At 34.3% G+C, this 288,358-nt stretch overlaps 2 protein-coding genes and 1 pseudogene across 5 annotated transcripts; 2 read left to right on the forward strand and 1 right to left on the reverse strand.

Moving 5' to 3' along the window:
• Nucleotides 1-18,637: 18,637 nt before the first annotated feature.
• LOC129941614 (acetylcholinesterase) lies at nt 18,638-217,207 on the reverse strand. Of its 4 annotated transcripts, none has more exons than XM_056050291.1 (11): nt 216,928-217,207; nt 216,726-216,864; nt 166,090-166,786; nt 151,800-151,938; nt 137,671-138,192; nt 137,407-137,614; nt 95,863-96,005; nt 91,624-91,776; nt 65,835-65,998; nt 35,565-35,740; nt 18,638-19,345 (listed from the first exon to the last, which is right to left on the reverse strand). In XM_056050291.1, exons 3-11 carry the CDS (start codon nt 166,374-166,376, stop codon nt 19,227-19,229), a joined length of 1,911 nt encoding a protein of 636 aa, XP_055906266.1. In that variant the 5' UTR covers nt 166,377-166,786; nt 216,726-216,864; nt 216,928-217,207; the 3' UTR covers nt 18,638-19,226. The 4 variants fall into 4 exon arrangements, with proteins under 4 accessions (XP_055906266.1, XP_055906268.1, XP_055906269.1 ...); XM_056050293.1 differs by having other exon boundaries at nt 216,924-217,207; XM_056050294.1 differs by lacking the exon at nt 216,726-216,864.
• Nucleotides 217,208-230,887: 13,680 nt separating this feature from the next.
• LOC129943136 (uncharacterized) lies at nt 230,888-231,805 on the forward strand (annotated as a pseudogene).
• Nucleotides 231,806-234,103: 2,298 nt separating this feature from the next.
• On the forward strand, nt 234,104-235,786 carry LOC129943147 (uncharacterized protein K02A2.6-like). Its single transcript, XM_056052404.1, has one exon. It carries the CDS (start codon nt 234,104-234,106, stop codon nt 235,784-235,786), a length of 1,683 nt encoding a protein of 560 aa, XP_055908379.1.
• Nucleotides 235,787-288,358: the final 52,572 nt, after the last annotated feature.

Raw genomic sequence — 288,358 nt, forward strand, 5'->3', positions numbered from 1 at the left:
ACTTCCGCTCAATTCAAAATGTCTGGCAGGATCATAGAACCCTCGAAAATGTCTGGCTGCTAAGGAACCATCGTTTAATAGCTCCCTAAAAACATTTATTAAATTAAGCTTTTATAATATAACGTAAATTGAATTACAAAATATTAGAATTTAGGTGTGTCTGGCAGGGGGTTGGAACCATACCAAGTGTCTGGCAATGAGTAAAGTGAATTTTAATGGTGTTACGAATGAAATATAAAAAAATTGAGTTTTATAAAATAACGAAATTAAGATGGAATTTTAAGCACCTTTGCTACCTGTTACCTGTCAAAGGAACCACTACCCAGTTATCATGGGTGGGGATCGTTCTTACTTGTACTAGAGGCACACATACACAAACTTTAAGCTTTTATGGTAAAAGGTATGTCTGGCCGGTCCGGGCTCTTGCATATAATATTCGAAATGAATTTGAAGTCATAGATTCGTTACTATACAAGTCAAATCGTCTGGTAATTATTTCAAAAATTCGCCATAATATTTTAATGCTTTTGCATGAAAAACACATGGGCATAGAAAGATGTAGGAATTTAGCCAAACAATCAATTTATTGGCCAAATATTGACCAAGATATTCTAAACGCCATAAGAAACTGTGACGTATGTCTTCGCTACCGCTCAAAAAATCAAAAAGAACCTATTCAGTTTCATAATGTTGTGTCTATTCCATGGTTCAAAATCAGAATGGATTTATTTGAATTCAATAAATGTATGTATGTATTGGTCACAAATAAATTCAAATAAACAAATTCAGATCCATATGTAGGTACATAGCTCTTTTGCACTATAAGACAACTCGAAAGGTAAATATTAACTCGCCTTCAGAACTTTTAATGTCTAGGCAAAGCTATTCGTTCGTAGTAGTAAGTAGAAAGAATAAACAGAAGTTTAGTACCAATGATAGCCAAACTGGTCAAGCCTCAAGAAGGAATGTATTGGATAAAGTCAAGTATTTTTATATAAATACAGTTATTGGTACTATTAAAGAACATCCAAGCGTGACGTTATTTGGCGTTAATCAAAAAGGCAAGTTGTTAGACAAACTTGTAGAAAGTTTAAAGGAGTTAGAAGGAAGGAAAAGATTAACATGACATTGTACGATAGCAAGCAATGAAAGAACTAGAAAAATCTCAAGCATGCAATAAGCGCTATGTAGACAAGAAAAGGTGTAAGCCCAAAAGTTATAAAATGGGAGATTCGAGGACCATATTGGGAAACTAACATGTTACGTAATGATAGATATTAGTTGTTACCGTACCACCATATACATATGGTGTTTACCTTAACAAGTAGTCTGGGGAGTAGGTAATATGAAACAAAAACGCTCTAGTAAAGATATAAATCCTCGGTAGCCATATTGGTTTGCTCACAGCTTAACCGCAAATCGGACTCATAAACTCATTTAAGTATGCGTGTAATTACTCCTCTAATTTTATGAATTTTCCCCTAAAAACTCAGTAGTTATTTCTATGTATGCGTGAAAACACATCAATTTTTCTCGTTGAATTCGTCCACATTACAAATGGGTTTTGGAGGGTGATACGTACGAAGGATTTATATCTTCATATAGTGTTATTGATATGATACAATGGTAAACCAAATGTTAAAATAAAAATTGAAACAGTCTTTGGTGTTTCAGTATTTTCCTTTTTATCAATTTCAAAGAACCAAACCCTCGGACTAATGAGACAAATTTCTATGCAAAATTTGTTAAAATTAAATTTGAACCTTTTCAAACCTCACGACATTAAGATACAATTTTTCCTGATGCCTAAATTAAAATCGTTTTATGGCGTTCTAGGAAACGATAGCCTAAAAGGCCTCTCGGTAGTTATTTACATAAAAGAAAGTTTATTGATTGTAAGGAGAATCAAGATAAAAAAATTATTTGCGCAAGCGCATTCAGACAATCAATATCAGAACGAACCATATATCCAACGTACAAAAGAAAATGATTTAAAGAGCGACTGACAAATTCCATAGACTATCCGATGACCCAGATAATACACTCTCATGTATTACAAACGTCAAGGGAGAAATAAGAATTGCGTAATGCACAAATCTGCTGGCCCAGATGGTATTCCCCCTATTCCTCTGAAGAGGTTTTCTTCAACGCTATTAAAACCTCTGCGTAAGGTTTTCCATCTTTCCTACTCTACTGGTCTCTTTCGGAGCTGATGGAAAACAACATTGGTACAGCCTGTCCCTAAAAAAGCCGAATCATCCTCCGCCTCTACCTATTGACCAATAACACTCACGTCCCTTCTTTCCAAGGTCATGGAAACGCTGATTAATTATCTGCTTAAGAAATATCTTGAAGAACGGAAGCTTCTTAATGACCGGCTGTATGGCTTTCGAAGCAATAGGTCAATTGGTGTTCACATGGTTTATCTCACCGAACAGTGGAGCAAATCTTAACATAGTTTTGGAAAAAGTAAGATTATTACACTTGATATTTCAAGAGCATTTGATAGAGTTTGGCATCAAGCTCTGTTAAAGAAAATCCGTGCATTTGGTATTGATGAATCCCTTTTTCGTTGGGTTAGAAATTACCTTTCGGACCGTTCAATTTAAGTAGTATTGGACGGGTTCAAATCTGATATTTCCAAAACAAACGCTGGTGTGCCCCAGGGCTCCGTTTTGTCTCCGACTCTCTTCCTTATTTTTATAAATGACCTTTTGTCTGAAACTTTTAGTTCACTAAATTGTTTCGCGGATGACAGTACCCGCAACTTTTCATATTCGTTTTAAGATTCTCATCCTTGTCCTTCGGATGTGGAACTTCAAAGGCAGCGTATGATAAGCTCACTAAATTCTGGTCTTGACAGCATTGTACAATGGGGAATCAAAAATCGTGTAGAATTTAATGCTTCGAAAACTCAATGCTGTCTCCTGTCGACCGTAACCCAAGCCCGATGCCGCTATCCATGAGCGGCACTTGCATCCAGTAAACTAATCAAATTTCAGTACTCGGTATGTATATCACAGATCACCTCTTATGGAATGATCACATATTCGATATTGCCAAAAATGCTGCTAGGTGCTTAGGTTTTCTCCTACGGTGTAAGTAATTTTTCACCCTTTTTGATCTGGCTGTAATTTACAAAGCCTACATTCGTCCACAACCTCAAACCATTTGGCCGTAATACTCGTACTTCTAGGAATGCACATCAGTTTAACTTTGAGCTCAATTTCGGACGTACTTTCAAGCATAGAGATTCTGTTTCTAACCGCACATCGAGAAGGTGGAATACTTTACCCAGCTCCGTTTTTCCCTATAATTTGGATATTCAAAACTTTAAGACCAATGTGCATCGGTATCTCCTCTTTAATCCTTCCCTATTTTCCTAAAGCTCGCACTGTGTTTAAACTTTAAATATGTTAAGGGTATTAATAACCCCTTGAATGTCCGTTTATTATTTAGAAAAAATATTTATTCTAGTCGTTTTTCGTTTTTAACTCAGAATAGCGCTCTGTACAGAGTTCGAGCATATCGAGCATGCTCTGAACACAGCGTGTTCTGAGCGTTTAGAACTATTTTTGAAACACACCTGATAACTTGTCCATTTTAGGCCTCCTGAAATAAAACTATGGCTTAAAACAATTTTACTTGTCATTTCTTATATAAACGTACCTTCTGCACTGGCCCGACTATTTATTGCGTTATTTAAATTGCGTGATTTTTTTTCTTCAATTTTACATGTCAAATGCTTGTGTTCAGCAATCAACTTGGTCTGCTCAGTTATTTTATTATGAGCTCATAGAGCATGCTCTGAACAAGCTCAGAACACGATCAAAACGGAACACGAGCAGTTGAAAAACAGATATAAACCCTTTTACAACCATAGAGAAATCTACCAAGAGAAACGAATAATGGGGTTTGCTCTCTTTTGACCTACAAGCTGCACTGAGAGGATTTTTTCATTACCCAGGAGATTTCAAAGACTCGAAGAATAAGTCAGAAGATGAATCAGTTCATCGACCTCGAGCTTATCGGAATCATTGGATGGTATTATTTCGCAGAATATTTCACGAGCACCAAGCTCAGAAGCACCAAAAACCGCTGATGTGCAGAAAAAGAGGAATGTCTTGTAGAGAGCACAGAGGAACAGGATAAAATCGATCTCGAAGATGCCAAGAAGAAGGAAGATGATGAAAAGACATCAGAGTTATCATGACTGGTCTGATTGTACCTCCTAAGGAACACCACTACCTATCAACGATGATTAAGATCAGCAGTGCTAGATACAAGAAATTCCAGCACATAGGATGTCTTATTATGAGGACGAGAGGGCAATGCGTGCCACACGTGAAGTAATTGTACAAAGAATTAAACTCTCAGGACGCGGTGATAAATAAAATCATCACTAAATGCTTTCCAAGTTCCCTAGTGGACGTGCTCTTTCGGATCGTAAGACGCCATAGATTAAGTTAAGGCAGTACCCGTACCGTGATTGTAAGGGCGTTGGACTGTCATGTAAGGGTCTTGGGTTCAATCCCTGACTGTGCCAAATTAATTTAAAAAAATAATTCAAGAGTAATTCTTGTCATGAAAAGTGCTTTCTCAAATTAGCCGTTAGGATTCGGCATACAAACGGTAGAACCCTTCCATCTCTGACAACATTACTCTCTCAAAGGAATGGTTGTAGGTCACTAGGCCCTGGTTCTTCATGCGCTGTTGTGCCACCTAATTTATTTATTTATTTAGTAATTCAACTTTAGTTCAAAATCAGATTCCAAAGACGAGCTTCCTCACCTAGCCATGCAAACCCATCAGACAAACCACTACAATTATTAAAACTCATTAACCAACAATATTTCCTTTTATAAATTCAATTCTTCCCATTTCAAAACAGCTAATTCTTTTCATTATGAAGTTTTTAGTTCATCCTATACTTCACGGATTCTCCATTATCCATTCGTTCATCTTTATAAAAAGTAAATAAATTGGGTGGCGCAATAGTTCGTTGAGAACTTGGGCATAGTGACCTATAACTCTCAACCATTTCTGTGTGCAAGTATTGTTGTCAGGGATGGAGAGGAATTACAGTTTAAAGCCCAATCTGAACGGCTAATTTGAGAAAGCACTCTTCATGACAATAATGAATGTTGCAGAATTTGTTAATTCCCCGCAAGATGCAGTACCCGTGAAAAAAACTTTATATGGCTTTGGCGGGGATCGAACCCACGACCTCTGGCATGACAATCCAACGCACTAATCATTATGCAACGGTACCGTTCACCTTTAGTAATACCAAATTTGTTGGATGAAAAGTATGAGCCAATTAGAACAGAGCGGAAATACCCCATACTGTGTATTTTTTGCTATTTTCGTCCAAATCATATTGCTGTGTTTAGGCTTCGTTGCAGTCTCACTTCGGGCTTGGATATAAATTTTATAATATTTTGATTTTCTAGTTCTTAATTTCTTATGTTTTCTTTCATAGTGTCCGAATATCTCATGTGGCTTTAAGCATTCATATCGATTTGGAATCGATTCGTTCAAAATTTAAATTGTATCCTTTTTATTGGCAAGGATGACTATATGAATAAAAAAAATTTGTTTAGCTTATATCCACATAAAATTTTAAATTTATAAAAATATGTTTTAAAATTCTATTCAGCACTCAACTTTAAAATTACTAACTAATATACATGTATGGCTTTTCGAGGCTTTTTAGTAGTATCTTTTTTCAAAAACAAATGTTATGATCGAAATCTACAATATCTTTCTTCAACGTTTCCTTTAAATTTGTTTATTACTCGTACTTACAAGTTTTTAGTCTTAATGTTAAAACATCAAGTTCTTGCAGTATACTTAAAAAAATACCAAAATAATGGTAAAAACGGGTACTTCTTAGTTTGGAAACATGTGACTAAAATAAGAGTTCGCAGCATCAACAATAAGCTCTAAGCGGACTGTTTAAAACCATAAAATAATTTAAATCAAGGTTTTTCACAACGTCAGGTATAGTTAAATGAAGACTCATGAGTCTTCTCATAAATAAAATTCATCTTGCAATTTAAAGTTAAGGGATACCTTGTATTTTAACTCTGGCCGATATGATGAACAGAAAGAATTTCTAGTTCATGTTGTTTATCAATTGAAATCGCGAAGAAATACATACGAACATGCTGAGAAAATAAGTATTAAAAATTTTAAATTTTAAATTTTGTTGAATTGCATATGGGCTTCAATAAAAAAGCTTTATTTATTTTTTTATTATTTGCTAAAAGTTCAATAAAAATACAAAATCTATAATCCATTAACTTATTGATTGAACTGAGCCGATAAGATTTTTATTTTTATTTAATATTTTTTTTATTACTCAAAAACTAAAATTATTTTTAACATCTCTAATTTATAAATAATGGCACTGAATATTACTAACACCAAGTATACTAAATTACATACAATTTAAAAAAAAAAGCTATAAGTTTATTTTAAAACTAACTGCGCCCCAATGAACCTTGATTAATTAATAATGGATGATATTCTAAGTTGTCGAATCAACTGTACGACACAGTCAAATCGACTTCGAGGCTTAGTTTTGATTAGTTGCTGAAAAAGAAACAAATCAAAAAGTGCTTGTGGTTTTTTGAAGATGTGAAAACAGTGAATGTTGTACCCAACTCCCCTTTATCAGAGTGAACTATCAACTTTTTAATAGTAGATTACTTTATGAAAACTGGAATAGCGTCATGTCTGAAAGTGAAGTATCCATTGCCTATGATTTATTTCTTACAATTCTTAAAGAACACATAATTTTATCTACTTGTACTTTAATGCAGAACAATTCAAATAGGAACCTCAAGCCATGGATAAACTCATCACTGATCAACAAAATTAATCAGAAAAATAAATTAAGCAAAAAATGTCTGAAACATCCGATGAATTTAAGTCTGAAAACCAGGTATAAGAGGCTGTGTAAAAAAGTAAACGAAGAAATAAGAACAACAAAATATTCGTTTTATCAATCTAACTTCCATACGGCAAAGGGCAACATCAAAAAGGAATGGAAAGTCATTAATAGTATTTTACGTAGGAACATATTGAATAACAGCAATCCAATTGTACCAAAAAATGGTTTAGTTGTTTTATCGAATCCAAAAGATGTAGAGGATGAATTTAGTTAATTTTTTGTTTTCTGTTGGGCATAGTTCTTTTTCTGAAAGTGTACATACTTTATTTGACTGTTGCTATGAGATTGTTCCTCAAGAAACCAGTTCGAACAGTTTCTTTTTTGATCCAATTACAGGACTTGAAATACTTAAAACAATAAACTCTATAAATAATTCAACTTCTCATGACAAAGATGAAATATCTAATATAATGCTTAAAAAGGTTGGACCAAATTTGGTAGATATATTGACACACATTTTTAACTTAAGTATATTATCTGGAAAGTTTCCTGATGATTTAAAAAAAGGTATGATAGTTCCATTATTCAAAAAAGGAAGTAAAACAGATAGAGGAAATTATAGACCAATAACTTTGTTGTCTTCAATATCGAAATTGTTTGAGAAGGTAATTAAAAGAAGAATTTTGTTTTACCTTAATAAAATAAAATTTTTGAGACCATTCCAATTCGGATTCAGGGCTGGGCTTTCTACTGAGGAGGCTCTTCTAGAATTTTGATGCATTTTACAAGAAGGTTTAGATGCTAAAAAAAAGTGTGCTGGACTATTCGTGGATATTACTAAAGACTTTGACATGCTGAACCATAACATACTCTTCGATAAACTGTACAAAATTGGTTTTCGTGGATTCATCTGGAAATGGCTGGAGTCTCATCTTAAAATTAGATCACACAATGTAAAAGTTGGGTGCAGCATAAGTTCCTCTAAAAATAGCCTTTTGGGAGTCCCACAGGGATCCGTGCTGGGACCAATTTTATTTTTGGTTTATATTAATTCCCTTTTTTCACTTCCTTTCCGACGTTAAGTCAGAGCCTTTGCCGATGACCTTGGAATTGCATACTGTAGCAATAGTCCTTTGAATCTAATTTCAGATATTAACTATGATGTTCACTTGCTAAGATTTTGGTTTGCTAAACATGAGTTAATTGTGAGCAGCAAAACAAAGTTAATGTTTTTCAGCCTTAGAGGTAGTATCTCTCCCGACATACCAATAATTTTTCATTCTCATGATTGCCTCAGTCATAACTTACTTTATGGTGAGTGTAATGGTCATCATACTCAATCATACCATCTCAACGTAAAATGCAGTGGTTGTTTCTAGTTGTTTCTACCACCTGAAAGAACATTGCTCTTCAAATTTGTTGAAGATGGTTTATTTTGGCATTTTTCATTCCAAGTTGTCAACAAACTACAACAGCTCACCGTTATTCAAAAAAACCATCTATACGTAACGTTTGTAAAACCCATCGTTTAACACCATCAATGGAACTTTTTAGGTCTTTAAAAATTCTTCCCGTTAGACATTTATATTTTTTAAAGTTTTAAAAGTTTTTTTTTAAAAGATCTGGATATTTGGAAAGTCCGATTTCCGACACACGAAGTCTTAGAAGTAATTCCTCCTATATAGTAAATATCCCATATTATCGTACGACAAGCTACAGGAACTTTTTAACACACTTCCTATAGATATTGGTGCGTTTTTAAAAGAAATAAAGTTATGGCTTCTTGCCGTAGACCACCAAGAAATAGAAACTTTGCTGGGTTACACTGTCTAAAATTAAACTTATGTAAATAACCAAATACGATTTGTTTGCTGAAACATATTTTTTAAAAAAGATTTTTTTAATTTTCAAATTTATTTTTGCTAATACTATTTTTATTTTTCTATTTTATAATTTTTAATGTATAATTTATATTAAATTTTTTTCTTCCATTATATTTTTGTAACCCCACACAAAATAAAATCGATGTGGCATCACCACTATTTTTAAAAAATAATTGTTGTCACTAACTATTCTTATTATACAATGTTATTGTTAACTATGTATTCGAGCGCAATGTTATATATGAATTCATTTATAAGAATAAAGAAATTATCTATTTATTGTATTGGTAGCTTCGGTTAGCAATAAACCCGTTGATCGACCATGTATTCCCTGAGGATGATGGTCTTTATTCCTGGCGATGTTGTCCATAGGTCCTACTCCACTAGGTTTGGCTGGAGGAACCTCTTCATGCGGAGAGTTTTCCAACAGTGCTGCACTCGAGAGATTCCGGGCGAAACTAGTAAAATCTTCTCACGTAAGGCGCGGGTAGGTCTTTGTTTAGGTAATAAATGATTTACTTTTGTTATTTTACTTTCTAACTCTTCCTCTTCTTGTCTTTTCATAGGTCTTTTCAACTTTTAACACAAAGAGAACAATACAATAGTTTCCTAAGAGTTCTACACCAAACAATACCCAGAAAGCTTTAGAGTCATGACTACCAATCAAATTTGATGCATTTTTTTTTTTTAAAGTTATTTTTTTGCTTACATAAATCTTTATAAGCGTTGTTATTATGTTGATATTAAGTCTTATAAAAAACATCATTTGAGTCTCTAAAGAGTTTTAAAAACTTAAAGAATCTCTCTCTACTTTTTCTGCATTCGTTGTCATACCACCTACTCGTAGATTTAAAAATTGTTCTATTATTATTTGAATAGCTGACCGAAGACAATATTATAATTTGAAAAACGTATTAGTTTTATTTTTTGGGATTCCAATCTTCTCGTCGCAATTGGGTGGGCTTTTTATGTGCTATCCCATTCAAGAACTACGATTTGAACAGAACTTTTACCAAAAACTACTTCAAAACCGGTTTAAAACTCCAGTCGCGGTTCTTTCTTCACCGACTGTCCTCTCGGACCAATCTCCAACACTTCGTCGCGAGTATGCAAGCATTCTTAAAGCTATCTTACATACGACGTACGCTGCAACTGAAAACGGCTTCGAAAACAGGTGAATACAATTCAAGAAATATACATAACTTTAAAAAAATGTACATGCATAGTTTCGTTCATATCTCTTAATCTTCGCATCGCAAATAAACGAGTTTTTTTACGAGCTATTTCGTTTATGATTTATGCTCCGATCGAGATCTGGTCACGAAACACTAAAACGAGTTGACTTGAAACAAACCTACTATAACATTTATACACGTACATTGGACGCCATTTGAAATGAGAGGCAATAGGTAGGCAATAAGGAAGGGATTTAGGATTCAGGATATGTTAGGGGCGCGGATGATTCAAGACCACTACATTAGGGTAGGCCAGAACTAGGATTTGAAGAGGGGTATGGGAGGGTGAAGAATGTCAACTACGAAGGCATGCTCGCGATGCTTTGTTAATCTCGCCGTATGAGGGGGGGATCTTACCTTCGTAGATGGAACTAACCTCTTTTAAAAATAAAATTTCATGCCATACAAAAAAACTTCAACGATCCCAAGACCTAACATAACTCAAAAAGAACAAAAACTTATAGCACACGACATCCAATACACGACTTTTAAACTAGCACTACACTACACACCACCCCCAGACACAGGACTATCGACACATTACCACCATCATCACCAGACACAATATCACTAAATAACACGACATTTACGCTGGACCTCACACGCCTCAGGAACGCTGCGACTGTTGTTGCAGCACAGCCGTATCCACCCAACCTGGAGTTCGACTGGCCTCTTCTTTCGAAATCCACTTTTTGTATGATATCCTAGGATCACGAAACGCGGTTCAGCTATAATCTTACCGCTTAATTTCATTGCCTACCGAAAGGTTCAACGAACTATTTCTTTTAAAATTTGTTTATACAGTGGGTTGCCAAATTAATAGGGACAGTCATGGATTTGAAGAAAATTGTATGTTTTCGTAACAAAATTAATGAAAATCTTAAGTGTATATTGATAAATAGTTACTTTTTATTAAGGTTGGTTATTATTGCATCAAAATAAGTTAAATAAATAATAATTTTTAATAATTTTAAAAAATAGCTCTTAATCGAAAGGAACTAAATAAACTACAAAAAATCAATATTTGGTAACTTTTCCTTTTGCCTCAATAACTGCTTGAATACGTCTCGGCATGCTATCAATGCACTTTTTAGCACATTCTTTAATTGCAGGGCAGTGATGCCAGACCTGTATCAGTTTTTCAATAAGTTTTACTTTTGTTGTAATAACTTCTTTGGCAATTTCCCTTTTAGTGATCTCCCATAGGTTTTCTATGGGGTTCATGTCAGGGGAATTGCCTGGCCATGATAAAACTGGTATGTTTTCGTCATTCAAATATTTTGTCACACTCTTAGCTTTATGGCACGGGGCTGAGTCATGCATGAAAAGATATGGTTCGTTTCTTGGGAACCATTCTCTTAGCTGGGGTATGAGTCGAGTTCGCAGAATGTCCTTATATTGGTCCTGTCTCATGGTCCCCTGCACAATTTGGAGACGTCCAACTCCCCTTGTGCTGATAACTGACCATACCATTACTTTAACAGGATGTTTTACCCTTTCTACGATGCATTCGGGGTGGTACTTCTCATTGGGACGTCGCCACACGAAACTGCTCTTATCAGCCAAAATTTCAAATGATGACTCATCGGAGAAGCACACCTGTAATAAAAGGAAACAACATTAACAATAAAACTAATCACATTTTCAATAACTTTTTTAGATAATTGCATTGGTAACCTACCCTACTCCAGTCATCAACAGTCATGTGACGATGCTCCCGAGCCCAAGACAAACGTTTTTTTATCATTGCCTCTGTGAGACGTGGTTTCTTAGCTGGACGACGACCCGAAAGTCCTTCCTCTGCCAAACGTCGCTGCACAGTTCTTTTGGAAACCAATATTCCCGAATCATGGATAATGTTTGTAAGAACTGATGCACTTTTCTTTCGATTTTGAAGACAGATGTCTCGAATTTTCCTGTCTGTGCGGGGTGTTGTTACTCGTTTTCTTCCACATTTGCCAGTTTTTTTGGGAGTAATAGGAATTTTTTGGTCCAAATTAAATTTTAATCTATTAACAACAGATTTTGAAACACCCGTAATAGCAGCTATTTGTCTTTGGGAATGACTCGAATGAATTAATAAAGTTTTTATTTCCGTTTTTTTTCTTGGGGTGATATCCATTCCACGACCCATTCTGTTCCAAAAAAAATGCTTATAATCATTAAATATGATTTTTGTAGAAAAGATTTGTTTTAAACAAAATAAAATACATTACTTACGTTTCAATTAAAAGAAGTTCAAACAATTCCCACAAACAATTTTCAAAAAAATAACACCTTTAAAGCTCAAACAACATCCACAAACAATTTAAAAAAAAAACACCTTTGAGAACAAAACCGCTTTCTCCCCGAATGAATCTGGGTTTTCCCCGAATAGAACCATTTTGAATATCCTCCGATAGCTTAATATAACCGTCAAACAAGTAGGCCGTGAAATAAAATTCACCATGTACACTTAGAACCAAAAAAACAGCTTAAAAGAACAGTGAAACATGAAATTTGATGAAAATTTACAATGTCCCTATTAATTTGGCAACCCACTGTATGTGCACCCTTCCTTTTTAGCTCAATTTTACTCCGATGTAATCTTAAAAGCTTCTTTTTCCACCAGTCCTATCTCTTAACCCTTTTTCCATTACTACCTTCCCTTATCTTTCCCATTTCGCCGAAACATAAATTTAAATAATACCTTTTTCTCTATGTCAAAATCCGAAATATATCGGTCGCGCTGCCTAACCTCGTCATCCTTTTCTACTTTGTCTTCTTTTCCTTATTTTAGATACCTTACTATTTCTAACTACATAAATGGAGTTATAGTAAGGATCTGGCCCTCCAGGTTGGGGGTTGTGCCGTCGGGGTGACTTCTTGGCCACGTAAAAAATACTAACGAAATAAGGACAACGAACTTCGGGTCTGTACGTGAAATGTTAGGTCCCTTAACAGACCAAGTGCAGCCGAACAATTAGCGGAAACCCTACACTGCTGCAAGGCATATATTACCGCCATCCAAGAAATGAAATGGCATGGACCGGGCAAACGCAAACTAAAAGACTGCGATGTTTACTACGGCGACTGCTACTGAGCACACAGACAGCGTATATTTGGGTGTGGTTTTGTTGTTGGAAGTCTTGAGTTTAAACAGTGTGAATGAGCGCATCTCGACAATCTGCATCAAGGCTTAATTCACACCATAAGCAGATGAGAAAGATAAAGACACCAAAGACACATTCTTCGAGCTTGGGCAAGGCATATAATATCCTTGGATATGAAATTAAAACTGTCTTAGGAGACTATAACGCCAACATTGACTCGGGCTACTACTTCGTTGTATCCAAGGCACGGCTACGTATATCCCGATCCAAGCTAAATCAAGGAAGAACAGTACGACTACAATCGCAAGAGACTGCCATGTGCTTTTCCAATCGAGTCTCTTATAACTTCTTAAGGAGTCCTTCGCTGCCTGCATTAGGCATTGAAAACCACTGGCAACATTGGCTTGCGGCTATCAGAAATGCCACCTCTGAAATGCTAGGTTTTACACGGCTACCACACAACAGGAATACAAAACGGAGCTGCACAGGAGAATCAGAGCTCTACGAGAAGAAGAATAGAGAGGACCACCGGCTTCTTAGATGGAAACAATGAAGTCTATGTTGAGAATATGGAAATACCACTTCTCCAAATTATATAAGGGCGATGACGAACCGAATTCTGCTCTAAGGGAGATAGAACCACTCATCCTAGGCGACGCAGATCAGCAATTCCAACTACTTGACCTCGGGTGCGGAACTATTCAAAGCAGGAGGCGATGACTTGGTAAGGAGCATGCACCAACTCATCTGCATAAAATGGTTATAAGATAGCGGAATCTCAGCATAGTTTGCCCGATACATAAAAAAAGGCCCTCTAAATTGCTCCAACTACAGAGGCATCAGTCTCCTTAACATTGCACAAAAGATCCTCGCTGCCATATTATGTGATTGTCTGAAGCCGTTCGTTGACAACTTGATATGTCCTTATCACTGTGGCTTCAGACCAGGAAATTCCACTATCGACCAATGTGTAGTTTTGGTATCCCTGTCAAACTTATCCGTTTGTGGAGAATGGCGATGGAGAATGCACGCTACTCTATCAAGGTCAGAAAAGATCTCACCGATGCATTTGATGTCAAGAAAGGTTTAAGACAAGGCGATGCACTGTTATGCGATTTTTTAATATCGCTCTGGAAATAATTGTGCGAAACTCAACCGTCAACAATAGAGGCACAAACTTTAAAGGGTAGTTGAGGACTTTGTCTATCTAGGGACCGCTATAAACACAGACAACGAAACCAGCGTTGAAATCAAATGAAGAATGACTCTTGCAATCCGAGTAGTAAAGTCAATTGAGTAGTGAAGTCCTCTCTCGAGCATCTAAAATCACCTTATTTAAGACACTCATCGTCCATTTCTCATTTATGGCGCTGAGGCCTGGAACCTGTCAAAGAAAGATGAAAGCGTTTAAGGATGCTTCGAAAGAAAAAATCTTTGGATTTTTGGTCCCATCTTCATAGATGGACAATGGAGGAGAAGATATAATGGCGAACTGTAAGGGCTGTACAGTGACACTGACCTAGTTTATAGAATTAAAGTCCAACGGCTTAGATGGCAAGGTCATGTAGAGGGAATGGACATCAACGCTCCAGCCCGGAAGCTCTCGAATCCAATCCCGAGGGACGGCGGCGCAGTAGAGGAAGACCGTGATTCAGGTAACGCACACAGGTGGGTAGAACCTCAACCAACTTGGCGTACGAAACCGAAGACAGCTAGCTAGAAAACAAGATGCCTGGAGAAGCATGTTGGTTGAGGCCCAGGTCCGTCCCGGACTGCAGCGCCAACTTTAGTAAGTAAGTAAGCAAGTACTTAAAATTGTACGCGCCTACTCTTTTTACCTTTTTACATGTAAAATCCTTAATTGCAGTTTCAACTTCAATAAATTCATATACATCAATTGTTAAGATTGCGAAATTGGTAAGTCTGAAGGTGCTCATAGTTGATCTTAAATAATTTTGAATTAATTTAAGTTTAGAAAACCTTTTTTCACAGCGCGCAAAGCAATTGTTCAAAATATCCTGAGCATATTATGCGTCCCGTTGCTCGAAGTCATTCTTAAAATATGGTCCGCAATAAAAAATCCATACCATAAAAAAGGATAAGTTTAACATGAGGTAGGTATAAAATTCCTCAGATTAGCCCACCCAAGATTAAAGGAATCCCATTAAGCTTTTCCGACCAAGCTAAATAAATTCTCCGCAAAAATAACCCACTGGCCTTACACTTCGGTAAACAGACCGATACTCATTTATGGAGTTGTCGTATGGTGGACCGCACCGGACAGGATGGTAAATCTAAATAAACTCATCAAAGTCCAGCGGTGTGCAGGTATATGCATCACAGGAGCACTTCGCTTAACACAAACCGCAGCACTGAAAGTGCTTTTAAACCTAACACATTTTGATATATTCTCCAAAATGTTGGCAGCCAACTCATGTGTGAGTCTTAGAGCCACCTCTCAATGGAACAGTAGCAATACTGGACATACTACTATTCTAGACAATTTCAGATCTATCCCAGATCGCTTAGACTATACCACTCCAAAACTGGTATTCGGTAAAAGCTTCCATGTGTCCATCCCTTCAAGATCCTCCTGGGAAGAAGAGAGACCCCTGGAAGACGATGCGGTACACTTCTATACAGACGGTTCAAAGACCGATTACGGAGTTGAAAGTGGTATCTATTCAGAACAACAGAATCTCAGTCTATCATATAGACTTCCCAATCAATGTAGTGTATTCCAGGCAGAAGTAATGGCGATTAAAGAGTCACTATCCTGGCTCAAAGAAAACGTTATATATTTCAAAGATATACGAATCTTCTCAGACAGCCAAGCCGCTCTTAAATGTCTCGCGTCTGTCTCCCCAAACTCTCAAATAGTCCACGATTGTCGATCATATCTGAATGAGATGACGGAACAGTTTAATATTCACCTCATTTGGGTGCCGCGCCATAGACACATTATGGGAAATTGCAAAGCCGATGAGCTCGCCAAAAACAGAACACTGCCTTACGTTAGATAAAAACATAACATATGAACACCACTTGCTTCATGCAAATATCTTCTCAAAAAATATGCTAGATGGTCATAGAGTTCCACCTGCCTAGCAACCAAGCAAATATGGCCAAGCATAACTTAAAACAGTCAAAAGCTTGATAGTCCACCACCTTCTATGTACATATCCAGCACTCTCCATTAGAAGGAATAACTTTCTCGGTAATCTCTTCTTCGATAATACCAGTGAACTGGCAACGATTGACACAAAATGTCTCTCTAACTTCATTAAAAGTACAAAATGCTTTGTTTAAGTTCATTACTCTCCCATGAGTAATCTCATTAGTGTTATCACAATGGACCCTTGAGGTCTAGGTGAGTCAATGACATCTGGACAGCCACTCCAACCTAACCTAACCTATTTTCATATAATTTAAATAATTTTATTATCGGATACAAAACGAATTTTAAAAACAATGACCGATCGCAGCAAAATCAACATATGTAGATACCTACAATAGGTGAAATTTTGAGAAGAATTAACTTAACCCATTTCCGCAATCAATAGGTACCGAAATCTATATCTATACTATTATATAAAAGCGAAGCCATTTTTAAGTTTGTTACGCACGATCTCAGAAAGTAGTCAACCGATTTATTTGAAACATACTTTGTTATTTTCTATATTGTTATGAGAGTGTTTACAGCTTCAATTTGTTTTCATTAATTATTTTTCAAACTTAAATTTTTTTTTTTCATTAGTTGACTTATAAATAAAACCACTCATATCCTAAAACCTATACAATAATCGACAAAGGCGCAAATTAAGCCTTAATCACTTCTAAGTTAAACATATGTACAACCTGAGAAATAAATAAAAACAAATTATGAACCTTGTGAATTTATTTTATCCAGAAAATTAGATTCCATCACAATCGCGAGGTCGCTGCTTTGTTTCATTTCATTATCATTCCATTTTAATTTTCTTTTCTTCCCATGCTCTTTCTCTCTTAATATATGTTCCATTTAATAGTTACGTTTTTTCTCTTACCTACCTACCTTTACATTCAATTTTTCTGTATTGTATAGTTCATCAACTTACCTTAACACACATTAGTTTTTTGTTTCTCTAATTCTATGGTCACATCGCTGAGCAGTGTGGGCTCTTTTTTTAAGTTACTATGGACATTTAATTAACTACAGTGCCGTGCACATGAAATGCCGATTTACCTTAAGAAAAATTAGATCTTTTTTATTTTTCTGGTTCGAGGAAGTGAAAAGATTATATTTGTTCCAATTTGAAAATAAAGAAAGTTCTATAACAATAGCTTGAATTACCAATTTTGTATCTCTTCCTCGAACAATAAAACTGAAATTAAGTTAAAATTTTCTTTACAAATGACTCGAAGAAGGTACTTACAATAACGTCGATAAAAAGAGCCCACAAATGTGGGTAGGTTAAGTCAGTTGTACTGCACTAAAAATAAGAAGATGAATACAAAAATGTTCGTGGTTACAATTTGCGAAGCAACGCGAGCACGGGTCGGCTGGTATTATATAAGAATAAAATGAGTTGCCTACCATAAAAAGAAAAAGGATTTGCTTAACCCATTTCGCAAAAAAATAGTATTTAATTTCAATATCTCGCATACAAAACTTTGAGAAGAGATGAAATGATGTATTGGCATTTTGGCTTACCCTCCTCACGCTACGCCACTGTGCTGGTGTTGTGCACACGAAGCCACTTTGGTGTCAGAGTTGCCCCGTCCTATGAGCAAGCATGAATAATAAAACTATATTTTTGTATTGTTTATTTCCCCATACAACACTCCCCGTAATTTAAAAAGTATTTGTTTAATAACGGCTGCCCAAATATTGCCTGTTCCTTCCTCTTCACAATAATACAATCTAATCAATATAACAAGAGGAAACTTTTAACAACACAGAAGTTATACATATGTATATCTACTAACAAAAATTGACTAATTTTAAAACAACCAAATTCTTCATTCACCTTGTTCTTTTTTTGTGCAGAAAAAAGTATCGATGTATTTGAAAAATGCAGTACTCTTACGTTTTTATATATGTAAAATATTCACTTTAGTCAAAATCATGTTTGAGTTAAAATTTGTGAAATCGAAAAATTTCAAACTTTTAGAAGTCGTAATTTTTTGAAACATTTATTTCGTAAGGCCGGCCATTCACGACACAACATAACTGCTCAAATTGACTAGAGTAGAAATCAAAATTGTTATTTGCACATACAATCCGTTTCAAAACATAAGTTACCTGCACAGACCCTAATTTATGCAGTTTTTATTAATGCGATTGTGTCATGAATGGCCGGTTCGAGGTTAATACATTATATAAGAAATAAAAAAATGTGACCACATTTTTGATAGCAGTTTTTGTTTTAATTATTTGCTGTAGGGTTTTAACTAATTTTGATTACATTTTAAGGTGATTCTATTAAAATTCAAAATACAAGTTGCCCCTCTGCTTAGCCATGCAAAAATGCAGTGGAAAATAATTAATAAATTATTGTAATTCAATTTATTTAAACACTGTCTGTCACTCGAAGATACATAATTCAGATTACAAAAGCCTTAAAAATACATATTTACCTATATAAAACATATTCTGAATTTTTTCAATGGAAAATAAAGTAATTCATTGTACCAATACTATTGTATTTTAGATTATGTTTGGTTTTAATTATATAATGGTTGTAAAATTCCAATTCAATGATTTAAAATTCTAATTCGTTTTGCTTATTACTTATTTATTTAATTTTAATAAACTGGTATCATTTTTAAAGGTTCTAAACTCATTTCGTTTAATTAATTAATAACGTGTTTTCTTATTAAAATTCTTGTTTAAAGTTATTCTTTCATTTTGTATTATGTTTTTGGAAAGAGTGATCCATTATCAAATTGATTTAGATGTATTTAATGTAGTTTTCACAATCTTTTGATAGTATAAAATAAAATTTCTATTTAATTTAAAGCATTCAAATTGCTCGTTCACAATTATTTGTTCTATATTGTGTGTTGTGGAAATTTGTGTTTTATTTTTTGCTATGCTATTTGTATTTATAAATCTAATATTTAAATTATTTTGTTTTTAATTCGTAAAGCTAATAATACTTGTATATATAAGCGTAGTTAATATGATCCCGTGGTTTCCTAGAATAATTCCTGATGATGATGATATCTTATTGAATTTTTCAGCGTCATCGCAACCTGGTGATAAAAAATATTTTGTTATTTATGGTCATTTAAAAATCTACATGCTTCAAATCAAAGAAATATATGTAAGTTATTTTTAAAAAGTAATATCTTTACTATTTTGTTGAATATAAAGGTGATAAATTCTGACATATAAGAACAAGGAGAGTTAAAAAATGTAATTTGTTCTATTTAGTTGTACTCGTGGTTAGGGCCTAGGACTGTTATTCCAGAGGTCTTTGGTTCAATACATGGCTGTTTCTCCTAGATTTTTTTTACCATTACTGCTTCTTGGGAGGAATTGATAAATGCTCGAATAGAAATAAATGTTGTCATAAAAAGTGCTTTTTTAAATTAGGTGTTTGGAATCGGTATATAAACTGTAAGTCCCTACGATCTCTGGCAATAGGCCCTAGTTCTCTAAGATATGTTGCACCATCTTATTTATTATTTATATATTTTTTTTAAATTTGTATTGAATGATTTTGAAAATATTTTAATTTATTATAAGTGGGTAATTTTTCAGAAAATTGAGTACACAAAGAAAATCAAAGATTTGACTATCTTTTTCTACATTTCGTTTTTGTCAAATACCTAGTCCTATTTTGGACAGGAAGAGCCTCTTATGGTAGATACCTTAATCTCTCCTTGTTTTGGACGGTCTTCCTCTACTGCCATCAGCTGTACCTTAAATCACTTCAAAAACATCAGGCCAACTATTTGACCATTCCACAACAACGAAAAAGAAGAGTAAAATGCAAAAACCTAATTTGATGCAACGAGCCAATGCACTCAAGAACCAAGTAATGACGTCAGAAAGTGAAGTCTCAGAGTGTGCCGACTCTGAGAGCACTAAGTAAGTCTTCGAGGGTGGAAAAGGGCACTACAGGTCACCAAAAATAGGTATTCAATCTTATCGGAACTCAACCAGCCAATAGAGATGGTGATGGAGGTGGGGAAAGGAAAATTGAGGAAATTGAGCTGGAACAAGTGCTGGAAGCAAGAAAGTAGCAAACAGATGCCTATGACGCACAACAAAACTGAGGGAGCAGATAGACCGCCTTATCAACAAAATAAAATTGAAACGCACCGATGAAAAGAAGCACAACGGTTGGAACAACAGCAGCAGCAACAAGCTTAACAAAAAAGCCAGCACCAGGCAGTAAGAACAACAACCACAGCCAAGGCCCGCCACCAAAATCACTGAAACGGACCAAAATACGAAGATTTCACCACCACTGACAATCCCTATGTCTGAGGGCCCCAACAACCACGATAAAGGCAGCAGCAAAAAGAGACAGCAACAGCAACACCAAAAGCAACCACAGTCAACAAAAAAATTCCACCCATTAGGACTCATAAAGTTAACCTGGACGACATTAAACAGGAATGTATGTAAGTCGGCCACTAAGTGCAATTTTTTTATTAAAATTCTTAATGAGTAGAAAATAAGTATTCGACTGAGTTGGTCCTACTGAGGGGCATAAGCATTGTACCGGAGGCGCTTTTAGCTGAGTTCCGTGACGATCTCGAGTTCATCGTTGCAACGCACTCTTACAGTAAGATGCGCTGAAACAATAAAACGAAAAATAGAACGTACAATACCAAAGTACATAGAACAGTACCAAATGGACGCCTACAAAAACGCGATATTAGACGCACTATACAAAAATAAGAGTGGCTTTCTGACAACACTCAAGAACTTGTACAGACAATTCACAGGCCCACATGACTTGGAGATTATGACACTAAAGTTGCCAATAAAAAATATCAATGTGTTGATTAAGGAAAACTAAAAGTTATGAATCAATAAGTACTGGAACCACAAGATCCGATCAGTTAATTCCAGTAAAACCCGAGTATGTTTCCTAAAATGAACAAGATATTCAGGAAAGAGAATGATAATGACCTTCCGTGCCTAAAACTCAAAAGGACTGAAGAAAACAGAGACTTATAACAGCGTAAATCGACCCAGAAGAAACCATCTTTGACGATGACTTTTACATAATTGAAGATCCGAAGGAAAATGTGGAGGTAGTGGGAGCTGCTTTCAGGCAAATGTACGAGATAATATTTTAGCATATTCCCCAACCACCTGGAAAGCAGAGCCTTACTTCATCATTTTTACCTTCGATATGAAATGGCACAATGGCGATCTGAGATTTGCAGTTTCATGCGGTTTAATGACAATTTTTTGGCAAATGCCATAATCGCTGAGAAAACGGGACCAAGTCCCTTGTTAGTGACAAAGATCGAGCTTCAGCTCGGCTCATCTTTAACTCGATGGTATATCCAAAGATACTCAGACATTTACCGATGGAGCCAATTGACATTTATACCACACTCTTCAATAATGCACTTAAAGTCGTAAGTGGACACTTTTCTGAATACAGATACCACGACTTTGGGTCAACCAAACATTGAATAAATTAAAAATTACACCATTAATGACATCGTCATAAAAAATATTTGTCACCTCGAGTATTTTACGAAACGAAAATGGTTTTATCTCCAAAATAATTTTGTGAGACGAAGAATAACGTTTTTGACATCTTGTAAAATTTAGATGAAACCCGAAATGACTTAAAGTTTAGAAAAATTGATTTTCGACTTTGAAATCAAACCGTTTCATTTATGCAAAATATTGTTGGAAATTGTTAGGAATAATTCAACTGACAACTTTTTTACCAAAACACGAAAACATACAAACATTTTTAGCGAGACAAATCGGCAGGCGGAATGGGAAGTTATCAGTGTGGGACGCATCAAAGGCTCTTTTTATAATTGTTGTGCCAACCTTGAACAAGACATAATTATATTTATTTGTTTTAATTAAAAGAAACTTACAAGGCATCTATGAAAGTCAGTAGGTAAGGTAAGTAGGTTCATTAAACTTCAATTTGACAAGTGCAAAATTTGGTTTGGTCTTTGAAATACAAAAAATTGTATTTACCTACCTATGTACATACATATGTATATCTAAGACCTAGTTAATACCTATGTATGCAATTTACATAAGGTACATAATAGTAAGGTGTTGTATTATGTTATATTCAACTGAGAAAAAGTAAAATAGGCAGATAGGTACATACAGTTATCAGTTTTTTCTTGAGTTAGGTAAGTAAAGTACTAACTTGTATGTTCCTAAGGTATCTTGTTAAACCTTCGCCGATTTACGTTGTTTATCAATGGTTTGGCTAACTTAAAATATTATGTAGCTAAGGCAGATGATTTTAAGTAATTTTTGTTTTGCTTGAAAAAAAAAAACTTTTAAATAAAATAGAAAACAGCGTAAAAAATATAATGGACATGAATATATTAATAATAAGATGAGATAGGTATATTGGTACATATGTACATTAAAAAAAAAACACTTACTTTAAAATGGAGTGTCTTTGTTTTGACATTTGCTTTTGTCCATAAAGAATTAGCATAAAAAAGTAATTTTTCTTTAGCACAGATTTTGCAATAAATCCTACAAAATATGTTAAGGACATTTCATAGTCATTTTCATTTATTTCATTCCAATTACTTTCAACGTCTCCTTACAAAATTAAGACAGAATAATTTATTTGATTTAAGTTAGGCATTGTAAATTGTTAAAAAAGTTTCAAGAAATAGTAATGTATTATTTATGTGCATATGTATACTATATAAGTGCTATTAAATAAATAAAAATATGTATTTCATTTTTGTTTAAGTTTATTTAAAAAGTTTACAAACCTTCAAATGCCTTTACTGATGAAATTAATTTTTTGAATTATTATACAAAATTCACTTGGCTAAATCGTGCCGTACTGTCACTCACGAAACTATGTATTCGTAAAATGGTATATCTGCCAGGACCGATAAAAAATTCATGAAACAGTAATTGCTATTTTGTTGGAACAACAAACCTCCAAGTAAACGATTTGGTAAATTAATTTAAATAAATCTCCAAAACAAAACAAAAATATGTAGTAAGAAAATGGCAATTTTTTTACCCAAGACAAATGAATAGTATAATACTTACAAATATTTATCTATTTATTTAGCTTAATACAAGCTATCATAACTTAACGTAACTTAAAACTAGCTTAACATTTTTTTTTTTTTTTTTTTTTTTTTTTTTTTTTTTTTGCAGTTCTTGTTATCAGTTTTCAACATTAATTCATGTGGGCCCTAAGGCCCACATCAAAGCTCTTTAATGTACAAGAACTAACAATTTTGATTTTACTTAACTTAAAATTACAGGGGACAGGGGATTCGGACTCAAAAAGGGAAAAAGTAAAGGGTATCTTTCAGATGGGATTTGGAAATGTTGAAATCGAAAACTACCATAGCAGCGTTGCAGTGACGAAGAATTCTGGACATTGGTTCAAAGTGCCCGTAATTAGTGCGGTGATGAGGGATATAGAAAAGGGAAACAGATCGCAGATTTCGAGGGTTAGTGTTAAGATGAATATCACTCAGGAGTGCCGGGGAATCTATATTGCCCATTAACAATTGGTGAGCAAACAATATATCAGCGTTTTTGCGTCTAATATATAACGGCTGCAAGCCTATCAGTTTTAGTCGATCAGCATAAGGAGGCAAGTTGGATGTATCAACCCAGGGGAGGCCACGTAAGGCAAATCGAACGAAACGTCTTTGAACATTTTCAATTCTGAGTGAATGGTTTTCATAAAAGGGAGACCATACTTGGCATGCATATTCAAGATGAGGACGGACTAGGGAAATGTAAAGTGCTTTAGTAACATAGGGGTTGGAAAATTCTTTTGACCATCTCTTAATAAAACCGAGAGATCTATTAGCTTTATTAATAATTTGGTCAAAATGGGAATGGAAATTCAGGTGTTTGTCACACATAATACCAAGATCTCTAATAGAATCGACTACGTTGACGGCGTCATTAAGGAAGTAGTATACTCTATGAGATGGAATTTGTTTGCGCGAAAAGGTCATTTGTTTACATTTACCTACATTTAACTCTAGGAAATTATGCATGCACCAAACAAAAAAGATATTAAGATCATTTTGTAAAAGTAAGGAATCAGATGGAGTAGAGATAATCTTAAAAATTTTCTTATCATCCGCAAACATTAGGATATCTGAGTTTTTTAATTTAAGACAGACATCGTTAACAGATAAGACGAAGAGAAGGGGGCCAAGGTGACTACCTTGTGGGACTCCAGAAGTTGCATGTATAGGACTGGAGACTGAGTTACGGAAAAGGACTCTATAAGTTCTATTCGCAAGATAGGAGCTTATCCAGTTTATAAATATAGATGGAAAGCCTAGAGCTCTTAGTTTGAGATAAATTATGTTATGGGATATTTTATCAAAGGCTTTGCTGTAATCAGTGTATACGACATCAACTTCTTTGCCATTCTCAAGGGCTGACAAAACTTTGGAAATAAATTCAATTAAGTTAGTCGTAGTGGATCTACCTTTAAGAAAACCATGTTGAGCGGGGGAGAATAAAGGTTTGCAATGGAAATAAACGGAATCATAAACTAAGCTTTCAAAAAGTTTTGGAATGCATGAAAGTTTAGCAATAGGTCTATAATTGTTAATTTCAGTTTTATTGCCTTGTTTATGAATGGGAAATATAAATGAATCTTTCCATATATGAGGAAACACACCTTGGGAAAGAGAGAGTTCAAAGAGTGCAGTTAGAGGTTTTGACAGAGAATGCATACATTTTTTTAGAACAACTGATGGGACGCCATCAGGACCAGGGCTAAAGTTTTCTTTGAGGCTTACGATTTTGGCAAGTACCATTTCTTCAGTTATTGTAAACGATGAAAGGGAGGTTTGAGTGCAACCATCTAAATAACTAAAGTAGTGTGGATCAGGATCATGCAGATGTTCAGTATACGATTTGCTAAAGTAATTAGCAAATAGATTTGATATGGTTGTTGGATCAGAGGAGATTATGTTGGAGAAACTCATTGAAGGTGGAAACCCATCAGATTTTCGTTTGACATTTATAAACTTGAAAAATTTCCTTGCATCAGAAAGAAGGTTATTTTCCATTTGGTTAAGGTATTGGTTATAAAGGAATTCCCTTAATTCAGAGAAAGAATTATAGGCGAGAAGATAGTTGTTGTGATCAGTATCAGATTTGGACTGTAAAAAGATCTTCCAAAGCTTGTTACGGGTATTTCTTAGGCTACGGAGCTCTCTGTTGTACCAAGGGGGAGCAGAGGTGAAATCTTTTCTACGAGAGAACGGTACTGATTCTTCAATACAGTACGAAAGAATCAAATAAAACCAATTTGTAAGGGACTCAACTGTTAATTGGAGGGATCTTAATTCAAAATCGGCTGAGCTAAGAAGATTGTTAAGTTTGGAGAAATCAGCCCTACGAAAATCGTAACAGTAATTTTCCATTTCAAAAAAGTTGTCTTCAAATTCAATGGGGAAGGAGAGATTAAGGGGTGGATGATAGCGATCCAAGGTTGAGAGAAGATGAGGGCTCGGGGAGACAACACAGTTATCGCAATCAGATGAGAATATGAGATCGAGGTGTCTCCCCATAAAGTTTCCTACTCCATTTAGTTGAAAAAGACCACAATCAGACAGACGATCAATGAACAGCGATTCAGATGAGATGTTAGTTGGAAAGAAGGATGTCTGATCATCTGAGGTGGACCAATTGAGATGGGGAAGATTAAAGTCACCTAGAACGATGATTAAATCATTAGGTTGCACTAGTTCAAGCAGATAATCAATGGCATTAACAGCGGCTTGGTATGCTTTAATTTGTTGGGCTGGCCGAATGTAACAACAAAGGACAAAAAGACAAAACTTAGGGAGTGTAACCTTAGTTGATACACCTTCAAATTCGATTGAAGTGGGAATACAGAGTAATGAACTTTCAAAATTATTAGCGATAGCTAAAAGCACACCACGACCGTGTGTATTACTCGCACATTCCACGACATCCATTCGATAGATGGAAAAGTCGTTAGTGAAGAGTTCAGTACTAAGGATATCAGGTGTGAGGTTGGTTTCGGTAAGGGCATAGATGTCATAAGGAAGGTTTTGGGAGTTGTTAAAGACGGCAGAAGTTTTAGACCTTAACCCTCTTACATTTTGATAGTAAAGGCTAAGACATTTAGGTTTAGTGGTCTTTAGGTTAGGAGCGATAGTATTTCTTCATATCTGCACGGGATTTTTGGATATGAGATAGTCGTTTTGAAGAGATAAAAGACGCAAAAGAGGTAAGGTCTTCTCTCACTTTTTGAGGAGAAATTTCAAGGCCATCATGAAATTTCAAGAAAATTTCCATAAGTGCATCACGTTTGGTAGGGAGGCCTTCTTGGGAGATTAAAACCTTAATGTTTGTATTTGTTTTACCTTCAAAGCAAACAGAATCTGGTTTGTCGTGCAGGAAAGCTAGGTAAAGACGAACATTATTGTAGATTTTGTGGTCTCTAAGAGGGGACATAACATACCGATCATTAATATTGGCCTCAGATAAATGTTTAGTTAATTTAACATTTGGAGGGATCATTGGGTTAAGGAATCCTTGAGGTTCTTGGGAAACTGATGAAGAAGAAGTAGGGTTAATGGTGTGAGAATGAATGAAATTTGTATAAGCGGGTATTTTAGCAGGAGCATCAACCATCGGAGAGCAAAAACCAAGACCCGGATGAGAGGTTTTAAAAGAAACTCGTTTGGGTGGAGGCTTTACAGATGTGGGAGAAGTTTTTCGTTTAAGGGACGAAACATGGTTGGAGAGAGAAAAGTTTGGAAAGATTTGTGTTTTAAGGGTCCAGTTAGTTTCAATATTTTTTTTGGGAAAAGGTTTGATATTAGGTTGGTGATTAGGTTGGGGATTAGGTTTAGGACTAGGTTTAAGATTAGGTTTGGGATTAGGTTTGGGATTAGGTTTGGGATTAGGTTTGGGATTAGGTTTGGGAATAGGTTTGTAATTAGGTTTGGATTTGTTAGACTTAATTAGATTATTATTGCTACTTATACTGGAAAGCCGCATTTGCCCAATTTGTAAGTATCCTTTTTGGTGATGAAACATCCAGTTATATTTGGAGGGGATCAGGAACTTGAATCTTCTTCCAGACAATTGAAGACATTCGCAGATATTGACACAGTATTCTCTTTTGAAATAGGAGCGAACCCATGTAGCATCAGCATATCCGGGACAATTATTAAGCACGAACCATGTATTATTAGCAGATTCAAGCCTGCTTAGTCTCAAATTCCAGTCCGATAGCTTCCAGGAATGGCCACATTTGTTAATTATTTCGTCCTCTGCAATAGTATTCGCTGAGGTGGTTTGTTGCAGAGAGTCAGCAGCCGGGTTTGCCGCAAGAATTTCATCACGAATGGATACGTTCGCGATATCACATGACGGTATGCCGGGTTGTTTAATGATGTCGTAGAGAAGCGATTCAATTTTTTGAGATTTAACATTAAGGCTTTCAAGCTCGCGGTACACACTCGTATATTTCTGTTCTTGATTGCTTATATCGTAAGCAATAGATATGAGTGCCGTTGAAACCCGAGTAAGCATACAATTAATGTTTTCGAATTCGTTAACGAGTCTGAGGTTTGTAACTTCACTCATTTGATTGGAGGAGGGGGAGAGCCGTGATGACGAACTTTGTAAACAGCAATCAATATCAGATTTTAGTAGGTTTAACTGGTCAGACAAGTTTTTTTTCAGATCGTTTGCCGACCAAGTTAGCACCTTTAACTTATCGTCAATGTCTACACGAAGAGAATTCAACCCACCTATGACGTCACAATATTGTTTTTCCAAAGAACGTATCGTGGAAAGGCACTGCGTAGACGATTGTTGACATTGGATGTTTGAGTCCTCAACACTGTTACAAACATGATCAAATTTCTTGGAGAGATTAGAAATTTGATCTTGGCAAACCGAATGTTCGTTAGATAGGGATTCTTTTAAACATTGAATTGCAATCATAATATCCGACACAGATATTTTATTGCATTCATCGCAATAAAACGCAAAATTGCGTAGATAGTCTTTTAGGTAAACACTCGCCTTTCTGGCCAAGCCAGCACAAGAGGGGTGTAAGTATTTCCCACAAAGGCCACTGCACTTTAATAGTTCCGCGTTTGAGTCAACGATGACACACATTATATTGGCGCACGACATAATTAATCAAAAAATAAATAATATGTTTTTTTGTTAAAGTTATTGTTTAGTTGCTTTTAATTTTTTCTATGCTTGTTAGTACACAAGAAGAAAAAAATGCTGGTGTAATGGGAAACGGCGATGGGCAGTAAAGTAGGTCGGGTAAGAATTATCACACGCGCTGCGAGTATATTGATATATATATTTTTTTTTTTTGATTTTAATTGATTAATTGGGGTCGGTAAAAAGGTGGCAAAGGGCAACTGAGGAGCGAAAAGAAAATGCGACTGCACTTGACGAAGGTTAGGTAGCTTCTGATATTATATATATACCTAATATTTTTAGATGTTCATAGGTATAGCTATTCTTTTTTTTATGGCGGCATAAGCAAATTGTCCCATATTATTGTCTTCATCCATAAATATTCATATAGTTCGTTTTCAAAAAAGATCCCGAAAGTTCTTTTTTCATCCCTTTTCAACATATACAGAAATTAGGATCTACAAAAACCAATATCATGAAAATTATATTAAAGCTACTTATGGCACTGACCGGATGTTCGGTGTCCACTTCTATTTGCAATTATTCAATGGTTTTAAGTAGAATAGGAAATGGTTCCGCAAAAAAAATGTTAAAACAAATTTAAAAAAAAATTGAACATAAAAAAGAAAAAAAAAGAGAAAAAAGGACAAAAAACAAAATGGGATCATTTCAGTGAATTGAAAAAAAAGACGTGATTTTTTTTTTTTATTTTTTAATAAAATACAAAATAAATAAAATTGCATTAAAGTAAAACAGATCTAAGGGTCGAAAGGCATCAGTATTAAGTATTATAGTTTAGCTTAGAGTGTCTATATGGGACCAGTAAGTTGAAAGTTATGGTTAATTAGGCTAATGTTATGAAGTTTTGTCCAGCATTAAGATAATTGTAAGAACGATTCATGACTGTCATGCTAGAGGACTTGGGTTTAAACCTCAGCCTAAAGTTTTTTTTTCACAGATATTGCTCGAAAAATTGTCCAAGAGTAATTCTTGTCAAGAAAATTCCTTTCTTATATTTGTTCGGCATACAAAACTGACTTGACGTATCCTCACGTAGGTGAGTGGACCACTACGATTAAAATGTTAAGTTGGGTTCTAGCTTAAGTTTGGTTGTGTTGTTAAAGTTACAGAAAAATAATAAAATAAGATTATGTTTGTCTTATGAATTTTTTTTGTATTAAAGTAAGATATATAACTAGGATTTAACAAACGTCTCCGATATTTCAACGGCCAGTGTTGTGGTTTGTTTAACAAAACCATAATAAAATCAAAAATTATGTATGACGAATTAAATATTTTATTAATAACAAAACAGGCCGTAAAATGGCGTTAAAGTTGAAAACTTAGTGGCGTATAATTGTTTTTCGGTACGCACATTTAATTCTAATAGTCCGGTTAATTAAGACGTACACAAACTGGTCAAATAACAAAAACAAATTACCCTAAAATATAAAAGTCCCTATGAATCGCATGCGAGCTTAGAAACTTATTCGGGGTCAAAATTTCAGTTGTATTGGATTTTTGTCGAAAACGAAGTTTCATCACAAAAATACCTCAGGCCGAATTTGTATATGTATATCAAAAATATCGCCCCCATGATTTTCTAATACATATTTTTTTCTTTACAAAAATTTCACAAATTTGTTTTATTTGCAAGAAAATAAACTTTTAAGAATACCTTTTGAAAAAGGCTAAAGATATTTCTGAATATAACAGAGGGAGATTCATGTGATTTCGATGAAGAAACAAAAAACAAATAGGCCTACCGAGGAAACCACGTTAAAAAAAAACGCACCGAGTAATTACCTCACAGGTGGTGTGGAAATCTGTGCCTATTATGTAAAACGTAACTCTTACAATCGCGATATCTCAGAAACGGTGATAGTTTTCTAAAGAATTTTGGAGATTTACAAAATCGATCTGAGGTATTTTTTTGATAAAACTTAGCGTTTTCGAGAGAAATTAAAAAAAAAACTGAAATTTTGACCTTTTACCCCGAATAACTTTATAAGCTCGCATGGGATTGATGAGGACTTTTAATTCTATATTTATTAAGGTGAATTCAAGGTCTCCACCAATATTTGGATCTGTCGGAATTTTTATTATTTCAAATGTATAAATTGACCGGACCTTTAGTACATCCAACATAGTAAAACACCAGTGTTACATTTTGAAAAAAAAATAAAAGCTCATAATAAAACAGAAAAAACAAATAGTTTTTGAAGAGAAGAAAAAATGTATTATTGATAACGGAATGGAAAATCGAAAACTATCAACCATTTAATATTGTAACGGATTTTTGTTTAAGAAATTTTATTGGATATTGACTTACGTCAAACGTTTGGACAGGCAATTATTTAAGAACTGCATACTTATCATTGACAATTCATTACATCAAGGAAATGTTTTAAGGAATGTTAGGTTTAAAATCTATGAACGGTATATCATGTACAGGTGGTTATTTCTCAAATTGTCCTAAGAACAACCAAACATCCCATTGAAATTATGTCAAAACGTTTATTCGAAAATCACTTAGTTTGAATGTGGCCGCAAGGCTATACTGGTTAACCTGATTGCTGCATTGCACTTATTTGATCATAATTTTGAAATTAATCATTTACTCTACATTATTATAGAAAAAAAAAATGAAATATATAATATATCCACTAAACTTGTAAAATATTTAAAAAAAAAATTGAATTGTTCTCTTCAAATATCTTTTAAAAGTTGTGTTTGGACTAGACTTAAACATAAATTGTAGGAAAAAAAATCAAATTTAAGTTACACAAGCGGCTTAGTTATAATTTTAAGGTGGTTTAAAAAAAGATGTGTGCAATAAATTCGAAAGATTAGGATGGATTCCATAGTTCTAAAAAATTGTCAAAAAATATAAAATTGATCTTTTTATTTTTGCTCCCGCTACCAAGATAATAAAATTTGATAAAGCCGAATAAAGGATGAATGCAAAAATTGTATCCAAGATTATGCAAATCGAAATTTTTAGCACTCCCGATCTGACAGTTGTCAGATTTATAGACAAGAATACACAGGGTTTGCTGATGGCCTCTTTTTACTCTGCCCATAATGCACCATCACCTCCGAAGGAGGTGTGCAAAATCATAACCGAAGCTAACATCAAAAAGGCAGACCTTCTGATCGGAGGCGACGCAAATGCTCGGCATACCCTTTGTTGAAGTTCTGTGATCAATGAACGAGGTGAGTCACTTTTTGATTTTATTATTGAAAATAATATGACCATTTGTAACAGAGGCAATACTCCCACTTTCGTCTTTCCGAGCTCGGAAAATTATGTTGGATGGGAGGATGTGCTTGATGTTACTTTAGTAAACAACCGTAATTTATTAGTGGAGAATTGAAGAGTTTCCCCTTTGAATTCGTTTTCGGATCACAAGTGGATTCTTTTTCAAATTAATTTCGAGTCAAAAAAACCCTCCACCTTACAGAAATCCCAAAAGAACTGACTGGACAAAATTCAGTAAAATTGCGAATTCCAAACTAAGCAACTTACCAAATATCACTGAATCGATAGGAGACCTTGAATCAAAGGTGATAACCTTTGAAACTTTTATAAGTAAAGCTTTTAGTCTCTTGCCCAGTTAAATATAGCCGTAAAACCCTTCCTTCGTGGTGGAATGAAGAACTGTCGAGTCTTAGGAAAATGACGAGGACAATTTTCAATATCTGCCACAAACATAAGTTGTACCAACCGTATAAAAACTCTCTTAAAATTTACAAACAAGCCCTGTCATCAGCCAAAAGACAAGGCTGGAGAGAATACTGTCAATCAATCAAGACATAAAGGACTCCGCAAGGCTCAGCAAAGTTTTATCGAAGGAACATTGTAATCCTTCATTTCTTAAAAAGCCTGATGGGACCTGGACAGCCTCTCCAGCCGAATCTCTTGAGCAACGGATAAATACGCACTTTACGGGTTGCGAGAGTAATAACCCCGAATCACTTGAAACCACAGAGCTAAACGTAGCTCATATGGAGCAAGTCAATTCCGTTATAACCAGAGAAAATATTTTGTGGGCCATCAATACTTTTTCTCCATATAAATCCCCAGGCATGGATGGCATACTGCCAGTTATGCTTCAAAAGTTGCATGATGTGGCAGCTCCAAGGCTGGAACAAATTTTCAAAGGATGTCTCCTTCTCAAACATGTGCCCATGTAGTGGAGACAGGTCAAGGTAGTTTTTATCCCGAAAGTGGGTAGGGGAGATCACGAATCCGCGAAGGATTTCAGACCAATAAGCTTAACATCCTTCGAGCTTAAAATCTTGGAGCGCATTCTTGATTACCATATTAGAGAAATCCTAGTTGGACGACCTCTCGAAAGCTCTCAGCATGCTTATCTTAAGGGCAAATCTACGGAGACTGCCCTCCATGAGGTAGTGCGTACTGTAGAACAAACAATACATTATAAAGAATTTACTCTTGCCACCTTCCTAGACATAGAAGGTGCTTTTAACAACGTCCTTACAGAATCCATAGAAGAATCGCTCGTTAAGTTCGGTGTAGAAGACTTCATTCGAGAATGGATTATTTCCATGCTCAGTGGTAGATTCGAGCCTTTCTAGGCAATACAATCGCAACAAAACACGTGAGTAGGGGAACACCCCAGGGTGGTGTTCTTTCGCCTTTTCTATGGCTTCTGGTCATGGATACAATTCTCGTTAAATTAGAAAGATATGGAGTGAAGACGGTAGCCTACGCGGATGATTTGGTGCTATTGGTGTCAGGAAAGTACACCTGTGTGATTAGTGAAATCACGGAGTCAACTTTGAAGAAAGTTAGCAACTGGGCCTCTAGTTGTGGACGAGGAGTTAACCAAAGTTAAACTGAACTGTTGCTCTTTAACACCAAAATTAAAGTACCGCCCTTCACGCTACCTCGACTCAATGGTCAAATCCTATCATTGTCTTCCAGTGCAAAATATTTGGGAGTTATACTCGACCCAAAACTAAACTGGAAACTAAATATTGAAGTACGGGTTAAGAAGGCCTGTGTTGCCTTCTACGCCTGCAGCAAAACTTTCGGCAAAAAGTGGGGACTTCAGTCGAAGATGATTTTATAGACGCACACAGCCGTAGTACGCCCTATCTTAACATATGGTTCGATTCTGTGGTGGCCTGCTCTTAGCAAAGCGAAGATGATTTTATGGACGTACACAGCCGTAGTACGCCCTATCTTAACATATGGTTCGATTGTGTGGTGGCCTGCTCTTAGCAAAGCTTACAACATTAATAAGCTAAAGAAGGTTCAGAGAACAGCTTGCGTGGGCACCACAGGGGCCATGCGTACATTAATAAGCTTAAGAAGGTTCAGAGAACAGCTTGCGTGGGCACCACAGGGGCCCACGCAAAACAAACAAACAACAAACAAACAAAACCCAAACCAAAACACAAAATGTGGCTATCTTTACAGAGAGTCAGGCAGCTGTCAAAGCTATTAACTCGGTCATATCGTCATCTAAATTGGTCCAGCATTGTCGCGATGAGCTTGCGGTGTCACCCTGATCTGGGTTCCGGTCCATAGTGGTATCGTGGGAAATGAACGGGCTGACGAGCTAGCCAGGCAAGGATCGGCCCTTCATAGCTCACTTGCGGAAATGGTTAACATTCCTCTTGGTGCTATGAAGAGTAAAATCTTTTCTATCTACCAAACTGAATCAAACCGAAGGTGGAGCAATTTACCCAACTGCATTATATCTAGGAAGATATGGCCCACCTATAACAAAACCCGTACAAACAATCTTCTATGCAGGCAAAGGCAGGACATAGCCAGGATTGTTGCGGTTTGTACCGGTCATTGGCCTATAGGAGTTCATGCAGAGAAGTTGGGTATCTCTTACAACACCTTTTGCCGTAGCTGTAGTGACCAAAGAGAAAGTGAAACCATAATCCATTTCCTCTGGAAATGTCCTGCTTTGGCAAACACCAGAATGAAATGCTTTGGATAAGCATTCTTTCAAGAACTCGATGAGCTATCTGAGACAAAGATTAGATACCTAATCTTTTTTCTCAATGCGACAAAATGGCTATAACATAATCGCTATGAAGCTTCTCTATCTATCTCTCCCATTCAATTAAAGGTGAAACGAGTTTTTGGTATCAAAACGGCGCACTACAGCGCTAATTGGATCTCAGACTAGGTTGCCTTGAGATCACCATTTCTACCTACCTACCTATGCAAATTAAATTTCTGAACCGGATCTTCAAATCCTTGAACGATTCTTAAATAAAGAGTTGGATTGTCTATTAGGTAATAAAATAGAAGTAGAAGCTGTCAGTTCTAAAATCAACACATCGATCATTTTGCGCTTCAGTTTTATTTTGATAATAGGTATTTAAACATTAATTGTTGGTACACCCCTCTTAAATTATCTTTTCATAGAAAGAATAAAGGAATCAGAAACATTTCTACAAATTTTTGACAGAAGCACCAGGGTGTTAATGAAAGTGTTAACGGGTGTATATCGTGTAAAAAAGGCTTTTATCCGAAACGCCTTCTGTTTTTTTTTTAAGAAGCCAAAAAGAAACCTTAAAACATATATTATATTAATATTTCGTATTGAGTACCGACAAATATTTTAAAATATAGTATAGTACATAAATGCACAAGAAGCTTATAAGATTTCTTAATACCTCACAAGAGGCAGTATGCGTGAAAAAAGAATCTAGACCCCTGGAGTAACAGTTTTGTGCATGAACCATTGCGTCACGGATACTTCAGTCTACTTAACTTGTGTAAAAAAAGTAAATCAGACTAAAAATCGCGATTTTAATCTGAACAGAGCGAGTTAAAATAGCTTTGCTCGTTAAAGGTTTGGAGTTTCAAGTGCTTTCTTAATTTGTTTTGGGTATCAAGTTAGCTAACTATATGAATGTTAATACATTTTTATGTCAGTATGCATGCAATAAGACACTCTTCGAATATGCGCTCACGGCACCCAGATATTCTGTGGATTTTAAAAGAGCGAGCTGCAAAATTGTTTTACTTCCTATGCCAAAAAATGTTGCCGCCTGTTACATACTCTTTACATTGCACGTAAATACCTGTCCAACTGCGAACTTTTGGCAGATACTCATTCCAGAAAGCACATCTAGATGCCATCGGACCACGGCCTAGTTTTTCTCTTTTCATGTTACTATCATCATCTGCCTCAAAAATGTAGTACACCGGATCTTCCTTAGTATAAAGTGGCCAATCTTCACCATCTATTGAAGGATTCCTGCAATAGATACAATTATTTTTTTTTAAATTTGATTAGCTAGAATTATGAGGTTTCAATGAACGATAGAATGATTTTTAATGACTTGGTAGAGTAGAACTCAATATAGAAAGGCGTGCAATGAAGAAATCAGATGTTTTTATATTATTTTTTCTGCTTTAAAAATTGTATTTTCATTTAATTTATGTTATTTTTTCTTTTCTTAAAGAACAATATATTTCGGCTCCGTCAGCCAGCAAGCTTGTAAAAGAATAAAATTGTTTGAGAATACAATTGTATTGTACCTATAGACAACAGTGTGAAATTAATGATAAGTAAATAAAGTGCATTTGAACTTCAATTATTTCCTTCCCAATGAGATATGCAACTTTCGAAATCTTAGTCATTGCTCTTCGTTTTTTAATCAAATAACCCGGTTTTTGTATGGTGGGAGGCACATTTACATACATACATAGTGTGTTGAAATTATGGTTTTATCAATAAATGTCTTTAAGTATACTTGTAAAAGTAAATTGTTTCTGGTTGAAAATAAGGATAAACATGTTACAACATATCGTGTCGCCGGCTCATCGACACCAAAGAATAATAATAAATAAAAGCTGGTGGACCGGTGAATACAGTTCGTTACTCGAAAAAAATTATCAAACTTGAAACATGCGTTGATGTAAAAATTGTCAAAATAGACCCAAGACATTTACAAACTATCCTACAATATACCACCGTATCATGCCAATAAAGTGGTCAAGATAACATTGAAATAAAGCTTTTTTTAATAAATACTTTCTCGCTCGAGCTTTAATGTATAATAGTATACAGAGAAAGGACAAAATAAAAAGTCTAAAGACTAACAAATAGTAAAAACTGATAAGAAAATAAATCGGAATCAAATTAAAATTGTTATCTGTTTCAAATCACTAAAACTAGAACAAAATAAATAAACTTTCAACAAAAATGAAAGCAGAAAATTAAGTTCAAGCTCAGCATTCAGCTCAACAAGCTGCTCCTCTGGCTCCAACTCCTGTTACAATTACCCTGTGGGATTTGATAAAGGATTCGTCCTAAATAAGAGAATATTGGGGTACATGCGCTAGGCGGTAGAAATTTTCCTACCCTTTTTCATCGGAACAACCCTGGAAAAATACATTATACAACGAAACATCATTAATAAGATGCAAAGGCCAGCTTTATTATAACTTGCACCACCAGGCCATCAGCGCCAGAAATAATAACAATATAAGTGAGTACTTCGAAAGAAATATTAGATAAACTAAACACAAAATTTGATTCCGATGTTGAACTAATTTTTGAGTTTTCGCCTTAAGCGAACGAAACGATGATTTTAAAAAAGTTTTTTAATGGTCTAAAAGCAAACCTTGCTAGTGTAGTGAAAAGCAGACAGTTAAATAATTTAAGAGATGCTCACTACACCTTAATGAAACAGGTTTGATCCAAATTAATAGGTAGAAAGTTAGTAAACAGATCCCAACCCACACAAATATTACCACAAATAATAACTTTAATCAAAATAGAAACAATTAATCAGGTCAGTACAGGAATAATTTTAATCACAATAGGAACAATTATTCAGGACAGTTCAGAAACAATTTTAATTAAAATAGGAACAATTATTCAGGACAGTATAGGAATAATTTTAACCAAGCTGGGAACAATAATTCAGGTGAATATAGAAATAATTTCAATTAAAATAATAATTCAAATCAAAGGACTTTAGGGCATAATAATCATACGCCGATGGAATTTGATCATCTGCAACAAAAAGTAGAGGAAGTAAATCTATGAATCACAGCATCCAAATCGGATTTACCGATAAGAGAGTTGACCATAGAAGATACAAAATCAAATGCTTGATGGATACAGGTTCTGCGGCTACATTACAATTACATTTAATACCCTGAACGGAAACATAAAATAGATTCGGAAATAACTGCAGAACTTCCAAAAAAAATTAGCGGAAAAGCTCCAAATCTCCAAATCGGATTTACCGATAAGAGAGTTGACCATAGAAGACACAAAATCAAATGCTTGATGGATACAGGTTCTGCGGCTACATTGCTCGATAAATCAAAATTATAAACAAATTCCTTCGAAAGAAAAAATTACATTTAATACCCTGAACGGAAACATAAAAATAGATTCGGAAATAACTGCAGAACTTCCAAAAAAAATTAGCGGAAAAGCTCACATGTGTTGGAAGCTTACATTCTTTAAAGATACACATTTCGACGGTCAAAATTTACCAAATTTACCATGTCCGCACAGTTATGATGATATATGTGGGGTTCAAGCTCCTATTATCTAGGGGTTTCTTTATTTACTTAGATAAAATATTAATTTATATTTAATAAAACAACAAACAACAGAGCAAAACTTTTACACGTCTTATCCTCTTGGCGGATGGATTTCGAATGAATGACGATTCCTTCTGCTCTCTCCTGCTCACTATAGTAAGGAAGGGATAGAAATAGAAGGGACGCTAGTTCTCTTTTGTCATGTTCTGTCTCGTTCGTCTGTTGGCGTAGGGTAATGCGCCAAGGTTTGGCCAATCCCACATCCGGCTGTCCTGACTTATTCATCCGCCCCGGATGAACCACTCCATCGCTTCATAAATTCCACCACTGTAGTTGTCCTAATTGGCCCTTCTCGGTTCCCGACCTTCTCGACATCATAACGTCCATGTTTTAACAACTTCATGATCTTATATGGTCCCAAAAACTTCGGCCTTAGCTTCATGCTTGTAAAAACTGAGTACGTTTGATGGCTACTAAGTCACCTAACTTATATTGAGGCGCAACAACTCGTTTATTGTCGTTCTCCTTCTGAATAGCCTCTATGTTTTGCCTGGCTGTCTCCCTCACTTCGTCACGCTCGGTGTCCAACTCTATCATGACCTCATCTTCTAAAATTGTCCTTAAGATTGGATAGTCCGGAATCCTCATTTCCAAGCCTGTCAGTATCCTAAACGGACTGACTTTGGTACTTCTCGGCGGTGTATTGTTCAACACTTGTTGTACCTTATCAACGTGTTTATACCAATTGCTAGGACTTCCACCTGCCCATTACCTCTCGGAACTCCATTCGCTATTAGTAAATGCTGTACACCTTGACTCGTGCAATACTCTTGGAAAGCTGTTGAGGTAAAAGTAGTACCTCTGTCCGAGATTATTCTCCTTGGGTTTCCAAAGACTGTTAACTGTTTCTGTAGCCTATCAATCACCTCAACTGAACCTGTACGACTACAAGCAAATGATTGTATTGCTTGTGGGTTGCTTCCATAGGCCAACATGATCCACATGGTACGTCCCTAAAGGAAAGTGGTCCTTATTGATTGGTGTCAATAAACCCTCTTTCTTCCCCGTTTTCGCCTCTATCACGATGCACTTTACGCAACTTCTTACTACCTCACCTGTTTTCTTTGCCAATCCAGGTACGTAAAAGTCTCGCTCCACCAAATAAATAGTTTTTCTTGTGGCAAAATGGCCTTGTTGATGAGCCAAGCTAATAATCTCCCGCTCCATTGAAGACGGCACAACAATCAATTCCTTTGTCGGGTCTTTGTACACTACATCGGACTTCATGTAGTAATCTTCATGTAGACATGCTTCATCTTGGTCGAAGACCTATGCTCGATAACATAGTTGAAATCTTGCAAAAATAGCGCCCAACGAGAGACTCTCACTGGCACATCAGTTTTCTTCATCGTCATTGCAAAGGCGTTGCAATCCGTCACGATCTTAATCTTGATTCCCAACACGTAAACACGCCACTTTTTCAAAGCCTCAATTATGGCTAGCACCTCCAGTTCGTAGGAGTGTAGCTTCTCCTCGCTTGGTGTTGTTTTCCGACTCATGTACTGCGTAGGATGGAACTCTTGATCTTCTATGTCTTGTTGCAACAACACTGCACCGTACCCGTACATACAAGCATCCGCATGAATCTCTGTTGTTGCTTTGGGGTTGAAGAGCTTCAATACCGGCGACCTAATCAATGCCTCCTTCAATTGTTCGAACGAAACTAATTTCTCGACATCCATCTTGAATTCGCGGTTCTTCTTCATCATATCGGACAACGTTTTAGCTATCAAAGCGTACTCCTTGACAAATCTCCTAAAATATAACGTCAAACCAAGGAAACGTTGGAGCGACTTCTGGTTGAGTGGGATAGGAAATTCTCTGATTGCCTTTGTTTTCTCCGCAGATGGCTGTAAGTTGTTGCCCTCTATTATGTACCCCGAAAATTCAATCCTTTTCTTCAAGAACTTACATTTTTTCCATCGGATCTGCATACCGTTCACGAACGTGACCTCCAAAACTTTTGCTAATTTCTCCAGGCCTTCTTTCTCGTTCGCCACAGGGATAATGATATCGTCCATGTACACGATTACCACCTTATGACGAATGAGAGGTCTCAACACTGCCGAGACATATCGACAGAACACGGCTGGAGAATTGGAAATACCAAAGGGAACGTACTTAAACTCGAATTGTCCATGATGGGTTACAAACGAAGTGTACTTCCTGGAATCCTTCTCAACAGGTACATGGAAAAATCCGTTGCTCAAGTCCAATGTCGTGAACACGTGAGCACCCTGTAACTGATCAATGACATCATCAATCAACGGCATTGGAAAATTGTCTCGCACAATCTTCTCGTTCAGCTTGCGATAGTCACAGCAGAGGCGTTTGGTTCCATCCTTCTTCTGGACTAACACAACTGGCGCTGCGTACTCAGAGAAACTAGGCTGTACAATCCCGTCCCTCATCCATTCTGATACTTGCTGCTCAACAAATTGTTGATCACAGTACGGCAACCTCCTCGGTCTCATGTTTACCGGAACATCATCCGTTAGCGTTAGCCGCATCTCCACTCGTGACGACCTACACCTCTTAGGTGCGTAATACTCGAGCATCTTCTTCAATTGCTCTCCGTCCTCGTGCGCCAGATGTCCCACACCCACTACATCATCATCGCGAACAAAATCTTTATCTCCAGCTGACAGGCAAACAGTTCCCCATTCCGAGAGCAATTCATTGATTGCTAACGAATCATCATCTACATCACCATCTACGACGACGTGACCACAACCACTCTGACCCTGTACCTCCGAACCTTGGCATGTAACACCCTCATCAGTCCTGTACTCCCGGTCCTTGTTGCATTTTACACCTCTAATTGCAATCTACTAAGCCCAAACATTTTAATTCATAACATGCGTGCACTCAATCTTAGCCCAGTTAATACTGTGACTCCGACTCACTTCTTTGACGGGGGCGCGACACTGCTTGACTTATTTTTGGTTAGTGAGATTAGGGATGTGGTTTTGTATGATCAACTTTCCGCACCGGCTTTTTCAAGGCATGACTTAATATTTTTGACAATAAAGTTTAATCTTATATATGCCGTCAAACAGATTTCATATCGTGATTTTAAGAATATTAATGTTCTACACTTGGAGGAAGATACAAGAGCCATCAATTAAGATAACATTTTTTACATGCCTTCTTCCAATGAACAAGTTCAATTCTTAACGAACAAGATAAATCTTCTCTACGACACTCATGTTCCCTTGAAAACAAAAATTTTGAAACAAAATGATAAGCCCTGGTTTACAAATAATATAAGATCGTTAATGCAAAAACGGGATCATGCATTTAATAATTGGAAGCGGTATCGATTGCCCGAGTTACGACTCGCATTTTGTTCTCTTCGGAACAGAGTTATTGCAGAAATTCGTACAGCTAAATCTCAAATTTTCTCTAAGCATTTAAATGTTTCACTGAATGGGCGACAACTATGGAGAAACTTGCGAAACGTTGGCATTGGAAAGTTGAGAAATGCGACTGCTGTAGGTCTTGATGTAAACACACTTAACGAAGCATTTGCCTCACGACCGTCACTTTCGCCTTTGCCAATCACTTCTGGGGGTGTCTCGTTTGCGGAAGACTCAGATCATCCTGGTTTCGGTTTTCGAGCAGTAGATTCTACTGATGTTGTAGAAAGCTAATGCTATTGGTCTGGACGGAATTGATCCAAAATTTATAAAAATGATTCTGCCATTTTTGCTGCCCTACATCACGTTTACATTTAACTCCATTTTAATGTCTGGAGTTTATCCTGACATTTGGAAGGTGGCAAAAATCTTACCACTTCCTAAAAATGCTAAAGGAACCGAATTCAGACCTATTTCAATTCTTTCTTATTTATCTAAAGTTTTTGAGAAAATTTTGCAGAAACAAATCAACGCTTTTCTTACGACTAACTCCATGCTTACCTCGCAACAATCTGGTTTCCGCAAAAAGCACAGTTGTATAACTGCGCTTTTGAACGTAACTGAAGACATAAGGCAATCGTTGGATAAGGATGATGTAACTTTTTTGGTTTTACTTGATTTCTCCAAGGCATTTGACACAGTTAATCATGTCATACTTTGTAACAAGCTTATGCAGCAGTTTAATTTTTCAACTGGCGCCACAAAGCTCATATATTCATATTTAAACAATAGAAAGCAAGCAGTCCAAGCTGGTGACAGTTTGTCCAATTTTCTACCAACGTTATCTGGCGTTCCTCAAGGATCGATACTGGGTCCTTTACTATTCTCAATGTATGTAAATGAACTACCATCTTTGATCGATAATAGTTCCTGCCACTTGTATGCCGATGACGTCCAACTATATCTAAGCTGCCCTCTCGGACTTATTGACAATGGAGTCTCCAATGTCAATGAGGACCTTGAGAAAATTTTAAATTGGTCCCATTTAAATGGTCTTTTTTTGAATCCGAAGAAATCTAAATGCTTAGTTATCTCAAGAAAGAACTTAGATCTTGTTTACTTTCCTCAAATTATGTTAAGTAATGGTCCAATCGAATACGTACAGACTGCAAAGAACCTTGGCGTTACATTTAATCGATATTTGACTTGGGACGATCACATAAACGGACTTGTCGGCAAAATGTATGGTGCTCTACGTACACTTTGGGTAACCCAGTATTTTACGCCAGTAAAAAGACGAATACTGCTAGCAAAGACCTTGCTTATACCTATTTTGATTTATGGATGTGAGTTATATTGCAACTGTAGATATGATAGTAAACGCAAACTTAATACTGCTATTAATAATATCGTTCGCTATGCTTTTGGTTTACGTAGGTATGACAGAATATCTAATTATTCTTCCCTGTTATTAAATATGCCCTTGGAAAATTATGTAAAACTTCGTTGTTTAATCCTCCTCTCCGATATATTGCACACACAAAAACCACAATATTGTTTTGACAGAATATGTTTCCCCACCTCTAACAGGACTCGTCAACTAGTTCACCTTCGCTATACATGCTTAACTTCTGAGCGTCAATTTTTTGTAAATTCAGTTCGCCTCTGGAACTCCCTTCCACGCTTTATTAAAGAAAATCAAAACACAACAAGACTTAAAAAGGACTTAATAAATTACTTTTCAATTTAAAATTATATTACATACTTACATAGACCGTATAGAAAGTTATTAAACTTTTCATATTATAATAATAATCATAATATAAATAATTGAAATGTCATTTAATTATAATAATTACATTGTCATTCTCATTTATAAGCTTGTTACTACCTTATAAGATATTGTATCTTACAGTTACTAAGCGTTCAAAATAAAATAAATAAAATAAAAGTTCGGCCTCTACACGCTGCCCTGCCAACATTTGAAACTACTGTTACCACCGCCTTGTTTTCAGACCTAACGTCCACAATCGGCATCGATTCATTGCTACGCGATTTTCGCGACCCTTTTTTAGTGAAAAATGCCGCCCCTTCTATGATGTGAACATCTACTTCCTTCAGCACCTCATTACCTATGACCGCTGAATACGGGATATCACCCTCCCTCACCACATGGAAAACTAACGACAAGCTCAACTCATCTACTACCACCTTCGCCTCGAAACAACCTAATGTGATAATTTGTTTCTGCCCCAGCCCAGTTAAACGCTTCTTCTTTGTAGCTAACTCAACACCAGTTAATAACAACAAACTGTCATACCGCAACAAATTCAGGTCACTACCCGTATCAAACAATGTTGACAAACTCTGTCCATTCATCACGACATCTTTAAATATTCTGTTGCAATCGAGTGCCAACGAAATTGGAACTTCAGGGAATTCCTCCGCGCCTACTGTTAATGCAGTATGTGCTCGGGTTTCCTTTTGCTCATCCCGTCGTCCTCCGCGACCCTTTTCCTTGCATTCTCTCGACATATGTCCTGCCTGACCACACCTATAACATCTTATATCTCTCTTCATAGGACAATCTCTAGCTACGTGAGTTGGTTCTGAACACTTGTAGCATTTCTTTTCAAGCTGCTCCTGCTTGACGGCCGCGCTTGGCGATGCCAACGGACCTCTGGAACTAGATGGACCACGTACCTTCTCTTATATCGACATTTGGGATTTCAGTTGCGCTATCGTTGACGCTTGATAGAGGACTGTTTTGTTCTGCCTAGTGTCTGGGATTCCTTCGACAAAATAATCGATCAGACTTTTATCGTCCAATTCGATGCTTTTACCTATCTCGATGACGTTGTACAAATATTCCCTGAGTGATTCCGAACTCTTCTTCCTCCACGTTCGTAACATTCGGTGTACTTCCGCAGAGCAAACACTCTCACCAAACTCATCCTTCAAGGCTTTCCTTAGAGCTGCCCAATTCTTTATATTTTTTTCGCTACGTATAAAGAGCTTAGCGGCACCTTTTAATAATTGTTTCGCGAATATAAATTTTTGGACCTCGTCCCAGCCTACAGTTGTCGCGTTTTCTTCAAAATCGCGTACCCAGTCGGACACTTTTGGATAACCAACGCCATCAAATGGATGTTCAAATGGTAGGCATGTGCATTCAAGAGGACACAAGCGTCCACAGGTTTTTCTCAAAACCCACCTCTGTCTATCAACCCCTACTCTCACCTCCCCGCGGTGAACATCGGGTGCCTAGTACCTCAACTGGAGATTGGGTTCCAACCCCAGTGGAAAGTTGTTGGGGGCAGCAAACGAGAGAGGGGGGGAGAGGTGTTTCCACTAAGGCACCTCTCCTTATCCAGGCGGCAGCGGACGAATTCTCGAGATAGAATCAACGGTGGCGTCTACAGTTCCAGTAAGGTCGAACTACTTAGTGAACACCTTATAGGGCTTCTTCGACATATTCGGAGCCCAGGCCTATACGGAGCGGTTCATCCTGCTCCCCTTCCTTGGAGTTATACTAAGGATCTGGCCCTCCAGGTTGGGGGTTGTGCCGTCGGGGTGACTTCCTGGCCACGTAAAAGCATCATAGTTTCGAAGCAACAACAAGCCTCGGATACGGACGGATTCACTGTTCACAACCCACGCAAACGAAATAAGGACAACGAACTTCGGATATGTACGTGGAATGTTAGGTCCCTTAACAGACCACGTGCAGCCGAACAATTAGCGGAAGCCCTAAACTGCTGCAAGGCAGATATTACAGCCATCCAAGAAGTGCGATGGGATGGACCGGGTAAACGCAAACTAAAAGACTGCGATATCTACTACGGCGACTGCTACCGTGAACAAAGACAGCGTCTATTTGGGTGTGGATTTGTTGTTGGAACTAGGCTCAGGCAAAAAGTCTTGAGTTTCAACAGTGTGAGCGAGCGCATCACGACAATCCGCATCAAGGCTAAATTCGCCAACATAAGCCTAATATGCGCGCATGCCCCAACAGAGGAGAAAGATGAAGACACCAAAGATATGTTCTTCGAGCTCTTGGACAAGACATATGAGCAGTGCCCTGGCTATGACATTAAAATTGTCTTAGGAGATTTTAATGCCAAGCTAGGAAAAGAAGACATCTTTGGTGGCATAATCGGGAGATACAGCCTGCACGACACCACCTCCGACAACGGATTCAGGCTGGTCGATTTCGCTGCGGGGCGAGACGTTCTGGTAGCTAGTACGCAGTTCACGCATCTTAATATCCACAAGGGGACATGGAAATCTCCTGATCAATCAACCGTCAACCAGATTGACCACATTGCGATCGACGCACGACACTTCTCCAGTATCCAGGATATCCGAACATTCCGAGAGGCCAACATTGACTCGGACCACTACCTCGTTGTAGCCAAGGTACGGCTACGGATATCCCGATCCAAGCCAAAACAAGGAAGTACTGTGAGAAGATTCGACGTTAGACGGCTACAATCGCAAGAGACTGCCATGTCCTTTTCCGATCGAGTCTCTAGTAACCTCCTAAGGAGTCCTATGCTTCCTGCATTAAGCATTGAAAACCAGTGGCAACATTGCCTTGCAGCCATCAGAGATGCCGCCTCTGAAGAGCTAGGTTTCACACGGCCACCACAGCGAAACCCCTGGTTTGACGACGAATGCCGGCAAGCGCACGCAGCGAAACAAGAGGCATACAAAACGGCGCTGCACAAAAGGACTAGAGCTGCTCGCGAGCTCTACGAGCAGAAGAGGAGAGAGGAACACCGGCTTCTTAGACGGAAAAAAAGAGAGCATGAGAAGCGCGCGATCGAGGAGATAGAGGGATGTCACAACAGGAATGAGGTTCGTAAATTTTACCAAAAGGTAAAAAAAACCTCCCAAGGGTACCAGCCACGAACCGAAGCCTGTAAAGACGATCAAGGGAACATCGTAGTAGAACCACAGTCGATGCTGAGAATATGGAAAGATCACTTCTCCAAATTATATAACGGCGATGACGAACCGAACTCCACTGTAAGGGAGATAGAACCACTCAACCTCGGCGACGCAGATCAACAATTCCGCCTACCCGACCTTGACGAAGTGAAGATAGCTATATCTAAACTTAAGTCAAACAAAGCTGCTGGAGCTGACGGCATCACCGCCGAACTATTCAAAGCAGCAGGCGATGACTTGGTAGGGAGCATGCACCAACTCATCTGCAAAATTTGGTCGGAAGAAAGCATGCCCGATGAGTGGAATCTCAGCATAGTGTGCCCGATACATAAGAAAGGAGACCCTCTAAACTGCGCCAACTACAGAGGCATCAGTCTCCTTAACATTGCGTATAAGATCCTCTCTGCCATATTATGTGAACGTCTGAAGCCATTCGTCAACAACCTGATTGGTCCTTATCAGTGTGGCTTCAGACCAGGAAAGTCCACTATCGACCAAATATTCACACTACGGCAGATCTTGGAAAAAACCCAGGAGCTTCAAATCGATACCCACCATCTCTTTATCGATTTTAAAGCCGCGTATGACAGCATCTATAGGGAAGAGCTCTACCGAGCAATGTCTAGTTTTGGCATCCCTGTCAAACTTATCCGTTTGTGCAGAATGACGATGGAGAATGCACGCTGCTCTATCAAGGTCGGAAAAGATCTTACCGATGCATTTGATGTCAAAAAAGGTTTTAGACAAGGCGATGCACTGTCATGCGACTTCTTCAACATCGTTCTGGAAAGAATTGTGCAAAACTCAATCGTCAACACTAGAGGCACAATCTTCCAAAGATCCATCCAATTACTCGGATACGCAGATGATATTGACATAATTGGAAGATCAAAGCGTGATGTCAGTGGAGCGTTTTTGAGCATTGCGACGGAAGCGAAGAAGATGGGTTTAGTGGTCAATGAGGGCAAGACCAAGTATATGCTGTCATCAAAAAAGGACACTGAACGACGACGTCTTGGACAAAACGTCACCATGGACAGCTATAACTTTGAGGTAGTTAAGGACTTTGTCTACCTAGGCACCGCTATTAATGCAGATAACGACACCAGCGCTGAAATCAAACGAAGAATAACTCTTGCAAATCGCTGCTTCTTTGGACTTAGAAGGCAATTGAGAAGTAAAGTCCTCTCTCGAGCATGTAAAATCACCATCTATAAGACACTCATCATCCCGGTTCTCATTTATGGCGCTGAGGCCTGGACCCTGTCAAAGAAAGATGAGAGCGTCTTAGGATGCTTCGAGAGAAAAATTCTTCGGGCGATTTTTGGTCCCGTACGCATAGATGGAGAATGGAGGAGAAGATATAACGACGAGCTGTACGGGCTGTACAGCGACACTGACCTAGTTAGCAGAATCAAAGTCCAACGGCTTAGATGGCTAGGTCATGTAGAGCGGATGGACATCAACGCTCCAGCCCGGAAGGTCTTCGAATCCAATCCCGAGGGACGGCGCAGTAGAGGAAGACCGCGACTCAGGTGGCGCACCCAGGTGGGAGAGGACCTCAACCAACTTGGCGTGCGAAACTGGAGACAGCTAGCTAGGGACCGAGCTGGCTGGAGACGCTTGTTGGTTGAGGCCCAGGTCCGCCCCGGACTGTAGCGCCACCTTAAGTAAGTAAGTAAGTAACGCCATCAAATGTCGAGAGGGAGTCTTCGATATCGCGAAGAGTAAAACATCTCCCTCTGTATTGTTCGCTTTCTGGAACACGGGCGGACTCGAAGCTATTGTTCGCATCTTCATCGTCAAGCATCAAGCCAAGATGCTGGAGTAGCCGCTCCTGTAGCACCCCCTTTACCCCTGTCCTGTCTAATCACAAGTCGTCCAACTTTCCCCTTAATTCACTAACTGTCAGTCCCAAAAAGGATACCCTTTCCATTTCCATACCTTCCGATCAAATTCAATACTATACTGTATTTATATATTTTCTTTTTTCCCCACGTTAACTGTCAGCAAGAAGAGAATAAAAAAAGAAAGAAAGAATCGTCACTCACCCTTACAATAAAAATTTTCTTCTACACGCTGCAACCAGCTACCAGGAACAACAAGGGTCTTCTTCTCTTTATTCCGCTTCTCTTCTTCGCTTTCGTTTCTTTTCTTCGTGTTGCACACCGTTGGAGCGAACGATAGCAAAACAAGTCGCAGTTAACTTTTGTATTTGATCGTTTTTGGAATTTAACTTTACTAAGGAAGCACTTAGCACTTCCCGGACGAGCTCCCAATCTGTGGGGTTCAAGCTCCTTTTATCTAGGGGTTTCTTTATTTACTTAGATAAAATATTAATTTATATTTAATAAAACAACAAACAACAGAGCAAAACTTTTACACGTCTTATCCTCTTGGCGGATGGATTTCGAATGAATGACGATTCCTTCTGCTCTCTCCTGCTGACTATAATAAGGAAGGGATAGAAATAGAAGGGACGCTAGTTCTCTTTTGTCATGTCTGTCCGTTCTGTCTCGTTCGTCTGTTGGCGTAGGGTAATGCGCCAAGGTTTGGCCAATCCCACATATATATATATATAAAAGAGAAATAAAGAAGAACAAGATGTACCAAGTTTTCTCCTTGATAAACATATTAATAAAGACGAAAACTTGACTTTAAAAAATCTTCTCAAAAATATAGTGATTTATTTTTTTTATGAGGGACAGCATTTAAGTAGTACCAATAAAATACGACATAGAATTGTGACCAAAACAGAGAGCAATTCTCCGCATAATAACCCTCTATGGGTTGTGCAAAAGAAATTAGATAACTCTGGGGAAAAGCAATTTAGAATTCCTCTAATAGGCACTATATGAGATAAATTATTAAAATAACAGTACTTCACAACTTTAGACTTAACCAAAGGCTTCCACCAGCTACTAGTTAGGAAAGAGGATAGAAAAAAACAGCTTCTTCGATTCTTCTTGGGCACTATGACTTTGCAAGAATGCCTTTCGGGCTAAAGAGCGCCTCTGTGACTTTTCAGAAATTGATAAAATCAGTCCTAAGAGAGTCCATAAATCAAATATGCGTCGTCTACCTTGACGATATTCTTAAATTCAGTTCATCTATAAAAGAACACATTATAAACGTTTAAAAAGTTATAGATAAATTAAGCAGCACAAACTTAAAATCCAAATAAGGAAATGCAAATTCCTTGCAAAAGAAACAGAGTAATTAGGATACGTCTTAACGACAGAAGGAGCAAAACCGAATCAAAATAAAATAGAAAGCATACAAAAACTTCTGTTACCAGAAAGTACGAAACAAACTAAATCATTTTTAGGCATAACTGGTAATTGTAGAAAGTTAATTAAAGACTACACAAAAATTGCGCAACCACAGACCAGATATTTGAAAAAAATTAAAAGATCAACTCAAAGAATCCCAAAAAACTAAAAATTATCCTTACAGGTTCTCTGGTTTTGAAGTATCCAGACTTTAACCAAAAATTACAACTTCCCACCGATTCGAGTGATTTCGCTATTTGGTCCGTACTTTCACAGGACGGTCAACCAGTGTATTATGGAAACTGCACCTTAAACGATCACGAACGGAATTATTCCGTCACTGAAAAAAAACTTCTTGCAACAGTCTGGTCTGTAAGCTATCTTAGGCCATATATTTATGGTAGACCTTAAGATCTGCTAACCACCACCAACCACTTAAATGGTTGCAAACAAAACATGAGGGTAAAGATATAAATCAACAACTTCAGAGATGGTTATTACAGCTAGTAGAGTATAATATTATTATTGATTACACAAAAAGAAAAAAAAGCTGCAGATTTTCTGAGTACAATTAATTGCGAAGCTGGTGAAATAAATGTGATCGAGACGCGACACTGGGGCAGCTCCATAGAGATCAGTGCGCAAAAGGTCACTTTTAAATATAGGTCAAACAAGAAAAAATTGTCACTTTTCACAAAGTATACGGTATTTGTGATAAGAAAAATGCATTTTTGTTTTGTTTTTATGTTTTGCACTAAGTTAGTCAAGCGATCAAAGTTGAAAAGTTCGTTGTTAAATTTGCAATTGGGAAAAATTAAGAAAATATAAAACCTACTCTTTTTTTAATATCTTTTTTATTTGTTGTGCGATTTAAAATATAAAATATGTCTAGTGAAGGTAAAGATGTGTAGATTTTGTTTCTTTATTTAAAAAATGAAAAAAAAAACATAATTAATTAAGGGGTTTAAAGTGCGATTTTTATTTTTTAGACTTTGTTTCAAATTTTACATAATATCTTCTGTTCTGGCAAAAGTTTAGCACATCTAATAACTGTCCATAATTAAGACATATTTTCCTTATATAAAAGTGAAAGCAGAAGTTTTAAACTTTTGCCGGAAATATATTTTTTTTTAATTTTTGAAATATAGTGTTTTCGATTTTTTAAGATAGCCGATTTTTGTTGTATTAGTTTTAGAGCAATAACTGTTCCATTTTTTTTAATTTGAATTCATTATACATAGAAAGGTAAGGTTATGCAGCTTATTTCACAACATAATTTCTTTCAACTTCGTGCCCTTGGGGGTGTCTTAATAACGGCTTTTGTTGATATAATTTTGATAAACAGCATTGATAAATTGTTGTTATTTTTCTAATATTCTTGTTGTTTTTTTTCTATAAAGTAATTTAATGATTTTAAAAGCATTACAGAATTATAAGAAAATGGAATTGAGACAGCAAAGCAAAGCAAACAGTACAGAGTATAGGGTAAACATACTTGTATCTTACTCAGTTAAAATAATGTTTATGATAGTTTTATAGAGATTTTTTTTTCATTTTGTGGGAATTAATCTCATCTTTATTAGTAGTTTAACTTAAGATTTTTTACGGTTCTAGTGTACAAAATTATGAGTGCTTGAGAAAACAATTGGTTGAAGTATTTTTCACCAGTGAAAAGCAGACTTTTGATGCCAAATTTTTTGAAGTTGAGACAACATAAAACCTTATGCAGTGAAACTCATAAACGCGAACTTCGGCAAGACTTGAAAAATTTCAAACACCAATTAAAAATTAAATGGGAACGATCAAATCGAACAAAAAAACTTTTCCTTGCCTCAGAGATAAAATGGCTTAACGGATCCATTGCTTAAAAAATTTTTCTTCACCTGCTGGACGTCCATATCGCTTTTTTTAAACATGCAGTGAATCATCGAAACGCAAACGAACTGCGGAATTGAGAAATACCGATCCTACAAATGAGCTAGTCTATGCTGGTCAAATGAGTTTACATGCTTCGGGTCAAAAGCAAGCAGCAGATTTGGTTAAAGAGGCAACAACGTCTCAAAGTTCCTTACAAAGGCAAAACAGTTTTGAAGAACAACGAAAGGTGTCATCATTAGAAGCTTTGTCTATGTTGATTGAAGCAAAATTGTCAAGGCACCAGTACAAAATTATAAGAACCTATGCCAAAAATGTGTTAACTTCTTATAAATAGGTGCAAAAAGAAAAGAAAAATTGTTACCCTCATGAAATTAAAATAACAGAAACTTGTGCTGAGGTACCCATGCAAAATCTACTCGATCACACTAGCGAAAAAAATACTGATCAATCAAATAAACGTTCTGGAATTTTTTTTTAATCAGATACAGAAAACGAATTAAAGTTAGTTTCGAAGTGGGGTTTCGATGGTAGTTTGGGTCATAGCCAACATCATCAGAAATATTTGGAAAGCCATGATAAGTTCATTTTTATGAAGTGTCTGGTCCCACTACAACTTTCATTTAACCAAAAAGTTCTATGGAAAAACCCCTGTCCTTTATCTTGTGAGGATCGAAAAGGATATCACAGATACACAAATCCAAAATCTCCATAGGTCAAATATAACCATCGATAATAAATTGAAAATTACAAAAACAAAATATTTCAATTAAATTACTTTTTCCTTGCTTAAGTATGAACGTAGGCTTATTTTGATAGTAATAATCGAATAAGGATTAAGATATATTTAATAGAACAATTTTCAATTTTCTCAAAAACTAAAAGACATAAAATCATCTAGTTTTCAGTATTTGATCAAAAACAAATAAGAGCAATAAATTCAGAAATAAAAACATGGTAATTAATCTTGAAGCATCGAAAAGTTACACTTTAACCCTTTTTTTAACTTTTTTTTGCACAAATTTTGACTTTAAAACTATTTTTTCCAAAAACTATGCATAGTTTTGACTTGATTTAAAAACAAGCTAATAGACAAAAATGTTGGCTTTAAAAACAGGTATAATACTTAGTTGTAAGTATTACCGTTATTTTTTAATTATTTTTTTCCATTTAATGTAAATATTTTTTTAAATTGCCCCTACCGCCTAAATGGGGGGAGATAGACCCCCCCCCTCCATGCTTGTTTTTAACTGTTCTACACAAATCCGTCATCAAACTTTGTCGCCAAAGTTATCGTACTCTTCCCAAGCGATCCTCTAATATCTTCCGAAGAAGTTTATTTAAGTATTTTTGCAAGGGCGTACTTAAAAAAATTGTTAATTAAACACAACATTCAATACGAAGTTTTCGGCTATCAATCCTCATTACTCCAATAATTTGTATTTCCATAGGAACACCCTAAATAACTGCTTTCAATCTTATATATAATATCACGTCAGACACTCCCACGTTCCGACGGTCCATTGTTTCTAGATCTCTTCTTAATTTCAAATCAATTTTTAAATTTCGCCACTATTAATTTCACGGTGGAAACACTTCCCACTTTCACAGAACATTGCCCATTGCTGCTAGAGTTAATCCTGGGTGAATTTTGTATATCTTTTAAGGTTCCTCACTACTATAGATCCTATAAAAGCACCCACTGCAATCTTTTCAAAGAATAATTTGACTCGTCACTTAGCCACCTTTGCTTGGCCAATGTCAATATTGACAGCTACATCAATGAATTTATTGATAAATAGCACTTTGACCTTGCAAGGAGCTCCCCTTAAACAAATCACGCAGCGTCTCCAAGCATTCAAAGGGACATTTATGATGATCGGGATGAAAAGAGATTCATATGTCAGCTTATCTTTCTAGACAAAATGAAATCCTATCGATCAATTTGGGTTTCGCCGTTACGCTGGCAGAACTACGTAGTGCTAAGCCGATGTGGAAAAAAGGTCGACTCTGTCTACCGACAAAAAATGTATCCCTGGGTTTTCTTTGCCACATTCATGCCAAATTTCAATATTCTGATTTCACTATACGCGGAGGACACTATTGTACATAATATTCTAGTAATGAGTTTGAAATAGTTGAAAAGCATGTTCAAACAATTAGTCATGATTGTAACACCTAAGGCAACGATATTAATACTGCAAAAACTGAAATAATCTGCTTCGGATGCAAGTGAGATAATTTCACCTTAGTTTTCCTCACCGAACCTAAATCGTGTCAACAGCTTTACGTTTTGTCCAATTGAAATTATTACTGTTTAAGAACATATTGTAATATGTATACACTCTTTTAATCTCTTAATATCGTGTTATAGTAGAATAAGAACGTAGCAACCGTTTATTTGTAGTAGTAAACAATTTTGTAGAACATTTAGAATAGAGGATAACATCTGGTGATTAATAGGAAAACTCACTTCGTTAAGCATCTAGAAATTAAGAAGAGAACTCGCTTCGTTAAGCATCGAGAACAACCTAGCAGTTTCTCGTACCGATTTGAGGTATATAAATAAGCGCTTGAAAGCGAAGCAGGATTATTATTGGTTGTAAACTACGATAAAGTAAAGACTGTGTTTAAAAAGTAATAATTGAAAGTAAAGACTTTGTTTAAAAAGTAATAACAATTTAAGTATAGAAAAATTGTGATTTATTTACAAGTGTAAATAAGTTTTAACTGTCGGAGCAAGGCGAAAATTATATTGGGATTTAAACTTATTGAGAATAAAAACACTGAGCAGTGATTGGACTATTTTGTGTAAAGTAGTGAAGTTAAAAATAAAAAAAAAGATAAGTAAAGCTTTGAAAGACTTAACTGTCCCTGAGCTAAAAGCCGAACTAAGCAAACGTGGCTTAAGTGGGACAGGCGTTAAAACCGAAATCGTTAAACGGCTGCTGCAATATCTAGAGCAGAAAAATGAAGACAAAGATACGTTTGTTTTGGAATAAGAAGCAAAAGTGGAAAAGGTAAATACAAATGTTGCTTTATCTAACATGATGTCACTTCTTTTATCCAAATTTAAAGAGAATAAAAAGAATTTCCTGAAATAACAGCAGAAAGCAAGAACAGCAGAATATTCTAGACCGATTTCACGAACAGAAAAACCTTTTCGAAGGCAGGTTTGTGGACTTCAAAGAGAAAACCAAAACTGTCGACGAGTGCGTCGAAAAACAAAATGCACGTTTCGAGAAAATTGACGAACAAATTGAAACCATCACAAATGAACTAAAAGTAGTGCGAAGGATGAAAGCTCGAGAAACTTTTGGTGAGTGCTCAAGGAAGAGAGAAGTGAATCCTCCAAGCTTTGATGGGCTGATTCCATGGTCAATCTACAAGAAACAATTTGAAGCAGCAGCGTTAACAAACGTCTGGGACGATCACGAATAATACATTGCTCTTACGCTTGCTTTAAGAGATCTGTTGCTGAACTGCTTCAAACCATCCCAGCAGATAAGAGTGGTGACTTTACAGTTCTGGTAAACGCAATCGAACAGTGGTTGGGGATAGTCAAATGAAAGAAGTCTTCCGAGTTCAGCTTAACAATAGGACACAAAAAAGAAGTGAAACTCTGCAGCAGCTTCAGGCAGATATCGAGCGATTGGTTCATCTGGCCTATCCAACAGCTGGTAACGAGATAATAAATTAACTTGCAGTTGAAACCTTTATGAGAGCTGTGGCCGAGACAACGAGATAACAAGAGCAGCGTTGACCGTGGAAGCAAGTATAAACGCCCACGAATGTGTGGCTAACTTTGACACCGGTGACATGGCGTCCATCATACGGCAAGACCTCGTTATGAAAGCAGGCTCCACAACACCAACAGCTATCGTTTAAGGACTGCAACTGGAGAGGCAGCAAAAGTTTATGGTGAGGTACGTCTTACGAATGGAATTCTCTCACCCATCCTGGTAGCAGATAAATGCTACGAGTGCATTGGCAGCGTCGATTTATGAAAGATCACGGGGTGATATTGGACATCGGGAACCAAGTCCTGAAATATCGAAACATCGAGATTCCGATGATCTATGGGACTAAATCGTATTAGACCTCGTCATCTGTGAAAACCGTCATTCTCACTTTGCCTGCTTCGTCACTATTTTGAAGACTCTTGTGAGATCTGTGAAGAACATGGTTCCGGTATGAATACTGAACATCAAGCCGTGAGAAGTTAAGCTCAGAAAAGGTGAGATTGTTGGACAATGTAAATCTGTATCAGCGATAACAAGTATCAACGAAGAAGAGTGAAGGCAATCCTTGAAAGCCGAAGAGCTCAACTCCATAAAGACGAACATTCTCAAGTCATCTAATCTTGGCCACCAACAATTAAGAACTACATAAGGTCTCCTTCGAGAATTTGCAGACATCTTTTCCTCATCGCAAGGGAAATATGGCAGAACGCAACTTGTGCAACATCGAATCAGTACCGGGGATGCAAGGTGGATTCGTTAACCTACAAGACAACTTCCACTAGCCAAACAAGGTGAGGTTGATAAACTGATAACCACCATGAAGGAAGAAAGTCTCATCGAAAACTCTTAAAGCCGTTGGGCATCTTTAGTGGTCCTGGTAAAGAAGAAAGACGGATCAACCCGCTTTTGTGTGGACTACCGAAGGTTGAATGATGTGACCAAGAAGGATAGCTACCCTCTGCCTAGGATCAGTGATACTCTGGACGCAATGGAAGGAGCATAATGGTTTTCAACTTTGGACTTGAAAAGTGGTTACTGGCAAGTCGAGATCCATCCTGAAGACAAAGACAGCATTCTCAACAGGAAACGGATTCTGGCAGTTCAAAGTGATGTCTTTTCGACTGCAATACTAATCGCCTAATGGAATGCGTCCTGCAAGGACTCCCACGGAAATCTTATCTATTCTATTTAGATAACGTCATAGTATACGTGAAAACATTTGACAAACACTGTACAAATCTGAGAAACGTGTTTCAAAGCCCATCTCAAGCTTAACCCAGAAAAGTGTTCACTCTTCAAAACCGAAGTAAAATATCTGGGACACATCATCTCATCCCAAGGAGTAAAAACGGATCCTGATAAGGTCGACACCGTGAAGAATTGGCCAACACCACAGGACAAACACCAACTAAGAAGCTTTCTGGGTCTAGCCACCTACTATAGGCGCTTTGTGAAGGGCTTTGCTGGAATCACCAAGATTCTATATCAGTTAGAGGAAAAGGAAAAGTAGTTTAAATGGTCAGCTAAGTGCGAGCGCAGCTTTCAAGAGCTTAAGCAACGCTTGTGTAATGCACCAGTGCCAGAAGTGAACTTCTTGCACTGATTTTGGCAACAAAGCACTTCCATAAGTATCTCTATGGACAGAAGTTTTTCTCCAAACTGACCATGGCACACTTAACTGGCTTTTAAATTTCAAGAATCCAGAGGGTCAAGTGGCAAAGTGGATTGAGATGCTGCAGAAGTGCAGACGTACGATTACGAAATTCAACATCGGGAGAGGAAGCTTCACTCAAATGCAAATGCACTTTTTCGGAGACCATGCAAGCAAGACTTTAAGCATTGCACATGACAAGAAGAAAAAGAAGTGGTTACTGTCCAACGAACTAGAGCCAATCATATTTTTAGCTGGAGCAACGACGAGTTGAGGAAGACTCAAAAAGAAGACTCAGATATCTAACCCATCCTCGCTTGGAATTAATACCAGAAAAACTAGAATGGGCTGATATCTCCGATAGAAGTCCGACTCTGAAGACCTATTGGGCACAGTGGGACTCGTTTCATGTCCAAGAGGGTGTCCTTCAACGTAAATGGGAATCAGCAGATCGAAGGTTATGGACGTTCTGCGAGAGATTCATGGTGGAGTTTCGGGATGCCATCTAAGAGTGAACAAGACGCTAGAAAAGGTTCGACAACGATTCTACTGGCTACATGTAAGGGAAGATGACGAGAAGTGGTGACGAAAATGCAATACCTGTGCTGCCACCAAAGGCTGGAACAAAAAGAACCACAGCCAAATGCAGCAGTATAATGTCGGATCTACCTTCGAAAGGATTGCAGTAGACGTGGCAGGTCCATTTCCGGAAACAAATAATGAAAATCGTTATGTTCTGGTCAGCATGGATTTCTTCAGCAAGGTGCCTGAAGCATACGCCATTCCAAATCAAGAATCCAAAACAGTCGTAGACCAAATTGTCTTCAACTGAGTGAGCAGATTTGGCGGTCCATTAGAACTGCATTCTGACCAGGGAAGGAATTTTGAATCAAACATATTTCAGGAATTTTATGGGCTTCTTGACATCAAGAAGACAAGAACAACACCACTTCAACCATGGATGTCCTATGTTGCAGCCACAAGCCGAGGATGACTATATTGACGACCTCAGAGAGAGACTTCTTCAGATCCACGACAATATCAGGTTAAAAATAAAGATGTTCAGTGACCGAATGAAGACAAGGTACGATCCAGAAGATCGGGTGCGGCTTTAAAATCAACATCGACAAAAAGTTTTGTCACCGAAACTTCAACGGGACTGGGAAGGTCCATATACAGTCATTACAAAAAAGACCGATGTAGTGTACCGGATACAAAAGGGAGTCAATGGAAAACCTAAAGTTGTACATCGCGACCGTCTACATCGTTACATCGGTGATGAGAACGTGCATTTGTTCGGGACGATCAATCCTAAGGAGGGGGCAATGTAATATGTATACACTCTTTATCGCTTTTAATATCGTGATACAGTAGAATAAGAACGTAGCAACCGTTTATTTGTAGTAGTAAGAATTTTTATAGAACATTTAGAATAAGGGGCAACATCAGGTGATTAATAGGAAAACTCGCTACGTTAAGCATCTAGTGATTAAGAGGAGAACTCGCTTCATTAAGCATCGCGAAAAATCTAGTGATTAAGAGGAGAACTAACCTCGAGAACATTCAGCGCATACAAGAACCTCGAAGGGCAACATCTAGTGATTAAGAGGAGAACTAGCTTCGATAAGCATCGAGAACAACCTAGCAGTTTCTCGTACCGATTTGAGGTATATAAATAGGCGCCCAGAAGCGAAGCGGGATTATAGTTGGTTGTAAACTGCGATAAAGTAAAGACTGTGTTTAAAAAGTAATAATTGAAAGTAAAGACTTTGTTTGAAAAGTAATAAATGAAAGTGTTGAGTAAATTAGTTTGGAGTGATTTATGTTTTATTTACAAGTGTGAATAAGTTTTAATTAAGCCAAGCTGAATATTACAATATGCCTTAATCGGAAAAACTAAAAACGATTTTGTGTAGAAGTACAAAAAACTTTGGAATTTATCAAAAAGTAAGTATGAAAATATTGTTTTCTAGCATAAATGTTAAAACTTTAAGAACTTTTAAAATGTATAATTTGCTTTAGTGTCTAATTTAGATAAATTATTGAAAAAATAACATTAAGGCGATGAAAAAATCATATGAGCATGAAGACATCTTCAGTAGACTAATCGGTAAAAACAGCCTGCACGGTAACACTTCCGTTAACGGCTTAAGGCTTATCGATTTTGCTGCGGGTAAAACGTTATGGTAGCCATTACGCATTTTCCAAGCCCCAATATCCAGAAAGGAGTTCTCCAGATCAGTCTACTGTCAACCAGATTGACCATATTACGATTGACGCTTCTAGCATCATGGATATCCGTTCTTTACGAGAAACTAACATCGACTCGGACCACTACCTCGTTTAAGCCAAGTTAGCAATTAGAATTTCCAGACCCAAAGCAAAACATGGAGATTTTGGGTAAAGATACAACTTCGGTACAATCGCAAGTGATTGCCGAACCGTTCTCTGACTTAGTCAGAAGTAACCTATCTTGATATTTACTGCTGACAATACCACGTATCGAGAGCCAGTGTTTATATTAGCAAGATGCACTTAGAAAAACCGCCCTTGACGTGCTGTTGACAGGGAAATGCAGCCAAGCAAATCAAAATAGAGTCAAACAAAAACCATAGTGCGTGAATCGTTGCAGACAATGTGTACGGCTCTATTATACCTATACAGTGTGTCCAACGATTAAGCTTATGTGTTTCGGATGTATTGATGTGTAAGATTTCTTGTTAACCAGGGACGGATCATTATACAGATTTTTTACTAAGGCATAACACTAGTGGAAATCTGTTATTGAAAAGTTTAAATTGGAAGCTTGTCAGATTATTTATCATAGTTAATTGTCCGAATTGTGTTTTTATTAGTCTTTGAATATTATAATGCTGGATGAATTCAGAGTTGATTTTAGCAACATTCGTGGGCTTAGAAAGAATTTCTGTGCCTCATATGTTCACACTGTAACAAACAGGCCAGCTGTTTTGGCATTAAGTGAAACTCAGATAGGTGAAGATTCCGATCATTTGGAATTTAAACTAAATGGGTATAGCTTAGTGCCATTATTCTTTTTCCACTGCGGATTAGCCGTATATATAAGAAATGATATTGCGTACCAAGTTCAACCATAATATGGTTTGTGCTCTAACACAAACTTTAACTTCATGTGGTTAAAATTGACGGTTCATAAGCACATCATCCGCGCATGTTTCTTATATCGAAGTCCAAATCTGTTTATTTAATTCTTTTGAGAGAGATTTTATCCCGAATAGGGTAAAATGAATCAAACCTAAAGAGAACTCATGATTTGATTCGAGCTGTAAAGAGGTACTATTCCCTGTTCTGAAGAGGTGTTCTTCAACGCTGGAAAATCCACTGCGTAAAATTTTCCATCTTTCCTACTCTACAGGTCTCTTTCCAAACGGATGGAAAACAGCATTGGGACAGTCTGTCCCTAAAAAAGGCGAATCATCCTCTCTTTCTAACTATTGTCCAATAGCACTCACGTCCCTTCTTTCCAAGGTCCTGGAAACGCTGATTAATTATCAGCTTAAGAAATATCTTGAAGAACGGACGCTTCTTAATGACCGGCAATATGGCTTTCGTAGCAATAGGTTCACTGGTGATCTCATGGTTTATTTCACCGAACAGAGGAACAAATCTTTACATCGTTTTGGAGAAAGTAAGATTGCACTTGATATTTCAAAAGCATTTGATAGAGTTTGGCACCGAGCTCTCTTATCGAATATGCGTGCTTTTGGTATAGAAGGATCCCTTCTTCGTGGGGTTAGAAATTACCTTTGGACCGTTCAATTCAAGTAGTGTTGGACGGGTTCAAATCTGATATTCACAAAATAAACGCTGGGGTACCCCAGGGCTCCGTTTTGTCTCCGACTCTTTTTCTTATTTTTATTAATGATCTTTTGTCTGAAACTAAACCCACCCACTAAATTGTTTCGCTGATGACAGTACCCGCAACTTTTCATATTCGTTTTAAGATTCTTATCCTTGTCCTTAGGATGTGGAACTTCAAAGGCAGCGTATGATAAGCTCATTAAATTCTGATCTCGACAGCATTGTACAATGGGGAATCAAAAACCGTGTAGAATTTTAAAAAAATCAAATGGGGTGGCGCAACAGTCCGTTGTGAACCAGGGCCTAGTGACTTACAACTCTCAATCATTCCTGTGTGCGAGTACTGTTGTCAAGAATGGAAGGGACCTACAATTTAAGGCCGAATCCGAACGGCTAGTTTGAGAAAGCACTTTTTCATGACAAGAATTACTCTTGAAGGATTTGTCAATTCCTCGCAAGAGGCAGTACCCGCGAAAATTATTTTTTATAAATTAAGGTGGCACAGGCAGGGATTGAACCCAAGACCCCTTGCAAGACAGTCCAACGCACTAACCATCATGCTACGGGTACTACGGGTACGTGTAGAATATAATTTTTCGAAAACTCAATGCTGTCTCCTGTCGTTAGAGCGTAACCCACCTCCGATACCACTATCCATGAGTGCCACTTGCATCCAGGAAACTAATTGACTTTCAGTACTCGATATGACTATCACAGATCACCTCTTATGGAATGATCACATATTCGATATTACAAGAAATGCTGCTAGGTGCTTAGGGTTTCTCCGACGGTGCAAGAAATTTTTCACCTCTTCTGATCTGGCTGTAATTTATAAAGCCTTCATTCGTCCAAAACTTGAATATGACTCGCATATTTGGGCAGGTGCCCCTAAATTAAGTTTAAGTATCTTGGACAGGATCCAAAAACGAACTTTAAAAATGATAGGCGATAGAACTATAACCGAAACGATTACGTCACTTGAACACCGACGGAATGTTTCATAATAATAAAAAAAAAAACCGACTTCACAGAAGAAAAAATAAGTATGAGCAGCATGCCTTCGAAAATGTTGAGAGGTTCAGTAGCAGGAATGAAGTTGGAACATTTTATTTGCAGGTGAAATGAAATTCACAAGTAGATAATCCTTGAACCGAAGGCTGCAACGACGAATGTGAAAACATAAGTCAATGCTGAGGATATAGAAGGACCACCCCTGCAAACTGTATAACGACGAATCAAATTCCGCTATCAGGCAGGAGAATACATGAAGAAAGCTAACACTACCGTCTTCCAAAATTAGATTTAGACAAAGTAAAGATTGCCATATCTAAGCTGAAGTCTACCAAAGCCTCTGGAGCAGATGGCTTGAATACCGAGCTTTTCAAAGCAGGTGAAATAATTTTCTTAGGAACATTCCAACTTATCTGTAAGATATCGTCGGGAAGCATGATCGATAAATGGGACCTAAGTATTATTGAACCGATTATGAAAATAGGAGAAGCATCCAACTATAGAGGAATGAGTCTACTTAACATCACTTAAACAAATCTTCTCTTCCATAATATGTTAACGTCTAAAACTAATCGTCAACAACCCGATAAGTCCTTATAAGTTTGGTTATACACCAGGAAAATCAAATATTCACATTCCAAAAAACCCAAGAACATCAAATCGACACCCGCCATCTCTTCATCGATTTCAAGGCCGCATATGAAAGCATCTACAGGGAGGAGTTGTGAGATATGAAAACCAATGCAATGCGCAAAGTCTACGAATCCACACCCACAGGACAGTGCAGAAGAGGAAGACCGCGAATCAGGTGGCAGGCACAAGTGGAAAGTGACCTCACCCGACTTGAAGCGCGAAACTAGAAACAGCTAACTGGAGACCGAGCTGGATGGAGAATTTTGTTGGGTGAGGCCCTAGTTCACACTGGACTGTATCACCACCTTAAGTAAGTAAGTAAGTGATAAAGAAGAAAGGGAAACAGCGTTGAGAGCAGACTTGGAATAAGATGAACAAGGAGAGATTGATTCATTTATGCTGTTGAAAATCATGAAATTGTGGCAAAAAAGTTGCCCTTGATTTGAGGTATCCCTATAAAATGAATCGCAAGGTGTAAAGTCCAAGCGTAAGTGAAGTCCGAAAACGTTCCAGCATTGCTCTTTCAAAATACTCGCTCAAAAGATGGTAACTTTCTTTTAGGCACTGAATTTACATTCTTTACGGGTGGAACTTGTTTTTTAACATGCAGTGTTGAATTGTCTTATTCCCCGAGCCTGCAATCTTTTGTATCGATTTAGGTAGATTTCTAATAATAAAATATCGAACTAGAGACACTTGTTCTACCGTTGTTTCTGACGTTGATGGTCCTGGAATAGGCCTATTGAACAATATGATTGTTTGCCTAAATCTTCGTACCCACGGCCAGATAAGACTCGCTAGTGTGTATGTTTGATTTAACTTTTTATTTAGATAAATAAATATTTAATTTTATTTTCAAAGGATGAAAAAATGTGTAATTCTGGTTTAAAATTAATTTTGACAATAAAAAAAATATATAAACTTAGTAAGTATTTCTTGCGATGGCGGTGGTTTATAAGCGAATGGGGCTGAGTTTGAGTTATACTAGCACATTGCACATGGCACATAGAACACGTTCATATATAATGAGCTAGCTCTGCTTTTCGGACCGGGAGGAATCGAAACAGCAAAGACGTGTTTAATAACCTGAACATTAGCGCCCACCTTGCAACCTTGTTTGCAAAGTTAACAAATCTTAAACCACCAACACTTCAGAACAATTAATTTGATTCAAATGAAATTGTGAAAAATATAATTCAAATTTTAATGATACATAGGTATAATTTTTACATGATTTAATTTAGCAAAATTTAAAGGTACGAGATACAAAATTTTATTCATGTGCTTGAATATTCATACTTAATAATTAGTTATGATAAATAATGTAAGTATCTATGTACAAAAACTCGGGTATATAATTATTTTTTATTTTTTTTTTGGTTTTAAATGAGTGATAAGCAATTCCGCTTTATCCCCTTTCACGAATGTTTCGATAATACTCAAATCATAAGGCGAAAGGAAAATAACAAAAGATTTCATTTTACTTCTGAGGAAGAAGGATACAAAGTTTGGCAATCGAACGAGTGACGATTCCCTTTTCGGTTCGAACTTCCGCGACCCGAATTTTGTTATCATGTCCGGCTTGTACATTGATGACTCTCCCAAGGCGCCACTCGTTGGGTGGCAAATTCTCACTACGAATGATAACGAGATCATCGATTTGAATATTTCTTTCAGGATATTTCCATTTATAACGCTTATGGAGCTCTTTCAAATATTCTTCTTTCCAACGAGCGCTTAATTGATGATGCAGAATTTGCAATTTTCTCCACCGATTCATGATACTTAGTGATTGATCTATATAAGATGGTTCTGGCAAACCTGTTAACATTCCTCCGGTGAGGAAATAACCATTAGTCAGAGGAACAATATCTGACACGTTTTCAGACATCGGTGACAATGGTCGTGAATTTAAAGTACACTAAATTCGAGCGAGTAAAGTGGTGAATTTTTCATTACCCGCTTATTTTCAAAAATGTCTTTTAAAACTTTTGACTCCCGTTTCCCACAACCTACCCATATGAGGTGAACCGGGAGGAATAAAATTCCATTTTACCTTCGAAAAGTTGTGAGCGGCTGCGGTAGGACTATGTACAAGTGATTTGTGGAAGTCAGATAAAAGCACTTTAGAAGCACCCACGAAGTTAGTGCCATGGTCTGAAAACATTTGTTCTGGAGTTCCTCGACGAGAAATAAAACGCGTAAATGACGCAAGGAATGCTTGGGTTGTTAAATCACTAACAAGTTCTAAGTGTATAGCACGGGTAGCGAAACAAACAAAGATACATACGTACCCTTTGTCAAAACGGCATTTTCGACCATAATACGTCTTAATAAGAAATGGACCGGCAAAATGCACTCCCGTATTTGTAAAAGGTCGACCTATTACCGTTCTTTCTTCGGGTAATGCACCCATCAATTGGGTTTGAACGTGTTTTTTGTATCGAATACATACTGGGCATTTTATAATACATTTTTTAACCAGGTTCTTAATTTGGGGTATCCAATATTCGGATCTTATCATGCGCATCATGAGCTGAATTTCACCATGTAGTGAAAGCTCATGTACATATTGTACATACAGCTGAACGAAGAGACATTTTGACGGAAGAAGTATCGGGGATTTTTCGTTATACGACAAAGTTGACAAAGCTAATCTACCATTTGCACGCATGACACCCTTGTCATCAATAATGGGATTGAGCTTCCCTAACCAACTTTTTGAAGCTAATTGTTTTCCTTGTACCAAATCGCAATATTCTTTCTGAAAATATTTTTTTTGTGTGAGTACTATTAACGTCTGTTTGGCTAAATTACTTTCCTCATACGAAAGTTCCGGCGATGAGTACTTTTTATTTCCACGCTTAATAAAGGAGTGATAAAATCTCTCAATATAGGCGACTACATATAAAACCTTGTCCCAGTTGGAAAACTTTGCTAAATCTTCTTCAAAATCCTGTACAACTTGGTTATTGAATAACTGTACCTTTTTCAATTCTAAAATTGACTCATCAACTGGTTCACGCTTCGATCGTGATCAAATCAAAATTTAAAGTTGGATAATTTAAGCTGGACGCCCTTGGCTTTTCAATTTCAATCAATTTGCAACATTGGCTTTCCCTTGTCGTAATTGATAACAACACCAAATATTCCTTTATTTATATTATTGTGAATAACATGTATAATTTACATAGAAATAGTAATAAATAATTTGATTGGCATAGAAATAGTAATAATTAATTTGATTAAATCAAACAATCTATGTACATAATATGTAGATGTAGAACGTCAATTCGGTTTAACAAAACGAGATAGTACATGATAAATAAATGTGTGAGTTGTGACCTTACAAAAAAGGTGAATTAAAGTATAATTTATATATGCTTACCCGCTCTTAGCAAATTCAATAACTGAATTCAACATTCGTTTTCCAAGGTCTCTCTCAACTTGTCTGTATTGAAGTGATAGGTTTAATGGCTGCCCGAAAAAATATTCAATTTCATCTCCATGCAGAACACCCATCCATTCTCCCCATAATGAAGTACTGGTTCTCTGAAATTAAATTGTTTTGTTGGCAGTTTCAGAATTTATTAATGATACAAATTTAATTTAAAAATATATGTTTCAAATGGTTGGCTTATAACTTCTATAGCTGAATGAGAATTATTCTAATAATTCGATAAAGACACAAGTTGATGCAGGAAAGAACTTATTTATAGTTAAATTAACAAATCAAAACATTATTAACAAAAACATAACAATAAGAATAATATCATTTTACATAACTTTGGAAAGTTTGATTCAACTTATTAAATAATTTACATACAATTGAAAATTAATATAATATAGTAAAATATTGAAATTAAAAGGTAAGATCCTTAATTCTAGATGTAAATATGTTGCAGCGTTTTAGCAAAGTATCGAGACGTTAGAAGAGTTCTAGCAAAAGTAAAGAAGTTATGATGGTGGCTAAGTTTGTAAATAACATGGCAACAAACTTACATGTATTTTTTATGTTTTGTGTGTTTTCTTTTCTTTTCATTATTGGTTGTGAACTGCGGTAAAGTAAAAACTGTGTTTAAAAAGTAATAATAAGAAGTAAAGACTGTGTTTAAAAAGGAATAACTGAAAGTGTCCAATCAACAAGTTTGGAACAATTTAAATAAAGAAAAATTTTGTTTTATTTGTAAGTGTGAATAAAATTTAAGTGTAGGACCAAGATGAATATTACATTGGTGTCACAAGTGGGATTAAAACTTGTTGAAAATAAAAACAGTGAGCATTTATTGAACTATTTTGTGTGAAGTAGTGAAGTTAAAAATAAACAAAAAATGAGTAATGTTTTGAAAGACTTAACTGTCCCTGAGCTAAAGGCCGAACTAAGCAAACGTGGCTTAAGTGGGACAGGCGTAAAATCCGAACTCGTAAAACAGCTGCAGGAATATCTGGAGCAGCAAAATGAAGACCCATATACATTTGCTAAAGTGGAAGAGGTAAATACAAATGTTGCTTTATCTAACATGATGTCACTTCTTTTAGCCAAATTTGAAAAAAATGAAAAGAATGCCTGCAAACAACAGCAGAATTTTCTCAAACAACTAGAACCCTAAAGAAGTTATCAAAAGCGCAAGAACAGCAGAATGTTCTCAAACAACTAGGAGCCCAAAGAAGCGACCAAAAACAAGAACAGAAGATTATTCTTGAGCGATTTGACGAACAGAAAAACCTTTTAGAAGGCAGGTTTGTGGACTTCAAAGAGACAATGAAAACTGTCGACGAGCATCGAAAATTAAAATGCACGTTTCGAGAAAATTGACGAACAAATTGAAACCATCACAAATGAACTAAAAAAAGGCGAAAGATAAAAGGTCGAGAAACTTTTGGTAAATGCTCAAGGAAGAGAGAAGTGAATCCTCCAACCTTTGATGGGCAGATTCCGTGGTCAAACTACAAGAAACAGTTTGAAGAAGCAGCGTCAACAAATGTCTGGGACGATTACGAATAATACATTGCACTTACGCTTGCTTTAAGAGGATCTGCTGCTGAACTGCTTCAAACCATCCCAGCAGATAAGAGTGGTGACTTAACAGTTCTGGTAAACGCAATCGAACAGTGGTTGGGGATAGTCACATGAAAGAAGTCTTCCGAGTTCAGCTTAACGATAGGACACAGAAAAGAGGTGAAACTCTGCAGCAGCTTCAGGCAGATATCGAGTGATTGGTTCATCTGGCTTATCCAACAGCTGGTAATGAGATAATAAACCAACTTGCTGTTAAAGCCTTTGTGAGAGCTGTGGCCGATATAAATCTCCAAAGGGCTATCCGCACTGCTGGAAGCTGCAGAACAATCTTGCCAAAACGTCCTGTCAAAAGGCTACTGTGGAAAATAGTCAGGAAGATGGACCAGCACGATGCTGGAACTGCAATAAGACTGGGCATCTACAGCGGACAGTGCAGATTACCGTGAAGAGGAACCGCATGCCAACACTGTGGAAATAGGAGTTATTCAAACGGCCAAAGCAACACCAACAACGTTGCTTCCGAACCACTTGGAAAACGAATATGAACCAACTTCGAGGGCAGAAGCTGGTTTCTGGTATCGATGGCCCCAGAAACAACATCGAGGTTCTCAAACGAAACGTGACAACAAGAGCCTGACCTGGAAGCTTTTAGAAACGGAAACAAATGTGTGGCGACACCGGTGACACGGCATCCATCATACGGCAAGACCTCGTTAAGAAGGAATGGTTCCACAACACCAACAGATATCGTCTAAGGAATGCAACTGGAGAGGCCTCACACGTATACCAACTCCGATGCTTTCTGGGTCTAGCCACCTACTATAGGCGGTTTGTGAATGACTTGGCTGGAATCGCCAAGAGTCTACATTTCAAGAATCCAGACGATCAAATGGCAAGGTGGATTGAGATGCTGCAGACGTACGATTACAAAATTCGACATCGGAAGGGGAAGCTTTAGTCAAATGCAAATGCACTGTTTAAGGAGACCATGCAGCGAGATTGGGATCTACACATTTCACTGTTTTTGATGGCGTATCGAAGTGCAATAAATAGATCAACTGGCTATACACCATCTGAGATTTTGATGGGAAGGAACATCCACGTCGGAGCCGCAAGTCGAGGATGACTACATTGATGACCTCAGAGAAAGACTCCATGAAATCTAAGACAATACCAGGTTGAAAATAAAGATGTTCAGTGACCGAATGATGACACGCTACGAAAAATCGACGATGTCGTGTACCGGATACAAAAGGGAGTCAGAGGAAAACCTAAGGTTGTACATCGAGACCGACTTCATCAATACAGTGGTGATGAGGACGATGGATTTGTTCGGAATGATCAATCCTTATTGTGTTATTTGTGTAAACTTTGGATCTCTTTGAATATTGTGTTATAGTAGAATAAGTACGTAGCAACCGTTTATTTGTAGTAATAAACACTTGTGAAGAACATATTGAATAAGGGCAACATCTAGTGATTAAAGTTCTCGAACCAATTTGAGCGAAGCGGTTCATTATTGGTTGTCAGCTGCGGTTAAGTAAAGAGTGTGTTTCAAAAGTAATAATTGAAAGTAAAGACTGTATTTAAAAAGTAATAACTGAAAATGTTCAATAATTAATGTTCAATAAACAGTTTTTGAAAAATTTACACGCGAACTAAAAATATTGATTCAAAACTTAAAAACTTAAGTTTATCCTCATGTTTTTGAAATTATGAAATCCAGTTTTGAATTGGTTTTAATTTCCTGATAGTACTATTAATTCCTTAGCAAACACCAAAAACAAGACGGTTTTATGTTATCTAGTTTAGAATAAAATTTGAAATTATAAAAACTACTTTTCTATTAAATTTGTATTTTGAAAGTATAAGTAAGTACAAACTTTAAAATAAATGTTAGCACTTGGAAAAGAGGCATACAAACATTAAGTATGTACGTGTATAAATAATCGGAATTTTCTAATATTTTGCATATGATAAAATAAGTTTTATTTCAATATCTGTATTCGTACCCCATGATTTTTAAACTAACACCAACTTTTAGCAATTTCAGTATTCTAGGTGAACATTTATATTTGTCATTAAAGAAATACCGATTGTATTTTCTTAAGAAGAATATCTTTCGTTAACAAACAATTTTAAGACAGAATCAAAATATATTAAAGTCAATTTATTCTTGAGATGTTTGAATTCAATTTTTACCAATTGTCTGTGCATTCTAATTTTTATGAAAAAATAATGACAGTTGGATTTTTCTAAAAGATGTTATTAAATATTTTGTATCAGATCAAATTAATTCCTAATTCCTAATGGTGAAAGCTAATAAACAGTTTGTAGGCTATTCGCATGCAATGATTCGCATTACTTCGTCACTGGGTTTAACATGTGGTGGAAGCTTAACCCTAAGGTATTCGAGCATGAGGCATCGGATAGCCACCTAACTTCATCAGAAAAGTGGAAAACCTTAGAAATAGACCTTAAGCTACAAAATACAATCGATAGCAATTTGAAAATCTTAATTGGTGCAGAAAAAAAGAAATGGCGCAATATTCTAACACGCCTTTTGGACGTAATTTTGTTTCTTGTTCGTCAAATCCTTTCTTTTCGAGGCCACAGAGAGGACTTGTCATAAGACAATAGAGGCAATTCCTTAGAGTTGGTAAAACTTATGTCTAAATAGCATTCAATAGCTGATAAGACACGAGTCAGCTCATATTTGTCAAAAAAATCCAAAATGAATTCATAAGCATTTTGGGAAAAGACGTGAAGACGAAAAATTTGGAAGACATCCACCAGAAGAAGTACTTTGGCATTATTTTCGACAGCACACCCGATGAATCACACATTGATCAAATGAGCGAGGTCATTAAATACGTTCACTTCTAGGACGGTAAAGTTGAGGTGAAGGAATCCTTTTTAGGATTTTTTCCTACATCTGGAAAGACTGCCAAATAACTTACTGGAGATATCTTGAGGCAGCTCAATGAAGATGGTCTTTATATTAACCTTTACAGGGTTCATTGGTATGATAATGATGCGGCTATTGCCGGTATTCATGGAGGTGTTCAAAAATTAATTCGACAATTTAATCCAAAGGCTTTCCTTACGCCATTTGCAAACCATTCTTTAAACCTTTGTGGAGTACACTCTTTAGGAAGCATTACTTCAAGTACAATGTTTTTTGGGACAGTGAAAAGAGTTTACACATTTTTCTTAGTGTCTTCGCATCGTTGGGATATTCTCATAAGAAATGTTGGTGTGTCAGTCAAGAGACCTTTAGACACTAGATGGAGTGCTCATCGCCAGGCCATTAAGCTATTGAAGGAAAATTAAATGAATTCCTTTGTGATTTTCAAAAATAAATTTAAAAGCAGCAGAAGTTTGGACAGCCTTCGTATTTTAAAGCTTCATTGCTGAGTGGGGCTTTTTAGACTCATTAGAGAGGCTAGCATTGGCTATGAGAATTTATTTAACAATTTGCATATCAGTGGAATTGTGCGAACGAGGCTTTTCAAAGTTAATAAGAATTACCTCAAATCAACAATGCACCAAAATAGGTTGAATAGTCTGGCTTTAATTTCAATCGAATTCAATTTCCTATACCACTTCCCACACTGTTATTTTCTGAGGAGATGCAAAAACTTGGGAAAAATTAAATTTCAAATTCATTTTTAATTATACGATTTTCAACTCATCAATTGAATACGGATTTCACCTTATGCAGTTTATTATCTTAGGTTCGTGGCAGATGTTTTTAAAAGAAAAGTAGCAAATAAAACAATTTTTTAGTTTAATCTCAAGACGGCTTTATTTTGGAACTGATTTGTTTCTGATGGGTTACGCTTACTAAACTTATTTACAAATATTCATCTTAAAATAATTACACTATTGAATCATATCGAGATGGCGTGGGTGCATAAAGTGCATGAAATTGATATGCTTCCTATTGACGACGATGACATCTGTATGCTGGATGCATGGTGGGATACTTTGTATTGAAAGTTATAATATGATGAATCCCCACTTTTGGGTGGGATTTTAAATGCAATGGGAATACGTAAGCTTGCACAAAAAAAAGTGCAGCCAAATTTTCGAGACTCCCATTAAATTGCATACCTACACAAAAATTCATTGAAGTCGATGCAGCCGGTTAGTTGCAGTATAGATAAATGCCTACCATCTGTTGAGATTATTTGTGAATCTTACCATCCAGGGGACAACCCAAACGCATACAAAAAATCCATTTAAATCGGTCCCGCTGTTTAGGATTGGTTCAGTAACAAAAGCATGTATAGTAGAATCACAAATAATCATGTACAGATGTTTCATCCTGTGCGAATGTAAATAATTGATTCGCGCAAATGCAAGCACAATTTTAAATTCTTGAATATTAATTCATTTTTTTATTCTTGTAGTTCATGTACTTGTGAAGCATTAATTCCAGTTAAAAGTTTGAACAAGCCAACTTATTTTCTTTTCGGAACGTTTTAAAGTAGCATTTTTCTGAAAAAGTTAATAAAGTTTTCTAGTGGAGAGGATTTGGTATTTCAAGCTTTTCTTTAACATACAGCTGTGTTCAAAATAATAGGAGTGCTTTTACAAAATTTGCTCAAGTGTGTTTTTTACCATGTGTATACTGGTAATTTCTCTACCGGTAAGTATAACGGGACATTAAAGATGATAAAACAATGAACTGGTTTGCAATTCATAACCGTTTACATTTGTAACCAGAGATCAATTATCTTTACTCTCAATCAGGCTATTCAAAATAATAGGAGTGTGAAAAACTTAAAACAAATAAACAGTAAGTAACTAAATTAAAATAGAAATATTAAATAGTTGGAATATTGTATACCTAAACAAGTTTGGTTATTTAGTGGGCCGAGGAAAGCACTGCCCCGACGAAAATAGGGAAATCATAAAAAAGTTGCGAAATGAAGGAAAAACTTATAAGGATATAAAGTTGATGTTGGGGTGCTCTGACCAAATGATCGCCAATGCTGTAAAATATGTAAAAAAATCGAAACCCGGGGACGGAAACAAGAAACGAATGAAAATGACGATCGACGTATTGTTCGCTACAGCCGAAAGGATGCTTTTGCGTCTTCTAAGATGATCCAGGAAGATCTAGGACTGGAAGTTAGTAGCGTAACAATAAGAAGGCGATTGTTGGAACACAATCTTTTCGCTCGCAGTCCACCAAAAGTGTCGATGCTTACAAAAAAACATGTAGCCGCTCGTTTGAAATTTGCAAGAAGCCATGTTATTGGCCTGCAGAGAAATGGCGAAACATTTTGTGGACTGACGAGACCGAAATTGTTTTATTCGGTGGAACTGGCACTAGGCAATACCTCAGACGTCCAGAAAATTCCGAGTTTAAGACTCGGTATACCATTAAAACGGTAAAGTATGGAGGTGCTAAAGTGAGGGCATGGGGCAGTTTCTCATATGCTGGTGTTGGCCCCATACATCAAATCATTGGCACGATGGACCAGCGCGTTTATGTGGATACAATGTCCAGTGTGATGCTGCCTTATGCGAGTTGGAATATGCGGGTTAAATGGGTATTTCAACAAGACAACAACCCGAAACACACCAGTAAGTCTGCCAAGGAATGGTTTCGGGTCAATGGGGTTGAGGTCATGGACTGGCCAGATCAGTCGCCTGACCTCAATCCCATAGAAAATTTATGGGCAGATGTGAAAAAGGGTGTTTCTCGACGAAGACCGTTGAATTCGAGGCAGTTGTAGGACGCAGTGGAGGAAACATGGAACCAAATTCCAGTTGAGCGTTGTCAGGTCCTTGTGATCTCTATGATACGCAGATGTGCAGCAATTTTAAAAAACAAAGGATTTTCCACAAAATACTGACAAAAAAATCTTAATATTGAATATTTTTTTTTTAGTTTTTATACTTTATTTTGTTTACTCCTATTATTTTGAACAATTCGTTTTGGCTTTATTTTGATAAAATTCATGTTTTTACTACCTTATTTGTTTTAAACAAAGTAGTCCTTAAGCATAATAATAAAAGACTGGATTACCTATTTTGTACAAAAGAAAAAATAAATTTAAAAAAATTATACAACTTTTGAGTCACGATTTAATCTAAAAAGAACAGGCACTCCTATTTTTTGAACACAACTGTACATACACATAGCATTCGAGTAGTTTCGTTAAATAAATTGTAATCAATAATTTAAAGCTTATACATTGATTTAAATACAGTTACACATAAACTTTGCAGTTCAATGAACAAACAATAAGTTTTGTTAAAAAAAAACGTAAGAGGTTGGTAAATATCTATACCACAGGGAGGAACTCCTGACTAATATAAATATTATTTCCACCTGCTCTAAAACAAAAAATTCTTGAACGGGAAAGGAAATGGATTGATAGCCGAATTGTTTGAATTGTTGATGTTCAAATGGTAGACATGTGCAATCAAGGAGACACAAGCGTCCCACCTCTGTCTATCAACTCCTACTCTCACCTCCCCGCGGTAAACATCGGTGCCTAGTACCTCAACTGGAGATTGGGTTCCAACCCCAGTGGAAAGTTGTTGGGGACAACAAACGAGAGAGGGGGGATAGGTGTTTCCACTAAGGCACCTCTCCTTATCCAGGCGGCAGCGGACGAATTGTCGAGATGGATCTGGCCCTCCAGGTTGGGGGTTGTGCGTCGGGGTGACTTCCTGGCCTCGTAAAAAATACCGTTAGTTGCGAAGCACCAACAAGCCTCGGATACGGACGGATTCACTGTTCACAACCCACGCAAACGAAATAAGGACAACGAACTTCGGATATGTACGTGGATTATTAGGTAACGATATATACTACGGCGACTGCTAACGAGAACAAAAACAGCGTCATTTGTGTGTGGATTTGTTGTTAGAACTAGATTCGGACAGTCTTGAGTTTCAACAGTGTGAGCAAGGGCATCACGACAATCCGCATCAAGGCTAAATTCGCCAACATAAGCCTAATATGCGCGCATGCCCCAACAGAGGAGAAAGATGACGACACCAAAGACATATTTTTCGAGCTCTTGGACAAAACATATGAGCAGTGCCCTGGCTATGACATTAAAATTGTCTTAGGAGATTTTAATGCCAAGCTAGGAAGAGAAGACATCTTTGGTGGTATAATCGGGGGATATAGCCTGCACGACACCACCTCAGACAACGGATTCAGGCTGGTCGATTTCGCTGCGGGGCGAGACGTTCTGGTGGCTAGTACGCAGTTCACACATCTTAATCAATCAACCGTTAACCAGATTGACCACATTGCGATCGACGCACGACACTTCTCCAGTATACAGGTTATCCGAAAATTCCGAGAGGCCAACACTAACTAGGACCACTACCTCGTTGTAGCCAAGGTACGGCTACGGATATCCCTATCGAAGCCAAAACAAGGAAGTACTTTGAGAAGATTCGACGTTAGATGGCTACAATCGCAAGAGACTGCCATGTTCTTTTGCGATTGAGTTTCTAATAACCTTTTAAGGAGTCCTATGCCGCCTGCATTAAGTATTGAAAATCAGTGGCAACATTGCTTTGCAGCCATCAAAAATGCCGCCTCTGAAGTGCTAGGTTTCATACGGCCACCACAGCGAAACATCTGGTTTGACGACGAATGCCGGCAAGTGCACGCAGCGAAACAAGAGGCATACAAAAGGACGCTGCACAAAAGGATTGAGAGGAGAGGGGAAAACCGGCTTCTTAGATGGAAAAAAGGAGAGCATGAGAAGCGCGCGATCGAGAAGATAGAGGGATGTCACAATAGGAATGAGGTTCGTAAATTTTACCAAAAGGTAAAAAAAACCTCCCAGTGAACCAGCCACGAAAGATCACTTCTCCAAATTATATAACGGCGATGACGAACCGCATTCCGCTGTAAAGGAGATAGAACCACTCAACCTAGCAACGCAGATCAACAATTCCGCTTACCCGACCTTGACGAAGTGAAGATAGCTATATCTTAACTTAAGTCAAACAAAGCTGCTGGAGCTGACGTCATCACTGCCGAACTATTCAAAGCAGCAGGCGATGACTTGGTACGGATCGATACCCACCAACTCTTTATCGATTTTAAAGCCACGTATGACAGCATCTAAAGGGAAGAGCTCTACCGAGCAATGTCTAGTTTTGTCATCCCTGTCAAAATTATCTGTTTGCGCAGAATGACGATGGAGAATGTACGCTGCTCTATCAAGGCCAGAAAAGATCTTACCGATGCATTTGATGTCGAAAAGGTTTTAGACAAGGCGATGCACTTTCATGCTACTTCTTCAACGTTGTTCTAGAAAGAATTGTGCAAAACTCAACCGTAAACACTAGAGGCACAATCTTGCAAAGGACCATCCAATTACTAGCATACGCAGATGATATTGACATAATTGGAAGTTTTTGAGCAATGCGACGGAAGCGCTTAAATCAAACGAAGAATCACTCTTGCAAATCGCTGCTTTTTTGGACTTAGAAGGCAATTGAAAAGTAAAATCCTCTCTCGAGCATTTAAAATCACCATCTATAAGACACTCATTATCCCGGTTCTCATTTATGGCGCTGAGGCCTGGGCCTCTTCGGATGATTTTTTGTCCCGTACGCAGAGATGGAGAATGGAGGAGAACTGACTTAGTTAGCAGAATTAAAGTCCAACGGCTTAGATGGCTAGGTCATGTAGAGCGGATGGACATCAACGATCAAGTAAGTTTGAATTGTTAAATTGTTGTTATCTGCATGTACCAAAGTTTCTAATAATACAAATAAAAAGAGTGAATAAAATGTTAAGCATTCAAAGATACTGTTTTTTATTTGAAAAAAATATAACAAAAAATACACTTTCAGCCTAGAAGTAATTGTTTTTAAATTTGGTTGTTATTTAGATAGTCCATTAATTTATCTCGCATTGTAAACGCAAGTTGAGAAGAGTCGTGCGATCCAATTGACCTGCATGTAGTAAGTTTTCCTACTTCCCTTCGCCAGAGACCTTTTATGAGGACATCGTTTTCATCGGAGCGATCGACAATGTCTAGAGTTATGTATGCTGAATCTTTTAGCATGAGAAAATTATGCAGCACTACACTAGCCTTTACGATTTTATCTGCATTTGTAGCAATATAATAAGTGTTGTACTTGAAACTCTCCACTTCGCGACTAGTATTCCAAAGGCATTCTAAATAATTCTCCGAGCTCGAGAAACCCTTTTATTAAAATTTTGTTTTTCAGTCGTGAGTAGTTTTCCAGGGTACGGCCGCATCAAATATGGTTTCAAGGAAAAAGTTGAATCACCTACCATGTAATGGTTGCAGGTATTATTGAAATTCGGAAGTCGACTGGGAGGAGGGAACTTTATGCCACCAGTTAAAACCTTTCTAATAAAAGATGAGTCTGCAAACACTCCACCATCACTTTGGCTTACGTAAGCACCGATGCTAACTGCGACAAAAGTATAATTGGCGTCGCAAGTGGCCACAAAATCTATCGAATGGTGTCCCTTATAATTGTAGTATTCCGAAACAGCTTGTGGTGGGCACTGAATATTGATGTGTTTGCCATCAATAGTATCAACACGATTATGTAAATTCCACAAGGTTTGGAAGTCATGAGAAATGCGCTTCTAATCACTTTTTGTTGGTGGTGATAAAAAGAAGGACATAAGGCAGGTCCAAATAATATCGTCTGTTTCGTAAATGATGTTTGCAACTGTTGAATATCCCATTCGAAACATCCACGCGAGAACTTCCTTTGGTACTCCTTGTGAGAAATACCTTGAATAAAAATGTTGTAATCAAAGAAATAAACATTTTCACTTGAACAACTTACAATAAAGTTAAGAAAAGTCGTGCACTGGGTTCAATAGGGTTTCTTCAACTAGTCTTCTCCAGATGTTGTTCAATAAGAGCGCGGAGTATCTCAAATGCGTAAGGAGACATCAAGACACTCGGTGGCAAATGGTTTCCACTTGACGACAACTTTTCGTATCAAAATCTGCATGTCTCACCAGAAGACATCACAAACAGATCAATGCCGTCATAGCTAAGCTGTTCGACCCATTTGGCTCGATATCACCCTGTATCTAGGAGCATGGTTGTGATTGGGACCATCCAATAGCAACTGTCTTAAACACGGAATGGGAAGTTTTTCAACGAGAACTTCCTCTCATTGCACAATTGCAATTCCAAGATGGATTTAGAGAAGCCCATCCAATAAGGCTGTCCAACTTCACGGATTCTGTGACGTTTGAAAGCTTTCGGTCTTTTAAAAACGGAAATAGCACCTAATCAGCAAACCATCACACTGTTTCGCCTCAAACTCTGTGGAGCTGTTGTTCTGTCGCAGCTGCTTGATTACACAAAGGATGTCTTGGCCATGTAAATATCTACAAATGCACTGACTCCATGAAAGCGTTAGCTTGGATACAAGCTTAAAAATAAATAAGATTGTGAGGCGCAACAGTCCTTTAGGAACCAGGACCTAGTGACTTACAACTCTCAACCATTCCTGCGTGCGAGTACTGTTGTCAGGAATGAAAGGGACCTACAATTTTAGGCCGAATCCGAACGGATAATTTGAGAAAGAACATTTTCATGACAAGAATTACTCTTGAAGGATTTGTCAATTCCTCGCAAGAGGCAGTATCCGCGAAAATATTTTTTTTTTAAATTAAGGTGACACAGGCAGGTATTGAACCCAAGACTCCTTGCATGACAGTCCAACGCACTTTTTTTTTTCTCAAATTCATTTTTATTTATTCAATCTTAAACCTATCTTAAAGCCAGAAAAAAATTCATAAAACTAGCCTAATTATCCATAGCTTACAACTAACTTAATGGTCCCATACGGACTGTTATGTCTAAGTTTTTTGTTAACAAAATTAGTAAAAAAAGAACAAAGAAATAAAACATCAACCACTTTGTAGAAATCAATTTTGAATTATATTTTTAGTCACAAGACAGTGTATATTCGATTATACAACAATTCCATTAATTATTTGACATGTAGCTCATTTGTGGACTGTATTTGATAATTTAGAAGGTTTGTTTCCTTCAAATGTTGTACTGTCTTCTCTCCGTAAATTTATTCTCATTTGTAATTGTACTTTCGTACATTCTCCCGCCTCGCAACAAGAAAATGCTACCTTCATCCTTAAAGTTTGAATTTGTAAGTTTACACACAGCATTACGAAAAAAGGCAGCTTGGCCTCATAACGCCTGTCAGGTAGGCGCTTTGTGTGCATCGAAAAGTGTTTGTCACATGCAATGTCATCTTCAGTCTGATGTGGCTGGAACGGCGTTTCTTCAATATACCAAAATTTCTCAAGTTGTGAGCTCAAGTCAGCAATTTGGGCAAACTGCGAACTTGCTGAGGAGAATCTGGTGAGACTTGTCCAAAAACAATCCATCCCAAATTAGTTTTTTGTGCCACCGGACCGATGCCATCCTCTGGATGCCTTATCTCAGGAAGGAGAATCTGAGCGCAAACGTCACTTCCGAGTAAAAGATCGATTGGTGCAGGCTCACAGAGAAGGGGGTCTGCCAAGGAAAGACCTTTGAGGTGGTCCTAATTGCCGGGTGTCACTCGTTGGGTCGGGAGATGCCCAGTCATCGACTTGAATACCAAAGCTTGTACAGCTGTCTCAAACGTCGAGTGTCGGGACGCAAAACGTACTTCGACGGAGTGTTGCGTTATGCCGCTGCTGACCAACCCTAACCCAGACACCTCGGCAATGGTACGTCGCTTTTCTAACTTCAGCAGTTGTGCGGCAGCTTCTGTGATGAAGGACGTTTCTGAGCCTGTGTCGATCAGAGCACGTAGAAGGCGTAGCTTCCCATCTGCTGCTCGCGCCTTCACAACTGCTGTCGCTAGAAGCACCTGGTGTGTTTGTCGACGATCACCATGCGACGTGTGGTAATTCAAAGTGTATCCGTTTGATTGGAGTTGTTGTCCCGTCATCGGCTAGAATTTAGGCGCGTGAGGGTTCACGGACGCCTGAAGAGTATTTGTACGGTTGTTCCTCGCCTGAGCAGATGTATTTGACGTTGTTGGTTGCTGTTGTTGCTGTGGTTGTTGTTGTTGGTATTGTTGTTGTTGGTATTGTTGTTGTTGGTATTGTTGTTGTGGTTGTTGTTGGTATTGTTGTTGTTGGTGCAACAGCGAATGATGCCTTTGTTGGCAAAAGAAGCAACTGCTGAAACTTAGACAGTCTTGAACGATGTGCCCATAAGACAGACAATTTTCGCATACTTTTAGTCTGCGTACTGTCTCCTTTCGCCCCATGATGTCCATGTTGAGGAATCGTTGACATCTTCTCAGCGTGTGCTTGGTTTGGTTGCACAATTTGCATGACAACTGCTCAACGGGAACTGTCTTCGCAATTGGTTTGACCGGCTGCTTAACGACCTGTTTAGCATGCAACACCTTTGCTTTGGCTGGCTGGAAACGAGGCCTTATATTGACGGGTGGCTCATCTTTGTTTCTGCCTGCCGCTCTAGTTTCTTGCTGGCCAACAACTTCCTAAGTCCGGAAACGAGTTTCCAAAAAATCGGTAAATTCTTTGAAATTTGGTAAGTCCTTTCTGTTTCCTAACCTCTCTTCCCATAGTTTTTGGCTCGTACCAGGAAGTTTTTGGTTAAGGAACCAAATGAGAACCGTATCCCACTTAGATACCGGATCATCCATGTTTTCTAACGCCAGACAACATTCTCTTGTTGTGTAGAGAAGATCCCGAAGACCAGCAGCAGTTTCAAAAGGCACGGAGGGTTGGCCAAAAAGCTTCTGCATTTGGATGTGGACCAGAATGCGCTTATGGTCATACCTTTCCTTCAAAAGCTCCCAAGCCTTATCATAATTCGCTGCCTCCACTGACAAATTTTGCAAAAATCGATTTGCGTCACCAATTAGACATGATTGTAAAAAGTGCAGTTTGTCAATGTCGTATATGCTCTTATTATTGTGGACGAGAGCCTGGAACCTATCTTGAAAAGCACGCCAGGTGGTATATGAACCGTCGAATTTTGGCAGATCGATTCGAGGTAGTCGAATCCCCGTATGCGATGATGATGCAGCTGTAGAAAGGGGCGGAGCACCCGTATCTGACAAAGCCGCAATCATATGCGAAGATTTCTCGATTGCCTCTACTTACTCTGCACGATATTCAAGGTATATATCATTTATTTGTTCATATACCACCTCTAACTCTTCTGTTTTTAAATTATCTTCCAGCATACCTGCCCTAATGATGGCTTCGTGGTAGGATTTTGACGTGGACAAATCATCTTCCAATTTACTGAGACGACCTGTGGCATAAGATTTTACCCTACGCTCTTTTGGAGCCTTTTTAAAGTTGGTAAGATCCTTTATCATCTTACTTAAAATACCTTTCTGCAGCTCACCGTATTTATAATTTTTAGTTTCAGCCATTTTTATGATTTCTTTTTCTTTTAATTTAACAGAATACAACAGTTGTTAAATGTAGACAAGTTTACGACACTTAAAAAGGCAACTTACTGCTTTGTGTGTTACTGATGCTGTAGCTGATATTAAGGATGATTTTTGGTGACTCCGCTGATGTCCTCAGTGTACAAAATTAGTTTTAATTTAGTTTATAAGTTAAGTTTAAGTTAAATTAAGTTATTATTTAAGAAAATTTGTATAAATCACTTGATTAGACTGATTATTGTCTATGCAAATTTAATTCACGTGATTATTTTTGATCAATCGTTGATTGGATCTTTTAATTAATTTTTTGTTCGTAGAATTTAATAGCACTCACTCACACACTTCTTCAAAAGTTTATTGTTCAAATAATTGTTTATTGTTCATAAAAAACGGTTCGAAAAGGACCAAATGTTATGTCCAAGTTTTTTGTTATAAAAAATTAGTAAAAAAAGAACAAAGAAATAAAACATCAACCACTTTGTAGAAATCAATTTTGAATTATATTTTTAGTCACAAGACAATGTATATTCGATTATACAACAATTCCATTAATTATTTGACATGTAGCTCATTTGTGGACTGTATTTGATAATTTTTAGAAGGTTTGTTTCCTTCAAATGTTGAACTGTCTTCTCTCTGTAAATTTCTTCTCATTTGTAATTGTACTTTCGTACACGGACACTCTAAGTTAAACTATAACACTTAACACTAATGCTTTTCGGCACTAAGATCTATTTTACTTCAATTTAAATTGTATTTATTTCTGTATTTATTAGAAAATTAAAAAAAAAACTAATATCAAGATCCTTTTTTTTTCCTTAAAAACTACTTAAAATAAGATCCTTAATATAAAACTTAAAACTAACTTAAACTACCTATTCTACCTATAAACTACTTAAAACTAGAACAACCACAGCAGCAAATCTAACTATCTAACATTTTTGTTTTTCATATTTTGTTGTCTTTTTTTTTTATTTTTTTTTTTATTCCATGGTTTTTTTTTTATTTTAATGTTCCTTTTTTTTAATTTTTTTTTTGTATTTTTTTGTATTGTGTTTTTTTTCTATTTCTTTTTGTGACACCATGCCTATTCTACTTAAAACTAAACCCTAAGACTATAAAACAAGTATGTAAGCCGGCCAAGGCTTAAAACCCCATCCCGACTACCCAATATCAAGTGCCGATTGAAGCCACCAAAACTGGTTCTCCTGCTTCACCCTATCATTTCGGTCCCGTTCGGATACAGCCCTACTGAACCGAAGGAGCTCCGCTCCGCCTTGTGCCTTGGCATCCCGACTGTATGGGAGTCACCTATCCACGGTTCTTCGTCTGACGTGGTAGATCAACGGAACTGCTAATCTATCCTGTATCAGACCGCATTTGTCTAAAAAGAGGAATGCCTCTGGTGGAATGAAGCCGCTCAAGCGTGCACTTTCAAAATACTCGTCGTTCGGATAGAACGCCCCGAAAATTAAATTGTTGGTCAAAGACATAGCTCTTGCAATGTGACCTCGAACGAGTTTTATCACGAAATTGTCAATTCTGTTGATTCGAGCCCCGTTGTATAGGATCTCGTTAGAATAGTTATGCACATAACAAGACTCAGCTGTTCGATATAAACCGGTACAGCGTCGTAAACACTGCTGCTCGAACACCCGAAACTTCTCCATCTGGGAAGGGGCAATGTTGAACCACACAGGACAGCCATAAACGATCATTGGCCGTATGAGGGCCATGTAGCAAATTACCTTCACTCTGGGGTCAAGCCGACTGCTAAAAAACAGCCGTTTCGTTAGTGCGAAGGCTTCTCTGGCCCTGGTCAGAGCAGCATTTATATGTCTGTCGAAATATAAATACTGATCTAACCAGATACCGAGGTACTTCACTACACTTTTGCTCGCTTATGGCTGCCCATGAAGATCAACGATGACCATCTTGCGCCAATTCTTGCACGTATCCCTCGTGGCCCTAGCCAACGGAGTCCGGAACAGAATTGTCTCTGACTTCTGGACATTTATTTTCAGTTTCCAGTCGTCGCAATATCGCTGAATCTTGTCCAAATCACGCTGCAAGAGAATTCTAATAACCTCAACCTTTCGGGCCGTTCTGTACGCAATTAGATCGTCGGCGTACGCAATTGCCTTTGTAAGACTACCTATCAGATCGCTGGTGTAAATGCTGAAGAGAATCGGCGAATTCACCGCTCCCTGTTGAAGACCATTTTTAATTGTGGTAGAAGTTACATTGCCACTTTTGACAACAAACTTTCTACCGTTAAGCATATCATAAAGTATATACAACAATGCTTGCTTATGCCAAGCCTGCTCAGTTTTAGGAAAAGACCCTTTAACCATACGGTGTCAAAGGCCTTTTCCAAATCAACCAGGACAGCACCTGTGCATTGTTGTTTTGATTTATTCCATTGGATATCAGAAACGAGTTTAGACGCAGCATGAATTGTGTCATGACCCGCCTTGAACCCGAACTGTTTATCCGGAATTATTTTGTTGTCCGCAGCCCACTTAGTCAGAGCCCTATTTATGATTTTTTCGAAAACTTTGCTGATGCTCGGAAGAAGACTTATCGACCGAAGATTTGACGGGTTGGAGTTGTCCTTTCCCTTTTTTGGGAGAGGATGAACCACAGCGGTCTTCCAATGCACTGGATAATATGCATTATTCAGTGCATTGTTGAAGAGTGTGGTGTAAACGTCAATTGCTTCCGTCGGTAAATGTCTTAGTACAACGTTGGATATACCATCGACACCTGCTGACTTTTTGTTTTTTATTGAATTAAAGATGAGCTGAAGCTCAACCTTCGTCACTAACAAAGGACTTGGTCCCGTTTGCTCGGCGATTATGGCATTTGCCAAGGAATCGTCATTGAACCGCATGAAACCGCGGTTCTCAGATCGCCATTGTGTCATATCATTTCGAAGGTAAAAGTGATTAAGTAGGGCTCTGTTTTCCAGGTCGTGGTTGGGGCGAATGCTAACATTCACCTTGTACACTTGCTGAAAAGCAGCTCCCACCGCCTCCACTTTTTCCTTCGGATCTTCAATTATATAAAAGTCATCGTCAAAGATGGCTTCTTCTGGATCTATTTGCGCTGTCATGAGTACGTCTCTGTTTTCTTCGGTTCTTTGGAGTTTCAGACTCGGAAGGTCATTGTCGTTCTTTTTTCTGAATATCTTGTTGATTTTAGGGAACATACTAGGGTCGCTCGAATTAACTGACCGGATCTTGCGGTCCCAGTACTTGTTAATTGATAGCCTGTAGTTCTCCTTAATCAACAGATTGACATTTTTTATTGACGACTTCAGTGTCCTAACCTCCAAGTCGTGTGGGTCTGTAAGTCGCAGACGCCACCTCCACTGGGCTACCGATTTGTTGTTTTAAACAGTGGCAAACTGTCTACTTCTGCCAAACACTACAAATGCACTTGATTTAATTAAAAATTAACTGCTGAAACACTTGTTATCTCTCTGAAAGTCAAAGAAGGACTGTCCAACGCACTAACCATCATACTACGGGTGCTTCAAGGGGGATACAAGCTAATATGTATAATATTACTACTTACCTAAATATTTTAGAACAGTAAGTTACTTTTGCACTGGATGTGTTCTAATTTATAATACCGGACTCTTTAAAAAGTTCTTTTTGGAAGCTTGGACGCAGCATGAATAGTGTCATGTCTCGCCTTTAAGCCATGACGCTATTTATGCTGCGTCCAAGCTTGTTTCTGATAACCAGTGGAACAAATAAAGAAGGCTATGTACGGGAGCTTGTCTGGTTGACTTAGAGAAAGCCTTCGACACTGAATGGTTATAGGGTCTGTATCTAAGGCTTACCAGACTTGGCATAAGCAAACCACTGTTGCATATACTTTATGACATGCTTAATGTTAGACGGTTTATTGCTTGAGCATTTACACCAGTGATCTGATAGCAAGTCGGACTCAAGCAATAGCGTACGCCGACTACCTAATTGCGTACAGAACAGTCCCAAAAATTGAGAATATCAAGACACTTTTGCAGGGCAACCTCGACAAGATTCAGCAATATTGCGATGACTGGAAGTTTAAAATCTACTTTCAGAAATGCGAAAAATATTATCTGTTTAGGACTCCGCTGCATGGAGACTCAAGAGATATGAGAAAGAACTGGAAAATCTAGTGATAATTGGACCAAATCTACAGCAACTGGCGAATAAAAGTGTGGTAAAGCACCTTGGTATGTGGTTGGATCAGTACTTGTATATCGACAGACATATGATTGTTGCTCTGGCCAGAGCTAGGGGAGAATTTGTCCTGACAAAACGCTTTCTTTAGCAGCCGTCTTGACAGCAGGGTGAATTGCGACATGGCAAAGATTACTGTGGCTGTTCTAGTTTTTAAGTAGTTTTAAGTTATTTTAAGTAGCATTATTGGTTTCGGTTAGTTTTTAACTTAAGTGTTATAATGGGTTTCGGTTTTTTTATTTCGTTCTAAGTTGTATGTATAATAAAAAATAATGGTAGTTGGTGCTAAACTGCTCATAAGAATATACATGGAAGCTCTTAGGCGAACAACAACCTCGAGGAGAAGATTCAACGTTGGAAGACTGCAGCAGGAGGATAATGCCAATGCCTTTGCCGACCGGTATCCCTAGAGCTTGAGAGAAACCCTTCAACGGGCGAGATGTGCCCAGAAACCCACTGGCAGCTTTGCAAACAATAAATCAGGAATGCTGCAGAGGAGGTGCTAGGTTTCTCACAGCCGCCACCAAGGAAACCCTGGTTTGACTCCGAATGTGCTCAGGCAAACAAAGCCAAAACGGAAGCATACTGATTGTGGCAGGAAAGGAGGACACGATCTTTCCGCCAGCTCTACCTTGACAAGAGAAAGTTTGCTCAGAAGAAAGAAAATAGCTAATGAGCAGCTTGAAGTCGAGGAGATCCCGGGATGTTTTAACAGGAAACAGGCGCGGAAGAAAACAACGGAATTCACCAGCCGCCCTGAAGCCTGCAAAGATAAAAAAGGGAATACCGTAGTCGAGACGCAGTCAACACTAAAAATATAAAGAGATAATTTCAACCAGCTGCTTAGTGGTGATGAAGTCAACGATTACGCCAGCAAGCAGCCATTTGGTTGACGATCTAGAGTTCCACCCACACGATCAGAGTGAGATCAAACTAGCCATCACCAGCTCCTTAGGCGGAGCTTTGGTTGAAAGAAAGCATGTCCGACAAATGGAACTGAAGCACCATCTGCCCGATCCATAAAAAAGGTGACCGCCTTCTCTGCGCCAACTATACAGACATCGCATACAAGATTCTGTCCAGCGTATTATGGGAACGTCTGAAACCATTTACTGACGAACTAGTTGGTCCTTACCAGTGTGGCTTCAGGCTTGGAAAATCTGCTATCGACCAAATTTTCATTCTACGCCAAATCCTGGAAAAGACCCAAGAAGATAACATCGAAACACCCCATCTTCGACTTCGACAAGGCGATGCGCTGTCATGGAGCTGCTTCAATATTGTTCTTGAAATAGTGGTGCGCAACTCCAATGCCAATGGCACGATTTTTCAAAAATCTACACCTTATCTTGGATATACAGATAACATCGACATTACGGGAAAAACAAAACGAGCAGTGACGGGTGCCTTCTCTCACATCGAGTCTGAGGTGACGAAAATGGGTCTTGACATTAATGAGGACGAAACTATGTATTTACTGTCGCCAAATAGAATCGATTCACACCGTACAATTGTTTAAAACGTGACAATTGACAGGTACAACTTCGAGGTAGTAAACGAAATTGTTTATATGGGCACTGTTGTGCCCAGCGCAGAGATCAAACGTAGAATTACCCTTGCTAATCGCTGTTTCTTTGGCCTAAGCAAGCAGTTGAGGAATAAGGCCTTATCACGAAGTACCAAAGAGACACTGTACAAAACTTTAATCATCCCAGCCTTGTTGTATGGTGCAGAAGCATGGACCCTACCACAGGCGGATGAAGGATCTCTTGGTATTTTCGAGAGGAAGGTTCTGCGTACGATCTTCGGTCCGGTTTGTGTCGACAGGCAAAGTAACTTCTGGCGGAGAAGATTTAATCAGGAGTTATACGAGCTGTATAGCGTCTTGCCACTGGTAAAAAAACTTCTTGTTCAACGCTTAAGATGCCAAGGTCATATCGAGCGAATGAACATCGTAGCTATAGCCCGTAAGGTTTTCAACGCCAAGCCTGAGGGAGCAGGGGCAGGCCTCATCTCCTGTGGAGTGATCAAGTTGAGGCCAACTCACGTCAGCTTGGTATTCGAAACTTGAGGTGGAGGCAGCAAGCTAGAGATCGAGTAAGCTGGTGAATGTTATTACTTGAGGCCCAGGAGCACAATGCGCTGCAGCACTAACTAAAGTAAAGTAAGAAAGCATTAGCAGGAGCAATATGTGCAAGATAAATTTGTTAGAAACTGATAAATTTAAAACTGAAACAAATACGAAAGACAACCTTTTATGCACCATAAGCCATTTGAGAAGCTATTTTAAAGCTGAAAACTTTAAATTTGTCTTATCAACAAATTTCTGATAAAATGAACTGTTACAAAAAAAATTTGTAATGCCGTGAAGCATTTTGAGAAGTAAAACATCAATGAAAGTATACCAAGGTAGAAAAGACTACAGTTCGTGATGACAGAAAAATAGTTCGTCTTTCAAAAGCTGACCCCAAAAAGAGAGCTAGAGCTATCCAGCTTGAAGTTTGGAGTGAAATGGATACAACGGTTTCATTCTAGACCTTAAGAAGGCGATTGGTCCAATCTGGCTTGCTTGCATGGTCGGGTTGCACGGAAGAAGCCAATGAGTTTGCTCGACGTCAAGTATGGTTTACCAACGAGCAATGGAAATTTATCTTCTGTTCCGATGAAACCAAAATCAATGCAATCAGTCCCGATGGTTTGTACGAAGGCCAAAGAGAAAGGAATTCGATTATAAGTCCACTTCTGCTGTTGTGAAACATGGTGGAGGATCTACCATAGGGTGGGAGTGCTTCACACACTGCCAAGTACGCTGGCCATCCTCAAGTGCTGATCTTAATCCCATAGATGTAAAAAATTCAATAAGCACGGTCAAAAATTCAAATATGGATGTATTATTCGAAGAAGTAAGAAAATCATGGTATTCTATACCAGTTGAACGGTGATGTCATTAATATCAAATATGCAGAAAGGCTGTAAGGCAGTTTTGATGCAAAACGTATCCCCAACTAAATATTGACAAATCTGCATTTTTATTTTTTTAAGTATTGATTGTGTTTTTAAATATTGTTAAATATTAGTTGACTTCCGTTAACGTTTCTTTTAAGTTGCTCCCCTGAAACTCACTCTTTAATTTAAAAATAATTCAAAATTTTATGTTTTTTTTTTATTTTTACCTTTTGTATTTATAAACATGAATGGTGAACATAAAATAAAAAAAATATATATAAATGGCTTAGGTAAGTAAAATATAACGAAAAAGACAAACATTGAAGAGGAATACGTTTCGTTAGGTTATAGTGGCTGTCCAAGATGGAAACGGACACACTTAGGCCAGTTTAATGGCCCAGCTTGAGTCAATAACGAAACGTGAGGGGCTGATTATACCGATATGATTTAGATCGTTTAGATGGTTAAAGAAGAATTCTCCTAGGTAATTCTTGCGCTTTCGAGCCAGAGCAGGGCATGTGAAGAGAAGATGAAGAACCGCTTCTTCAGCGTCATGCATAAGCAGCAGTTTACAAGTAGCGATTGGTATGCCAGTACTTGCCAAACGTGGTAGGATGGGCTGTACTGTACCGTTCCTGGCGAGTTCATCTGCCTTACAGTTACCTCGAATGTCCCTATGGCCCAGCACCCAGAAAATGTGAATATTAAACTGTTGCGCTATCTCCATTAGAGATGATCGGCGGAGTGCCTTTTCGTAGATTCTTAGGGATTCTTTGTAAGCGTCCCAGTTAGAGGCTAGTCTTGCGGCTTTGGTTCGGTTGAAAAGTTTCCTGCATTTTTTCTTGAGCCCACCCTTGTGGTTTCCTCTTTCCTCTTATGTGTATAAGTGCACAAGCAATGTCTAGTGATATTTTTATAGCTTAGGTAAGGTCATTGACTTAGTTGTCAAGTTCATTAACTTTAGAGGAAGGACTAGATAGTCCAGATTCTAGTAAACTCTGTTATGAGTTCCTGTATGAAGCCCAGTCAGTTTTCCGATAGTTTCGAAAAGTCAATGGACTGGGGTTATCATCCATATTTATATTGAACTGGATATATCTATGATCAGAGAATGAGTTTTCTTTGGATACTTTCCAGTCCAAGATCATATGGTGTATAGTATCTGAGACAAGAGTTATGTCTAAGACTTCTTGTCGAGTTTTAGTTATGAAGGTTGATTCATTTCCAACATTACTTACTAAGAGGTTAGTACCAAGAATAGAATCAAAAAGAGACTCACCTCTGTCGTTGATATTCGTGCTACCCCATACAATATGATAAGCGTTAGCATCGCTCTTAATAATTAGGCGGATCCTTTGCCTTTGCAGTACCCAGGAGTCCTGAGTCCTCGAACAACGGATTCCACAATCCATGGCTCTTGCATCAGGACAATGTCTTCCCCGTTACTCGCAAGACGGAGAAGAAGTGAAGCCGAGGCCTTTATGGAGTGTTGGAGATTAATCTGTACTAACTGCAGCATTTTGACTACAATTAGGAAGATCAACCTCCACCACGGTTTGTTCTGATCCTCTGAGTCTGAGGAAGAACCCAAGAGTTCGTCCTCGCTCAGAAGGATCATGTTAAGGTCATCCTCAGCCTCCATTAAGGATGGACTGTCTACGACATTTGTAGAGGGTGGAGTCGCGATTGGAGAAGGCATGGGTGCATCGTCACCCTCTGTTAGGAGAGAAGACGACGCACGTCCCAGGCCCACCAACCGCTAGCTCACCTTCGGTTGTTTTTGGAGTTCCGCTTTCCGCGTTAACCTCATTATTTTTATAGATTCGAATTTTAATGGATTCGAAGCCATAGTTTATAGAGCCCTCGTTTAAGGCTAGAGGAGTTAAGTATTCTTTATTGAGGACCGCAATGGGACCTATAAAGACCCTTCACTTCCTCTAGCTTGGCTATCTTCTAGTTATGCTTCGGAAGGGACGGGTTGCAAACTCTGATCATGTCGAGAATGTCCTCGATACCAGCAGGTTCGATTAGTATCCAAATGCGCGCTCTAGGTCTGCTAGGAATGTCTTCCATAGCGACAACCTCGAGCTTCGCACCTGACATCGAGCCTGTATTGGGCACAAGACCTCTGGTCGGAAGAGGATTACTATCGTTTCTAATCAGTTGCTCGTGGCTGTATGTAGTATATATCCTCATACTGATGAGAGCATGCTTTTCACAAAAGCAGTGCAAAGTTCGGGAAAATTTAGCTGTATCTAAGAACGACCCTAGAATTACTTTTCTTGTCGTCACACGCGCCTGTGGGACCAACCAAATAAACAAAAACAAAAAAATTAGTCAATCAATCATTGAGGGCGACACGACAAACGATGGACCATTTCGAAAAAGAAAACGAAAATAGCGGTGAGCTGATTTTTGTGTACAAGTAAGAACTTGTAGGTAGGTAAGTTTGATACAATGTCGCAATTCGATTTAAACTTTTCGAGATATATAAAGCCCGTAGTGTATATACTTGTTCGAAGCTTTCGGGCATCACCGCCAAATGGGTGTAAAATTCTATCGAATGGCTATAAAATATCAAGTGCAATAATCTTACTTTCTCGAGGAGTTAAATCAATATATTTGTATACGAAATCATTGTCTTTAAATATGTCAAAATAAAACCAACAATATTTAACTCAAAATGTAGTTTTTATAACTTTTTAATATTTTTTGTTTAAGGTTTTTATTTTCTCCCATTTGGTTTTAGCTTTACTTTTTTTAAAACATGAATAGAGTTTGAATTCAATAAATCAAGATACTTAAGTCATTCAAAATCATTTTTAACAGCCACTAGTTTTTTTTTATTAAAATGATGTCCATTAAATTTCAAATAAATGTGTAGTAAACAAACTAACTTTTTTGCGATATTAAAGATATTTCTTACCAAATTTTAGTAATATTCTTGGATTTTATTAAATTTGTTACATATTAATATTGGTAAAAATATCTTATATAAAATGAAGTAGTTTTTAAGGCAGTATAATTATTTATTCCTGAGATATTCAAGTAGAATACTATGTAATGTAGAATAATTTTAAGTAGTAATTTTTTAAGGTTCTTAAATAATCGGAACAAGAAATATCTTTTTTCTAGTTTGTTTTGGTTTTTGAGATATAGACGACGTTTAAAGCTTCCCAAAGGTACTTACACACGCACACACAGACATCTTTCTGAAAATCTTTGGTTTAGGTTCTAGGGACCTTGAAACATCAAAAAATTTAAAAAAAAATCCAATTTGACAGATCTAATCGGTCCGATTTTTTAAGGGAAGTAAAAAATAATATAACCCTTACAATTGTTTTGATAAACACTTATGGTTATTTAACATTGGGTAACTCACAAAAAACACATCATAAATAAAGGCTTATCTCTTTCTTTTTTACTACAAAATAAGGATTATTGCTTTTAAAACCTTTACTTGGATTTGTTCGGAGATTGAATGATTGTGCATTGTGTTTAATTCGGCTCTAAAATTATAAATAACTTACGTGCGTAAAGAAGTAATAATGAACGGAAGCACCTCGTTCAGCCAACGCTTGAGCATACTCATTTGTTGGGCAAGTAAAGAAATGGTCTCCAACAGCTCGGCCTATCTGATGCTGGTTTTCATATCCTTGATTGTCGCCATCCCAGCTCGTGTACTAAAAAATAGGAAAAATATTTCTTTGGTATATTATAACCTATGCATTTCAATAAACAAAACATTTTATATTTGTGCATTACATTTAAGATCCCACCCAAAAGTGAGGATTCATCAAATAATGTGTCAACACAAAATATTAAACCATGCATCCAGCACACAGATATCCATCCTTCGAGTCATCGTCGTCAATTAAAGAATATTAATTACATGCACTTCATGCACCCACGCAATCTTTTACGATATGATTCATTAGTTTATTTATTTTAAGAATATTTGTAAGTTAGTTTTGAACCAATAAAGCAGTTAGAGATTCACTTAAAGAATTGTTTTAATCAATACTTTCTAAATACATATTTATGAATAAGTTTCCCACGACATAGAACATGATGATATATAGCAACAAAAAGTGTTCAAAGAAGAAGTGGATTTTGTTCAGTGAAATACATTTTATATTTAAGATACTCGTATAATAAAATAATAAACCAGATTAATTGACATAGTTTAAGAGGACAACATGCAAATTAAAAAGAAAAAATTAAAACGGAAAGAAGTAATTTTAGCAAAATGGCGGCACATAGCGAAGAATAAATCTCTCGATTTATAGTTAAAGCTATGACTTCTTTGCGGAACGAAATGTAAAGATTAAAAATCAGCTCGTTCTTAACGACAAATTCTAATGTGAATAAACATGAGCCCGAAACTATAAATTACAATATAAACTGTATCGATTCACTCGGTGATCATATGTTATTTATTAAGAAGCTGCTTACAAATCAATTGCTCTGCACGAGAGGTAGTAGAAGATATTTTGCGACATTAAAAATTTTGCGATATAAAATTGTGAAAATACCAAGTTTAACCATTGATTTTGCTTATGCGGCCAAACGTCCGGTTCATATGGTTGAACAGGAATTAAGTGTCCTGAGACATGTATCTTCATTTCTGATAGATTACTATAATACAGTCAACAAAAAGTTGACATTATGAAATAATAAAACAAGCACGACTCATGGTCAAGAAAGTTTGAAGAAAGATCTAAATGAAACTCATAGGAGAAATGCTCTAAGAAAATTCATAACGGGGCTGATCGTTTCAAAGGGTTAAATTCGCAGTTCAGTTTAATAGAAAAATACTTAGTCATTCTAACAATAATTACTAAAATAATAGTAGTACTAAATATATCGAATAATTTAGGATTTGCAAAAAGATCTGTTTTGGAACCCAATCAAATAATAATCGCCAACAAAACCATAAGCCCCAGACAATAGTGCAATACTTAGTCATTCTAACAATAATTACTAAAATAATAGTAGTACTAAATATATCGAATAATTTAGGATTTGCAAAAAGATCTGTTTTGGAACCCAATCAAATAATAATCGCCAACAAAACCATAAGCCCCAGACAATAGTGCAAGGTAGTAAAAAAAAAAACAAAAATGCCAAAACAAAGGCAAAACTTTAATAATAATTGTAAACCTTATAGCTATAATTTATTTTTTTTTATTATAAAAAATTATAATAGGATCTTATACGTGGATAAAAAACCACATAGTGCACATATGTATAAGTGCATAACCGCCTGTTAAAAATCAAAGAAATAATAATATCCAAGAAAAGGCTTCATTTACGGAAGCCGATTATTCAGGCCCAATGCTCTATAAAATAGAAAATAACTATTAATTAACAAAAGAATCCGAACGGCGAACAGTTAATAGAGATTAAATAATAGCGCATTGCTATATATGTACATACATAGTTTATATTTTTACTTTCGACATATAGGAACTATATGGCAAGTTTAATATTCGTGCAAAATTTCGTTTCCACTATTTCGTTCGTCTGTCCTGTCTGTCTGTCCACGCTCATACAGCCTAAACCATTATGTCGATTGAGTTAAGGTTTTTCAGCAGATTCGCGTGAAACGTTTTTTTCATTTTTTTTAAAGCTCAAAACTAAACGTGTACCCATACAATTTGTTTGGTCAAAAAACGAAAATTTGAATTTTCTCAAAAACAAACCGATAGATTTTTTTTTAATTTTTACTAAAATTTAATTTTTTTACTTGGCTTCTTTAAAGAAGAAAAAACATATTTTCAAATTGCTCAGGAAAAGTACCGCTCATAGAACCAATATTTTGTTTTTTAATTTTCTCAGCAACTTATGAATTGTTTGAATTTAAAAAAAATCGATTTTTTTCAAAATTCTATATTTCAAAAACGGGTCAACATTTTTTTACGAAATTTAAATGTAGAGCGTATATTTACAATCTCTTAACAACTGCATACCAAAAATATTATTAGAACAAAATGGAAACATTTTATATATACAAAATTAATTTTAAAATAACCGCTCTAACGTTTTCCAAAAAAAAATCTGAAAATCAAGAGTTTTTTGATTTATAAAATGGAATTTAAATTTTTGAAGACAAACTTATTTTTCATTTAAAATTTTGAATCTTAAAATAATTTTTGTTTTAATTATTTACACTGTATTAAATGTAAGCCCCTTCCATCTCACCAGATCAAATCCTATACATCCGTCCGAAAGAGCGCATTATTTTGACAAAATTTTAATAACATTCCTATCTTTTATCAAAATTAATGCATTTGGTACATATTTATGTATTTTTATAACAATAACAATAACTATTGTAAGTACAAACGATAGTGCCACTGTATCGGATTAACGAATTTGGAAGCTTTGTATATATGATTTAAAAATGTTATTCTTTTACTTGCCTTCGCCTTACTAAAAGAATAAATACTAAGTACAAGTTAGGGAAACGAGCCAGATAGAGTATATTATATGTATTTTCTATTAGAATCACTTTTTCACCGTCCACCTATATATTGTATTACGTACAACCTCTACAACCACAGCTTACGTGTCACTTCATAAATAAAATCCAAAACGCACAAGAGCCTGATTGTAAACAATACATGAATAGCAATTTCTTGTACCTGTTCGTATACTTGTTTTTTTTTTTAATTTAACGAACAAAATAAACTGAACGTAAAAACTCCATGTTTGCGCTAAGAACTTGTAGGAAAGAATGTGAATAAATTGTAGTAAGCATCTTCTACCACCCATAACATTCCATCCTTAACATCATAAACATGTCTTTATCTACTCGTATATATCTGCATAAAACTGAACACGCCAATCAACTATTCTTTATCCGTTTTAGACACCTTCCTAACTACACAACCAATAGGCGATCGCTTTACAATTTAAACATACATACATGTTCTGCCTCTTTTTTATCTTCAGATAAAATATTTTCTATCCTGGTTCTTCTAATATGAAATTAAAGTAAAGCTATCGAAAGGAAAAAGCTTTAAACGAACTAGTTAAATACACAAACAACTGTTTTCGTTAAGAATGCTTATTTCCGGGATGAAATGTCCTAGGATGAGTTGTGTCTTGGGACGAATCACAAGTTTTTGACAAATCAAATGGCATTTATATCTTTGAAGAGAAACTTATTTTACAGGTATATTTTTAAATGTTATATAGGTACTTTTTAAAACAGATTTTTTTTCATACAGGAGCAAGTTCGTGCGACCCAGTAGTGCATTTTATTTTTTAACTTTAACGAACAAAATAAGCTGAATCTAATAACTCATAAATGAAAAGTGGATCTGCTCTAATTTCAAATTCCGTATTATGTAATTTGATCTGAGAAGTGCATATTGCAAGTAGTATTAGGAAATGAATTGCATGCCGCTGATAATTTGTTGAATGATAACTGGGTGGTTTATTCGAATAGTATTGTTTCAGACGGTGACAAATGACATTAAAAACGACAATAATATTGAGTGCAATCGAGTAAATTCTTAAAGTTATGAGTAAATACATTTATTACAAGTGCAACTATTTGACAGTTGAAGTATCGGACTGTCCGACTACAATCAGTACGTCCGGCAGCCATAACTGTTCTTTATTTGAAAGGTGCAAGCATGCATGCGGAAACTTTGATGAGTAATTTTCGATATATTCACGAAAAAATCATTAAAAATCTACTTTAAAAATACTTTATATAAAATGTAATACAATATATTATTCTGTTATGGAATGAATACCTGAAAAATTATCGCTTCCTTTTCCTGCTGAGTGACTTTACTGAAAATTGTATTCATTATCTCCAAATATTTATCCCGTGGTAAATTTGTTGCTTCATCCTTATCAAAGTAGTCGATGAAATCATAGAGGAGAAAATATGTTCCTAGAAAAAGTTTTAGTTTTCTTTAAACTTCTAAGAAAAATGGAAAATGGTATCAAATATGTTAAAACTATGTTTTGTATGAAAAAAAAAATAAAAAATAAATAAGGTTGGAACATGAACCCGAATTCTAAATATTAACCCAAATTCTTATAAATAAATACTTAAAAATCGCGAAATCGACCAAACGCACGTAAACGTTGATATGAAACGATTGAAAATTAACTCAATCACCAACTTCTTTCAGTGGTGCAACGTGAGCAGAAATATATATTATATTTTACTATCATTATTCTACCTAGCCCAGAATTTGGGATTTTATCACTCGCTACAGTAAGGTTGAGATTAAATAAACTAATGATTAACAATTGGGCTATCCGACGCGTCACTGTCTTCAGTGATACCCATAACCTATTATATTACTCTTAACCCAGCATAATCTTAATCTTCAACTATCTACTCAAACATGAACACAGCTTATTCTATCAAATGTTCGGCAAACTATTTGCAATCACAGTATGATCACCGCCTACGCTATTCTTATTCTACCATGATCACAGCCAACTATGTTCATGCAACGACATGATAACAGCAAATCAATGTTTATCTGGGGATGATCATAGCTAATTTAATCGTTATTCCAGCTGTTGCGGTAAAATTGACCACAACAAGTTTCACTAGCCTATCTCAAATCCTTTTTGCTTTTTTAACATTCCTTTCGTCGTTGCGGCTCCAAAATATTTTAAGAGTTCAGTACAATACTGCTTTCCATCAGTCAGTGACCTGCTCTTATTGTATTTTGGAAAAGCAAACAAAATATGTTTCAGTTGTAATGCGGTTGTGTGACAGAGGGTCCACATTTTCATTACCTGTAGAAATTTGTGACGGGCGGTCACAAAATACACAATTTTGTGACGGATGAGTCACGAAGACGGCCTATTGAGTGTGTGACAGGTGGTCCACACAAGGAAAAAAACGAAAGTGTGCATCCTTTGTATAATTTGCACACCAACCTAAAATTAGTATGGCTATTAAGTAAGGTCACCTTGCGATGTGTTTTTTCCTTCCCCTAAAATTGTCTGCACGGAAGTCTAAGGGTTTATAATCTAAATTGCAAACTATCGAATTCTGCCTTTCAATCTTGGTTGAAAACGCTTTCCTCAAGTTATTAAACTGGGCCGGTTTGGGCTGGGGGATTTTATTCGAGGATAATAACTGGATGCGTCCATTAAGCCAAGGTTGGTGTTCAAATTACCAATGTGAAAGAGACCACAAAGGTTTGAATGGTTTTTGAAATCGGCATGCACCCCAGCGAAAAAGCCGGGTGTCGCAGTTAGACCGAAAGAGAAAAATAGATCATAACAAAAGGTCAGAGTAGGATGGTACACTGGTCGTGAATTTTTGGATGAGGGAAGTTTGCCATGAATATGGCACTTTTTAGAGAAGCTAAGAAGAGTGAGGTTGAAAAGAAAAAGTAATTAAAAATGTTTGGAGGAAAAAAAAAGAAGAATCGTGTTAGGTTTGTGTTGGATGAAAACTAAATTAAAATTTAATAATACATACAAATTTTGAGGAAGGCGTAATTAAGAAGAGAGGAAAAGGAGAGGCAGGATCGATTTTGTTGAACCAAGAAGGATAAGTATTTTTTTGTTGAGTGAGTCTTGTGTTTTTTTCTACCTTTACTTGCAATTTGTGGTTGGCTATAAAGAGCCAAAATTTAACCCGATTTCTTCGTCTCCCGAGATTGAGGGACCAGCTACCTTTGTTCCTTTGTTCTTCGAGAACTTTCCCAAGGTGACCTTTTTTTGTGTTCTTTGTGCACAACAAATTGTTCTCTTTTTTTTGTTCTTTGTATCATTTTAAATTATACAAATATTTTTGGGAAAAAATTCTGGGTTTTATCCTTATAGTTATAAAGGTTTACCAGATATAAAATATAATATCTTAATCTTTCTAGGTGAAAAAAAAATAATCTTGAATTTTATTTTAATTTTGTAATAAAATTTAAATTTTAATTATTTATCTTGATTGGTGATGGTAAGTACCATAATACTTCCTGGCGCCCATTTTTCATTATTTTTGCTACGCCCATGTGTAGTAAATTTTAATAATTTTATAATTAATTTCGATTTTATTAATCGAGATCGATTAATAAAATCTACTTTTTTCCAAACCCACCTCCAAACTGAGCTACTGGGTGACAGCACTGTTTTTGCTGTCGGTGGTAAAATTAACAAACCAACCTCATAGGAATTTGACATTTGTTGATTGTTTTCAATAAGTATGTAGGTATTCACTCGTGGGCCATTGTTATTTTAAATCATTTCCTTTTTCTTTTAGTTTTGTTTAATTTTGCGGATCATTTTTCCGCCAACATAAATCATAATTTAGAATAATAATAATAATTCGGGTTTGTTAATTTTACAAAAAATTGTTTGAAGTGCACTATACTGAATTATCGGGATTTGTATTGTCTTTAATTTAATTAATTAGGAGAGTGTCGTTCCTTTGTTCTATTTGAATAGAAATTTACTGAGTTATTTATAAAATTTTATTGGGTGAGAAAATTGTTTTGGCCACCATTTTATTAATTGAGTGATCATAGTGTTGTCGCGTTCAGACACATTGAGTAATCTCTCAGCACAATTAATATAATTATGTATTGAATCAGTGCTGTAATATCACCATAATAACTTATATTTTAATATTACATTTAATAATACTTTTAAATATTTTGAATATTACTTTTTCAATCGGAATCAATTTAATTTTCGTTTTGTTCTTAGTTATTTTTTTAGTAAATATTGTTTTTTACTTTCGCTGACAACGAGATTCGGGTTCAATTTTTGTTTCTTGCTTTTCGTTTAGTATTTTAATATAGATTAGTTCTTTTTACTTTTGCTGAAATGGAAGTGAATCAGGTTATCTCAGGACGAGATAACCTATGAGATAGAATTTCGGGGTTTAACTGTAGGGACAGTGGAGGAGATGCGCAAAGCGCTCAGGGTAGCATTAAAGTTAGAGCGTAGGAATTCTTTTATTCCTCCTGCTTATCCGTTTACATATGAACAGGATTCGATGGCGGTAGAGAAGAAATTGATAGAGATAGGAAAGTTGCTAGAAACTCCACCGAAGTCGGAAACTTCATGGGGATTACGTAGAATGAGAATCAGGAGAAGGGAAAAAATGAATTGGTAATGGCCATGGCTGACTTAGAAGGGGATGAGGAAGACGAGGAAGAGGAAGAAGATGAATACGATAATGAGGAAGACAATAAGGATAGGAAACAAAAAGGAAACTCGGGTGGTAGAGTAAGTGAGGTTGAAAAGCAGCGTTCAGCTGAACTTTAGCAAAGTATGTTTAGTAGTACGGCTGCCGGTACCTCGAAGAATTTAGGAGTGGCAGATTCGAATAGGGATAGAATTAGAGATAGTGAAAATCAGGTTAACTCGGATAAGTTTTTCAATATAAACAAATGGGACGTGAAATTCACTGGGGAGCGCTGTGGTGCTTTAGTGAACGCGTTTTTAGAAAGGGTTAAATAGATTCGTTCTGCTAGGGGGTTTCGGAATAGCAACTTTTTAAGGCAGCTGTTGAGGTTTTCGTAGGGAAAGCTTTAATTTGGTTTGAACTATGATGATCAACTGTTGGATGAGATTAGGCGTCGCACACAGGGCAAAGATGAATCCATCGGAGTCTATGTGGCGACAATGCAAAATTTGTTGGGAAAGTTAACTGAACCAATATCGGAAAGTAGGAAGTTGTCAATGATTCAAAGGAACTTGACACTTTTCTACCAAACTCAGCTTGGTTTGGCTAAACCAAGTTGTTTGTCCGACTTGGTCGCATTAGGTAGGAACTTAGAAGCAGTTAGGACAAATGTGGAATCGTATCTTGAACCACCTAGTGTTAGGGATAATAGGAATCTGCTAGAACCGGATCTAGCACATGTAGGTGTAGAAACTCCAATGATTTCGGTTGTTGTGGGGAATGACCAAACCAAAAATCAGGCCAGTTCTGGGAATCAAAACTCTTCGCTGAGAAGAGTAATAAATGAGGCTATTTTTCAAATAGGTGTTCCGCTCCTAGGCGTTGTTTTGGTTATGGGCAGTTGGGGGTGAAGAGACAAAATTGTCGTCGCTGCTCGGGAAACGGGCAACAGGCCCTTGCGCCAGCAGGGCGGGAAGTCCGCAGGAATTGAATAGGTTGCCTGCTGAGAACCAGCCGGCAGATCAAATTCATCTAGGTACTAGATTTTTGGGTTTATTAGATTCAGGAGCTTCTAAAATCATAATAGGTAGGGATACGTGGAACATTTTCCAAAACTTAGATCTTTCTCTGAAAACAGACGGTGTTCACTGCGTTCGTTTAACAGATGGAACAGGTGTAGTAGTGTTAGGGACTGTCTCTCTTCCAATAGTTGTTGAAGATAGGGCAATCTTGGTTGACTGTGTCGTGATACCAACTCCTTTACACACAGTGATTCTTAGTGCAGATTTTTGGGCACTTTCGGGTATCATCCCGGATCTGAGATAACGCGTTTGGAATTTTTCGGAACAACCGGTTTCGATTTGTTCAGAACAGAACGTTAAATTAAGAGTCTAGAAGATCTGATAACTCAATATTTTAATAAAATGCTTGAAGGTTTAGGTTGCACAACTATGGTTGAGCATAAGATTAGGACGTCGGCAATGCAGGAACACATCGATAGGGAATTAAACGAGATGTTAGAAGCAGGAGTTATTGAGAGATCGACAAGTGCGTGGTCATCTCCAATACTTTTAATCAAAAAGAAAGACTGCTCCTCTAGGTTCTGTGTGGACTATAGGAAGCTGAATAAAAATCAGATAGGGATGCTTATCCACTTCCATACATTAATTCAATTTTAGATAGTCTTCGAGGGGCTAGGTTCTTGTCTTCGCTAGACATTAAATCAGCATATTGGCAGATTCCTATGGAAAAGGGATCAAAGCCATATACTGCCTTCACGGTACCTGGTAGGGGTCTTTTTCAGTTAAGGAGAATGCATTTCTGTCTTTACAATTCGCCTGCGACTTGGCAGAGGTTTATCGACACAGTTTTGGATGCCGACCATACGTTTTCGACTATTTAGACGATATCATTATCATTACAGAAAATTTCGAAAAACATCTTGAAATTCTGAATAAGGTGATGTAAAGGTTAAGTGAAGACGGATTAAAGGTTAGTAGGGAAAAATGCAACTTTTGCATGCCCTCACTTAAATCATTAGGGCACATAGTGGATCGAAATGGTTTACACGTAGATCCAGAGAAAGTGGAAAGTATGGTTAGGAATATAGCACCGAGGAATGTTAAAGAGGTTAGGAGTTTTATAGGGACAGTTTCCTGGTACCGTCGTTTTGTACCAAATTTCGCTGAATTGCTTAGGCCGTTATCGGATTTATTAAAAAGGAATAGGAAGTTCACTTGGACTCAAGAATGCGAGGATAGTTTTGAAAAGGCAAAAGAGTGTTTGGTGACAGCACCTATACTCACTTGCCCAGATTTTAAACGACCTTTTGTCGTTCAAACAGACGCGTCAGATTTCGGTATCGGTGCTGTTCTTTCACAGAACTTTGAGGAGGGAGAAAAGGTTGTATGTTACCTTAGTATTTCTTTAAATATAAATGAAAGGAATTACTCTAGGAGGGAGAACGAATGTTTAGCTGTATTTTGGGCTATTGAGAATTTGCGGCCGTATATCGAAGGTGTTCGGTTTACGGTTGTGACCGATCACTATTCATTGGTATGGCTAAACAATCTTAAAGATCCACAGGGTAGGTTAGCTCGTTGGGCAATTAGGCTCCAACAATTTGATTTCGAGATCATTCATCGCAAGGGCAAGGAGCATGTAGTTCCAGATATGCTCTCTCGGGGAGTGCCGCAGTTGGGTGGTATCTCAGACGAGGATGTAGACCCTGGGATGAGAAAAATGATCTTAGCAATCAATTCCGCTTAGGTATCCGGCCTGGAGAGTTGAACAAGGTCAGTTGTTCAAACTGGTGAAGGCAAATCATGTGATAGTGCATGAAAACAATCAGAAATGGAAGAGAGTCTAGGCAAAAAGGAAAGGTTAGGGATTTTACAGGAACACCATGATGGCCCTTTAGCGGGACATATGGGAGTAGTTAAAACTTTTTCTAGAATCGGAGATAAGTTCTACTGGCTAAAGATAAGGACCGATATAACCAAATACGTTAGGAACTGTAAAGTTCGCCAACAGGTAAAACCGGTGAATGAAAAACCAGCTGGGTTGATGACTGAGAGGGTAGGAATTAAGGCACCGCACCGTGGGAAATGTTTTGTGTTGATTTGGTAGGTCCGCTTCCTAAATCGAGTAGGGGTTTTATTTATATCCTGACGGTGGTATATTATTTTACTAAGTTTCCACTTCTGTTCGCATTAAAGTCGGCAACTGCAATGTCCATAGTTAGGTACCTTGAAGATAACGTTTTCCTCTTATTTGGCATACCAAAAGTGCTAGTGTGTGACAACGGTCCCCAGTTTCGATCTAAGGAACTGGAAACGCTTTGTCAGGCGTACGGGTCACAATTAAAATTCACCGCCCACTATCAAAGAATAAATCAAATAATTAAGACGACGTTGAGGGCTTACGTCGCTGAAAAGCACAGAATGTGGGATTTACAGTTGGGTAAGGTGGCGTAAGCTATACGCACTTCGCAACACGAGGTTTTGGGAGTTTCGACGTATTATGCGAATTTCAGTAGGGATATGGTAACTTCATGTCGAGAAGTACAATTAGTCGAAGATGGTTTGGGTAATGTTCAGGATTTGGGTGAGATCGCTGAGCGTTTCAAGGAACTTAGGTTAGATATTGGGAAAAAACTGGAAGTAGCATCCAACAGAGCTGCTCAGGCCTACAATATCCGACGGAGTGATATTCAATGTCACCCCGGCGATCTTGCATGGCGGCGTAGAAACTTTTCGTTGTCGGATGCCGCCAATTATTATGCTGCCAAATTAGCACCGAAGTTTGTCGGTCCGTTTGAAGCTAAAAAGCGTGTGTCACCTTGGACATACGTGTTAAGAGATAATAAAGATAAAGAACGCGGAACACGTTAAAGATTTGAAACCGCATGCCGATGCATCCGAGGATTGATAAGTAAAGTAGCTTATTTTTTTGTTATTGTGAATCATTTATTATGTAAAATTTTTTTTTTTTTTCTTTTGCATAGAAAATCCCTTATCTTGTTTCCATTACCTTGGCAGCTTTAGAAAATGTGTTACAAAACTGTAAGCACATTTCCAAGGAGGAAAGGGTGAGATTTGTTGCGGTAAAATCTACCACAAGAAGTTTCACTAGTTATCTCATATCCTTTTTCCTTTTTTAACCTTCCTTTCGTCGTTGCGGCTCCAAAATATTTTAAGAGTTCAATAGAATCCTGCTCTTATTGTATTTTGGAAACGCAAACAAAAAAGGTTTCAGTTGTAATGTGGTTGTGTGACAGAGGGTCCACATTTTCATTAACTGTATAAATTTGTGACGAGCAGTCACAAAATACACAATTGTGTGACGGATGAGTCACGAAGACGGCCTATTGAGTGTGTGACAGGTGGTCCACATAAGGAAAAAAACGAAAGTGTGCATCCTTTGTATAATTTGCACACGAACCTAAAATTAGTATGGCTTAGTGCCCAGCGTAAAGTGTCGGAATACTAAGTAAGGTCACCTTGCGATGTGTCTACGGAAGTATGAGGGTTTATAGTTTAAATTGCAAACTATCAAATTCTGCCTCTTAATATTGGTTGAAAACGCTTTCCTCAAGTTATTAAGGGCCGGTTTGGGGTGGGGGATTTTATTCGCGAACTCTCAAAAAAATTTCGTTTACTTTTTAGACCAATTGGATTCGACGGATAAGAACTGGACACGTCCATTAGACCAAGGTTGGTGTTTAAATCACCAATGTGAAAGAGACCACAAAGGTTTGACTGGTTTTTGAAATCGGTATGCACCCCAGCGAAAAAGCCGGGTATCGCAGTTAGACCGAAAGAGAAAACCAGATCATAACAAAAGGTCAGAGTAGGATGGCATACTTATCGTAGCCTTTGGATGAGGGAAGTTTGCCATGAATATGGCACTTTTTAGAGAAGCTAAGAAGAGTGAGGTTGAAAAGAAAAAGTAATGAAAAATGTTTGGAGGAAAAAAAAAGAAGAATCGTGTTAGGTTTGTGTTGGATGAAAACTAAATTAAAATTTAATAATACATACAAATTTTGAGGAAGGCGTAATTAAGAAGAGAGGAAAAGGAGAGGCAGGATCGATTTTGTTGAACCAAGAAAGATAAGTATTTTTTTGTTGAGTGAGTTTTGTGTTTTTTTCTACCTTTACTTGTAATTTGTGGTTGGCTATAAAGAGCCAAAATTTAACCCGATAGACTTTCGGTCGACTTCTTTGTCTCCCGATATTGCGGGACAGTTGTGGGTTTATCACTATAGTTATAAAGGTTTCCCAGATATAAAATAAAATATCTTAACCTTTCTAGGTGAAAAAAAAAAATTAATCTTGAATTTTATTTTAATTGGGTGATAAAATTTAAATTTTAATTATTCATCTTGATTGGTGATGGTAAGTACCATAATACTTCCTGGCGCCCATTTTTCATTATTTTTGCTACGGCCCTGTGTAGTAACTTTTATTAATTTCTTAATTAATTTCGATTTTATTAATCGAGTTCGATTGATAAAATCTACTTTGTTTCCAAACCCACCCCCAAACTGAGCTACTGGGTGGCAGCACTGTTTTTGCTGTCGGTGGTAAAATTAACAAACCAACCTTTTAGGAATTTGACATTTGTTGATTGTTTTCAATAAGTAGGTGTCCACTCGTGCGCGCCGGCTACCTATCCATTGTTATTTTAAATCATTTCGTTTTTCTTTTAGTTTTGTTCAATTTTGCGGATCATTTTTCCGCCAACATAAATAGAATAATAATAATAATTCGGGTTTGTTAAATTTACAACACGCATGATCACAGCCAATCATATTTATGTCACGGCATAATAACAGCCAAACCAATGTTTATCTCGGCATGATTACAGCCAAACAATCATATACTTGCCATTGAATTTGACTAGACAGCTTACCCTTGTTAACTCAATTGACTAACAAGGGTATGAGCACAAAATTTTTCGAAATTTAAAAAAACTGAGTAAGCAGTTAATTGGCCTTATGGTAATTTATAAAACATAAAAAGGTTGTGGATGAAAGATTGGCTTCGGAATATCCATGTTATTAAAATACCATATATTTTTGCAAAAATACCATATATTCTTCTTCGGGATTTTCTCCCGATTTTTCACTTCTCTTGATTTGGCTCAGTTCCCTTCTGTAGGAGGATCTAAGTGCGTTGTATTTTTTTTTACGATGTTCACTTTGATCAACAACCTTGTATTTATGTTAGAGGTTTTCACCAGCTTTGTTTTTTTTCAATTTTATTTTTATACTTTTTGCATCACAGTTAAAAAGCTCGGTATGCGGCAAATCCAGAAATTGTTCTATAAAAGTATAACTTACTGATGCAATCTTCCGCAATGCTCACTCGACGACATTCATATGAGAAATGAGAAGTTTACTCCTACAAGATGATGTCAATAGTTTTCGCGAATGGGGTTTTATAAATAAGCTTTTATTAAATATAGACAAATGTAAATCAATGTGCTTACACGCAAACAAAATGTTTTGACTTTTAAATATCAATTAGACACTTCTTATTTTACTAAACTCTCTACTTTCTCTGACCTAGGTAATATTTTTGACTCAAAATTAATTTTTACAAAAATCAGTATGACTATATTATTAAAAAAGCAAATAATTCTTAAACTTCTTTATAAATCATTTGTAAGGCCAATATTGGAATGTGACTGCATAATATGGGCTCCCTTCTATTCAGTCCATATAAACAGAAAAGAAGAAGTGCAAAGAATATTCATGGGCTTCCGTTTCTTCCCATGGTCCAAAAGGCACGAACTTCCACCGTACACCGTATATAGGCTCACGCTTATAAATCTTCCATCGATTTATAAACACAGAGAGTACATTCAGCTGTGTTTTATTATAAAATTAATCAATGCGTCAATCATATCATTATCAATTTTGGAACAATTACGCCTTATTTATAGCTGTACAAGTATTAGAAGACAAGTCCCTTTACGTGCTATATCAAGCAGATTGAACTATGGTAAAAACAGTGCTGTCACCAATTGATATCAGTTTTTTTTTAGAAATTTATTAATCTAAGAATAAATGTTATATAAGTCTTAAGTTTTAACGTTAGTTTGTTTAACGAATTCAATAAATTAAAATCAAAATTGTAGATTGCGAATGGTTTAGAAATTTTCAGACAAGGAAGAAGCGGTTATATCAATAATAGACAGTAAAAGTCAAAGAAATTTAAAGAAAAATTGGTCAAGAACTCAGGGCCTGTGCAATTACTGTAAGAAGAAAGGACATTGGTTGCTGCATTTTAGAAAATGGATGTCTGATGGACGTCCAAATAGAGCTAATTCAACAAATACCATCAAAAACAAATTGATCGATGTTAATGCTTCATTTGTTTCTGTCTGCAGCGATTGGTGGATCGACAACGGGGCAAACAAGCATGTGACGAATTCAGCGGATAATTTCTATGAATTTAAAGAATTTTATAGCTTATGTAGCACTAAGCAGCTGAAAAAGAAACACTTAATATTTTTTTTATAATTTACAGGCACTCATGGGGTTATTAGTACCTTTTATATGTTCACAGTTCTAGCATTAGTAAAATAGGAAAGGATTTAAGAGATACCGGTACACATTGTCTAAAACATCTTAACTTTGAAATGGGAGGGAAAAACAGAGTTAGCAAAAGCATTCCACATTCTCGATGTGTGGTTTAAGAAATAACTCTATACTTGACAGTACACCCGAAATTGAGCTCAAGGGTAAACTGATGAGCATTCCTGGAAGTGCGAGTATTACGGCTAATTCGTTTAAGGGGTGGAATGCAACTGCCTAATTCGACAGAAAATTGTTTGTACAAATATCTATAAAACAACGAAAGGCATGAAACATTGCGGCGGGGTTCTAGCGATGTAAATAATTTAATTATAGTTCTATCGCCCATCATTTTTTAAATTTTATCCAACAGATTAAAAAAATTGTTTTAGGGGCACCTGCCCAGATATTCGAATTTTATTCAAGTTTTGGACAGGTGAAGGCTTTGTAAATTACAGCCAGATCAAAAGGGGTGAAAAATTTTTGGCTATATCAAATATGAGATCATTCCATAAAAGGTAATCTTTGATACACAGTTGATTAGTTTTCTGGATGCAAATGAAACTCATAGATAGCATCGGGCGTGTGCTACGCCATAAATTCTACACGGTTTTTGACTCCCCAGACAATGCCGGCAAGATCAGAATTTAATGATCCTATTATATGCTGCTGTATAAGTTCCACATCCGAAGGACAAGGATGTGAATCTAGAAACGAATATGAAAAGCTGTGGGTACTGTCGTCAACGAAACAGTATAATGGATCAGAAGTGGCAGAGAAAAGATCATTTATGAATATAAGGAATCGGAGACATAACGGTGACACCAGCATTAATTTCTTGAATTTCAGAAAGGTAATTTCTAATCCAACAAAGAAGAGATTTATCAATACCAACAGCACGCATTTCCGATAAGAGAACTTGATGCCAAACTTTATCAAATGCCTTTGAAAGATCAAGTGCAATAATCTTACTTTCTCTAAAACGATGTAAAGATTTGTTCCACTGTTCGGTGAGATAAACCATGAGATCACCAGTGGACCTATTGCTACGGAATCCATACTGTCGGTCATTAAGAAGCTTCCGTTCTTCAAGATATTTCACAAGCTGATAATTGATCAGCGTTTTTATGAACTTGGAAAGGAGTTACGTGAGTGCTAGTGGAAGACCACCTCTTCAGAGCCAGCGAATTTCTATATGTCTAGATCACTCAGTACTCATCCGGGAGCGTTGAGGATGACGTGGTGTTTTGTAGGTTTTTTACAAATTACCAGAAATTTGTACTACATATATTGTAGTATTTTTTGCCTTAATTTCTGATCATGCAAGAATTTTGTCCGTCGAATATGACCATTACATTTCTTTCAAGCTTGTTTGAACTTATTCCTGTTTATTATTTCTTCAAACGGGTTGGCTGTTGGGCAACAATTATTTGAATGTAGTGAGACAGAGCACTAAATTCATTAAAATCGAGCGATTATGGTCATTCATTACTAAATGCTCTTGATCGTGTTCTTTTTATACGTCCTGAACTTGAATCTGAGTAAATCAGATCAGATTAGGCATTTTTTAATAATTTTAATTAGGTTTGATTCGGTAAAAATAGATTCAATGATAGTGTGTCTATGATAGGTTGGAAATATAATTTGTGTTAAGTGCGCCAGTGATCGGTTGTTGGTCTGTAGAGATAAGAACTTTTGCCCAATGGTATAGGTTATTTCTGAGAGAGTCCAATGCCCATACGATGGCAAGCATCTCATCCTCGTTAGTGGCATAGTTTTCCTCAGCTTAACTTAATGTTCTTGAAATAAAGGTAATTAATAAATGGCTTAATTCGGGGCATCTGTTGTAAGCTCGAAAGGACTTTTAAAATCAGGATATATTAGTGTTATATTGCCAGAAACGAAGGATTTTTTATAATTTATTGAATGCTTCGATTGAATTTTCGTCGAGATGAATTGGCTTTTTATTTGAAGTGTTTTTTTAAGACGGCTTTCCTCCCCTCTTAAAAGGGCTGTCAGAGACTTAGCTAACTTCGCGTTGTCTCGAATAAAGCAGCGGTAGTAACCCGACAGACCAAGAAAAGAACGTTGTTCCTTCTATGTTGTTGGAAGCTGAAAATTCTTGATGGCAATTACTTTAACCGGATTTGTTTTGATGCCTTTGAAAGAGATAATAAATCCAAGGAACTCGGTTTCTTGTTTAAAGAACTCGCACTTGTCGAGCTGGACTTTCATATGAGGTTTTAAAGTATTTTTTGGATATTTTCAAGATGCGAAGCCTCGTTCTAACTGAAGATGAGAATGAACACGTAGCATCTTTTGCCAATGTTGTCACGTAGGATATCATCAAGGGCCCTCTTAAATATCAAGTGTGCTTTTTTAGGCCAAAGGGCAACCTAAGCACTTTGAAATTAGTTGTTCTCATTTTCATACTTTTGAACACTGTCATCAATTCATAGAAAAAATAAGAGAGAGAAAACTTAAACTATGGCTCAATTATGAAAAAGAGACTGACCCGCCCACGTGGGGAGGAGTGATAAAACACGAATATACAGGAATCATTACTTCTTTTACAATTTGTGAATATTATCTAGTGATATCAGGTATGTATTATACATGTACAATGTACATACGAACTGAAACATTTTGAGCAAATTTTCTGTTTCTTTCAAGTGATTAAGGAATGTTATCAGAATTTTTCTAAACATACTTCTCTCCTTTAAAAACACTTTCGGACCTCAAATATGTTTGTGGACTCTGTTGATTCTTAATATTTATGCCAAAAAATACATCTTTTCTTAATATAATTAAGAAAACATTATTTTAAAGGTGGTTTCCATAGAGAAAAGCAACAGTTGATTTCGAAATATCGATTTTAAAATTCTGAAAATGATCAAATAAAAATCGCGCGAGCGTAAAAAATTTTCCCCAAAAGAAAATCAATTTGGGGTGTGAAAATAAAAAAATTCGCTCGATATTTCGAAAATAATTGTTGTTTTTCAAGATTTTGAAAATAATAAAAAAATTGCCCGATTTTTATTTCATCATTTTCAGAATTTTGAAAACGATATTTCGAAATCAATTTTTAATTTTTTTATTCAAAACTATTTTTCATTGCATATATTTTTACGTATACCTATTCTTGTATATTTTGGCCACAAATAAGTCTACAAATATGTATACACATCTTTTCGAATTTACTGAGCGAAATCTCTACGAATTTCATGGAGCTTCATTCACAACAGATTACGAACAGAGTTTACGAAACGCCCTTAAAACGGTTTTTCCAAATGCTTCTGTAAACGGGTGTTGGTTTAACTACACCAAAGCCCTTAGAAGAAAAGCAGCGAAGATCCCTGATATTTTAAGAACAATAAGGAGAGACAGAGAGGTTAAAAACATTTTCCAAAAATTATAAACACTGCCTCTATTGAGCATCCAAAATATCGAAACAGCATTTTCGATAATTGAAAATGAAGCAATAAGAATTTCTTCTGTAAGATTATCTTCGTTTATGGCCTACTATAAACGTCAGTGGATGTTGCGGGTAAGAACAATTAAACTGCAACATATGTACATTTTCATCGTGATATTTGTTTATTCAATAGGAAACTCAGCAGTCATTTTCTGTGTATAAAAAGCGAATGCGAAGCACAAGCGCCCTGTAAGGCTACAATAGTCGCTTTCCGCCTTCTATGTAAAAACGGAAATTTTTTTAAATTCATCAGTTGCTTGATCGACGAGGAGTAAAAATGCACACGCGATTTTATGGCAGCAGTAGACGGTGAAAATCTGCTTATGTTTGCACCACTAAAGGGTTTTTTTGCAAGAAGGGATGCAATAGTAGATGCCCTTATATCTAAAGTCGATACCAAGCGTATAAATCTTTTTGAATACCTTCCACAAATTATCAAAATGTTCAACAAACTTGATAACAAAGAACTGGAGGAAGCTTCTGAGCCAGAAGCGCCGAACTTGAGCAACATTTAAACTATGAAATTAACACCCCATTGTGTATTATTTGTTTTGAACATGTTCGCGACATTCTTCTTCTTCCGTGTAACCACATCAAAATCTGTGGAATTGCTACGATACAATGTCAAAAAACGATGCAACCCCGTATTGTGCCCATGTTGTAGAACAATAGTTCAAGGATTATTATTCATATCTTTATTTTCATTTTTTTCTGACATGCATTATATTTTTTGACTTTTGTTGTATTATATTTAACTACATTTTTAGATCTATCTACCTTTAGTTCGAAATTCTAAGAATTTTGGTTACTTAATTTGGTATCATCTTTTACATTATGAAACTTATTTCGTTTTTGACTAATAAAATTGTTATTCCTATATTCTACTTGCTTCTTCTTTTAAAAAGTGGGAATTAATATCGAACTCAAGGAGAACTTAAATCACACATTTTTTTTGGAATTAGATTCCCAGTTAGCATGGGAACTAAATCCATTTTACTAAAGTGGATTTAGTTCTCACTAAGTGGGAACTAAATCCTTCAGTGGAGTTAGTTCCCGTGGATTTATTTCCCCTCCCTGTAAATGCTAGCTGCGTGCATTCATGTGGATTTTTTTTTCAGTTTTATATCTGTTTAAACGTAATGAAGTGTTGTTGACTGGTGTCAATTGAATGATGAATTACCTATGACCAATGCACATGTATGTACCTCATTGTACATAATGTGTCAACAATTAAAATAATATTTTTTTTTAGTTTGAAAAAAAACTGATCTTTTTTTTTTTTATTTAAAAAGATAACTTCCTCAAAAATAGACGAGTACATTTTGTGCAGCAAAAAATAAAATATGTACTGCTTTTTGTTCAAATAAGTGTCTTTCTGTAGATTTGTATTGTCCCTGATTTGTATGTTTCCTTGACATAACTGTATAAAAAAAACGTGTTTCCTTTTGATTTAATAACTTCCCATAGGAAGATATTGTAATTTGTCTGATTTGTCTAATTGAAAATTTTGACATTTTTTGACGTTTTAAGGTACCTACTCTTTTAAGCTTATTAATATTTCTGTAAAATTAAAACTGTGTTTGTCCTTGGATATTTCTCTAACACAATCGTCACAGATCTGATTTATTTTTTCATCGTTTTGAAAAAGTAATATTCTGCAAAATAACTAGTACCAAGGCCGTTGATCTCAGGCACCTTTACAGTTGTTGCATCTTTAGCTTGATTATATTCTACATTGCTAACATTGATGTCATTTTCAATGCATTCGGTCACATTAAACATTTCCTCGATTTGAGGTTGCTCCTTGGATAACAATTTATCTTCTGTATCGCTCTGCAAAATGGCTTTCCAGTCTACCTGAAGATGAAGATCAGCTTTCCAGTCTACCTGAAGATACTCCGTATCATCTTCTTCGCAATTGGAACATTTTGAGTTAAATAAGAATTTGAGCGAAATAACTTTGGCTAACAGGGCACCGCATTCTGAAACACTGGGATTACTTTTGTTAACGTTTCAAGCTCTTATCTTTCCAAATAAGTTTTAATGGGTCTTGATTAAATTTATTTACATATACATAATATAAATCGTTATACTCTTGAAATAATACTTTTCGTATGCAAAGAATGCTTTCTATTGTTAATGCTAATCCCTTAAAACAAAACGGTCTATTTCTTGCATTTATTAGTTCTATATTAAGTAAATAAAGCTTCATTTCTTTTATAAGCAATATGTTATGGTCATTTCTTATGAGTGCAGGTTTTCCATTTAATAGATCAAACAGATGATTAATTTTTTTTAATAAATTCTGCTGTTGATATCGAAAACTGATTTATTTCGACCGGAAACATTCAGAGTTTATTTAATGTTTCAATTCCACAGGCGACAGATCTACATACTTAGAATTTGAGCAGCCAACTTTACGCTCATTTTCTGAAATTCAGTTGGGTCTATATGTGCTAAAGTCAGTCTCGGACATATTTTAGTGGTATTACATTTTGCACTATTATAAAAGTATTTAATTACCTTCCAACTAACAATTCCATCAGAAGTTGAAAAATGGTATTTAAATAAATTGTTCCTTATGCTTTTAATAAGGTGTGGAATATTATACATTCCCTACATTTCTTTTCCTTGTACGTAAAACTGAATTTCCTTTCATCAAGATTTAATTTATTAAACAAACTACGATTTGTAGCACATAGGGTTAGATTTAGGCCTGTGCATATGAAAAGACAATTATGTATTTCAATCTCAAGTGGCTACTTAGGAATATTGCTTGGACAGAGAACATGATATAAAACCTGCTTAAAATTACCACAGACACTGCGAATCATGGAGACGCACGCAGATTTGGCCAAAATACTTTACTTTTGGTTCTTTCCATAGTCAACAAAACCTTCAATTTCATCCTTGAATTTATTGTAGGGCAAATTAGTCAAAAATAAGATTAAACTCTCTATCTTTTTCTGATAAATTTGATGTAACGTTCCTTATTTCTTCTAAAATTTTAATATTTGCCCCAGGAGAAAGGCTTTTCATATTGATCCATCTATGTAAGGAAGATGGATTGGGCAAGTGTAATCCAAGTTGATCTCTGAGCAAGTTGTAACCGCAGGACGAACGGAAAAAAATGCACTGTGTAATCCACTTTTCCTCATTGGTATATTCTCTTAAGGTTTGCGATAAAAAAAGTTTCGCAAAAGTCTTTGTGTTTTGATTTATACCTTCCATTAAATCGATTTCTCTTTCGATAGAATTCTTTTTATCAGACCGAAGCCTTTTTTTAGCCTTTTTTTTGATTTTCGATTTGTCTGTATTTTTATTTTCAAAACACGATTTTCTTTCTTTAGCTTCCCAATGCTTTATATATAATGTAATTGCCTTTTTAAATTCTATTTCCTCGTTTGATGTTTTTGATGCACTACTCAACTCTTCAGCATCAATTTCATTATTAATCATATCAGCTTCATTTCGATTTTCGGAGGTTATTTTGGCTTTGCTAGGATCAAATTTAATGGATTCACTATCTGAAATGCATACCTCCTCAGATCGCGTCAAATAGAGTGAGGGATATGCATTCTTTCTTAAATACTTTTTTCCGATTAATGCTTTCTCAAAATGTTTGCTGCACATATAGGGTCGTTTAAGGCTTTCTATCTGTTCTTGTGACTCTCCTAATAACGCTAAGCATTGCGTATACTTTGTAGTATCTTTGGAAAATCAAATAATTTTATATCTAAACGTTGAATTTTTGCTGCTTCACAATGAATAAAGACTTTGTTCTTTTCCAAGATGCCTTTTTTACGTTTTTTTGTTTTATATTTTCTTAATAATAATATATTTTGTATGCCAAGTAAAGATAAATAAGCAGTAGTAAGCAATAGAAAGAATTATACGCTAACCAGTCAAAAAATTAGATTTTGTAGATAAATTTACATATAAATTTACTTATACGTAATGTAATAAATTAAATTGGAAACAAAAATATATGAAAACGTGAAAATAAGGAAATTAATTATGAAGCAATTCAAAAAATAAACTCAATTTATAATTAGATAGAGATGGAATGTAAGCTATAAAAAATGTAATAAAAACAATAAGATAAAAAAAGATGTTCAGCGCCCGCAATCTTACACCACTTGTATCCTTCAGTAGTTTTAAAGTTATTAAGTTTTAAACAAAAACTTTTGACTTTCTTAAGCACTCAATTTTCACGATTAAAACATAAACCACAAATCACAGATATAACATTTAACTAACTCTTGATCTTAATGAATTCACTTTCCAACTGAAATTCCGATCTGAAAAAATTCTTGAATTCCTGGAAGAGGAATCAAATCAAATGCCAAAGAAAAAATAGAAAACAAACCAAGCCATATGCACATTCACTTGCCCCTACTTGCCCAAATGCCTACACAATATTCTCATATATCAGTACACAAGCAACTTCTTCTTTTCTCCTTACCGGACTCCTAACAATCTAACATTCACAAAAAAGTAAACAAAAACAAAGATCCAACATTATCACCCCAATCTTCTTTTACGCACCAAAACGCGCATAAAAAAAAAAAACTAAATATACATAAGACATAAGACATAACCTACTCCAACTCCCATATACTTCCTTGTAAACAATAGGGTTGTTTACATTTGTTTGCAACGGACCAAACTTTGTTTTTGTATTCATTGGCAAACAAATGACAAAGGAGAAGAGAAAAGTATCTAAAAAAATGTGCAAGGCAAAAAGAGCTTTCTCAGCTTTATTTTTAAAAGCTCTTGTCTGTTATGAGAAAAAAATGCTTAATTTTTTCCTGCAGGGATGAGACATCTTTTTCTTTAGCTTCTTCAGTGATGGTAATAATTCCAAAGGCCAATGAATCCATTTTGTTAGAAATATGATCAAGTTTTACCTTTATTAAAAAACAAAATAACGACGGTTTTGTAGTAAGAATTGAATTCAATTTGTAATTTGTTTAATTTCATTTCATACGGGGAATTTTTGCGATGGAATTTGTGATGGGGCTGCTTAATTTTAATCATAACAATGAGAAAAGTGATGTCGTCAGAATTCCACTGGGATTAATAGTCCTTCATAATGAAATAGAGTTGAATAACCCTAGCTCTAGTCAAATACTGCTTTAATTCCACTTTATGCTAAACCCCTCCTAGCCCAAAAAATGCTACATTAATTAGAAAACCCAATTTTCATATATTGGGCAGCAATGACTCTTCAATGATGTTTAACGTTTTGCCTGCTATTAAATGGATACACTTGTCTCGTTTCGCAACAACAACAAAACAAACAAAATGTTTAGTGTTAAACTGTTCCTTTTTTCCGAAAAAATAGGTCGCAATAATAGCCGATCTCAAAAAGTAAATGCTTCAACGCAATCAACAAGACGTCTCTCTCGCTCAATAATTACACCTCGATCGATCCTTCTTTTCACTTTTCGTTTCCAATTGTACCATTCCTTTATCAACTCGTCGTCATCATAAAGTCAAACTCTCAATTTACTATTAAACACCTGGTGGAATCAGATCAAAAACAAGAGATGTATTTATAGCTGCTTCATTGCATGAATATTACGTCATAATCTTCACGGAAACTTGTCTTTATGCTCATATACTCTGAAATTACACTTGTGCGCACAACGGTGCACTGGAAAATGGTGTGGCATTCCGCCACACTCTGCTCACCAAATCATACACACACTAGTTGTGAAAGAGATTTCAAAGAGGAAAGATCAGAACGAGTGACGTTGAAGCTTGCGCGCTAATTGTAATCGTTTCTTGTTTAAATGAAAATAAAAAAAGGAAAAAAAGAAAGATTGGTTTTCTGGAAGTTCACTATACAATTCTATAAAAGATCGCCAGAATTCTCAATCCCGAATTGCCATTTTATTAAAACAACTTGCCACTCACTACACTCAACAACGATTCAAATGCAACTGAATAAGAAATATCCGCGTGCGCACACATTGCCGCACACCGACACAAGTGTGCGCAGAAGTGTGGTGTCTATGGGCCGCTTTATACTGCTTACCGCTCCGTTCAATTTCTAACTTCAACTCAGCGTGGAGGTGGAGTGCTTATAATAGTTTATTCAAAATTTCAGAGTCAGCGTGAACTTCGAATTCAAGGTAAACAAATAGAAAAACTATGTTTTAGGTATTTTAAGTTTATGCAAAGGCACTTGATTATAAATTCATAATGAAAACGTTTTTGAGGTCAATTACATATATATATATAACTATTTATTTATATGTATATATATAAAGATATATATGAACTACCCCCTAAGAGTCCGGCATTAATTTATGAGATTCATGTTAGTAATAATAAATTCTTAATAGAATAATGCATTGTATTCTAGGCGATTTTAATTCATGTGATGTTCATTGGAACTATTCTGATAATGAGAAATGTATGATTCAACATAGTGTTAAAAACAATTATAAAAGAATTGATTCATTCTAAATCTTATTTGAAGCCATGCAAAGATATCCTGATCTAAACTTTTCTTATAATACTGTTTATCACAAAGTTCAACTAATCAACTTATAAAAATGCATTTCAATTTATCAAGCGGAGATTATGTTAAGTTAAATAATTACTTTTTTTGTAATTATTTCTGAAACAAATTTTGAAAATAATTGCATGGGTACTTCCATTGTTTATTTTACGGGTTTTCACAATTTATTCCGAAACAAAATTGGGCAAAGGAAAGACTAAGAAATATTGAAAATAAACCGTTCAAAACATAAAAAAAAAATGAAATCTGAAGCCGTGGAATTTCTAAGCATTCTGCTATAGAAAGCTTATTGTTAAGGAGAACATTTATTTCTATAAAAAGGAATGTATTTTTCCATATCAACATGGCTTTGTAACTACAACTTAAAATATGTCCTTTTTTACAAAACGTGTGTCTGATACTATAGAATCGATTTTAAGGTTGATATGATTTATACAGACTTTCAAAAAATATTTGTATACAATTTCTTGTTCGAAAACTAAATAAATTTGGATTTCAGTCCAACCTTCCTAAGTGGATGTCCAGTTATTTGGTGAAGAGAAGCCATATGTTAAAAATGTTAAACTGTAAATAATTTAAAGTTATATTTGTACCATCTGCTGTTTGGCAAGGAAGCCATCTAGGCCCATTGCTACTTTTAATATATTCACTGAGAAAACTCTATATATTTCATATTGTTTCATATTTCAAATCTTTTCAAAAATGGTCAACAGAAATCGGCTTTTATCTCTTTAAATACAAAAAAACTGTAACAGCCACCTTCAGCTTAAAATACACAAAGATCATATTATATAACAAAACCATACATATTTTACATATTATACAAACATAAAACATGTATTTTGAATTATATAAATTATTTATTTATAATAATCAGCACATTTTTATCATATAAATATCAAAAGTCCTAAAATTTGTTAATAGAAAACACATTTTCATAATTAATGTAACTGTAATGTGCTTCTCCCTTTTGATATAAAAGGTCGGAGCAAATCATACCTAGCAAGCTCCAAAACCATCAACGGACCAAGCCTTCCTCAACAAAGTAGAAACCTCCATCCAGTTGATTCAGCAGCCAAACATTGAAGTTCAATTTGACGACAACTGCAAAGCCGATGAACCAGTAAATACCCATAAATTCTGTAATCCTGAGGAGATAGCTGAGATCATTAACAACTTGAAGCCGAAGAAGTCAACTGGAATGGACGGCATTTCCAACTATATCCTGAAAAGACTTCCTCAAGTTTTTTTGATAATCTTGACTATTATCATAAATAACTGCATCAACAACGGCTACTTTCCAAAAAAGTGGAAGACAGCCAAAGTAGTGGCAATCCCGAAGAAAGGCAGTACGAATATGATCTCCAACTACATGCCTGCCTCACTCCTCAACAACATCAGCAAAATTCTGGAAGAAGTCATTTTAAGACGACTGAAGAAATTCTGCAACGAGTATAGCATCATCCCCGACATGCAGTTTGGATTCCGACAGGCTCACTCAACGATCCATCCACTTCTAAAGTTTCAATCTGACGCCACTACTGCTCTTAATAGTCACCGAGCCACAGTTGAATGCTTTCTGGATGTCGAGAAAGCATTCGACAGCGTACGGATTGATGCCCTCATCCATAAGCTCCGAAATTTTAATATCCCACAGCCAATAATAAAAATGTTGTTTTCTTTTCTTTTTTTTAGAAAATTCTTCGTAGAAATAGACAGTTGCAAGTCAACGATTAGAGACGTAAAGGCAGGAATCGCCCAAGGATCGAAACTTGGACCGTTCCTCTACAGCCTGATGACATCTGACCAGCCAGTGCCAACGGATTGTGAGAACCTGCTATTTGCGGATGACTCACTTACCTATTCGTCCTCCATTTTTCCTACTATCGCAGCCCGAAGAGTAGAAGCACACATAAGCAGACTTTACGAGTACTACCAGAAGTGAGGAATAAGGATAAATACCTCCAAATCGGAACTGGTATGCTTCCGAAGACCTGTCACCAACAACAGCCGCTGTAGATCGGCGGCAGTGGCCCGAAAACTTGTTCTGACGTTCCCGGATGGATCAAGGATTAAAGCCAAGAAGAACGCCAAATACCCGGGAATACACTTCAATGAGCTGCTGCGCTTCAACCCTCACTCTAAGGCTGTGATAACAAAAGCCAACATCGCACTCCATCGAGTTCATCCTCTCTTGAAGAAGAAAACTGGATTAAGTAAACCAACGAAAATGTTGATATATAAACAACTGCTAAGACCGGTTATCACCTACGGTTTTCCGATATGGTTCACCATTTCAAAATCTGCAATGGAAAGACTTAATGTCTTCGAGAGGAAGATACTAAGGATATGCACCGATCTACAATTCGACAGTCAACGACAGAAGCACTATAGCAATAGCAGAGTCTACGAAGAAGCTGAAATCAAGCCACTTGACCAATTTCTTGAACAGGCAGCAAGGAAGATAATCACCAAAGTCGCCAGCCACCCTAACCAATTAATGAGAAGGATGGCCAATCAGGAACGACACCCGGACCCGAGATACCTTTGTGGTATGGATATCTTGGACAAACTCCCCACTGACGACGACGTCTCCTTCTATGTTGGCCTGGAGTCAGCATACTACCGCGGCTGAACACCGCCACACCCAACCAACCTCCATCAGGACAACCGGGACTGAACAACCCGAGATGAACCTCGCCAACGACACTTTTTTTTAGATATCGACTTCATGTTAAACACATGTTAAATTTAGAATTTCATCAATGTATAAAGTTAGGCCCCCTTCGTGTAACAAATGTTTTAGTTAAAGTTATTGTTAAATATTATTTATGTTTGAATTAAGCCAAATGTATATACATTTTTATGGTTCAATAAATTAAAATGTAAAAAAAAAAAAATTTACCTAGCAAGCATTCTGTTCAATAAACTGGTAAACACACAACTTATAGTTGGAGTTGCTCTTTTATTTTTAATAGTTTGCTTTTCAACGCTGGCATCAGTTGACAAGCTGAACAAAATTACTTGGTCGCTTGGCTCTACTTTTAATCATCACTCGCTCCACTCGCTTACATATAGCTTCAGCATCACACACACTCACGCAAACATTGTGTTCTCATTTTAAACGCAACACCATTCACCAACGTTACATTTGGCGCCCGACCTTGTGGCAACGTGTTAAGTTGTGAAGTTGTTGAAATATATGTATCAAGATTTTCTCTTTGCAGTCGCACCCGCTTAAGGGCATGCATATATTAAAAAAAAAAAACTGTATAAGTAAATGGAGAACAACCAACAACAACAATTAAATTTTCGAACAGTCAAACATGTACAGTCGCACCCTCTTAAGTGCAGATTCAATTTTTTTCAATATTAAATACAAAAACAAAATCCACACAGTCGAATCAAAAAAATAGTAAAACCCAGTTGAGTGGAAAGGATTTTTTTCCAACTTAAAAAAAAAAAAACAAACAAACAAAGAAAAAGGAATAAAACCTGAAGATTTTATGAGTTGTGAGAAAAATTGCTCGTTTGGTTAAAAAAACAAGAGACACAATATTCTAATACATACTCTTCTTCTGAATTCTCAGAATCGTGAGAATCCTCCGACTATACAGAACCCGAAGACTGAGTCACCATTTGTTCAACAAGAACTTCCGCAAGCGAACAGTACAACTAATCATGCCTGGTGATTTTCCAAATTCAATTACGCTTTCTGAAGATCAGATAACGTGTTTGGTAGCCGATATAGGTGTAGGAGAAAACTAATGTAAGCGATAATCTAGGAATAATGAAAACCGATTACCCTGTACACATTTCTAATTTTTAGTACTCAATTTATATTATTTATGTACACAACGTTTTCATATAAATTCATTATATATTACTCCTACTGTAAAATCGAATGATTTATGTTGTATATAATATGTACGTATCAATATGCTATGTACTCTCTTTGACAGAACTGTTAATTTTTAAATAAGAAAAGATCACTTGTAATAAAGCTTTCTCCAAGACAAGACGTGTCTTTTAATTTTCATGAAAACTTATTTTTAATTGTGCATGGTTTTTTGTGTTTGCATGATAATTTTTAGTATATGTACCTATATTAATCGGTTATAATATTCAGAAGTGAGATAAAAAACCTACTAAGTTGTGCATGCTGAAAAAAGTAGATTTTGCTGTTGGTTCGATTTAATTGAAAAATAATTATTTCAAATCACATGATGGATGCAAGTGCTCGTGCCGCTATGTTTGTTCAGAGTGCGACTGTACCTAGCCTGAAAGCTAAGCTTGATGAGATGGGCTTATCTACGGTGGGATTGAAATCTGTGCTAAGAATACGTTTAGAAGAGGGAATAGCTCTTCTCGATGATGGTCGATTAGAGGAGCTGTTCACACATGACGAGGTTTGTGCTGACGTGAATGATGATGAAAGTTTGTCAGGTTTGGAGGAGGAAAGTAGGGCTGTGTCTCAAAGATTGGAAAATTTGAGAGAGCTGGTTAAAAAGAAGGAAGAAATAGCGTTGCTAGAAAAAAGGCTGTCTGAATTGTGTCAGCCCCAAAAAATTGAACAATCGACATCATGCACGTTTCGTGATTTGGAAGACACGATTCCGACATTTTCTGGTGATGATAACTATCACGTAAAAAAGTGGATCAGTGGTTTTGACGATGCAAGGGTTTTGTACAAGTTTACTGATTCTGAAAGTTTTATATATGCCAAGAGACTTCTTCGTGGTACTGCAAAACTATTTTTGAGGTCAACATCACTGCGTTCTTGGGATGAGCTAAAAGCAGCTTTACTGGCTGAGTTTCACAACCATGCTTCAGCCACAGATGTCCACAACATGTTGAGAGGTCGTAAGAAACGTCGAGATGAAACCTTTCAACAATACTTATTGGCAATGCAGGAAATAGCATCACAAGTCGACATCGAAGAGCAAGATGTTATACGCTATATAATCAAGGGAATTCCTGATTCTATTTTCAATAAACAAATTTTGCTAACTGCAAATAACATCGTTGAACTTAAAATAATATTACGAAAATACGAGAAGATGAAATATGAACCGCAAGCATTTGTTCAATCAAAAACGTCGCAACCAAAAAATATTTCAAATTCCAATTCGAAACCCACTGTGAAGTGCTTCAACTGTAATGAGGTTGGACATGTTTCCACTAGTTGTCCAAAACCTCCTAGAGAAAAAGGGTCCTGTTTTCGCTGTGGACAAAAAGGCCATGTCATAAAAGACTGTCCACAGTCATCATCAGTTCTTGTGGTCCAAAATGATGCAAAACATGAGTCACAAGAAGGAAATAAAAACTCATCTTGTTCCTACAAGGGCGACTTTCAAGAAGTGTTCGAGTATGGGTTCCAGACAGATGAATCTAGCCCTGTGTGTTTGACTATGCACGCAATGACATTAATCGATACAGGAAGTCCCATCAGTTTCGTGCAGCAGCGATACATTCCACAATTTTTGATGACATCGGTACCAACGCTTTATCAGGATTTTGTAGGTATTAATAATTCAAAGCTTGTTTTATATGGTAGTGTTTTATGTAAAGTTAAGGTTAAAAATGATTCTGTTAAATTATGTTTATTAGTTGTAAAAAATTATTCAATGCATAATGCCATAGTTTTAGGGCGAGACTTTTTACAAAAAAATAATATTAAGCTTGCTTTTGAAGATCAAAATAGTATTGAAAATAAGTGTTTGAACAAAACTATCGAAGTAAATGATAAAAATACTGATTTAGAAGATTCTGTTTGTGAAGGATTTAACAAAGAAATTTTAAGTATTGATATTGAGAGCGAAAATTCGGTGTGTTTAAAAATCAATGAGAATTTAAATTTTAGTGACCAAGATTTAGTTAGAAGTATAGTTATGAGAGATATGCCTACGGAAACGGAGTTTAAAGATAATTTTGAAATGAAAATCACAATGACAAATGAAAACAGTTTTTTTAATTGCACGCCTCGACGTTTACCATATACGCATAAGTTAGAACTTCAAAGAATTATTGATGATTTACTAAAAAATAAAGTTATTCGGGAAAGCAACTCCCCCTTTGCCTCACCAATTGTCTTAGCAAGGAAAAAATCCGGTGAATTGCGACTCTGCATTGATTATCGTCAATTAAATAAGCTAACTATAAAAGATAATTTTCCAATTCCTCTTATTGAAGATCATCTTGATAGATTACGAGGTAAAAAGTATTTTTCATTGTTGGACATGAAAAGTGGATTTCATCATGTCAAGATGGCGGAAAACTCTGTGAAGTTTACGTCGTTTATAACTCCTTTAGGGCAATACGAATATTTGCGTATGCCCTTTGGCTTAAAAAACGCACCATCTGTTTTTCAACGATACATAAATTCACTTTTCAAGGATCTAATTAATGCAGGAAAATTGCTTGTATACATTGATGATTTGCTTATAGCAACCGAATCAAAGGAAAGTCATTTTGAAATTTTAAGAGAAGTTATGGATGTTGTTTTAAGACACAATTTGCAATTGCGCTATGATAAGTGTTTCTTTATGTTTGAGAAAATCACTTATTTAGCCTATGAGATTTCTGCTAACGGTATAGGGCCAAATGTAAGTGGTTTGAAAGCTGTAGATGAGTTTCCGGTTCCTTCAAATGTAAAAAATCTGCATTCATTCTTGGGGTTAACTTCCTATTTTAGAAAGTTTATAAAGGACTTTTCCACCATTGCTAAGCCTTCATATGATCTCCTTAAAAAAGATGCAAAATTTATTTTCGGTGAAAAAGAGCTTTTAGTTTTTGAGTGCCTTAAACAAAAGTTATTGAATGCACCAATTCTAAGTATTTATAATCCTAATGCAGAAACGGAATTACATTGCGATGCGAGTAGTTTAGGATTTGGTGCAGTGTTGATGCAACGCCAAGATGATAAGCACTTTCATCCCATTTTCTTTTATTCCAAGCGTACAACACCACAAGAAGAAAAATATCACTCATATGAGTTAGAAACTTTAGCTATTATATCTGCTTTAAGAAGATCTAAAATATACTTAACTGGTATTCAGTTTAAAATCATTACCGACTGTAAATCTCTCACTCTTACCCTTAGTAAAAAAATGCTAAACCCAAGAATTTCTAGGTGGGCTTTAGAGCTTCAAGATTTTGATTATGTTATTGAGCATAGGGGTGGGGAGAGAATGAAACATGTCGATGCTTTAAGCCGATGCCATAACGTTTTGATACTTGAATCAGATTCCTTTGAGAATGTTCTTGCAGCTTCACAACAAAAAGATCCTGTTGTGAAGAATCTAGTCAAAATGTTGGAAAAACGAGAAAGCCCGACTTATGAACTAATAAACGGTTTGGTGTACCGGAAAATCAACAAAAAAGTGTATTTCTTTGTTCCATCGCAAATGGAGAGAAATGTAATACAGACCCATCATGACGCATTGTGCCATGTCGGTGTTGAAAAATGTTACGATTTTTTAAGAAACACGTATTGGTTTCCCGGCATGAAAACCAAAATTAAAGCCTATATTAATAATTGTCTAAAATGTGTGCACTTCTCTCCACCATATGGTAAAAAGGAAGCTATTTTACATAGCATTCCTAAAGGCGATAAGCCATTTCATACGATACATGTCGACCATTATGGCCCATTACCATCATCCGTTCGTAATTCAAAAAAACATATTTTTCTAATTGTCGATGCGTTTTCAAAGTATACGAAATTATATGCAGTTAAAAGTACAAGTTCAAAGGAGGTGATCCAATGTCTTGAAACTTATTTTTCCAACTACAGTAGGCCCAATCGTTTGATTTCGGATAGAGGTAGCTGCTTTACATCCGATGAGTTTTCCTTATTTTGCAAAAATAATAACATTCAACATATCAAGGTGGCTACTAGTTCCCCGCAGTCAAATGGACAAGTCGAACGTATCAATCGATGCCTCACTCCAATGTTGTCCAAGGAAAGTGACCCTGAACCAGGTGACTGGACTAAGCATTTGCATAAGGTTGAATTTGCGTTAAATAATACAATTAATAAGGGTACTGGTTTTTGTCCAAGTGTTTTACTTTTTGGTGTGGAGCAAAAGGGGATTGTTACTGATAACATAAGAGAGTTTTTAAATAATAACATTATACCCGATAAACCCAGAGATTTGGAAACGTTAAGGCAAGAAGCAAATAAAAACACAGTTCAAAGTCAAGATAAAAATAAAGAATATTATGATAAGCATCATAAAAAACCAAATATTTATAATGTTGGTGATTTTGTAATGGTCAAAAACGTAGTAACGACTCCAGGTGTTAACAAAAAACTTCTTCCTAAATTTAAAGGTCCGTTTGAAGTTGTAAAAATTCTCCCAAACGATAGATACTTAATTAAAGATCTAGAAAACCTTCAGATTTCTAGAATTTCTTATGAAGGAGTTTCATGTCCTGAAAATATGAAACCATATGTTTCAACTTGATAAAAAAGAAGGGTTTTCACTCAATAATCAATACTTATAATCGAATGCCTACTTATCGTGTAAGAAAAATATAAATTATTAATTATGAAAAAATATGTATATGTATGTATTATTCTTTTTATTAAAAATGACGTTCTTTAAACAATTCATTGTATTACTCATTGACTTAACATATATACATTTAAAACTCTATGTTAAAAGTTTGTTACAACTTCAAAGTTTTTGCTAATCGATATGTTATATTTATATATATGTATGTTAAATTCGTATATAAATTTTTGTAAAAGAAAGAAATTCAGAAATATGTATGTAGTGAAAAAAAGAGATATCTAAATCGAGGACGATTTGTATTCAGGATGGTCGAGTTGTAAGCGATAATCTAGGAATAATGAAAACCGATCACCCTGTACACATTTCTAATTTTTAGTACTCAATTTATATTATTTATGTACACAACGTTTTCATATAAATTCATTATATATTACTCCTACTGTAAAATCGAATGATTTATGTTGTATATAATATGTACGTATCAATATGCTATGTACTCTCTTTGACAGAACTGTTAATTTTTAAATAAGAAAAGATCACTTGTAATAAAGCTTTCTCCAAGACAAGACGTGTCTTTTAATTTTCATGAAAACTTATTTTTAATTGTGCATGGTTTTTTGTGTTTGCATGATAATTTTTAGTATATGTACCTATATTAATCGGTTATACTAAGGTACGTTCAGTAGATGGACTGCTCGATTTGATGGTGAAGGAATTCCTATCCTCCCTTCCTAATTACTCGCACTGTGTATAATCATTATGAGGGTATTCATATCCCCTTGAGTGCGCGTACAATATAAAAAAAAGGAATACGTCCAAGCCGGAAGATTTACGGTCAAATTCTACTCCATATTCGAGAGAAAGTTCCGAAGAATTTTGTTACAACGTTCCAAGAGCTATTAAAAGAAGTCGGAGAAGCAGAAATTGTTATTAAAGAAACCAAACCTCTTGAAAAACCTGTTGAGGAATTCAAAAGAAAACGATGCACGTTTTGCAGGAAGCAAGGCAAGGAATGGCTGAACAATGCTGAAAACAGGCAAATAGTAATCAAAATGTTACAAAAAAGCCAGCCCTAACTGCTACGGTTGTGGAGCTGTTGGGTATTGCAGTTCAAACTGTCCTACCTGTATTAACAAACACGCCAACAGCCCTGCTACATTAGACTTCAACTTAATTGAATCTACGGTCATAGGTAGAAAGGTTCCTACGATTGATATCAATGTTAACGGACAACGGGTGAAGCCTACATAGACACCGCATCCAGAACCTGTGTAGCAGGAGATTAATTATATAAACAAAATTAATAGAAAAAGAATGCTCTTTTCAAAAGTTGAATGCTAAGGTGACTTTGGCCGATGGAATTACCAAGAAAGAAATTGCATATTCCACCATAGTTGGCATAATTATTTTATAGAAGGTTACTTAAAATTCGCTTAATTGCACTGCCTGAAGCCAAAAGTAATCGCACCTTATTGGGAATTGATTTTCTTGAGCAATGTGGGATAGTTTTTAACATCGCTCAGAGAACTTATAATATCATTGATGACCCAGGAACCTTCTTTGATTTCAAGCTGGCAAAGTGTAGCATACACAAGCCACAGGAGAAAATCAACAATCTAAGCCACTTACAGTGAAGCCAAATTACCACAAGATGTTGGAAAAGGACGATAAACTGAGTAAAGTCTCTGCATACCTCACTTGTGTTGAAAGTCATCAAATGTTGAGTCCTATTCCTGACACCCCAAAACGAAAAAAGCCAAACGACTATTCTCTAAACAGTATCCAAGCGATCTTTTCAATGTGAATGAATGAAATGGCACATCCTGTTAAGTTTGCCACTCGTCTATTGTCATCCACAGAACGAAACTATTTAACCACAGAACGGGAAGCACTTGCCGTTGTATGGGCAGTTAAACAATTTCGTGGATACATCGAAGGATCAGAAGTAAAGATTCTAACAGATCACCAACCGTTAAAATGGTTGATGACATTAAAATCTCTAACCGGCAGGCTTGCCAGATGGGCACTTCAATTACAGACTTACAATATTGATATTGATTACTATCCGGGCCGAAATAATGTAGTAGCTGATACTGTATCCCCACCACCATGCACAGATGATGACCATATAGAAGAAAACTTCATACCACAGATAACTCCACATCTCCTAAAACTGTCCGAAACTTCAAAACAAAAACGAAGAACGCATGATAAGTTTCAAGTTGGAGACAAAGTTCTTGTAAAAACTCATCGTTTAAGTAAGGCATCAGTAGGTTTCATAGTAAAACTTGCACCAAAAAGAGATGGACCTTATATAATACTAGCAAAGGTTCAAGTAGTTACACCATTGGTAATAAAGAAATTGAGAGTTTAAGAATTAAAAAAAAGGAAAATTGAATAAATTATGTTTGATTCAAACTTAAAACATATTGCAATGAACCCAAATGAAGTAAAATACGAAACTGTAACCCCATAACTGTAAATTACGTTCTTCATCGTTTTAAGTAGTTTTTCGTGCGAGTTCAGTCTTGTAGGGTTTTCATGATTTAAATCTTTAGCAAAAAAATCGGGAACTTTGCTCCTGTTTTCAGTTTTCTTTCGAAAGCATTCCTGAGACCTTTTGATTTTTTTTGGATTATTTTGATATCATGTGTAATGTTTTCTAGAAAACAAGATTACACTTGATAGGCTTAATTTTTTCTTACCACAGAGGTGATCAAGGATTTTATTCCAAAAGTGAGTGAGCAGAATTCAGGAAAGAGCTTTTAATTTATAAAAAGAAAAGATAACCATAAAGTTTTTTATTTGTATTTTAAATTGTTACATGCATGCATGTAATAGATGCTGAAAATCAAAAATTCTATTATAGTTCAACATTAATGGCAGAACCATTTCTATCAATTCAAAAGCGGCGATTGGACACATACCTTTTCGGTTTTTTAATGGAGAATTGTTACAATTAATATTGCCATTTCAATTCAAAAAGAAGAACGATCATTTCGTTCTGTATAAATAAGTATCCTTGAACATCATCTTCCGGACTTAATAAATATTACAGTGAAAAAAGCTTTACTTTAAAAGAAAAACAATTACTACCGACGAGTTCGAGGAATTTTCATCAAAAATAATAATCATATTTCCCAACGAAGGCAAGGTAAGTACATTTAAGTTAAAAGGAATAAAAAGATTTAGACGAAAAGTTGAGCAGATGAAAATAATACTGTTAAAAATAACTCTGTTTCTGTTTGATTATACTGGTTTTAAGGTTAATCTTTTATAACAAAAAACATCTTTGAAAAAAAAAAATTAAAACAACTCTAAACGAAGTAAATTAAGGCAAATATCTGGTTTTTGAATAAGATCTCTACAAAAGTATTTTTTTTTTGAATGAAACAAAGACGGTTTTGGATATCAATGAAATTTTGTATTCCTGTAAAATTACGTTCGATGCCTTTATGTATATACAACTCAATTTCTTTTGTAGACGCTGAACCCGAATTTCGTCGGTTTTTAAGCTTAAATCAGCCGATACTGCTGCAATATCACGTTCGATATTCGTACAAAGTTCGTCAATCGTAGCTGGCTTGTATGCATAGACCAAAGGCTTGACGTAGCCCTACAGGAAATAGCGTAACGGCGTCAAATCGCACGATCGATGCCATGCGATTTGACAATTAAGTGAGATAACACGTTCTCCAAACTTGGTTTCCAATAAATTGATTGTGACATTCGCGATATAGCTTATATATGGCGCCGCCTGTGCTGTTTCTGCAAAAGAAGCGTTAGCGGCCCGACACTATGGGCACATCTTTGCTTCACTGGCACGGGAACATTTTGTACTGTGCCTGTGGATTCAATTGTTGATCTAATACTCGTACCACGATTATAACGACCATAAATTATACGTTGGGGCCACTGACTCCGAATTTTGATAGTAAGTTTTAATAATTTTGACTCGTATATCTTTCCATCATGACATGGGAAACCTTACTGAAGATAAATTTCAAAAGAGCGGCAAGAAACATGGTGTGGTTTGCTGTCCCTGTCGCTTTATTTTGTAGCGTCTCTGTTTAAAAACCCTGTAGAAACAAATTCAGTTTAAAATAAAGAAACATAAATCAAATATCATTACGATTAATTTTTGTCAAGAATAGTTTACTACATTTCCCTTTAAATCAACATCAAATCGTAATTTCTGTTTGATTTTACATTCAATCTATTTGACTTTTTTTGTAGTATATAAATTAACTACCATAAATGTTGAAAAAAAACTTGTTTATTAGCTATTTCCAAATGATTTCAAAATATAAATAAATAACTAATTGGTTGCAGAGATTATATTGTTGCAAGAAGCATTAAGCAACATCATTCCTAATCTATATGGTGAGGCCATAGTGGGATAATAATAGTGGTACCAAGCTATTCCCATGAATAAAATATTCAGTGTGATCGGAATCCTCACATACTTGGGTTTCACTACGTTCCAGACAGCTGACCTTTTTAAAACAGTATGGGAGTACGCCGAAGAAAATTCGCTCTAAAGTAAACCCACGATATAACAATAATCCACCCTACAATGTGCAGCCATTTCAGTTGAAAAACATTTAAAAAACCAAAACAGACAAGGACCATAATGTTATGCCCTAGTAGTAACACGAATCGAATCCGTCTCTATTAATGCAAAACAGTACAAATTTGGTTTTCAATTATCTGTTGCGAAACGACGTAGCTTGTGTATCAATTACATTAGTTATAAAACGTTATACAAATACATGCTAAGCCGTGTAGGAAAAAGGGGAAAGTTTTCTAGAAAAGCCTTATTTAATTCATTACATTGTAAAGCAAGGATTATTATAGAAAGAACAATAGGAGTTCTTAAAAGCCGGTACAGGGCTGTTTTGAATGAAAGAAAACTGCACTATTCTACAGCGAAGGCAGTAAAAATAGTAGTAAACAGCTTGCAGGACGGTACAGATGAACCATTTCAAAATGAAGTGAACAACACAAACTTAGAAGCCCAGAGAATAAGAAATGAAATTTTAGCATCTAGATAAAAAAATAAATTTTATTTTTACGTTATTTTTTATTTCGTTTTATGAATGTTTGCATTAATTTAACATAAAAAAACTTAAAATAATTAATCACATTTCAATTGTATTATATATATTATATAGGTAGGAACTTTTTTCAAACTTAGAAATAAATAAAAGATAAATAAAGAAAAATTAAAGTGAGTGCTTACTAAAATCGTCCTTTTCATTTTGATATCGATTTTTTTAAATTTTATCTCATTTTTTTCTTTGTATTTTTTCAATATTTTCTTTTTCTTTTTATTTTTCTTTTTCCTTCATAATATTTAGTTTTTCTTTTTGTATTTCATACATTGTTTGCTTAAGTTTTAGCTTGTAGCCCAACCAATCCTTGGTACAAAAAAAATGTCCCTTAAATGTAAATAAAACAATTTGAGAATGCACCTTATGCCAATATTTTATCTCAAGTGACGGAGGACGCAGAGAATTTAATTCAACTGCAAATTGCTCCCAATGATCTTTTTGGTTTCTTTTGGATGACCCAAAAGCTCCTATGCCTCTAGCAATATCGGGGTTCCTTTAAATCAGTTCCACAAGCTTTGCAAACTGATTTGTATTTGTTCTTGAAATAAACATTATTATTTTCGTTTTTTAAAATGATTCACAAACTACCTTTTTCTTTTATCACACATTTTTAATTAAAACAAACAATAACAAATTATCGATAAAAAATTTTCCAGACACGCCAATTTGTAATTCGCTAACGTTATCACTAAATATTTTGATTCGATAAGATTTGACAATTTGAACGGTTAAATTCGTCGATAACTTAACTCGCTAAAGTTTTGACATTTAAAGCGAACTTAATTTGAGCGAACCGCTATTCCTAATGCGAAATTAGCGAATTCGCAAAGTTTTAAGTTCGATTCGCTATTCATAATGGGAGCCTTAGTTTTTCTATAAATCTTTCCGGAACAACTAATTATTTCAAACAAAATTAGTAAAACTTATGTTTTGAAAATTGAATCATTTTATTGAAACAAAATAATAAACACATATAATTCATTTTGAACACAAACAAATCATTTAGAACATAAAACAAATTCGTAAGGTATTCAAAGTTCAAAAAATAACGAAAAAAAACTTAAATTATTTTCAAAACAACCATACAATCATGAAACGTACAAAAATATCATTCAAACTTATTCATAGAAAGTATGGTAGTCTGACTCCAAACATTTTTTCAAGGCTTGCAAGTGGTCGTATTATTCTTCTTTCTAGATAGAGTGCGGGTTATGTTAATGTATCTATTGGGATTTGTTGTTTCTGTGTTGACCACCGCCGTACATCTAATGTACTAAATTCATTACCAGAGTGTCTCAACTTATACAAAATAGAAGAATCTGGAGTATATTTGATCTGTTTAATGTCATTAACTGTTGGTTCACCCACCTTACGGCCTGGTCTTTTGATGTTGTGTATTCAATACAAAAAAAAAATCTTTAAAAAAGTTGTGGTATAGGTATCAAACTTTGTATGGGAAAGGATTAAGACGTGCCAATTCGTAATGAGTAATGTAGTCTGCTGGAAGATTAATGTCCTTATCTCGAATTCTTCTTTCAAAAGTCGAGTGCATCGATCTGCCTCCGTTATTGTATATGGCCTTTATACAAATATTTTTGAATAATAGTAACCTTATGGCTAATTGAAGAATTAAGTAAGGCATCAGATAAATAAACATTTTTATTTTGTCTCCAGAAAATTATTCTTGACGTTTTACCAACCACATATGGCAAAACTTCTGTATCGATGAAAGTGGTTATTATTGAGGAGAATTCGTTTGCAGTTAAGGCTCCTTCAGTCTCATTCCACAGAAAGCAAGAACCTTCGTGCATTTTAAATATTATAAATAGTAAAATTGTGTACCGTTAATTTTGTTTTGTAGTACATAGATCCAACTTTGTTCTTTGGAGCTAGTAGTACAGATTGCATGTCCATCGTAAATAAAACATCTGTTGTTTCTGCATTTTTGTCCTGATATTTTCATTTCTAGCATCTTGTTTCAATATAAGATGTTCTTGGTATTTTTCGTATGTTATGTTTTTTGTTTTATGCGCTACACAAGTATCGCATTTATCTTTCCCTGGGTGAAAGAGTGATAAATTTGATTTTAAAAACTCTTCATTGAATGCAGTTCTTGAAGCAGGATTAAGCTCTTATTGTTCCTTGCAATATGAATTTAAATTAAAACGATATAATTCCTGCTTTGTTTTCCAGATAGGGTCCAAGTACAATCTCTGCGTGGAGGCCTGACAGTAGTGTAACTCAACCTTCGGATGTCAAAAAAATTGGTTAGTTTTAAGCTTGCAGCATAAAATTTGGTCTCCACGGTAGAATTTGAAGGGTTTTTATCATGATCATTTATTTTATTTTAATTAGTATCGGGTTCATTTGTGGTTTCATCATTATCAGATTTCTTTATCCATAGTAAGGCAATGCTATTTTTTAGTCCTATTGTAGTATTGAACATTTTCTTGCAGACCCGGTATGCCACGCCATTATTTTTTAACTGATAGGTTCAGCTAAAATATCGTCTCGAATTCAAAACCTCACCTTGGCGTCGCGTAACGGTTTGCATTGAAATTAAAGTCATGTTTTTCACAAACTCTGGTTTCTCTTGCCAGGACTTTCCCAGAATGCTTCGAAAATCGAACGCCTTTGCAGTTCGCTCAGCTTTCTGCATTCTAGTCGAGTGTTTTTTTGGAGGGCTTGCAGGTACATGGATTGAGTACAAATTTCGTAGGCTTTGCTACTTTATGATTCTAATGGCCAATCGAGTTTTGCTTGCCGTTATAAGGCAGCCCCATTTCCCATTTTCTTTTGTTTTCTTCAAATTTCATACTCTTTGTTTTGTTCAGCCTATGTTTTCTTTTTGCTACCTACTTTTTCTCGTTCAAGGAATTTTCCATCTCCAACGGGTTAGTATGAATCTCATCTCTAGAAATACGGGTATAGAGCAAAGCTATGTTTGGATCTTCAGGATTTTCATTTATGCTATTAAAATAAAATTTTCGAGCTTTTTCGAAAATATTAAAATCGTCTGCAGGAGGCGTTCTTGATTTTTGAGAAGAGTCTATACCATTGCTATTTTTTAGTTGGATATTTAACAAATTTAACATTTTTTTGCCCTCGAGACAATATATTGAAAAGCTAAAAACAACAATTTCAAATAAAAAAAAAATGTTAATGGCAAATTGTGTATCTCCTTTTTTTTAAGAGTCGACGAATGCAAACTGTCTAACTCCTTTACCACTTTTCAGGAGTTTTTTTTTGACAAAATATCTATAGTTTGGTTAATTAAAATCTGTTAAAGGACACTTACCGGATTTATTATTAAATAAAAGTTGTAAAAACTGTTTAAATAAAAATTAAACACACACTTTTCACGCGTCACCGACAATATGTATAAAGAACACTATGCATACATCAAGCAAAATAAAAGCCAAAGTTCTGCCACCGTTGACGATGTCTTGCAGCGTAACCACTTCAACATAAATGCAAGCTATGTGAGCGTGGAGAAACATATCATAGAAAATGGGATACCATTAAAGCCATTGACATACTATACATGTATAGTATGTCAATGATTAAAGCTAATTCATAAAAAGGTATAGCAACGCTATAAAAGCTGATAAGGGCAATATATCATCCATTCTCTTTTCTCTCATCTAACACAAACTTCCTAAAAAGAAGACACCCAATGCAAATGGTATCAGTAGTGATGCTGAAAATGAACTGCAACTGTATGCAATCCGAAGTGCATGCAAGTAAGTGATTTTGTTCGTTTTTGTTTTTAATTGTTATTGTAATTCTTACAATCATCCTGATTAATTGGAAATTTAAATTTTATAGAGAATGAGCTTTTTTAAATATTTAGATTATACTTACCTTATCACAACTAATACCTTTGAGGAGTTACGTTTATATGATTTGAATAATTCAGCCCTATCACAAATTCCATCGTAATCAAAAATATGCTACGTTAACCGATTGAAGTATCACAAATTTCATCGTAGTAGTTTCGGAGTGAAAAAATCATTTACGATTTTCGAAGTTCGTATAAATTGGCATCACGGAATTCGAATGGAATGGAATGGAATGAAAACAACTTTTTCCCCGTTAAATAATTTGTGTCCGACGCTGAAGGAAAACGTTTATTTTAAGGAAAAATGTAAGTAATTTTACAAATTGTATTGTTTTATAAATAATTGTTTGATTTTAAAGGGCAAAAACGACAACCAAGGTACTAATGTATCAATAGATCCCAAACATACTTGAATGATGCTTTATTTAGACGAAAATTTCTTTGTAATCTGTAAGATATTCAAATTAGACTTTGAAATATGGTATATATAGGTTCACCAATATAACTTACATTTGGTCGTTTAACTCAAATGGATTACACGCATCTGTGAGAATTTTTCTTTGAACTTTTAGTTTTTTCTTTCTTTGTAATTTTTTAGTAATAACAATAATTGCAAACGCAAATGAATCCATTTTGTTAGAAATATGATCAATTTTATTTTAAATTATTACTAAAGAAGTTTGTTTTGAGTTTTAGCACCATATATTTGTTACCTTTATTGAAAATCAAAATAACGACGATTTTGTAATAAGAATTGAATTCAATTGGTAATTTGTTTAATTTCATTTTGACATAAAACTGCTGATTTCGAAAATCAAAACGAAAGCGTTCAATGCGGAAATACTTCTTTTGAATCGACTCGGATTTTGTGAAGGAAGTTTGTCGTAGATCAGGGCGGAGCTGTCAGTACGGGGAATTATTACGACGGAATTTGTGATAGGGCTGATTGTCTTAAATATTTTAGAAATACCTAACCTGACAACTTTTCTTATTGGATATGGCCTATTCCTTTATGAAAGATAATGCTAATGATGAAAATTTCATTCTTCTCATTGAGATCTAGTAACAAACAAGGTTAGATATGTCTTGTACGTGTGAAATCTGTTTTTCACAATTCGAAAAAAGAGGTTAGTACTATCAGTAGACTATTTCACCAACAACTACAATTACAAATTTGTATTTGTTGATTACCTTTACAAATTTGTTTCCAGATTTTTTTTCACAAAGCACAAACTTAATTAAAACAAAATTGTAAACAAAAGTTGTAAACAATAACCTATTTTCACAAATTTGTAGTTATAACCTTAAAGATCAAAAAGAAGAAGCAGAACAAAGTTCTTATCGCCGTTTTAATACGTGATAAAAAAATGTATAATATGTATGTTATTTGAATTGCCTTCTAGGTTGCACTCTCAAGTGGTTGAGGCAAGGAAATTTAATTTTTAAAATACCAATCGCATTTTGTATTATTATTCGAGTTTATTTGTGCTTTTTATTATAGCGACCGGTTTCTGGAGATGAGGCTCTCGTGACCGGTGCCATCAGCAAATATTTTAACGGTTATCTCGTATCCCCAAGCAAAACGCAATGAGGAAAAGGCCGAAATCCGTTTTCAAATGCTGAAAATTACGGGCTTCTTCGTATGTAATGTATAGTTGGGACCGCAAACCAACATACAATTAATTAAGTGCTTGATGTGTCTATCGACATACGCTGATTCAACCTCGTTAGGAGAATCAATTTTAATTAGCGTACCAACGATACATCCAAAAATAAATGGCATACCTTATCAAAAAATTAATCACAAACAAATTTGTAAAGTGTTTTGATTTCGTGAAACACAGAATTACAAAAAATATGAATTTTAAAATATTTGTAAATGTAATCAACAAAAAAAATTAACTTTTGGTGAAACGAAACTAAGGGGAGAGTACGATAACTCAGGAGATAAAGTTTAATGACGGATTTGTATAGAACAGTTAAAAACAAGCATTTTGTACTATGGGAGGGGGGTTCTATCTCCCCCCGTTTAGGCGGTAGGGACAGTTTAAAAATATAAGTACGGTAAATAGAAAACAAATATTAAATAATATTGGTAGAACTTAGAACTAAGTTTTATACATTTTTTAAAGCCAAAACTTTTGCCTATTAGCTTGTTTTCAAATCAAGTCAAAACTATGCATAGATTTTGAAAAAACTAAAAATTTGTGCAAAAAAAGTTAAAAAAAAGTTTTCAAAACTTTAAGATTATCTACTACTGTTTTTTTTAGAATTTATTGCTTTTATTTGTTTTTGATCAAAAACTTAAATCTAGATGATTTTATGTCTTCTTGTTCTTTTTTTTAAATTGAAAATTACCAAAAAAAACATTTTAATTAAATTACTTTTTCCTTGCTTAATTATTTACGTAGTCTTATTTTGATAGTTATAATCGAATATGGATTAAGATATACCTAGGGTAAATTAATTTTTCTTAAATCCAGCTTATTTAAATGCAAAAGAAACTTTGCATGCACTACATCTTGGACCCCCGTCCTTGCACTCGCAACTACTATTGTAACTATCAAAATAAGACCACTCAAGCAAAAAAAAGTTATTTAATTACATTTTTTTGGTAATTTTAAATTTCCTCAAGAACTAGAAGCCATTAAAACATCTAGTTTTTGATCAAAAACAAATAAGAGCAATAAATTCTAAAATAAAAACAATAGTAGATAATCTTCAAATATTGCAAAATTACACTTTAAACCTTTTTTTTTAACTTCTTTTACTCTAATTTTGAGTTTAAAATAACTGGCTAATAGAACAGAATGTTGGCTTGAAAAAAATGTATCATACTTAATTGTAAGTATTACCGTTATTTTTAAACTATTTTTTTCTATTTTAAATACTAGCTTTTTTGTTTTTAACTGTTTTATACAAATCCGTTATAATATCTTGTCGCCTGAGTTATGATTGTGAAACATATAAAATTGATTTTACACAAGAATGCTTCTAATCAACAAAATGTAAGTTAGTGAAAAGGATGCCCAATGGCGACGTGCGCTCAATCTCTGTGATGGCGCAAAAATTTAGAGTTATGTACTGAATTGTTTTTTTTTTTTTAAATTGACACACTTTTTTATCTTTACCTTCATCTCGGACATTGCCCATCATAATATCAAACCCCTCAAGATTAGTTGTTTTTAATAATGTCATTGGATCAGCTGGTAAAAACGCTCCGTCGACAGTTGGTGCTGATGGAAAACTTAATATTCCGGAATATGAGTTCCACTGCTGGACAGAAATAGTCTTAGCATCCACGGCCCTCATACATGCCATAACAGTTAAAGGAGATTCCTAGAAAAACGATTTTGTTAAAAAAAATAAATAATCTTAAACCGAATCAAATTTACCGTCAACATAGAAACATTGCAGTTACAATCATTTATTAAAGCTTTTCCTATTTCAACAGCTTTCTCGGAAGTCATATGACTCCATGGAGCATTCATGGTACCAGATTGCATCATTCCACGCTTGACTATGCCCTTTGTAACTGGTGACATAAGCTGTGCATTTACTGAGCTTGATCCAGCTGATTCACCAAAAAGTGTAAGCCAATCAGGATTTCCACCAAAGGCTTTTGCGTTTTCCTTTAACCATCGTATGGCCAGTGCTTGATCCCAGAGACCAACATTGCCAGGAGCTTCGTCTTCATAGCCAGGCATTTCTGGGGCTAAATGCAAAAACCCAAATGCTCCAACTCTGTATTGGAATGATGCCACAATAACATTGCCCACGGCAGACATAATATCTGCATTGTAAATATCAAGCGTAGCTGAGCCAGTCATAAAACCACCGCCATATATCCAAATCAGCATGGGTATTCCGCTAAAATTTTGATGATTTTGGCTGTGCTCATCAGGTTTGTATAAGTGCTGTAAATAAATATATTTGTTTAAGATACAGAAGAATAATACCATTCAGCTAAAGTCTCAGATGAGAACTACAATACAAGCTCAATTTAAAAAATGGCTTATATCGTTACTAATATATCCAAAGAAATGAAAAGCTCAATAATATGAATTTTACAAATTTGTAAAGAAAAATTTATATTATAAAGAATTATTGTGCCTTTTAAACATTAAAAGGATCAGTGTAGGAGATAAAACATTAAAATAAAAGGCACACACGAAATTAAATATTCAACAATAACTTTATTTTGTGGACTCTATTTAGCAAAAAAATTATTTCTACGAGAGGTTCAATTTCCAAGTGTTAAATATGTTGCCGATCATCCTGCACCAGACATCGCCACCATGTCATCAGCTGCCCTAGCTTGCACAGCCCTTCTCGGTCGTAAGCACTGTTCATCGGATCGCTATGAAAAATGTCTGTTATGCGCATGCACTTTCAGTTGATTGTCGTCGGCATGGGAGCACAATCTCTTCGAAGGTTTGCTATTGTTTTGTGGTCCCGACAAATGGTTGGATGGTTTACTTGGTGGCGACATTAGAGTGAGTTGTACTTTGAATAATAGATGATTGGTTTTACTGCTCTTTAGTATCCTCAAGTTGACTTCGTGGTCACATGCTTATGCACACCTCGCCTTAACCGGTCTGATACGGCTAGGATTTCCACTGGCCCAAAGTAGTCATGTGCGCTTCTCTAATGACCAGCTCACTCAGCCTGATCAGAATCTATACCTGAATTTCGCAGCTATTATTCCCCCCTCAGAATCCCCTTTGAGTCCAGGAATGAACTAAGTGAGGTTATTTCTCTCAAGCTTTCCAATGCAGACCTCTGGAGGAGCTGCTGTATCTTGATTCGGTATGCTGACTGTTGCTCTGCAACGTCTTCTGTCTTCTCTGCAACGATTTCCGGAGGGGCAAGATCTGCAAGATTATCATGGCCGGTCAAAAATATCTCATCTCTTGGATAGTGATGGCTTTGTTAGCCACAATTATAAAGCAAGTCCCAGCTCTTCTCATTTCCGCATGTAGTACACATATTTTTGTCTCAGCTCCGGATCCATACACAAACCTTTTAATGATTCTTTTTATAACTTCTGCCTACAAATGGGCTCGCCACAGCATCTCTATCCTAACTGTCTCATCAAAATAGAGATCAGACAACATGAGTATCAGCCGCCAGCGAAATAAACATCTAGCGGGGAGACAGGATGTCATATTCTTGACTGTAAACATGCTGCACTGCATATTGAAGTTTCGATCTATTGCAGATTGGATCCTCAAATTTACAATTCCGGTCGGTTGTAAGGCAATACTCGATGGGATGTGTCAAACGCGCACCGGTGCTAAATGAGATCCAATACCTGCACGCACTGCTCCGTGACCAAATTTATTTTCCTTTAGCTGTCGAGAAGTGACCTGCTTCACCGGATTGACCTGTTCTGGTCTGCAATCAAACGTTAGTTAAGCATCCGTTGCATTACATCTGTGCCAATAAGTTAAAACAGCTTAAGTCAATTTTTACCATTTTTCAGTATGCTCAAATAAAGTTTTACGAACTAGTTTCTCAAGACTTTTTTGGTGATTACTAAAAAACTGTTGATGCTAGAATAACGATTTTTTTTAGGACTCATGCTTGTAATGCCCTTAAATTGCATATTTTTTTTTTGTTGAAAAACGCTCACACAGCTCATTAAAACATGTTTTTTAAACTTGAGCTTTTTCAAAACAATGCTTTAAATGCTTTTTATTGAAGTTTTTTTTAAGTACAAACAGTTTTATCTTAAATAACTTTTATCCAAAAAAAAATATTATTATTATTATAATATTGTATTACGTAATACAGTTTTTAATGGCGAAACTTTATTTTTTTTATTAAATTAAACAAAACGAATAGATACTGGTTTTAAAATATTTGTTCTCAGGAATGGAGAAGGAAGACACTGTTGTAAGTAAAATGTTTACACTTTGATCGAATTGTCATTCCTACCAATATACTTTTCCTTGTTCTTGCTTTTGTATGCGAGGTCAGCTAGTTTGTGGTGCTCTTCCTGCTGTTTTCGTAATTGTCTTGTAGCTTCTTCTCCTACTTCAATTTCTATTTTCGTTTTTAGGACTTCACATCTGTGACAGCTTGGGCTTTTTAGATTTTATATTCATAAGCTGGAAAAGAGTTGATATGTTCCCGGATCTCGCTTTCTATTTGTAGGTTAATTTTTTTTAAAAGCATCATATCCGCTCACAACTGGTCTGGTTGAGTCGTTGTTCCTGCTGAATTGATCTTCTTTTTAACAACTTGTTTCATAAATTGTTCTGTTTCAGACAGAGTTAAGCGGAAACACTGTTGGTAAACGAGTGTTCTTTCTCCCTGGACTTCTAGAAAGAATTGGTTAGAAAATGTTCGATTTCTTGGGTTCTTAGGATGTTTTGCGTTCCTTTTTGTCTTCGTTTTAGAAAAAATAATCAGACCACATGCATATGCGTATCGCAGATTATAGTTTCCTAGTACCCAATATTTTTGAAAAATAATTCTTTGGAAATGTTAGTCTTACACTTCATGCGAAAATAAACTAAGGCTCTCAGGCTTTAATAGCTTTTCCAGAATTTGTTATGTAGGCTTTTCCGGTATTTCGTTTCGATTTTTTTGTAGCCCTGCTTTCTTTCACATGTTCATATTGATCTTCGGATATAATAACCCTTTACAAACACTTGCTGAGTATCTTCGCTGTAATTACTACCGTCAATGCTGCTGCTTTGAGAACTTAGAGAAAAGTCTGGATCTTTCACGCTGTCATCATCATCGTCATAAGTAAAAATTAAGAAAATATCGCGATATATTCCCAACATCAAATTCTATTTCATAGTTGTTCTAGAATCTAGATCAGGAATTTCTAATATTGATAAATATCACCCCACTCCCTTGGACATTTTTCTTGACTTAAGTAATCACCTTACTGAACACAGTAATTCTTTTGATTGCTTATATAATTTTGACTACAGAAGAGCTATTTCCAGTTGTTGTCTGAAGATTTAACCATTTCTGGAATTGCTGATACTTTAGCATTTTCTAATATTGACGAAGCAGTTTCAATTTTTTATAAGATCCTTAATAGTTGTTAAGAAAAAAATCTTCCTTTTAAGAAATTAAGAAATACTTACTTTAACCATCCCTGGTAAACGGAAGAATTGCGTTTACTTCGTAACAAAAAAAAATAGGGGATGGAAAACTTATCTCAAAACTCTGTCTCCAAACAACTTCTCTGTTTATGTTGAATCCTTTAATGAATTTAAGTCTCTTTCTAATTTTGTATACACTTGTTATGTTACTATATGGGTACCACTTTGAAAGAGAATCCTAAAAAATGTAGGAAACATCTAAACTTAAAGAAAAAATCAGATGGCTTTCCAGTTAACTTCACTTACAAGAACCTTTCGTTAGATAAAACTTTTGATATCTGTAACGCTTTCGCAACGAATTTCCGTGAGTCATTTGTCAATAGCCCTCAAGAAGTTAAACAAACTACAGGCCCATTGCAAAGCTTTCTTGCATTCCTAAATTGTTTGAACAAGTTGTTTGTGGAAGTGTAGCATTTTTTAGTAAAAATCTCATTTGCAAACAGCAACATGGTTTTGTGAAAAAAAGGCCAACCGTTACTAATCTCCTCACATTTTTAACATATGTTCAAACCCTTTAGAACAAGGTTATGAAGTTGACTGTGTATACACTGACTTTTCTAAAGCTTTTGACCAACTTAGCCACGGAATAATTTTATTTAAACTCAAAGCCCTTGCTTTTCCACCATTTTTCTTAGATTGGATCAAATCATACCTTGAAAACAGATCCAATGAGGTATTGTGTTTCAGAAACTTTTGTTGCTCAATCTGGTTTTCCCCAGGGAAGCCATCTTGGCCCTTTTCTGTTCATCTTGTCTATTAACGACGTTTCGCATATCTACGCTCAAGTGAAGTTCTCATTTTTGCTGATGATATGAAAATGTTTAAGATTATAAAGTCCACCCATGATCGTATCCTTTCAAACATTCCGACATTGATGGTTTCACATTGTGGTGTGGGAAAAATAGTCTTGCCCTCAACCCTTTAAAATTCTAGTCGATAAATTTTACTACATAACGAGTCGTTAGTGTATTTGATTATTGTATATCACAGCAAAGAAGACAAGAACAACCTCACTTCACCCACAATCCGATGGCATTGTCGAACGATTCAACCGCACCCTGAAGGAACATCTTTGCAAAGTTGTGGACGACAAATAGCGAGATTGGGATCGACACATTTCACTGTTTTTGATCGCATATCGAAGTGAGATTTTGATGGGAAGGAACATCAGGCTGCTGAGCGAAATAATATTTGGATCTCCCACGTTGGAGCCACAAGTCGAGAATGACTACATGGATGACATCAGAGAAAGACTATATGAGATCTTAGACAAAACCAGGTTGAATATAAAGAAGAATGAATGAAGACACGCTACGAAAAATCGACGACGTCGTGTACCGGATACAAAACGAAGTCAGAGGAAAACCTAAAATTTTTACATTGCGGCCGGCTACATCGGCTACAGTGATCATGAGAACGATGGATTTGTTCGGGACGATCAATCCTAAGGGGAGGCAATGGTATGTGTATACACTCTTTATCTCTTTATCTCTCTAACTCTAATATCGTGTTATAGTAGAATAAGTACGTAGCAACCGCTTTATTTGTAGTAGTTAACATTTAGAATAAGGGGCAACGTTTAGTAATTAAGAGGAGAACTCGCTTTTTTAAGCACCTAGAACATTCAGCGCCTACAAGAACTTAGTAGTCTCTCGAACCGATTTGAGATATATAAATAGGCGCTCGGGCGCGAAGCGGTTAATTATTGTGAACTGCGATAAAGTAAAGACTGTGTTTGAATGGTAATAATTGAAAGAAAAGACTGTTTTTGAAAAGTAATAATTGAAAGTGTTGAATAAATAAATTTGGAGCGATTTAAATAAAGTAAATTTGTGTTTTATTTACAAGTGTGAATAAGTTTTATTTTTCGAACAAAAAATATTACAATATCATAACTAGAACATATCAACCTACATATGTACATACGTAAGAAGTAAATATTTTGTAAAGTAAATCAAGAATCTAGCAGACCAATTACAAGAACATACTAGGCATACTACACTTGTTAACTTTTTGGGAACACCTTTTAAATATATGTTTGGTAATCCAGACCATGATGACTAAGTTAACATATGTATAAACGAGTTTAAGTAATCTCGTCGAAGACAATTATAAACAAAAAACTAGAAGTTCTAGATTTGAACAAATTTTGTAACGATTTGAAGGTCAGAGCCTTAGAGAAAATTTAATACTAGAACAAATGTACGAACAATTACTATTGACAAAAACTACTAATGCAGCAAAAAATATTTAGTATTTATCAAAAAACCTAGACTTAGAAGACATTAAAGGTATTATTCAACATTAAATAATTCAAGTACCCATAATAAATATACTTGAGTATTGTTATCTAGAACTGATGAATTCTTCATCACAACATACTAATATCCAATTCTACTTATACATATCATGCAAATTATATAAAGTAACACCTTTATGTAACAGAGATAATATTGCTTATATAGAATGTTCAATATATAATATGTATTATCTCTTCTTTATTTTCAAGCAAGAGATTGTATGCTTTGGTCTCCTTGTAGAAAGATAAGAAACGCTATAAATCCGACTGTATGATAAGTGGATTGGCAGTCTTATAGTAACCTTATAGTAGCCTTAAGCTCGTTTTAAGTTAAATGTAAAATATTAGAAAATAAAGGACATAGTTCCGAAAAATTTTCTTTTAATTTTAAATAAGTTTTATCTAATAACGCGCATTGCACATTTACATCGCCAGTAACTCCTGTCTACCGTCTACCTTGATCTTGGAGCTCGTAATTGGCCTTGCTACAGCTGTCACCCTATGCCCTCTGGTCCAGTCAGTTGAAAAGTGTTGCTTTTGCAGCATGCTTCCGATTTGCAATTCTGTGCAAAATTTGTCTGTGTACAGACAAGTCACACAAACTTTCCAGCTCCGCACTTTCTCGTTCCTGGCTTGGATGTAGAACGCCAGGAAGTCACAACAGCACCTAAAGAGAGAGTGGAGCTGTTTGCACAGTGGGTAAGAATGCTACTGTGCGTTGTTCTAAGTGGTGTTCTGCACTTACGCTACTAGACTCTCTTTCTCACCTGTCCACTGCTCATTATCTCTCTAATCAGCTAAAGCAATTCGGCATCGATAGCAATGGAGGTACAGTTGTGCACTTCTCTGACGATCTGGTCTTTGAACTCTCTCTAATTAGTAAAACACCTTTAAATTGACGATTTTCGTGGGTGGCTCTTGGAGAAATTGGATAACGTTTCCCACAGTCCTGCTCCGCAGCTTTTCTTAAGTTCTGTTCGCTGCTGCCAATTTCGACCGCAATAATGCCAAATTTGCTTCAGAAAATTCCTCCGAATTATTGAAAGCAGGGACTCTTATTTAAGATGAAGGAAAAGCTTCGTGCGACATCGCTCATAGCTCAAAAGAAAAGTTAATAAACACTTGAACCCTAGACTGTTAGGTCAACCCTTCACAGGTCTCTACAGTTTTTGAACGGAATTAATGCTCACATTATCTTCTATAAACAATTTTGCTTTTGCTCAATCCGAAAATTCGCGATTGAATTTTTCCTTTTAAACTGACACAGGAACAAAAAAGACAGTAATTCATTGTCTGCAATTCAACGTTCAACAACGTTTGTTGGATAACGGCATTATATAACTTTTCCTGTAGATAGCACTATTAAAGTTTTTCTGTTTTTTTTTAACTGTTTTTTCATATTCCACCGGTATAGGTAAAAACGATCAGTCTCGATCAGGAACAACATTTTGTATCTAGAACATTGAAATACAATTCTCTTCTGTATATTAACAAGTTTATCTGTATGCGTTTTTGCGGAATTTTCCAAGCTAATACTAAATATCTTAATCGAGATTCAACAAGTGAATGATAAACCTCTTTTTAAACATCTTTTGATGAATATCTTTCCAGATGAAATAACGCAAACATAGCACTCCTCATACTGTGCCTTACGATAATAATATGCTCGTGCCACAAAAGTGTTCATCTATTGTAACTCCAAGGTATTTGATTGATTGAACTTATTCAATGGCATCACTTTTTCTTGAAGTCGGATATTCAGGGTTTTAAAAGAAAATGTTGACTGTCTCTTTTTATTTGTTTGGTGCACGAATGTGCATAATTTTCGTTTTGGTTGTGTTGATGACTAATCCAAAATCCTGGCACCATCGAGTGACTTCATCAAACTCCTGTTGCATAGTAGAAATCGCGGTTTCAAGACACATGTGTCTGACAAGAATAGCTATATCAATGTGTGCAACTTCTTTCTTTACTCCATGAACTTTCAACCTTAACTCTAAATGTTCTTCCTATGAGATAACTCTCCATCCATTTCTATAGAGTTCCCCTAATGCCAATTCTATAAAGGACATCCAAAAGTTTAGTGTGACTCAACGTGTAAAATGCCTTGCTGAAGTCCACGAACATAACCAATACGTGATGGTTTTATTGAGACTCATGTTAATAGTATTACAGAATTCGACAAGAAGTCTTCCCATATTTTTGCCTTTTTGAAAACCATATTGATTGGATTGGAGCAAGCAGCCGTCTTAAGAAAACTTCTTCAAGACATTTTTCAACAGCTGACAAGATCGAAATCGGCCTATAGTTGAGAATTTCACTTTTTTTTCTCCTTTATAGGTGGGACGAACAACTGAAGTCTTCGAAATTGTCGGTACACACCTTTTTGTCAAACTTCTGTTCACAATTTGTTGAATTAATGGTGTTAGTAGATTTGCATTGAGTTCATCCCCTTATCCCCCCGCATCCCCTTATTCCGTCAACACCTAGACTTTTACTAGGATTCAGATTTCGAAGTATATTACAAATTTCGAATTCATCAGCTTCTTCCTCATATGTATATTGATAAAGGACGTTGTTGACAAGGCAGTCTTGATGTTTTAGCATTGCATACGTGCACAATCTTCGTTGCTAGTGTTGAGAAATACTCAGCAAGTTCTTCAATAATGTCACAAACTTTAGACGTTTTACAAAGATTGTGTTGTATAATTTCATCCACAGACGCTTAATTCCTACCCAATATTTCATTTATTATTCTCCAAGTTTTTTTGTCGGATCACGATCAGTATTTAATTTTTGTAGAAGTTAGAATTTTTTATTTGTATTTGTTTGTTTAAATAATTTCTCATTTTTTTGTATTCAGATTTGTAACTTTCATTTCGTAGATTATTCTTCCATCTTCTATACATTGTATCTCTACTTTTACACAGCTCAATTATTTCCAGGGTTATACAACTCTTGACTTGACGTTTTTTTGTTATAATTTTCAGACGAATCGGCGTATATAATTTCCATTTTTAAATGAAAATTGTTGTATATTTTATTAACGTCATTTTCGATTTCATATAGTAGTGCATTCCAGTTCGTTTGTTGCCTAAGTTGGTTGACTTTTTCTTGATTAATTTTTGATTGTGCTTTGCAATATGTGTTGAACTTTTCTGTATTGTGTTTAATACCGTAAAATGTTGCAAAGTGATCAAATATATCAGTTTTTATAACAGCTGATATTATGCAGTTCCTCGAAAATGAAACAAATATGGGATCAATTAAAGTACCTGTACCAGTAAACATGTTCATTCGAGTCGTATTTTTGATAACATTCATAAGGTCTTCGAAGACATATTATTAACATCTAGAGTACCAATATTTATATCACCAGGCACAACTAGATTCAATTCGTTGCGAGTATTTTGATCAAATTCAGTAATAAAATCATTTTTTAGCGATTATAATCTATAAATTGCATAAATATTTTTACTTTAGTTTATATCTACCATTTTTTTATGTCAGCTGTCAGAATTTAAAGTTTTCGAGGAGAGTCTTTCATAGCTGAAATTTTTGTATACCTATGCATCGCATTTCCACCTAACCCCGAATCGTTTCTATGCATAGATTTCATATTAAAACCATCAATGTGATAAAGGGAGTTTTCTTCTTCAAAAATATTTATTTCTGTAACACTATAATACTTAAGTGTTGTAAAAAGCTTTGAATTTCTGGTTGACTGGATGTTCATACATATACAACAAAAATTTGTTTTTTTTTTGTTTTAGATCAATAATATTTAAACCAATAATACCATACAATACCCTAAAATCAACTTCGTCTTCATCATCATATCTAATTCTCTTGTAATTTATAATGTTACAAATGTATTTTTTCAATATCGCTCACAGTGCAACTATTGATAGACTCTTCTCTTCACTCTCATTTACGAGCTATTATTTTACCTGCAGCTTTCCAATTTTCCATACATATTTCCAATTGCATTCTCTAGCTTTGTTTTTGGTTAGCCAAAGCAAATGCTTATTTGTAAGAGTGAGGTGATTATTTAGAAAACAACATTCTCATTGGGTTTCTCTCTCCTATTAGTTTTTGCACGTTTTATAAAATTGTTATATTACAATTAATTTCTTCTTACTTGTTGGCAACAAAATCACAGCTTGTTTTTATTTCGGCCATTTTCCTCCACATTGCCATCATCTCTTGCAAGATCTGGACATTGCAACTCCCTCCTACGTCCTGCTTGTTGTGGTTGTGAGTGTGTTTTTGCTGGAGAAATCGTATTTCCTGATGCATACGAGTTGGCTATTTTTTTTCTGCACGTAGAGCATCTCCACTCTTTTTTTTTGTATTAGAGATTGTTCTATACGATCGTTCTGACACAGTAGTACATTGAAAGTGTAACCTACCATCACATCCAAAACATGTAACAAAGTCTCCATGTAGGGGGAGATCCGAAGAACACACACTACATAAATCCATGATAACAAAGGGATAAATAACACAATGTATATGGGTAGAATTGAGAGGAATATGATTTAAACAAAATTAAGCTTTGGAGGTTTTAATGGCTTATCTTTCCTTAAATTATGAAAAAAAGAAGAAAAACACAATTATTTTGCTTTAAAGTCACTGCAATGTGGTCTTTGAAGTTTAATTGAATATTGCAATTTGTTATATTGTAATTTGGTATATAGAAACCCACTAATTCACTTGAAACTAAGAGCTCACTTATAAACACAACCAATCAACTGAGGAATAGAATAGAATAGAATAGAATAGAATAGAATAGAATAGAATAGAATAGAATAGAATAGAATAGAATAGAATAGAATAGAATAGAATAGAATAGAATAGAATAGAATAGAATAGAATAGAATAGAATAGAATAGAATAGAATAGAATAGAATAGAATAGAATAGAATAGAATAGAATAGAATAGAATAGAATAGAATAGAATAGAATAGAATAGAATAGAATAGAATAGAATAGAATAGAATAGAATAGAATAGAATAGAATAGAATAGAATAGAATAGAATAGAATAGAATAGAATAGAATAGAATAGAATAGAATAGAATAGAATAGAATAGAATAGAATAGAATAGAATAGAATAGAATAGAATAGAATAGAATAGAATAGAATAGAATAGAATAGAATAGAATAGAATAGAATAGAATAGAATAGAATAGAATAGAATAGAATAGAATAGAATAGAATAGAATAGAATAGAATAGAATAGAATAGAATAGAATAGAATAGAATAGAATAGAATAGAATAGAATAGAATAGAATAGAATAGAATAGAATAGAATAGAATAGAATAGAATAGAATAGAATAGAATAGAATAGAATAGAATAGAATAGAATAGAATAGAATAGAATAGAATAGAATAGAATAGAATAGAATAGAATAGAATAGAATAGAATAGAATAGAATAGAATAGAATAGAATAGAATAGAATAGAATAGAATAGAATAGAATAGAATAGAATAGAATAGAATAGAATAGAATAGAATAGAATAGAATAGAATAGAATAGAATAGAATAGAATAGAATAGAATAGAATAGAATAGAATAGAATAGAATAGAATAGAATAGAATAGAATAGAATAGAATAGAATAGAATAGAATAGAATAGAATAGAATAGAATAGAATAGAATAGAATAGAATAGAATAGAATAGAATAGAATAGAATAGAATAGAATAGAATAGAATAGAATAGAATAGAATAGAATAGAATAGAATAGAATAGAATAGAATAGAATAGAATAGAATAGAATAGAATAGAATAGAATAGAATAGAATAGAATAGAATAGAATAGAATAGAATAGAATAGAATAGAATAGAATAGAATAGAATAGAATAGAATAGAATAGAATAGAATAGAATAGAATAGAATAGAATAGAATAGAATAGAATAGAATAGAATAGAATAGAATAGAATAGAATAGAATAGAATAGAATAGAATAGAATAGAATAGAATAGAATAGAATAGAATAGAATAGAATAGAATAGAATAGAATAGAATAGAATAGAATAGAATAGAATAGAATAGAATAGAATAGAATAGAATAGAATAGAATAGAATAGAATAGAATAGAATAGAATAGAATAGAATAGAATAGAATAGAATAGAATAGAATAGAATAGAATAGAATAGAATAGAATAGAATAGAATAGAATAGAATAGAATAGAATAGAATAGAATAGAATAGAATAGAATAGAATAGAATAGAATAGAATAGAATAGAATAGAATAGAATAGAATAGAATAGAATAGAATAGAATAGAATAGAATAGAATAGAATAGAATAGAATAGAATAGAATAGAATAGAATAGAATAGAATAGAGTATCTTTGAAAGAAAATTTTTTTAATAGCTATAAGCAACCTGTCAAATAATTAACAAGGATTGGTTTCTACGCTGGAAACCATTGACAGATATACCTATTCCTTTAGGATACAACGAAGTTATTGCCATTATCGTTTAATAAAACCAAAAAGCCTTTATTAAGATATTTTCTGAGTGACAGTAGAAAAGAGATTCACTTAAGTTTGTTTTCGAACGCGTGAAGTATGGAATATAAATACTTTACCCAACTATAATATATCAGATGATAAAATTTGTGATTATGATTTAAGGTATTGACATCTTAAGAATTTGATCAGAAAGCCTCTAAATTTTATGATACACAGTTGGAAAATTGTTTGCACTAAGGCACTTTTTCGTTTGTTTGGACTGCAGCGGAGGGAATACCGCGATTAACGGTGGCGACACAGTTCCTAGAGGTTGGTGGCTCTGCCTGTGCTGGCAATGACATTAAGGTTGTCGTAGGTGATTTCAACGCACGACACCAGCTTCGACAACGGGTTCAGAATTATAAACTTAGCTGCGGTGACACATTCCTGTAGCTTGTACTGCATACATCGCGAGTGGAGTAGAAGTCCAACGGCTTAGATGGTTGTGTTCCTTTTGTTTTATTTGTCCTTTAAACTAAAAATTTGTATTTTCATATCTTTTTAAAAAACGCTTAATTTGCTTAAATGTTGCAGATGAACACTCTGCTTTGGAAGAAAAGGGCTTAAAGCAGTAATTTCGTTGAGCGGATTTGAAAAAATATATATAGTTAAATTGCTTGTCGGTTCCATATAACATTTTGTGGGTCAGACTTTTAGAATATTTTCTTATTTCTTCAGTTATCGTTATTTTGATTGTTTTTTTTTATCGACAAATTAAATGTTTGAATTCTATTGGACGTCGTTTATACACACATATGCACAATTCGTTTTTAATACGATTTTGTTATTGCGCGTTTATCCTTTTCCATTTATCAAGGTTTGATATGCAAAAGTAACAACTGATATGTTTAGCAACAGATTTCGTTTTCGAAGTTTGAACTTTAAATATGTCCTAAGAATTTGACTTGTCATTTATTAGAACCATGCACAAAAGACAAGTAAAATCAGAAAATAGATGTACACATTAGGGGAATTCACGATCGGGTGTAAATGGTCTTGCATCAGTGCATGTGCATTTTTTTGTGCATGCAGATGCTCTACACTAACAAAATATATGAATATGCACATGCTTTAGTATTGCAAATTTACTTCGCTGAAACCCTAAAGTATACAAATGTACAAGCATTAGCAATAGTGTTTTGACAGCAATCAGCTGATATTTAAATAATCAACATGGCTTATCTAAAAAGAGAAAAACCGAATAAAAAGTGGTCAGTTGCCGAAATTATGTATAAGAATAATTGACTTAAATTCATCAATAATTGTAGCAGCAGCTTCTTCTATAAGCGAATCAATAATTTGTTTATTTTTTTCAGTTTTTCTCGGCATATTAAAACCAAAATAAACTTATGAATTTCACATAAAAATAAGAATAACAATAATCAGCTGTTCTCACAACTGTCAAAAATCGTTGCAAGAACACCTTGCTTTTTTATTTGCATTTCGGGCGTTCACTATGTTGTGCATATGTTTACACTCAAATGCAATTTCTAAACTAAATGCACTAGATCGTGAATTCCCCTATTAATTTCCATATGTAGTTAGTTATAATGGATTGGGTATATTTACCTCACCAACATTAGCACCTCGTCCATGTCGTAATCGAGCTTTTGCTGGAGCCCACACGTTAATATACAAACAATCTTCAGACACGTTCGTGTTTGGATTCCAAATTTCTTCTCCCGAAAATCCAGGGAAGTACTCATATCTAAAAGAAAACAATTGAATTACATATCATTTATATTTTGTTTCTATTGGAAAAAATACCGTTTTTAAAACAAACTCAAGTAAGTACGAACAAAAAGAAATTTAATGCGCACAAAATTTATTGAAAATAGGAGCCAAAGGTTGTATTGATTCTACCTTCTGTTGATGCTAACTATTCCGTAAAGGAATTAAGAAAAACATTCAAAAGGGGTTTAAGATAATCTTCAACTCTTACTGATCTTTATGGTATTGCCAAAAATTATTTAAAAAAACTCGGGGAGAGTACGATAACTCACGCGGTAGGGGCAATTTAATGTACGTTAAATGGAAAAAAAATATTTAAAAGTAACGGTAATACTTAGAACTAAGTATTATAAATTTTTTTTAAAGCCAACATGTCTATTAACTTGTTTTTAAATCTAGTTAAAAGTATTTATAGTTTTTGAAAAAAAAAAAAATTTTTAACCTCAAAATTTGGACAACAAAAAATAAAAATAAGGTTTAAAATGTAATTTTTCAAAACCTTAAGATTATCTACTATTTTTTTTAGAATTCATTGCTCTTATTTATTTTTAAACAAAAACTGAAAACTATATAATTTTATGTTTTCTAGTTCTGGAGAAAATTGAAAATTACCAAAAAAATCTTCTAATTAAATTATTTTTTCCTTGCTTGAGTATTATTGACGTGGTCTTATTTTGATAAATTTAATCCAATATGTATTAAGATATACCTAGAATAAATACATTTTTCTTAAATCAAGCTTATTTAAATAAAAAAAAACTTTGTATGCACCCCATATTGCACCAACCGCACCTTTGACTCTCAACATCTTGCACGAACCCCAAATCCTATAGTGTTTTCAAGTATTGGGGTTGCAGAGGGGCAGCAAGCCCCCCATACACACCTCGGCGTGGCATACACCCAAACTCGCACACACCCCACACTGTTGCCTACACCTAAACTCGCACCTACTATTATTACTATCAATATAAGACCAAAAATAGCAACAAAAAAATAATTAAATTAAAATATTTTTTTTTGATATTTAAAATTTTCTCAAAAACTAACAGACATAAAATCATCAAGTTTTCAGTTTTTGATCAAAAACAAATAAGGGCAATAGCTTCTAAAATAGAAACAATTGTAGATAATCTTGAAGTTTTGAAAAAATACACTTTAAAACCTTTTTTTACTCAAATTTTGAGTTTAAAATTAAATTTTTTAAAACTATACCTAGTTTTCACTTGATTTAAAAACTGACTAATAAAACAGAATGTTGGCTTTAAAAAAATGTATAATACTTAATTGTAAGTATTACCGTTCTTTTTTAAGTATTTTTTTTTAATTTTAAGTAATAATTGCCTCTCCTGTCTAAACGGAGGGAGATTGACCCCCGTCTCCCGTAGTAAAAAATGCTTGTTTTTTAATGTTCTTCAAAATTCTGTTGTTATATCTTTTCGCCTGAGTTATCGTACTCTTGCCCAAAATTCAATTTTAGTTTCTTAGTGAACATTAAATTTTTTTTCCAAAATTGATGAAATATTAAACTTTAAAATGTTAAAGGACCTAGCATAAAATGGTATTATTTCCTTTTCGGGCATCGTATTTCCACTAGGAAATTCTTCTTATGGATCCACTTTGCATGCGCATTCTAAATGTGCATAATGCCTCAATAAGTTGAGGCAAGAAAACTTTGGTAAATAGAATTAAATATCTCCTAACATAAAATAAAGTCATTTGAAAATTTCATGGTTTCAGAAGTGAAACACTAAAGTGTTGAAAATTGATCTTAGAATTGCAGAACCACTTAATTTAGATGTCGAATACTTAAATAAAAACTGAAATATAAAAAAATATTATTTTATTGTGTCTTTTTTTAGTTGAAGAGAAAAAAATGGAAGTTAAGCCAGACATCGACGGAGGTTTTTATGATGCTTCAGTAGAGATAGGAGCAAACGAATATAAAATATAGCTAAATACAGTCCTGGAAAAGATCGAGGAGTATGTCAACCAAATTTATTTAATCGCTCGAAGGCGAATCAACCCTTTATTCCTCTTCGAGCAGTACGAAGCTGCACACGCAACTAAAGTACTGCGAAAATAATTGTACTATAAGTTTAGTGAACAATTCACAGATCGCATGCTGAGACAGAGAGTGATCCTTGGCTTATTTGACAGAAAATAGCAAAATGTGTTCTTAAAGTGTAGAAAACTCGCTTTTATTGCCGTTTTTAATAAATGCATAAGTTGCCAAAAGGATTTCAGTTTAGTTCAAGGAAAACGTTCCAAGTACACCAAAATGTGATCTTTGTCGTAGTTTGTCAACGGGGAACCATCAAAAATATTGCCCAGTTAATAAAGAAGGCGTCAAATGTTTGGAAAAGTATTTGATTCCTCAGGAAGTGTAGTATCAAGAAAGGTTCCAACACTTAAGTATAAAAAAGAATTGATGAAGGCTCTATAAAACATCAAACATCAAATGTCAAACTTAATTTGATGACTTTTCTTACTCCTAGTAATGTTAACAATAAAATTCAAAGGAAATGCGAAACATGATTTATAGGTGCAGTTATGCAAGAAAATGATACAATGTAGTTGAAAAATTATAAAAAAGGTTAAATCAGATCCCAAATATAGAATAGCTATACAAAATATATGCCAACCACAAAATAAAAAAGATGTTTTGTTAATATTTGGTGTGTTACAGTATCAATTGAGATTTATTCCTAATTTGAAAATAAAATCCGAAACGTTAATTTGCGGATTAAAAGGAAATCATGCCATATGCAAGACGACTATCTGGAGCCAACTCTAAAAAGCTTAAAAACAACTTAACATAACCTTTCCATGTTAACAAAGTCCTTAGAGAAGGTGATGCGCTGATATGCGGTTTCTTAAACACCGTCCTTGAAAGAAGAGTGCACCTCAACACTTGAGGCACTATCTTTTAAAAGCCTATCGAACTACTTGTTTAGTTGATGACATTGTCATAATCGGAAGAATTGAGCGTGATGTCAATAGGGCTTTTGTAAGTATTGCGGGGGAAGCGGCAAAAATTGGTCACCAGCAACAGACGTATGTAACTTTGAGGTAGTTTCTCTGAGCTGAGAAAGTAATTTAGTAGTAAAGCTCTCTCTGAAAGGACCAAAGTGTCGCTAAGTAAGGCCCTCATCATCCTTTAGCATAGACTATGACAAAAGAGGAAAAAAGCAACTTGGATCATTTGAGAGAGAAGTTCTTTGCGTGATCTACGGTCTCGTATGCAAAGATGGTGATTGGGGGAATATTGCTCCGGTCCAAAAAGTCTTCGGATCCTAACCCGCAGCCGGGTCCTACAAAACTAAAGTTTTAATTGACAATCCTCTCAGGAGATTAAATATACTTTTTAACTTCTATCGAGCAGATCTCGTGAACAAGAAGTGAAATCACTAATAAACAGAATACTCCTCCGTACGAAGCAGCTAAATAAATTAGTAAAGGTGTATGCGTGGAGAAAAAAAACACACCAATTCGACGAAAACAGACACGAGTTCAAAATGAAGCAACTCGCAGTATTGATGGAAAGATTAGAAGCCCTAGAAACCAGGTGCAACATAGCAACACAAACCTTAGAGCACATACGCACAGACAATACAAGGTTAGCTGCAATAATAATTAATCAAATAAACACTAATTTAGAAACAAAACTAAACAAAATAAAGGCTGCATAGTTTCAAACACACCTGTGCTAGAGGAAATAAGAACCATGCATAAAGATGGTGGTTAAATACAGTTAGACGTATTTAAAAGTCTACCTATCAATCAAATTATTGGTCGTGCAATCGTCGACTAAACCTCGAGCCGGGAACACCTTTTTATCATCGCTCTATCTTTCTCTGGTTGGTACTTTTTTGGTCTTATTTTTTAAGCTTGAAAATTCAATCAGTGAAAAAAAAATCACGGCCTCTGGGCTACATTTGCTTTCGGGTAATCGTTTTGATGCATTTAACCATCAATATGATCCCTACGTTCTAAAAGACTCCAACATCTCCCAACTCCGTGAAATCTTTACTCGTCCCCAACCTGTGCCTTTCCAAAAAGTCCCTCTGAAATATTTGCTCAATAATAGTCTCCCTACATAACCAACTGAACTTATCCAAAGAAACTGTATGCGCACAATGCCTTATAAATGTCGCGAAAGAAGAAATAATGAGTGAGATGACAGATCAAGGCGTCACTAACGTCTATAAATTTACAAAACAAAATAGAGAATAATTTAATGAGGCCTACTGGTCTTGTACTTTTTACTTTTGACCTCTTCCGTCCCACAACATCTGTTAACGTTGGCTGGTATGACTTCAAAGTTTAACAATACTATCCAAACTCCCTATGCGGTGCAAAAATTGACAGGTTCTTGGTGATACCAAAGAAAGATGTCCCCAAAATGAAACGTGTGATAACTGCAAGCTTTCCCTCATCCCTATGAAAAGTGGTTACGCACCTCATGCACCAACTGTGCTAAAGAACATATTGCTTCCTCTAATCTATGCAAACGTTACTTAAAAGCAAAAGAAACTCTTAAAATAAAAACCATAAAAAAATGCAGCATGGCTGAAGCAACAAAAAATTTATAGCGAGCAATTTCCCGTTCTCTTAACTTCCCAATCATCATCTGTTGCTAAAAATCACTGCAAGAAACCCCACTTCATCATCCTAAAGATACTAATACCAATATCAAAACCATCTCAAATCAAAAAATATACAATACCAAAATCCAACGAAAGCCCCTCTCCAAATCAAAACTGGATAATTTAAACATAAAACTCTTTTTCTGCGAACCAAAACTAAAAAATCTCGAATGAAATAACAAATACAATTCAAATTTCTTCTTAGTTTGAACCAATTTACTTGGCCATTCTACTGCGGAAGTCTCTTTTAATTTCTCTGATTTACTCTTCAATTCTGAAGAAGACAGAAAAATCTATGAATCTATGTTGCTCCCAATGACACTGCTGGATAATACTGAAGCATTAATAACAATAACAATAACAATAACAATGACAAATACAATAACAATAACAATAACAATAACAATAACAATAACAATAACAATAACAATAACAATAACAATAACAATAACAATAACAATAACAACAACAACAACAATAACAATAACAACAACAATAACAATAACAATAACAATAACAATAACAATAACAATAACAATAACAATAACAATAACAATAACAATAACAATAACAATAACAATAACAATAACAATAACAATAACAATAACAATAACAATAACAATAACAATAACAATAACAATAACAATAACAATAACAATAACAATAACAATAACAATAACAATAACAATAACAATAACAATAACAATAACAATAACAATAACAATAACAATAACAATAACAATAACAATAACAATAACAATAACAATAACAATAACAATAACAATAACAATAACAATAACAATAACAATAACAATAACAATAACAATAACAATAACAATAACAATAACAATAACAATAACAATAACAATAACAATAACAATAACAATAACAATAACAATAACAATAACAATAACAATAACAATAACAATAACAATAACAATAACAATAACAATAACAATAACAATAACAATAACAATAACAATAACAATAACAATAACAATAACAATAACAATAACAATAACAATAACAATAACAATAACAATAACAATAACAATAACAATAACAATAACAATAACAATAACAATAACAATAACAATAACAATAACAATAACAATAACAATAACAATAACAATAACAATAACAATAACAATAACAATAACAATAACAATAACAATAACAATAACAATAACAATAACAATAACAATAACAATAACAATAACAATAACAATAACAATAACAATAACAATAACAATAACAATAACAATAACAATAACAATAACAATAACAATAACAATAACAATAACAATAACAATAACAATAACAATAACAATAACAATAACAATAACAATAACAATAACAATAACAATAACAATAACAATAACAATAACAATAACAATAACAATAACAATAACAATAACAATAACAATAACAATAACAATAACAATAACAATAACAATAACAATAACAATAACAATAACAATAACAATAACAATAACAATAACAATAACAATAAGCTGCAGTTATATTCGTGGGCTTAGAGCGAACTTTCTTCCAACTCAAGTATGTGAGGACTCCGATCCTGCTGAATTTTGTATTCATGTGTATAGCCTTTATTCTTTTCCCACCATTGTCTCGCCATGCACTTTAGGAATTATGTTGTTTATCAGCTCTTACCACAATAAGGCCGTTGTACCAATTCCTTTTTTTAATTACATGACGACTAAATTTTCCGTGAATAAGCAAATCATTCACTATCGAAGCCCTTTTTTAGACACTTGTCGTTAATTTGAAGCTTCGTCTGATTCCATTCAAAGAATTGTTTCGTCCTATCCTCGCCATGATATCGTTGTAACTGGCGTGTGTGCCGAGATCTTCGCTGAGTTGAACCACCTTACTCAGCTGGTCAACGAGCCCACTCGAATATCGGACGTGGTAGGTTATGCAGAAAAGACATTTGACTAGTTTTTTACCTCTGACCCTGGTAAGTACACTAATAGTGTTCTATCTCTTCTTATCATCAAATATCTCGTGTGATAACTTTCTCCAGTTACAGAAAGAGCTCCATATACCGTTTGGCAATACTGGAAAGCCAACTGGGACGGTCTCAATAATTATTTCAATTCGATAGTGACGTTGACTGCATCACACCCATATTTGACGGACAAAATTTTTACATGCCCAACATTTACGGCAAAAAATATTGCAACGTCCCAAAGGCAAAAAAACTTTTAGTCATTCGTAAAAGAACATAAGAAATTCTTCCATTTGGTCGGTTCCCACGATCGTTGTTAATGATAGTCCATTTGTTAGCTCTCTTGAGAAAGCTAATTTTTTTGCTATACAGTTCGCCGCTAATTCAGCGCTACCAGTGGTTGTTATGACTAGACCTGTCTTTGAGCGCGTTAATGATTTTATGGGCCAATATTTTTTCGCACTCGTACTGTGGTCCTAAAAGATCTCAACATCCATAAATACGCTGGTCCGGATGGTATCCCCGCTATTGTTCTGAAAAGGTATTCTTCAATGCTGGCAAAACCGCTCCGTAAGGTTTTTCAACTGTCCTACTCCTCAGGTCTCGTTCTGAGCAGATGGAAATTAGCATTTGTCCAGCCTATTCCCAAAAAAGGCAAATCCTCTCCCTCTAATTACCGACCCTTCTTTCCAAGGTCATTTAAACGCTGATAAATTTTCGGCTCAAGGAACACCTCAATGATCGAGTTTCTTAATGACCAGCAGCTTCTTCATGATTATTGCACTCGATATTTAAAAAGCATTTGATAGGGTTTAGCATCAGGCCCTCTTAAATAAAATTCGGAATTCACGAATTCCTGCTTCGTTGGATTAGTAATTACCTTTCGAATCTTTGAATATAAGTAGTATTGGGTGGGTTCGAGTTTGAAAACCATAAAATAAATGCTTTTGTGCCCAGGGCGCTGTTCTATATCCAACACTCATTCTCATACTTCAAATCCAATACATTGTTTCGCTGACGATAGTACTCTTAGCTTTTATGTTCCTTTTCAGACTCACATCCCTCTTCTTCGGGAGTGGAACTGCAACGACAAAATATGAAGTTCATTAAATTCCGACCTAAACAGCATTATGCAATGGGAAATAAAAAACCGCGTGGAATTCGAAAACCCAGTGCTGTCTTGTATTGTTGAAGCCAGATAAACCCCTACTGCCATTATCCATGGATGACTCTTGCATCAAGGAGACTGAACATCTCGATATCTGTATCACCAAACACCTTTTGTGGAACGATCACATACGCAATTTCGCCAAAAATGGCGCAAAATGTTTGGTATTTCTAAAGCGATGCGAAAAGCTTTTCTCTCAATCTGATCTGGCTGTTATCTACAAAACTTATATACGTTCGAAGCTTGAGTATAACTCTCATCTCTGGGCTTGTGCTCCTGCAACTTACTTCAGCCTCTTAGACAGCATTAAACGTGGAGAATTTAAATTAATTGGTGATAACATCATCATAGGATCATTTACGTCGCGTCACTTGAACATCGTGGTAAAGTTTCTTGTCTCTAGCTTTTGTACCGTTATTTAAACGTTTTATTCTCTAGAGAATTAGCCAGCTGCATTCCTTCCCTTAAACAGATCAACCGTAATACTCGCGCTTCTGGGAATGCTCATCAGTATACCTTCGAGCCTAACTTCGATCGTACTACGCAAATGTGGAATACCTTACCACACTCTGTTTTGTCCAGCCATTGCAATATTCAGTAATTCAAAACTAATGTGCACCGACAAATCCTTTCAAATGTGAAAATGTGTTTATCCTGTGGAATTGAACATCATATGATTGTGCCAGGAATAAGCAAAGCTAATGGTCAAGCTGAATAATATCTTGACACAGCTGCGAATCTTTTAAGAAATAATTTTGATATAAATATAGAATGGACAACTTACCTTAGTCGAATACAACTGATATTGAACACAGAAATCAATAAGAAAATAAAATAATCACCTTTGAAAATACTAATGTCCGATTTCATAAACAAACACTAAAAGCACTTTTATCTAAAAGCTTTTTAAATTTTATCAGGCCTTTAAATTTGTTCAGTTTCACCAAGCTAAAAATGGGAAATTTCAGGGATATTTTTGTTAAAATAAAATTCTCCTCACAACCCTGTAAAAAGAAAACCTCTTTTTTCTTTCTATTAAGCGAATTGTGTGAGAAAAAATGAGATAGCATTATATGTTGAAATAAATGACAAGAATCTCAAAATACAACAGAGTAAACAAATCAAAAGCAAACGTTTGAGTAATCGTGTGGCTTGGACGGTGGCGTATAACTATATATGATGTTCTTCTCGTCAGATGAAGATGACGAATCTAATATTCGAATTAAAAATTAAAATCATAAAAATAATATAGGTAATAAATAGTAATACAATGTTGAATTGGTTAACCTATTCATTCCGTATCTAAAAATATTGAGAATAAACATTTTACGAAGTAAAACATCAGCTGTCAACATGTCATTTTCATTTTTTAATGACACTTTTAAAATTTAATGAGCCAAAAACGTTCATTTAGTTTTAAAAGGGGTTTAAAAGCTTATTTACTTTAAAAACGCTTGGTGAAACCAAAATATCTCATTTTACAGTTTAAAATCTTGTTAAATGTTTTAAAGTTGTTTATGAAATTGGGTATAAGAGGAATAAATGGCAGAACACCACAAGTTGGGATTTTATTTGTTCAGTTAAATTTAGAAACAGAGTGTGATGATATAATTTCGATTGGAAAATTACCTAAAATAAAGGATAGATTTGATCGAAACAAAACTAAGCCAACACGGCTAGAAATAGGTACGAAAGTTGATAATAAAAGCAATCAGATTAGAAAGTGCAAAATGTTCCTTACCAAGGAGTATTTGAAGTGGTGAGGATATTTCCTTTTGACCAGTATACTCGTACTCTTAGGCAAGGACAAATACTAATAATAACTGGATCAAGAGAATCTCTAAGGCCTGTTATTATTCCAGATGATGTTGATCACTTGATTTAAAGGTAATTTTATTCAAATGCCAAGTTGAGAAATTGGTAATATGTTTTCTTTGAAAGTTTTTGTTAAAAATATGCAATAGACAAGCCTAAGATTACATCTGAGCTAATGTAAGGATTTAAAGTTTAGTTGGTTAATTTTTGAAAAAACACTTTTGAAGTTTTTGGTACAATATAGACAACCTTAAGATTGGATTGCCTCTGAAATATTGTTGTTAATATCATTGATTAAATTACGTTAATTACATAACAGACAAGCTTAAAGTTGCCTCTGAGCTAATGGTGAATATGTTCATTTTTGTATAAAATCTTGATTCTGCTTTCTTTATTTGGTGAATAAAGTAAAATGTTGTTATTGCATAATAACAAAATTGGGTTTGTTTTAGATTGTGCAACGATTTAAAAACAAACTGGAAATGCGAATTATTGTGATGATTATAACTCAAAGAATTTAAATTTTTGTATTGATTGAAATTATTGAAAAAATCATAATTGTTCCTTTTTTTGTTCCATTTTCTTTCAATTCTTAAATGTTTAATACTTTTCTTGTCATAAAATTATGTTTAAAATATCATATTATACTTAATGTTAAAAAATTGTTAACTTATAAATTTGACATATTCGGTTTTGTATATGAGAATCGAAAATTATAAAATGCATGGAGAGCGCTGAGTTAACTTCCACATTTCTTGCAACAGTCATCAATCCAACCCATAAGCTTCGGAAACAAAAACAAACAGTAATATCGAACTACTTTTCGTGCTCGATAAACATAAACATCCATCGGATATAATATGTTATACGCAATAATCATTTTATCGTCATCTCGAATGTGACTTTGAGTATCGATGAGATACACTTTGATGATCACTCTGAATTCGGCGGTCATCTACTTCAGTCATACTTATACTAAATAAATAGAATTTTATAATCTTTAGAGTTGAGATTTTAAATAATGTTTTTTAAAAGTAAACAAGAGGAGTTTAATCTTTAATTCGCTGCGTATTGCAGGATGGCCGTGATAACTAAAGATATTTACAAATTGAAACTTTGTAAATTTGTAATTACGTTTGTTTGAAAACGAAACAAAAAGAAAAAATAATTTTCGTCTAGTGAAAAGTGAAACGATGGGAATTGGGGTATTCTCATCAAGTAAACTATATAAGGTAACACCTAAAAGTTCAAAACACGGAAAAATCATTACTGATAAAACAACTGTCGTGTGTAAACAAACTTTTATAAGAACAAAAAAATGTCAAAATCATCTAACTAAAAACTTTTGTGAAATTAACTTTAGCAAAAATTGTCTTTTTCTACTTTTAAAGAATATAACTTAAAAATGTAACATTAAAGAAGAATACGTTACGGTTATGTTATTAAACGAAAAGCATGAGTTAAATGATCAAACAATTAATTGTATAAACTTAGTTGCTCATGAAAATACTATAAATCTAGACGATAAAATGTACAAAAAACATACATAAGCAAATTAAAGGAGTTATATTAAGAAATCATATTTCAGAGTTTTACATCGATCAAATAATTAAAGAAGAAACAATTTACAAATTCGATAACATAGATACTTTAAAAAAAAACATTTAGCATTTATGTATGGAACGATAAAAACTATACAATGTATAATTGTCAAAAACGAACAAAGATTGACGAATGTAATAAAACTTATAAAAGAGAAATATAAAAAATAGTCTCGAAAAATCGGGTCTATTTCGTTTAATAAGGGGGAAAGTTGTAAGGCATCCGTAGCATTATATATTGAGAAAATAGATACAATTATTTGTATTCAAATACATCTTTAGTCTCTAGTACAATATTGTACACAACGCAACGCTACAATATTTATGTACCAGAGATATTATTGTTTGTATACAATGTTGCATAGATAATATTATCTTTTCACTATCAACCAAGATGATTGTATGATTTGGTCTAGTTTCAGATAGATAAGGAAGGATATAAATACGACTCTATGATAAGTGGATCGGCAGTCTTATGGTAACTATTTAGCAGCCTTAAGCTCCTTTTAACAAAAATGTAGAATATTAGAAAATAAAGGGCATAGTTCCAGAAATATTCTTTCAATTATGTACAGAACAAATGTTTTAATTCGCGTCCCATCAAATCTATTCTTTTTACATTTTTAACCCAACCGTACTGGCACACACATCGCGCAAACTGTTACAAATAATAAACCAATATTGTTCAATATACATTAAGAATACGTAATATTAAAATCGGAAGCGCTTGAATATGTTCAGGTAACAGTTTTTCTTTATATTTTTGATGCTCTACACACGCTCCCCTACCGACTTTTTATCATATAAACTATCAGATTTATATGGTCTCCACGACGACCCTAGAATTAATCCACATTTAGCACTGTAAAGCCCCTACTATTATGATATTAAATTAATTTTATTTATATAATCAGCAGTATAAGCAGCCAAAAATTGTGTTCATGACATTTTTCTTCGCTTGCCAATCAAATGTGACATTTTTAAAAAACATCTTTATAAAGGGCGTTTAAATTTTGAGAACCAATGTTGAATGTAAGCCTCACTTTAACGTCAGGTTTTTTTGTGTATTTCATTTGATATTTCGCAAGTTCAAACTAATTCATTTGAACCATGGAAAGATACATAAACGGGCAACGCGTTATAGTTATTAAGGCTTATTATGAAAATGAGCGTCCAAATTAATATGCATATCGTGCACTTAGTGATTTTTTCGGTCAATATAATCGTCCAAGTGTGCGTACAATCGAAAAAATAATGCAGCTTCTTGACCATTGAAGTGAAGTCTATGGTCAGAATGGTGGCAAGAAATGGCAACAGTGGATGATCAATTTTCGAAGAAAATCATCTTTAGTGATAAGGCAAATTTTCACCTCAGTGGATTCCTCAGTAAGCAGAATTGCCGCATTTGGCATTTGATAATCCAAGAGTGATTGGCGAAAAACTGTTAAAAATAATGAATTAGTTTGTTAAATTCTTTTATTTGGCAATACCTGCTCGCACTAAACATTGTACTAAAAGCATTCAACCTAAAATCTAGTATTCTGGATCCCTGTGATGCTGATTATACGGGAGATTCTTTAACTTGACGCCCAACCACTGGAAACATTTTCTTTATCTCAAATGGTCTAGTGTCATGGTCATCACAAAGACAAAAATGTGTTCTCTGTCTACCACGGAACTGCTTCACAGGCAGTGAATGGCTTCAATAACTACTTTTGGAGCTGGTTCCAACTTTTGTGGGTGAACCAATTTTAAACATGGATAATCAGGGAGCTATAAGACTAGTTAAAAACCCCAAATTTCATAAATGGACTAAACACATCGATGTCCGTTACCATTTTATTTAAGAGTGGTATGAAAGAGGGAATTTTAAAATAAACTATGTTCCTTCTGGATTTCAAAAAGCGGACATACTAACTAAATGACCAAGTAAATATAAATTTGAGAATTTTCGTTCATTGATTGGAGTTTCGAGTAATTATTACAGACATTATATTATGTTTTTTTATATAAAAAGTGAGAGTGTTAAAAATAATGAATTATTTTTTTTGGATTTCTTTTATTTGGCAATACCACTAAACATTGTACTAAAAGCTTTTATATTACACACAAATTAAATTGATATTTCAATAAAGTTACTCGATTTTTATACTTCATAGAAGTCGTTGCATCTTATTTAATTTATTACAAAAAGCAATGTTCACAATAAGTGTCTTTTTGGGGCGGTTTGGGGCTGGTGGCATCGGGCCGTATTTTTCTAAAATAAGGACAGCCAGGCAGTTATTATTAATAACGAACTTTTATGGCCTGAATTGGGAGATATGGTTGTGGACGATATGTCCACAACGAAACAATATCTCTCTTGCGTGACAAATCCAATGGCCGTGTTATCTCACTTGGTGGTGCTGTAAATTGACCGCCCAGATCATGTGATTCGTCATCGTTGGAATTGTTTCTTTTGGTTATTTGAAAGAAAAGGTGTTCGTCGATAAGCCAAGAACAATTGAAGAAGTAAAGGATTTGATGGTTCCCCACATTAACGGCATAGAACCTCAATTATGCTTCAGGGCAATTGAAAATTTGACCATTGGATTCGGGTGTGCCACCGAGGTCGCGCAACCATTTGGCCGTTATTTAGTTCCATAAATAGTTGAATTATACCATACTTAAAAGAAATAACAATAATTTCTCAAAAAATTTCTGTTGTATTCAAAATTAGCATTAGCCCTTAAAATTTAACCACCCTTTGAATACTAAACCCTTTTAACTAGGTGGTGTTTGAACAAATGAACCGAAAAACATGCCTGATTCTATTGAATATTCAATAGTCAGTCTAATCTGAAATAGTTCTATTGAGTTCTATTACATGAAGTTAAATCGACGTCATTGGGCAATTTTCTATTGTTTTATTAAACTTTATACTCACCGTTCCTGAACACAGGTAGCTGGCAATCTTGTGGCATCTAATACCCCATGCCAAGGCTCCGTCGGCACGGGTTTCCGGAAACGAAGATCATCTACTGGTGACTTTGCGTAGGGTATTCCCGTATAAACGTGTACTTCCCTTCCTTGCACCGTTATAGACCTACCTCGAACAGGACCGCTGGTAGTTTGAACCACTAGACGATCAATTACTCCGTTTACTAAAGAAATTCTTAGTAAAAATAGAAGTATTAGGGGACTGGTCGTTAAGGCTTTACTTTTTACTGCCATTATTGATCTCAAGCAATTGTATGCAAATAATTTATTTAACGAAAATATAGCTTGACGAAACTATTGCTCTCTAGTATCTATAAATTTTCAATGGTATAATTTTAAAATGCAGCTACGGTAAGTTTCCCGTCTCCATCTGTTCACTCTTTTAAGCAATTAATTTTCTGCTTCAGGCCAATATAATCGACTGGATAGACAAATTTGAATTGACTTTATTTCAATATGTATAACGCTATGTCGTGAAACATTTAATTGTTTCCGGTCCATATAAAATAAAAAAACAGCTTACAAGATCCACATTTTTTCAGCTCCAACATTTTTTAAGTGTTGAGATCTTATCGCAATTTTTATGTTGTTGAATTTTTTGTATTGTCTTGTTTGGAGGGCAAATCAGTTAAATGTAGATTTACCTGAAAATAAAGAAGAAAAAGTTTAATAAAAACGTATTACTTGTATCACAATCGCAATAACATGCACAGGGTAGTCGTGGGTGTGGTTAGTGAGTAGGTAATTTCATTGCATTTCACGGTGCAAAGACATTAAGAAGCTTTTTTATGATCGATCAAAGAAGGAAAACACACTTGAAAAGGACATTTTTACCACAATGATAATGATTCAAAACACACAAAATTAGATACATTTTGTGGACGTTGCCAAGGACTATAAATGATTCTACACCAGATCTTATTATTGGCTGCGCAACTGCTTTTTGGCAATTTCATTAACAAGGACGTTCGTTTATATAAACAGTATTATATTATAATCAGGAATAATTCTGTTTTTTATAAAAGACCAAATTATTGTTCATTTCTATGTTTTATGATTTGTAGTTTAGCAATAGAAAGATTTCGGGGCCGTTGTGTTTATATTTATTTTATGGCGTTAATGTATATTTAATTTATTTTTGTTTGACATGTGGGGTTCAGATAATTTGTAGATTAGTGTTGATTAGATGGATTAGTGTCCACGACTTTGAATAATTTTTACCTACGAGTTCTTAAGAATGGATATGTGCATCAGAGGATATGGGAAACCAGGCGCGCAAGATAGTTGTTAAGATACATAAATTATGACAAACTGGAAAATCATGTGAGATACACAATCACGCAAACCGTGGACACTACTGGAATTTCTGAACGTTCAATCAGAAGGTTTATTAAGGAATACGAAGAGACTGAATTTGTGCAGTCACCAAATAAAAAAGTACAGCATACGAAGTGGAAAACTGGAACAGACGAATTTGAAATCGCAGCTATAAGGCGTATAATGTACAACTTCCAACAGGTGGAAAAAATGATGAAAGCCTTAAAAACGTTAAGACGACGAGAAAAAAAATCTGGAACTTAACTTAAGTACTATCTCTCTCAACAGCATTCTAAGAAGAAACCTATTTAGTTAAAAAAAAAGTGCAAAACAACCGGCAATTTCTTTCTAAAAGGAATGGTATTAAACTCATGTGAGTGAAGTATCTAAGAAAAATCTGGGAACTTAGAACAAAACTTCTTTATTGAAATCTGGAACCAAAATGGGAGACTATCACGACGACAGGAACTTCTAAAATTTCTGTAAATAGATCCAAGAACAAGTTTTAAACAACTTTGAGGAACCTTCAGTTATTGCAATGGACAACGCTTCATACCACAACAAATTAGAAAAAAATGACTTCTGCTAGCAAGAAATCCGAGTTTATACAATAGCTAATCGAAAACAATATTCCGGCATGGGACATGAGTTTCTACGTTAATCACCCTATCATCCAGATCTTATTCCCATTGAAAATGTTTGGGCAACTGTCAAGGGAAGAGTAGGCTCACGAAACACAACATTTAAGATATTAGATGATAAAAAAAATTTGCAGTTGAAGAATTTTAAAAAATAACGACTGAAGATTGGAGAGAAAAGTGTTTGAAAAAGTCATAAGAGCTGAGGAAGAATACTTTTCTTACGACCTGATGTGAACACAATTTCTGATTATAATTGATCCAGGTGACGATTCCTCAACCGAATATGAAAGCGGCATTATTGATGCAAACTAAGTATATGTAAATAAACATTTATTATTAAAATTAGAGTACTGTTATTTTATTTTTTATATTTATTCATTTATTTATTTTTTGTTATAAGTTCACTGAAATAAGTCAAATAAAAAAATTAAACTCATACATTCCATCTTAGTTTAGTAAGATTTTAGGGAAAATCTTCACTCAATAAATATTTTGCGCACCATTTTTGTTCTGTTAAATCCTCTTTCTACGCAACCGACCGTTAACCAATAGTCCAGTCATTTTAGCTATTTTAAACCTCAATCTGCGTAAAAATTCCTAGTGAGCTTAATTTTTGTAAACACCTTTATAATGGCTTTGTAATGCAGATGTGAAAAATCGACAAGGGTATCGTACCGGCTAAAAAAGTTATAAAGGTCAAAAGGTCACGAAAATCAGTTTTTCGCAAATATCTCGCGATCTATTGCTCAAAGGTCAATAAAGTTCATTATAAAAATTGTTTGTCGTAAAATTGTCTACAAAAAATGTCGCTTGCATTTTTCTGTAGAATTAAAAGTTTTGGAATGATCATTTTACAAGGTTTCAGTGAATGCTTCCATACTTCCATGCATCTGGTCATTTCCTTTATGCTAAATCTGCGCATTTATACTTGCTTTGAATAGCTTTGAAAGACAAAATTGCAATGAGACGCACAGGAAAATTCAACTGTGGAACCTGGGCATCAGGTTTGATGAAGTCTATGAAGACTGAAGGAGTACTAATTAAAGCGTCTTATCTAAGTGCATATATGCATGCGATAAATGCAAATTATGAACAAATTGAAATTTTGATACCACAGATCAACATGTAGATTCGTATTGAGAACGATAATACTGACATTAAAAAACTTGTTGTTCGATTTCTTTTGCATAGTGTCGTATAGCAAAAAATTGATACATTTCATGTTATCATTCACAAATATATTAATTATTTATTAACTAATCGATTTAACAAAAAAAAAATTAATTGAAATGATTATTGAGAAGTTCGGAGAAGCTGGTATTGCTACAAGACCGTCATGATGCTGACGTTTTAATAGTTAAAACATCGATTAAAAAATCAAGAAATCATACTAAATACAATTATTGTTGGAGAGGACATAGATCTATTTGAACTTTTCATAGCACGCCCACAAATGCTTTATCAGCCTACGTCAATTTAAAAAAAAAAGGAAAAACAATGTTAGACACAAAAATATACTCGACTGATAGCCTCAATAAATATCCACATTGCAAGAAAAATATTCTGTTTTTACATGCCATGACCGAATGTGATACATTTTCAGCACTCTGTGGAAAAGAAAAACTGAAAATCATGAAGATCTTTGAAAAAAAGATGCCAGCAAGAAAATTGCTAACGAGATGTTCTTGTCAATGCCTGAACACATTTTCATGAAAAAATTCAAGCGACATTTTTTGTAGACAATTTCACGACAGAAAATTTTAAATAATGACATTTTAGAAATAGATCGCGAGATATTTGCGAAAACAAATGATTTTCGTGACCTTTATAACTTTTTTAGCCAGCACGATATCATTGAAGATTTTTCGCATCTTCATACAAAATTTAAGCTCACTAGGAATTTTTACCCAGATAAAGCTGTACTTTCCCTAAGTTTCTACATAAATCGAGAGAATTTTTAATTGATGTTCGTTGCCTTCTCTTCACTAAACACACTGCACGTAGTTATTACTTGCATTTAGCTCATAAATATGGATATTAAAACAGCTATATATATCTATATCTATACTATTATATAAAAGCGAAACCATTTTAAAGTTTGTTACGCACGATCTCAAAAAGGAGTCAACCGATTTATTTAAAATATATTTTACTATTTTCTATATTGTTATGAGAGTGTTTATGGCTTTAATTTATTTTCAATAATTATTTGTCAAACTTTAATATTACTAATTTTACATTTGTTGTCCGTTTTTTTCATTAGTTGACTTATACAACCACTCATATCTTAAAACCTATACAATAATCGACAAGGATTAGCATTGCTTCATAAAGTCAATATTGTTGCGCAAATTTTAAGCCTTAAATCACTTCTAAGTTAAACATACAACCTGAGAAATGAATAAAAACAAATTATAAAATTAAAAACTTTTTGAATTTATTTTATCCAGGAAACTAGATTCCATCACAATGAATTTTCTTTTCTTCCCATGCTCTTTATCTCTTAATATGTGTTCCATTTAATAGTTACGTTTTTTCTCTTACCTACCTACCTACATATTCAATTTTTCTGTATTGTATAGTTCATGAACTAACCTAAACACACACATTATTTTTTTGTTTCTCTAATTCTATCGTCACATCGCTGAGCAGTGTGAACTCTTTTTTTTTTAAAGTTACTATAGACATTTAATTAACTACAGTGCCGTGCACATGAAATGCCGATTTATCTAAAGAAAAATTATATCTTTTTTATTTTTCTGGCTCGAGGAAATGAATAGATTATAATTCTTCCAATTTAAAAATAAAAAAAGTTCTATTATAATAGCTTGAATTAAAAATTTTGTATCACTTCCTCGAACAATAAAACTGAAATAAAGTTAAAATTTTTTTTACAAGTATCTCCAAGAAGGTACTAACAATGACGTAGATAAAAAGAGCACACAAATGTGGGTAGGTTAAGTCAGTTGCACTGCACTAAACATGAGCAGATGAATAAAAAAATGTGTCTATGGATATTTACACACGCATACCTACAGATGTACGAGTATGAGAACATTAAAAACACAAATTTGATTTTTTTTTTGGATATGAAGAAGCAACATTCTCTATTTAAAAAAAAAACACTTCCATTGCAAAAGTATTCCATCAAGCGGACCTTATCATTTGGGATGAATGTACGATGAGCAATCGAGCTCATATTGAGGCTGTGAATACAGTCCTTAAAGATTTAAGATCATCGTCAAGACTTATGGGTATAGTCACAATGGTTTTTTCTGGGAATTTTAGACAAATAATGCCAGTGATTCCCAAGGGTACTCGAGCCGATATTATCAAAGCTTGCGTTAAGTCGTCTTCTATTTGGCGATATGTACAAAAACTTCAACTTAAAATCAATATGAGAGTAGAGCGTCTCTACTTCTAAGAATTGGTGATGGAAAACATACTTTCATGGGTCCAAATACAATTGAATCAAACGAAAGCTTCGGAAAAATTGTGTATAGCACAGAACAACTTATTCAGTGTGTGTAAGGAGACCTGAACGCGTCAGAATCAAGACCATTTTCTTGGTTTTGCGAAAGAGCTATTGTGTCACCAAAAACAGTTCAGTGGATGAAATAAACAGGTACGTGCTTCAGAATCTTAAAACGGAGTCGCATCAATACAATGCAATTGACACTGTGGTTGATGATAATGATAGTGTGCACTACCCTCATGAGTTTCTAAATTCACTCAACCCAGCAGGCCTGCTGCCATATCAACTGAATTTAAAAATTGGTACACCAATTATTTTAATAAGAAATCTCAATTCTCCGAATCTGTGCAATGGCACACGACTCCAAATATGCCCTGGGGGGTCATTCCGTAAAACGATAATCGCTAGACGATAGCGTTTCGACGATAGTCTCACTTCACGTGAGACGATAATCGTCAAAGTGATATCGTCAAAACGATAGCGTTTACACGATAGCTAAGAAGGTATCGTCTGCTATTAATTTCCATTGAGAACTAAGCAAATTGAAGCATAAAAGTTTCGGTGTAGTTTAGTTTGTTACAAAATGAAAATAAAAATTCAAAAAAATACAATGAATTCGGCTACGCATTTTTTTATATACAAATCATTAGTAATCTCTCTTATTTGTTGTTAAATAAATAGAACAATTGTAGATTTGAAATTCCAAAAGAAGACTTATTAATGATATTATAAAAACTAAATTTGCCAGGCGGTTGTCGTTCTACATACAAAATGTATGTACATTCAATATTAAAATTTATTGTAACTATTGAAACTTTGGGGCGGAAGAACATTGGTATATTCTTGCACAAAGCACTTATCCAAATTAGTTTTGGAAACAAAAAATATTTTTGAAGCCAAGTTATGTTCCCTGTGGATAAAATGAAGTCTTCACTTCGCTCCCTTGGACCAAATTAGGTTAATGGCTGATTTACAAAAATATCAGACATTGGACAAACATTTTGATATTATAGTTTTATCTTCGGCGGCAACAAATGAAAACACAAAAAGTGACAATAACAAAAAACATCACAAAATAGGTGGCATGTTCATTAACAATACATTTTTTGCTAATTTTCAAAATTTCTCATAGAGAAAAACCAAGTTTAATAGCATTTTCAAGCTATTAAACAAGCATTATCGTTCGTTGAGTTCATTTTGACATTTCAGTCATAGTATAATATACTCAACGAACTTATACTGAAAACGATTGAACGAGACGATAGTATAATAAAGTTTCGTAAAGCAAATTATTGACGATATCGCTGATGATAATCGTTTTGACGATTATCGTTTCGGAAATTACGGAATGACTCCCCTGATTTCCCGGATACCAATGGTACCAACAGATCTCCCTTTTCAATTTAAACGTGTGCAATTTCCCATTTAACCATGCTTTTGTATGACAATTAACAAGACTTAGGGTCAATTGTTTAAATTTATTGGAGTCGACCTTAGGGAAAATGTCTTTTCGCATGGTCAGCTTTATGTTGTTCTTTTCAGGGTAGGCTCAAAAAGCAACCAATACATACTTCTTCTATATCCGGAGGCTTTAAAATAAAAAAAAATATTTATAATATGCGCAAACATGAACAAACTTTTTTTTTTCAAGTGTGAAATCTAATCTTAAAAAATTAATATTATTGTAGAACATATGCTCAGTCCCATTGAGAAATTTGTTCATATGCTAATACTAATATTTAAAAAATGTTCGTGGTTACAATTTGCGAAGCAACGGGAGCACGGGTCGGGTAGTGATTTATATTAGCAAACCATTTTGATCGAGATATGTTTTGCAATTTTCGCATTTAAATAAAATATTTACATTAGAAGCAATTACAAGGTTTTCACTTTTCTTTAACTTAACACATTTTATGTCAAAAGTTTTACCACATCATTTTTACTAGAGATTCATCGGCAATGATTAACTTAGAAAAATGAAAGCAATTTTTTGAATTCATAATTTTGAGCTTTAAGAGAAAAGCAAACCGTACATTATGGCAGTCAGTGACTGATTTTCAATATTTCTTATTTTTATTGTTCAATACTTTCTTCTTTATATTGATAAATGTAATTACGCACTTAATATGAATTCAATTCATCATGTAGCCATTGATGGAAATATTATTTTCTATAATTATTTAAAAAAAGAATCTTACAATCAAAACATATTGTATGATTTTCGTAGAGCTAATTATGTCGATATGGTTGATTATCTTTTGTCTCTGTCGGAAGGTAACGTTTTTTGTTCGATCGGATTTAGATAGCGTGTATTTTTGTTTTGTAAGCGTTTTGATGGAGGCAATTTATTGATAAATTTCTGCCTAAAATTCGATTCTGAACTTGGTATAAATTACCTACATAAATCAACAATTTCTTACATACATACATACATACATATGAATATCGAAACTACTTGTTTTGCATCGAAAGTGACCTAAAATTGAATGCTAAGCGTTTTTGGAATTTCATAAGCTCGAGGCGTAAATCTAGTGGATTTAATTTACAAATTTACAGTTTTGACATTACCTACTTAACAAATGGTTTGTAAATGTGTCTATGATTGTAAATTAAATTCACTTCTCTAGTAAAACGGGTGATCGGTTTATTACAGCATTAATTTGTGCGATGAAACTGCTCAAAAGATTGAATGAAACCGATAGCGTGATAACCTATAGGAGGACAATCAATATGAAATGTAACTATATCTCTCATAACTGAAAAATAAACCAGACGCACGGTTTTAAAGAGAATGCATACGAAACAATAAACATCTACTGTAATAAGGAGGCACAGGAATACTCCAATTAAGCTTATAAAATGCATATCGCACCCTTAGAATGAATGTGAACTAACTCAACTTTACAACTTGTGGGAAATGAGCAATACAGCCTTCAAGAAAGAATAGTTAATGATTTGCCAAATTATATGTTGAAAGTTTATGAACAAATTAATATCAATAAATACAAATTTTAATGTTTTTTAAATATAGCTTTGAGATTAAATTAAAAAAAAATAAAAACATAAACAGTTTCAAATAAAGTCACTTTATTTAAAAATTTCAATAAATTTCAACTACGAGAAATACAATCGAAATTATTCAAAACTACACTTTCTACAATTCTTTTTTCTCATTTCCCTCGATTTGGAACTTTTCTAAGGGCGCGGTATGCATTTTGTAAGCTTAATTGGAGTATTCCTGTGCCTTCTTATTACAGTAGATGTTCATTGTTTGGTATGCATTCTCTTTTTGTTCGTTCGTCAGGGTTTTTTTGCTGTTAGGAAATATATAACAACATTTCATATTAATCGTCCTCCTATAGGTTATCACGCTATCGGTTTCAATTTTATGAACAGTAATAAATCGATCACCCGTTTTACTAAAGAAGTGAATTTAATTTATAATCATAGACACATTTACAAATTATTTGTTAAATAATGTCACAACTGTAAATTCTAATTAGATACATCTAATTTAATCTTGGTTTTCAAAAATTTCATAAATAAAAGTTTCAATAAATGTACTATTTATTTATATAAATTAGGCTTAGCCCCACCAGTTATTTTATTAAGTTTATATTATTTACGTTCTAGTGTATAAAGATTGTAATCTAATTGATTTAGCCTCAAGAATTATGCATCCTTCAAAACATTTCTACGCAGATGATTTTCAAATATATGAAAGGTATTTTTACAGAACATTGACGTGGAATCAGCTTATTAATTTCATAGTAGGTGAAACAAACCGAATTCTCTGGTGTTTGTGGACTTTTTAAATACTTACACCATTAAACACAAGAATTATTCTCGCAAAAGCATTGGGTATCCCACGTCTTACTTTTGTTTGTGGAATATATTTTAACTGTGATAGGTTAGGTTAGATTAGGTTATAGTGGCTGTCCAAGATGGAAACGGACACATTAAGGCCAGTTTAATGGCCCGTTGTGATACCACATGGATCTTCAGGCTTCCTCCTAAGCTCAATGGAACCAGTTTGATTTCTTACGAAACGTAAGAGGCTGATTATACCTATATGATTTAGATCGTTTAGATAGTTAAAGATGAATTCTTGCGTTTTCGAGCCAGAGCAGGGTATGTGCAGAGAAGATGAAGAACTGTTTCCTCCTCTTCCTTGTCCATACAGCTTCTGCAAAAGTCATTTGAGAATACGCCTAGTCGCGTGGCGTGCTTTCCTATTAGACAGTGTCGGGTTATGACACCTATTATCGAGCTTATATGCGATCTGCTTAGAGATAGCGAGCACCTTGAACGTTTTAAATCCAGTGTTGGCCAGATGTTCTTTGTGACTTGACAAGTGGTTATGTTGTTCCACCTAGTGCCTGCCCTCCTCACAGCGTCCTGAATTACATTTTACAATATGCCAGTACGTGCCAAACGTGGTAGGATGGGCTGCACTGTACCGTGATTCTGCCAGCAAAACTAAATTAAAGTAAGAATTTAATGGTACTATTCGATGCATATACGGACTTAGAAAATACGATCATACGTTTCATCCAAGCCTGAAAGTTCTTAACATGTCGCTTCAAACCTTTGTTAAATTTCAAACCTTAAAAATGTTCTATTGTGCATTACGAACAGGTCAACCAACATATCTTTATAGTTTTCTTCATTTGTCGGTATAAAACATACCAAAAATTATTTAATACGTGCGTTTCCACTGTCTTACATCTGAATGAAAATTTTTTACTTGCGACATATAGGAAGTATTTGGCAAGTTTTGCATCTGTGCAAAATTTTGAACTCGGGATTTTAATCAAACATGATATTACGAGAGTAGAGAAGTCAAAAAAAGTGGGTCCCGGGATTCCGTCCGGTCGGTTTTGTCTGTCTGTCCACGCTCCCACAACCTAAACCATTGGGTCGATTGAGTTCAAACTTTAAAGTTAAGGTTTTGAGCAAATTCGCGTTTTTTTTAATTTCTTTTAAAGATCAAAACTAACAGTGGGCCGGTACATTTTTTTTGGTCAAAAAACGAAAATTCGAATTTTCTCAAAAACAAACCGATAGATTTTTTTAAAAATTTTCTCTAAAATTTTATTTCTTAACTTACCTTTTTTTATAAGAAAAACATATTTTCATATTGCTCCGAAAAGGTACCGCTAATATTTTGTTTCTTAATTTTCTCAGCAACTTATAAACCGATTTTAATATTTTTTTTGCTGAATAAGCTCTCATATTGCTTTAACAATATTTGATCATCAAAAATGCAGTTTTTTATTGTTTGGATTTTTAAAAAAATATTGAATTTTTTTTTAAATTCTATATCTCAAAAACGGGTCATTGTTTTTTTAAGAAATTCAAATGTAAAGCGTATATTTACAATCACTAAACAACTGGATAGCAAAAATATTCTTAGAACAAAATTTAAAAATTTTATATATAAAAAATTAATTTAAAAAAAACGCTCTAACGATTTAAAAAAAAAAATTAAATCAGGGGTTTTTTGATTTACAAAATGGCAATTAAATTTTGAAAACAAACTTATTTTTCGGTTAAAATTTTGAATCTTAAAATAGTATAAAATGTGTTTTCTATTAGAATCACTTTTTCAACGTATGTATACACATTATACCTGAATAGGTGTTACGTACAACCTCTACAACTATTGCTTACGTGTCACTCCATAACCAAAATCCAGAACGTACAACAGTCTGACTGTAAACAACACATGAATAGCAATTTCTTGTATTTTAACGAAAAAAATGAACTGAACGTAATAACTTCATGTTTGCGATGAAAACTTGCCTTCATTATCATCATAAACATGGCTGAGTACATCAATGAACTATTCTTTATTCGTTTTAGACACCAGCCTAACTACACAACCAATAGGCGATCGATTTACAATGTTCTTCCTCTTTCCAATCTTTAGATAATTTACTTTCCATCCTAGTTCTTCTAATATTAAACTAAAAGAAAGCTAAACAATTGTTTTCGTTAAGTATGCTTTCAAGTATTTTTCATTTCCGGGACGAGTTATGCTAGGATGAGTTGTGTCTTGGGATGAATCACAGGGTTTTTGACCAATCAAATGGCATTTATATCTTTGAAGACAAACTTATTTTACAGGTATGTTTTAAAATCTTATATAGGTACTTTTTTAAAAAGACTCTTTGCATGCAGGAGCAAGTTCGTACGACCCAGTCGTGCATTTTATTATATCCGCAATCTGCCTTTGGAATTCACTCCCACCCCTTCTACGAACAATAAACAACGCGCGTTGATTTCAAAATAGTTTAAAACATTCGTTTATTATTCAAAGCAAGTACCATATTGCTTTGAATAAAACAATAATACAGAAACATTTACGAAGGTATGCATTTTATAATCTAAACTAGAGGATTCTTATTATATTCGCTGTTTATTATTTGGTATGCAATCTCTTTACGATCGGAGGGCTTATTTTCGGTAATGTTTATAAGAGACATCGTAACATTTCATATCAATTGTCCTCCTCTACGCAGACTAGTTAATAATTGTGTAAATGCACCCTCTAGAATCACACGCTACCGGTTTCATATTTATGAGCAGTTTCATCGTACAAATTATGGCAGGAATGAACACATTACGCGTTGCACAAGAGAAGTGAATTCAATTAGCGATAGGATTGATTTCAATCTTGATGTTTAGAGAGAATCACTTAAAAAATATGTTTTAAATAATATTTAAACTATAATCTCCTAATAAATTTTAAGACTTAATCTTTTTTGTTTCATAAATTTTTATTTATTATTTGTAAATTATAAATACAAAATGTAATTTATAGTAATACTAGCTCACCCGACAAACTTTGTTTTGTCATATAAATAATTTCTAGAGAATATTTTGATAGAAATGAATAGTTTATTGCAAGTGTGTTGGGATGTGGTATATAAGTTGGAGATGTAAAGAGAACTATAAACGTTGACAAAATGTTAAAATAACAAATCAATAAACAATTTGTTTTAATTTATTAAAATTAATTCTTTAAATTATATACATATCCGTAATTATGACAGTACTAAGAAAAACAATATGAATCCCTTAATGCAACAGAGTGTATACCTAAAATATTGTTTGTGATCCCATCTTACAAACATGAAGCGCTCGATTCTAAGCCGCTGAGAAATATCGTTTGGCCTTGAGACTTTTTGATAGTCATTGCAAATTTCAATATAATTGGAAATTGAAGGCATTTAAATTATGATGGTTTCGATAACATTTTTCATTAATTTTTTAATTACCAATCGCGTGCTTTTGCACAAATGGGGTGCGTTACGAAACAAAATATAGGGTTCAAAAACTCAGTTGGATAATTTACAGCTTCACTAATTATTTACCAAGTCTCCTGTAAACTAATGTTGTATCTTGAGATTTAATTCCGTGACATCCACATTCCACATTTTTTCCGCTCATGATTTGTATATTGTCTGTGTACATCGGAAAATATCTGATCAATGAGAACATCTTGTGAATAAATAATCATGCGGAAAACGACCGGTAATTTTAAGCATCCAGTTTCATCCGTACACCGAAAAAAAAACCTTGGTGATATCAACTAAAAACCTTGGTTGTTTTTGCGTCAACAAATGGGGATTGTTGTTTCAACAAATCGCGCGTGATCAATTTTTGATAAAATTTTTTTTCAAAACTGATCACAAACATTGTTGATTTCATTGTTGGCCAACCAATAAAACATTGTTGGCCAACCAATGTTCATTGTTTATGTATTATATATTTCTTATATACTTATAAAATTATAAAAAACTGATCACGAACGTGATTTTTTGACCAAGGTTTTACAACGAAATCAACCAAGTATTTACCACAAACGTGATTTATTGACCAAGCTTTTACCACAAACGTAATTTATCAACCAAGGTTTTACAACGAAATTAACCAAGCATTTACCACAAACGTGATTTATTGACCAAGCTTTTACCACAAACGTGATTTATCAACCAAGGTTTTACAACGAAATCAACCAAGCATTTACCACAAACGTGATTTATTAACCAAGCTTTTACCACAAACGTGATTTATCAACCAAGGTTTTACAACGAAATTAACCAAGCATTTACCACAAACGTGATTTATTGACCAAGCTTTTACCACAAACGTGATTTATCAACCAAGGTTTTACAATGAAATCAACCAAGCATTTACCACAAACGTGATTTATTGACCAAGCTTTTACCACAAACGTGATTTATCAACCAAGGTTTTACAATGAAATCAACCAAGCATTTACCACAAACATGATTTATTGACCAAGCTTTTACCACAAACGTGATTTATCAACCAAGGTTTTACAATGAAATCAACCAAGCATTTACCACAAACATGATTTATTGACCAAGCTTTTACCACAAACGTGATTTATCAACCAAGGTTTTACAACGAAATCAACCAAGTATTTACCACAAACGTGATTTATTGACCAAGCTTTTACCACAAACGTGATTTATCAACCAAGGTTTTACAATGAAATCAACCAAGCATTTACCACAAACATGATTTATTGACCAAGCTTTTACCACAAACGTGATTTATCAACCAAGGTTTTACAATGAAATCAACCAAGCATTTACCACAAACATGATTTATTGACCAAGCTTTTACCACAAACGTGATTTATCAACCAAGGTTTTACAACGAAATCAACCAAGTATTTACCACAAACGTGATTTATTGACCAAGCTTTTACCACAAACGTGATTTATCAACCAAGGTTTTACAACGAAATTAACCAAGCATTTACCACAAACGTGATTTATTGACCAAGCTTTTACCACAAACGTGATTTATCAACCAAGGTTTTACAACGAAATCAACCAAGCATTTACCACAAACGTGATTTATTGACCAAGCTTTTACCACAAACGTGATTTATCAACCAAGGTTTTACAACGAAATCAACCAAGCATTTACCACAAACGTGATTTATTGACCATGCTCTTACCACGAACGTAGTCATTTTACTACGAGCGTGATCAATAAATCACGTTTGTGGTTAATATATCACAAACGTAGTCAACTGATCTTCAAACCTGTAAATTCGAAAAAATATTAATAAAAAGATAATTTCATTTCTGTTCACATTTTTATTTAAATAACAAAATAAATATTGATAATATAATAAAATATTAATGTATATACATTTTTTATGAATTTGTGAATTTAAATTTTTTATTTTATTTATTTTTAACAATAATAACATAAATATTTTTATAAGAAGTATTTTGAAAAACATATAAAAATCAAATTAATAATAATAATCAATTTTTCATTCTAATTTTTTTCGCAAATCAGATTATGTATGTAACATTTTCGTACGTTAGTAAAAGACATTTTTCTTAATCATAGCTTTATGGATAAAGGAAAGATAGCTTCGAGTTATGCTTTATAATAGTTTTTATTTAAACCCAAAGATGAAAAGTAAAAAATAAGAAAAGGGGGGGGGCACAGAGCACCACAGAGGCTCAGAAAACGTTCTGTATATGACGTTGACACAATTAATTAAAAATTTAAAAAGAATTAAAAGAGTGTGAGTACACTTTTTAGAAGCTAGATGAGTACATCTTCAAAAAAAATTTAAAAATATATAATTTTTACCATTGGGGTTAGAGAGTAAGGAAAAAGGCGGGCCATCAAATTTATTAATAATGTAAATGTAGTAATCATCAGTGTTTTTAAGGACTTCATAAGAATTAAAATGATCAATGTAATCGGAAACTATAATTTTTTCACAAATTACGTATGGAATAGTTTTCAACAAGACCAAACATTCGATTCTAAAAATATTTTCAGAAAATCCAATGTAATCATTGATCTTATAGCAAATTTTTTGGTAAGTAAGTGAATTATAACTCAACTCGTCATCAAAATGAATTTTATAAGAAGAAATATTTCGTAATTTAGAATAAAAAAAACTTTCTTTTATTAAAAACTCATTAGTTTTAGAAATATTAGAAATTTCAGGAGAAATTTCTGAGATGCAAGTAACTCTTTTAGAAAACATCAATGAGCTTTTAATACCTAAGGACAATGGAAGATTTTTTCGAGAAGTAATGCTATTACAATAGTTTTTAAGCTCTTTATGTTTTGATTCGAATCGAAATGACCAAAAGTGTTTTAGGGGACCAAGCATACGCATAACATAAGGATAGTGAATCATAAAATGAAATTTTGGTTTTAATTTTTCATTGAATAGCTTGATGTATCTCGAGTGATGCCTTGAAATTAAAGTTTGCAAATTATGGATGTCAACTTCCTTAAAATCTGATTTTAAAACAATATCTATGATTTTATTGAGAAAAGTTAATAATTTCCAGTGATTATTTTTTTCTGGGACAAGATCACCAATAATAATTGGTAAAAATCGGCAAAACGTCCACATCTCTTTTGCTGACATGTTTAACTTTTGCCTTTGGATGTGTTCGGGTTTAATAATAGGGGCAATATTACCTATTTCGGATTTACTGTATTTGAAAAGTTGTGTTCTGTTATTTAAAACGTCTAAAGAAAAAAAATTGTCAACCAATATAAACTTATTAAATAGCTTGCACAAATCGTAGTGGCATACACCCTCAAATATATCATGCATAATATCAACTGTAACATTATGAACTACATGAAATGATGGAATATTATTGAAAACTGATTCCTCCCTGATTCCAGTATTTATCATTCTTTCACTTGATTTTGAAAACTTTACTATATCATTTTTGTATCCAATAAATGTCCTGTGATAGCTACTTTTATCAGAACAAGTTACATGGTTCTGAGTTTTGGAACAAGTGCAAATACGACAGTAATAATGTGAATTAAAGCTTTTGGAGTAACCAAGAATTGTATTTAAGCCTAGATTATCGCCTGTTATTAAGCCTAATACAAAGTAAAAATGATCTGTCTCTCCAGATCTCAATGTAATTGGAACTCCTTTCTCTTCCAGTATTTTTATTTCCTCAACAAGGTGATAAAAAATCGAATTTTCTCCAAAGCACTTATATTTGGAATAAAACAACATTGCAACAAAAATGTTGTTTAATTCAGAATTAATGTGCTGCGGAAGACTTGGAAAATTATAGTATACGGCTCCAATGGAATGAGTTCCACCGTGAGAACCTAGAGGATTATTTGATTCAAAATCATCGAAATATAAATTAAAAGGTATTACTTTGGAACGTTTTTCTTCTGGGAATTTACTAATTCTTTCCCTCCAAATGTTAGTTGTTACCAAATGATTAATATTGTTAGTAATAAGATATTTCATATTTTGTATAGTTGCTTTATAGATTTCAGGTAATTCAAAGAACTTCTTAAACTGAAAATTTAAAGATAGTATAATACCGTCGGATTCAACACTATCTAATGAAGGTATTGTTCCACTCTTAACACAAACTTCCTTATTTATAATATAACTTGAAGGTTCATGATATAAATTGTTACTTTTTGTCGTTTGAATAAATTTGTAAAAAGTTTTGACTTTGTGAAACGGATTCTGTAAAAAAGTGAGAGTGTGTTTAAATTTATATTTCATATCAGTTTTAATATGTTCAGAAAACTCTTGGTTTAATTTTTTGAATATTACTGAAAAAAATTCTTCTGTTAAATCTGCAACTATATCTTCAACAATTTTACGAGATAAATTAGAATTTCCGTACAAATTACAAAGAAATCTAGTTGCAGAAGTTTCAATGACTTCAAAAATATTATGTTGTTCAGGCGGTGTACTTTTATTTTCAAGGTTAGTGTCTTGAATGTTTTCTTCAAAAGAAAATTAAGAAATGTATTTTTGAATAAGTTGTTACGGGGCCTTAAATTATCTTATTGGCGGAAAAAATATAATGAAGCAAAGAGCATGTTTATTCACGTTGTAATTTGGCGCGTCGGTTTCAACTACGAACGTGGGTTGGCCAACCAAGAAAAAACCACGTTCGTGGTTTTTTCTTGTTTGTTTTTAACAATGTTCGTAATCACTAAATGCCGTAAGGCCGTGTTCATACTTCATTAAATCAGAAATATATTCTTTTGCAAAAAATTGGAATTGATATGAATTATTTTGAACTCATAAATAACATAAAATATGTATTATTCATTTAAGCGTAAATAGGAGCGATCTCTGTCGCTCAGCGCATAAATAAATCTGACAAGGTTGTTCAATACACACGAATTAGTTGTCAATTATGGATATGCGCGTTACTTTTGCAGACATAAAGCAAGTTTTCGTTAGATTTTGATTTTCGATATTAGCTTGTGTATTCTTAAGCTAATTATGTTTGGGTCTTAAGTATGCACATGATATTTGGAAGAATGTTTTACGTAAAGATGCATGCAGAATTCTGCATTTACGTTTTGGCCATTAAGGATTCGGTTTAATTAAACAAATAATATTGAAGTAGTTTTTAACAAATGCCACTTAAGTAAAATAAGTTAAAACAAATCATTTTTCCACACATAAGACACAAACACATTTCTGGAATTCAGCATGCTTTTACAAGTATTAATACGTTTTTTTTTTGAAAATGTTCAATTTTGACTTTTTTTGTAAAAAGGAGCTTATGTAAAATTACGTTAAGTATGAAAAAATAAACTAAGTTAAATGAAAAAAAAAGAATCTCAACATCTTTTTCCACAAAACGGGGGAAAAGAATTAGTATAAGATTTTTTCATCAGACGAAAATTAAGAAATGTATTTTTGAATAAGTTGTTACGGGGCCTTAAATTATCTTATTGGCGGAAAAAATATAATGAAGCAAAGAGCATGTTTATTCACGTTGTAATTTGGCGCGTCGGTCGATTTTACCAAGAAACCTTGGTTGTTGAATCATGAACGTTGTGATTTTCATATTTTATTTTTGTAAATATGCATTTTATTTAACAATGGTTTTACAACGTTTATTGGTTGATTTTACCAAGATTTTGCCATTTTCATTTTCACAATTTTTTTTTGTATATATTTTATTTAGCAACTCTTTTACAACGTTTATTGGTTGATTTTACAAAGATTTTACCAAGAAACCTTGGTTGTTGAATCATGAACGTTGTGATTTTCATATTTTATATTTGTAAATATGCATTTTATTTAACAATGGTTTTACAACGTTTATTGGTTGATTTTACCAAGATTTTGCCATTTTCATTTTCACAATTTTTTTTTGTATATATTTTATTTAGCAACTCTTTTACAACGTTTATTGGTTGATTTTACAAAGATTTTACCAAGAAACCTTGGTTGTTGAATCATGAACGTTGTGATTTTCATATTTTATTTTTGTAAATATGCATTTTATTTAACAATGGTTTTACAACGTTTATTGGTTGATTTTACCAAGATTTTGCCATTTTCATTTTCACAATTTTTTTTTGTATATATTTTATTTAGCAACTCTTTTACAACGTTTATTGGTTGATTTTACAAAGATTTTACCAAGAAACCTTGGTTGTTGAATCATGAACGTTGTGATTTTCATATTTTATATTTGTAAATATGCATTTTATTTAACAATGGTTTTACAACGTTTATTGGTTGATTTTACCAAGATTTTGCCATTTTCATTTTCACAATTTTTTTTTGTATATATTTTATTTAGCAACTCTTTTACAACGTTTATTGGTTGATTTTACAAAGATTTTACCAAGAAACCTTGGTTGTTGAATCACAAACGTTATCATTTTCGCAATGATATTTTTTATTACATACTTATTATGTATTTATCAAAAAAGCAAAAGTATATAACAAAGCTTTTATAACGTTTATTTGTTGATTTCACCAAGGTTTCACCAAGAAACCTTGGTTGTTGGATCACAAATGTAGTAATTTTTTGTTGATCACGGTTTTACTACGTTTGTGATTCATCAACAATGAAATCAACCAAGCACCTTGGTGCTTTCAACATACGTTTGTGATCAGTTTTTTCATTTTTTGGGTATTTTTTGCCAACAATCCTCCATTCGTTGAATCAACAATGACGCCTTTGTTGATTTCACCACAAACCTTGGTAGAAATCACAATTTTCCGCTGTTGGCTGGCCAACAATGAAAAATTGTTGAATCAACCAAGGTTTTTTTTTTCGGTGTAGTATCTTTTCCGTTGCATATATATAACAATTGTTTTGAGAATGTTTCAGGGGATGTATCTTAAAGCATATTTACTTTCAGTTGTACTTTTTCAACAATACGCTACAAGGGCGATGATTTTAAGATTAAATATTTAGTGGCAGTTAGAATACTGAATTAACTGTTCTGTCTCCACGCAATAAAGTTGCCACAATGCCAGAAGTTGCAAAAGAAATTATTTGATCGTATTTTAGCAAGAATTAGCTAAATAAGAAATGTTTAGCCAGTTCCACCTGGTGCATCCAAAAAAAGAATATATCTTGTCCTGTCTAAACTGTGAGCATGATGTGGTCATAAATGGTTAGTTGTTTTTCATTCATTAGTTGAACAGTGCGTGCAACAATCGCTGCTATTTTTTACAGTATTGCATTGTAGTTCACGATTTAATTCAGTGTCTATTATATTATAATGCAAAGATCCTTATAACAATCAATGCTTCATTGTACATAGAATCACTGAATACTATTGTAAGATTGTCGCACCGTGTACTATGTTGATGCAATTCAACCATATTACATAGGAATATACAAAATAGATAAAAACCTATTCTCAGACCTACCAAATGTGTATGCAAAATTTCATTAAAATTGGTTAAGGCGTTTCAGAGGAATATGGCAACTAACACTGTGACAGGAGAATTTTATATATCAGATATTTCCACTAACAATTATATTATATTTTGTATTAGTATCTAGTTGTAGTACCCGTGGCATGATGGTTAGTGCGTTGGACTATCTGGTTAGATCAGTATTTATATTTCGACAGACATATAAATGCTGCTCTGACCAGGGCCAGAGGAGCCTTCGCTCTGACGAAACGGCTGTATTTTAGCAGTCGGCTTGACCCCAGAGTGAAGGTAATTTGCTACATGGCCCTTATACGGCCAATGATCGTTTATGGTTGTCCTGTGTGGTTCAACGTTGCCCCTTCCCAGATGTAGAAGTTTCGGGTGTTCGAGCGGCAGTGTTTAAGACGATGTACCGGCTTATATCGAACAGCCGAGTCTTCTTATGTGCATTATTTTTCTAACGAGGTCCTATACAATGGGGCTCAAATCAACAGAATTGACAATTTCGTGATAAAATTTGTTCGAGGTCACATTGCAAGAGCTATGTCTTCGACCAACAATTTAATTTTCGGGGCGTTCTATCCGAATGACGAGTATTTTGAAAGTGCACGCTTGAGCGGGTTCATTCCACCAGAGGCATTCCTCTTTTTAGACAAATGCGGTCTGATACAGGATAGATTGGCAGTTCCGTTAATCTACCACGTCAGACGAAGAACCGTGGATAGGCGACTCCCGTACAGTCGGGACGTCATGGCATGGCGGAGCAGAGCTCCTTCGGTTCAGTAGGGCTGTGTCCGAACGGGACCGAACTGATAGGCTGAAGCAGGAGAACCAGTTTTGGTGGCTTCAATCGGCACTTGATATTGGGTAGTCGGGATGGGGTTTTAAGCCTTGGCCGGCTTACATACTTGTTTTATAATTTTAGGGTTTAGTTTAAAGTAGAATAGGCATGGTGGCACAAAAAGAAATAGAAAAGAAAATAATACAAAAAAAAATACAAAAAATACCAAAAAAAAATTAAAAAAAAAGAACATTAAAATAAAAAAATGAATACATGGATAGTTAGATTTGCTGCTGTGGTTGTTCTAGTTTTAAGTAGTTTATAGGTAGAATAGGTAGTTTAAGTTAGTTTTAAGTTTTATTTTAGGACCTAATTTTAAGTAGTTTGTAAGTAAAAATAAAAAATTATACTGATATTAGTTTTTTTTTTCAACTTTTCTAATAAATACAAAAATAAATACAATTTAAATGAAGTAAAATAGATCTTAGGGCCGAAAGGCATTAGTTTTAAGTGTTATAGTTTAACTTAGAGTGTCCGTATGGGACCATTAAGTTAGTTGTAAGTTATGGATAATTAGGCTAGTTTTATGAATTTTTGTCTAGCTTTAAGATAGGTTTAAGAATGATAAATAATAAAAAATGAATTATATAAAAAAAAAAGTGCGTTGGACTGTCATGCGAGAGGTCTTGGGCTCAATCCCAGCCTGTGCCACCTAAAGTTTTATTCACGGGTACTGCCTCTTGCGAGGAACTAACAAATTCGTCAAGAGTAATTCTTGTCATGAAAAGTGCTTTCTTAAATTATTTGATTCGGCATACAAACTGTAGTTCCCCTCAATCCCTGCAATTACTCACACACAGGAATGGTTGAGAGTTGTAAGTCACTAGGCCCTGGTTCTCTACGGACTGTTGCACCATCTAATTTATTTCAATTTATTAGTATACTAGTCTATAAGATTGTAATCTGATTGATGAAATAAAACTAAAACTAGTTATTGTTACTCAGATTAGATTGTAACTGGCTGTATAATTTTCGACTTTCTGATTCAATAGCTCAACGGAGTCTTTATTAAGCTGGATAATTTTATAATTTTTTTCCTTAACATCAAGAATGTTAATTGTCTTTGTTCCTTATTTCGTATAGCACCATCATTTTGCTCAGTCGCTCCTCTGGGAAACAAAAGACTTTAATAAAATAATCCGCTTGTAGTTTCAAAGTGCTAGTAAATATCTATGGTAATCCAGTTTCTAAATATATCGCATAATTCGGCGTTTTGATTCGAAGGTTAAAGTCTTTTTTGATGTAACTCCTCTAAAATTTCTCATATATCTCATACTCTTCCATTCCTCAAACTTGAGCTGCATAACATAAAGTGCACTTTAAAACTGAATTAAGAATTTGGTATTTGGTAGACAAATATATAAGGTTGTTCATAAAAATCTTTCTCCATGTTAAGTTTATTAGACTTTTGTGATGTTTTGGCTTTAATGTCAAGGTGCTTACTAAAATTAAGCCGTTCTATTCGTTTGTCACTTATAAGTTTCTTCAGTTGTACTTCCAATTACGTCCAGTTTGAATCCAAGTAGATCGCGAAGAGATCATTCATCAATTGAAGGTTTTCTTCCTAGTCCGATACTATGACCAAGGACTATCGATGACATAGTAAAGATTTGGTCAACAGTGGAATAATTTTTCCATGTTAACGGTATTAATAACCCCTTTAGATTTGTTAGATCTGTGCTGGAATACTGCTGTACAGTTTGGAATCCATATTATTCAAATTCATCAAAAAGGATAGAAAATGTTCAAAGAAACTTTGCAAGATATGCTTTTTTTAAATTGAGATGGAGGATTATAAGACCTTCCTACGAAACCAGATGCTTATTATTTGGAATGAAATCTCTAGAGACTCGGCGGAAATATTTTTCGATAATGTTTGTCAGGGATATAATAACTAGGCATATAAAATATCCTCAGCTTATAGATTTGTTCTATGAGGGAAATACTCCCTCAAGAGTCACGCGTGATTTATGAACCATTCCATCAAAGAAACTATGGGCGCAATGAGCCTATCACCCGTTGCATCAGAGAAGCTAATGCATTATTCGAAAGAATTGATTTTATGTTAAATTGTACAAGAGATACTTTTAACTCTATTATTCTTAGCCAAATTTAAATTTGATTAAAGATGTTTTCGAATTATGTTTTTATGCTGTTATGTTCTATTATTAACTTATTATTTATCTTGTAATACTTATGCGTGGTTTCACTGTTAAGTTATTTATTTATTTATTTATTGTATAATACATAAGAATTTTTAATCTATTTATTGTATAAATTATATACCCACCTACAAACATGTGAATATTATATTAGTATTTAATAAGTCTGTAAGAGATGAAAATTCTCTAATTGATGAAATAAAGTAAAACTAAAACTAAAACTATCTCGTTGAGTGCCCGCTTATTATAAAAAAAACTGTTTGAAACAGAGGTGAAAATTTTGGTTAACCCTAAATATCTCACGACCCAATAACTCTAGATACTTGAATTAAATTTTATGTTATATATTGTATCGTGATACCAAATCAGTATATTTTTGGAAAAAATATGGAATTAAAAAAAATTATATCGCAAATTTTACGAATAAAAAATTATTTCATCTCCAAAACAATTTTGTGTAACGAAAAATAACGTTTTCACATTTGGTTTCATTTTGGGAAAAATCAAATTGAAAGTTTTTTTTTATAAAAATAAAAACCTAAAAAAACATCACTCAAAGTTGGCAAAAATTGAATTTCGACTCAAATATCTTTTCAAAAACTTGAGATCATGGCTTCCAACTAATTTTATCTTATAAGAAATATTGTTTTGAACATTCGGACAAATTTGATTCGACAGTTTAAAAAAAAAAAACAATTAAAAGAAAATTTAACAAAAGTTCGTAAAAATTAATTTTCAACACAAATATCTTTTCAAAAATTTGAGATTATGGCTACCAACTAATTTATACTTATAAGAAATATTGTTTTTTAACATTTAGACAAATTTTGGGAAAAATCAAATTGACAATAAAAACCTTAACAAACAAATTATTAAAAGTTGGTAATCGAAAATCGATCGAGCAAATATCTTTTCAAAAGTTTGAGATATTGGCTTTTAACTTCTTTTATCTTTGAAATAGTATTGTTGTTAAGATTCAGTAAAATTTTAAGAACATCACAGTTTTCTCACAAAAAATAAAATCCTAAACAATACTAAAACTTGCTTAATATTTACTTTTGACTCAAATAGCTTTTCAAAAATTAAAAATATTGTCTTCAAACTTGGTTTTTTTCACAGAAAATATTGTTTTCGATATTCAGTAGTTTTTTTTGTAATCCAACAGTCCTTTTTTTCATAGAAAAATAAAATATACAAAAAATAGTACGCAAATTTGGTAAAAATAGATTTTCGGTTCTTGATATGTCTCAAATTAATTTCATTCATCCAGTATGAAAAAATTTAAGAAGTGCTAATAAAATTGGTAAAAAATTGTTTTCGACTAAAAATCTATTTTATAAAAATAGATTTACAAGCCAAACTATTTTTTCATATGAAAAATATTGTTGGTAATTTTAAAACTTTTAAGAATAATGTAGTACCCGTAGCATGATGGTTAGTGCGTTGGACTGTCATGCGAGAGGCCTTAGGTTTGATCCCTGCCTATGCCAACTAATGTTTTTTTCACGGGTAATGCCTCCTGCGTGGAATTGACAAATTCTCCAAGAGTAATTCTTGTCATGAAAAGTGCTTTCTCAAATTTGCCGTTCGGATTCGGCTTAAAACTGTAGGCCCCTTCCATCCCTGACACTATTACTCGCACACAGGAATGGTTGAGAGTTGTCAGTCAATAGGCTCTAGTTCTCAAACGGACTGTTGCGTCACCCAATTTATTTGAGAATAATGCAATTGACAACTTTTTTAACAGTACACGAAAACATACAAACTTTTAAGCAAGACAAATCGACAGATGGGATGGGAAGTTGTCAGTGTGGGTCGCATCCCAGCCTCTTTTTTAACATTGTGCTTGAAAGAATAGTGCAGTCAACACCAGAGGCACTATCTTTTAAAATTCTGTCCAATTACTAGCATATTCTGATGACATTGACATAATGGGAAGAACTCAGCGTGATGCCAATGGGGCTTTTGTGAGTATTGGGCTTAAGACAAAATGTCACTATCAACAGACGCAACTTTGAGGTAGTCAAGGACTTCGTCTAACTAGGATCCGCTATAAACGCAGAAAACAACAACAGCGCTGAGATCAAATGAAGAATAACTCTTGCTAACCGCTGTTTCTTTGGGCTAAGAAAGCAATTGAGTGGCAAAGCCATCTCAAAAAATACGAAAGTGTCCCTATATAGGACCTTCATCGTCCCCGTCCTGCTATACGGTGCAGAAGCACGGTATAGGACAAAAGCGGATAAAAGCACCTTGGGTCATTTCGAAAGAAAAGTTCTTCGTGTGATCTACAGAACAGAAAATAAAAGGCAAAGTTTTAAGTTTTAAAAAATTATCATTTTATTCATCAAACTTCAGATCCCTAACCACTGGCGGGCGGCAGGAAATCTTCAGATTTTAAGAGGCCGACAAGATCTTAATCTGTGGGGATCGAACGATAACTTTTTATACAACTTAAATCTTAATTTGTCTGTGGATCTTAAAAAAATAGTGTAAACAAAATAATTCTTGATGATCATTCTCATAGATCCCACTTTCTTTATTTATTTACATTACATTTTGGTAGAGGAGCAAAATGTGTTCTTGCATTATTTTGTATATTTATTATTTTAAAAGATACAAATTAAATATGAAAAATACTTTGAAATATAAACTCCAAATATTTTGAACTAATGATTTAAAAACGATCATTTTATTTGCAAACTAAAGAAATTATTTATAAAGAAGTTAAGAAATTCAGTTTTATTTCGTAAATTAATTTAGAAAACTTATATTTAACTTGCAAACAATCATTGATCCCTCGAGCCATAAATTAGATACAAAAAGTGTGATTTAATATTACAGCAAGAAATCATTATAGTGACTAAGCGCGTTATACCTGTCACCAAAATTAATATTTTTGAGTGAAATATTCGATGAGTTATGTTTTGTAGTCTTATCATAGAGCAATTTGTATCTTAATTTTCAATTTGGAAGCTCTCGCCAAGCTGAAAGGTATAATTTCTAATTCTAATAAATAAATACGAAGCAATAGTCTCGCGCTTGAAAAATGCTTCGGCTTGTTTATGCTAGAAACGCAGGTAAAATACCTTTGATATTGTGCCTACATAAATATATAATAATTATTTAAGCGCATTTTTATAATCTTCTGATAACGACAGCATTAAAGATGGCTCGTATTATTATGATAACGAAATCTTTTCCGGCCATCACATAATCAAAGAAGAGCCCGAAGCTAATAACGCAAATAATAATGATAGGGTTGCAGAAATTTGTGTAGGAGGAAGTAAGTGGACAAAATCATGTCGCCGTGGGATGGTATTTGCAAAACGTCATTCAGATAACACAGCTATGAAAGTTGACTGCATGGAGGGACCTGACGACGTCGCATTGGCAGATCAGCCGTATCTTATGATTTTTTATATATATACCATTTGAATTAGGTTATAATTTCTTGTTCTTTTTACTTAAATATTTCAATAATTATTTTTTATTAATATTATTACTATTGTGTGTAATGAATAATTTTATATCTCTGCGTTCTATGTTTAAAATCCTGATCTTTTTTTTAATTCGAATGTTGATGTTGTTTGTGTCACCGAAACGTGGCTGTAAAATGATGTAAGTGACGAATTGTGCAGTTTAGAGGGCTACCATACCGTAAATAGACGTGATCGTGTTGGGGGTGGTGTGCCAATATTTGTTAAATCTGTTTCAAAATGCCAGCTTACGTTTACGTTAAATCAGCCTTGAATATCTGTACATTGTTCTTTTGGGAAGCGATAGTAGTCTTCTCTTATTGGTATTTTATAGACCAAATATAGGAACATAGACTTTTCACCACTTTTTCAATTGTAGAAGAAATCTCTTTGGCTTCTCCTAATATAGTTATATGCGGAAACTTAAGCTGCAACTTTAATTAATTTAATTTAATTTTAAATATTCTGACAAAAAATATTAATGGTCAGCTTCTTGAAGAGCATACTAGAGCCATCAATTGTGGGAATATATTTTGAATTCCGTCCTCTTATCAACAATTGCAACTCCTTTTGACTAATATCCAAATCAATGACGATACTCATGTATCTTTAAAAACTAAAATTCTTAAACGAATCAACCGAGATTTTCATTAAATGGACGTAAACTGTGGAGGATCCTGCGTAACGTATTAATACAATAAGACAAGAAATATGCGTGCTAACAATGTTGATATAATCTTACTTAATAAATCATTTATCTCAGTCCCATTAATTACACCTTTGTCAAAAATATTTCGTTCAGGGAACGTTTAGATGACCCTAGTTTCAGTTTTCGTTCTGTGGATGCTGCTGATGTTGAAAGCCTGCTTTCTGTGAAGTTTAGTTCTGTCGTTCTGGATAAGAACGATGTAACTTTCTTAGTCTTTCTTGATTTTTCAAACACTTTTGACACTGTCAATCATTTCATTCTGTGTAAAAGATTATGCAGCAGTTTATTTTGTCTGCAAGTTCTGCTAAGCTTGCATACCTATACTTATTTCACTAATAGGAAACAGGCAGTTTAAATTGGTGACTGTTTGTCCAGTTTTTTACATACTTCCTCCTATGTTTCTCAAAGGTCGTTATTGGGTCCTCTCCTCTGTATATACATATGTCAATCAGCTTTCGACTTTGATCAAAAACTGTTCTTGTCATCTGTATGCCGACGTCTTTCAACTTTACTTCAGTTGTCCTCTAACACACACAAGTTTCTTGCCAAGACTATGTTAATACCAATATCAATATATGGTTGTGAATTATATTGCAACTGTAGTTATGATAGTAAACGTAATAGTGCTTTTAAGAATAGTGTCCGGCCTACGAAGAAATGAGAGGGAATCCAATTTTACTACCCTAATTACCTTAAATTTCGTAATTTGTGCTCGGATTTACTGCTAACACACCAACCACAATATTGTTTTGATAAGAAATTATTTTCCTTTCCTCTAGAAGATCTCTACAATGGATTCATCCTCGCTATATATGTTTAACATCCGAACTTAAATTTTGTATAAACTCAGTCCGACTGCGGAACGCTCTCCCAGGTGCTATTAAGGACATCCAACCAAAATGCAACACGGATTAAAAATGCGCGACAATATTATTAAAATTAAAATATTTTAAATTATTTTATTCCATTGTACAATTCTAAGAAGTCTTCTTTTCATCAATATTTCGCTTGTTCTAACAATTGTAATATTAGCTTGTAACTTATTTATAACATATTGTGTCTTACAATTGTTAAGCATTTACTAATAAATAAAATAAAAATGAAAAATGGTAAAATAAAAATAAAATGGAAGCGTTATTAAAAAAAAAAAACAACTGAAGTCTATGATAAACCAAGAGAGCAAGTTTAAATGTTCGAACATTAATGACAGCTTCCGAATGAAATTGTGTGCAGAGTGTTGGTTTTGAAGTTACCTAGAGTAGTTGACCTGTAATTAGTGCGTGATGAAGAACAGAAGAATTAGATTGTAATTTTTCGGGGCAAGATAAAGAGCAAACATACATTTCCAATGAAATAAAATATGCAGTATTAAAAAAAAGTTAAAGCGCAACAATCCGTGTAGAACTAGAGCTAACTGACTTACAGCTCTCAACCATTCCTGTGTGCGAGTAATGTTGTCGAGGACTGAACTGAAGGTTCCAATTTTAAACCTTATCCGAAACGCTTATTTGAGAAAGCACTTCACATGACAAGTTTTACTCTTTAAGAATTTGTCAATTCCTCGCAAAGGGCGGTGCATTTAAAAAATGGAAAGGATTGATCTCAAGACCTATGGCATAACAGTAATAATTTTGTTTTGATTCGTTTTTATTAATCAGTAATAAAACTATTTTTCGGCTAGACAAAAATTAATACAACTAGCCTTATTAACCAAAACTTACAACTAACTTACTGGTCCCATACAGAAACTCTAAGTTAAACTATAAAACTTAATACTTATACTTTTTGGGCCTTAGATCTATTTCACTTTACTTCAATTTAATTTATGGTTTTGATTTTGTTAAACAAAAATTAATTGCAATATCTTTTTTATTTACTAAAACTTAGCTTAAACTACCTATCCTTCCAATAAGCTTTTTCAAACTAGAAGAACCACAGTAGTTAATTTTATTACAATATTTATCAATTTTTTGTTTAATTTTTTCTTTTGCATGTTTATATATTGTTATTGTTTCTTGTTTTTAATTTTGTTTGTTTACTATATTTTTGTGTACCACAAGGCCAAATCTACTTAAAACTAAACCCTAACACTAAAAAACCAGAATGTAAGCCGGTCAAGGCACAAAACTCCGTCCCGACTACCCACTATTAAGTGCCGATTCCGTTCTCTTGCTTCCGTTCGGACACAGCCCTACTGAACCGAAGGAGGTCTCCTCCGCCCTGTGTCATGACGTCCCCATTGTACAGGAGTCACCTATCCGTGAGTCTTCGCCTGACGTGGTAGATTGTCGGAACTACCAATCTATCCCCTATCAGACCGCATCTTTCTAAGAAGAGGAATGCTTATGGTGGAATGAAGCTTAAATTAAGTTGTTGGCCCTATATACATAGCTTTTGCAATGTAACCTCGAAAGAGTTTTATCACGAAATTGTCAATTCAGTTGATTCGAGTCCTGTTGTATAGGACCTTGTTGAAATAATAATGAACGAGAAAGGATTTGACTGTTCGTTGTAAGCTTCTTCGTAAACACTGCTGCTCGAACACCCTAAACTTCTTCATCTGGGAAGGAGCAATGTTGAACCATATTAAAGACCATTTTTAATTTGGAATGTTGTGGTAGAAGTTACATTGTTAGATCTAATCTATTATCTCTAAATAATAAACTTTCTACCGTTATTGAGTTAAAGAAGAGCTCCAGAACGTTCTTTCTCACTAACAGAAGACTTGATCTCGTTTGTTCGGCGATTATGTTCTTCTTAATTGATAACCTGTAGTTATCCTTAATCAATATATTTATATTTTTCAGAAACGACTTCAGTGTCCTAACCTCCAGGTCGTGTGAGTCTGTGAATCGTCTGTGCAAGTTTTTGAGTCTTGTCATTGTCCGGTTGGGTTCAATCCCTGCCTGTGCCATCCAAAAGTTTTTGTCACTAGTACTGCCTCTTTCGAGAAATTGACAAATTCTCCAAGAATAATCCTTGTCATGGAAAGTGCTTTCCCTAATAAGCTCTTTGGATTCGGTTTAAAACTGTAGGTCGTCTCCATCCCTGACAAAATTGAAAGTTGTAAGTCACTAGGTCCTAGTTCTCAACGGACTGTTGCGCCACCTAATTTATTTTGTATAGAAGATATTTCAGAAAGGGGTGGCTTTCGATTTGAGCGTTCCTAGATCGGAAGAAAACGACCTTTAAGCGGTTTTGTAGCCTTAGTTCGGAGATGTGACGCCCTTATTTAAGCTTCAGAAGATTAGGCATCTTATTCTGGTTCAGATGCATCTTTAACTTCTTGCTTTATGTGAATTTCGGTAGGAAGGGGACACACTTTGGCAATTGATCTTCTTATAACTCCTTAAGAAGTTCTAATATCAACCACTCTTGTAAGTTTATCCGGTCCAGTGATGAATTTTACCATATACCTTTTGACCATTTAATGGAAGGTAGGTTATCTTCTTTAATTAATACTGTGCCTGGCTGGATCCCGGATTGAGGATGTTTCCATTTATATCTTCAATGTATTTCTTGTAAGTATTCATTCCTCCATTCACGCCAGAATTCCTGATGAGATGATAAAACTAGTTTCCATCTAGTAAAATGGTTCAGCTTTGGTGCTTCCTCTGGATCCACTACTGCAGTTAAATGTAATCCAATCAACCTGAGTCAGTTAGAAGAGATCATGAAAGCATCATATTGGATAGTTCAGATTAGGAAAACACAAGATAGATTTATTGCGCCTTGATGTGATCTAGAAGGTAAAAAGGGCAGAGAATTATCATTTGGATGGTTAGGGGCTTATCGTCGCTCAAGCAATGAGCACTATAAAAGACAGTATTTTTAAGCAAACACCTATTAAAAAACTGTATTCCAAGTCCTTGGCAAATGCCATAATCGCCGAGCAAACGGGACCAAGTCCCTTGTTAGTGACGAAGGTTGAGCTTCAGCTCATCTTCAATTCAATAAAAAACAAAAAGTCAGCAGGTGTCGATGGTATATCCAACGTTGTACTAAGACATTTACCGATGGAAGCAATTGACATTTACACCACACTCTTCAACAATGCACTGAATAATGCATATTATCCAGTGCATTGCAAGACCGCTGTGGTTCATCCTCTCCCGAAAAAGGGAAAGGACAACTCCAACCCGTCAAATCTTCGGTCGATAAGTCTTCTTCCGAGCATCAGCAAAGTTTTCGAAAAGATCATTAATAGGGCTCTGACTAAGTGGGCTGCGGACAACAAAATAATTCCGGATAAACAGTTCGGGTTCAAGGCGGGTCATGACACAATTCATGCTGCGTCTAAACTCGTTTCTGATATCCAATGGAATAAATCAAAACAACAATGCACAGGTGCTGTTCTGGTTGATTTGGAAAAGGCCTTTGACACCGTATGGTTAGAGGGTCTTTACCTAAAACTGAGCAGGCTTGGCATAAGCAAGCCATTGTTGTATATACTTTATGATATGCTTAACGGTAGAAAGTTTGTTGTCAAAAGTGGCAACGTAACTTCTACCACAACATTCTCAATTAAAAATGGTCTTCAACAGGGAGCGGTGAATTCGCCGATTCTCTTCAGCATTTACACCAGCGATCTGATAGGTAGTCTTACAAAGGCAATTGCGTACGCCGATGATCTAATTGCGTACAGAACGGCCCGAAAGGTTGAGGTTATTAGAATTCTCTTGCTGCGTGATTTCGACAAGATTCAGCGATATTGCGACGACTGGAAACTGAAAATAAATGTCCAGAAGTCAGAGACAATTCTGTTCCGGACTCCGTTGGCTAGGGCCACGAGGGATACGTGCAAGAATTGGCGCAAGATGGTCATCGTTGATCTTCACGGGCAGCCATTAGCGAGCAAAAGTGTAGTGAAGTACCTCGGTATCTATTTAGATCAGTATTTATATTTCGACAGACATATAAATGCTGCTCTGACCAGGGCCAGAGGGCCTTCGCTCTGACGAAACGGCTGTTTTTTAGCAGTCGGCTTGACCCCAGAGTAAAGGTAATTTGCTACATGGCCCTTATACGGCCAATGATCGTTTATGGTTGTCCTGTGTGGTTCAACGTTGCCCCTTCCCAGATGGAGAAGTTTCGGGTGTTCGAGCGGCAGTGTTTACGACGCTGTACCGGCTTATATCGAACAGCCGAATCTTCTTATGTGCATTATTTTTCCAACGAGGTCCTATACAACGGGGCTCGAATCAACAGAATTGACAATTTCGTGATAAAACTCGTTCGAGGTCACATTGCAAGAGCTATGTCTTCGACCAACAATTTAATTTTCGGGGCGTTCTATCCGAACGACGAGTATTTTGAGAGTGCACGCTTGAGCGGCTTCATTCCCCCAGAGGCATTCCTCTTTTTAGATAGATGCGGTCTGATACAGGATAGATTGGCAGTTCCGTTAATCTACCACGTCAGACGTGGATAGGCGACTCCTGTACAATCGGGACGTCATGGCACAAGGCAGAGCAGAGCTCCTTCGGTTCAGTAGGGCTGTGTCCGAACGGGACCGAACTGATAGGGTGAAGCAGGAGAACCAGTTTTGGTGGCTTCAATCGGCACTTGATAATTGGTAGGTCGGGATGGGGTTTAAGCCTTGGCCGGCTTACATACTTGTTTTATAGTTTTAGGGTTTAGTTTTAAGTAGAATAGGCATGGTGGCACAAAAAAAATACAAAAAAAAAAAAAAAAAAAAAAAAAAAAAAAATTAAAAAAAAAAAAAAAAAACAACAAAAAAAACATTGAATTTAAAAAACAAACAAAATTTAAAAAAAAACATACACAAAAAAGACAGTAAAATATAAAAACAAAAAAAGTTAGATTTGCTGCTGTGGTTGTTCTAGTTTTAAGTAGTTTATAGGTAGAATAGGTAGTTTAAGTTAGTTTTAAGTTTTATATTAGGGACCTTATTTAAGTAGTTTTTAAGCAAAAATAAAAAGGATATTGATATTAGTTTTTTTTTTTAATTTTCTAATTAATACAAAAATAAATAAAATTGAATTGAAGTTAAAATAGATCTTAGGGCCGAAAGGCATTAGTAGTAAGTGTTATAGTTTAACTTAGAGTGTCCGTATGGGACCATTAAGTTAGTTGTAAGTTATGGATAATTAGGCTAGTCTTATGAATTTTTGTCTAGCTTTAAGATAGGTTTAAGAATGAATTAATAAAAATGAATTTAAAAAAAAAAAACTGTATTCCAAAAAACAAAACTGTATTGAGACAGAAACAAGACGGTTATCTAACTGTATGAACTCGAATGACTTTTGAAATTTGGTGAAAAATTTGAATGGTAAAACCTTTAAAAAACATCCCAAGTTGAGTCTAATACTTTTGGCAGACCATTTTTAATATTTGCTAAAAAAGGAAGAATCTCTACGCGTTTTTTGTAGATTTTAAGTCTGCATTTGACACGGTGAATAGGCAAGCTCTTTGATATGGAAATGTCGTTAAATTTTGGAAGAGTCCTGCAAAGCCTGTTTATGGATACTAATACAGCAGTTTGGAATGGTACAGAAAGGTGAGTGTTAGACAAAGTTGTACGATGAGCCCAGGATTCCCAGATATTGTGCTTCTCGCATTTTTGAGCACTTTAAAATATGGAACCTAATATTTAGCATGGAAAAATCCAAGATCATGATTTTCAAAAACGGAGGAGGTAGAAACAGCCTTAATGAAAAATGAAACTTCAATGGTGAGAATAAAGAAGTAGTCAAAGAGTTCAAATATTTTGGAGGGAACTTGAAAAAAAAAATAATTTGGAAATGCATCTGAAAGAAAAGCTAACAAGTGCAAAAGCCGCATCTGCCCATCTTTAAGTAGGTGTTTTTCAAATAAAAGTATCGTACACAGCAGTATGTACAATGTTTTTAATGCAGTAGCAGAATCAATCTGTACTACCCGTGGCATGATGATTAGTGCGTTGAACTGTCATGCGAGAGGTCTTGGTTTCGATCCCTGTCTGTGCCACCTAAAGTTTTATTTACGGGTACTGCCTATTGCGAGGAATTGAAAAATTCTCCAAGAGTAATTTTTGTCATGAAAAAGTGCTTCTTCGGATTCGGCATATAAACAGTAGGTACCCTCCATCCCTGTTATTACCCGCACATAGTTCTCTAGAAACTGTTGCGCTACCTAATTTATTTATTTTATTTAGCAGAATCAATCTTGTTTTATGTAGATCAAGTATGGGGAACGAAACAAGATAAAGATGTGGAAATATTGTTGCCCTTATACGTTAAAAGAGTCTTCCGACTGCCACGAAATACGCTTAACTATATAATTATGTTGAAAACGGGACCGTAGCAACTCTTTGTAGGAACACTTTGTATGCAATCGGATTATGTTATCAAAATCATAAATATGGATAACTACGGGTTACCGAAGATAGTGGCACTTCAAACTATTCGAAAGAGGTAAGGATAGTGTGCAGAATAGAGAAAACTTGCTGGGGAGTGTGACATAGACTTTAACATAGATAACTGTGATCAATCAGTAGAAAGAGTCACTGTACCACCTAATTGCAAAAGTGGATGATATGTTATGGGGAAAATTCCTTAATGAAGAAACTGGGTCAATACAAATCTTATCTATTTATCTATGTAGAGTTTAGGATTGCTTCTATTTGCGCAAGGACTTTTGTTAGTTCCCCTTGTGTTCAGTACGGTGTTTGGCTGATTTACCAGCTTCCTCCCAGAAACCTCCAAAGGCTCTTCCAGTGCAATAATTTTGTACTGATTCGTGACCTTCCTCATGAATTGACATATAGTTGAGCTCGTTTTGTTCTCTTACAAAGTTGGTAGCATTATCGGAACATTTTTTTTCCTCGTCTTGCCCGGAATCTTTTCAGTTCTCCAAGAAACGCCTGAGTTGTTTAATACGTCACGAGTTCTAGGGGTATTGCTTTTGTTGAGAAACATACGAAAACTGAAACATATGCCTTTGTTAAATTTTTACTATGAATTCTGTAGTGAATATATACTGGACCGAAGAATTATACGCCTACATTCATGAATGGTCTTGATGGTTGCACAGAGCACACGTTTGGGAGGCAGATTTCCCATCAACTGCGAAATTCTCTGGGGCGCTTTGAAGCATTTCATACAGTTACTAACGATTGATTGGGCTAATTGCTTACCTCCTTGTACATAATAATTTTGCTTCGCAGTGGTTAGTAAAGCTTGTCTGATGTTTTGCTTCATATGGAAGATGAGATGCATCTAGTCATCCTCCCACTCTTACAAAATACTATGATCAAGTTATGGTGCAAGCGAGTTTGGATGGCTGATTTGGGAACCATATTTAATAAGTGCCTTTTAATCTCTTTTAAATGCAGTTCTTTGAATGTACTTTACAATGTGGACGATTGCTGATTTAACTTCTCGTGTAGAAGGGCAGCGTCCAGAAACCGGTACTATTTAGCTCACTTTAAGTTTTAGTGACTTTTTGTTGACCACATTTCTTCTTCAAAATCAACGTCATTTGGAAGATATTGAATATTTCTCTTTCTAAATGTGCACGTTTCCGACGATTTCTTAGACTCAGTTCGAAGTTTGACAGTTTTATTCGCTCTAAGTTACCTAAACCTTCCTCCTTTATTGCCTTGTGATTTTTCGCTTTTATTCTTCTATATACCCTGGTTAAGTCTTCCTTACATTAGTTGACATTTCCTTGCCAAAGTTGGCATGATATGGTGAAACTCCACACTTCGTGTTAGGAAGTGCGTATAGCACAAGCTATCTTAGCTAATTAAGAAAGGCCAAGAGATTGCCTGAAAGGAAGATGTCAAAACCGTGTTGCAAATAAATTGATTTTTTTGTCTCAAAAGTTGTACAAGTGGCAGCAAGTCAAAAACCCATACGCGATAATATGTTATTACAAATAATCTCGTCTTTTTTGAAATGTTGTGATTGTATGGCTTCATAATGTTTTCCGTTAAAGGAAAAGCATTATCAGCCACGAGAATAAAAGGCATCCTGTCACAAAGCTCTGTTAAAATTTTTAATTCCATGATTCCCAGAGTTTTGTTGTCAAGTTTTTCTTAAAACTTGGTTTGTTTAAAACCTCCAGCATCTGATGCACTGCAGGTAATACCAACGTCCACCATAAAAAATTCATAGTTTTTCACAGTTGGCAACGAAATATTTGAAAAATTCTTCTTATAAATCGAAATAATAAGATCCTGACCCAGGAGGCTTTGTAATTTTAATATGTTTTTCGTTTATGGATCCAATGCAATGGAGAACATTCCAAAGTTCTCCAAATTGTGTCTCTCTTCCATTCCATTGCATTATTAGAAAGCTAGAAACAATTTGAAATAAATTAATTAGGTATCTTTAAGAAAAGCTTAACTTATTTAGTTTGTTAATTTGTTTTTAGAATTAAGTTTTTTTTGCAGAGGCCTGGAACTCCAGACTCTCCAATTTAATAAAAATGGCTTGCAACCATTTCAAAGAGGTCAATTATGATACTCCAATATTGGTAAAATAATGGAGCTCGCAATGTTTTCAGGTTTAAACCAAGCAAAAAGTTTATAACACCAGATCCTTAACTCTATTATGGAGTTCATCCTCTAAATTGTCGCAATCAGTATGCTGTGTCCAATCATAAACCGAATCAAATTATTTACCATTAAAATCAGGCAGCCGGCACCAGTGGCAACATAATTTTAGATGGCCATCAAATCTTTCTGATTTTTTTTCTCAAAAAAATCACAATTACTCAGGGAAAGACATTTTATTAAAGGTAAGTTTTATAAAATTAATGCTAAAAGCTGGGGTGCGACCCACACTGATAACTCTTCATCCATATCCGTCTATCGATTTGTTTGAATTCTAAAACTTTAACAAAGTTTTAAAAACAATTATTTGCGTGAGACATTTCACTCAAGGTTAAAAACAATATTTTAAGATAAAATTATTTTGAAGCTAATGGGGCATATTCATAGAAGTTTGCTTAACTCTTGCTAAGTAGTTATTAAGCTTGTTCAGAGTTTAGACTATTTATAAATAAATTTAAACCTAAGTTAAGGGCTAAACCTGTGGTTTAACTGTAAACATAAGAATTGCTGTGTTTAAGTAGTTAATATCACAGACAAATGTCATATTTGATTTTTGGTTGTGAATTGAAAAGCTGAAAAAGTAAATTATATCAAATAAATTTTACGTAAACTTGCTGTATAAAAAAATGTCGATAGAAATCTCAATTGAAGAAGATATAGAGAAGATATGGATATCTTTGAGAAGTTTGAGTTCTTTGGTTATCTGCAAAATATTCCACCAAGAAAAAGAAAAAGAATTTCTACTAATAATATCGTTTGGATAAAGAAACAGTCACATTTATTTTATATTATTATTATTTTATACATCCAATTTAAGAAATGACAGCACAAAATAACGAATTTCAAAATATAGCAGCATTTTTTCCTTTGACCTGTCATTTGAAGTATAATTGTAGTAGAATACAACATTAACCTGGGTCTTACTAAACACAGCTAGAAAATTGACTACGAATAAGAGCTGTGTTTATTTAACCAACAAGCCTTGACCTATAGATCAAGAAATCATGACTTTAGTAATTCTCTATGAATACGCCCCAATATCTGAAATAAAAAAATTCGAATCGAAAATCTATTTTTACCCATAAACTTGGAAATAACATATTATAATCTATTCCTGTAAATATATAAAATAAAAAGTAATGTGTACATTATCATTATCATTACTATCCTATGCCTGTACACAAAGGAATGAGTCGAATCATTCGACACATAAAATATATAAAATAAAAATGTACTACATACATTACCATTTCTATAAATAGGAGTATTTCATATAAATAAATATGAATATTTAGGTTAGTTCCTAAAAAGTATAAATAAAGCGAGCGAATATTTTTTTAAATTCATCGTTTAATTGCTGGTAATTAAAATTGGCACAGTCGGTAGGATGGTATTAACTATTAACTTGATATCATCCTTTAAGACGAAGTTAAATAATTAGAGAAGTGGTTTTCAAAACCTTCAATGCAAATGAAGTACAAACTTTTAAAATAATATCTTATGTCTTTAAGTGCCCACGTAAACCGCTTTTAATTGAAAAATGTCTACTCAAAGTTATAAGTGAAACAAACATTGAACCTTCTAAAGATGATCAGAGATTCACCCAAACTTAAATAATAATACTACGAAACTATATGGAGAAGGGATGATTTTCTAAATTAAATTTTATAAGAAAATTTAAAACAACAAAGTAATAAATGAGCTTACTAAAAATATTCAAAATTAACTACAACCACACTAACTTTTCACATGGACATAATGGATATTACCCAACCAATACAAGTATTTGACTTGTATAGATAAGTTCAGTAATTTTTTAACGTATTAAAAACAAAAAAGACAAAGTTTTAAACATAATAAACAAAAATGGAAGAGATAAAATAATTTACCCAAAGTATACCAAAACTAATAACCCAAAGAAATATAACAAATTCAAAACAAAGTACAAGAAAGTTAAAGTGATCAAAAAGACAAGAAGATAACTAACTAACCTCGTTTAAGAGAACAAATATTACATAAAGATCAATTCAGAAGAAAGAGAAAATATACTTTTAAAGATCAAGATCTAAATATGGAAGTTAATGATAACAATGCTGATATATGGCGTTTTTCTTTTTTAGTTCAGAACAGACCTCGAACTGTCAAAAAAATAATTGTGTTTCTTTTTGAGCTCTGATCGTTCAGAGCTTAAAAATCGGGTTTCTTTTTTAGTTCTAATGTTTAGAGCGCACTCTGTGAGCCTAGAATTAAATAACAGAGTAAACGGAGTAAAACGCTCAGCACAAATAATTTGATATCTGAAAGCCGCGAAATTAAAAAAAATCAAAAACAAAACAATAAAAATGGCGGAAGAGGCTGGTTGATCTGGTGCAGAAGGTAAGATAATGTAGAAAAAAACATAGTATTTTTATGAATCAAATTTATTTCAGGCGTCAAATGGACTAACGCTATGACTGTTTTTTTAAATTAATTTGATTAAGGAACATTTTGAACGCCTTCAAACAAACGTGAAAATAAAACAATATATCAAAAAATTGCTCAAAAAATTAAATAAGAACTCGATGTTAAAATAAAATTTGAACAGGTCGACTCCAAATGGAAAGGTCTAAGCGACAATACAAAACACTAAAAGAAGAGAACGAGTCGACAGGAAGCATGACAAAGTATTGGGTGTATTTCAATTCAATGCACGAAATTCTGTTTAGAGCACCCGAATTCCATCCGCCGCCGGCTGTTATTTCTTCTAAAGATTCTGTTGTCCAAGTGGCAGAACACTTTGTGATAATCTGATAACGTCCTAGAAGAAACTTCCATCACTAATTACAGAAATAGGAAGAGGAAAAATAAAGAAGTCGATGATAGGAACGAAAAACGACATCGTAAGAGAATGGAGGTCTCTAATAATTTTTTAGACTTATTCCAAAAAATGATAGACAAGATGTAGCAGTTCTTTGCTTACTTTTTTCATCTTTTTTAATCCTTTAATGATTTTTCCGTTATTTTTAATTCTTTTAAGAAGTTTTTTTTTTCTTTTTTTTAATGTTGCAGTTGCTTTTTTTTCTTACTTTTTCGTTATTAATGAAGTAGTTTCTTTTTCTTTTTTTAATGAAGCAGTTGATACTCCAATGTGATAAACTTTTCAAACTGTTTACTTAAAGTATCTACAACAAAATATAAATAAAGTGATATTTTTCTATGTATACAAATTGATTCTTGTTTTATTTTAATTATCATATCATATGGATCCATATGAAAGATTTTTTCGAAATATCCAATGGAATTGATAATTGTTTTGAGAACCAGTAAGGAGACTTGGATTGAGGTTGAAAAGCGTTTTAATTATCAAAATCCGTTCAGAAACTTTCAAATTGCTGCTTTTATGAAGTCTTTAAGAGTTTTTCATAACTATTCATAATTCAATTAAAACAATTTATATGGACATTCTTTTTGAAACTTATATTTTTTGTGTACTAATTTGACTTTGAAAATATTTTGTTATCATATAGCTTTAAAATAATGCGTTCATCAAACTTTCTCTTTTTGTTAGAGCTGTTTGCATGTCGATAGAGTCCGCGGTCATCGTCAACATATCGAACACAGTCGGATTAACTCGAAAATGATGTTTGAAAGTCTTGTCGGAGAACCTCGGCAGTACTTCTTCGGCATACTTCTCATTTTTATAATTCGAATTGAATTAATTTCTAAAGTATTTTCTTCATCTTCTTCATTTTCATCATCAAAAAACAAACTAAATACTTCCCTTAAAATAATTTTTTTATTTTTAGTATTTTTAAGTAGTATTATTGGTTTTGAGAAACTATAAGAAGGTTAAGTATTAAATTATTAATTTCGTTTTTTTTAATTTATTTTTAAGTTTTATATAAAATAAAAAGTAATGATAAAGATACCAAGTTTTTTTTTTAATTTTTTTGGTTTCAGATTAAGTTATTTAGTATTAAAATTGTTCTTAGGCCAAAAAGCAGTAGTTATAAGATAATGGATTAACTAAGAACACCCGCACACGGCCAGTTAGATATTTTTTTAAGTTTTTGAAATTTACGCTAGTTTTTTAAGAATTTTTGTCTAACTTAATATAGCTTTAAGATTTTGATAAAATAAAAAACACAGTTGATAATTTATTTAACTTTCTTATTGATTAAGACTGGCTTCAAATAACTTACTAATATTTCTCTAAAGGCGTAATTTAGAATTGTTTCTTAAGCTTCATTGTTCTCGCACTTAACACGAGTAATTAAGTTCACTTCATATTCGAATGATATAAATCCCAAGCGAACACAATGAGAGTAACAAAAAAATTGATCATCCACAATCTATTTTCTTTGAAAACCTCTGAACAGCTGAATACAGCCGCCATTTTCCAAAGATGGTGAGTATGCACTATAAGTGTATGTCCCAACATTTGTTTTAGGAATATGGACATGGCAATTCTGCCCTCTGATTGCATAAATGTTTGTCCCAACATTGGCAATTCTGCATTCTAAAAAACTAACTAATTATATATAAAAAAATCATAGTTTGTTACGGCATCAAGTGCGAATTCAACAATTCTGAAATTATTTTGAAATAAAAATATATATCACTTTTTACATGATTTGAAACACAAAATAATAATTAGAAAACTTTAGTTGAACCTTCAATTGCAATAACAGGTTAATTTATAAGATGTTTGCAGTATCTATAGACAGTTGGACCTTCCAAAATCTTCATTAAGGATTTCATAGAGCCGAGTTGGGGGAAGAAAACATGGTGTGCCATTGATTCAAATTGGACTCCAAAAAGAATATATTACTTCCATTTGAAGAAGCTGTATGGTTCCATTCCTTAAACGGGTATGCATATGTTTGTAAAGGCTTCTTTCATACCTCTTTATGACTTTCAATATGTAATTTGAGTTGGTTTTAAGGTTTGTAATGTAAAGAGGTGTTATGCCAGACTCTACATATATAGCATAATTGGGCGCTGAAGAAGGCAATCTGAACAAGCGTTTGAAGAAATACCTTTGCACAGCTTTATACTCCTCTAGTTGTAAATATCCAACAACGTGGGTACCGTACCACGTGCAACAGTTCACAGTGTACTTCAAAAACACGGTATTTGGATTGAAGATCAATTTTTTGGTAAAAGTAAAACTTAGGCCACATCAAGTTTAGATCTACTTTGGCTTCATTGCTTTTTTCTTTTACGTGTTTCGAAACATTAAGATTGTAAGACAGCAAAACTCCAAGATATTTGAAATAATGAACGACCTCAATAGGAACCAGTTTTCTTCTGGTTGTCTTCTTCTCTGACGCGGTTCAAAAATCATAATTTGTGTCTTGTTAGTATTGACGAAGAGACTCCAGGATTCACAAAATATATTAAGTTTGTTCATTTGCAACTGAAGGGTGGATGGATTGTCAGCCTTTAAAACTAAATCGTCGGCGTAGAGCAAAAATTTGTTTGTATACATCACAAACGTCATCAATAAATAAGACAAATAATATCGAGCTTAATATACATTGTAGGTCCCTTCCATTCCTGACAACAGTACTCGCACACATGAATGGCTGGGAGTTGTAAGTCACTAGGCCCTGGTTCCCAACGGACTGTTGCGCCACAAAATCTTATCTTAATCGAATATATGGTCTTCCGTTGAGAAACCCCACCGGAATCCTGCCTGGAACATGGTGAGTCGTTTGTTGTTCTCAATCCACTCCGTCAACCTTTCATAAAGAATTGAAGCTAGAATCTTTCTTAGCGTGTTGAGAATCGAATGAAATTAAAAAAATCAGGTAAAAATATTTTGCTTTTGAGACCAGTTATAATATAATTTAAGATATTTATTTTTTTTTTAATTCAAGTAAGTTAAACTACGACAGATTCGTCCTATTGTGGCTCCCCCTTAAAGGTGGACGCCGTTGATTTTGAGGTTGTCGTATAAATGGCGCGCCATGGTTGAAAGTTAGCGTCAGCAGGAGAAGAAGAAGATGAAGGAGTAAATGAAGATCGCTTTCGTCGAAGAATTTAGACGATCAGTAACCAAACATTTTTGTGATTATTTGTAAAAAAACGATTTAACATTAATTTGTAATTTATCGCCTTTAGTAATAATGTTTGCGTTTGAATTTATCTCCAGCAACTTGAGTCTTATTTCGACGAGAGTTTGTCTTCTCTTTCCATACATGAGAGATTGTTCGGGTAATACACTAATCTCTGAACCTTTTAGTTTGTGCGTGGCAATGATCTTATCAGCAATTTCTGATAAGTGAAGCTCAATGATGACAGTGCAGCGCTGAGCGTTGTTGTTACGAATTGCCCGGGAACTTCTGATGGTCATATTCTGATCTTCCTTTATCTTGAGCAGCCCTTTGCAAGTATGTAATGCGACTTGAGTTGCATCGGTTTCTTCATTTAAGGGAAGGTAAACGACAACGGATGACTCATTAGCCTTTCGTGAAATTATTTAAAATTGGTTTTCTAGCAGTTCGTATTTTGAGACATATCGCTCAGCAACCTACAAAGCATGAATATTGATAATAATCTCTTTTCCGAAATTCACACAAGAATTCTAAAAAAGCTCTTATACAGAGTTTTGCCATAATAAAGACAAAATGAACAAACAATGTATTCACAGAAAAAAGATAATATTACTTCTTTTGCAGATAATGAATGAATGATTTTGAGGAAAATATATGATCAATGTATCGAAGATATATTATTTGCAAAAATGTTTAAATATAATTAAGAAGGATTTACTATAAAATGTAAATGTAGAGAATGGAGAATTGATTGTACTAAACAACTTAAATGAAACAGTGAAATTTAATGTAAATATTTAATAAAGGTAAAAAATTGTTGAGTAGAAATACTGAATAAAACTATTTGTATGCCAATGAAATGTAAATCAAATATGAATCCAAAAAAGGAAAAACAAAACCTATAACAGAAGTAAAGTTGAATTAAAAACAGACTACTCATATTACAACAATATTAATTATTTGTATGATTGTAATAATCATACTAAACTTATATTGTAAAAGTAAAAATAAAGTAAACAAAACAATATGTAAATCTTTCAACGGTCAATTTAAACCGTTAGACGATGCTAAGAGGTTAGAGGTCATATCCACAGAACCTCCAATTACCCATAAACATGTTCATAACATATTCTCATCTATTAATGTAAATATATATGTATGTAAGATAAGAACGTAATTGGTGGTTATTGGTGCTATACTTGTAGAATTCCGTCGGAACCAGCCGCTTTGCCATCCTGTAAATTTTATACTTATTTATAACTTCTTCAGTAATTTTTATTGGATCTAGTGTACTATTTTCAGTGCATGGCTCTGAATACTCTTGCATTGACGGTTAAGGGATTCAAAAGCTCTTTGAAATGCGACAAAAGAACGTCAGGTGTTAAGTCTCTGTGTATGTTATACTCATTCAGTCTTTTCACCGCTTTAGAAAAATACGATGAATTCTTGCATTGCGCTAGTCACCTATCCTCTTCATTAAAAAAAAAGTATTTCTTTTAGCCCTGCATATGTTTTGGGGCTCCATATTTGGTTCGAAATACTTGCTCTTAATAAAAAACCTATGTCCCGCAAGTCTATAGTCATCGTCAAACCATTGTACTACAGGGATGAACTTTTTGTTGTTATTGGTGCTTGCCGGTTAAGCCGATAGTATGCACTTACACCAGAATTGATTCCCCGACTTAACAAAAGATTTAGGTTTCTCTAATATACAGATGCCTTGTTAGAATTCAATTTATTTTGCAACCGTAGATTTCTTGTACCGGAATAATAAATGGTAACGACTTGCATCATCGTATTGATGGGTAATTAATCCGAGAATGGAATCGCATCTACTTTGAAGTGAAGTATACACTCCCCCATTGCTCTTCCAGATAAACTGTAATCTAGTACTGAGCTACTTTGACTTCCCACAAATGTGAATTCATCATCCTTCTCTGATGTTTAAGTTCCATTCAAAATTTGAATTCCAAATGTATTACACAGGTTTTCCTCGTTAATTGCAAATATCATCCTTTGATTGCCGTTCCAATTTCCACAACCTCATGCTTCAGCCGCAGTCCTTGCGTTGAAATCACCTACTACAAGCACATTTTGGTTGTCAGTCATTCATTAACAAAAATTCGTACAACTTTTCGAGATCAGTTTCCCAATGTTTGCAGTTAGTTATTATAATTTGTTTTTCTCGAAATTTAATTGTGAAAATGTTTTTTCATTGTTAGTTTCGAACTCGAAGCCCAACTTTTTGTTGGTTTTCTTAAATCCAAATAACACCATCCGATAGCTCTTCTGCGGATACTAGTACTTATCGCTAAATTCGATACAAATTTGAAGTCCTTAAATTTACTTTCATATTTTTGCAACAGACAAATTATATCAAAACATTTAAAATAATTATAAAACTACTATATAGATCTTTATTTCTTTATTGACTAAACCTGAAACATTAAACGCAAGTATTGAAATTTTATTAGGTACCAAATAAACATTAAATATATTGGTATTTGCAATTCTATTGTATGTACATTATTATGGCAGACAGTTTTTTTTTTTATTAAAAATTTAAATTTTGATTTCTTGATTTTGTTACGTTGCTGCAACTCGCCTCCATTGTGTTTCCGCCATTTGATTAGGAATCATACGTGCGATCAAAAACATCCACGATCAGTTTTTTGAGCAACGTTAATCAATCATTGCTGTCACTTGTAAAAGTGTTGTCTTTTTTCGTAATAAAATGTTTTTTTTTATTAACCAGCAATATTTCTACTTTTATTTGCGATTTAAATTCTTTGTTTTTATCTATAACTTGAATCCTAATATTGACATCGTTTTTATCGTGTAACTCTACCATAAAATTTGCAACGTTTCCTCCGGAGCTTAATTCAAGTTTTTCTGATTGCAGCATCTCCGAGCAGATAAATTTCGCTTTTTGTACTGGATCGACACCTCTCTGTTTGGGCATATGAACGATTTTATTTTGCCTTTTTGGTTTTCTGCCAAGCATCTCTACTTGTTGTTCTAGAGAAAGACAACCCGACCGCATATTGTCCAATTGTACTTGCAATTATTTGTTATAGCTTGAACCAATTTAGTTGGCCCTTCTACTGCGCAGGTCTCTTTTAATTTCACAGATTTTTTAATTCTGAAAGAGAAAAAAATCCATGAAAAAAAGAAAAAAACAATTGAACATGCTTGCGTTGTTGCCAATGACCGTGCCGCGTCACGTCGCTGCGATCATACTGAATCACAATAGAGGGTGAGTTTTGTGTATAGCTTCGCTCACAGTATCAGATATGATCATGGTTTATTTTTCTTTCAAAGCTAGATATTGAGACAGATTTCAGTGCACCTATAATAAAAAAAGTCTATTGCAAAATGCAATTGGGTTAGACATACAAAACTACCTGTGAGCTGCACCATAGGATTAATTGACTAAAAAGGGATTATTGTTCATTTCTATGTTTTATGAGATATGGCTTAGCAACAGAAAGGTTCCGGGGGCGTTGTGTTTATATTTATTTTATGGCGTTAGTGTATATTCAACTTTTTTTGACCTGTGGGGTTGGGATTAATTGTAGATTAGTGTTGATTAGATAGATTGATATTTAAGAGTATGAGGTAACAAAACTACATTGACACACGTTACCAAAGCATAAGATTTACGATATAATTCACGGCATGGGACATGACGTTTAGCAACCTACCATCTAGATCTCGGTCCCATTGAAAAGTTGGGACAACTGCAAAGGCAAGAATAGGCTCACGAATCACAACATTCAAGATAATAGATGTTCAAAAATCAGCAGGCGAAGAATTTTAAATAATAACGGCTGGAGATTGGCAAAAAGTGTGAATCCTCTCCCTGCAACCGATCGTAGGCCAATGAATTAGTTCAAGCTTTCAAGTTTAATATTTCTGTGCTCATAGACTCGATGTCGGATTTTGCTGCAACGTTTTCTATTAATACATTTTTTATAAAGTAATTGTTGCACAAAACTAAGCACTTTTTAATTCGTTGTTCCCATTTTCATACTTTTTGAAAACTGTCATCAATCTATTTTAAATTCGTTCAAAATCGATATTAGCTTTGAACGTGCCCGGTGTATTGATATTTGCTTTAGATGTGTACGTGTAAATCAATATTTCAGCCTATAGGAAAACTATGTTGACAGATAGTATTCCGGTCTTCATCTGGTGTGTCTTTGGATTTGAAACTTGCATTTCATTGAGCGGCAAATATTGCGCGATGAAAGCAATTTGTCAAGTGACTTGTGATGTACCTTGGGTTCAAAGGCTAAGGTAAGCTCGTGGGATCCAGGACCTAGCTGAAGAAAGTACACACAAACTTTAGTATAAATGGTTTTTTCTTAATTATAACTCTGATTATACTCCTCTATGTCTTAATCTTCTTGGCTGGGGGTGTTTATAAATATCAACTGCTTTTAACCGACTTATCAACGAGTTTAAAAAGGATTATCTACAACTGTTAACCGCTAAATGATACAAATGTTTTTGACCACTCAGGCAATTGTATAATATACAATATATATTATATTTGTTTTTAATAATCTTATGTATCTCTTAGGTATCTACCTTACCTATAAGTTTAATCAGATTAGAAGGAAGTCAAAGTTCAGTGTAACTTTGACTTACTTTTAAAAATTCTATATCTTTGTCTAGCAAATAAAATTTAATTGCATCTTACTATGAACAAATCATTTCGAAAATACGAGAATTGTTGTTTTCATACAAAAATTATCCTGGTGCAAAAGCTCTCAGAACTTAAATTACGTCACCCTTCCTAATAATATATGATCAGAACATGTTCATGTGAGCAATATCAAACATTTCAACAGAAAATAAAAAAATACAAACCAAATCAGAGCAACAGCAACAGCAAATTGAGAAATCACCTTTCATGACAAGAATTACTCTTTTGGAATTTGTCAACTACTCGCAAGGGGCAGTACCCGCGGCACACAAAATTTGACTTAACATTTGTACGAAAAGTTTATCAATCGTTCATTAGAAAATTAGCGCGGAATCTTATAGTTTGCTTATTTTTATATATACGAGCTTTTATTTTTTGGTCACTTTTAAAAGAACATTAAAATGTATTTGCTTATAATTTTTATATTTTTTTAAAAATATTTTGAGGTGCTCATTTTCGTATATATGTACATACATAAGCCTGAATAATATATACAATTTAACTTTTGGTTTCCGAAATTTAAGTCATAGTTGTTTAATCAGCATGTAATCAAAAGCTAATAAATCTACTCTTGAAGATCATTTTCCCCGTGATCCATATCAGATCATCTATTTATTTGCGAAATTCTGCCTTATGCTTGGATCAAAAATGATTTTTTCTAATTCGCACCAGGTAAAATTTTGTCTTGTAAAGTTTGGTATCACTTTCAACTATTTCAATAAAAACAGTGTTTTTACAATACCATTTTAATTTAAATTTATCTGAAAATGATTTTTTTATTACTTACTAATCGATGAAATAATGGAAATGTTTAAGAAAAGAAATCGTGAATTTCATGAATGAGTGGAAAAAAATGAAAATATATTTGACAAAATACATACATACATAGCAATATTATTTTCCTTAAATAAGAACAAATTATCTTTGAACTAAATGATCTAAGGGCAACTCCGCTCTAAAAGAAAAATAGTATAATTTAAATATTGTCCAAATTTTTTATTTTCTTGATCTGAAAGGGATTCGTTTATTGTTCTTAAACGAAACAATTGTGCGGTAATTCACCCCTCATCCATGTCAGACAATTATTATTTATTTTTATTATTATTATTCATTTAGAAGCGAAACTGAAAATAAATTGACATTTACTACACTTTGTCCAAACTTTAAAAAAAATATATCGATAAGTGGCAACATAAAATACTTATGACTTAATGTAGCAACAGATTTTGAATTAAGAGGGAGGAGCAGATTTCATTCAATAATCTACTGTAAACTGAATGACAATTTTAAATAAAAAAAGTATTTTAGATGAGACTACTTGCTTGAATCTTAATTACGTAGGGATTTATCCATTTTTTGTGTATTGTGTATATATTTTAAACGGATGGAAGGGAAGTTGCGTTTAATTTGTTAAGGACATGTCCTTTGCTAAGGTAAACTCGAAGATACATATGTAGAATTATAATAAACAAAAACTATAATTTTATAATAATCAGTGGCAATATAAAGTTATCCTTAAAATATTTGTTGGTAATTAATAAATAAATAAATTGGGTAGCGCAACAGTCCGTTAAGAACTAGGGCCTAGTGACTGACAACTCTCAACCATTCCTGTGTGCGAGTACTGTTGTCAGGGATGGAAGGACCTACAGTTTTAAGCCGAATTCGAACGGCAAATTTGAGAAAGCATTTTTTATGACAAGAATTTCTCTTGGAGAATTTGTCAATTCCTCGCAAGAGGCAGTACCAGTGAAAAAAACTTTAGGTGGCATAGGCAGCGATCGAACCTCTCGCATGACAGTCCAACGCACTAACCATCATGCCACGGGTATCACAATTTGTGGTAATGAGAACCTTAAAAAGAAAGAAACACTGATAACATGAAAAATAAATAGCTTTGGAGTAGGTGCCCAAAAAATATTTATAAATTCAATTTTGTAAAAATACAAAATTTTTAATAACTTCGTCCACTTTTTGCCCAAAGCATTTTATCAATAATTGAAAAACCTAACTTTTTATACAAGGGCAAATCCAGGCAATTAATCAAGTGTTAAGGGGCCGCACACTTGCCATTCATTTTTGCTAGGGAAGCTGAAGAAATTTAGAGTTTAAAGAACTTAACAGTGTTTGGTTTTTTTAGAAAACTCTGTTTCAGGACCAATACAACAACTCCTTACTTTTGAAAGCATTCTAATCGTTTCTTGTATGCTCTATTTAATTGCATACATTCATACATCAACACTTAGGTAAATGTTGTGCACGTTCCAAAAAAATGTTCACATTTAACTCATCTACTTCCTAGGTTTAGAGTTTGGACAATCACTTTTTTTTTAAATCAATCAAAATGTGCATTACAATTATCTGTTTATAAGAAGTATGAACAAGCAATAATTGTTTGGTGTTAAAATTCTTTTATGGAATTACGCAAAAAGTATTAATGTATATATCTCATTTTGTAAAACTACTTACAAATCTACACATAGATAAAGTCATTATTTATACAACTTAAGTCTATTCATTTTACGGTTCAGGTGTGTCGTATGTATACTTTTCCAAGTTTACATTTAAGGATCGAACTGTGTATACAATTACGCTCTTATCAAAACACGTATAAAATAATAATATCCTAAGTAATTTCCACTATTTTGATTTCAATACGATTACAACACCACAAATCAAATTGTTCGCATTTTTCCAGGGATAAAATGTTATGGTTATGCATACAAACAGCTGCTATGGTTGTGTTTATGTATTGCAACGTTTATTTATTTTTATAGAAATATATAAGTAGTAATGTTCTAACATCAAATGCAGTAAAAATAAAACTTAAAACTTGAAAAAAACAAAAATGCTTCTATTTGCATTAATAATAAAAATAAGAAAACTTGTATTCAAGTATTCCAAAAGGATAACATAAACTTACGATTTATTCTCGATTATGACTGAGTGATATTAAAGATGAAGATCCTTGGAAATGGACATTAAAAAATCAAATTTTTCTCCACAAAATAGGCATATAAATAGTAGCTTTTTTGTTTAAATGAATTGGAGTTTAACTTTCACTAGGGTTGTTAATAAAAATGTTCACTTTTTTAACTTTATTTATTAAATATGTACATACTTACGTATGGAAGAAGAATGTTATATTTTTTTTTAAAACTTAAAACTGTGTTTATCCATATTATTATTAATTTACATTGAAATTAATATTTATTTCTTTTTATTAATTTATGTCCACAAAGGCACCAATTTTTTGTTTTGTCTTAAAAAAGACATCCAATCCTAAGAGACCGCACTCCCTTTTTTCAAATGAAGGAAATGGGAAAAATTGTTGCTATTTTCATTTTTTCTCTAACAACGAACTAGAGAGAAGAAAAGTAGGTCACAACACCGCAACGATTCTAACTAAACTAAACCTTAATTTTTTCTCAGGGGGAGGAAAATCAAGTCGCTAATAGTATACATCGACATCAATCCAATACAGTAAAGTGGCATTTGACATGCAATACAATAAAATATATATACATATTTAAACACCAACATGCATAGAAAGTGATATACAAACACAAGAATCTTTGGAGAACAGAGCTTTTTACCCTCTGCGTAATTTTTGTTATTGTTCAGCGAAAAGCTTTAATTTATTTTGGGTAGTTCATGACTTTTGGAGAGATTCATTCCACTCATGGCTGCATATTTAGGCTGCTATAATACCAATCAACTATTGAAAACATTCTTCATTCATGGAACATTTAAATATAAAGGGACTTATGTTTATATAACGCATAATACAAATCTATAGTACTGTCATCGCTGGGTAATACGGGGCGGCACCTAGTGGCTACAGCGGCATTAGCTCGTGTAGTTTCTTTATTTCACTTTTTGAATACAAGACTTCCAACGACACATTGTGGCTACTAAAAACGTAAAAAATAACTGCTCCATTATAAAACTATAAATTTAATATACAAAGATGTAAGTATAGTTAAAAAATAATACGATTTTTCTAACAAAATTTGCACGATATCAACTAGAAACATGGTCGTTTAGATTTAAAATATGTCCATCTTTTACTTCGTTTTTTTCCGAAATATTATCACATGACGTGGGAGTTTAATTTCGATTCTTGAAACTGTTTCTCTTCCATAGAATTTACAAAATTCAACATATTGTTTAACTTCCCATTCCAAGATATTTTTATGAGTCAAATTTGTCGAATTTCAAAATTGTTATGATATCACACACAAACATACATTGTTCTTATGTAGATGTGTTTATGTGTGCTTACGTTGTGTGTCCGTACGTTTCCACCTTCTTTTCCACAATTTTTCATGAACTAATAAATAGCAGAGATATTGACTTAAAGTTTGGTTTCACCGGAAATAATAAGTTGTGCAGAAGTTTTACAATTTAAAAAGGGATATGGTTGATCGAAAAAAATTGTACGCTCTAAAATGGAATTGGCTGAAGTGATGTACTTGATTAACCATTTATTTTATAGACAATAGGTAGCTACATAAGGTAGGTATTACAAAATAAGAATCGGTAAAAATATTTTTATAATCATAAGCTTGAAAAATGTATCTTTAACGAATACACGCAGATATTTCGTTAATAACAAAGATACAGTGGTGTGCAAAATAATAGGTGCAATATTACATAATATGTAGGTCGAAAGGTTAAATGCTCTACCTTGCCTTTTTTATATGTATGGGATATAGGCTTCCACAATAATGGCGATAGAGCCGATCTTTTCCAAATAATAAGACTGGCTAGGTTAGTAGAGTTAACCAATTGATGATTAAACGAAAAGTGATTTTAATTCTTACATTCTAAGCCTTTTTATACAAAATCAGTTCTTACAAAGACAAACTATGAACTTACATCTACACACATATTCAATACAAATGTAAATAATAATGTCTAACAGCAGATTCCTGCTCACATTGCGTTAAGAAAAACTTAAACAAAATTTGGTTGGTATATTCTTGCTAGATCATCAAAATTAGTGTTTGTGTTGATGCAAAAAAAGTATACAGTGTACGAAATATAATGAATTCCGAGTACCTAATGCAATTGACTGAAGTATGAACATTAAAAAATTAATGAGACTTACTATTGAAAGTGGTGCTAATGACCTGAGGTTACCAGTAAAATAGTTGAGTCCTATATGCCCCACATCCTTACATTCCCAGAAAAAAAAGTTTTTTTTTTTATAATTTTGTTTTTGTTAATTATCTAAATTCATGCATTGTTATCTATTTTATGTACCTCTTTGATTTTATTATTAATATTTATTTTAGTATTTACAAAAATCAATTCTACAACTTTGTATAGGCCCTTATATGCATTTTTTCTTATTTCTTAGCTTTAAGTACACTACTCCTACTTTTGGTTCTATTGGACAGCTAGCCTTATCTACAAATTCTCCTGTTTTACTGTCGTCTAATAATTACTAAGCTATTATTCTCATCAGTTGTATTCTAAATTTCAATTCTAAGCTAAATTTATCAATATTATACACAGCTACTATTAGCTGAATCTTCGACTTATTTACCGTGTACTAACTTAAATGAAGTTAAGTGTAATAATTTGATGTTAGAACGAATCTATAATTCGCTATAATTTGTCCGAAAACTAATCTGTGATAATTGTGTTTATTAAATTAAAAGGAAACATTTTAAATTTGCGATTATAAACTCTTTAGCTCAAACCCAAACAAATATTAAATATTGTTCTATATTGCTTAAGAGAGAGCTTTATCTCTTTCTTCTTATTTTGTATTTATATCCTTAAAACATAAAATAAACAAACCCCGAACTTCAAAGCTTAAATAAACTTAAGTCGTAAAGCTTAAAACTTCAAAGCACAAACATCTCCTTAGCGACAAAGAACTCCTGGCAATCTTGTGGCAGATATAAAAACCAATACCTGCTAACCAGTGCTGCCTCCTAAATCAATTTTTACACACATCATTATAAAAATTGATATTTTTCTTGTATTTAAATCACTCCTATAAGACCAGAAAAAAGACATATTTTAAATATAATAGAAAATGACATAAAAAAGCTGTCATAGATGGTAAAATTATATAAGTTGGAATAGTTCACCATCTCCGAAGACTTACCAAAATCTGTGGTTGAATTTAGAGAACATCTTTTCCCTAAATTACTTGATTTTGAACTCGTGATTGAAGGCAAAGTTTAAATGGAAAATGAACCAAAAACGCAAGAAAGAGGTCCCGTTTGAACAAAAATTCATCATAAGGACAGCCAAAAGAAATAATTACAAGCAAGTCTAAAACTTAAGTAGTTAGATCAACTGACATTAACCAAAAAGACAAGCCATTAACCCAATCATGGAATTTTTGACTCAAAAAATATGAACAATTTGATAGAAAATAGCCCAAGATGTTCAAAACAACACAGTTCCAGCTACAATGAAACAAACAAAAACAAATAGCAATTTAAACATACCACTCATCAACCTTACAATCATCTGCTAATACCAACAATGAACGCTCAAAAAGGCTCAAGCATGAATAGATATAATATAGGCAAAAATACTTCCCAAGCCTACCTTGGGAAGACTAGAACTAGATCAAAACCCCCCACACAAAAACAAGTAAATACAGAACATAACAATTAAAAAACTTTTGATGTCAGGACATTTTAGTCAGACGAAAAACAGGAATAGTTAAGCCTTACATTGAAAAAGATTATATTATAGGAGTAGCCGAAAAAACATTGTTACATAGGAGAAACTAAACAACTCTATGAAGTAGGATTCATGATCAAAAAAGAATTAAAAGACAAAATATTTAATAGCATATTCCATAATGAGAGAATATAAAGCATACAGCTTAACATCCAAAAACACAAAAATGACTATAATACAAGTATATGCATAGACAGAATGGTAGAAACTAGAAATTATCAAATTTTACAACATTTTAGAAAAAATATTCAATAACAACAAACAAGATTTAATGTACATAGGAGGTGATTTTAATGCAAGACCTTGACAAAGATTGACTGAAGAAGAAAACTTCATACGGATCATGAAATGAAAGGAGAATAGAATTTTAAATTCGGGAATTCAATCTTCAAAAAGAAAGATAGCAAGAAATACCTAGACCTCATCCTCACAAACAAAATCGAAACCAAGACATAACTGTGCTTAATAATATACATTTTGACAGTGAACATGGACTAGTAGAAATTGTTGAAAGTTGAGATTTGATACTTTGTTTTTAAATACTTAGTTTATTTCATCGCTATCAAATTGTACTAATTTTTATATGTTTGATGTATTGAAAATAAATATTATTACTGTTCAAAATCTTAAAACATCAGGTTATGGGCCTTATCACGATCTAAATACAAAAAAAGAGGCTGGGATGCGACCCACACTGATAACTTCCCATCCCGTCTGTCGATTTGTCTTGCTCAAAAGTTTGTCTATATGTACTAGTATCAATTTTGCCAAATTTGCGTACTATTTTTTATAGATTTTATTTTTTATGAAAAACGGACTGTTGGATTTTTATATAAAAATCACTGAATATCGAAAACAATATTTTCTGTTAAATAAAATAAGTTTGAAGCCAATATTTTTAATTTTTGAAAAGCTATTTGAGTCGAAAGTAAATTTTGACCAAGTTTTAGTATTGTTTTATTAGAGTTTTATTTTTTGTAAAAAAACCGTCAATTCGATTTTCTTCAAAATTCTATCGAATGTTGAAAACATTATTTCTTATAAGATAAAATTAGTTTGAAGCCAATATTTTATAGTTTTGAAAAGATATTTGAGTCGAAAATCAATTTTTACCAACTTTTGTTAAATTTTTTTTAGGTATTTAATTTTTTGTACAAAAACTATCAATTCGATTTTTTTTAAAAATTTTACTAAATGTTAACAACAATATTTTTTGAAAGATAAAAGTAGTTAAAAGCCAATATCTACAATTTTTGAAAAGATATTTGAGTCGAAAATCAATTTTTACGAACTTTTATAAATTTTTGTTTAAGGTTTTTATTTTTTGTAAAAAAAACTGTCAATTCGATTTTTCTCAACATCTTTCAGAATGCTTAAAACAATATTTCTTATAAGATAAAATAAGTTTGAAGTCTAACTTTCAAGTTTTTGAAAAGATATTTGAATCCATATTCAATTTTTACCAACTTTTGTTAATTTTTGTTCGGTTTTTAATTTTTTATAAAAAAACTGTCAATTCGATTTTGTTCAAAATTTTACTGAATGTTGACAACAATATTTTTTGAAAGATAAAAGTAGTTAAAAGCCAATATCTCTAAGTTTTGAAAAGATATTTGAGTCGAAAATCAATTTTTACCAACTTTTATTAATTTTTTTTAGGTTTTTATTTTTTGTAAAAAAAACTGTCAATTTGATTTTCTTAAAAATTTTACAGAATGTTGAAAACAATATTTCTTATAAGATAAAATAAGTATGAAGCCTAAATTTTAAGTTTTTGAAAAGATATTTGAATCGATATTTAATTTTTACGAACTTTGAGTAATGTTTTTTTTAGATTTTTATTTTTTATAAAAAAAACTGTCAATTCGATTTTTCTCAAAATTTTATCAGATTTCAAAAACATTATTCTCCGTTGCTCAAAATTGTTTTGGAGATGAAATCATATGTTAGTCGTTAAATTTAGGAGGTGACAAATTTTTTTTTCAGTTTTTTTGATTTAGAAAAAAACCGTTATATTGATTTTTTTCAAAAAATATATTTCTTTGAGATCACGTTACAGTTTATTATATAAAATTAAATTCAAGTCTCTAGCGTTTTTGGTTCGTAAGATATTAAGGGTTAACCAAAAATTTCACCTTTTTTTTAAACTGCTATAGTAAAAAAACCACCCACGCAATTTTTTTGAGAGCCCTTTCTGCATCTTTCTGCCTTATTATCTGTATAACAAAATTTATTTGAAGTCGATATCTCTTCTGGTTCTTGAGCTATGGACGACGAAAAAAACGTCGCGAACGTACGGACGTACGAACGTACGTACACACGCACGCACAGACATCTTTCTAAAAATCTTTTATTTCGACTCTATGGACCTTGAAACGTCGAGAAATGTCAAAATTTTCAATTTGACAAATCGGACCCATTACAATAACTTCCTATGGGAAGTTAATAATAAGGAAATTTGTATTGAGAAAAGATGTCTGAAACGAAATTCAGTATTAAAAAGCTTCGGGGAAGCGAAAACTTCCAACACTGGAAATTTTCCGTTGAGACTTATTTCCAAATGAAAGGACTTTGGAAGGCTGTTTCTGATGGTAGTGAGACGGAAAAGGATGCAACGAAGCTCTTAAACGCAAAATCGGAGCTTATATTACTTGATGAAAGATCCATTTATCCTCATTTGGAGATTTGGGATTCTCTTAATTCTGAAAATTTTTCAAGGTTCTGGTCTTGTGGGGAGAGTTGAGCTCATCTAAAAGTTTTGTTCTACAAAATTGAAAGATTTCTCTATCGTAGATGCGTACGTTAACGATGTTTTAAATACATCGTACAAGCTCAGGTCTGATGGTCTTAACCTAGATGAAGAATGGATAGGATCAATGCTTTTAGCTGGCCTTCCCGAGAAATACAAGATAATGATAATGGGAATCCAAAGCTTTGGGATTCTTATTCTTACAGGAGACAGTATTAAAACCAAACTTCTTCAAGACGTTAATTTGGATGCAATTCAAGATACTGCTTTTGTTGGCAATAAGGGAATAAGAACTTAAAGGGTCCTAAAAGAAGAATGGTATTTCGACAGATCTCATGTGCTCAAATAGTGCATGCTTTTCAAGTAATATGGAAAGTCTTAACTCTGAGGTAATTGTTGCAATTAATTCAAAAATGCAAGTCCAAGGTATAGTTACAGTCGAGGTTGAATTTTTAGAAGTCCTTCCCGTTGAAACTGCAAGCTTGGTGAATAATATGTTCCGACTAAACAGACCACCCAACCAAAGTGCATATGTTACAAAAAATGTAGCTTCACACTTTGAACTTTGGCACAAGCGTGTTGGACATCCAAGTATTAAAACCACACAAGCTATGATTCCGAAAGTGGCTCAGAATATTGATTGCGATAGCTCAAAAATCAACTGCATCACATGTATCAAAGGTAAAATGGCACACCTGCCGTTCAACTCAATCGGTACTAGAGCAGAATCAATATTAGAACTAGTAAACACAGATATTTGTGGTCCAATTGAACAAAAATCAATTGGAGATTCAGAGTACATGCTTCTTTTCATTGATGATTTTTCAAAAAAAGTTTTTCATTAAAAGCAAGAATGAGGTAGAGGAAAAGTTCCTTGAGTTCAAAAATTTTGTAGAAAATCAGACAGGTAACAAAATAAAGGCCATTAGAAGCGACAATGGAAAGAAATATTGCAATTTTAAGATGAAGAAGATTCTAGCAGATGCAGGCATTCAACATCAAACAACGGCTACATATTCTATACAACAAAACGGGTTGGCAGAAAGAATGAATAGAACCATAATCGAAAAAGCGCGTTGTCTACTCATTGAGTCTGGGGTACACAAACGTTTTTGGGCTGAAGCTGCAAATACCGCAGTTTATTAAACGAACAGAACACCTTGCAAAGGTATACAAAAAAAACACCTGAAGAAATCTGGAGTGGAAGAAGAGTGAATCTACAGCATCTTAAAGATTTCGGTTGTCAAGCAATTATTCACATTCCAAAAGAAAAGCGGAAGAAACTCGATGCCAAAGGAAAAGAAGTAATTTTCATCGGATACTGCACTTACTCAAAATCATATCGTTTCTATGACGTTTAGAAAAAAGAAGTCGTAATAAGTCGAGACGCAGTTTTCCATGAGCAAATTTTTCCAAAAGATCGTGCGATAAACGATACATCTTATTGTGATATTTTTACAGGATATGATTCAGTGGGGAATGAAGACGAAATTCCATCAGAGAATTCAAGCAATGAAATAGGAATCGAAATAAGTGACGAAACGGCAAGTAGAAACAGTTTCTTAGATGCCCAAGATGATTTCATTGTTGAAGAATCTTCAGAAGGAATCATATCTGAAAGAAGAATAAGACAATCTACCAGAATAAGAAATCCGCCTGAAAGATGCGGTTATCTATCGTACGTGGCCAGCAACAATGATGAAGATCCAAAGACAGTCGCTGAGCCAATGAAGAGCGAACATATGTCTGATTGAACAAAAGCAATGAACGGTGAATATACAGATCTTTTGAAGAATTGCACTTGGGAAATAATTACCAAAAGGAAAGAAAGCCATAAATTCTAAATGGACATTTAAGACGAACAAAAATGCAAGTGGTAATGTCGAAAAAGTTTGGCTCTACGATATGATTTGGATATTGATCAAATGGGTGTTGTGACTGCTTTCCTCCAAAGTGAACTTAACGAAGAAATTTACATGAATCTCCCTTAATTTGATAATGTTCAAAATAAAGTATGTAAATTCAAGAAATCACTGTACGGTCTCAAACAAGCTAGCAGAGTTTGGAATAAGAAATCGGATGAAACTTCAAAGAAAATTGGACTTAAACAATCAAAAACCGATCCGTGTATTTATTACAAGACAAACAGCACAGATAAAACTTTCGTCGCTATTTACGTAGACGCCATACTGATTTTTACAAATAACAAAGATGAAAAAAGAATTATCAAAGAAAATTTGGCTAAGTCATTCGAGATGAAAGATTTGTGTTTCGTATGCCAATAACTCGCGATCGAGATGGATAGACTAACGGACATACTTAAAGAATATTCTCAAGCTATTCAACATGGAGGATTGTAATCTGCTATCCATACCCTTAGATATTAACGAAATGCTTATAAAAGAAACATATCAACAAAGCAAACACGAAACTGATTACATGAAAACCGTTCCATTTCAAGAAGCTATTGGAAGCATTGTATATGCAGCTCAAGTAAGTCGCCCAGATTTATCCTTTGCAGTGGGGGCTTTATTAAGATTTAATAATAATCCTTCAAAATCTCATTGGATAGCGGTTAAACGATTTTTCCGTTATATAAAAGGAACAATAAATTACAAGCTAGAATACACTCGAGACATTGAAGGATGTTTATAGAAGGATTTTCAGATGCTGACTGGGCTGGTGACTCAGATGACAGAAAATCAACTACAGGTTATCTCTTTAAATACCAAAGAGGACCTATTTTGTGGAATGCAAAGAAACAACCTACTGTCGCTCTCTCCACCCAGTGGTGGCTGAGTATATGGCCTTATCTCAATATCTCAAGAAGCGAGAACTAATTAATTGCAAACAAGAACTTATATTGCAATGCGATAACAAGAGTGCAATAAAGATATATAAAAACAACGTATATCACGCACGTTCAAAGCACATCGATATAAGGCATGATTTCATTCGAGATCTTATAGAAGATAATAAATTAAAAGTAGAATATTTGAAGAATTAACTGAAGAGATGCCTGCTGATCTTCTAACCAAAGGACTCCCTGCTACAAAACATAACAACTGTTGTACTGTCATTGGTATAAAAGTATAAAAATCTAGAGGGGGTGTTGAAAGTTGAGATTTGATTCTTTGTTCTTAAATACTTAGTTTATTTTATCGTTATCCAATTGTACTAATTTTTATATGTTTGATGTATTGAAAATAAATATTATTACTGTTCAGAATCTTAAAACATCAGAAATGAAGTTAAAAGTTGACCATAGAACATTAAGAAGAAATCAACAAATCTACGTTTCTTTCTCTCTGTCTGGTGTTCCTTCTCCTCTGTTCTTCTGTCTTGTATAAATGGCTTGTGTTATTATCACCTTACATAATCTCAAGGCCTTTCTCTGCACATTTATGTGCTGTGTAATGTAATTTTCTTTAACGAAAAATAGAGACAACGATCAATCAGCTTTTAGAACAGTCAAACACGAATAATAACCATCAAAATAAATATGACATCAGTCAAAAAAATATTATAAAGACTACAGCAAAAAAGTCAATAATGAAAACAAAGACTTACAAAAAATATCCGACGAAACCAAAGCTCTTATTTTTAGAAGAGAAACCTTAAGAACAAAACCACAACTCCTAAACTAAGAAAAAAAAGACCTAAGAGAACTCAGAAAAACTAAAAGATATAAAAAAACGAAAGATATTATGTTAAAAACATTATAAAGGATAAAATTAGACAAACAAAATTAATGAAGCGAAAACATATTTGAATAATTAACCGAACACATTTTATTAAAAACGCAACTTCATTTTTTAAAAACTGTTCAGCACAACTAAAAATATCCCAGAATAAGATACAATAGACAACATGGCTTCAATACCTACACGTACCCCTATGTTCAGGAAATAAACTACCGAAAAGACCATACGCGATCTGAAGATATACAAATGCATTGGAAATGACGAAATATCATCACAAATGTTAATTTATGGGTAAAACTCCCTTTCCAACATTTTAACAAAGTATTGAAAGAAAAAGTACAAACAAAACGCATCCCTGAACAACGGAAAGAAACAACGATAACATTAACACACAAAACAGGAAAGAAGGACGATATCAATAATATTAGATCCATAAGTATAATTTCAACAATTCCAAAGCTCTTTCCAAAACGCTATGTCAACAATCAACCAAGAGAACAAGCTGTAGTACCCATGGCATGATGGTTAGTGCGTGTGACTGTCTTCCGTCGATAAGTTTTCTTCCGAGCAGCAGCAGTTTTAGAGAAGATCATCAAAAGGGCTCTGAATAAGTGGGCTCTGGACAACAAAATAATTCCGGATAAACAGACCGGGTTCAAGGAGGGCCATGGCACAATTCATGTTACGTCTAAACTCGTGTCTGATGTCCAATAGAATAAATCAAACAACAAACACACAGGTGTTGTTCTGGTTGATTTGGAAAAAGCCTTTGATACCGTATGGTTAGAGGGTCTTTAACTAAAACTTTAGGACTGGCATAAGCAAATCGTCGTTGCTATACTTCAATATTTGCTTAACGGTAGAAAGTTTGTTGTCAAAAGTTGGAATTCAACTTCTACCACAAAAATGTATAATTAAAAATGGTCTTCAACAGGGAGCGGTAAATTCGCCGATTCTCTTCAGAATTTACACTATCGATCTGATGGGTAGACTTACGAGGGTAGTTACGTACGCTGACGATCTAATTGCGTACAGAATGGCCCGAAAGCTTGAGGTTATTAGAATTATCTTGCAGCGTGATTTCGACAAGATTCAGCGATATTGCTACGACTGGAAACTGAAAATAAGTGTCCAGAAGCCTGTTGGGTAGGGCCACGAGGGATACGTACAAGAACTGGTCATCGTTAATCTTCACGGGCAGCGATTAGCGAGCAAAAGCGTAGTGAAGTACTTCGGTAACTGACCAGGGCCAGAGGAGCCTTCGCTGTGACGAAACGGTTGTTTAACAGCATTCGGCTTGTCCCCAGAGTGAAGGTAATTTGCTACATGGCCGTCATATAGCCAATGATCGTTTATGATTGGCCTGTGTGGTTCAGCGGTGCCCCTTTCCAGGTGGAGAAGGTTCAGGCGTTCGAGTGGCAGTGTTTACGACCGGCTTACATCGAACAACCGAATCTTCTTACGTGCATTACTCTTCCAACGAGGTCCTATACAACGGGGTTTGAATCAACAGAATTGACGATTTCGTGATAAAACTCGTTCGAGGTCACATTGCAAGAGCTTTGTCTTCGACCAACAATTTAATTTTCGGGGAGTTCTATCCGAACTACGAGTAATTTGAAAGTGCACGCTTAAGGGGGTATTCTGGTCTAGAGACATGAATTTTAGGTAATTTTTGAAGTGCTGTAGAAAAAAGCAAGCAACAATTTTACCATACATTTTTTTATACATTATTTATTCACATTAGAAGCATACAAAAAAAAATAAAAAAGTAAAAAAAAAATCAAAATTCCGTTAGTTATCAGTTCATGGAGTGGTGCGTCTCAAAAATTTGGTGCGTGACCATACCCACGATTTTAACTCTCCTAGAAATCTGAAATCAAAAACTAAAAAAGATTATTAATCTACAATAATGTCGCAATGTCTGGAACTACGTAAAAGTTACAAACATTTCTTTTTACAAAATGGCGGCTGTCTAAAGAAAAATATAAAAGAATTACCATTTTTTTGAACATTCTTCGATTTGTTAAAAATATTAAAAATGAAAATTTGGGGATGGCCGTAGTTCCGGACGTAGACAAGTCCCTAAAGAAGAATCTCTTAAAATTTCAAGTAAATCGGTTTGGCAGAACCTGAGAAATCGTGGGTATCAGATTCAAAAAGACAGTTCTGAGAAAAACGCGTTTAAAGTACCCCATTATGTCTTTTGTTCTATTAGTTGCAGCCCAACCGATTTGGATGGCTGCTCAGCAAAATACTTATTTCTCCGAAAATAATTTGAATTTGGGAAAATCCTCTCGTAGACATATTCTTAAATAATTAAACTATGAAAATATGAAAAGAAAAAAAAATCGATTTTTTTAATTTCTAGACCAGAATACCCCCTTAAGAGGCTTCATTCTACCAGAAGCATTCCTCTTCTTAGATAGATGCGATCTGATACATGATAGATTGGCAGTTCCGCTTATCTACCACGTCAGACGACGAACCGTGGATAGGCGACTCCTGTACAATAGGGACGTCATGCCACAAGACGTAGCAGAGCTACTTCGGTTTAGTAGGGCTGTTTCCGAACGGAACCGTACTGATAGGGCGAAGCAGGAGAACTAGTTTTGGTGGCTTCAATCGGCACTTGAAAGTGGATAGTCGGGATGGGGTTTTATGCCTTGGCCGGCTTACATACATACATGTTTTATAGTTTCAGGGTTTAGTTTTAAGTAGAATAGCCATGGTAGTACAAAAAAAAAATACAAGAAAATAATAAAGAAAAAATAAAGAAAAGATAAATAGATAATAGGTAGTTAAAGTTATTTTTGAGTTTTATATAAATAACCTTGTTGTAAGTAGTTTAAGTAGAAGATATTGAAATTGTTTTTGTTTTTTAATTTTGTAGTAAATAAAGAAATAACTAAAACGAAATCAAAGTAAAATAGATATTAGGGCTGAAAGGCATTAAAATTCTGTATGGGACCAGTAAGTTAGTTTTAAGGTATGGTTAACAAAGCTTATTTAATGAATTTTTTTTCTAGTCTTAATATAGTTTTAAGAATGAACAAACAAAAATGAAATTAATGCAAAAAAAGTGCGTTGGACTGTTATGCCTGATATCTTCGGTTCAAACTCTGCCTGTGCTATCTTAAAGTTTTGTTAACGGGTCAATTGACAATCCTCCAAGAGTAAAAAGTGCTTTCTCAAATTAGACGTTCGGATTCGACTTTCAACTATAGGTCCCCTTCATCCCTGACAACAGTACTTGCACACAGGAATGGTCGAGAGTTGTAAGTCATTAGGCCCTAGTGTGATGTTGTGTTATAACTAAAAAACGAAATAGGGAATCCATTTATGCAAATTATCTTCTTTTGCAAAAGAAATTAAGTATTAATTTAGCACTCTATGATTTCGTTCTATATAACCTAAGGTTTCATGATAATAGGGTGTTGATGTTACGTGATTTGACCCAAACGATGACTTCATATATGAATGAATACCTTAAACATCCATGCCTTAAAAATCCAAATATTTGTCATCCAACATTGTAAAGTTAGTATGTACCTGTTATTTGACGGTCGTAATTGGCCAATCGTGTCTGCTGATACTACTTTTAAACTTGTTGTTTTTGAATATATTATTAATTATGCATAAGCAAACATAATAGCCTTTCCACACCAAACTGAAAACCCGGTTTTCGGCGAAAAGTTTTCGAAAACTCATAAAGTGTTCACACCGAGTATTTACAAGTTTTCGTTTGACATTTCCATTATTTTGATACTAATTGTCAAATTTTTTATAAATAGTATATTTTTAATTTAAAAATTTATTGGTTTTCGAATAATTTGTGAAATAAAATGAGTTTTCGCCAAATTGGTTTGATTTCCATACATACAAAAAAATGGAACAAAGCATGAAGTTCCTGCTCAACTTCATATCATTACCTCAAGGCTCTACCATGACCAGAAAACGTCAGCGTTTTATTTTGAAAATGTTGAAAATGAAAAAAAATAAGAGTATGATTAATGCAATTGAGAATCATCATCGCCAAAGAAGCATGTGGACAAAGGTAAGCTTCCATAATACCATTTACCTCTAAATTATAAAAACAAACTTTCTACCTCAATGTCAGATACGTACAAGCACTTTTTGGGAACACGAAGTCTTAGAAAACAATGATGAGTTTTTTAAACACCATTTTAGAATGAGCCGTAAAACATTCGACATATTGTGCAATGAGCTGAAAAATCTAGAAATGCACGATACCAACTTTAGAAAGTGCATACCTTTGAAAAAAAGAATAGCCATTGCAATATATACGCTTGGGTCGTCTGCTGAATACAGGACAGTTGCAGCTAATTTTGGCGTTGGCACATCCACAGTAGGCATGATCTTAAAAGAGTTTTGTAGAGAAGTTTGGCTTGTTCTAAACCAAAATACCTTTGTGCCTATCCACTCACAGAACAAACTATAAAAAAAAATGTGAGTGGTTTTGAAAAACTTGGTTTCCCTCAGTGTTTTGGAGCTATTGGTATAGTATAGATTCAAGAATCTCTCAAACCAATGCGAAACGTTGAAGAAGACAAAACAACACGTTGTTGTTGTTTAGTAGTCGTACTGAATGTTTCGTATTGGTTTGGAAGATACATGTTTGTACTCTTAATAACTTTTTTTTTTATAATTTTCAATTTTACTGAAGATGGGTGCCATATTGAGATCCAAGCCCCAGCTCTGGATTCTGTAGATTACTATAATTATAAGGGATGGCATTCAACTGTATTGCTAGCTGTGGTTGATTATCGGTGTCGAGTACCAAGTGTAAATGCTACCTTATGCAATGAATTATAACTATAATAGTTTATAAGACGAATTGTTATACTTAGTATTAAGAATGAGAAAATAAAGTTCAGTTCAATTCTAACTACAACTCCGAGTACATCACATAAATTGGCGACGAGGACACGAACTGATAGTCAAAGAAGAATTTTTCTTTCTGATCAACTGGCATTCCACGTGATCAACCAAGCATACATTTATCTCAGTTGAGGATCTTAATTTTAGATTTCCTTTGTTTTTAACAAAAAAAAAAGAAAAGTTTTATTTAAACAAAGTTAGTCGTGGTCTCAATAAAAAAAAAATCGAGATGACCTCAGTAAACGAGAGCATATTAACCACAACTACTTCAAGCAGCGTACGGGAGTTCCGACCGCATGTCGATAGTTGGGAAAATTGGTGTGAACTATTAGATTCACATTTTCTGGAAAGTGCAGTCACAGAAGATAACATGAAAGTGGCGATTTTAATAAAATCAATAGGATTGGAAGCATATGGTTTACTTAAAGATCTATGCGATCCAGTTCTGCCTTCCAAAAAACCATTCAATGAATTGAAGGAATTGTTGGACACGCAATATTCAATTCCTGTAATTGTTTTTCGAGAAAGACGAACTTTCTTAGAAGCAAAGAAGTCGGATACAGAAACAGCGTCACAGTGGTTCGCTCGTCTTAAAAAATTAGCGAAAGATTGTAAATTTGGGCAGCAATTAGACGCATTCGTGCTCAATAAATTTATTACCGTCTTTGAAGGCAAAGTCTAAACTAAAATTGAGCGAAGCCTTAAAAAAGGCAATGGCAGCAGAAGTAAAATTAATCACGCAACAGCAACAACAAACGCAAAAAGAGGTTAATTTTGTATCGAAAAGGTACCAACGTGGTCAGCGAAGCAGCAGCAACAAGCAGAACAGCTCCAACAACAACAGCAAAGATAGTGGAAGTTCACGGCGACGGTGCTCACATTGTGGCTGGAAGAACCACACCAGTGAAAAATGCAAATACAAATCGAGCACGTGTAACAAGTGCGGCAGAGTGGGTCATTTGGCGAGCGTATGCAGCAGTAGCAGACAAATTAATTAAGTAGAAGTATCAAATAATTTAAGTAGTGAATTTAATTCCAATGAAGATATTAATACAACTTCTGATTACATTTCGAACTTTTCAAATTTTTCTATTTTCAGTGTTACTGGAGAAGCGGTGGCTACACCATTTACAGAAGCAGTAAAAGTTAATCAAGTCTGGCTCGAATTTGTGTTGGATACCGGCGCAGCTTGTTCCCTGGTTTCTCTATCAATTTTAGATAAGTTTTTTGACCGCAAGATTTTGAAGCCCTGCGTTGATCGATTTTGTGCATATAACGGGGAAACTATACAAATTGTGGGTGAGTTCAAAGCAACTGTTAAATATCGCGAGCGAACACGTGAATTGCGGTTAATCGTTAGTAACACGAACAGTCCGCCCATTTTGGGCAGAGATTTTATGTAACTTTTTGATATGACTTTATCACAAATTAATTCGATTCGGTATGATCACAAACAAGACGATTTAGTTTCTCGAATTAAAAGCAAATATCGCAACGTTTTTAAGAATGAACTTGGTACATATAAGGGTAATAAAATTAAATTGAGTATAAGCGAGAATGCAAAGCCACGTCCGGTGCCTTTAGCATGGCGTAGTAATATTGAAAATCAATTAAATAATTTAGTTAAAACTGGTGTGTTAATCCCTGTCGAAAATGCAGAGTGGGGTACACCTTTGGTACCAATCGTTAAGTCTAATGGCGACCTCCGCATTTGTGGCGACTACAAAACCACGGTTAATAAGTTTTTGAAAATTAGATTTGTCGAACGCATACAATCAATTAGTGTTGGATGAAGATTCACAATTGTTATGTGCTTGGAGCACGCATGTTGGTGTTTTCAAGATGACACGTTTGCACTTCGGAGTAAAGCCGGCTGCGGCTATTTTTCAGAAAACAATTGAAACTCTTTTACGAGGTATTCCAAATGCAATCAATTATTTAGATGATATTGTTGTAACGGGTGCCACCACCGCAGATCATATGAAAACACTTGAGCTAGTTTTAGGAAAATTAGATTCTGTCGGGTTACGTCTAAATGAAAGTAAATGTGAGTTCTTCAAGGAATGAATTTCATACTTAGGTTTTAACATCGATCGTTTTGGTTTAAGCAAGAATAAAGATCGAATCGCATCCGTATTAGAAGCCCCAATTCCACAATGTGTGTCGGAAGTAAGAGCTTTAGTGGGTATGATTAATTATTACTCAAAGTTTATTCCTAATTTTGCTCATAAGATGGCACCTTTATATAATTTGTTGAAAAAAGATGTGAAATTCCAATGGTCAAAAACATGCCAAGAAGCGTACGAGTTATTGAAGCAAGACGTAACGTCGGATCAGGTTTTGACACATTTTAATCCAAAAATTCCAATAGTTTTGTCAACTGATGCTTCTAATTCAGCGGTAGCAGGGGTTTTGTCACATATTTTTGCAAATGGTGTTCGAAAACCAATTGCGTTTATTTCTCGTGCACTTTCACAAACAGAAAAAGGCTACAGTACTATTCAAAAGGAAGCATTGGCTATAGTTTACAGCGTCTCAAAATTAAAACAATATTTATTAGGCGTTCATTTTACATTAGAGTCTGATCACAAACCACTTTTGGCTATTTTTGGTGAGAATAAAGGTTTACCAGTTATGGCGGCAGCAAGGATGCAAAGATGGGCTTTTATTTTGTCTGGTTTCGATTACTCTATCAAATATATTAAAGGTGAACTTAATCAAGCCGATCACTTATCGCGGATTCCGCAAGAAGAAGTAGGCAAAATAAGTAACGATTTTTCATATATAAATTTAGTTGAAACAGATAACCAGTTGAAACTAGATTTCAAAAATATTGCAAAAGAAACTAGACGCGACCCGATTCTTTCAAAATTGGTAGATGCGATAAATAGTGGTACAATTGATGCGTTAATGGGCGAAGAATTTGGCCCTTTTCGTAATAAGAAAAATGAATTGTCGGTTGAATACAATTGTATTCTATGGGGCTATCGAACGATTGTTCCATTTAAATTACGTGAAGAGGTATTGAAAGAATTACATCTGTCACACTTAGGCATAGTAAAAACCAAAGCATTGACACGTTCGTATGTTTGGTGGCCTAAAATAGACCATAATATTGAGAAAATGATTTCGAGTTGTGTTTCTTGCAAGCTTACTCAGTCGAGTCCAGAAAAATGTCCTTTAATCCCATGGACACCCACTGAATCAGCTTGGTCTCGAATCCATGTAGATTTTGCTGGGCCTATAAATGGATTTTATTTTCTAATCATCATAGATTCGTATTCTAAATGGGTTGAAGTTTTTAAAACTCATGAAATGACATCGATATTTACAATCAATAAACTGCGAGACGTCTTTTGCCGTTTTGGTTTAGTTGACACATTAGTAAGAGATAACGGGAGACAATTTATTTCGTTGGACTTCCAACAGTTTTTGGCAAACAATGGCATTAAGCATATTTTGACCGCTCCAGGTCATCCGGCAACCAATGGCCAAGCAGAAAACTTTGTAAAAACACTTAAAAAGTCGTTGCATGCCATTTTAAACGACACTGGTGGTGGCAGCAAAAATATGGACTTAATATTAAATCGGTTTTTGTTCGATTATAGATGTGCAAAACACTGCACCACTGGTGAACCACCAGCAAAGTTATTGCTTGGTAAAGAGTTAAAAAAACGATTTAGTTTAATGAAACCACCATTGGTGCGAGAAAAGATTTGTGATAAGCAATTATCAAACATTAAAAATTTTAAAGGCTCAAGAAATGTTAAATTTGAAGAAGGTGAAAATGTTTACGTGCGCGATAATTCAAATCCGAATAAGGACGGTTGGCAACCAGCTACCGTAAAGAAACGTATTGGCTCACGATCGTATAGTTGTGTTCTTACAATATTACAATATTATTATTCTTCATAATAAAAGACGAATTAAAAGACATTCGAATCAAATGATATCGGGCACATCAAATGCGTCACCAAAATTGATCGATGGTAGGGCAGATAACTCTCCTAAAGAAACAGCCAGGGTGACGGCAGAGCCGGTAGTCAGATTCAGAAGCTGTTATCGCAACTAATGGTGCTGAGCCATCGATTCTCGAATCACGTTCTAGTAGAGGTTTAAGACCTATTGAGAGAACGAATTATAAAGTTTTTTTTTGATTAAAATAAAAGTACTTCCTATGGTAATTAATTTGTATTTGTTTAAAAAAAAAAAAAAAAGATTCCATGAATTGAAATATTGAATATAAATAATGGTTAAAATAAAAGTAAAATACATATCGACGGTTAAACTTCATAACCTCGTAAGTCGTTTTTGCAAGTTTTTCAGAAATAAAAAAAAAACATTTAAAACCACTTTAAAAAATTAAAGAAATAAAAAAATTGTTGATTTGAGTTACTAAATAAACAATTCATTATATTTAATAACATTTTTGTCAAAATAATGTGTCGTTTTTAATTTATGGACACTTACGAGGTACTGCATTCAAATTTTCAATACTTACGAGGTATTGCTACCTATTCCTTTGTTTAATAAATCATCATTTTTTTAATTTAAAAACGAAACACGACTAGTTTAAACTCCTTCGAATATTTTATTTTATTTCATAGTGATAAATAAATTAAATCAAAAACCAACTAATAAATTAAACTCTAATGGCAAACATAAAAGGAACACATTTCAGAATACTGAAATACAAAAAAGTAAAATAAACGAATCCGTTTAATAATAAAATAAAGTACAGTTAGTATGGAACATTAGTAATTTTAAGCAGGTATTAAGCAACAAATAAAAAGTTTAGTTAAAGAGAAGAATCCATTTAATAATAAGCTAAAGCACAGTTAGTAAGAAATATTCAATTAAAGTTAGGTATTAAACAAAAAATAAAAAGGTACAAAAGCAATCAAAAAGGATACATTTCAGAATGTTATAACAGATAAAGCCGAACTGACAATGTTAATTTTATATTAGTTTAAGTAAAATTATTTTAATAACACAAACAAAAAAATAAAAAAAAATAAGTAAATATCAGATAAATTCAAATTACACACATATTTCGAAAGATAATTTAAAACAAATTAAAGAAATAGCAATTTTCAATACTTTAAGTGTCTTGGTATTTCAATGAGTCATAAAAAGGCCAATAGTCTCTCGGTATTATAGCTTTAATTTCCTGCAGATGGTCAAATTTTTTTTTTGTAATTTTTAAAGGTGATGAGTGCAGTTGTTCAAAGTTTGTTTCTAAAAAATTAACATTTTTGGGCCTTGCTGGTAAGTCTTTGTACTCATCATCGAAATCCAATTTGTACGAAATCGTACCTCTATGATATCGATAACTTTTGACATTTGTTACACAGGGATCATTCGTTTTTTTTCCTGGTCTAATCGAACTATATTTCATTAATTCTTTAGCTCCAAAGTTTTTGAAAAAATCAAAATTTGGAGCCTCAGTTTTATATAATGGTTTGTTGACTTTTGCCTCCTTTGTCAACCTAACGTAATCATTGGGGATGTAGATTTCTTTATTTTTTATCTTATTTTCAATTGTGCTGTGCACACTATCGCATTCCATTTGAGTATGCCCTTTTGTAAGATACTTCTGAATAATCTCGACATCATATTTTTGAGATATGAACAAAAGTGCATTGCTCATAATGCTGTTACGGTTCTGTGCCGTGCAACCATCAGAATAAATGATAATAGGAATCTTGCTCCCCAACTTCAAAAAATTTGTTTCTAAATAATGCAAAAGAAAAGATGCGAATGTTGATGCCTGGCCATCTGAAACGGTTTCATCAAACCAGTAACATGTAGCAATTTTTTCAGCTAAGTTATAGACTGTAAAGTTATGACAGCACAACTTGGTTCGGTAATATAATGCACTTGCATTTATAAACGGACATACTTTAACAGCCTGTACATCTATTGCTAAAACATGATACAAATTATTTTGTGCATCGGTTTTATCCTTAACTTTTTCGGCTCTGGAACGATCTTTTTCTTTTATATGCTTTAGAAATTCTTCTTCAAGGACCTCTCCACTTTTATGTTTGAAACAAATATCACACCAGTCTTTTTTTGGCCTATAAAGACCGATATTCATTTCCTTTATCATACTTCTCATTGTTGTATGAGAAATAACTACGTTGCCAGTTTCTTGACATTTTTTGGCATAAGCCCTATGAACTTCCATTACCGTTTGGAAATTTTGCTCTAGGTACAATTTAGTGGTCTCCTTTCTGCAGTAGTGGGAAGGCAACTTGCTTAAATTCTGTAAAAACTCTTTCATGAAATTAAGTTCAGCAGTTTTAGGACATTGAGTTTTGTTTAAAGATTTATTTTTGTCTTTGATTCCCAACTGACTCTTTTTCAACCAATTTAAGATTGACCATTCTTTTATTCCAGTTGTAGCAATATACATTTTCTTGCAGACCCGAATGTTGTCTCCTTTTGAATTTTTTAAAAAATATTTCAAAGTAGTTTGCCTGCGGTTAATTCCATCCACATTATTTATCAAAACCGTTGCGCAGACAAAAGCTTTTCTTTCATCCCAGTTAATATTGTTCCAAATACGATCAAAAATTACCTTTCTTTCCTCATTGGACAACTTGTGGCATTCGTTTCTGGGACCCTTGTGTACAACCTTGCACTTGCATCGTTCTCCCATTACACGAGCTTCTTTTTTTGCAGTTTGAAATGTATTTTTTTGGAATTTTGGTTTTGAGAACCCCAAATAGGACTTTCCCTGCATCCTCAGCTCTTTATTTATTTTTCTTTTATTTGGTTTTGACTTCGTTAAAGGAACCGGGTCATTAATATCTTAAATAAGTAGGTATTATCTTAATTTAAGTATTTCGGATGGCAGTGACTATAAAACAATTCTCACCTTCTGTACCTTCCGTATTTGAAATAATATGTTCATCATCATTTACCTCGAGGATTGAAACTTCGCTTAACATATCAATGGATCCATGGTCTACATAAGAAAATGTTAAACTCTGATTTTGATTCTCATTTTCTTCATTTTCGTTAGGGGAAAGCATTAAATTTTGATTACGATCGTCATCAGAAAAGTGAGTTCTGATGTCAATCTGATTTCCATCACCACTGGACAAATTCTCATATTCCATCGCATCATCTTAAGTTATACAAAAATAATTCTTTTAGCTGTATCTTATATAAATATAAAAAATTTAATGAATGGGTCCTTACCATTGAGCACATGATTAAACAATTCTTGCTCAATATCATTATCAATCCTTGAACTTGATTTCGAATCATGAGCCTTTTTCAAGGCTAAATTAAGCATTAACAGTGCTCGAGAAGTCATTTTTAATTAATGCAGAACCTCGTAAGTATATATTTTTTTTAAATAAGCCAAAGCAGAACCTCGTATTTATTCGTTGAATTGAAATTTCTAATAAACAATAAATAACATAAAGATAATATATAATTTTGTGTCTTAAATATACATTTAACAATAAATATTACCAATTTAAACTTTTTTATGAAAAACACCACCTATTTATGCACTTAAACACAGATAAACTTTACCCCGACGTGAAAACAAATCTATTAACTTACGTAGTAGGAGACTAACGAGGTACTGCTTAATTTTGTATATGATTTATAATACGAGCTTTTGAATTGTGTCATTCCTGAAAAATATTTAGAACAACATTGTTGACCTGAAAATACCAAAAGATGGCTCTGAATCTCCTGATTTTTTTGCATCAATAATATTTTTTTCGAATTTTTCGACTTACGAGGTTATGAAGTTTAACCGTCGATATATGTGTAATTGAATTTTTGTTTATAATAAATAACTTACATATGTACATATATTTAACTACATTTCTTTTGATTCATGTGTATATAATATTCAAACTTAAGATGGGAGGTGTCGAGTACCAAGTGTAAATGCTACCTTATGCAATGAATTATAATTATAATAGTTTATAAGACGAATTGTTATACTTAGTATTAAGAATGAGAAAATAAAGTTCAGTTCACTTCTAACTACAACTCCGAGTACATCACAATCGGTAAATCCAATTTTTTGCTCTTACAAAAATAGTCCAAATAATTATTCCTATTCATAGTTACAGATTTCTTTTCATAAATGTAGGAGCTCCAGATCGCTGTAATGATTCCCAAATATACGAAGATTCTTATGTAAGACAACAGCATCGGCAACCTATTCTAAAGGAAATGTCAAAAAATTTATGTGGTGTGGATGTTCCTGTAGTCCTAATTGGAGACTCAGCTTTCAGGTTTTCTGAATCCTTTTAGTACCGCAGCTACGGCAGAAGAAAAGAACTTCAATTACTCTCTTTCAAAATGTCGAAGAGTAGTTGAAAACTGTTTTGGACATTTGAAAGCAAGATTTAGAAGAATTGGAAAGGGTCTTGATAACCGTATTGACAACAGTACCTTGATCATAAAAGCATGCTGTGTCTTACATAATTTTCTGAATGTCAATAACGATGAAATAAACCTTCAATGGTTGCAGAATACAAACAATAATCCGCAAAGACAACAACCAGAACATTCAACGCAGACAGATAATTTGAGAAGTTCCCCTTCAATCATACAAAATGCCATCAGCTTGCATTTAGATAAGTAAACCTACATATATGAGCTGTTTGAGTGAAGCTTCATAGCTCAAAAAATACATACATAAAGGGTATTCACGATCCGATGTAACTGGTCTAGTATCTAGTAAATAAATAATACCTACAAACCTCGAAAACAAAAACTATAATTACACCCACTCAATAACTTTAACAAAAAAAATATCAAAACATACATTTTAATTTTTTTTCTTTATTTTTGATTTCACTCGAACATTTTAAAAATTTTCTCGTTGAATTTTTTTGACTCTTCACGGAAATCTTTAAAAAGAGTTACTTTTTCTTCTTCCAACGCAAAGTTCCTCTCCTCCCATTGCTTGCAATCTCTGATAAATTCATCCATCTGCGGATCACTTTTGTATTCATTATTTTTTCCTTTTTTTTTCTTTTCAGCCCGCGGCCTAGAAGTAGAAGAAGTAGCGATTGGTGAAGTGGATTACGCAGATGGATTGTCATTGATGTCCAACTGGGGTGAGGAATATCTTGACCTGGACCTTGATCTCGACCTCAACTCGTCAGAAGCCGGAATTGCGTCCGTTGAAATGTCATTATCATCTACAAATTAAAATAATATACATATCTGTTAGTTGAAAAACTTGTGCTGCTTTTTTAATTGAATTTATGTATTACCTGAGGGACGGCTGTCCTCCATATATAAATGAAGATTATGGATTCGATGCTCTCCGAGAATGGAATGTATCTTCGAATACAAATGCCATTCTGATGGTGATCCACCCGACGGCCTAATCATCTTTTTTTCACGGCTATTAAAGAATAAAATATATTAGTGAATGTAAATATTCTATCGTCCACCATCAACACGTTTCACTTTCATTCGAAATAAAGCTGAAATCTAACAAATTTCAATGAATTTCAATATTATTTCGAATGAAAGTAAAATATAGATCCTGGCCGATGTAAAATTATTTATGTGTGAGGTTGTGCAGCTTCACCTTCACTTCGTCGGGACTGTAGTCCACTAGCCGACCCTCAAATGCTACCGACATTTCTTTGTAAATGTGGAGATTTCTTCTTGCACCACGCAATCCCGGCTCCTTATCAGCCCATAACTCCAGGAGGAGTTCCTCGTCGGGAATGGACCATAACATATTTGGTTTGTTCTTTTTTTTTTGTTCTTTTTTGTTAAATCTTCTTCCATTTTCTAGAAAGAAAAAGTACAATTATTTACTATGTTTTATGATTGATAAAAAATATTAGATACCAGTTAATTAACCATAACCAAATAACAATATGTACGAGTAGTTTGAAATTAAAACTGTAAATTTTCTCCTGAGTCAGATGTCAGATGTTTTTTTTTTATGTCTGATTGATATTTGAATGTTTTCATTTTATTTCAATAAGGTTTGAATTGTTCATTAGGTGAGTTTGTTTACTTCATCTGTCAATTTTTGGTTTTCGAGAGGTTTTATCAAAAACTTGTTGAAAACGAAAACCTGTGGGTTACGAAAAATATATGGGAAAACTTGTGTTTTCGGTATATGTTTTCGACGAAAACCTATTTTCTCGCGAAAACCGAGTTTTCGGTTCGGTGTAGAAAGCCTATAAGCTTGTGTCAAAAACCCAACGAAAATTCACTTAAGTTTGTGAAATTATTGCGGATAGCCATAATGCAATTTCGCTCACGTATCTACATACATGTAAAAATAATATTCGCAGCTGTGAAATTTGGTTGATTTTTTAATCCAGGGCTTTTTTGATGCAGGACTTCTGTTTTTGTTAAAAAAATGGAGATAAATAACAAATTACAAAATTTAAAAAAATTAAAGCTAGTAAGTACAGTATTTGAAGGTTTTTGTGTTTTGAAAGAAATGGACGATCTACTTAAAAAAAGAAGGAAACGTTCTTGTGCTGTTCGAGAAATAAACAGGGACAGGAGAAGGAATGGTTTGTTCCATGTTTACTTTTTAAAAATCAAAGAGCTTGATAGAAAGATTTTGAAATGATTACCTTGGGTCAATCGATGGCAAACATTTTGCCCTAAGACGTCCACCCAATAGTGGAAGTCAGTACTTCAATTATAAGAAGTTCTTCAGTATTGTTCTGTTCTCAATGCCGTTTGCGATACGAAATATTGCTTCACCCACATTGGAGCGTATGGAAGCCAAACGGAGGTAAAAACAAAAACTCTTTTTCCTAATGTTCTTACCTATGAATAACATTTTTTTCTGACTAGGACTCCTTTAGGTCAGTTGTTTTGGAAAGAAACTTTTGGGAAATAAACTTCCTATTCCTCAGCCGAAAAACTTGCCGGACTCACCAGTTCAAATCCCGCATTACTTTGTGGGCGATGCTGCTTTCCCGTTGGGCACAAATCTTATGTGACCATATCCCGGAACCCTTCTTCAACCAAATGAAGAAAATTTTAACAAAAGGCTTTCTCGCGCTCGTCGCACAATTAAAAATTCCTTTGGAATATTGGTGGCCCGTTGGCGAATTTTGTTAACGGCGTAACATATGCTGCCAGAAAACTATTTTAGCATGTATTGCTCTTCATAATTTTATAATGCTAAACAAAGAAAATGAGGGTTATTGTCCCACTATTTATGTAGATTGGGAGGATTCTGATGGTCAACGGCATGATGGATTATGGCAGACGGAAGTAGACACCAATATTCCATCAACAGCACCATTGCCAAACATTCATCAATATGGTGGCAAAACATCAACCACGATAAGAAACAATCTTCGTGATTCATTGTTTGAAAACTGAAATAAATAAATGCAAAAAAAGGATCCCTAAAGTATATCTTTAATTTATCTACTTTTATGCCTTCCTTTGACATGCATTGCACAACTTTATCATGCTTTCATACATATCATAAATGTAAAAGTTCAGTACATAAAGTCTACTTTCCATTGCTGCAAAAATAAATTTTCCGTTGAACTATTTGTCTACTAGCATAGAAGAATTGTTGTTTTCTTTCAAGAACAGCACCAACATTATATCAACACCCCGTCTCCACAAACGTCAGGGAAAAAAAACCATGTCAGACTTTTGATTTTGATATTACAAATATACACCTAAAAATTTCACTCTGATTTTGGTTATTACTCACTCCCAAAATTTTCTGTCAGATTTTGTACCAACACTTTTCCACTGTTTTCCCGATTCTTGTAGTCCTGTTTATTCCAGTAAATGACTCACCTCTTTTCAATTTGTTTCATTTTTGTAGAAAATAGAAAACTATTACTTTAACTTTTGAATAACTATCAATTTATTCATTTTATTACAAAATTAATAACAAAAAAGACTTTAAAACTATATAAATATACAAATAAATACACTTCACTGTTTAAAATGAATAAAATAAAAAAACAAAACAGAAACAGAAACACTAAATACTCCCAAATGATCTGTACTACATTTCCGTCTTAAAGGCATGCTTTGCATCTGGTGGCAGAGCTAGCATCATTGCCAAAATGGATGATAAAAACTCTTCATCCCCATCATTAGCGATTGAGTGTGAAGGGACAAAACTTCCATCAAGATTTTCCACTACCTTGCCAAATATTTTGCATGACCCATGAAATGCTGTTTTCCTTTTTTTGATGAGGCTGTGCCAGTGGAAAAATCTTCTGCGGTAGCACCACCATCATCACTGAAAAACTGTGCCGTTTCAATGTTGTCATCAATTTCGTTGGAGATTGTCCTTTAATAATAAAAACAAATTATTAGTCTTTAAAATTTAAACACAATAAAGTTCCTTGGCTGGATGGAGTCTTTTAGGAAACCCATTTACTCCATCAGCTCCCAAACGCAATATTCTGACGCGTCACTTCCAGAAGGTTGATTTAGCTTCCTAGGTTCCTCGGAGGGCCTTCCACCGCAACCAGCATTCTGAATCTAAAATATAAAAACAAGTACATAAATACTTTATAAGATATTGCTTACCTGTCCTTTTGCTTTCTTCAGCTATTGCCTTCCAGCCTTTTCATAGAAGGCGTCCCTTTTGTCATAAAGACATTTATTTTTTCGGACACGTTCTATTAAAATTAAATCGAATTCAGCATCAGTTTTTATCTTTTCTTTTTCCTTTTTTTTGTTTTGTTTATTTACTTTTGTTATATTTATAGGTATTGGTTCTTTGTTATACTTATTTTTCTTTAATTAATTGTTTTATTTCTACCCAACACCCAACACAATAATAATAAATAGTAATAAACAATAATACAAATATTTAACACAGAACGACAATCACAGAATACACAACAGATACACAGAATGAGATATTCATGGGCACACTGTCTGTTTGTGAGCCAGCAACACAGGAGATTTTTCTCTCCAACTAAATGTCTGATATCTGATATGTTTGATATCTGAAGGTTTAATCTCTCTGATATTGACATACTTGGATATTTTATGTTATGATAAACATTCTGAGAGAAATTATCTGCAGTGGAGTTGGCCTATGAGTATTTGAACAAAACTGTCAGATTTTACTTATGCGGTGAGCGACTGGGGTCGCTCTTGCTTAGTTTGCTTAATTAACGAAACTGAGAAAAATTGAGCGAAACGGAGCTAGATTCCATTATTTTCACTGGTATTGAGATTCTTTGTATTCGCACGTTTACTTATGCGCGCATATGCTAGCTTATGCCTATTATAGTCAGGCCTTTAGTATTACGAATTCGTTTTCTCTGTGCACATGTCGTGCATTTATGTATCTGTTGTTTTACCATTTAATGCAATTCTTGTCAACAATGTTTTTGTTTTATTTTGTTTATCGTTCTTATTACACTTGAGTGTCCACCTGCGTGTGGGGTATAATGAAAAATCTTCATAATTTTTTTTTCTTATTTTCATGAATAACTGCTAAGGAAGGATTATATATCAATATTTTTAATCTTGAATTTTCTTCAATCTTCCTTAAATTCATTTATGCTTATGTATTAAAATATTACTTCATTATTTGATATTGCTACTTGTTTAATTCTTTCTTTTTTCATGTCAGCTTCTCGAAAACTAACAGAGATTCTGCAAAAAAACGGGTATTCGATCTTCCAGATTAACCCTCAGAAATAGACGTTGTAGATTAACAACGTAAAATAAAGGCATTTAGTATACATGCGATAAAAACAAACAATCTACAACTTTTAAAGTCTTCTCAAGGTTATTAGAATTATCGAAACCTGTTACCGTTTCATTTAAAAAATGTCGACCAAAGTTGGGACCTAATACAGTATAACTTAAACCAAAAGAGTTGGAAATCGCCCCCCTAAGTATCGTCAAAACAGCACAGTTACGACCAAAATGGACACAAGTCAAAGAACCGCCGAATATAATAGACTTAGTTCTTCTTAAGGATGAACGACTTCCATCGACCTACTGGAATCCCGCCAGAATAGAAGTAACACTGCTACCATCGAACAAAACTGCAGAACAAATAGCCATCGTATGAAATCACGCCATTGAAATAAATATACCGAATGAAATTAAAAGATGTACTAAAATAATTGATCAATTAAAATATTAATATTTATTAATAATTCGAAATCAATATAACACAATTATCGAATAAATTCATTACAAAATCTGAAAAAACAAAATTCACTAAAATAAAAAAAAAAACAAAAATTATAACAATGTTAATTTATTTATTCATGTTGTCTGAATTAATGTACACATATTAAACGTTTCATTCGAAAAACAAATAAATGTTTCCGTTTTATATAAAAACTCTAAACAAACAACTCTATAAATTAAACAGAATAATTATATGTCAAAATCCATAAATTTAAAATAAACAAACTACTGTCAAACACTTGGCACTAAAAAATGTCAAAATCACAGAAACGCGAAAATTACAAAATAGAATAAAGCAAACAATAATAATTTTACAAGCATATCCAAGTATCATATCGCGTCGAAATAATTTAATAAGATATTTGAAATAACACTTCAATTTCAAACCGAATAAATATGTATTTTATACCAAAATTAATTTATTGAATATCAAAGAAAATAAACACTTGATCAAAAACCGAATCACATTCGAAACAAAAAACACATCAATTGAAATTCATCGTAATAATTTGCTACCAAAATTAAATTAAGTTAACACAACAACGCAAATAATTTAAAAATTAAACTTTGGGAATTAATGATTATTGTACCTATTTTAACTTCGTACAAAACCAATACAATTTTGTGTTTTTTTTTGTAATGTTCACAATCACATTAACTCGAATTCAAAATGTAAACACACTTCCCGTATTAAATGGAAATCAAATTTATTCCAACTGGACAAAATCAATTTTTGGTTGTTATATACTTACTTGTACATAAGCAACCCACGCCGCAAATCACACAATTATGTTCATATGTATAGTTAATGTTAACTATATATATATATAATTTTAAAATTAACGGCATCAATTAATATTGAAAACTAAAAAATACACCACATATCACATATACCAGCCATACAAACATACAAACATACACCGCGGTCTCGACCCACTTCTGCCGTACGAATATAAACGCGCGATATCGGCAATGGATTTTGCGAAATCCATCTACAATCTACATACAGTTATTGACTTAAGTTTTCATATATTCCCAAAATTTCATATATTCGTCAATCAAAGAGAACCAGGAAAAAAGTTATACAGCAAAAGTGTTCAAATACACTTCAATTATTTTACGAAAATAAAATTTTTCATTATTCTTTTAAGATTTAAAAAAAAAATAAAAAAAAAAAAAAATTATAAGAGTGGAAAAAAACACAATTTTTGAATTCAATTTCTTTTACATTAGTACTTTGTTGGTCCTTTGGGATCGTTGTCCTGTTGGAAAATAGAACTCTGGCCAAGACCCAACATATCCACTGATGGCTGCAAATTATTTTCTAATAGTTGTTTATAATAGTATCGATCGATAATACCATCAATAAACACTAGTCGGCCAACTCCAGATGCTGCTATTGCGCCCCAAGCCATTACGTTGCCACCACCATGTTTCACTGTTTTCACAATATTCTTTGGCTCAAGAGCTGCATTTTTTTTACGCCAAACCTTTCCTCGTCCATCATTTCCAAACAAGTAAACTTGCTTTCGTCCGTAAATAAAACTCTTTTCCAAAAATCAACTCCTTTATTTAAATTCTTGGATTTTACGCTACTTCCCTTACAATGAGACTGATATCACGTCTTGAGAGCTTTTTTGGGCGTCCCGATCTTGGCTTATTTTCCACAGAGCCAGTGTTTTTGAATTTGTTGACAATATATTCGACCGTAGCAAAGGGTGTGTTGAAAAGTTTACTGATTGCGCGGTAAGATTTTCCTTTTTTATGCTCTTGAATAAAAAGCTTTTTTATATCGACACTAACTTCTTTACGCGTGGTCATCTTGACGCTTTGTAACAATTTATTTGAATAATAAAGTGCAAAAAACTAACGGTATTATAAATGCAACCATTTCCAAATTATAAATAAAGCAGAAGAGAATGCAATGTATGAACACTTTTGTCTCTCTTAATTTGAGTTTTTTTTTCGTATTTACCGTTATTTTAAAGGCTTGGTTCAGTAATTAAAATGGATTTGAATACTTTTGGTGTAAAACTTTTTCCCTGGTTCTCTTTGATTCACGAATATATGAAATTTCGAGTATGTATGAAGACTTAAGTGTCTAACTGTAAATACAAAACACGCACAATTCATTCATCAAACTTACCTCAATTGATAGATGAATTGATTATTAATTAACGAACACACGAATTAATTAAATTTTCAATTAAAACAAAAAACGATCACCGAAGCGCATACAAATCACTCAAGATGGATGCACATTTACTTACTATACTTCAAACAAATCCAAAACAACCCGATGCACCATGAATGAAATCAACAACAATTTTCATAAATAAAAGGAGTACAAAACTACATAAAAATTTCTCCTATTTGTTGTGCAGTCTCTGTAGTTGACTTTGTCTTTTGTATTTTTTTAATGTCAAAATATATTTACTAATATTCTGTCTCTTTTCATGTACGAATGAGATAAGAAGGAAAGGGATGCATTGAAAACGAGCCATGCCGGTAATGTAGTTCGTTATTATGAATGATGCCAAGTTGCTGTAATTTAATTATAGAGGAAATATATTATCTAGAGTCCTGACCGGTACCCGTCCTACCTGAAACACCATCAAATTTTATTCGAGGTGAACTCTCTCAAATTCGCTATCGGTGAAAAAAAGCAAAACGGGGGTTTGGGCTAAAAAGAAACTTATGGAACTTTTGTGACCTGTCAAAAATGACAATCAATTTTGCAAAACAAAACAATGGGTTTCGGATTTTTAAAGTAAGTTTTTGTTAATTGTTTAATATCAAATTAAGTTTAATGTTTTTCAGACCTAAAACCTTTATAATGAAAAGAGTAGGTACAAATTCAATTCATTGAATAAAAAGTAAGTCAAATTGCAGCGAAAGCGAAGGAGGTAAACAAAAATCAATTTTCTTTATAGTCTGTGTTTTTATTTAAGATACCGCCAATAACACCATAATGCAGGAAGCAATTTCCCTGAAGTAATCTGGAAGGCAAGTAAATTTTATATTATATTTCGCTTAACAAATATCAATGTTTTTAACTACAAATACTGCCCATTGTGTTTGTATGTACTTCTCAATGGTCATAGCTGCCGCAGGCGTTGACGGTGGAGGTGTCACTATCAAAACCATCAGAAACAACACCACCAAGTCAATGATGCAAGTGGAAGTTTTGCCATGTAAAAGTCGACTGCTAACGCCCTTCTCCATCAATTGTGAAAGTACGTATCGAAACATTCATATTGCAGTCAACTAGCTTAATCTTCATCTTCTAGGTGTAGAGTCTAGGAAGAATCCAAAAAATGTCCAACCTTGACTGTAAGTGAGTTCAAATTTTAAATCTACAACGAATCCATTCATTTTGTCCTAATGATTGCACTGGCTTAACGGTGGCAACCATTCGGAGGCAAATGGGCTGCCCCGACAAGAATCCCCAAAAAGCCAAACAGATTCAGATCAGTCTCTCAGCAGCTACTGACGATGTCGGCGAATTCATTCATTCGAATTCATCGATTTTCAAACAGAAAATCAACATCAAAAATAGTAAGTTTGAGACTTGCTTATATAATGAAAATTAATTTCTTTATAGTCACGACAATTCAGCAGCGTCATGGTCAACCTGCCGATCAACCAGCTCTTTTCTTTTTTGTTGAAGCGTTGGACTTCAGAAGACGGTTTGCTGCCGACATATGTCGAAGCAAGGTTCACAATTCTGTTGTCAAACCATGTTACCACAGAAATATCCAGGTTATCAATTGTCACCAGTTTTTCCACAGTTGCACCTCTTCCTTTTTTTTTCAATTCCTTTTCGGTAGGAACTTTATATCGCGGAATCCGATTGGCTTTTATTGTTCCTAGCGGTAAAATCGCTTTCTTTGCAAGATAAGTCAACAGCGGTAAGGACGTGTACCAGTTGTCAAAGAATAATTTGTAGTTGAATCCGTCGGGAATAGTTCTTGCCAGTCGAACAACAACGTCCTGGATGTACTAATCTTTGGCAAATCGGTTACCAACTTTACATGTCCTTGGGCTCCAGTATAAAGTTCAAAGTCGTAGCTGAATCCAGAGCTACCACTGAGAACAAAATTTTTATATCCCCATTTGTGTGTTTTTTTTGGGTTGTATTGCCGCATAGATGATCTGCTTTTGGTTGGTATGATTTGTTCATCTACTGCCATATACTCTTCTCTAGGGACAGTAAGGAGTCTCTGCCTTGTTTGGTCCAAGAATGGTCTTATTTTGTGAAGGGGATCATGTCCTGGTTGTCCTTTGGGTACTTTGGTGTTGAAATGTATGAATCTTTTTATTTCTTCGAAGCGGTTACATGCCATTACAGAGTTAATTTTTGGGTAACCTAGGCTTTCATTCCAATAAAACCTAGTTGATGGTAACTGAACGATGGACATGTACAGGCATATTCCAACAAACTGTTCAAGTTCCATTGCTGTAATATGGGCAATCTTTTCGGGACGTTTTTCACAGGAGTATCGGATAGTTTCTTGCTATATATATTTGAACATTTCGTCTGTAAACAAGTACTTGTAGAATTGTACTGGCGTATCCAAGCTCCTTATTTCCTCAGGTAATGTCGTATCACCTGTGAATGCGGTTTCATGATCACCTTTTTCCAAAAACCCATCCCGCCATCGGGGTTTTTCAGCTCTCGCACTTCTACTTGAGGGAGGTATCATCTGGGATAGAGGAATATTATCCTCTAATTCCCAATCGGATTCATCAGACTCTGGAATATATAGAGCCGGAAGATTTTTGTTCACCTCGTGCTCATCATCCGATAGATCTTCGTCACTGCTGTTGTCGGGAAAATTTTGGATAGTAGTATGGATACCTCCGTTAAACCGATGTGGGTCCATATCACGTAAATATGTATGAATGTAGGTAAACAAAAATATTCAACTTTTGTGCTCTTATTGCATGTTGGTTCAAATTAACGTATATTTCTGCATGGTGTGCCATATTTGATCCAAACCGTTTTTTCAACTTATAAGTACTTGTTACTTCATAAAACCGAAAAAATTCACATTGTCAATAATATTTATATTATTTGCTTAACTGGTATATTTTTTTTCAATCACTACATTTTATTTTTATATGTTTTATACAATTTTGAATTTCTCAAATACGCATTTCACCTACTGCACACTTTGTGACGAGTTTGACTGAAAAATTAGTTGCCGAAACTCGTTCACAGATGGCGTTTATCAATAAAATTTAGAGCGTTTATTTATTTATTTATTTATTTCAATTTCGAAAACTTATACACATTAAGATAAGATATCTTATAAGCTAGTGATAAGTGTAGTATTAAACAAAAATATGGAACTATATATAAAAGGTACTACATTGCAAAGGGGTTTTTACAAAAGTATTAAATTTGAATTGAAAGTATTAAATTTTAATTGAAACAATAGTTTTTAATCGTTATAAAATAGTACACAAATTTATATACATATATGTATGTACAAACGTATTTACAAATTTGAGTTAAATGATTCATTTGTTGTTCTTCTCATTTCAACTAATTAGATATATGTATGTATAAAATTACGATCTTGACAAATATTTTTTGATTTCGAGTTTTGCCTTGACAGCATCACGTATTTCCCTTATTGATCTTGGCAAGGCATTCCAAAGCCGAATGCTATTAACATAAAATTGACGTTCAGAAGTAAGAGAAGAGTAACGTGGGTTGATAAGTTGTAATGATCTGACAGATGAAGTTCGTCGTATTCTGTCGAAGAGATAGCGAGGTGTCTGTGAAAGTAGGATATCAGCAAGCAAGGTCAATGTCCGAAAATTGAGCATGTTTTCAAATGACATGTTTAGAATATGATTTGAAATTTCTGAGATGTGATCATATCTTCGAAGTCCAAAAATATAGCGGGCAGTATTGTTGAATGCAACTGTAAGTTTTCGTTTACTTTGGTAACTACAAGAAGAAAAAATTTCGCATCCATAAGTAAGAATTGGTATTATTAAGGTTTTGGCAAGTAAAAGACGCGTTTTTATGGGAGTATAATGCTGGGCCGCAAACAATGGACGCAGGGCTCCATAAGTCTTACCAACTATGGTGTTAATGTGGTTGTCCCATGTTAAAAAACGATTAAATATTATTCCTAAATTTTTGGCCGTTTCAACGAATTCTATCGGGATATGGTTCATGACAATACGAGGAAAGTAAGACAGATCAAGAGGTGTTCGGGAAATAACCATACATTTAGTCTTTAAAGGATTAAGTTGAAGCCTATTTGCTGTGGACCAATTCTGAATCCTTTCAAGATCCTCATTTAAGCATTCAATGTAGTGTTCAATTAAACCGAGAGGACAATTTAAGTAAAGCTGCACATCATCGGCGTACAAAGCTAAGGAACAAAATTTCATTGAGTTTGGAATTGAATTAATGTACATTGAAAACAACAATGGACCAAGAATGGAGCCTTGCGGAACACCATTTAAATTCGGAAGGAAATTTGATAGCGATCCATTTATTTCCACAGCTTGTGATCTACCTGTAAGGTATGAAAAAATTAAGTTTGCTGCCGCAGAAGAAAAATTAAATTCATTAATAAGTTTACTGCGTAATAATGTGTGGTCAACTGAATCGAAAGCTTTCGAAAAGTCTAAGAGGACTAAAAATGACACATGATCTTTATCCATTGACATCCTCAAGTCTTCAATAACATTGATTAGGGCAGTGACAACTATGTTTCTTCCGGAAACCAGATTGCATAGGAGTAATTAGATTGTTGGCATTAAGAAAATTATTTAATTGTTTTTGAATGAGTCTTTCAAAGACTTTAGACAAAAAGGACAAAATAGCAATTGGCCTGAACTCTATCCCTTTGGAATTCTTTGGTATAGGTAAGATTTTTGCTAGCTTCCATTGCATAGGATAGTGACCAGACATGATGATGAAGTTAAAAATATGGGTTAAGTATGGTAGAAGAATAGGCAGTAAAATTTTGAGAAATGATGGATGTATATCGTCAATGCCAACGGCTTTTGATTTAATTGAGAGAATTGATTCAACAACATCGACAGATTCGACGGAGGAAAAACCGAAACCAGAGATGGCAATTGGTTCTATTGACGCAGGCCCAGCAACTTCATGGTAATGAGAATTTGAAGCACTTGAGGTTTCAACAGAAGAACTAACAAATCTTTCGTTCAGCATGTTTTTATCTATTTCAGAGCTGAGGCACAATTTACTCTTGCATAAACCAAAGTTTCGCAGACTTGCCCATAATTTTCGACCTCCTTGTGAATGGCTTAGGTAATTTGAAAAACTACGCCTTTTGGCATTTCTTATTTCGGTTACCACCTTGTTACGTAGCGAGCAGTAAGTGCGCCTTAGTTCTAATAGTCGATATCGTACCCAAACCTTATATGCAAGATCGCGCTTTATCATAAGGGAACGGATATACAACGTTAACCAAGGTTGATTTGCCGCTTCTACGACTTTTGATCGTACCTGAACAAAGTTATCATATAACCTCTTAACATTTTTGTTGAGAAAATCGACTTGAAGATCTGACGAGGGCAGGTTAAAGATGGTATCCCAATTTATGTTTCTAGCATTTACCTCTAACGCTTCAATATCAATATTTCGAAAATCCCTGAATTGGAAACTTTGAGTAACGGCCTGTAAGTCAAAGTCATAAGTTAAGTAGATTAAATCATGTCTAGAAAAGGCTGGGGCAGATAATTGATCGTAATGTATAACCTTTCTTAAATCACTCACCCAGAATAGGTCTAAAAGAGTAGAACTTGTATTAGAAAAATGAGTAGGTAGGATAGAGTTAACGGGGTGTAAACTGAAGGTGCGTAAGCTATCCAGCAGATCGTTTTGGGTTAGCAAATTACTATTAAAGTCGCCACATATTAATATATCAGGACATGATAGAGTCAGAACTTCGAGTAATGTCATAAGCGGCAGAAAATTTATATTATTGTTTGGTCTATAAACCGACCCAACCAGAATTTTACTTTGAGCGCCTGCAATTTCTATAAACAGATATTCAATTTCACTTCCTTGTTCTGAGCTGCAACGGAGTTTACATTGTATGTCACAACGAACAAATATTGCAACACCCCCTCCGCGGTTAGCTCTGTCATATCTAAACGGCTTTTGATAGCCTTTCAATGAGCACATATTATCATTTATGCTTTCAGATAGCCAAGTTTCTGAGACACAAACTACCTCGACACCAGAACCCTCAAAAACATCTCGAAACTCATCAATCTTAGGCAATAGGCTTTGTGCATTTAGATGACACACCCTTAGCCCTTCCTTTTGGTTACACAAAACCCTTACCATTGAACGCATTCCACCAATATCATGCATAGTAAAATTCTTATTCAATTTAATTTCAAGTGATGAAAGCAAAGCAAATAATACAATAAAGTATTATAGAAATCAACAGTAGATACTTGTCAATATCAATTGTTATTATATTTCGTATAAATGTACTCGAAAGTGTATAATATTACAAACGAACAACAAAAGAGAATGTAGGTATGCAAATAAAGATGAATAATAATAGTAATAAAAATAAAAATAATAATGATAATAATAATATATGTATAATTGATTTATTGAGCAATGTTATTTTCGACATCTTTTGGTCTGGCAATTTTTTCTAATGTCATCATAGAATCAACTGGAACAGCAGCATCACTGAGTTTACATTTAATATAAACAATACCACGCAACGTATACGCTGAAGCAATGGATTTGTTTTTCTTTAAGCATAGAGCCTGCTCCAATAAGTTTTTGTTGTATTTTGTTAAGCTCTCACGTAGATAAATTTGATTTCTTCCCTCATCGCGATAAGTGGACAATCCAATGTTATCCAGGGAAAGTTGCTTGTTATTAGATTTTTTATAATTAGCGATAGTTCGCAGCACAAAATTTTTGTCATACGGTGTATTAAATTTGATCATTATTGCTGAGTTAGGTGTATTGTTTTTTGTGCGTGTACGATAAATATTACGAAGTGAGGGAGGTTTAATATCAATAGAGTGGCATAATAAATTGAAAATATTTCTTAAATTTTCATCGACAACGTACGGAACTCCGAATAAAAAAGCATCACAGGCGATCATATGGTTTTCTTGTTGATTCAATAAGTGATTAACAGCATTTAATTCATCTTTAGTAGAAAGTAATTCGTTGCGTATTGAAATTATTTCTGGTGTATGAGCTGAGTTTGTTTTTATTTGTGAGAGAGATGATTTGAGTGAGTTTATATCCGTTTTTATCGCGGCGAATTCAGAGGAATTGTTTATCTGCGACGATTCGAGAGAAGTCACTCGATTGCTTAGTGCATTTATATTTTCTTTAAGCTCGTTTAAGTCGCGTGTAAGCTGATCTTTTATATTTTGCTCGGATTCTACAATTTTTCCCGAAAGAAAATCGGTAATGGACTCACTCTGTTTTTTAAGGCATTTTTCCAATTTTTCCCACATTGAATCGTTGTCATTGAGTTGTGTTTGAGCGATTTTGCGAACGGGAGAGCGGTATTGTTCATTTTTTGAGTTGTTTGGAGTAGCAGGTGTACGCGAGGAGAAAGAGTTTCGTTTCGCTTTCGGAGACATATCGGTGTTGTTTATGTAAATAATGTCAAATTACAAGTGTACGATGTATATAAGAAAAAAAGAGCAAAAACCAGATGAGAGATTTGCGCCAATTTATAAAAAGTTTTAGTTTTTCGTATTTCACCAAAAATAAGTTAAATTTCAAAAAGAAATAAATAAATTTCTATTAAAGTGCACTTATTGTTTTATTTTACGCAAAAATTTGGTTTTATATTCACGAATTTAATAATAATCGATACAAATTGCCAGCGCGAGTAAGACAACGTCTAGTGTGTATATTCCATTTTAGTTTATGTTACTAATTTCACAGTGTATGTACAAAACAACGGAATTAGTTGAAAACTGGAAAATATCGACAAAAATACGGGTTGGCTCATATATGAGCCACCATGCAGTAAAGGGTTAAGTTGATACATATTCCAGATATGGTAAAATTATATCACATCAATTGGTGACAATTTTATTGACCAGAAGAATCATGATGGCAAGATTACTTCAAAGTAAGTTTCACATTAACATCAAAACTCAAAAACACTAATTGATGTTTTTTCAGCTACAAATCAATTGATTCGACGATATGCTTAGAATCTTATTCATGATTAGTGAAGATTCGTCGTGGCGTACCTAGTTTTAAAATGAAGTTTTAATTTTTTCAAAATTGTATGTAATCGAATATAATTTTTGTTTTTAAAATTCTATTCCATTATATATTATGGGTTTTAAAATGTATATTACAGCTAGGTTTCCAAATCGAGTAAAATTAAATATAAATCTAAATTAAAAATCAAGTGAAATTGTTTTCAGGGATCTATCATTATATGAAATATATCAAAAACATTTTGATTGTCTGTCAAAATTTGTATAATTTATTTTGTTTTGTTCTTTTTATTGGTTAAATTTTGTTTTGTTCTTTTAATATTGCTATTTTTGAAAGTTTTGTCACGTGTCTTTAAAGTTTTAGAGAGTTTCTTAAATTTGGCCTCTAAAAACCTTAAAAATATGTATATAAGGAGGAGATACCGGTGCACATTGGTTTTAAAGTTTTGAATATGAAATGAGGGAAGAACAAAGTTGGCTGAAGCAAATTTTACTGCGCAGGCATCATGTGAATCCTCACTCATTAAGTTACCATTATTTAGAGGATACCTCCCTGTATTCATATTGTCAATATATTTGTTTGATGAATCTTAATTCCTAATGATTGTTTGTGTATGTTATTTAATACTTGCCATTTGTAGTCGATTAAATTTTAAACTTACTTTGCTTAGTTAATCGTTAGATGCTTCTCTTGAAAATAAATATTTTTTCTTTTCAATTTTTTAAATTACTATGTGTACATTTATTATTTATAATTAAACATAATATATTATAACAGAAATGACAATAAATATACAAAAATAATAATAATGATTTTCTAGTTATAGATCAACATTAGCATTTCCACACTACCCATGAGGTATGCTTTTCAGTGCGTTAACCGATTTTTTGATAAGGTGTTCGATTTCCCCGGTAGGCCTATTGCACCATGCTTGAAGAAAAAAATATTAATACTTTTTATAACTACTATAATTAAAAAGTAATAAAATAAATAAATTAAATAAATAAATAAAAAACTACTTAATATCTAATACATCACAGGTCGAAAAAAATTACAAATGCATTATTGCATTTTGCGAGCATTTTGTTCCTGAAATTAGGTTGTTTAATTTTTAAATTTATTAGTCTACTAACAAAATGAATTCTAACTCTAATAAAAAATCTAAGAAGAAAATTTGGGTCAAAGTTTTTGCAGCAAGAATAATGGGGATCAAACTGAAGAGCTTGAAAAAAGTATTCTGCAGCTCCTTTCATATGACACAGACTGGGAAAATTCGGGAGGCGGAGCAACGAGGTTCCGGTTGTGGAATTGTTTTTGCGAGGAAAAATACAAACTATCGGACTGGACATAAACAAAGCTGTTTTCATTAATGAACTAATCTCCACTTACGTCGTTAGATAACACAATTCTTGAAATGCTATCTGGATCATCATCTTGTTAATAACGCAACCAATCTATATCCCCTCTCAAATTTTTGGTTGAACTAAATATTTCATTTAAACTACTATCCTCTTCTACACTACAATTGTCCCTTCTAACAATTTTAAGGTATTGAATACCCCAAATTTTCTGAAAAGCGCTCTGGAATTCTTGACAACTAGGTCGGGAATTATTTTCGTTAGCGCATCTAATCTTACTGAAAAAATTGTCCAACCAATCCTGATTTAAATGGCGAGTAAGTAAAAACTCAAAACCGGATGAGGTAAGATGTTCCCAAAGTGATCGAAGGTATTGAATATTAAGAACCCAGCCTTTTATACAAGAAAACTTATTGGTCACATCTTTGCGTATTAAATCATTGCTAGTTACGCGCATGGATTTTAGAAGAGAATCGGCAAACCTCAAAAATTCTTTTTGTTTAAATCCTTCCTGCTTCTCTTGTTGCGCTATTTTTTTGGAAGAATTAAAGCGGTCAAAGAGATCACCGAAAAATAAAATAAGTTCTGCAGTGTGAAGCATAGTTTTAGAAACATGACTAAATTTTTAAACGGTTTTAAACGCAACATGAACAGTATTGCTAAAAACCTGCGTTGCAAGACGAACTTTCATTTTTTGCAACTTATTTGGCCTTATATGGTCTTGGGTCAACCTTTGACATAATTGGTATTCATTTGCACAATCGACATAGTACAAATAGATTATATCGTTCTATGATGCTCTCTCCTGTTCTGCAAAAATTATATCATTTTGAAGAAGACGGTTTCGAGCACTCTTCTATCTTGGAGCTATCTTCAAACTGTTGACTTCAAAATATGGCTTTTCGGGTCTGATGTCTAGCACCCTGGCCAAGCCTCTGAAGTTCGACCCCTGGTCGCAAACAAATTGCACGGGACATAAATCATTGCCTTGCAACGCAGTGATAGCTCTGAACACAAGTTTTTTTTTTAAACGGACGGAGGGCAACTATTCCTAACAAAGTAATACGCAAGAGGATGTTTCCATCTCTTTGGACCATGATAACTAAAACACTACTTGCTGAGAAGGGTGAACGCGATTCGCCATCGCCAAAATCTTCTAAACCTTCAACTCAATCGCTTTTTCCATTGTAGTCAAAATGAGTTTTTAGGGACATTTTGTCAGCTGACTCTCACTCATTTTAAGCACTAAGCTTTTGACGTTGAAATCTATATTACCTGGAGTTTAAAACCAGGTTGAAAATAAAGTTGTTTCGGATGGAAGATTCAACAACGGCTTCAAGAACTTATGTGCAACAGGAGAAATAAAAAAAATTGAAAGCGCCAGCATTTTAAACTCTGCTCTATACCCACCTCCCTGGGAAGGCCTATCAAAATTTCTAACACTATTATCTACTATCATTTTTAGATATATCTACTGGCAACTTTTCTGGTTTTAAAAGCAAAAATTCCTTTTTTCTTTAATTTTTCTATTTCTATTTTCAGGGACAAAAGCTCATAATCTTATGAGCCGATTGTTTTTTCGTGCTCAACTTGCATTTCTACCATTTTTACCAAGTTTACCTTTTTCGGCGTGTTGTTTCCTAACACGAGCATGTCTGCGTTGAAAAATCCTGAGTGCCAAAGCATACGGTATTGTATGCATTTCTTTCGACACCAAACATTTCATCCGGGACAGCAGCAGAACAATCTTGGGCAACAGAATCTGGCACAGCCCACACAGGTAGACGCTTTGCTTGGTCTTTAAAATGCTTATTGCACTCTGTGGGACTTTTTCAACTGTGCCAGATTGAGATTATCCCTCCAAATTTCTTTACTGGGGTTTTTAAATTAAAAAAGTTAATATCCAAATGTGAAATAAAAAACATTTTTTTTCTGAATTTAAATTTTAAATGTTAAACATGTAAAAGTACATTAAAATTTATGTTATCACTATTTTTTGTATCTTGTATAAATAATTAAGCTTTATAGTCTCAAAAATTAGGAACTTATTTTTGTATTAATTTCTTAAATTATTTTACATTGATTTTTTTAATTAAAACTATTAAACTATACTTAAGTGAAATAATAAAAGATTCATTCACATTTATTTACTATCCTGTACTGTCTACCAAAACAAAAAATGAGAAGGGAACACGAAAACTGTATATGCAAAAAATTAAAAAAAAAAAGGGATTATAAAAAATAATTATTGTTTTAATATAAATATTGAGGTGATTTCACCCAAATATCGGTGAAAAAGACAATATAATAAATATATAATGATTAACCTTGCATCGTCCTGCGGGCATCTATGAAGAGAATGGTAGTCAAGACTCTTCAGGACACACAATATCTTCGATGTGGGTTGAGGTAGTAGGTTGGTTGGTGTTGGTGTGGATTGTGGTATAAATTGGCGAAAAGAAACGTTCCATATCTTTGTCATTCAAAAACTATAAAAATGTTAAATGATTTACTTTGGAATTGATGTAATACTTGCATGCATCATCAGTTTCCATGTTCATGTTGAAAATTGTTCTAAAGTAAAGACAAAATTGTACTTGTTTACAAACAACCAATTAACAAAACTGAATACTAATGACTGTATATTTAACAAAACTTACCTGAAAATAAACATAAAAGTTCTCCAAACAGCAAATGTATTAGTCTTGTTATTATTTGTATTTTGAACTCCAAAATATCACTTTTGTTTTCATTAATTTTCACTTTCATTAATCTAATTGAATTCGCAAAAATTGTGTTTTGTTTTCTTTTCTATTTTCGTTGTGAAAATACTTACCTCGCTGTTGATCCGTCAAAACTGGGAACAACTCAAGTTGGGCCACGTTCGCATTGCAGTTCTTCATGATTTGTTCCATTTTTATCAAAAAATTTAATGAAAATCATAGAATTTGTAAGCCAAAAGCAGTCAAATAGTATTTTAAGCACAGTTTTCACTGAAAAGAAGTTGCATAATTCATTTTTCTTAAAATATTGCATTAATAATTCAATTTTTGAATGCAACGGATCACTTTTTTGAACGGCTGAGTTCACCTCATAGTTTTATCCACCGCGGTTGAGCTATATGGGCACACATTCCATAACAACTACATACAAAATAGCTTGGTCCCATAAGAAATGCACGGGCCAACTAACACATGCTTATCCTTATGGATATAGACTTAAATTTATTCAATCCCAAAAATTATACAATTATCTGAAATCAGTTACCGATGTATGATAGAATTATGTCCAAATGGTAGACATCTGCTTTCAAGAGATCACAAGCGTCCAAAAGTTTTTCTCGAAACCAACCTCTGTCTATGAACTCCTACTCTCACCTCCTCAAGGTAAAAATTGGATGGCTGGTACCGCAGTTTTCTCTAAGAAACCTCTCCCTATCAAGATGGCAGTGGAGGAATTCCAGAGATGGAATCAGAGGTGGATTCTGCAGTTCCAGTAAGGTTGAAGTACTAAGTTAGCAATTTATAAAGTTTCTCTGATCTTCTACGTTTGGATAGACCTGGTAAACCCAATTAAAAGACTACAATGTATGCTATACAGCGACTATGTGGGTGTGAATTTGTTGTTGGACCTAGACTTAAGCTAAAAGCCTTGAGTTTCAACAAAATATATTTTTGGTGGCACCGTGGGGAGATGGAGCCAGCCGACCACCTCCGACGACGGATTGAGGCTGATCGATTTCGCTACGGGGCGAGACATTCTGTTTGCCAATACGCAGTTGACACATTCCGTTTTGGACTTGACGTACCAAGCCAAAAACAAATACCATCAGAAGTTCGACGTTAGACGGCTACAATCGCAAGAAACTGGTATTATCTTTTCCGATCGAGTCTTTAACAACCTCTATAGAGGTCCTTTGCTGCCTGTGGTGCTGTGCAGAAGCACCAAAAGAGCTCACGAGCTCTACGAGCAGAATAGAAGAGAGGAATACTGTTTGATATAAAAAGGGTGCATGAGAAGCCCGAGTTTGAGGAGATGTCACAAGAGAAATGAGGTTCGTAAATTTTGTAAAAAGTAAAATAACTTCAAAGGGGTAACAGCCATTAGCCGAAGCTTGTAAAGGCGGTCAGGAAAGCATCGTTTTAGAACCGAAGTCTACGCTGCGAATATGGAAGAATACTTTTGAAATTATTTAACAGGGATAACGAATCAAATCCCGAAAGATAGCACCATTTACATTACAGCAGATCTTAGAAAAAACTTAGGAACTTCAAACCGATACCTCTCTATTGATTTTAAAGTTACATCTACTTTTGTGAAGAGCTTTACATAGCAATGTCTAATTTTGGCATCAAAATTAATAATTTTGTTTAGAGGGAGGGGATTAAAAAACTTCAATCACATTTATTAAAATTCACAAATTTTTGAATTCTGTGTTAAAAAGTTAAATGCGTTTAAGTCGACGTAAGTGAAAATCAATTTTTTTTTTATAACCATGTTCAACGTTTCCTAATATTTTTTTAGTCTAGGTTTCATCACTCTGTGAAAAAAGCTTAAGTTTTTTTGGATAACAGATGCATTTGCATAATAGCTATGTCTTGTTAAGTGTTAAGTAAAATGCGTTAAAATAAAAAATATATGTTCTGTTTTTAAATGTATGTTTTTGTAAAATAGCTTAAGTGAAGACAAAAGCTGTTATAGCTTATGAACTTATAACTTTTAACTGGGAAGTTTACTGGGAAAGAAAGTTCCGTTGCTTGGTATACTGCAGGAAAAAGTACATGACAACATTTTTTTAAGAGCATCAAGAAACTATTGGGCACTTGGAGATAACAATTCACGACATGCCTAAAAACGGAACAAAATTCATGAGTATAAACAAAAACACAACACTAAGCAATAAAAAGAAAAAAACAATTTTTCAAACTTGTTCTTAGAAGTACACGGAGAACGACTTTCTGACTGCCAAAAATATTTCCGATCAACTTTGTCGAGAACAGAACAATTGATTAAAACTGGTAGTCTGAAACTTTCATGCATGTATAATTTATACCGTCAAAAATATGAATCCCTGGCTTCAAATTCTACTTTTTTAAACGTTTTTAAAACAATGAATGTTGAATTTAAAAATCCTAAGTTCGATACATGCCATAAATTTGAAATATTAAAAACAATACTGAAAATCGAAAAATAAATAGCATCCCTTAAACAATAGCTGGATTCGCTTGCACGCGCTCTAGTACGAGATTGACTTACTTTTAAAGTACTGGCTTCTTCATTCTCACGTTGTAATTTTTGCTGCAAAGATTGAACTTATCCGGGTGTATGCGTTTTTGCAGAAGTTCTTACTTTTTAAATACTAAGTAAACTCATAATTTCTCGCAACTCTTGCATCGATTAAAGTTTGCAATACTTACCACTACAGTTTCATCTTCAGACAAAAATTTCTTGCAAATAAAACAAAATTGTGTATTTTTTTTTTAAATATTGATTAGCACAGACTCTAATAGTAAACGCTTGTTATAAATACGTATATTCCCTCGAACAGAACGTTTAACACTAAAAGAAGCAGGTATAAGAACGATACAACACGGACAATAGAATAGCCAGATGTTATTCAGGGCCATGCGGGCAGAGGGGGTTCTACAAGGGACCAATTTTTTTTTAAACGACCCGTATTTATAAAGAAAATATACATAAATTTAGTTATTTCAGCTCCAATAATAAGAATTTTCCGAACTTAAACTAAAGGCAGTTGCCTACCGTTCCATTTGAGTCCGGAATATTTGTATTCCGTTGTGTAGTTTTCCTAAACATGAAATCTGAACTAAATTATTTTAAATATGTTTTCTTTATAAATACGGGTCATATTATTTTAATATAGTGTATAGCTTGTACATAAAAGATACAGAAATAGGTATGTATTTTTGTTTGCTTGAGCACCTAAATATGTAGGTACATATACGAGTATATGGGGCAAATATGTGCATATTATGTAGAACATAACTCTTAAAATCGCGATTTCTCAGGAAACTTAGAAAATAAATCAATAGATCCATTTTTGTAAAGAATTTCGAGATTAACAAAAATCCAAAAAGTCGAATTGTCTCGCTTAAAAGCTTGTAGGTTTTCGTGTTGTGTAAAAAAGTTGTCAGTTGAATTTTTGTCAATTCTATTTTTCTCCAAATTTTTCCAATATTTTTTATAAGTTGAAATTAGTTGGAAGCCATAATCTCAAATTTTGTAAAAGATATTTGAGTCGAAAATCAATGTTTACCAACGATTTTCTCAAAATGTTACTAAATATTGACAACAATATTTTTAAATAGATGAAAGTAAATTAAAGCCAATATCTCAAAGTTTTGAAAAGATACTTGAGACGAAAATCAATTTTTACCAACTTTTGTTTTTTTTTCAAGTTTGTGTTTTTTGTAAAAAAAAATGTCAATTCGATTTTTCTCAAAATGTTATTACGTGCGTTTTGCTCGCATTTCATATATAGTAAAGTGAGAAATTCCCAACAAAACGATCCGCAGTGGCCAGATTTTTGTATTTAAAATTGGTACAACTGAAAGAAGATCTGTCAAAATAATAATAAAAAACTTCGTAGACTACTGCATTAACATGTGGTGTTGAAGCGAGCTTTCTATACCTGAATCGAGTTGAGATTTATCTATTCTAAACTGAGATAAACCTTTGATCTCTTTTCTATTGTTTTTTCTATGCCCAGTTAGTCCATTTTCACTAAAAAAATTAAATAATATCAACAGTAATAGATTCGTTTTTTCCGCAATGGGAAATACACATGATTCCAAATGCAGAACTACTCAACGAACACCGCCATCGAGATACAAATGCAATATCAATCGTACCAACATTTGAGAACGAAATTACATAAGATCCATTCGAGGCTCGTATAAATGTCAAAAACCTATCCATAGTGAGATTTTACTCTAACTTTTATCGGTGTTATTCTCACTATGGATATTGTTTTTGCTATTCGTGTAAAATCATACTTTACTATGGATAGATTTCCCAACAAAACACGAATATTGAATATTCAAAACAATATTTTTGTTAAATAAAAGTAGTTTGAGTCGAAAATCAATTTCTACCAACTTTTATTAATTTTTTTGTTAAGGTTTTTATTTTTTTGTAAAAAAACTGTCAATTCGAATTTTCGGAATGTTGAAAACAATATTTCTTACAAGATAAAATTAAATGGAAGCCATAATCCCAAATTTTTGAGAGGATATTTGAGTCGAAATTAAATTTTTACAACTTTGAGTAATGATTTTTTAGTTTTTTATTTTTTATAAAAAAAACTGCCAGTTCGATTATTCTCAAAATTTTACCAGATGTTAGAAACTTTATTTTTCGTTGCCCAAAAATGTTTTAGAGATAAAATCATTTTGTATTCGTAAAATTTTCTAGGCGAAAATTTTTTTTTTCTGTTTTTTTTTTTTTATTTATTAAAAACCGTTGATATACTTATTTGGTATCACCTTACAATCAAGTCTAATGTAAAAAAAACACTCGAGCAATTTTTTTCAGAGTCCTTTATGCATCTTTCTTCATTATTACCTGTATAACAAAATTTATTTGAAGTCGAAACACGCCTATTATAGGGACCTTGAAACGTCGACAAATCGGACCCATTACAATAACTTCCTATGGGAAGTTTATATATCAAAAGGAAACAAAATGACAAATGAGAAGAGAAAAGTTCCTAAAAAGAAAAAAAATTATGCACAACAAAAAGAGCTTTCTCAGCTTTATTTTAAAAAGCTCCTGTCTGTTAAGGCTTGCCTGTTAAGAGAATAAAATGTTTCATTTTTTCCTGCATGGATGAGACATCTGTATAAATTTATTATCTGTGGTAATACCATAGTCTTTGAAGGTGCCTCGTTTGCCGATGTGGCTTTATCCAGAGAGACAAAAACTAAACGAGAGAATCAACTTCGACGGTTGCTCTTTTTTTGTCTACAAGCTGCTATATGCACATAAACTTGCATACGTAATAACTCCATATAAAAAAAATGTAGGGAACAAATACTTATGCAGGAGGATGTGCTTACTCTCCACATTTGAAAAATGGCGACCACCTTTGAATAAAATGCACGACGGGGTCGCACGAACTTGCTCCTGTATGCTAAGAGTATGTTTAAAAAAGTACTTAAATAAGATTTAAAAATATACCTGTTAAATAAGTTTGTCTTCAAGGATATAAATGCCATTTGATATGTCAAAAAAACCGCACGATCTTTGTATAGAAAACCATAGTACTCTCATGAGCAGAAACTTTTAGGGCGACCAGATGCCGAGTCGTTGGCGTGGCGTTTGTATCGAAAGTGGAGAAATTCAGAGGGAGCGAGAATTCATAAGCAGCCAGCAGAATAAGGGAGATAATTAATTTTCGACCCAAAAAGTCTACACAATTTCCTTCATTCTATTTGAGTCTATCCTTGTATATATTTTCACATGAAGAGCTTCCATATGAAGGTTGATGAATTTGTTATTGTTTTATTTATATCAATGCACTTTATATAAAAAACAAAATGGCTTAGTATTGTATCTAATAAGGGGATGAAACAAACTTTTGCATGCTTACGTCAGCTGTTTAGGATCTTTTACCGATATTTGTTTTCATTTACATTCATAAGTCTGCTTTTACTTGGGTACGATCTTTGTATCCTTCAAAGCTTTTTTCCTTTAGATAAAGCTATATTGTAATTTCATATTAAAAGAACCAGGATGGAAAATAAATAAGATAAGAAAGAGGCAGACCATGAATGTTTAAATTGTAAAGCGATCGCCTATTGGTTGGGTAGTTAGGTTTCAGGTAGATGTCTAAAACGAATAAAGAATAGTTCATTGGCATGCTTAGCTTTATGCAGATAGATAGATAAGGACATGTTTATGATGATAATGAAGGAATGTTATTGGTAGCTAAAAGGTACATACTATATTGAATTCCTTCTTTACTATAAGTTTTCAACGCTTACATGGAGTTTTAACGTTCAGTTTATTTATTTTGTTAAAGTTTAAATAAATAACAAGCATACATACAGGTACAAGAAATTGCTATTCATGTGTTGTTTAAGGTCAGGCTTTTGAGCGTTTTGGATTTTAGTTACGAAGTGACACGTAAGCAGTAATTGTAGAAGTTGTACGTAATACCTTTATAAGTAGGTATAATGTGTATACGTTGAAAAAGTGATTCTAATAGAAAATACATATACTCTTTCTGGCCCGTTTCTTTAACTTGTACTAAGTTTTATTGTTTATATAGGGGAAGGTAAGTAAATCATGTGTGAAACAACCTTATTCGTAAAGAATAATATTTTAAAATCACATATACAAAGTTACCAAGTTATTACTTCTTGATAGACACTTTAAAATAGATTGTTGATTAAATATATTATATTCATTAATCCGATACATTTGCGCTACATGGGCGGCCATTTTTGGTATTTACAATAAAGTTAGTTATAAAAATACATAAATATGTACCAAATGCGCTAATTTAGATAAAAGCTAGGAATGTTAATACAATTTTGTTAAAATAATGCGCTCTTTCGGGCACATGCACAGTTAAAATATTAAAAAAAAAACTATTATAAGATTCAAAATTTCGCCCGAAAAATAAGTTTGTGTACAAAAATTTAAATGCCATTTTATAAATAAAAAAACATTTTATTTTTCAAATTTTTTTTATGAAAATCGTTAGAGCGATTTTTTTTAAATTAATTTTTTATATATAAAATTTTTAAATTTTGTTCTAAAAATATTTTTGGTAAGCAGTTGTTTAGAGATTGTTATTATACGCTATACGTTTGAATTTCGTAACAAAAATGTTGAAACGTTTTTGAGATATCGAATTTTGAAAAAATAAAATTCAATATTTTTTTAAAAATCCAAACAATAAAAAATTGCTTTTTTGATAATCAAATATTTTTAAAGCAATATGAGAGTTTATTCAGAAAAAAAAATTATTGAAATCGGTTTATAAATTTCTGAGAAAATTAAAAAACAAAATATGTATGAGCGGTACCTTTCCTGAGCAATACAAAAATTTGTTTTTCTTATTAAAAGAAGCCAAGTTACAAAATAAAATTTTAGAGAAAATTTAAAGAAAATCTATCGGTTTGTTTTTGAGAAAATTCGAATTTTCGTTTTTTGACCAAAAAAATTGTATGGTGGCCACTGTTAGTTTTGATCTTAAAAAAAAAAGCGAAAAAAACGCCTAACGCGAATCTGCAGCAAACCGCTAGCGTCGAATGGGCCAAAAGCATAATTGCTACAACTAGATCCAATAAGGACTCTACGTCCAAAAGAGAAAGATCTCTTGAGGGGGCCGCACCGACACCAAAACGGCCTCGGGTGCATAACACCAGCACCCCCCTCAATCCCATCACGAAACAATCTAGTTTCAGTGACGTCGCGAAGGGCAAAGTCGTGGTTGCGGTCATTGACAGGAGCGATGATGATGGCACAATATCGGCTGATCGTTGGCAGTTGGTCAAGGTTAAGCTCTCGGGTGGCTTTTTGAGCATTTTGAGAGAGCTTCCAGGACCACTTCCTTCCATAAGCGATGGGGGTTGGCATCAAGGCCATGTCAAACTCATGGTTTGTGGCGACCAGAGATCTTGTGACCTTTACAAGCTTGCTGTCAGCCGGTTAGGTGAAGTTTGGCCAGGTGCGAAGCTCGAGGTTGTCGCTGTGGAAGACATTCCCAGCAGACCTAGAGCCCGTATCTGGATACCGATTGAACCTGCTGGTATCGAGGACATTCTCGAGATATTCAAAGTGTGTAACCCGTCCCTTCCGACGCATAACTGGAAAATAGCCAAGCTAGAGGAGGTGAAGGGTCTTTATAGGAGCGCCATTGTGGTACTCAATAAAGAATCCTTGGCTCCTCTAGCCCTAAACGAGGGCTCCATAAACTATGGTTTCGAAACCATTAAAATTCGAATATATAAAAAAGATGAGGTTAACGCGGAAAGCGGGCCTCCAAAAACTACCGAAGGTGAACTAGCGGTTGGTGAACCTGGGACGTCGTCTTCTCTCCTAACAGAGGGTGACGATGCTCTCTTGTCCTCTCCAATCGCGAATGCACCCTCTACAAAAGTCGTGGACAGTCCATCCTTAATGGAGACTGAGGACGACCTTAACATGATCCTTCTGAGCGAGGACGAACTCTTGGGTTCATCCTCAGACACAGAGGATCAAAACAAAACCGTGGTGGAGGTTGATCTGCCTAATTGTAGCCAAAATGCTGCAGTTAGTACAGATTAATCTCCAACACTCCATAAAGGCCTCGGCCTCACTTCTTCTCCGTCTGGCGACTAACGGGGAAGATATTGTCCTGATCCAAGAGCCATGGGTTGCAGGATCCGTTGTTCGAGGACTCAGGACTCCTGGATACTACACACTTTGTGTGACAGATAAAGGTGAACCTAGATCTTGCATACCAGTGAAACGTAGCATTAATGTATTTTTACTCCATCGTTTCAGTGACAAAGATACCACCGTAGCTAGGCTAGAAACAACCAAAGGAAGTTTCTGGCTGGTATCGGCGTATCTTGGGCATGACCACCTCTCCCTGGAAAAACCCTGGAGAAAGTCGTCGCTGAAGCGGAAAGGCAAAGGATCCGCCTAATTATTGGGAGCGATGCTAACGCTCATCATACTGTATGGGGCAGTACGAATATCAACGACAGAGGTGAGTCTCTTTTTGATTATATTCTTGGTACTAACCTCTTAGTAAGTAATGTTGGTAATGAACCAACCTTCATAACTAAAACTCGACAAGAAGTCTTAGACATAACTCTTGTCTCAGATAGTATACACCATATGATCTTGGACTGGAAAGTATCCAAAGAACACTCGTTCTCTGATCATAGATATATCCAGTTCAATATAAATGTGGATGATAACCCGAGTCCATTGACTTTTCGAAACTATCGGAAAACTGACTGGGCTTTATACAGGAACTTATTACAGAGTTTACTAGAACCTGGACTATCTAGTCCTTCCTCTAACGCTAACGAACTTGACAACAAAGTCAATGACCTTACCTCAGCTATGAACAGATCGCTAGAAATTTCTTGTCCACTTATACACATAAGAGGAAAGAGGAAACCACAATGGTGGGCCTCAGAGCTTGACTCGCTCAGGAAGGAATGCAGGAAACTTTTCAACCGAGCCAAAGCTGCAAGACTAGCCTCTCATTGGGACTCCTACAAAGAATCCCTAAGAATCTACAAGAAGGCACTAAGGAAATCCAAGCGATCTTCTTGGTGATCCTTCTGTGGCATGATAGAAGAAACTTCTGAAGCCTCTAGGTTACGGAAAATTCTTTCAACTAATCCAGCTATGCCAAGCTGCTTGAAAAATGCAGACGGCTCCTGGACTAATTCAAGTAATGAATCACTGAACCTACTATTGGACACTCACTTTCCTGGTAGTTCTCTTACCGAAACTTGCAACAGCTTTGCACGTTCAAGTTCAAATACAACATATCCACAAGGTCTGATCACAAAGGATAAGTTACAATGGGCTCTCAACAGCTTCAAACCATTTAAAGCTGCAGGACCAGATGGAATAATACCAGCAGAATTACAAAAAGCCTCTGATATAATTGCACCAATCCTTGAGGCAATTTTTACCAGCTGTCTTTACCTGGTCCATGTTCCCTCGGCATGGAGAGAAGTTAAAGTTGTCTTTATACCTAAAGCAGGTAAATGCTCCCAAGTTAATCCTAAAGATTTACGACCTATAAGTCTATCATCATTCCTTCTTAAGACCCTGGAAAGATTGATCGATATCCATTTAAGGGCACGTATCGATACAAGACTTCTGTCTTCGTCTCAACATGCCTACTGTAAGGGTAAATCGGTGGAAACAGCGTTACACACTTTAGTACGCACCATCGAATATTCCCTCCATCATAAAGAGTTCACTATGGTTGCTTTCCTTGACATCGAAGGTGCCTTTAACAACGTGGACACATCTGCAATCACTTCTGCACTGACATCTCTAAATGTAGAGAGTTCACTTCGGGAGTTAATTCATTTAATGCTTACTAGCAGAATAATTAATTCAAAACTGGGCAACTCTTCTAGTAGACGATTCGTTAGTAGAGGGACACCGCAAGGTGGTGTTCTATCCCCTCTCCTCTGGAACCTAGTGGTAAATGAAATCCTAACTAGTCTGGATGCGGAGGGTTTCAGAGTGATAGCCTATGCGGACGACGTTGCTATAGCAGTTTCAGGAAAGCATCTTAATATCCTAAAAGAACTCTTACAAAATGCCTTGGACAGACTAATACTCTGGGCTGATCGGTGTGGACTGGGTGTTAACCCACACAAAACCGATCTGGTCTTATTTTCGAGGAGATACAAAATTCCATTTGTCAACCCTCCTTACATTAAAGGAATCCAATTAAAATTCTCAGACGAGGCCAAATACCTAGGTCTTGTCTTAGACAAAAAACTAAATTGGAAACGCAACGTACAGGAAAGAGTCAAAAAAGCTACTGTAGCTCTCTTTTCTTGCAAAAAAGCTATTGGTAATAAATGGGGTCTACAACCTAGAATCACGCATTGGCTATACACATCGGTAATCAGACCGATTTTAACGTACGGTGTGGCAGTATGGTGGACTGCTTTAGAGAAAGGTATAAACAGGGATAAATTGAATAAAGTTCAACGTTCAGCCTGCCTATGTATAAGCGGATCGCTTCGCACGACCCCGTCTGCGGCACTGGACACCTTGCTCTACCTTACACCTCTTGACATATTTAGTAAACAAATAGCTGCAAGCTCTGCTATCCGCCTCAATGCTTCGTCGCAGTGGACTAACAACAACATTGGCCACTCCGTAATTCTAAGGTACTTAGAATCAATTCCAAAGCACACAGACTACACCATCCCCCAACTACAATTCGATAGGAATTTCCAGATTTCTATACCTACCAGATCTTTTTGGGATGATAGGACATTCTTAGAGGATGAGTCAATCCACTTTTACACAGATGGCTCAAAGACCAAAGAAGGGGTTGGTGGTGGTGTGTACTCTGAACGACTGAAATTAAGTCTCTCATTCCGCCTTCCCAATCATTGTAGCGTGTTCCAGGCGGAACTTTTGGCGATTAAGGAAGTCTTGTCTTGGCTCAAAGAAAACGTGATATCAACATCTGATATCCGTATTTTCTCCGACAGCCAGGCCGCTATCAAATCTCTGGACTCAGTCTCTACAAACTCTATAACAGTCCATAACTGTCGATCATCTCTAATGGAGATGGCGCAATAGTTTAATATTCACCTTTGCTGGGTGCCGGGCCATAGAGACATTCCAGGTAACTGTAAGGCAGATGAACTCGCCAGGAACGGTACAGTACAACCCATCCTACCACGTTTGGCAAGTACTGGCATACCAATCGCTACTTGTAAACTGCTACTAATGCAAGACGCTGTGAGGAGGGCAGGCACCAGGTGGACCAACATCACCACGTGTCAAGCCACAAAAAACATCTGGCCAACACTGGATTTAAAACGTTCAAGGTGCTTGCTCTCTCTAAGCAGATCGCATATAAGCTCGATAATAGGTGTCATAACCGGACACTGTCTAATAGGAAAGCACGCCATGAGACTGGGCGTATTCTCAAATGACTTTTGCAGAAGCTGTATGGACGAGGAAGAGGAAGAAACGGTTCTTCATCTTCTCTGCACATGCCCTGCTCTAGCTCGAAAACGCAAGAATTACCTAGGAGAATTCTTCTTTAACGATCTAAACGATCTAAATCATATCGGGATAATCAGCCTCTCACGTTTCGTAAGAAATCAAACTGGTTCCATTGAGCTTAGGAGGAAGCCTCAAGATTCATGTGGTATCACAATGGGCCATTAAACTGGCCTAAGTGTGTCCGTTCCATCTTGGACAGCCACTATAACCTAACCTAACCTAACCTAACCATCGTAATATCATGTTTGATTAAAATCTCGAGTTCGAAATTTTGCACGAATGCAAAACTTGCCATATACATAGTTCATATATGTCGCAAGTAAAAATGGCGGATGTTGTCAGTTGTTCAGAGGTGTTCAAAGAAAATTCAAAATTGTGGATGAACAAATTTTTGGTACTCTCATTGTGTTCATTCGAATATAAAGTGAAATAAATTACTCTTGTTGTGTGCCAGAACAATGAAGATTAAGAAACAATTCTAAATTACGCATTTGGACAAATATGAGTCAGTAAGCTACAGTCCAATGAGAACTAGGACCTAGAAAAATAAAACTCTGAAAGCACTACAACTATTTTTTTTTTGTTATTAGCTATATTTATGTGTTCAATTTTCGCTCAAACCGTTGAAAAATGCAAACAAACTTAGATTTGTTTCAATTATCAGAGTTTATCGACTTAATTTTGTCGATTCGAGAGTTGCAGAAACATTGAAAACGAGAGATACAGAATATAAACATGGATCATAGAAATTATTCCTATTTTGTTTGTGTATACTCGTTGTTTATTTTCTTTACATTACTCGCGACATTTCCAATATGCTGAAAATAAGTAGAGACTAAATAAAAAGACCGTTAACTTGTTACTTCCGTTGACAATTTAATTCAAGTCTTATGCATCATTTGTTTAAGTTTTCCAGTTCTATTTTTATCTTATCTTGTAGTTATATAGCGACAAGAAAAAAAACTATGAGGGAAAGTTCTAACTACAGTTCTTCTGAAAGTGCATTTTGGCTTATTCATAGATGTTTGCTTAACTTTTTAGGCTTTTCATAAATTAATGAATATCAAAGTTAAGGGCTAAACTTGAATTACTAAAATCATACAAAATGCTATGTTCAAGACGTTCAAGTAATTATTGTCGGAGCTAAATTTCATAATTAATTTTGTTGGTGTATAAAAAAGCTGAAAAAGTAATTCATGACAAATAAATGTTACTGTTGCTGATGTAGAACAAAAAAGGACAAGATACTTAAACAGGCCCAGGATTGATATCTGAACTGAAAACTGAACGTGTCCACCATCATAAGGTGGTCTCTTTTTTATTTACTTTACTGTTCTCTTTCTAATATTCTTGATCCCAGAAATTTAAATATTAACGCTTTTGCTCGTGGAAAGTTGTCTGCGCCTAACGCACTTAATTTTTTAGTTGGGATAATTTTGTATAAATATATGATAATATTTTAATAAATTGTACTACTCAAAAAAGGCGTTTTTCATTGTTACTTAATAAGTAACAGTTACGTTAACACTAATTTCTAGAAAATATCGATTGATACCGCAATTGCAGAAGATATGAATATTTTATATAAATATTCCCGTTAAACTGATGTACTTTATTATTTCCGCCTTTTATAATTCACTGTAGTATAATTAAGATAATACCATAGTTAACCCTCGGTCTGACCCCTGGGTCTGGCCAGGCATTTTTCGTTTTCAAATGTAAATTTAATGCATTTCTAGTTTAGCTAGCAACTTGTACTTTCAGGTAGCTTCCTAAAATTTTATTGGCTATCGATTTATAAGAATATTGGATTTGAAAAGTCCTTAAGCCTAGTACATACTTCCTCGTGAAGTGAACGTTCGCCAGTGAAGAAAGTGAACTTTTGACATTGCTCACTGGTACACACTTGTGAGTACACGTTGTGAACATCGTCAACTTCATCAGTTGAATCTTCAAATAAGTATTCTATTTCATATGACACCATTTTTTTAGAACAACGCGCAAGCAGCCACAAACTTTAAAATGCGGAAACCAAATGTCAAAGCTTCACCAACAGTTCCCGTACATTTTGCACGTGAATTGCCCGTGAACGAAAACTCTCCACTTTGTTCTCCACTCAGCTTCGCGAGCAAGTTCACGGGTGAACCAAAAACTGAAATTTGTATGGGTTCACGAGATGGTTCACAAGTATGTACTAGGCTTTACAAAGGATCTTATAAGGACTTTAAAAAAGTACACCTTCGAACCGACACATGGGCCTAGCCAGACCCCTATTGATTTTGTACAAAAATCAATGGAATATGTATTTTAAAAGTTTACAGACCGCATTTTGTTTTTACCAAGCACATACAAAATGTGCTTGTATTTACATGAATACATCATGTCTATATTTTGTGTGTGTATTCGTCATATTGGGTGCAGCTACTCTTTGGCGGATGGCGGATGACGGATGACGTGCATAATTTTGCGTTGTCTATTGTTTCTATTTTATGGTTGATTGACAGGTGATAGTGAATCTATTTGTATTCATATTTTGTATGAGTTACATTTTGCCAAAACAATATATATTTTGTGGTAGATTTTTGTGATTAATTTTTTTTGGATTGCATTTTTATCATAATGGGTGATAAAGTAAATTTTTTCTATAACACGCGATTACGCAGTCGTTCCAATGGTGCGGATTTTTATTCGCGATTGTCAACGGCTTTGGTCAACGACTTGCTAAATGAAAATGCCGATTGGAACGAAGAAGGAGATCCATTCCATGTCGAAGACACTGAAAATGATTTGGATTATGTTCCTGAGGACAACGCATCCGATATCGGGGACGATTTGGTGATTGAACCAAATGAACTGCTGGATAGTGATGAAGAGGAAGAAGAATTGGGTGACATGCAAAGTGAAGCCCAGCAAAATAATAATTGCTTCTACGGTAAGGACGGCACAAAATGGGAGAAAGATGAGCCAGATGCTGCTGTTCGTTTGCGCCAACACAATGTAATGAGATTTAGAGCTGGACCAAAAGAACAAAACTCGATTCCTATTGAGGTATTCAAAAAATTTTTTACGCCTAACATTTCTTTTAAAATAATAACTGAAACAAATCGATATGCCAAAAATGCGACAAACAAGTGGAATCACGAAAACCCAACTTCAAAACCAAGAGTTTGGATCGATTTGACCAGCACTGAGCTTGATGCATTTATTGGGATTCTTTTAGCTGGTGGTGTTTCGCACAATAATATGCAAGATTCATCAGTGTTGTGGCGTTCTGATGCCTTACCTATATTCCGAGCAGCTATGTCTTATAAGCGTTTCCTTGCCTTATCACGATATATACGTTTTGATGATGGTCGCACGCGTGAGTTCCGTCAAAGATCAGATAAAGCTGCCCCTATTCGCGATATATGGAATTTCTTGAACGAGAACCTCGCAAAAAACTATGAACCACATGAGACGATAACTGTAGACGAACAACTCTTTCCTTATCGGGGTAAGACTAAATTTACTCAGTTTATACCGTCAAAACCAGCAAAATATGGAATTAAAATTTGGTGGGCATGTGATTCAAAAACAAAATATCCTTTGGAAAGAAAACTTTACACTGGCAGAGGCGAAGGAGAGGAGCGTGAATCAAATCAAGGGCAGAATGTTTTGCTACAACTTGCAAATCGGTACAGTAATACCGGTCGAACTCTAGTAGCTGACAATTTTTTTACCACTTTGGAAGGCACGAAGCGACTTGCTGGTATTGGGCTTGCATTTGTTGGCACAGTTCGATCAAATAAAAGATTTTTACCAGAAGAAATGAAGAAGAATTCTTCGCGTCCTTTACTTTCTTCTCAATTCAATTCAATTCAATTCAAACTTTATTTTCATAACTTACACAGTAATATACAATATCTCATTTGATAGTGCAAGCTTCATTGATAATTCTAATTATAATATTTAAGTGAATGTGTTACAATTTATAATAAAAGATATTAAATGTAAAAATGACAAATAAATATATTTATAATTATTATTACACCATATGTAATTATTTTTTTTTTTTTAATTAGCAAGTATAACATTGCTTTTTGAAACAAAAAATAAATAAAGAAGGAAAAAAAAGAAAAGAAAGAAAGAAAGTAAGAAAGAAAGAAGGAAAGAAAGTAATAAAGAAAGAAAGCAAGAAAGAAAGAAAGACTCGAATATCTAATCATCATCTGGGTGCCTCCAAGTATTGTCTGAGCTTAATCCCAAACAAGGTTATACTACTTATTAGCCTAATGGCTCGGGGAAGGGAATTCCATAAACGTATCGCGTGGATAAAGAATTGTCGTTCGGAAATCAAACAACTATGTCGTATTGGTATGAGATCAAGAGTTCTCATTGATTGGGTGAAACAGATCCTGTTATATAGGTACCTTGGTAGGCGCGTTTGGATGACGTTGTGGAGTAAGGTCAACGTTTTCTTTTTAAACAGATCATCAAGTGTAATACCAAAAATAGATTTTGAAAAAGTGGAAATGTGGTCATATCTTTTCAATCCAAAAATATAGCGTGCGATACTGTTATATGCCACATTGAGTTTCCGCTTATGTTCATAGTCACAGTTATTAAATAGCTCACACCCAAACATAATAATTGGTATGATTAGTGTTTTAGCTAAAACTAATCTGGTTTTTAAAGGTGTTACCGACTGTGTTGCCCAAAGTGTGCGAAGACCTGCGTAAACCCTACCCAAAGTCAACCTGATGTGGTTATTCCATGTAAGAGTTTTGTTAAAAGTTATACCTAGATTTCTTGCAGAATCCACAAAAACGATAGGACTGTTATTAAGATAAATATACGGAAAATAAGAAGTATCTACCGGTTTTCTGGAAATAACCAAACATTTTGACTTGGATGGGTTTAAATGGAGACAGTTCATGCGAGACCATTGAAGAATCCTGTCGAGATCTTCATTTACTTCACAAGCAGCGTTTTCCACTAGACCCAAAGGAAAACTTCTACGCATCTGCACATCATCTGCATACATATCAACCGAAGAACTAAATAAGAACTTAGGCAAGTCATTAATGTACATAGTAAAAAATATTGGGCCAAGAATCGAGCCTTGTGGTAGACCTGAGGATAGTGGAAGAAAGTCTGATACAGAATTATTAGAAACAACTGCTTGAGATCTACAACTTAAGTAAGAAGATATGAGTTTTGTGGACGATGAAGAAAAATTGAATTGGCTTTGAAGTTTTTTACAGAGAACATTGTGATTAACCATATCAAATGCCTTTGAAAAGTCAAGTAAGATAAGAAAAGTTACTTGATCATTGTCTAAAGCTTGTCTTATATCTTCTGTCACATTTATTAAAGCAGTTGTACAACTGTGTTTTGGTCGAAAACCCGATTGATTGTCACACAATAGATTATTATTTTGAAGAAATCTTTGTATCTTTTGTTGTTCTTCTGTATTCGGCAATCGATCGCAAGACAAACAGCTTATCGTGTGGTGTAAAAAATTTAATAACAATCGGTGGCGATGGCGATTCGGTGTCGGTTTTCGGTCTTATACGAAAAATACTTTTTATCGTTGGTGATTTAAAATTAAGGTTAGTGCAAAGCTGATTAAAGATCAAACGAAGATTTTCATTTGGCAAGAGTGGAACGCCGTGTAAGAGTGCATCACTCATCGTTTCTTTAAGCAGCTGGTGTTCATCATTGGATTCCAGTTGCATGGAAATAGTTTTAATTTTATCATCTTGCTCAAGTATTTGTTGTTTAAGCTCGCGAATTTCCTCTTTTAAGGGTTCAAACTCAGCTTGTTTTGCTTCAATCAGGGATAGCCGTGTATTTATACTTTCAATAGAGAGTTTTAATTCAGTTACATCTTTGCTTATTTTATCAGTGATTGTTTTTTCGGAATCAGCAATCTGTGACGTAATCTGTGACGTGATAGCCTCGGTTTGTGCAAGCATAGATTTCTCAATTTTAGCAATCAAGTCCATAGTGGAAGAGTTTTCTTCAAGAGCTTTTTTTTTTTGCTATCTCTAGTCGTTGTTGCCGGTGATTGTGATAGTGGTTGCGCTTTTGATAATGGTGCTATTTTCGGATTAGATGGAGAAGGTGAATCGGAGGATCGTAATTTGCTTCGTGATCCCATTTAAAGCTTTAATATAGGTTATAAGGGGAAATGCTATGTGCAATAATTGATGAAAGGTGAGTGAGACGGATACAGTTTTTGTTTATTTTTTTTTGTTTTAATTTTTAGATTGACAATTCGGGTAGAATTTAAAATTAATTTATTCAATAAACCAATTAAAGTTATTCTAAGTTGCAATAAAAAACGAGTTCGGTAGTTGTTTTATAGGATTAATATTCAACTTAAGGGACTTGGAACGGAAAATCAACCACTTTAAACTCAACTTAAAACTCCCACTCAGTCACGCACGTCCGCTTAGTAACACATCACTTTTCACTCTCACTTCTCTTTTTGGGTTTCATGAAAACTTGGTATCAGTGTGTAGCTATCTGCCAAAAAAGAACAAGGCTGTAAATTTACTTTCAACAGTTCATTACTCAAAAGATTGTAGAGGCGAAGCGATGAAACCGGAAGCGATTCTTTTTTATAATTCAAACAAGGCAGGCGTCGATTGCATGGATCAAATGGTTACCCATTTCACTTCAAAACGACCAACCAGACGATGGACATATGCTTTTTTTGCAACATGTTAGATGTCATGGCATTAGCTGCTTATTGCATCTGCAAAGAACTGGATAGACTAAACAAAAAGGACGCTAGGCGCACTTTTCTGTCTACACTTTCCAAATCATTGGTTCTTGGAAACGTGGAGAATCGAATGAACAATGTTCATATTATATCGCAGTTTAGTCCTCGTTCGGCAATTGAAGCATTTTTTGGTAAGCCAATTTAACCTCCAGCTATTAACGTTATGGATGCCCATACCAGCGGGGCTGATACTCTAAAAGGGCGGCGAGATTGTAGACTTTGTTTACAAGAGGAAAAACAACGCCGAAAAACTCGTTTTTTTTGTTCAGTCTGCAAAAATCCAGTGTGTCAACAACATTCGAAAATCAAATATATATATTAATAAAAATGCATTTTCATCAGTAATCAATCTTATATTCCTCAAAAATGTAATATTTTTCGAAATAGAATACAAAAAAAAAATAAAACATACAACTTTTTTTTCTCAAATCTATTTGTCTTACTAATCATTTTATCTTTACGGTAAGTTCAAAATTATATGCAGAATATATTAACATAAGTAACTATTAAAAAAGAGTAAACGTTTGGGAGAAAAATAAGTTTGAATGCATCACATATTTTCATATAAATGCATGTAAATCTATAGGGGTCCAGCCAGGCACATGTGTCGGTCCGAAGGTTTTGAAATAGGTGTCAGACGGAGGGTTAAGTTATTAGTTCAGGTATTACTATTGAAATAAACATAACATACATTTATAAAAGACATGTACTCGGTTATATACACAAATAAAGTTTAGTCTAAAAAACTTTAACCTTGTTACACTCATTCTGCACTTATCCTTTGGTTGTTAATGGCACTTAGAGAAAAAGAAGAGAAAAAACAAATTCACCACGAACTACCGGTATACCTTCTACCGTTAAACAAAATGTTTTACTCGAATTAATTTGAATTATAGGAGTATTTTTTGTAGATATTAAAACGACAAGATGTTAGTAAAATTAAAGAAAGAAATTCATGAGAATTACAAATATTATAATGGGACTTAAAAAAACATAGCCTTCTTGGCTATCAATAAACAAAAATGAGAAATGTCGCATTACCCGGAACTGATGATTTTTAGTGTAGATACTCTTCTCTGAGGTTAAAACATGTATACACCGATACGAATTCAACACGGTATAAAAATTAGAGTAAGAGGTTTCGGAGGACGGAGACGAGGAAATTTGACTCTCTTGATTATTTTTTCTCTCTGGCTTTATCTGCTTTGTCTACTGGTTTAGACAACACTGTTGAGAATTTATACACCAGTGTGCTGAAGAAATTAAGTGATAAAGTCCTTCCCGTTATCGATGACCAATAAGCTAGTGAGAAAGCTTTGCACCAAAAACACTCTATATGAAGATATAAAACCTCGTTAGACATCTTGGTTTGCCTACAAGCTAAACTGGAAATCGGCCTCATTAACTTTTCTTACTCTAATTTATTAAATTTTCCCAAAAAAACTTACTAAGTGATTCTATGTATGCGTGAAAACACGTCAATTTTTCTCGTTGAATTTTTCCACATTACAATTACAACAATGTAAACAAATGGGTTTTAGAGTGCGATACGTACGAAGGATTATATGTTCATATAGAGAGTTTTTGCTTTGCACGCTTCCTCTTCAAATTTTAACAAAAAAAAAACGATGCTGATGCTCCCAACAATACAATTTCTGATAGTGCTATTGTTGATGATGATGCAGATGCCGGCGTTGTTGCTGTTTGTATTGATGATACTGCTGCTGTTACTGTTATTGCAGCGGCTCTGATGTTGTTGTTTCTGGTTATTCTGCTTATAATAATGATGTGTCTGGTGAAAGTAATCCACACGAAAATCTTATTTATGGTAGTGTTAATGTAAATATTATGCGAACGAAATTGTTGATGACTACACTCAAGTTCATGTGTTTAAAGCCAAATCAATAAAACATAAAACGTTCTAGAAATAAAAGGCAATAAAATGATCGATGACATCATTTTCGGTGATTCAATTATCCAGCGCCGTAAATGGCTCCACTTATATGTATATTGATTCATCCATTGATATTGAGTCTTCGACAGAGCTAAAAAAACTAAACGAGAGAACCAACTTCGACGGTTGCTCTCTTTTTGCCTACAAACTGCGATTTGCACATAAACTTGCATATGTATTAACTCTATATAAAACAAATTGTGGGGAACAAATATTTATGCAAGAAGATGTGCATACTCCCCACATGTCAAAAATGGCGACCACCTTGAAAAATGGCGGATGTGGTCAGCTGTTCAGAGGTTTCAAAGAAAATTCAAAATTGTGGATGAACAATTTTTTGGTCCTCTCATTGTGTTCGTTTGGGAGTAATATCATTCGAATATGAAGTGAAATTAATTACTCATTATTAGTTAATTGAAAACAGTTTTGCTCATCTCTTTTTTGTATTCCTATTTTATTTGTGTGTGCTCGTTGTTTATTTTCGTTACATTACTCACACATTCCCAAAATGCTGAAAATAAGTGATTTAAGTAGAGACTAAATAAAAAGACCATCAACTTCTTACTTATGTTGCCAATTTTCATTGCATAAGATTTGTGAATTGGTGAGAAGCTATTCTTACTGCTTTCCACTAAGGTAGTAAGTTGCTTTTAAAGGCTTAACTTCATAAACCGGAAAGTACTTTTGTACAAAAGTAAAAATATTTGTATTCTCGCTAGGTCAGTAGTTTTGTGACAAGAATATACAAATTCATTCTTCAACCAAAATTTAAGTCTTACGTATCATTTTTTTAAGTTTTCCAGTTCCAACTATTTATATCTCATCTTTCAGTTATATAGCGACAAGGAAAACTCTGTGAGGGAAGTTCTAACTACAGTTTTTCTGAAAGTGCATTGTGGCTAATTCATAGATGTTTGCTAAACTTTTTAGGATATTCATAAATAAATGCAAATCTAAGTCAAGGGCTAAACCTGAATAACTATAAACATGAAAATGATGTGTTCAAGTAATTATTATCGCAGCCAAATTTCATAATTGATTTTCTTAGTGTACAAAAAAGCTGAAAAAGTAATTCATGACAAATAAATGTTACGTTAACCCATTAGTTCCAAAGGTTGAAAAAAAAACAAATTTTACATTTTCACTGCATTTTATTAGTTTAATATACATATACTTAAATTACAATTTTTGAATTGAAAAAAAATCAAGAGTTTTTTAGTTTTTTTACAATAAAATGTTGCGTATACGCAACATTGGGATTAACAATGTACATTATTTTGTGTGAAAATAGTGTTATTTTTACACTGTCTACATAGTCTTCTTACTTTATTTTCATCTTTTACTATCACGTGCCCGACATTGTCAACTCGAATTTCCATGGGTAAGGTGCTTTTTGATGGTCGTCCATAATTTGGATTTGAAGGTAAATTTATTTGGTTACTTTGTACTGCAATATCTTGGCCTTGAATATTATCTTCCATCACTGGTTCGTTCATTTTAATAAGAGCAACTGCTATGTAGGATTGTAGGACTTGAAGTCTAACTGTGTCATTTTTGATTTGTTTGCTAAATTGTATATTTTGCAGGAATTTACAATAACACTGTCGATCAAATTCACAAATAGTGGCCACCACCACTTTTTTCCTTTTACATTGATTCTATAGTTACATATTCCGTTGTCATGCAAATCAACTTGATTATATTCAGCTTTACATTTTGGCTGAGAAATTGAAACGGTTTTTTTTTTTCTTTAATGTTGTACCTTTTTGCACTCACGAGAGTCGCAACGGCCACCACAGAATTGTCGTTCCATCTCACCAACAATATTTTTTGATCATTTTCAAAAGAAAAATCATAAGAACCACAATCTTTTTTTTCATATTCTTCACACTTTCTATCACAGTATTACATGTACGATTTTCACGAATTGTTCCGGTAGCATAAAAACCCCTTTTCGTTCAGAAAACTGAATAACTTGTATAAAGGAAAGAAATTGTCAAAAAATACACGATGAACTGATGGCTGCTGAACAACTGACAATAACTCCAGTACAACATTTGCTCCTAGTCCTAATTCATTTTCATAAGTACTTGTTTTTCCACCATAAGGTATGAATTTGTACAAGTAACCATTAGAACTGCATAGACACCATATTTTGAAGCCAAACATGATTGGTTTTCCCTTGATGTACATTTTACAACTATGTCGACCAAAATAAGGAACCATTTCCTCATCGATAGAGAGGTTAAGAGAAAATACCCCAAACTGCATATTCTTTTTATTTATCAAATCAAAAAGAGGTCTTAGTTTTGAATATCTGTCATTTTTATCAAGTTGATCGTTATCTGATAAATGTATGTTTTGCTTTATAGAATCAAATCTGTTCCTACTCATACTCTTTCTAACCAGTTCATTTCCTTTATCCTCATCTTTAGACCAATTAAGTTTAGTAGCAGGTAATGTATGATACCCCGAAAAAATAAGTATACCAAAAAAATCGCTTTGGGCTAGTTTTGTCAATTGTAAATGAATGACGATTTTTATCATTAGCATAATATTTTTTTTGTATAAAAAATAATTTTTTCCCAAACATCATCACTGAAAAACAATGAAAAAACTTCAATCGGCGTTTTACCACCAATTTTATTTTCAATATCCTCTAAACTTTTTTTTCTTCATTCTGTGGTTCTGTTGTATACGCTGGAAACTCTTTTTTCCATTTTGGAAGAGCTGTCTTTGACTTATTTATATTTTTTCTTACTTACTTTTGCTTGTTTTTTAAGTTGACGGTAATGATTGACTGTCGAATACTTCCGATGTATCAGGTAAACTTGCATGGATTTTATAAGTTCCGGCGATATCTGGTAAATTTATAACATTTTCACATATATCGTCCTCAATTTCTTCTTCGTCTGTAACTTCGTCTACAGGTGGTGGAATTTACACGGCATCAACGGTATCAGTCTGCAATAAATCCTCATCTTCGTTCAATATGTCCAATAACTCAGCAGTGGACAGAGGTCTTTTGTTTTTCCAAGACATCGCAATAACGATAAAAAAATATCTTAGGAAAAAAAATATGTTGTACAAGTCTAATTAGTTACTTCAATTCAATATTTTTTAAAACTGCACTTCACAAATCAATATTAGTCATTTATATTTTATTCATACAAATATAGAACAATTCACTGTGAATAAACGCACGAAACTGATCAAATTTTACTACACGTGCGTTTGAAATCACGGCGCGACACTATTGACGACTAATTGCTTTAGAATCCTAACGTTGCGTAAACGCAACAATTATAAAAAAGATTACTTACATAAAAATTATAAATAAATAGCCGAATATGATATTATCTCTACTTTACTAATGACCTTGTCAATATAAATTGGTAATTTGGAAAATCCCATTGTACTCCGAGCCAAGAAAATAAATCGACGAAAATATGGTATAGGAAATTCAAATTTACGTCTAAGTTCATAAATATATACAAATTAATTCATTTTATTATAATGAATTAAATCATAATAAAATTAATTATTGTTCTGTTAAGAAGAAATTGTAAAAGCTAAAAAGTAATTTGGTTCAATAACACAATAATAAAAAAATAATTTTTGATATGTTTCGTCTACACAACGTTGGGAACTAATGGGTTAACACCAGAAAATATTGATTGATAGCGCAATTGCAGAAGATATGAATATTTTATATAAATATTCCCCGTCAATTGTAGTTTGTAGAGCTCTATTATTTCCGCCTTTTTTAATTCAATGATTCAATGCAATATATTTTACATAATAAAGTAGTTAAGTTATTAGTTAAGGTATTGCTATTAAAATAAACATAGCATACATTTATAAAAAACATGTACTCGTTCATATATACAAATAAAGTCTAGTCTAAGAAACCTTAACCTTGTTACACTCTTTCTGCACACATCTTTTCTTGTTTTGGTTGTTAATGCCATCTATCTTTAACTCAAAAAAAGAGAAGGGAAAAACAAATTCACCACGATCTACCGTTATAACTTTTACCTTAATTTATTGACAAACGAAAATTGTTTGCTAGAATTAATTTGTTAAAACAAGAGAGAGATAGAAATGTCTCAATCTCTCAACTGAAGTTTTTTGTCTCTCTCTGCTCTTCGAGGTGAAAACGTGTATCCACTGATACGAATTCAACAGGCTATACAAAATGAGATTAAGAGGTTTCAAAGGGACGGAGGCGAGGAAATTTGACTCTCTCGATTAGTTTTTTCTCTCTGCCTTCGAGGCTTGCTTTAAATTAGTAGGAAAAGAAATCTATAGCAAATAGAAAAGGTACATTTTAAAGTTTGTATTCTGGCTGAGTCATTCGATGCTGTCTTCAATGCAAACTTTTGGCCCAAAGGAATACGCTTGAGACCCTTCAAACCTTGAACGAAAGATCAGGCGGAACACAAATATGACATTCTCATTTACAATTAACATCTATAGTAAAAACCTGAATGCTGTTGAAGATTCTAACTCCATTACTACCGCTGTTGCTAAATTAAATCCTACATCCGATGCCAATGGAGGAATGCGATCTAAATTGTCTGCTTTTTATAACGCCGTAAGTGATTTTAATCATGCTATCATCGCTCTCACAGAAACTTGGCTGGGTGATGAAATTTTTAGTGCCGAAATCTGCTGAAGGGATAGAGACAAAATCTGTACAGAACTTACTGGAGGAGGTGGTGTGCTGCTTGCAGTTAACAGTAATTTTAAGAGTAGGCAAATATCTCTCACAAACTATTCAGGTTTGATAGAACAATTATGTGTTCATGTGAGCTTCACTCACAACTTTAGTGAATTAAGTATTTATTATTTTGTTTCTTATATTCCTCCAAAATGAAACATAGACATTTACTATGCTCATATAAACAATATTAAAGAAATTGAAGGTAAATTAGATACTAACTCTTGTGTAGTAGTCTTACGTGATTTTAATTTGAGTACTGTTGATTGTATTTTCTCCGAGGATGTTAAAGCTTTTATCCCATATAATATTGTAAACTAAATTGAAACCCTTGTATTAGATACTATGTCAGCCTTAAATTGTATACAAACAAATAATATTGTGAACTCTATTGGTAGAATTTAAGATCTTATTTTTGTGCAAGAAGATCTTGAAATGTGCTTATTTGAAAAGGACTTTCCTCTACTGAATAATAGTATACATCATAAAGCATTGCGTTTAGAGTTAAAGTATATCAATTTTAAAAATACATATTGTTCTTATCTTGAAGTGGATTATAAATACAATTTTAGTAAGGCCAGCATAAATTATTTTTTAAATAATGTAGGACGTTGAAAGAAATTATAAGATTAAAAAAATCGAATTGCAAGTTTTTTTTCAAAAATTTAAAAATCGAAAAAAAAATTAACAAAAGTTGGTAAAAAATGATTTTCGACTCAAATTTCAAAAAGTTGAGATAATAGCTTCTAACTAATTTTTACTAATATATTGTTTTTAACATTAGGACAAATTTTAAGAAAAAGCGAATTGACAGTTTTTTTTACAAAAAATAAAAATCTAAAAAAATATAAAAGTAAAAATTGATTTTCGACTCAAATATCTTCTCAAAAAATACTGTAGATATTGGCTTTAAACTACTTTTATCTTTCAAAAAACATTGTTGTTAACACTCAGTCAAATTTTCAAAAGATCGAAATGACAGTTGTTGTACAAAAAATTAAAAACCTAATTAAAATCTAATAAAAGTTGGTAAAAATTGATTTTCGACTCAAATATCTTTTCAAAAGTTTGAAATATTGGCTTCAAAGTAATTTTATCTTATAAGAAATATTGTTTTCAACATTCGATACAATTTTGAAAAAAAATCGAATTGACAGTTTTCTTACAAAAAATGAAACTCTAAAAAAAAACCAATACTAAAACTTGGTAAAAATTTACTTTCGACTCAAATAGCCTTTCAAAAATTAAAAATATTGTCTTCAAACTTATTTTATTTCACAGACAATATTGTTTTCGATATTCAGTAATTTTTGTATAAAAATCCAACAGTCCGTTTTTTCATAAAAAATAAAATCTACAAAAAATAATACGCAAATTTGTTAAAAATTAATACGAGTACATATAGACAAACATTTAAGCAAGGCAAATAGACAAACGGGATGGGAAGTTATCAGTGTGGGTCGCATCCCAGCCTCTTTTTTTTTTAAATTTTAGCTACATATGTCTAAGAAAGTAGCATGTACTTATAGACCAAATAAATAAATAAATAACTTTCAAAGCCCGCACTGGATTTATTTAGACTTTAATTTTTTATTTTTTAGGGTAAGCCCAAGGTCGCCGCCAAAATTTGGCTCTGTCGGAATTATATGTTAGATCTCAAGTTGTGTTTGGTTTTAAACAGCTTATATTGACTTAACTTTCAATTTTTTTTTAAAGTTTAAACTTCTTCAAACAGCATTTTAATAGCCTTTTTTGATTCTCAAACGAAAAAAGTAAAGGATTTCATTTCTATCGCAAACATAAGTTTGATTAACTTCACTTCAATAATTTACTTTCAAGAAATAAAAATGTTTTTTAAAAATACGGATACAATTTTGTTCAACAATATTGAATAGTAAAAAAATTAGACACAAGCTGCTTTAACTTATTACCACAGAAGTATAAGGGAAATTCACAAAGTGGTATAAACTCATTGATAAATATTATAAAAGCTGAAAGCTCTCGATATGCTAAGTTATCGTCTTCCAAAGAAAGCAGTTGAAGTGGATGGTTTAAAGACTGGATAGAACTAGCCGAGTAGGTGGATATTCACTTAAACTATAGTAACCTTGTCTCATGGAAACCAACTTTATGTCGGGCTAAGATGTTTTCCATTTTGTTTGATATATTGAGAGAAATAAAAAAACTTATCCTAGACAGTGACGTTCTTTCAAATACTGAAATCATAAGCCTTCTACAATAAATGGGTGTCCAAAAGTTATATGCATATTTCAACACAGCACTTAAATAATAGAATTCAAATTTTAAATGAAATTTAATCTACACCTTCTTTTGGTTTTATTTATAGAAAGCTATAATTTAAGTTGTCAATCAGACAGACGGCAATGCCATCCATCATAATGTTTGTGCTAACCAGTGCCTTTTAACTGACAAAGAGACGAAAATATTTAAAACAAAATATTTTCTTCTTTTTGCTGCAAAATTGATACATTTTTTTAACTTTTTTATTGAAAGATCATGGTATGGTTAGGT

Source organism: Eupeodes corollae, chromosome 1 (genome assembly GCF_945859685.1).
Source record: "Eupeodes corollae chromosome 1, idEupCoro1.1, whole genome shotgun sequence".
Taxonomy (NCBI): Eukaryota; Metazoa; Arthropoda; class Insecta; order Diptera; family Syrphidae; genus Eupeodes; species Eupeodes corollae.

Bases quoted from the DNA above. Each gene is read 5' to 3' on its own strand.
- LOC129941614 (XM_056050294.1), bottom strand. From the start codon at position 166,376: ATGGCAGTAAAAAGTAAAGCCTTAACGACCAGTCCCCTAATACTTCTA. The intron at 96,006-137,406 runs GTAAAGATAAAA...AACTTTTTCTAG, and splicing joins GGGCAATGTCCGAGATGAAG to GAACATATTTTCTCCTCTAT. The intron at 35,741-65,834 runs GTAAGCATATAT...TATCTATTGCAG, and splicing joins ATTGAATTTGCTAAGAGCGG to GAATCCTTCAATAGATGGTG.
- LOC129943147 (XM_056052404.1), top strand. From the start codon at position 234,104: ATGGCACCTTTATATAATTTGTTGAAAAAAGATGTGAAATTCCAATGG.